Genomic DNA, 232,365 nt, shown 5'->3' on the forward strand with positions numbered 1-232,365 from the left:
AAAAGAGTGCTGTGCAGTGGATTGTACCTACAGTTTTGCAAAGTGTGTGTTACAAAATTGCAAACTGAGTGCAAAGCAGTGTTTGTGCTTTTAGTTTTGCAAACTCAGTGAGTGGTTTTGCTATAAGTATTAATAGTTTTAGAAATTGTGCTATAAGAATCACAGTTAGGGTTTAAGCATTCAGAAAAAATTGTAATAGCTGACTTCAGATAAAGACATAATATGGAGTGTGTGGACAGACTCATCTGGCTACAGATTCGTGCCGATCTTCTTGCAACATTTCCTGCAGTAGTCAGACCGAGACAAACATCCCTCAAATGGAGACAGGAACTGACGATTGGAATTTGCATCAATCAAGTCCTAGACGTGAGAGTTAACACCTTTTGGGGAAAGATGGTAATTTGCATGAAAGACACTGGGGAATGTCACACGCTCCACAGTAAGCAACTTAACTCTGACGATCTGTATTACGTTTTAGTCTGTTTCTTGTAAGATTGAGGTCATTGTACCAGTTGCACTGAGACCTTTCCAATGATACCAAACATGTCTCTAATTATCAATTGCATTCATGGTGAACATTATATTATGCTGTTGACCATTCTGAGTGAGCTGAGTGAAGGGGTTAGTGGGGGAAAAGGAAGAAATATGAGAGGTGAGAGGTGTTTTCCCGCATATTCCCTCAGTGAGATGTGGAAACACTCTGTGTGTATGTCCGTATTTCAGAAGATCAAAGATTCTTCAAGTCTTACATAACCATTAAACTCACAAGTTCTATGGCCTCTTCCTGTCAAGCAGAAAGAAAGAAAGAAAGAAAAGAAAGTGTGAATTAAAACATTCATAAATAATATATTTCAAATTTCCGGTTGCTGTAAAATTAATTTCTGGTTGGTATAAAAATGAATTTTATAGTGACATTAAATTAAAACCCACCCTGCCACATTAGCTGCACTTTATAAATCTAAAATCTTTTCAAACAAGCTTTTTGTATTATCTGAATTTCCATATTTATTCAACAGACATTTGACATTTTCACACTGACACTGAAGAGCATTTAATTCATTTTGGCTAAAGATAAGGAGGGTTTAGTCTTTTATGAATGTGGAAACTCTTACTATTACATTCTCATACAGAGGTTCAGTCGCATCACAAGCTTTATGTCTGTCATGATGAGGCCTGGGATGATTCATCTTGGCCATTCTTTAAAAAAAGAAAAAAAAAGAACTCCATTGTATCGCTTCTCTTTTTCATCCACCTGCTTCTGCTTAAAAAAAATGAATATAACAGCGGGAAGAATTAATATGTTCTTGTAGAACAAAGTGTAAACAGCTGACTATAAAACAGTGGGAAACAAAAATTTCAATATGATATCCCTACGTCCCTCGCCCTACTGAGCGAGCAGATGTGCAGTCCTTGTGTTTCTGTTGTGCTTTGTCAGATGTTTGTCACAATGTTCCTGTTCCTCGTGTTGTCTGTGTTTAGGTTCATTTATTAATACTACACTTTTGTGATGTGTCGTTCGGCGCCAGCGCCAGCTCTAAGAGTCGATTCTTTGTAGTGAACGAGAAGAGCCGTCTCCCATCGGGGAGAGCTGAATCTTCAGCCGGAAACTTCTATTTTAGCCCAACTTAGCAATTATGAATGGTTTGTGTGATGGTAAGTAATTTTCTATTCAGTGTTTTTATAAAAGCCTTATTTTTCTGCATTTTGTCTTTACAAAAAATAAATAAATACACATGCGGCTAATCACATGGGAGGTGTAGCAAATCAGCTCAAAAGGGAAATGTATATAAATAATTACAATTAATTATTATTAATTACAATTATTTATATCAGATGCCATTAGTAACTGTAGCAGAATTAAATTGTCATCAACTAATCTGATCATCCAGCGAACATTCAGTGTAAGTTCATATCAACTCCAGGAACGGATATTTTCGTGGCCACAGAAAATACTTTCATACAGTATCAATGCATTAGAGCATGTAGCAAAGATCAAAATCGTAAAGGGACATTAATTTGCAAGGCAGAATTAGAAACTCATGTAATTTGTGCACAAGAGTTTTATTAACTAAACACTAACACAAACTAGTCTAACAAACATACAACAAGCACATACAAAAGGGAGCTAAAGTGGATGAATGAAGCTATTAAAGAAACCAGAGAATGCAGTTATGGAAAATGAGTCAGAACCACCTGAGTTAAAAACCATCAGTGCCGTTTTACAACAGGGTCTACCGCTTATACTAAACCTCTGTTTCGTTTAGTTAAATGTACGATACTTGCATTGCCTTGGTCGTTGAACGAGTGTCCAGATGCAGTCTCGGATGAAAGTGTTGATGGTTTGAAGGTTTGGTGATGTTGGAGTTCTTCAAGATCTTCCGGGTTTGAAGGGTGATGAACTCCAAAAGATGTTATTCTGGCTCGGTGGTGATTATAAACGGAGAGGAGAAATCGCATCAGCCCATCCAAGCTGAGGCATCTGATATTTCTGAATACCAACCTGCACTAAATACTAAAGTATCTTAATACTTTTGCCTTTATTTATTTGATTTGTTTGCTGTGGTTCTTTGTTCAATTGTTCAGTTAAAGTTTTATTAAAATGTTAAATAATAGTAACTTTGTATTTTGTTCTTTGTTGTTGTTGTTTTGTTTTTTGTAACAAAAAATGCATAAAAATAAGTCTATGAAAATGCTGAATAACAAATTTCTTACCAACATACAAACCATTCACAATTGCTAAATTGGGCTAAAATAGAAGGTTCTGAGTGATGCTAAATAAAGAGCCATTTGGGAGCCGTAAGAGCTGGAGCCAAAAGAGCCAAATCTTTGAAAAGAGTCCTGCACGGGTCCTGTTTGATAAACCCGCACCCGCAGTAGTTAACCGAATACCCGACCCGTTATCTGACAGCAACACTAATTTAGTTCCGGACCCGACCCGACCAGTTTGACATAAAAACCGCGACCCGAACCGCACCCGCATTAAATCTACATAATGGCGGACAAAACGCCTTTATTTTATTTTTAATGTAACAAGCAATTAACAAGTCATTCTGAGTTAATGTTAATGCGTTTAAAAATTAATAATAACATTTAACACACGCAGCCCAACAAGTTAACAGAGAGAGAGAAAGCAACATTATAGGCTGCATAAAAATATGTAGGACTGGCAGCAGTGACGAGAGAGAGACTGAGAGAGAGAGCGCGCACAACATCCAACGTGTAAAAACAATATAAAACTATTGCATAACCAATCTATTTTAAACAGGTCTAAAAGGCTAGCTGTCAATCAATGTCAATACAGCTGTCGATTGGCTACAGTGCTCAGTGTTTGCAAATCCCGCTGTAGAAGCCCGGTCTTCAGACAGAGCGCGCGAACACAAGCATGGGACAATTTGAAAGAAAGGAGCTGCTTATCAGCGTGTACTGGATTAAGTCGAAATAGTCTTGGTTATAATTGTACCCGCAACCCGCTCCTGCCTGTCACCAGTCCGACCCGCACCCGCACCGCACCCGACACGTCAATATTATTCCACCCGTTACGTCAATTTTTGCGGTTCACCCGTCAGGTACCTGCGGGTACCCGCCCGCGTGCAGGACTCTGCTTCCCATCACTACTGCACTTAGATGCCACTCAGAACACCACACGCTGGTGACGCCTGCTGGTCAAAACTGTGTAAATGCAACAAAGCATGCATAAAAACAGCTTTTACAAACCCAATGCAAATGCTTTCTTGAAAGTATAATTATTAAATGCAATTAAAATAAAATTAAAAAATGCCATTAAATATGAAGTGTCTGTATAATTTGTGCTTTTAAAAAAAATAATTATTCATTTGCAGGACTTGTTTTGTTTATTTTATGGGGAGCTTGTAAACAGGCCAGTAAGAGATTATTAACTATCCATCCTTTTAATTACACAAATGTCTCCATCGGGGAGAGCCAGATCTTCAGCCGGAGCCTTCTATTTTAGCCCAATTTAGCAACTGTGAAAGGTTTGTGTGTTGGTAAACAATTTTTTTATTCAGTGTTTTTATAATAGCCTTATTTTTATGCAGTTGTCTTTATACAGTTACTATTATTTAACATTTAAATGAAACTTTAATTGAACAATTGAACACAGAACCACAGCAAACAAACCAAATGAAGGCTAAAGTCTTAACATTAAGACACTTTATTCTTTAGTGCAGGTTGGCATTCAGACATATCAGATGCCTCAGTTTGGATGTGCTGATGCGATTTCTTCTCTATGATTATTTGTCCTGTTTTTGAGAAGACTCTCTCTGAGGGGACCGATGTTGCAACAATGCAGTGTCTTCCTTAACCAACACGCTTGCGATTAAATCCAGCTCCCCCGCCCCTCTCTGTCGATCTGTGTACCTGACCTTTAACATTACACTCAATCTTCAGAGCGTGTGTCCCCCTTCCTTCTTTCACATAATGGTATGATCCTAGTCGATCCTCCCATGTGATTAGCCACATGTGTATTCTTTTTTTTTTTTGGTAATGAAAAAATGCATTAAAAAGTAAGGCTTTTATGGAAACACTGAATAAAAATTGCTTTCCAACACACAAACCATTCACAATTGCTAAATTGGGCTAAAATAGAAGGCTCCGGCTGAAGATTCGGCTCTTCTCGTTCGCTACAAAAAATTGGCTCTTAGAGCCGGCTCATTTGCGACAACAAATAGAAGGTTATGTCAAAACATAATCAAGGTCACACGATCATCTTTCCTCTGATTTGTCTAGCTTGTTATAACTCAGTTACAGCAGCCAAACAAAACTTAATGTTAAAAGAATTAAGGGTCAAGAGCTCAACTAATGCAAACACTGACCACTATAATGGTGACATAAAAATTTAGATTTTCTTCTTTGGTGATTCTGCTTGTTAACATCAGGTGTCTTCAATAATGGTCAATCATCACTTAATTAATCACCTAATTATCTCATTAACTTTAACTGTGCTTCAGTGTTAATTTGACACTCTGGAGTGTGGACAAATAAAATCCCGGGAGATTTAACTTATCACTGGGCTTTTTGCTGTGAACCCTTATCCAGCACACCTGTTCATCATTTTTAAATAGTCCTGAATACTTTGATTAGCTTGGTCAGGTGTGTTTAATTAGGGTTGGAACGAAACTCTGCCCTGCTTTAAGAGCACATATTGATTCAGTTTCATAAATTACATTCCAGTTTTCTCCAAAAACTCCTGAAATACAAAACACGGAGCAGCAAAGCTTATTTATACATGTAGCGGAATAAAAATAATTTGTTGCTGGAGTGAAAAGTGCAAAAAGTACTGCTGGAGGGTGTTGCAGAAAAGCAGAAGTGATCACACCGACATAGAACTGTACAAACTGAACACATCATCCGTTTAAACGTGCTGAATTCAAGCCCTGCCCTCTACATGTCAGCCAACCCCACATCAGGAAAAATGATTGACAAGCTGAGAGTGCTTTTAAAGTGTAGAATGGATACTTAATGCATGCTTTAAAAATGCAATACAGCATTATAACAACTGTGACTCAGCTGACATCAAGAGCAGAAAATTCAGAGAAAGAAGTCTAAAGCCCTAAACACACTGCATGATTTTCGGCTGTCCCAGACGAAAGACTGGCATCGTGAAGCAATCGCGGCGATTTCTGATTGGCCATGATTGTTTCACGATGCCAAGTCTGGGACAGGACTTAACACGAGAGGAGCACAATCAGTAATCAACCCAGTTAACAAGATAAGAGGTGTGTTTTTTTGTTCTGGCAATCATATCTTCTTATTGAAATGACATGATTACTCTGAGCTGTTTACAAAGCTATGCTGCTTTTTAATTAGTTTTTCTATGTAAATATGCGCTAGATGGACATCTTTGATCATTGCGCCTCGCAGCTTTTTCAATGTGTCTCCTTCTCCATTCATCAGGGCTGTGACTCTGCAATTGGATACTATTATGCACGTCTCGTGTTTATAAGAGCAAAACATTCTGATTGGTTAGGAATGTTAGTTTGGTTGAGAGTGAAAGCTGTGCTCCTCTCATACCATTGGTAGGTGGACTCGAAAGTGATATCAACAAGTTTTTTTGTTTTTTTTAAATGTAGGATTATTTTTTCCTCAGCCAAATGCTGCAAGCCGGACCTCCGGCACAGTGCAGGGGAAATTTAAACCCTGACTCAGTTTTTTTCCAAATACTAAAGCCTGATTTGTTAACATTCGTGTATAGATGCACAAACAAATGGAACTTTAGCCTGCAAAAAAGGTGGAGACGACTGCCCATATAAGTCACAATTTTTCACAATCACTATCTTTCTCCTACAGCACCAAGATCTTCTCCTCACTGGACTCCAAAGAAAGAGGAACAAAGAAACCTGTTACTTGCCGTGTGCAGAGCACCCCTGCATGCCTGGGACGAGCACACTTAGTATATAATAGTATTATATAATTATATAATAATATACTGCAAAATATAATGTGATATATTACATAATATATTTCCATATATTGGAAACTAGAGCTTATATTTTTCAATACACAGCAATATATGCATTGACAATATATGGCTATATATTGATACATACAAATATATTTAGAAATAAGGACAAAGATAAATCTAATGCTCATAATGTTTGATCCTTTATTGAGTACATATTGCTCATAGATGTTCCCATATAAATGTGAATGTATGTACACGCATATATACACACATTCACTGAATTCGTTAAAGCAGATTTCTAGTTCCCAGCATGCTTTGTTTCTGACTGTTAAAGGAGAGTAAAAAAAAAAAAGTTCAAAGTGTTATTTCATGTGTTTTTGCTCAATATTAATTAGTGCTGTCAATCGATTAAAAAAATTTCTCGTTAATCACAGTCATGGACTGTAATTAATCATGATTAATCGCAAATATAAAATACTAGGATTTACCTGTAAATGTGTTGAAAAAGAAATGCATGAAACTAGTTCAAGGAAACAGAACCTTTCACACTTCCGCCAGGTATGAGACATAATCCTTATTATTCTTTTATCATTATTCTTTTGTTTTTATTCAGCCATTATCAGCCTTTAAACTGGCAATAAAATGTTTACCAAGCCACATCGCTTCAATCCCAGTATACATTTACCCAACTATTATCAAAAGTATTTCTAAACAAAACATTTTCTTGCGACCTTACATGAAGTATTATGACAAAATGCATTATAAAGAAGAATTGGACCTGTTCTGCAGCTGCATTAGAGCTAACATTAGCATCATGCTACATAAGACAATTTATGAGATTAATAGTACACTTTTACTCAGAACTCACTTTAAACCACCATCGAGTGTTTGTAATAACGTCCTTTTGCTGTTTTTACTGTTGTTAAAATATGCTATTTATAGCCTTTTATATCACTGCAGAAATGAGCATTTCAGATGTACACATTCAACTCAAGAAAATCACATACAGACCATATCTATCACAATCGTGTGTTTATTGTCTTATATAATCTATAGTGGCTGTTGTCATGTTTATTTCTGCTGCTCTGCTGAAACTCACGTTGTTTGTGATGCTACAACCGCCTCTCCGTTCTTAAGTTGCCAGGTATACATTTCAAGTATAATACACATTAGTAAAATGATCTATTTTAATTTTCATTTGTCAATATACACTTTGGGCAGCCGTGGTACATTATAAAAGTAGCCCAAAAAACCGCAACCCACGGCTCTGTAATTTTTTCCCGCGACTGTATTTTCAAAATAGCCACTTGTGCTGCTGCCCTGGCAACACTGGTTCTGTACCCTCATCACACAATGATAGATAACCTTCCGCGCTGCGATGACGGCAAGAAGTTGGGGTCAAACCTTATCAAACGATTAATTTGTGCTAAAAAAAAAAATTTAACGCATTCAAATTTTTCTATGAATCGCATGTGTTAACGCTGACACCCCTAATATTAATATAGGGGGAGATCTGTTAGTGTTTAATGTTGTAATATACCAGAAACCCTTTTACATTTCAATAGGCTATGTGTAAGTTTGTGGGGTTACTATTGTGTATTATTTTCAGCACAGTGATAGTCTGTTCAGTGATAGTGTTTAGTATGAGCATGTGTGCTTATGCTATAGTAAACTAACTATATTTTAATATATGAAATATCATAAATAATTGTTAGAAATAAGAAATATATATTTGTTATAGCGCGTAGAGCCAGATTACGTAAAATATTTTCTTTGCGTAAGGGTGGGCTGCATCCATGCAGAGGCAGCACTCACGGCACAGACTGGCCTCATTATGAGAGCACGAGTCTCGCCTTTGAAGGAGTGGATGCCGAGCTGCCATATCCTTCATATTGATATTAATTATATTATTATATTATTTCTTGTTTGACTATTAATCAAGTTATGGCAAGAGTGAAATGTGTAACCTTATGTGCGCTTATGAGATATTAAAGAATCCTGCTTTATGCTGTACTTCTACTCTCTAAGATGATGACTTCATAGTGTGTGTGTAACGAAGGCAAGGCAGCCTTGAAGTTCTGATAAGTGCTCTGTGTGTATGTATGTGTGCTGGTAGCTCTCTGTGTGTTAGAAGACTGTCTCTGTCAGCTGCCGCCATCCTGACCAAAAATAGGTGTCCGGAAGACACCTATCTTGTATGATCCCTGATCGCTGACGTCTGCCCAATCTGATGGAGATATGTTTGAAGCGTTTACGTCCATATGTGGAGATTGTCTACGTTTATCTAGGTTTTAGAACCTATCAGAATTTTGATGACTTATGCATTGACGCAATTAGCAACCTCTGTTAGGGTATAATTGCTGGTGTTTTTTAATTGTACGCAGAGCGGCCTACGAACTCGATTGTGAGTCTTGAAGCTGACTTCTGCTGATGAAACTGCAAACTATCTTCAGTAAATTTTCATTTTTGATCGAATCTCTTGACTTCTGGTCTTCATTCAACACACCTGGTTCGAGGGTCTTTACTGTAAATTCCCCTACACCTTGCTACACTTGTAGATCATTTTGAAATATGTATATTTCCATATGTGTATATACTGCATGAGTAAATATATGTTCAATATATTTGTACACATGCATGTAATAACTGTAAGGATCAGTGTTTGAATTATTAAAAGGGCCAAGAGCCCTACTAAAGCAAAGTGATTTGCTTTTAAGCAATTGCAATATTTCTTCACAACAAACATTTGTACTCTGCTGAATTAAAAGCTTGAGGAAGCAAATGAGCTTACACTTTCAGTGTTTCAGAGGTCAGTGTTTGCTTTAGTTGGGCTCTTGACCCTTCATCTCCTGTGTTAGATCTCTCTCTGTAGCAATGCATGTGTTGTTGTAAAGCAGAGAGATCAGTGCTGTGCATTGAGCAAATGTTAGCTGTTTTTATATGATGATATAATCATCTGGCGCTGACCTGTTTACATACAAAATATATATATACATATTTTTTATTTATTTATTTTTTTTATTTACAGGTGCATCTCAATAAATTAGAATGTCGTGGAAAAGTTCATTTATTTCAGTAATTCAACTCGAGTTGTAAAACTCGTGTATTAAATAAATTCAATGCACACAGACTGAAGTAGTTTAAGTCTTTGGTTCTTTTAATTGTGATGATTTTGGCTCACATTTAACAAAAACCCAACAAATTAGAATACTTCATAAGACCAATAAAAAAACCATTTTTAGTGAATTGTTGGCCTTCTGGAAAGTATGTTCATTTACTGTATATGTACTCAATACCAGAGATGGACAGTAACGAAGTAAATTTACTTGAGTATTGTACTTAAGTACACTTTTTGAGTATCCGTACTTTACTTGAGTATTATTTTTTCTGGAAACTTGCGACTTTAACTTCACTACATTTGAAAGACAAATATCGTACTTTTTACTCAACTACATTTATATCAAGGTCCCCAAGTAGAAAGTCGTTATATGTAGCAGTTTTTTACAGTGTGTGCATTTTCAGATTCACTGAACCCTTTTTTTCTGCGAAAATCTGGCCTGCGATCTGCCAGGACCTTCCTGTGTTGCCAAGTGTTACAGTATTTCTAAGCCTGCAGTTTTCCGCCTAGCTTTGAATGGACATTTGGCTGATTTTTTTTTTTTTTTTACGCAAATCTGGCAAACTTGGGATCTTCCCCCACTAAACTAATGTAAACGTCTGCGCTACTGCACAGCTAAAAGCGCTCTAAAAAGGTATGTGTTAACCATGTTTTTACTATAGTAACCATAACTATGGTATTTGCAGTAAAATCACAGTATCCACAAATTTACTATTATCTCACTATAGTAACCATATGCTATTTGTAGTAAAACTTCAGTAACCACAAATTTATCATAGTTTCATTATATTCCCAGTCAACATGTGAGATCACGCGATGATCACAGTGACATCACACCATTCTTATATGTGATACAGTGTGAGTAATATATGAGCTCACTCTGAACTCAAAAAGATGAGCGGGGTTCTTATTTCTGTTAGACATCTACAAAAGCGCTTATTGAGAATTAACAGATTTAGATGATGTTTTATTGTTTTGTTTGACGTTACCATCGTGGTGAGTAGTGTTTGCTTTAGTTGGGCTCTGGGCTCTTGACCATAGACATGAATCCCGGTGGGGGACAAGACCCCCCCATCTGAGGGTTGTCCCTCCTAAAAATATCATTACAAGCGACTCTGTGTGTTAAAAATAATATAATTGACATATACTTAAAATAATTGTGTGAGTAATAAAACAAAATACATGCAAAAAAAAAAAAATGTTTAAGTTCAGAAATGTTTTGATTCCCTCCTCCCTTGCCTCACAGTGGTTTGGTCCACTGTCTGCTTTCCTCTTTTACCAATACACACACACGAGTCCAGTGGGAGAGAGAGAGCAAGTTCCTCAGTTAGTTATGTGTAAGGTAACTTAGGCTGTCAAAGCAATTTATTCTCTTTAAACATCGGGTGAAATGATTCTCTCTCTTTAATACAGATGATGCTGGATCATTAATAAATTAGTCATGACAAAAATATTATGATGTCCGATGTTTTTTCTATGAGTGATTATAAGATTAACAAGCTTAATATCGTAAACCGAGTATGTGTGGTAATACTCGGTCTCAATTTTATGAACACTGATCAGCTGATGGCAAAATTCAAAAAGAGGTTCTTTGGGGCAACCTGCACACCCATGGCCATACTGAGAGAGTATGATCCAGCTTTCTGAAGAGACTAAAGGTTTGTTTTCTTTTCAATGTTTGCTTTGTTTGCCTAAAATGAACCATATCATAGACTTCAATATCTCTTTGAAAAAGAACTTTGTAACTTTTAAACAAGTATTAAAATGAGTTCAATGTAGTTGCAGGAGTGTTAAATAAAAAAATAAAGATGATTATCTTCATTCAGTTGTTCCATTTCTATTGGTTTGGTAACATAAAAGCTCTTAATTCCAAAGATAATACAAGCTAATCAGTGTATTCAGTAGGTTGCATTAGTGGCATATGGTATTGTAAGTATACAACAATGCGACAATAAAACAATGCATTTACTTTTTACTTTTGATACTTAAGTACTTTTAAAAACACGTACTTCCGTACTTTTACTTAAGTAAAATCTGTCTTTACAACTTTCACTTGTAGTGGAGTAGTATTTGACCAGTGGTTCTCAACCTTTTTTTCCACCGGGCCGCACTATGATCCAAGTGCAAGTCTCACGGGCCACATGCATGTCATTTTCATATTACGTCATCAATACAAACAAACCAGATTTATAATATTATTTATAGCCTAAATATTATGATATCTAAACGATTACATTTATTGAAATAAATAAATAAATAATTCTACTCACCATTGATAAAACACCTGATGCTGTCGGGAGCTGACCAATTTTATGAAATTCTGCTCGAAAGGAGTAACAGCACAATGAATTTGCGATTGTAAGACGCGCACGGAAGCGTGACTTGACACGCGACATTGCAGAAATGTAGCCTTGATCCAAATATGGAAAGCACTTTCAAATTGAATAATCTGAGGTTCTCTCGAGAGATGTTTTGCCACATTTCTGTAATTAAGGATGATTGCTGCGTAGTAGCCATATGGGTGTTTCTTTTTGCAATCCGTGATCGCGTGCAGTTGCTAATGCATGCAATCGCTTTCTTATGTGCGCTGTTTTATCGGTTTCACTTTCGAAATCGATCACGTTCGGCACGGCCCGTGAATGCCCCACCTTGGCGCCGGCCCTGATTCAGCATGGTGGGCCGCATTTGGATTCGTGACGGGCCGCATGCGGCCCGCGGGTTGAGAACCACTGGACCAGTGGTATATCTGTACTTACACTCAAGTAAGGAAGTTGTGTACTTTGTCCGCCTCTGCTCAATACTTGGTAGGGGCTCCTTTTGCTTTAATTACTGCCTCAATTCGGCGTGGCATGGATGTGATCAGTTTGTGGCACTGCTGAGGTGGTATGGAAACCCAGGTTTCTTTGACAGTGGCCTTCAGCTCATCTGCATTTTTTGGTCTCTTGTTTCTCATTTTCCTCTTGACAATACCCCATAGATTCTCTATGGGGTTCAGGTCTGGTGAGTTTGCTGGCCAGTCAAGCACACCAACACCATGGACCACTGGGCAACAGTCCAGTTCTTCTTCTCCTTAGCCCAGGTAAGACGCCTCTGACGTTGACTGTGGTTCAGGAGAGGACAACTGTAGCCAAATTCCTTGACACGTCTGTAGGGAGTTAAATTATTTCCTTTATGAAAATAACTCTTTGTGAAGCCAAACACCCAGGAACCCTTACAATGCAAATGTCATGCCACAAGACAATAAACTCTCTAATCAGACAAGAAGATCTGAGAGAAAGACCATTTGGTCCACTCACCCATCCTTCCCCCCTGGGCTCATGGTACTGGTCACTGAAAGAACTCAAGTTGCTACTCTTACATAAATATTCATGTTTGGTATCATTTTAAAGGTCTCGGTGCGATGGGTAAACTGGTCTCAATTTCACAGCAGTCACTTATATTATGGGAAATATTGGAAACTTAAGTGAATTCTGTACCTCTGTTGTGGGGGCGGTCTCCTTTCAAAACCTGATAAACATTGCTCTACAGGTGTGACCATTTGGGGCACGAGAACAGCTCCTAGAGAGGTTTCTCATCCCCCATACATAGATCTAATCTGTTTTGGGGCAGAGAATAAATGTTTATGGGCCTTTTGTTCTGGTAGTATTTAAGGGAAAGTTGCAAATAAGTCGGGGCGATTTGTAGCCAGATCAGCCCGTAGTGTGGAGGGTATTTAATATGTTCCATACTATGTATCATCTTCTTGAAGCCAGGTAAACATTTTGTTCTTAGATTCATCTTTGAACAACTGTTATGTATTTTCTTATTTTTTAATTGGCTTCTTATTGTTTTATGTAATTGGCAAGATACGTTTACCTGAGTAATAATAAATTGTTATATTTGATTTATTCTGATCTCTTCTGAAATCATTTTTTCTAGTAGATTAATGTGTAGGGATATTTCCACAAATCTGCGTTCAGGACTGATCACACCAAAGCACTAATGGATGAACCATGGGGAGCACCATGAAGGAGACTTTGGATTTCTGACTGTCGCTGGCTTAACACGGTGTAGCTCTCGTGGTTATAGGAAAAATACACTCTTTGTTATGCGCATGCAGGCGCAGCTCACTTAAAGGTATTATAATCACTCTGCACCCTCTGAGTAAGCTCAGAACTGACGAGTTTGTGTTGTGGATTCACTAAAAAATCGGCCAAAGTGTAATTCCTATGCGATACCTAGTCCCTAATGAACGAATAATTGAAAGTATGGGATTTTCGGAATAATCAAATATCTAAGTTAATATACAATCGATATCTGTGATCAGTTTAATTATAAATATTGTCTAAGTTTAATGATCACTTGAAATTGGAGTCGGATCAAGCACGGAGTTAGACTAAAATTGAAACTAAATCCTGATAAATTCATAAGCGCAAGTAAAAGACTGAATATGCATTAAACCTTCGACCAGGCCGCTGGATTCCGTTGTTTAGGCTAGCGGGTGGATCCTTACACGTCTGTGTGTGGTGGCTCTTGATGCCTTGACCCCAGCCTCAGTCCATTCCTTGTCAAGTTCACCCAAATTCTTGAATCGATTTTACTCGACAATCCTCATAAGGCTGCGGTTCTCTCGGTTGGTTGTGTATCTTTTTCTTCCACACTTTTTCCTTCCACTCAACTTTCTGTTAACATGCTTGGATACAGCACTCTGTGAACAGCCAGCTTATTTGGGAATGAATGTTTGTGGCTTACCCTCCTTGTGAAGGGTGTCAATGATTGTATTCTGCACAACTGTCTTCCCCATGATTGTGTAGCCTAGTGAACCAAACAGAGAAGGCTCAGGAAACCTTTGCAGGTGTTTTGAGTTGATTAGTTGATTAGTATGTCATTATATTCTAATTTGTTGAGATAGTGAATTGGTGGGTTTTTGTTAAATGTGAGCCAAAATCATCACAATTAAAAGAACCAAAGACTTACACTACTTCAGTCTGTCTGTACTGAATTTATTTAATACACGAGTTTCACAATTTGAGTTGAATTACTGAAATGAATGAACTTTTCCACAACATTCTAATTTATTGAGATGCACCTGTATATGTTCAGGTTTCAACTAACCAACTCTGTGAAACTACAGCACGCAATGAAAGTGTTGCTCTAATAGTTATAATGAATGAATTTTAAATCTATGTAATGCGTATAAATATTAGTATAAATTTGAACTCCAATACTGTTCAGACACACACAGACATCAAGAACCAGCATATGAATCTCAACAATGGTGACAATCAACAAAATGCTTCATGCTGCAATGCATGCTGGGTAACACCATAGCAAAAACTCCCATCATGCACTGCAGCATGAATAATTATTGTTATCACTGTTGAGGATCATATAAGTGTTCATGTCTAAAAATTAATGTTAAACAAATGCCACTATAATGCTTAAATATTGGATAAAAAGAAAAACTATGTCGCTCAGGCTTTTAGACCTAAACACTTATCATATGATCCTCAACAGTGGTGACAATAATTTTTCATACTGCAGTGTATGATGGGAGTTTTTACTATGGTGTTACCCAGCATGCATTGCAGCATAAAGCATTTTGTTGATTGTCCCCATTGTTGAGATTCATATGCTGGTTTGTGATGTCTGTGTGTGTGTGTAATTAGAATAAGAGTTCAAATGTTTATATGCATTACATACAGTAGATTTAAAATTAACACACTGTAACTGTTAGACTAATACTTTACTTGTATGCTGTAGTTGCATAGGGTTGATTATTCAAAACCTAAACATATAAATGAAATAAGAAGTTATTTTGGATGTAATCTGGCCAGTGCCTGATGATTATTTCATCATATAAAAGCAGCTAACAGCTGCTCACTGTACAGCACTGATCTCTCTGCTTTACAACACTACGTGCATTACTAAAAGTGAGAGAACTAACACAGGAAGTCAAGGGTCAAGAGCCCAACTAAAGCAAACACTGACCTCCATGATGGTGGCACCATTTTAACCAATAAAACGTCAACATCTGATCCTCTGTGATTTTCAATAACAGCAGGTGTTCATCACTAATGCACAATCATCATTTAATTAGTCACTTCATTATATCATTAACTTTAACTCGGACTGAGGACTTGGGATTTGACTCGAGACTTGCTTGTGACTTGAAAGAAATGACTTGGTCTCTCCTCTGGTGAAATCAGCTGCTGAGTTCATGGATGGAATAAACATATAGCATATGACTTCTACTTTCTGACACCTGGACTATCCACCTGTGATTTCAGAACCACCGGTGGGTCTACAGCGGGGTGCAGAACTGAAGTGATTAAAGCTGCATGAAACTTCATCTCATCATCACTAGTTACAGCAACCCCAAAAAATAAAATGTTATAAAAGCAAGGGTCAAGAGCCAATATTATCCATCTGCAATACCGGAGGCCGCACTTTCAGGATCGCAGTTGTAGGACCGCACTTCTAGGTACGCATTCCCAGGACCCTAGTTTTGGAGGACTGAAAAAGTGCCACTAAGGCAGTATTTCCACCCAGTTTTAACTACATTAGAATTTTAGAGTTTTTTTTTTTAAAGTTTTATTACACCCAAATACTACTTTATTTCAATTAAACCTGGTTCCTAGCAATGTTGAGTAATTATTGGGTCTAAGTTGCATAATATAATAACTCAAGTAAAATAAACAAGGAATCATGGTATAGTCTTTTCAGTCACTAGATCAACCACATTTTCAAGTACAGAGGGAAGACACAAGGATGACTCTGGGAGTAGATTTAAGATTGTGTATATTTTATAAAATAATATATTACAACAGTTGAACTTGAACACACACAAAAACAAATTTGTTCAGGACGTGAACCACATAGAAAGAACTTCATGGACGACGTCTTCACTGACTCCTAAGAGAGAGAAAGAGAAGTGAATGAAATAAGGAACATTTAGTTGAACATGTTCTACTCTCTAATTTTAAATTTCATATTTAAAAGATCTTAGTTACCACAGAGCGCACACACATATACGATCCAAAAATAATTATATCAATCTTCATACCAATTAATGTTCATAATACTATTATTGCATACTGTTCAAAGATTTGGAAAAAAATTATTTTGATGTTGTGGGAACAAAGGTTCTTGAAACATTCATGTCAATAAAGCCCATCTGAACTGAGAAAAAAAAATAATAGAGAGAGATGCAAGAAATGACATATTATTGACATGACTTTAAATATTTAAAGCACACGTTGTGATGTATGCAGCAGCACTACCTACCACCTGGATGCTCTCCCCTCTTTTCTCACCCTATTAAATTCTTCCACTTCACTGAAATAGTAAATGGAGAACAATCACTGCTAGGTTAACAGAAATACTGTTAACGCTTAAAAAAAGGATACATTGGACATTGTGTAAAAACAATTCCAATACTTAACCAATTTATTTATACTTTATAAATTGCACTTCATATAGAGTACAGTACACAGTAAATGACACAATCTAACACGTGGTATTTTAACAGTCAATTATTATGATGGCCTCTCTGTTATGTCTGACTGTTAAAATGGCATATGTCTCAACCAACATTATAAAACCATGTCAAAATGAAGAGACGTAGGCTACTCATAACATGTATTGTGGGGTAACGTTAAACAGGCTGACTGTGAGCACGTGACAGTTAAAACATTAAGATTATTTAAACAATTAAAATGGAAAAACAATGAGTAATTAACAAGCTTTCACAACGAACGTGCTACAGTTTATTGTGCTGCCAGTAATACAACACAGGCTTATCATGCTAACAATTCATTTTACAGCATTAGAGGCTAATATATGATGGCTATGCATTTGTGGCAGGGTAGTTGGATTCTCCCTGTATAGAATATTGTTAGCCTATCAACAGGCATGGGTGGGTTTATAAAGGGCTGATTGGTGTCAGTCGGATGTGTCACTTTCAGGTGCCCCCGCCCTTTTCTAGCACTGGTGTTTGATGTTGGGTGCTCGTTAGCGGTGTGGCTAATTTAGTCACGGCTCGCTTTGGCTTGATTTCGTGCATCTATTGGAAGGGTAAGCATTCTAGCGGCGTTGTTTAGTGTCTTTTATATCAGTGTTATATTAATGTTATCATTTTTGTACTATTTTATAGCTGTACGAGATGTCAACTGGTTAATGTTTGCGACGTGTGTTTGGTCGGACTGCCTACTCTGGTATGTGTAAAATTGTGTACATAACTGGGGATTTTAGCTATATGTGGGAGCTTAGTTATGTGTGTATTTTTGTTGCAGCATCTTGTTGCTTGTGTACTGCTTTACACCTGCACCACTTTCGCTTGAGGTGGCAGATAGCGGGATTATCCAGTGTACCTCATCTACACACGCTACTGCTCCACTGACAACACATTAGTTACTCCACTGCACACCTCAGACCACTTCCTCATCACTTCTAACCTCACACTAACTCCGGACACAGCACATACTCCCCCACAGGTCACCTTTCGCCGTTATCTACGCTCGCTCTCTCCCTCTTGCCTTTCCTCAATGGTTACATCTGCACTTCCTTCACCCTCTCAGTTTTCAGCACTGGACACAAACAGTGCTACTGACACTCTTTGCTCCACTCTAACATCTTGCTTAGACAACTTTTGCCCCCTTTCATCCAGACCAGCACGCTCTACCCCCTCTGCCCCCTGGCTGTTTGATGTTCTCTGTGAACATCGCGCTAAACTAAGGGCTGCAGAGAGGAAATGGCACAAATCAAAAAACTCTGCTGACCTTAGTGCGTATCAGTCACTCCTCTCTTCCTTCTCTGCAAACGTCTCCTCGGCTAAATCGACATACTACCACAACAAAATCAACAACTGTTCTGACTCTCGCACACTTTTCAAAACTTTCTTTTCTCTTCTCTGTCCTCCTCCCCCTCCTCCTTCATCAACTTTTACAGCTGATGACTTTGCAATTTTCTTCACAAATAAAACCAGAACCATCAGTGACCAATTCCTCCCACCACAAACTGATAACTTCATACCGACTAACACACACTCTCTCACCTCCTTCTCTCCTCTCCCGGAGACGGAAGTTTCAAAACTCATCCTTTCCAATCATCCCACTACTTGTCCGCTAGATCCTATCCCCACTCACCTCCTTCAGGCCATTTCTTCTTCGGTCATACCTGCGCTTACTCACATTATCAACACCTCTCTTCACACTGGTACATTTCCAACAGCATTTAAGCAGGCTCGGGTAACCCCACTGCTTAAAAAACCCTCTCTAAATCCAGCACTTTTAGAACACTGCAATGAATGGAAGAAGGGATACAGGTCTGTAAAGACTCTTGAGCGAGTTGTGTTCAACCAACTCTCTTTGTTTCTTGCGTAGAACAATCTTCTGGACAACTACCAATCTGGTTTCAGAAGCGGCCACTCTACTGAGACTGCTCTACTCTCGGTTACTGAGGCCCTGAGACTGGCAAGATCGGCTTCCAAATACTCTGTACTCCTCTTACTGGAGCTGTCTGCTGCTTTTGACACCGTTAACCATCAGATCCTCCTGTCCACTCTCAGAAGGATGGGCATCTCCGGAACCGCGCTCCTGTGGTTCGAATCTTAACTCTCAGATAGGTCCTTCAGGGTGTCTTGGAGGGGTGAGGTTTCAAAGTCACAAATTCTTGCTACTGGGGTTCCTCAAGGCATAGTGCTTGGGCCACTTCTCTTCTCCATCTACATGTCGTCATTCGGATCGGTCATTCAGAAGCATGGCTTTTCTTATCACTGCTATGCTGATGACACTCAACTCTACTTCTCATTCCAACCAGATGATCCGACGGTAGCTGCCCGCATTGCAGCCTGTCTGAGTGACATCTCTGAATGGATGAAAGACCATCACCTTCAGCTCAACCTTGCAGAACTGCTCGTGGTCTCCACCAATCCATCACTTCACCACAACTTCTCTATACAGCTGGGTTCGTCAACCATAACTCCTTCCAGGACGGCCAGGAACCTTGGAGTTGTGATCGATGATCAGTTAAGCTTCACAGACCATATTGCTACAACGGCCCTTTCCTGCAGATTCGCCTTATACAACATTAGGAAGATTAGACCCTTCCTGTCCAAGCATGCCGCACAACTCCTCGTCCAAGCTCTTGTTCTCTCCAGACTGGACTATTGTAATGCTCTCTTGGCGGGCCTTCCCACATGTACTATCAAGCCTCTGCAACTGATCCAGAATGCAGCAGCCAGAGTGGTCTTTAATGAACCAAAGAAAGCTCACGTTACCCCTCTCTTCATCACGTTACACTGGCTACCAATAGCCACTCGCATCAAATTCAAGGTACTGATGTTTGCCTACAAGACAACAACTAGGACTGCACCAATATATCTAAACTCACTAGTTCAAACTTATGCACCCTCCAGAAGCTTGCGTTCTGCAAGTGAACGATGCCTTGTGGTGCCATCACAAAGAGGTACCAAATCCCTCTCACGGACCTTTTCCTGGACTGTGCCCAGCTGGTGGAATGACCTCCCAATCACAATTCGAAGAGCTGAATCTTTATCCATTTTCAAGAAACATCTAAAGACGCATCTTTTTCGCCAGCACTTGACCAACTAATACTAACACTTACCTATTCTATCTATTTAAAAAAAAAAAAAACCCTAGCTACGTGTACTGTGCTGGGCTAACTGAATCTTGTCATGGCACTTGTATACTGCTGCACTCTTGATGGTCTCATTGCGTCTATTGTTCTCATATTGTACGTCGCTTTGGATAAAAGCATCTGCTAAATGATTAAATGTAAATGTACTCCCGCTGCTGTCAGCCCTTTGCTTCTACGCTGTTTTGCATCGGTGCTGGCTCTGCTTTGGTGTGGCGGTTGGCTGCAGTTTCCAGTTTGTCTGGTTCTGTTAATTTTAATACTCTTCAGCGCTCACACCGGCTTCGTTAATCTGACGTGACTGACTGCTGCAGTGTCCGGTATGTAGAAACGAAAACATGGTTGAGGGTGTCAGGTTTCTCATTCGAATTACTTCTATTTAATGATGTGTTGTCTTTTCTGTTTGGTAATGTGTTGGAGGGTTCCTGCTACAGTGCGTGTGTTTAGTTGAACATCAGTACCCAGAAATATGCTGCTGTCTTGTTCCTTGTTGATTTGTTTATTTTGTATTAGTTTAATTTTGCTTTTATGTATTAGTAGTTTGTGTTCTTTCTGTTGGATGGTTCATCTTGGCTTTATACATCTGTTTATATAAGGCCCCATCGGCCTCTGTATGTTATAGGCCTAATGCCTGGTGACCTCATTCATTTTATTATCTGATTGTTTCTTTTCTTTTGACCTGTGTATTTCATTGTGTTTGGTTGATTTTTGTTTTTGACTGCAGGTGCTGTGTGTCCAACAAAATAAAGGAGGAGGCAGATTTTCCACACTTGTGCGGTGGTGGTGCTGTCTTGTCATCGTGTGCGGTGTTGTGCCGTGTCGATCACCAACAGTAATCTCACTGGGTATTGTGTGAGTGAGTGTGTGTGTGTGTGCACTGATAGTGTGGTAACTGAAATGTATGCTTCTTTAGGAGTTGATACCAGTTGGTCACAGCCCTGTATATCCTTTGTGGAGTTTGTGTATTTTGGAGTAAGCAGTATCATTTTGAGTTTGTTGTTACTCATGTGGTTTTTTTTTTTTTTTTCCTTAACCAAATTTAATAGATTCAATAAAACAATTTATACTTTTGTACCCACGTCTCTTGCTCGTTTATTTGGTAGACTTGAACCTGTTTCCTTGTAGCACCTGAGGGTGCGTAATATTTCCCTGGGTGCAAGTCCCAGGGTGGCGTAGTCATCTCTCTAGTGTTTCTGTTGTGCAACGCCACTCTGCTACACATTCAAGACTATTTAGCAAATCACGATCACTTCGGCTACGTTAACTCAGCTCGCCTTGGCTGCTGCAATCTTCCTCACTGTATTTACAGACGAAATATCAAGCACCATTTTAACATAATAGAACAATAGAATAAAGACCAAAGATTACCTTTTAGATTTACCCAAAACGAATTATATCTTGTTTAACCACTACAGAGACATCAGAGCCAGCGGCAAATGTCAGAAGGACTAGCCGAGGTTATGCTCCTTCCTTCGGGATACATGAGCACTGAGCGCCCGGTGATCGCGTGGAGCTCACGTCTCCGAAATCGGCGACGCACATTTTCAAATAGGCGCTGTTTTTATACATAAACCGCAGATTTGAGTTTTAAACAACTACATTCTCGACTGATACGCGTCTACTGTAGGCAGGCTTTAGCGGTTACGGCACGTCCGGTGTGTTTCTCACCTATCGAGAAGAAACAAAGCAACCTCTGCGTCCGATCGCAGGCCTTCCACACTTGGGTAAAGTTGGTTTTATATTCGCACATTCAAAACACTCACACATTTCCGCATTCAATGGCTTTCTAATTATATGTACAATAAAGTTATTTTTTTGCAAATTCTAATCAGCGACATCATTGTCAACCTACTACATTTTTTTTCACAATCGATCAAAATGGGCAAATATTGTTTTAATGTCATACTTACTTGAGAATGTCTGCTTAATGTCCAATGTAGTGTGGTTAACAAAGTAACTGAATGCAGAAGTCCGAATGTGCGAATATAAAACCAACTTTAACCAAGTGCCTTCCGCTCCTTGAGTTCTCTCCAGCGCTGGAAAGCTGATCCGATATTTACACGGGACCTACTTCTTGCCTTATCGTTCCGAAGACGTTTTCCTCTTTTGTATTTTATCCGCCATCTCTATCTTTCTGTCGCTTGGCTCGGCTGTTCACTGAACGTTCTGTCCTCCATATCATGAGTAGACACACCCCTTACTGCTGATTGGCTACAAGTTTGTTTTGGTACTCAGCCCCAACTCAGTTTTTGAAAAATTGCTTACCCTGCCTTTAAAATTATGGTTACAGGTGATGGCCATAAACGTGTGTGTCCCAATAACAAAATAATAATAGATATCTGAAAAAAATATGTCTTATAAGCAGGTAGCTGGAAATTATTAGAACTTGGTTAGGCTATTTATAGGCAAATAGACCAGAGCAGCAGTTAAATGTAAAATGTGCTAAATTGTCATAACAATGATGTCAAAATGGAGACTTTCTGACAATGTTAAAATTTAATGTATTTAGCAAAAAAAAAAAAATCACACAGTATGAGCACACAAAAGAAAACATTTGTTCTACATTGACTGTACAAAGCGAGAGCTAAAAGGCCTTTGACTATTACAGGTCTGAGGGGTGTTCATGTGTGAGTGTAGAGTGAAGGCAGTGTGTGTGATATTCACGCTTGACCACATGTTCTTCATTTGACTGAGCTGTAGATCACATCCTCAGATCTGGGGAGAAAGGAAAGGAATATGTTAATGTGCCACCAGAAGGTGACAATCCATCATTTCTACAACACAAAACAAGAGGTCTGATTAAGCCTTGAATATGTTTCATTTGGGTTCAGATGAATAATTTCTCACCTGTTGGCATCAGACGGATGCTGCATCTCAATGGTCTCTTCAGTCTTGTTCATGTCTTTCTTCTTGAACTGATGGACACTGGCATACTGAATGTCTTCAACATCTCCAGAGTCTTTTTCTGTTTGTTTTCTCCCAGAGCGTTTGGGCTTCTTCGCTTTAATGTTGGCATACAGATCATCCCCCTGATTGGCTGATACTAGTGAATACACTGGAACGTCATTGGTCGAAGCCGTTTCTGCTGATCTGCCAACACGATCATCCTGCTGTTTTATAAAATAACATAATCACAGATATTAAAAGATCAAACTGAAACATCATGTCAAATATAAAATATATATCATGATCCTGCTGTTTTTGTAGATTCAGGTATGTATTTTCAAACTTGCCTGATTTTGTCTGACAACTTTAGCGCCACCATCTCTCCTCTTTTTCCTGGAAAAAAAAAAATGTTTGTTACAAAGTACTGAACAGTAATATATTGCAAGTAATATTTAATAATTTGCGATAAGTTTAACAAATCCTGCATTTGTGTTAACTTGTGAAATGTAGGAGCTTACTTAATAAACACAATGATGATGAAGATCAATCCTCCACATCCCGTCACAATCCCAGTAACTGTGTGCAGAGCAGCTCTCTGAGCCCCTGAAACAACATGTTCATGAAGATCATTTCACACCAGAGACAGATGAAACTCAAAGAGTCTGTTTATACAGAATACCTTTAACAGAGACTGAAACAGACGCTGATCTCTGAGATCCATGTTGATTCTGAGCCTCACAATAGTAGCGTCCACTGTGACTGGAGTTAAAGCTGGAGATGATGAAACTCTGTCCAGATCCAACAGCTGAGGTTTGATCCTCCTTAAACCAGCTGAAGATCAGAGCAGGAGGGTTTGAGTCACTGCTGCAGCTCAGAGTCACTGAATCTCCCTCCACTATTTCACCAGACGCACTGATGGACACAGAGACGCTCTGTGGAGGATCTAAATTAAATATATTTAAAATATGAACATAATTATTTTATTTAAGCCATGACTTTCCATTAGCATTATTGACAGTTACTGAAGTGTATCTAAGTAGAAATCAAGAGATTTTGGCCCCGTTTACACTATAGTGCGTTTTCGTTTTAGAATGAAAACGATCAGCGTTTACACTACCGTTTCCGCTGCGTTTCAGAAACGATCTCCGTTTACACTACACAACCGAAAACGCATGTCACGTGACCATTCATGCAGGTACAACCATAGATATGTATAGGTAGATCCCTATTATTTAGATCGCGGACGCATCTGTGTGCTTGGTCTCTATGGGTACAATACAGAGCGTTCTGTTACTGTTTACACGGTCGTCAAGGATACGCAGAGAGAATGTGGGCAGTCACGCCATCGTTTCCAAAAGTCTCAGTTTTGGTCCGTTTACGCTGAAACGCTACCCCAGAGTTTTCAAACTAAAACGGGTCTGCAGCGTTTTCAAAAGTCTCCGTTTTCGACCTTGAAAACGCCAGAGTAGTGTAAACGATAGACGTATCCGTAGCAAAAGTTATGTGTTTTAAAACGAAAACGCACTAGTGTAAACAGGGCCTTAATTTCTGTGATGAGATCCGAAGATGAAAATCTACATCTGAACTGGTGCACAATAAATAAAACAGTATTATATTTACTGATTTATCAACCCATGGATCATAGCCCTGCTAAAAAAAAACAATAGAAGCCCAATAGAAACCATCACTGAAATTCCAATGGTTTCCATTAAAATACCATTATAAACCATTAGCGTTTTCCAGTAAAACCATTACAAAATTCCTTTTTGTAGTGTGTTTTGGGCATTTTTCCAATAGGATTTAACATCCCACCATTATAGTTTCCATTAAAACCAATACAATTCCCATTATAACCATTAAATTCATTACATTTTCTATTGTGTTTTGGGCAGGGTTCATTACATTATTAAAAATAAATCCTGTCTTCTAAACAAAAGTATCATGCAGCCTGAAACAAATTCTGAGAAATTGAATCACAATAATCACTGAAATAATTCACTAATGTTAATGAATCAGTTTGTACTCACATTCAACATTAAGATAAACAGGTGGAGAGATCAGATGTTGATATCCGGAAACAGCACACTGATAGTTTCCTGAATCATGACGACTGACTGACCGCAGCTGAAGCTGATTCTCTGAGATGATTCCTGGAGTTACTCTCTGTGCGTTTCTGTACCAGATGAATGTTGTTTGTTGAGGCAGAGAGCAGCTGCTTTTACATCTCAGAGTGACTGAATCTCTCTCTTTCACACTCTGCTGTGTCTCCACCTGCAGATCTGACAGAACAACAACAACTCACTGATTCACAATCAGATTGAAATTAATTAAAACTTTAAGAGGATGAAACTAGTAAAGAATGAAACATTTATGCATTTGCTTTTATCCAAAGTGACTAAGCATTGCATCAGTACATGTATTTCCTGGGAACTGAACCCATGACTTTGGCATTACTAGTGCTGTGCTCTACTGTTTGAGCTCCTGGAATAACAGGAGACATAATGTGTGTTTGTGTGTCTGTGGTGTATTTCTGAGAGTTCACTATACCTGTGACGTCCAGCTGAGCTCCAGGACTCCCCGTCCATTTTCCACCCTCAGTGTCGGTAGTGAATCTGCAGTAGTAGATGTGTTTATCAGCTTCTGTTACATCAGTCAAAGTGATACTGCAAGTGTCTTTATATTCACGGACACACTGAACTCTTCCTCTGTTTACTGGGTCTGAACACAGGTCAGGGGTTTCTGTAACAGCTACAGCAGGTTTGGTCCAGAAGACTGATGTGAGCTGATGATTATGAGGATATTTTACAGTACAGGACAGTTTCACTGTTGATCCCTTTAATGCACAAATATATGAAGGGCTGTAACTCACTCCCCAATCCTGCTGGCCAACATCCCCTGAAACACAAAACACAGAAATGAGAAAGATAATTAGGCTTTCAAACACATGAATCTTTCATTTTCTTCTTGATTTCAGCTGATGCCTAACTTTACGAACTCTATTCAAGAGAAATAATTCACTAATATTAATGAATCAGTTTGTACCAGAGGTGTAAAGTCCAGGGGTCAGAAAGTAAAATTCCTGCCATATGTTTATTGCACCCATGAACTCAGCAGCTGATTTCACCAGAGGAGGAGCCAAGTCAGTCCTTTCAAGTCACAAGCAAGTCCTCTAGTTAATGAGATAATTAAGTGACTAATTAAATGATGATTGTGCATTAGTGATGAACACCTGCTGTTATTGAGAATTACAGAGGATCAGATGTTGATGTTTTATTGGTTAAAATGATGCCACCATCACGGAGATCAGTTTGCTTTAGTTGGGCTCTTGACCCTTGGCTCTTGTGTTAGATCTCTCTCTGTAGGAATGTGTGTGGTGTTGTACAGTGAGCAGCTATTAACTGTTTTTATGTGATGAGATAGTAATCATGAGCTGGCCTGATTGTATCCAAAATAACTTTTTTATTATTTATATTTGTAGTTTTTGAATAATCAACCCCGTGAAACTACAGTATGCAAGGAAAGTATTGCTCTAATAGTTGTAATGAATTATTAAATCTACTGTATATAATGCATGTAAATATTTGAGCTCTTGTACTATTTGTACTATGTGACAATCAACAAAATGCTCCATGCTGCAATGCATGCTGGGTAACACCATAGTAAAAACAACTCCCATCATGCACTGCAACATGAATACTGTCACCACTGTTGAGGATCCTTTGATAAGTGTTCATGTCTAAAAGCTTGAGCTCATGCATTTCTTTTTTCCCAATATTTAAGCATTACAGTGGCATTTATTTAATAGGACTTTTTTTGTAGTTCAGTAATAGCTGAATGTCAGTCAATAAACCAAAGAGAGACACCTTCATGATTTTCATTCAAAGAATTTGAAAGCAGCAAGTGTAAGCTAATCTGTTACCTCAAGCTTTTAATTCAGCAGTGTAAAAATATTTGTTGTGAAACAATATTGCAATTGTTCAGTAGCAAATCACTTTGCGCTACTAAAAGGGTCAAGAGCCCAAATAAAGCAAACACTGATCTCCATGATGGTGGCATCATATTAACCAATAAAACATCAACATCTGGGCTGCGTTCAGCCCCGACAAAACGGTGCAAAACGTTTATTAAACGGAAACGGTGGTGCGTTGAACACCATGTTCTGATGACGCAAGTGCTGCAACTATGGCAGCTGAGAAGGCCATTTTTGTGTTCTTTTTGAAGAATTTTTGGAGCCTGATGAAATCTGTATAAATACGTGTTTAATACTGAAAAATACACTCGATGTTACAGTCACTGCCCTTGCCGTCCAGAATAAAAGAGAACATCCCAATCGAGTGAAGGGATTTGTGGAAACTGTGGTTCCTAATTATTGTGATCCAACATTTGCCTCGCATTTCAGGATGAAAAGACAAACATTTCAGGTGAAAGATAATCCACTTCTTACCTCCGAGACTGTGTTATGATCTATATGACCTTATTATTTTTATTGTGAGTATTAGGCTTATCATTATTGTTGATCACTGTTGTTATGCTATGATATTGTAATATTTACCATTATATAATCAGAGGAGCATAGACTTGGTCGGTGTTGTGTCATTTAAGTCACTTAAGTGAGCCTAAACCTGCAGCTCAACAATAATCAGAACATAAATTATTATCTGTGAAAAAAAAAAAAAATGCAGTCACTTAACCTAAACCTACAACTCAATAATCAAAAAGATAAATCAAAACATAATTTCTGTAAAAAATAAAAACAATGCAGTCATTAAACCTGCAGCTCAACAAGGTTTTTGGAGACATGCTCACTTTCTACACATTCATCTTTCAGTCCAAGTTATGAGCGGTGAGGTACAAAGATGTGTGCACATACACATAAGGAGAGCGCGAGTGTGTCACACACACACACACACACACACACACACACAGGGTCTCTCTCCGGTATAACACTCAAACAGTGGCAAAGACACCTGAGCTAGTAGTTTGTTTGTTTTTTTAAATGACGTGATTTTGAACAGATGTAAACAATGGCAGGAGGCTTAAAATTATAGACGTGATACCAGCTAAATTTAATTATTGTACTAAATCGCAGAAACGTAGTACTTTGGTCTGCTATTCCCTGCTCTGTGAGGTAACGTGAGGGAGGAAACTAGCTGAAGTTAGCTAGTTAATTAGCCATGTTATCTGTCTCGGTAGCAAGCCAAATAGAATTTATTTCAACACTGAAACAACCGGCGAATGGGTCTCTGTCTTGATCGAGGGTGAAAGAGAGAGGAATAAAGAAGACACATATCGTGAAGTATTTATTTAGCGATCGGCGCCAAAACGTCATCTGTACGGAACATCGTTGTGTACGGAACATGGTTAGTCTACGTCACCCGAAAAATTCCCATACAGCAGACTTCGTCTTTTTGGACGGGGGAAAAAGTTCCTTCAGCCATCATCCTACACACAAGTGACTCTCACTGACCGCTCGCACCAGCCAGAGGAGGAGGGGTCGTGTGACTCATTACGCTCTTCACTGCTCACAACTGAGTACTGCACTTTCAGTCTTTGACAACACGTGAAAAACTGTGCATACCGCAGGAACGGTGTAACGGAAAATTTTAGTGGTTTTGAAACCGCGAATTTTCCAAACCGCGGTATACCTTGAAACCGGTTATCGTCTCACGCCTACTTAGGCCTATATAAAAGCATCCAAAAAGCAGCATGTCATGGGACCTTTAATACCGCGTGGTTTATGTGCATGTTGCTGCTGATTGGACTGACATTTTTGACACACCCGCCAAACAAGAGAAAAGGTATCTCAAACCCCGTTGCACACCGTTTCCAGGAAACATGTCGTTAAACCCGGAAACAGTAGCAAAACATTGGGCACCAGTCTGAGCTTGAAGGTGCCCCTGATCTTCTGTAATCCTCAATAACAGCAGGTGTTCAACACTAATGCACAATCATCATTTAATTAGTCACTTAATTATCTCATTAACTTGAACTCTTTGAGGACTTGAGATTTGACTCGAGACTCGTTTGTGACTTGAAAGGAATGAGTTGGTTTATTCAGTTTTCAGATTTTCAGTGAAATCTTAGCCTTTTGAAGTTTAACCCTCATATTAATCCATATGGCAATTCTTGTCTCCGTACCCAAATTTAAGACCTCTTAAAATTGAGACTTTTTGTACCATTTAAGAGTTGTCATGGCCTTAAATGTAAACAATTGAATTGAAGACGTTTTAAGGACCCGCGGAAACCCTAAAAACAGGAACTCCCTACAGTTCAGTGCAAACATTTCTGTGATGCATTTGGCAAAAAAGTTTTGTTGATTATGAATTTTACCTTTGAAATTTGAGGCAAGCGCAACTCTGGCGTCCCCGTTGTTTGTGAGCAGTGGTGTGATGGCGATTTAAATAAAATACAGATTTCCAAACGTACGAGTATCCCCTTGAACTTGGTAAAAAAAATAATCTGTTTACCATCTTGACTGGAAAATACTGTTTTCATAGTCAGTTTTTCATTTATAATTTGCTAATGTTAGTGAATGTTTACATTAGAGTGCACGTCCTACTACGCTGAAATTAATGAGCGGATAGCGACCTCTCCTGGTTGGAGACAGTATTAACATCATAAACTGAAAGCAATCTTTATGTGACTTGCTTTTTAAATGTTTTAAAATTGATCATCCGAGTCTAATATGTCTTAAAAATTTCCCATGTGGCCTGTGTGTATTTGCAGCATGTTTGTGTTTTTGTTTGTTTGTGTTGTGAGTTTGCAGCGTGTTTTGATCGCAATGTGTGTATTTGCAGCATGTGTGTTGTCAAATTGATGAAGATGGTTTCTTAATTTTCAGGTTTTTTTATTTTTTATTATTATTATTATTTGCAGGTGTTTTTTCATTTGCAGCAAGTTGAGCTCCGGCCACTGTATGCACCTTTTACACTAGCAAAGATTTTAGTTGGTGTCTAGACTCACAAATTCAGTCAAAAAAAAAAAAAAAAAAATAGTGAAATATTTAACTAATGTTAATGAATGAATTTGTACTCACATCCTACTTTGAGATTAACAGGTGGAGAGATCAGATGTTGATATCCGGAAACAGCACACTGATAGTTTCCTGAATCATGACGACTGACTGACCGCAGCTGAAGCTGATTCTCTGAGATGATTCCTGGAGTTACTCTCTGTGTGTTTCTGTACCAGATGAATGTTGTTTGTTGAGGCAGAGAGCAGCTGCTTTTACATCTCAGAGTGACTGAATCTCTCTCTTTCACACTCTGCTGTGTCTCCACCTGCAGATCTGACAACAACAACAACAACAACAACTCACTGATTCATCAGTTTAAAGGAGAGGGTGCTCGCTGCAGAGCCAGATGGGAGGAGCTGGAGCTCTATCTCCTTCTTGCTGGAGGTAATGGGTGGAGCTAGACACCTAACCACACCCTAACCCTAACCCTAACCCTACCCCAGGGTTTCCCAAACTGGGGTTCGCGAGGGAATTACAGGGGGTTCATGAGTTGATGACAAGCAGATAATTAAAATATATTTATTTAAAAAAATAAAAATAAAAATAATAGGCTACGTAATATTAAAATAAAAAATCTAAATACAACTAACAAACATATATATTATTTGTTTAATTTGTGTCATGACCGACGTCTTGACAACGGACACGATATCAGAAAACTGTGAAGTCACGCAAAATGGACAGGTTGGTTTTTGTCCAGCACAAAAAAGTACCAAAGCAAGAAAATCACTGTAAGTAATGAGGACTACATCAAATTCAGACTTGCATCCATAGACGGTGCTAATGGCAAGCCCTCTCACATGTGTGTTAAATGTATGGAGAAACTGGCAAATGAATGTATGAAACCAGCTTTTTTGAGAAGACATTTGGAAACAAAACATGCAAACTTGTCGACAAAACCAGCTGAATTTTTCCAGACAAAGCTGGACAGTTTAAAACAACAGCAGAAGCTGATAATTAAAACAGCCACTGTGGCCGAGAATGCCCTGAAGGCTTCTTATGTGGTATCACAGCGCATTGCCAAATGCAAAAAGGCCCATACAACTGCGGAGTCTCCGATTATTCCTGCCGCAGTTGATATATGCGAAATTATGTTCGGACCAGAGCAAGCTAAAAAAGTTTAAAAAATACCACTCTCCGATAACACTGTTTCTAGGAGAATTTGAGAAATGGCAGATGACACTGAAGCGCAGCTAATTGATAGATTTAAAAATGGAACTCCGTATGCGCTGCAAATTGGTGAGTCTGTAGATGTGGCAAGTCAAGCCCAACTGCTGGTTTTTATTCGCTGTGTCTGTGAAGATGTTTTGGGGTGCTTTATCCTGCCAGAAAGAACAACAGGAGCTGAGATTTTAGACGTAATCAGTCGATTCATGACATCAAAAGGACTTAGTTGGGAGAACTGCATCGGCATATGCACCGACGGAGCTAAAGCAATGACGGACTCAAGGAAGAGATTCATTGCAAGAGTTAAGCAGGTGTCACCCAATATTGTGGCAACACGTTGTGTTTTACACAAAGAAGCACTCGCATCAAAAGAACTGTGCCCAGATCTGAATGAAGTGCTTATTTCTGTTGTTATAATTGTCAACTTCATTAAGACACGACCATTAAATGTTCGTATTTTCTCAGCACTCTGCTCTGAAATGGCGCTGATCACCATGGACTTCTTTTACACTCAGAGGTCCACTGGCTGTCTCGCGGATCCGTTTTGCGGCGAGTTTTTGAGCTGCGCAATGAGATCGCTCAGTTTTTATCCGATCAGAATTCGAACTTGGCCACACACTTCAAGGACCCTGCATGGAACGCAAAACTTAAATACTTGGCAGATGTGTTTGATGAACTGAATAAGCTTAACACTAGTATGCAGGGTCCCCATACAAACATCCTGGACCTGTCCGACAAAATCAACAGATTTACAGAGAAGGTTCGACGCTGGATAGAACGGGTGAGAAATGGAGTAACAGCAATGTTTTGATCTCAGCAATCACAGTTTTCTGCGTCAGAATTGTGGACGTGATATAACATCGTTTTGGTTGAGCCCTGTTGTTTTGTCAACATATCCAGAGCTCACACAAAAGGCACTAAAGATACTCTTGCCTTTTGCAACTACATACTTGTGTGAGAGTGGGTTTTCAGCCCTGGGCTCCATTAAAACAAAGCAAAGAGCAAGGCTTGATGTCAAAGATGAGATGAGGGTGTGCCTGTCAAAGACTGCCCCCAGAATTGATGATTTGTGCAAGGCTCACCAAGCACACCTGTCACATTAAAAGGACACCTGTCACACTGAATGTCTACCAGTGTATGTAGACGTTATTTCCATTACGATTTGACTTTTTTTTTTTTTTCAAAGTAAAGAAATGTTACAGGTTTATTCAAATGTAATGTAAAAGTGAAAACTTAAATGTATAATAAGAAAACCCCCCATTTGGGAAATCCTGTATTAAAAGATTTCTAAATTATAGTCCAGTGTGAAAAAAAGTAATGTGTTATAAAGTTATTTTACATTATATGTTATTTGAATTGTACTAATATGAAATTGTATATGTTCAAATGTGTTATAACAATGTATGCAATGACAAGAACTGGTCAAGATTTTTGTTAAATGACAAATTACATTTAAGTTTGCTACTTTGTTTCTTGATGAACCCTTTCACACACCTTCAGAACACTTGGGAACGTAAGTCAAAAACCCAGTCAACAATTTGATCTCACAGTGATGTCACCATGATCTCACAGGATACTCGTGATGAGGTCACAATGTGAGGTAACAGTGAGCTAAAAGTGTAACCTCACAGCGCCCTCACTGTGTGCTCATACTAATGTGAGGTCAAAGTGCACTCACTGCACAGAGACTAGATTCTTACTAAGTAAGTAAGAATACTAAGTAACATTCTTACTAAGTAAGAATGTGAGGGCTGTAGATACTGCTTTGGATGCGACTAGCTCAAGGAGTCCTGTACATTGTTCGGTTTCGGTTGAGCCCGTGCAGCAGGGCAACTGGGTGACAGTGAGGCGGCATAGTCGCGGGTCAAAACACCACTCTTCCGTTCCGATCAGAACATCAAACAGGTTCTCCCCACTCGGTGAAGCACCCACTGAGAAACCTGATGAAAGTGCTCTAGTTATTGGCGATTCTATTGTACGGAACGTGAAAATAGAGTCACCAGCCACCATAGTCCATTGTTTACCCGGAGCCAGAGCGCCTGACATCTTGGCAAATTTAAAAGTGCTGACTAATGCTAAACGTAAATTCAGTAAGATTGTTATCCACGTCGGCGCTAATGATGTTCGACTTCGCCAGTCGGAGATCACCAAAAATAATGTTAAAGAGGTGTGTGAACTTGCAAGTACGATGTCAGACACTGTAATATGCTCTGGTCCGCTCCCTGCTTACCGGGGTGATGAGATTCATAGCAGACTGTCGTCACTTAATGGCTGGATGTCTAAGTGGTGCCCGCAAAATAACATAGGCTTTATAGACAATTGGAAGAATTTTTGGGGCAGACCTGACCTGTTGAAAAGAGATGGTGTTCATCCCTCCTGGGGTGGTGCCGCTCTTCTCTCTAGAAATATGGCACATAGTCTTAGAGTTTGTACTTGACTAACTGGAGCCCAGGTCAGGAAGCAGACAGACTGGCTAAACCGTCCGTCTGCTAGCCGCCTCACGTCACCAAAGTCAGTTAACTCTCAGCACATAGAAACTTTTTCACCTAGATATCACTCTATAGAGACTGTGTCTGTTCCCCGAACTAGAAAATACAGAAAACATCCAAACCAAAGTAATAGTAACAATTTAATTGATGTTCAACAAATAAAAAAACGATATAATACAGATAAACACACGATAAAGCTTGGCTTATTAAATATTAGATCCCTTTCTTCAAAACCACTTTTTGTAAATGATATGTTCACTGACCATAAACTAGATGTGCTTTGTCTGACAGAAACCTGGCTAAAACAAGATGATTACATTACTTTAAACGAGTCTACACCCCAAGATTACTGTTACAAACATGAACCGCGTCCAAAAGGTAAAGGGGAGGTGTTGCTACAATTTATAGAAATATTTTCAGTATCTCTCAGAGGTTGGGTTTCAAGTATAATTCGTTCAAGTAATGGTGCTTCATATAACGTTATCCAAAGAAACAAGTGTTAATGATAAATCCTGTGATGTTTGTACTGGCTACTGTATACAGGCCACCAGGGCACCATACAGACTTTATTAAAGAATTTTCTGATCTTCTATCGGAGTTAGTGCTGACTGCAGATAAAGTCCTAATCGTTGGTGATTTTAATATCCATGTTGATAATGACAGAGATTCGTTGGGATCAGCATTTATAGACATTCTAAACTCAATTGGTGTTAAACAACACGTGTCAGGACCTACTCATTGTCGAAATCATACTCTAGATTTAATACTGTCACATGGAATTGATGTCAGTGGCGTTGAAATTTTGCAGCAGAGCGATGATATCTCAGATCATTATCTAGTCTCCTGTATATTCCATATAGCTAAAGCTGTAAAGCCAACTTCTTGTTACAAATATGGTAGAACCATTACCTCTACCACAAAAGACTGCTTTATAAATAATCTTCCTGACTTATCTCAGTTCCTCAGTATATCCAATAGCTCAGAACAACTTGATGATGTAACAGGAACTATGGACTCTCTCTTTTCTAGCACTTTAGATGCGGTTGCTCCTTTACGCTTAAGGAAGATTAAGGATAAGAGTCCAACACCGTGGTATAATGAGCACACTCGCGCCCTAAAGAGAGCAGCCCGGAAAATGGAGCGCAGCTTGAGGAAAACTAAATTAGAGGTATTTCGTTTAGCTTGGCGGGAAAGTACCCTATCCTACAGAAAAGCATTAAAAACTGCTAGATCTGATTACTTTTCGTCTCTTCTAGAAGAAAACAAACATAACCCCCGATATTTATTCAATACAGTAACTAAATTAACGAAAAATCAAGCATCAACAGGTGTTGGCATTTCCCAAGAGCATAGCAGTAATGACTTTATGAACTACTTCACTTCCAAGATCGATACTATCAGAGATAAAATTGTATCCCTGCAGCCGTCAGCTACAGTATCGCATCAGATAGCGCACTATAGATCCCCTGAGGAACAATTCCACTCATTCTCTACTGTAGGAGAGGAAGAATTGTATAAACTTGTTAAATCATCTAAACCAACATCATGTATGTTAGACCCGATTCCATCTAAACTACTAAAAGAGCTGCTTCCAGAAGTCATAGATCCTCTTTTGGCTATTATTAATTCATCATTGTCATTAGGATATGTCCCCAAAACCTTCAAATTGGCTGTTATTAAGCCTCTCATTAAAAAACCACAACTTGACCCCAAAGATCTAGTTAATTACAGACCGATCTCAAATCTCCCTTTTCTGTCAAAGATACTAGAAAAGGTAGTATCCTCACAATTATATTCCTTCCTAGAGAAAAATGATATCTGTGAGGAATTCCAGTCAGGATTTAGATCGTATCATAGTACTGAGACTGCTCTCATTAGAGTTACAAATGACCTGCTTCTATCATCTGATTGTGGTTGTATCTCTTTATTAGTTCTACTGGATCTTAGCGCTGCGTTCGACACTATCGACCACAACATTCTTTTGAATAGACTACAAAACTTTGTTGGCATTAGTGGAAGTGCCTTAGCATGGTTCAAATCGTACTTATCTGACCGCCATCAGTTCGTAGCAGTGAATGAAGAGGTATCATATCGATCACAAGTGCAGTATGGAGTACCTCAAGGCTCAGTACTAGGGCCGTTACTTTTCACGCTCTATATGTTACCCTTGGGAGATATTATCAGGAGACATGGTGTTAGCTTTCACTGTTATGCTGATGATACTCAGCTCTATATTTCTTCGCGGCCCGGTGAAACACACCAAATTGAGAAACTAACGGAATGCATAGTCGATATAAAAAACTGGATGACGAGTAATTTTTTACTGCTAAATTCTGAAAAAACAGAGGTGTTAATTATCGGACCTAAAAACCCCACATGTAACCTAGAACATTATCTAACACTTGACGGCTGCTCTGTCAATTCTTCTTCATCAGTCAGGAACCTAGGTGTGCTGTTCGATAGCAATCTGTCATTTGAAAGCCATGTTTCTAGCATCTGTAAAACTGCATTTTTTCATCTCAAAAGCATATCTAAATTGCGACCAATGCTCTCAACGTCAAATGCAGAAATGTTAATTCATGCGTTTATGACCTCAAGGTTAGACTATTGTAATGCTTTATTGGGTGGTTGTTCTGCACGCTTGATCAACAAACTACAGTTGGTCCAAAATGCAGCAGCTAGAGTCCTTACTAGAACCAGGAAATATGACCATATTAGCCCGGTTCTGTCAACACTGCACTGGCTCCCTATCAAGCATCGGATAGATTTTAAAATCTTGTTAATTACTTATAAAGCCCTGAATGGTTTAGCTCCTCAGTACTTGAGCGAGCTCTTATCGCATTATAGTCCTCCACGTCCGCTGCGTTCTCAAAATTCTGGCCGTTTGATAATACCTAGAATATCAAAATCGACTGCGGGCGGCAGATCCTTTTCCTATTTAGCACCCAAACTCTGGAACAGTCTACCTAACACTGTTCGGGAGGCAGACACACTCTGTCAGTTTAAATCTAGATTAAAGACCCATCTCTTTAGCCTGGCTTACACATAACACATTAATACGCTTCTATTATTCAAATCCGTTAAAGGATTGTTAGGCTGCATTAATTAGATGAACCGGAACCGGGAACACTCCCCATAACACACGATGTACTCGTTACATCGTAAGTTGAATGGCATCTGCGCTAATGTTTGTCTGTTTCTTTCCTAGTCTGTTTCTCGGTCCGTGTCCGATCAGATGGTGGGTCGGCGCCGGGAGGTGATGTCTGCGGCCCTGATCGTCGGCGGAGACCAGGACGCCGGATGACCCCAGAGATATATCCCCAGATATATCACCCAAAAATAACAAAATAACTAAAATATAATAAAATACCTAACTACATAATACTACTATTGTTAGAAATTGCAACAAAATTAAAATAGAAATATAAACTTTTGAACTGCGGGTTTCGTCTGGTCAGAGGAGAACTGGCCCCCCGACTGAGCCTGGTTTCTCCCAAGGTTTTTTTCTCCATTATGTCTCAGAGGGAGTTTTGGTTCCTTGCCGCTGTCGCCTCTGGCTTGCTCAGTTGGGGACACTTAATTTCTAGCGATTATCGCCGATTTGATTGCACAGATACTATTTAAACTAAACTGAGCTAGACAATGACATCTCTGAATTCAATAATGAAATGCCTTTAACTGAAAATTGAGTGTTTAATCTTATCATTATACATTACTGACACTCTATCCTCCAATTTGATACTGTTAAGTGCTTTGACACAATCTGTATTGTAAAAGCGCTATATAAATAAAGGTGACTTGACTAGGTACCCAGCATGCATTGCAGCATGAAGCTTTTGATTGTCACCATTGTTGAGATTCATACACTGATTCTTGATGTCTCTCTTTGTGTTCAAATGACACAGTAGTTCAAAATATTTTTTAATTATAATGCTTTTAAAATCCTTCATAAGTCATCACACTGCTTGATCCTACACTGTATAATCAAAAAGCTGTTATAATTAAAAAGTTTATGTTGATAACGTCTCACAAAGACTGCATACTGAATTTAAGTGATGATTTTGTTAACACAGTCTCTTTTTGGTATCATCAGTAACAAACCAATGTCACCTGGTTGCAGTCTCTTTTTGCTTTTCCTTGCCATAACAAATGTGCTTTACAAACACAGTTACAGCAGCCCCCCAAAAAATATAATGTTAGGAAATCAAGGGTCAAGAGCCCAACTAAAGCAAACACTAATCACTTTGACGGTAACATCAAACAAAACATCTAATTCTCAATAAGCGCTTTTGTAGACGTCAGAAATAAAGTCAGTCTGGTTAGTAATGAGTGGAGCTGGTGATGCTGTTTGTGGAGTTGTTTAATCTTTCTCTTCTGAGATCATGAGAGACTTAATGTCTTCTTTTATTTCAGTTGATTTCATCTAAGGCTGTGTCTGGAAGTCAGTTGTATGTTTGGAGAAGGTTCTTATAACAGAAATCTGTTAGCTGGGCGTGCACTCGTGAGCTCATCATGTGAGAGCACTGTGATATCTCTGTGATAGTGTTGAGAAACAGGAAGCAGAATGTCCCCCAGCGACTGATATTTGAGCTGCTTCCTCTCAACCTGCTCAACATTTTGAATTCACAATGAACTCATATATTACTCACACTGTGAGGATCAGCGTATGAGAATGGTGTGACGTCACTGTGATCATCGCGTGATCTCATGTTGACTGGGAATCATGTTACTACAGTTTTGCAACTTTTTTTAAAGAATGAAGAAGGTCACCTTTTACAGTCATTATATGAATGAGTACTCAGAACGTTTTATTTAATAATTCTCTTTTTGTATTCAAAAGAAAGAATGTCATACAGCAGATGGAGTTACATGATAAAGTGCTTGATGTATGTGTGTGTGTGTGTGTGTGTGTGTGTGGTGTATTTTCTGAGAGATCATTAGCTCTACCTGTGACGTCCAGCTGAGCTCCAGGAATCGCTGTCCATGTTCCTCTGTTTGTAGAGAATCTGCAGTAGTAGATGTGTTTATCAGCTTCTGTTACATCAGTCAAAGTGAGACTGTAAGTGTCTTTATATTCACTGTCACACTGAGCTCCTCTGTTTTCTGGGTCTAAACACAGGTTCGGTGGATCTCCATCAGTTACAGCAGTTTTGGTCCAGAAGGCTGTTTTGCGCTCATGATCATGTGGATAGTTTAAAACACAGGATAATTTCACTATTGATCCCTTTAATGCACAAACATACGAAGGACCATAATTCACTGCCCAATACTGCTGACCATCAACCCCTGAAACACAGAAATGAGAAAATTAGGTGGTGTTTCAGGTGTTTTGAAGAACCAATGCTTATAAACTATCTCTTCATTTTGACCATTTCTATATGTTAGCTCAGAGCAAAACACTCATATCAGTTTAAGAGCTACAAGTGTGAAGAGCTCAATCAGTTTTTCAAGAGTGTTAAAGTGTTTGTTTAGTGACTGAAGACTCACCTGCAGTCATGATCACCAAGATCAGAGGAAGAGACGTTACGAGTGACACCACCATAGTGATTTCTGCAATCATAAAACAAACAATTATGACATTATGAGCATCATCTAAATACAACATCACAAACATTATCTTGATAATCAGAGGTCATGATGATTTCTGATTAATTCACAGCTCATTAAAGGCTTGATGTGCGCTGAGGATGTTTCTCAGGTCAGGCCTTGTGTGTCTAAAGAGCTTCACACAATGTTTATAAAACTATAACAAATTTTGAGCTTCTGGAGTTAATATCAACTCATCACCACATTTTCACAAATATCAGTTGCAGATCTACAGAATTATTTTATCTAATGCTAAATGCTGTAAAAATGGTCTTACCGTGCTGCAGTGTCAATGTCTCAGTGTCCACACCCAAATGATAAAACCATTAGCAGCTTAAAGCATCAAACGCCTATAGTTTTCACACTTTAATGTGCAGTCAAAAATATTTGTCTTCCTCTTCCTGGATATGTGTGACACTATCTCAAATGCACAAGACCAACTCCAAAAGTCTCCAGATCCAAACAAATAACAAGCTTTAGAGTTCACTATTGTTAAATCTTTGTGAGAAAACCAGGGGCGGTGCCAAAGAATTTTGAATGCAGATGCTGAGGGGGTGCTAGATCATTGACAGGGGGAGCTGGGCAATCAATAGTAAATACGACCAAAACAGGTTATTATTTTTCATATGAATAATAAAATCACCCAGTCAATTTTGTAACATTTTATTACATGGTTATTTGACACCTAACATTTTTTAGGCCGTTCACTCTGACGTTAATTTTCATGAATGTGTGCTGTGCAGGCACATATGTCAACTGTTTATGAGTGTGGGAGTATTATCGAGGCATGGAGGCGTCTGCACAATCCCTTGCTTTTTTTTTCCTGCAGAAAGAACTTAAAATACATAGCCGATCCGTCATTTTTGGATGCACTTTCTGCCGTCTCATGCAGTCTCCGTGAAATTCAGCGCGTCACAACAATGAACCGGCCCACAGACAAGAAATAAATCTAGGCCTATAGAAAGCTTGAAATGTAGGCTATACTATTATACGGACCAATTAAAATAAAAACAAATATTCTTTAATTATGTAGTCTGTACGAAAAGGTGCATTTCTCTATTAATTGCACGTCCATTAGATGGCGAGTCATCGTCGGCATTCAGCAACTTCATGTTTGCAGCCAACACTGAGAAAGCACTAGTTTAGTAATAAATAATAATAAATATCTTCTTTTTCCCAGACGCATTCATAATCATTAATTTTGCAGGTGCTTTGCGGCAAGCTTTATGCGCGCACTTGTGCGCGGAATCGGCTATTATACGCAAGTATGACTAGCCTATATTAAAGGAAGGTTTAGTAGGTTATTTTAATTTAACATAAACGCGCGACTAGTTGACTAGAAGAATCTTTAGTCGGGCACAGGCCTAAGTGATCAGACTTGTGGTTTTTGCATGGTGCATAGTTAAATGGATTAAAAAAAATAAAAAATCCCATTTAAGGAACCGATCCATTCTTAAAATAAAATGCTATGACATTACGAAAAGTGCAACTGCAAATCACGTCATATTGTACTGCTTTGCATGTTATGCATGCATAATGAGTCAAATGTTTATATATATAAAGCACCTGCTAGCCCCTCCCTAGCGCCGCCCATGGAGAGAACATGTGAAACATGTTGAGAAAGAGCTGTGTAAAGATGCTCATTATGGCTGCAGGAGCGTCTGGGTGGATCTTTCAGAGATGAAGCTTTATAACTCTTTGTTTCACTTCCTCTTCCTGGATATGTGTGACACTATCTCAAATGCACAAGACCAACTCCAAAAGTCTCCAGATCCAAACAAATAACAAGCTTTAGAGTTCACTATTGTTAAATCTTTGTGAGAAAACCAGGGGCGGTGCCAAAGAATTTTGAATGCAGATGCTGAGGGGGTGCTAGATCATTGACAGGGGGAGCTGGGCAATCAATAGTAAATACGACCAAAACAGGTTATTATTTTTCATATGAATAATAAAATCACCCAGTCAATTTTGTAACATTTTATTACATGGTTATTTGACACCTAACATTTTTTAGGCCGTTCACTCTGACGTTAATTTTCATGAATGTGTGCTGTGCAGGCACATATGTCAACTGTTTATGAGTGTGGGAGTATTATCGAGGCATGGAGGCGTCTGCACAATCCCTTGCTTTTTTTTTCCTGCAGAAAGAACTTAAAATACATAGCCGATCCGTCATTTTTGGATGCACTTTCTGCCGTCTCATGCAGTCTCCGTGAAATTCAGCGCGTCACAACAATGAACCGGCCCACAGACAAGAAATAAATCTAGGCCTATAGAAAGCTTGAAATGTAGGCTATACTATTATACGGACCAATTAAAATAAAAACAAATATTCTTTAATTATGTAGTCTGTACGAAAAGGTGCATTTCTCTATTAATTGCACGTCCATTAGATGGCGAGTCATCGTCGGCATTCAGCAACTTCATGTTTGCAGCCAACACTGAGAAAGCACTAGTTTAGTAATAAATAATAATAAATATCTTCTTTTTCCCAGACGCATTCATAATCATTAATTTTGCAGGTGCTTTGCGGCAAGCTTTATGCGCGCACTTGTGCGCGGAATCGGCTATTATACGCAAGTATGACTAGCCTATATTAAAGGAAGGTTTAGTAGGTTATTTTAATTTAACATAAACGCGCGACTAGTTGACTAGAAGAATCTTTAGTCGGGCACAGGCCTAAGTGATCAGACTTGTGGTTTTGCATGGTGCATAGTTAAATGGATTAAAAAATAAAAATCCCATTTAACTGTTACATATTTCTCAATCTTTGTATAAAATGAGATGTCAAACTTAACAAAAGCATATCACCATAATAACGCTTTGGAAAGTGGAGTAAATGATGACCAAACGATGTAGATGTGGTTACTCTAAAAATTCAAAATACCAGAGGTAAAAATGAATCCTTGTGATTTAAGATCGAATATAAGCTGTTTGAAACTCACTTATAAACTGATCAAATAAAACACAATGTCAATATCACACACTGGTACTTGATATTACAAAGAAGTGCAGGTATCTTGTGGAAACTTTGGGCCGGGGACAATGAGTCTCAATTCAATTTGCATTAGAGCATCATTGAATACACTGTTAACCCTTGCTGTAGAAAAATGGCCAAATTCTGAGAGTAACATACCGTTTTCTATAAAAACAGAAAAATATTGTAGAAAACAACACAGTAAAACCTCCAGTGTTAAATCAACACTCCCAGTGTATATATAATCCACACACAGAGTGTTAAAAAAGTAACACTGAAGCAGTGTTAAAGTTAATGAGATAATTAAGTGACTAATTAAATGATGATTGTGCATTAGTGATGAACACCTGCTGTTATTGAGAATTACAGAGGATCAGATGTTGATGTTTTATTGGTTAAAATGATACCACCATCATGTAGATCAGTGTTTGCTTTAGTTGGGCTCTTGACCCTTGACTCCTGTGTTAGATCTCTCTGTAGCAATGCATGTGCTGTTGTAAAGCGGAGAGATCAGTGCTGTGCAGTGAGCAACTGTTAGTTGTTTTCATATGATGAGGTAATCATCAGGTGCTTACCTGTTTGCATCCAATATACAACCTTTTTCATTTTTTTGATTTATGTTCTGCTTTTGAATAAACAACTCTGTGAAACCACAGTGCGCAATGAATTTACTGCTGTAGCAGTTATAGAGAAAGAATTTTAAATCTAATGCATTTAAATATTTAAACTCCAGTCCTACTCAGACACACACAGACATCAAGAACCAGCGTATGAATCTCAACAATGGTGACAATCAACAAAATGCTCCATGCTGCAATGCATGCTGGGTAACACCATAGTAAAACAACTCCCATCATGCACTGCAACATGAATACTGTCACCACTGTTGAGGATCGTATGATAAGTGTTCATGTCTAAAAGCCTGAGCAATATAATTCTTAACTTTTTCCAATATTTAATATTACGATGGCATTTGTTTAATAGTAAATTCCTGCAGTTCTGTAACAGCTACAGCAGGTTTGGTCCAGAAGACTGATGTGAGCTGATGATTATGAGGATATTTTACAGTACAGGACAGTTTCACTGTTGATCCCTTTAATGCACAAATATATGAAGGGCTGTAACTCACTCCCCAATCCTGCTGGCCAACATCCCCTGAAACACAAAACACAGAAATGAGAAAGATAATTAGGCTTTCAAACACATGAATCTTTCATTTTCTTCTTGATTTCAGCTGATGCCTAACTTTACGAACTCTATTCAAGAGAAATAATTCAACTTTTGATGATATTCTAATTATATGACCAGCACCTGTATGTCCCTGAACTATCCACCTCTGTCTGTAATATATCTGCTTGTTTTACACTCTTTGGCCACCAGGTGGTATTGTGAGCAAATGAAGGCTCCAGAAATTAACCCTTTTGTGAACCACTTGGCTGAAAAGCTTAAAGCTTCGAGGCTTCATTTCACCATCACTACCTGGAGGATCTCTGGAGGACCCCCTGTTGGCCCGCAGCCCCTGATTGAGAAGCACTGGTTAAAAGAGCTTCACTTGTAAGTAAAGGATCAACAACATTGATCAAACCACCATTCACCAAACACACAATATACTTTATTTTAATTATTGTTCACACAATCCGTTTAACACATTTTTAACTCTTTTAAACGCAGTACAAACACGTCTGTCTGTGAATGGTCACAGATAAGAAATGATAAGAACAGCAGCATGACGGGAAGTTAAACTGCTGCTGAACTGCTGAACTATTAATGAATAACACACCAAAAATGAACACCAGCCTTCCTCTTTCTCAGAGAAGTGTCTGCGCCTCTTCTCAACAAGTCAGTTCACCTTTAGAAATAGGTATAGAGTTTCAGACAACTCAAGAAGAGCTCAAAAAGAACATGAAAGCATTCTTTAAAAGCAAATAAATACAGCATCCAATTCACTATTGTTAAAGATTTGTGTGAGAGTATGTGAAACGTTTGCTTTGAGAAAAATGAACATTTAATTGCAAAGATTACACACATTTCAACACAAACATCAACACAAATTAAAAATGAAAATTCACCCTATTTATTTTCTTAATGCATCTTACTGTGATCGGTCCATCCATATGATCCACCTATCCGATGTATAAAATAAAGTCTTGTTTGTTAAGCACAATCGCTTTTTAGTCTCAACTATTTCATGCCGCCTTTAATGTAGGAAAATGTAGGAGTGTGTTCAGTGATGTGATCACATGCTACAATTCTTCATGCAACTTTGATGCTGCTGTAGATCACAGAGGAATCATCCACCATTTCAGCATTTGATCTGTTCGGTAAGAATAAAAAAGACAAAAGATGAACCAGATGAATAAAACCTTGTTTCTCTAAGTTACCTGTGCCTCATTCTTCTTAAGAAAGCTGGAGAGTTTATGTGTTTGTTCACATCTTTAACACTATTGATGCTAGACTTGGTGAAGTGCGTCTCACCCGGCAGAAACAGTGTTTCCATTCTGACATCCGGCCTCCGCGGTCGTGTTCCCGGTGTTTCTGTGGTGCTGGACGCTGGCGTACTCAACCTCATCTTCATCTCCAGCTCTCTGGGGTTTTCTGGGTCTGCTGTGAGTGACGCTGGAGTACACTAAGTCATCCGCATCGGCTGTTTTTGAAGGTTTCGTGCTTGTCTGATCCGTCACAGCTGTGCTGTTATTTTCCTGAATAAACACACACAGACCGGATGATCCCACTGTGATCACAATTACATGAAAACGTGCTGAAATAGATGCTGCTCTGGACTTGCCTGTTTTGAAAGGCCACTTCCGACCCCAGCGTCTCCTGTTTTCCTGCTGGAGAGAAGAAAAATGAAACACAGCGTCCATGTCATGGAAAGCAAAGACTAGCTATAACTGATGTGGCGTAGAAACAGTTTTCACTCAGACATTTCTAGTAACAGTTTCAAAGAAACAGCAAGTAACATGTTGACTTAAATGTGAAATTTGAGAGACAAAAAAACGTATTTTCGTGTAAAATATAGCTACTCTCAAACTAGTCAACAGCTACTCAAACACTATGTAGATCAGGCAAATTGATACTTTTATTTATGCATTGATTTGATTAATTTGATCAAAAGTGATAAAACAAACATAAGAAGACATTTATAATGTTACAAAAGATTTATATTTCAAATAAATGCTGTTCTTTTAAGCGTTCAATTCATCAAAGAATCCTGAAAAAAAAAAAAATATGGAAAAACTGTATTTGTTCTTGTGCTGTCCTGAAAATCCTGTAGCTAATGTGTTTCTTGTTGAAAAGTGACCAGTCTTCTGAAAAATGCTTGTCATTTTCTCGTTATGCTATATTTCCACTAAATCTTGGAATTAATCTTTTTGTCAACTTGTTTTCTGTCATTTTTAGCACAGGTTTTGTATTTCATTTCGGAACTGACTGATCATAGGCCTCATTGATGAGCTTATGCACCTCAGTTAGCATAATTAGTCAATATTATCTTAAAAATCAAATATTTGGTAATAATATAGCATAATGAGAATTGTCTAAGCTTTTTTTTTTTTTTTTTGTAGACCAATAATTTGTTCCAAATTCAAGAGTTGTTTATACCCTGTGTAAGCAAAGTCAGTAAGGTTAAGTCCAGTACGATTAACATTAACTAGCATTTTTACCGGAAAAAGAGAATACTCTCCAGGTTAAAAGTGTCATAAAAGTAGTTAATATATGACTTGTGTGCTGTACATTTTACATAAGGCACATAATATATAGATCTTCTGAAGTCTTATGACAGCTTAGTGTGAGGAGCGTAAAGAAAATGTAATTATATGGTATTGTTCAAAATGCAAGATGAAGAATGAGATTGTTTTCTACATGATGAATGAGTTAAATATCTGTTTATTCACCTCACATAGCTATTGTATAGTTTGGATTATAGCACACAAGTCACATAAACCACTTTTATGAGGTTTTATGGTGTTTTTCAGGTTTTTCCACAGCAAAAACGACAGCAGTTTTTTCTTACCTGATGATTTTTATTACTACAATAATAATGCAGATGCAGATGAGCGTTGCCCCGATTCCAGCAGCTGCATACAGAACGGTTTTCTGGCGACCTGAGTGAAGAAAAAACATGATTTCACATGATGCCCGTGACACCAGCAGAGTTCAGTGAGAGCCTACAGTATCATATTAATACCTGCAGATGTTACAGACACAGACGCTGATCTCTGAGATCCATGTTGATTCTGAGCCTCACAATAGTAGCGTCCACTGTGACTGGAGTTAAAGCTGGAGATGATGAAACTCTGTCCAGATCCAACAGCTGAGGTTTGATTCTCCTTAAACCAGCTGAAGTTCAGAGCAGGAGGGTTTGAGTCACTGCTGCAGCTCAGAGTCACTGAATCTCCCTCCACTATTTCACCAGACGGACTGATGGACACCGAGACGCTCTTTGGAGGATCTGAAAAATATAAACATTACATCTCACAGTGCATCATTTGATCAGTCTGGACTGAATGTTGCTGATATGAAGATCAAGTCTTGACGTACATCTAACACTGAGAGTGCGGGCAGGAGACGACAGATGTTTCTGATCTCTCACTGCACAGCTGTAGTTTCCCGTATCATCACTGCTGACCGACCGCAGCAACAGCTGATTCGAGCCGATCGATTCTGATACACGCTTGCTGTTTTTATACCAGGTAAAGTCTGTTTTATCTGAGAGGTCACAGGTGGTTTTACAAAATAAAACAGGTGATTCTCCCTCAACGACCTCTTCAGGAATCTCCACTCTGAGCTCTGAAATCATGGAGAAAACATGTTTTATATTTACATGAAAGAACAGAGTAAAATCTGTCAGTGTAACATTAGTTTGACTCTACCTGCCACATTGAGTTCAATCCCAGGATAACCAAGATATCTTTCTTTTTTTATATCTGTCAGGATTCTGATGCAGTACTGTGCTTCATCCTCATGCTTCACATTACTGAGACTGAGAATGAGTGTTTGGTCTTTCTGGAGGAACTGAACTCTGCCGCTGTAATCTGGATGATTCAACAGATTGACGGGTTCTTCACCTTTATTTGGGTTTACAGTCCAGAATATCTCTGTCACAGTGAGACGATCTGGGTGTTTATAACTGCCTGATAAATTTATTGTTGAACCCTTTAGAGCACATTTCTTCATATTTAAGTACTGAACATTCCATTCCTGGCTGAAAATGACTGGAAAATATAAAACAGGTAAATACAGGTTTTGAAATACAACAGTAACACACACAGTAAAAAAATAAAAAAAAACAGTGATAAATCAACACTCCCAGTGTATATATAATCCACACTCAGAGTGTTAAAAAAGTAACACTGAAGCAGTGTTAAAGTTAATGAGATAATTAGTTTAGTAATTGAGTGATGATTGAGCATTAATGAAGAACACCTGCTGTTAACAAACTGAATCACTGAAAGAAAGAGAAAAAAAAGAGACAAGACGAGCAGAAATACAAGAACTACAACTGACTTCAGCCACAGCCTTAGATGAAATCAACACAAGATAAAAGACATTAAATCACTCTGATTTCATTCAGAGTGCTGTCATTGATTGATTTAATACTTAATTTTGTTCACATGAAATATAAAGCTTAATCAAACAGTTTTCAAAATAGTCTAAAAGACTTTTAAAAGTAAATCAGCACTAAAAGCTTAAAACTGCATTATCATACTGACATCAAGAATCAGCTTATGGAACTTCCGGTTATGGAGTGGTACTGAGAAGACGCGAGTTAACGACCCTCTTATAATTTTGAATATAAATCCTTCAAGCTCACTTAAAATTTTTATACATCTTTTGTTATTTATTGCACAAAAGTCTAACAACCGAAATGGCGCCAAAAAAGAAGAACAGAACTCAAGAAAAAGTGAATAACGAGGCTCAAGAGATGTCGCAGGATTCTGACTATGCATACGGACTAAAGGAGGTAGAGGAAGATGATGACAGCGAATCTACTAAAGGAACCGAGTTGAACCCCAGCAATGCAGATGTGTTACAAGCCATTAAAGAAATGGACAAACGAGTTACGAGTAAAATTGACAATGTTATGTCAGCGGTCAAAGAGGTAAAGGAACGCGTGAAGGAGGCCGAGGAACGCATTTCTGGAGCGGAAGATGAAATCGTTCATCTTAGTGCTCGTGCAAACTCCCTTGAATCACAAGTTAAAAAACTGACAGAAAAGGTTGACGACATGGAAAACAGAAACAGACGGAACAACCTGAGGCTGGTGGGTTTACCGGAAAAAGAAGAAGGAAGCGATGCATGTGCGTTTTTAGAGGCCTGAATTCCAAAAATATTGGAAATGGATTCGAATACATCGGTAGTTTTGGAACGCGCACATACACTCATAAAACAAATGTGTTAAAAACAACACAACCTGTGTTATACTTTAACTCACCTGTGTCAAGCTAAGGACAACACATTTTGTGTTCATTTCAACTTAACCAGTATGTTATTCTTCTTAACACAGGTTGATATTCTTAAAATATTTAACACACTAATGTGTCATAATGGCACAAATATGACACAAATTGTGTGATTTATGACACATTAGTGTGTTAAAAAAACAGATGTGTTAAAAACAACACAACCTGTGTTATATATTAACACACCTGTGTGTCAAGTTAGGGACAACACATTTTGTGTTAATTCAACTTTAACACAACCAGTGTGTTATTCTTTTTAACACAGGCAGTGTGTTAAAATATTTAACTGTTTTCAGCATCAAATAGCCAGCATCACCTGATCACACTTCCTCTTGGGGTGTCTTTGCTATAATAATCTGCTCTGCAAACAGAATTATAGCAGAAAGAAAGAAACATAATATAAATTTAAGGGTCGAGAGCCCAACCAGAGCAAACACTGACCACAGTGATGGTGATGGTGAAGTTTTGTCAAATGAAACCAACATCTAAACCTTTGTTAATTCTCATTAAGAACTTTTGTATGACAGAAATAAAGTCTAACTGGTTAGTAATACTGTAAGTGAAGCTGGTTATGCTGTTTGTGGAGTTATTTAATCTTCCTCTGCTGAAATCTTGAGAGATTTAATGTGTTTTATTTCAGTTGATTTCATCTGAGGCTGTGACTAAGTCAGTTGCTGTTGTTGTGTTTCTGTTCGCCATTCTCATTAAGTTCAACTCTGCTTCAGTGTTACTTTAACACTCTGTATTGTGGGACCAAACACACTCTGAGCAGTGTTAATCCCTGAAGGTCCTCCAAATAACGTCCCCCAACCCTTTAAAGAGCTCCACATCATGAGCATCTCGGGAAACGTTCTGGGAACGTCATTGACACCAGCAGGACGCTCTGATAATGCTCTGGGAACATTACATTTCTAGCGGGGAAATCCATATACCTGACATGAGTGCATTCACATCATCCACCAATGAAAAATAGAGGCGTGAATTTGGTTAACAGCTTGTGGAGTGATGTAGGCAGCAATGTGATTGGATGATAGTTAACAAATATTGTGTTGGACACACTGTGTTGTTTCTCTCTCTCTCTCTTTCTTTTTACACATGGCCAGCTTAAAATTACACAAAATGTGTTAAAATGGCCATAACACAAAAAATGTGTTATTATTTAACACATCTTTTTTGAGAGTGTAGAGTGGGCCCACAACAAAATAAGGATGTTCGGAACACAAAACGGGATGCCAGTGCACCACCAAGAACACTAATAATGAAGTTCCTAAACTTCAAACAAAAAGAACAGGTGCTTAGAGTGGCCAGGTCCAAGGGGGTTATTGCATACAAGGAACACGCTCTTCGCTTTCATCCAGATGAATCACAGGAAACAAAGAGCTTACGATGGAGTGAGACAGAAGCTGCGAGAGAGAGGAATCGGTAAACACAGGATCATATACCCCGCTCGTCTGCTTCTTACTCACCAGGAGAACTCAAGGGTGTTTGACACACCGGAGGCGGTCGAAAGCTTCATTGAAGGATTAGAGACAGAATAAAGGTGGGCTCAATCCAGCTAGACTATTAAAATCCTGAATGTAGGTTTAAAATAACCATAAACTATTCCTTTTGTTGTGGAAACTCGATAGTGAATCGAGACCAATTTGAAAATAAGTATGTTCAGATATTATTGTTCTCTGAAAATCTGAAAAAGAGTGTTTATAGTTTAATATAATATGTGAGAGTATGTTACAAATAGGGTTGTGATGATAAATATAGACGCAGAAGTACCTGATAGTTCCTCACGGGTGTGTGGACCAATCAGCGCCATATACAGAGTGTAAGGGTGGGATCAAACGCAGTAGTATGGACGCTACTAGGGAAATTGGGGCTGTTGTTGAATGTTCTTTAAGTGTGTTGTTCATGATTGTTTATAGTTTTATTTTTCGCTTCTCAGTATTTAAGATAGTTGAGTTTGTAAAAGGCAAAATACCTCTTAATAGGAAATGTAAAAGATCATGGGGGAAACAGGGAATGTGAAATCTGTAACCTGGAATTGCAGAGGATTGGGCAATATTAAAAAAATAAAGCAGGTAATGGATAGGATCAAACAATTACAAGCACAAGTAGTTTTTCTTCAGGAAACGCACATGGTAAAAAGTGAGACAATTAGGATTCGTCGGAGATGGCAAGGGCAAGTTTTTGCTGCTTTTCACACTTCTAATGCGAGAGGAGTAATGACTTTAATTCATAAATCAATCCCAATACAGGTTCAGAGAGTAACTAAGGATACACTAGGAAGATACATTGTCTTACAATGTACCTTTTTTTCAGAAAAGATCAATTTAATTAACATTTATGGTCCAAATGATGACAATTAAAACATTTTTTAATGATTTGTTTTTGTTAATTGCTAATTTGCCTGGATACTATCTTATGGCAGGGGATATGAATTGTGTGTTAGATCCTACTAAAGATCGTTCAACAGGGATTGATAAAACACATACTAAAGCCAGGAAGGTGATACAGGAATTTATGAAAGATCTTAATTTATTAGATGTTTGGAGTGATCTTAATCCTGCAGCGATATCATATTCCTGTTATTCTGGTATGCATCAAACATACTCACGTATTGATTATTACCTAATTTCTGCACAATTGCTTAACAATATAACGGGTTGTAGTTATCACAGTATAGTCATCTCTGACCATGCAGCGGTATCTTTATCATACAAAACTACAAAATTCATAAAAAAATCTAAATCCCCCTAAATGGCGTTTTCAGATAGGATGGCTCCATGACCCAGAGTTTGTAGAATATATGGGCAAACAAATTGATTTGTTTTTTGAAATTAATAAATCTGAAACATCTGCTTGTATTAGATGGGAAGCATTCAAAGCTTTTATTCGAGGACATATAATTGGGTTTTGCAGTTCAAAAGCTAGGAAGTCTAGACAAGAAATGAAACAATTTTCCATAAATTTTCCACAATTTTCCATAAAACTTCAGATATAGTGGAAGCAAAAGAGAAATTATTATTACTCAGGTCTCGATATAATGAATTGTCAGCAAGTAGAGTAGCTTCAAAAGTTTTAAGGTTGAAACTAAATTTTTATGAATATGGAGACAAAACAGGACGGTTGCTTGCTTGGCAAATTCGACAACAACAAACGGAGCGTACTATCACAATAATTGAGAGTTCAACTGGAAATATACCCAGTCAACACGTGAGATCACGCGATGATCACAGTGACATCACACCATTCTCATACGGTGATCCTCATGTGAACTCATTGTGAACTCAAAATCTTGAGCTGGGGGTATTAGACATCTACAGAAGCGCATATAGCATAGATTGAAACATAATCAACATCTGATCAAGTTCATTTATTTTTTTTTACATATTTTTTTTCATTAACTAACATGTCTAAACAAACCCACAGTTATAGCAGCTAAAGTAATTGCAATGTTTTAAGTCAAGGGTCAAGAGCCCAACTAAAGCAAACACTGACCTCGATAATGGTAATTCAAACAAAACTAAAGCATCAACATCTAAAGTCAGTCTGGTTAGTAACGTGTGAAGCAGGTGATGCTGTTTGTGGAGTTGTTTAATCATCCTCTGCTGAGATCTTGAGAGATTTAATGTCTTCTTTTATCTTGTGTTGATTTCATCGAAGGCTGTGGCTGAAGTCAGTTGTAGATCTTGTTTTTCTGCTCGTCTCGTCAATTCTTTTCTGTTCTTCTTTCTCTTTATTTCAGTGGTTCAGTTTGTTAACAGCAGGTGTTCTTCATTAATGTTCAATCATCACTCAATTCCTAAACTAATTATCTCATAACACTGCTTCAGTGACCCCAGGTTTCACAGACAATGCTTAAGCCTAGTCCCAGACTAAAGTGTAAATCTGAGCTGTTTTAACTGAAAGAAACTTGCACTGACTGATCTTAAAATATATCAGTGCCTTTGTTTTGTCTCAAGATGCACACCAGTTATGTTTTTTCTAAGGCATGTTAATAAAAATTACTCCTAATTGAACAATGGCCTAATCCTGGTTTAGTCTAAACCCTGTCTGTGAAACTGGGCCTGAGAGTGGATTATATAAACACTGGGAGTGTTAATTTAACACTGGGGGTTTTACTGTGCAGAAGCAGTTCTAAAGTATGATATGCTCTACCTTAGATCTTCTACTCTGTAGTTTTTGTTAAAACATCTCTTTTGTTTTACTTATGCAGCCTCATCCTCTCTATATCCCAAACCTTCTAACATGCTGCCCAGTGAATAATAAAAACTGTTACATGAACACAAAAATGGCACCACTAGCCAGTGCGTAATTTGACCTGTCACTCGGTGTAATGCACAGGACTGAGGGTGTGTGTGTAGTTTTGAAGAACTGAAGAGCTACAGTATGTGCGCAACACATTCCTGCCATTCACATCAAACCGACATTAAACACAGAAATACAGACAAAAATACAGAACGACAGTCATGGGTTTCTTCATATGCGTGAACATAAGATTTTGAGACTCACCAGAAATCATGAGCAGAGAAATCAAAGAGAAAAGGCTGAACATTCTGGAAGACATCAGGAAGACTGTTAACATGACACTAATGTACTGCAGACTTAAGTGTATATTCAACTTTGTATATTTAAATGTAATATTTTATAATCTAACTATACCGAAACTGCAGAAAAACATGTATTTGCGTTGTAAAAATATAGTTGTCCCTACCTTGCTTGAATCTGCAGAGTTTGAGTGTCATGTATCAATGACAGTTGATGTACTGTATGCAATGTTTAACTATTATCAGACATCCTGTCTCTCCTCACTTCCTCTGTCTGAGTGTGAGACGCTCCTCCTTCAGTCACAGGACACTAGAGCGTATCTCAACACAGATCCTCAACCAGCCCTGATGAGAATGTCTGAATCAATCAAACCTCATTGCATCTGCACTGATGCATTAAATCAGACAGACGAGAGCTGAACTGAAGAGCTTTTTACATGGAAGTTCACCGAAAAACTATGGAAACTCAAGTCAATGTGACATTCACATGGCACTGGAGAAAATAGCTCCCCTTCCTCTTCTTCTTTCTTTTTACAGTTATGCTGATGTTGCAAGAGCCATGAGAAAAGTGCAACATGCACACGTGAGAAATGGCTTATTAACAGCACTGACTTCCTCTAAAACAGTGATCAACACTCATTCAACAAATAACCCAGTTATTTCATATAAATATAGAGTAAAGAGCAAAAATCAGGAGGATTTAATAATTGATAATTCACTGTTAATCTTATACCTATATTATAATTCAAATAAAAATGAGTGAATGTGGTTAACTGTGAGGCCGCTTTCACAATGCAAAGACATTTCGCAAAGACGACTTACACAAGTTGTTTATGGGGTTGATCTCAACTTGAAACATGTGATTGTAAGTTCACAACCCAGTCAACAATTTGATCTCACAGTGATGTCACTATGAGCTCACAGGATACTCGTGATGAGGTCACAATGTGAGGTAACAGTGAGCTAAAAGTGTAACCTCACAGCGTCCTCACTGTGTGCTCATACTAATGTGAGGTCAAAGTGCACTCACTGCACAGAGACTAGGTACCCAGCATGCATTGCAGCATGAAGCTTTTGATTGTCACCATTGTTGAGATGCATACACTCTCACTTAAACACAAATAGAAACATCAAGAATCGGAGTAGTTAATACTTTTTGTGTCTTTTGCTTTTATAATTCTTTCATAATTCTTTGATTATGAAAGTGACGTGACAAATTTGTGCTCTGCAATTAACCCATCCAAAGTGCAGTGGGCAGCCATTTATGCTGTGGCGCCCAGGGAGCAGTTGGGGGTTCGGTGCCTTGCTCAAGGGCACCTCAGTCGTGGTATTGAGGGTGGAGAGAGCACTGGACATTCACTACCCCCACCTACAATGCCTGCCGGCCCGATACTCGAACCCACAACCTTTGGATTATGAGTCTGACGCCTAACCATTAGGCCACGACTTCCCAAAACCAAGACCGCATATTGAATCTAGGTGATGACGGTGGTGTTGTTATCATCAGTAACAAACCAATATCACCTGTTTGCAGTCTCTTTTGGTTTTCCTTGCCATAACAAACGTGCTTTACAAACACAGCTACAGCAGCCCCAAAATGTATAATGTAATAAAGTCAAGGGTCAAGAGCCCAACTAAAGCAAACACTACCGCCACGATGGTAACGTCAAACAAAACAATAAAACATCATCTAAAGCTCTGTTCATTCTCCATAAGCGCTTTTGTAGATGTCTGACAGAAATAAAGTCAGTCTGGTTAATAATGAGTGAAGCTCGTGATTTGTTTATTTCAGTTGATTTCATCTAAGTCTGTGTCTGGAAGTCAGTTGTATATTTGGAGAAGGTTCTTATAACAGAAATCTGTTAGCTGGGCGTGCACTCGTGACCTCATCATGTGAAAGCACTGTGATATCTCTGTAATAGTGTTGAGAAACAGGAAGTAGAATGTACCCCGGTGACTGATATTTGAACTGCCTCCTCTCAACCTGCTCAAAATTTTGAATTCACAATGAGTTCACATATTACTCACACTGTGAGTATCACCGTATGAGAATGGTGTGATGTCACTGTGATCACCGCGTGACCTCACGTGTTGACTGGGAATGTTCTAAACACAAGGAACTGAGGTGAAACATAGCATTTTTCTTACAGGTAAGAACCAAGAAACCAGTCAACAATTTGATCTCACAGTGATGTCACCATGATCTCACAGGATACTCGTGATGAGGTCACAATGTGAGGTAACAGTGAGCAATCAGTGAATCAGTGATTGCTGAATCAGCAACGGTAATCAGTGTTTGATTAGGGTTAGCACTGAACTTTGCAGGAGAGTCGCTCGCCAGGAACAGGAGTGGGCACCCCTGCTTTACATGATGACCTACTGTAAACATGTCATGTTAACCTTTAACAAGAAATGCTGTTGCAATCCTGCTGAAACCCTGCCTTACAAAACTGGGAGGGCAGCTATAAGAGCAGCAAACCAGCTTAGAAAGATTTTACCCCTTTTTCAGCAGGGAACGAGACTATTTGTTACTATTTGTCAAATAACACATTTTGTCAACGAAAGACTGTAAGACTGAGTTATTATTTAAAGTCTAGATTTTTGAGGCCACAGCGGACCGTACTGAGACCACACTCTGCTGGTCACACAGCCCAGATAGCAACATATTGTCAGCCCAGATCCGGCCCACATCTGGGCACATGTGGAATGATGATCTGGCCCACATGTAACGTGGAATGATGGCACTTGGGTGGACTGCTCCTGTTTGCCAGATCTGGGCCAAAAGTAGGCCATAGCAATGCCACATGTCAGCTAAGAGCAAAGAAATAAACCACACTGGACCAGATTTTCTGAGCCACAAAATCTTCATATATTATTTACAGAAAGTAAAATTACTAATGTCACATAGAATTTAGGATGGATAGTATGCACATTGAAACGCAGACACTGCTCCGAAGTGTGATTCGAAACACCCATGTCACGTGACTATGGTGAAACAAAGCATCGGGGCGTTTCACAAGTGTTTTGAGACGCTTTTTTTGGCTGCTGCAACTGTGTGTTTGTAAATGAGATCAGTGACTATCTCCTTATCTTGACGGTGATGACGGAATCATAACAATAAAAGCATTTAATAACTTTAAAAACAAAACACTGTTACAACTACTGATGAAATTTTAATGTTATAATCGCATATCCTGAAGGTGGGAAAAGTGCATGTGCACAAAATGCTAATTTGAGCAAAAGCATCATGTGGTCATACACAGACAACAAGATATTGCATATGAATCACCGCAGTGGTTACAATCAAAACCAAAAAAGTTTGAGAATCCAGGATGTGGAATTAAGGAAGAAGCGAGTTTTGTACTATGAAGCCACCCATCATGCATTGCGCAACATGAAACTTTTTCGTTGTGATTGTCACCGTTGGTGTGATTCATATGCAAAATCTTGATGTCTGTCTTCAGGATGTGTGATTATTTTAATGTTATTAGTGCTGATACCGCGGTTTCAGAAGGTTGGTGGCTATAAGTATCAAAAGCTCTGTTTGGAAGGGATTAGTTTTACAGGAGGTAGTTAGAGAAATTTGTGTTTCACAGACGTATTTGGTGTTTTTAATCCCGTCTGAATCTGCCATGTTTGTGTCTTTCTCACCCAATCTCTGTAATAATTCTGGGGCAAATTACTTATTGTTCTTCAGCAAAATCAGTGATCCTTTGAGAAATCTAATTCTGTCCGAATGCGAATGTCTGTGATTGCCGATGATATTTTTTTTCACAATGCGTTTCCTTGTGTGTTTTGGCCAACGTTAATTACCATAGGCCAACGTCTTACCACACGCACGTTTGATATATTTTCAAAAAAACAATAACAATAATAAAATCAAGAGCCAGATCACGCTAACTGTTAAGACGGGCTATTGTAATATCAGCGTCAGGTAAAATTACTCATTCATTTCTGCACTCAGTTACATAATGTTTTAATTAGATATGTAAGCCAACCTTTATGAAAATTAAGCATAAAATAAAATAAAACTAAAGTAACCACACATTAACTTGGTTTTGCTATACTAGCCATATAGCTTCACTATGGTATTTGTAGTAAAACTGATTATACTAATGGTAATCAACCCGAATGATCTCTGAAATGCCCAGATGTACAAAACAGACCCTCCCACCTCTGTAATAAACACAGAGATGTTAGTCCCATCCTAATTGGTACATGAAAATAGCAGACGTCAGGTGATAAAAATCAAAACTCAAACATAGTTTAGAAAACTGGTCCCGTCCGAATAGGGCTATAGGTGAACAAAATTAAAAACGAAACACCATTACAACTACTGACAAAGTCTTAAAGTTATTAGACGCTTATTTTGTTATGACTTCGTCATCACCATCAACATAGAAAGCTAGTACCTGATCTCATTCTATTTTGGCTTTCTTTGCCACAACAACTGTGCTTTACAAACACAGAGTTTTTCTTTCGAAAAAGTTTTAGTCACCATTTTCATTTGAACATTTTCACACATTTCTTTTCATTTTCAACACACATTTAAAAAAAACAAGCAGGAATAAATAGCATAAATACACATGGTTTAAAAGAAAAATACAATATTTGCTAAAAACAAACAATTAAAACCATTGTGTGTCTTGTTTTTAAAAGTCCATTTTGTGTGTGTGTGTTAAAAGGTGTGAGTATCTCAAAAGTAAAAAGGCAATTTAAAACAAGCATCTCATTTTTTGTAATAAAATCCAAGTCCAATGTCTAAAACACAATAAAATATAACAATTAAATGACTTTAAAAGTCATCTGTTGTGCAAGACCGGGGGTGAGTCCTTATCAATCCGTCTTCACCCCGTTCTCCTGAATGAGTGAGATGCTGTTTTTGGGCTCAGCGGAGATCCCCTCTCCTCCGGCCCGCTGGCCCGCTGTTCCCGTAGCCAGAGTGGTGAGGGTGCATCTAGGGGCGGCCAGGAGCGGTGGCGGCCGGGACCCTTCCCGTGCGACCCCGGCCCCCCCGTCCGAATATCGCCATCCGGTACCCCTGCAGCATTGTTGTTACCTTTAGCTCGCATGCATGGAGGGGTACCGTAACGCGCTTCCCCACCAGCAGGTTTCTGGTGGCCCAGATGGCATCCTTAATGACGTCGAGGGTGGGCCAGAGAAAGGTGAATTCCTGTGCTGTCAAGTCCTTCAAGCTCCGGCCCACCCCAAGGATGGCGAGCTGGTACCCTAACTGAGCCCCACCCACTGGTAGGCACGGGAAAAACAGGGGGCCGGTCTTGGCCCACAGGTCTCGCGCAGCGCCGCACTCCCAGAGCAGATGTCGGACGGTCTCCGGGGACTTGCACCCGGACCGAGGGCAGATCGCGTTTTTGGCCTTGCCTCTGGAGTGCATAACCGCCCTGACCGGGAGAATCTCATGAGCCACCATCCACGATAAGTCCTTGTGCCTGTTCTGGAGAGCGGGGTGAGAAGCGTTCCTCCAAACATGTTTGGCCTCACTTAGTGTGAGGCCTGGAACTGGACTCACCGGTTCCCGGTCCTGCACAAGAGAGACGAGATGCTTGTGGTTAGTTAAAATGGTGACATAAAAGGTATTTCTTTAAAAACATTTTTATAAAACAATACTCTTTGGGCAAGTTAAAAGACACTAAAGATTTTACCCGTTGATTTAAAAACCCCAAAGTTCTTAAGTAAGACCCCATCCAAAATCGCGTCATCGCAGCCGTCTTGTTTTGGTCTGGGAGGCCTTTTCCACCGTTTTCTGATCTCTTTTTGACCACCTCCCTCTTCAGTCTTTCTCACTTGGACCCCCACAGAAAGTAAAACTCCGCCCTCTCTAGGTCCATCAGGAATTTCCTAGGTGGGGTAAAAACAGAACAAACAAGTGACATTAGAGGTAAAATAACAGATTTAAAAATTAAAACCTTGCCCTCAAACGTCAGCTGTCTCAGTCCCCAAAACCCCAGTCTTTGCCTAACTTTCCCTATCATGTCAGTCCAGTTTCCCCGTCCTCCACCCTCTTGGTCAAATTTTACTCCTAAAACCTTTAAATCATTGTCTTTAAAAGCTAAATCGAGTCCACCTGTGTCCACGTCTCCCCACGGCCCGAAGAGCTGGGCCTCGGACTTGTTCCTGTTTAACTTGTTCCTGTTAAGGCCCGACCGTACCAGTCAGTCAAGTCCATTGCTCTTCATATTGATAAAACGTCCGTAGCTAAAAGGGTTACGTCGTCCATGTATAAAACACAAGTGGCTGTCAGTCCGCCTGTCCCGGGAACGTGAAGTCCTTTGATCCATTTGTCCCTTCTCAAGATCTGTGCCAGTGGCTCAATACAAGCCACGTACAGAAGAGGAGATAACGGACACCCCTGATGGACCCCGCTGTGGATATTTACAGCCTTGGAAAGATGCCCATTTACAAGGATTTTGCTGACTATGCCCTCATACAGCAGTCCCACCCAGGTTATAAACCTCTCCGGAAACCCCATTTTTTTCCAGTATCTGAAAAAGGTACTGGTGCGAGACTCTGTCAAAAGCTTTCTCAAAATCTAAATTTAGGACTACTAGCCGAATGTTTCTGTCTCTCGCATAACAGACAGCCTAGTGCTGATTAGAGACGCCATCTGTTATCTTTCTTCCGGGCACCGCACAAGCTTGATCCGGGTGGATCACGTCCTCTAAAACAGTCGACATACGTGTCGCTAAAATCTTACTAAAAAGTTTGCAATCGAAATTTAAAAGAGTAATAGGTCGCCAGTTCTTTAAGTCAGTCTTGTCACCTTTTTTGTGAAGTAAAGTAACTATCCCTGTTCTAAAACTGTCTGGAAGTCTGTCAAGGGTCTCAAACTCTTTAAAAACCGTGAGTAAGTCATGTGCTAAAATATCCCAAAACGTCACATAAAACTCTGAGGGTAGTCCGTCTAGTCCTGGGGATTTTCCCCGCTTAAAACCTCGAAGAGCTTTCTGTATTTCTAAAATAGTAAAATCTTGGAATAAAAGCACGTGTTGACCCTCCAACTTTTTCCCCATAAAAGACAATACTTCTTTTAAAATCCCCTTTGTTGTGCTTACCTCCCTCCCTCCAGTTTTTAGAGTTGTGATTGCCCCTCCCCGTGTTATGACCCTTTTAAAAAAGTACCTGGTACATTTTTCACCTTCTTCGACATCTCTTTCTTTACTTCTTAAAATTATTCCTTTGCTTTTAACTTTAGAACAGGCTGACATTTCTTTTTTTATCTCTTTAATTTCTTCGCTAAAATCAAACCCATTATTTAAAAGATTAAAATACCTCTGTAAGCGCTTCTGCAGCCCCATCGTGCGATTTTTTCCTTTTTCTTTTTTTTCCCTCCCTATCTTGCTAAAAAACTATTTTGTCCGTCCTTTAACCATTTCCCACCATAGTGCTCGTGTCTCATAGAAGTCTTGGAGAGTTTGCCATTGGCTAAACTGCTCCCTGTAATTTCTAGCTACCTCCTCATCTTCTAACAGGGAGCAGTTTAGCTTCCACAAACCTCCACCTACCGTAACACCCACAGGAAGTGATAGAGTGCAAGACAGCATAGAGTGATCTGAAAAAAAGAGGGGGGTTAATCTAGCATCGGTTGGCGGGAAGTCACTTGTAAAAATACATTATTTAAATACTAATTTAAAATCTTTGACTAAACCTTGCAATAAAACCGATGTTTTGTCCACCCTAAAATCCTCTGTTTTAACTCAGAAAGACAGGAAAAGGACAACACAGTTAAAATCCCCTGCTACCACTAGGGGGACTCTGCCTAGCATGTGGGGCTGCAAGTCTTCTAAAAGTTCATACCTTTTTTCCGTAAAACCATATACATTAAGAACGTTAAACTCTTTTCCTAAAAAGGTCAGTTTTACTAAAATTGTCCGCCCGTCTCTCACCACTGTGCTCCCCTTTACCAAGATATGGGAGTTGTTAATTAAAATAGCAAGACCGTCATTTCTGTTAAAATTTGACCCGCTCCAAATGGAAGGGCCTTGGGTCCACATCTCCTCCCACTTCCTGTAATTTTTTAAAAAGGGTAAAACACACTCTTGCAATAAAAACACATCAGATTTAACGGTTTTTAAAAAGGATAAAATACTTTGTGCTCGCAAGTGGGATCTCACACTTCTCACATTGATGGTGGAGATAGTGAGAGTCATGAGCAGTAGGGTAAAAAGGGTATGAACTATAAAAGAAGACATATTTAAAAGAATAAAACTACAGAGGTATCATTTAAAATCAGGTTGTGTCTTGTAGCACTTGTTCCTCCTCTCCCCCAAACAATTTGGGATCTGGAGGGAAAGTGCCCAACCCCTCAGGTGCTGCAGAGGAAAAATCTTGCGGCTCCTTTGGTGTCGATGTTCTTAGCTTAATTTGCAGAAAAGAAACTTCATTTGGAGATTCGGCCGGCCACATGCGGTCTAGATCAGGGTTCCTCAAATCTTACCCAATCCACTGCAGAGTTTAGCTCCAACCCTGATCAAACTCACCTGTCTGTGATTTTCTAATGATCTTGAAGACACTGATTAGCATGTTCAGGTGTGTTTGATTAGGGTTACAGCTAAACTCTGCAGGAAAGTGGATCTCGAGGTCCAGATTTGAGGAGCCCTGGTCTAGATCTTCCAGTGGGGAACTATCTAGCCGATGCGATGCCTTCAGCCTTTTCTCCTCCGTTTCAAACAGAGGAGATCTCGCAGTCCTTTTCTGCACTTGAGCATTTGGGAGTGAACAATCAGTTTCACTACCACTGTCCTCCACACTGATTTCTGAAACTGTTTCTAGGGAGGAAGCCGTTTCCTCCTCTTTGTCCTCCATTTTGTTTCCTATGTCGTCTTGTTGGGGAGTGGCTTCCTCCCCCTGTTCACACGTCAAACATGACTCCGCCTCTGTGGCCACCCCACTTAATCCTCCTTGTCCAATGCCTGAGGAGGGCGGGATGTTTGAATTTCCGCCAAAACCTCGGGCTCTGCCTCCTCCATTTCTTCCTCTGTTTGTTCTTTTTGTGGGGCGGCCATCTTGTGACTTCTTAGCTTAGGTATCTGACTTAGACCCTGGAATCCGCTTGGATCTTCCCATTGTTTGATGGGAACTCTCCAAGCGCAATTCCAGATACCGTCTTCATCTACTACCTTGACTGGTTGACTGCGAACCGTGCAAAATCTACCCAGCCATACAGCAATATAATCTCCACTCACTGTTTCATTGAACATTCTAACAATCACTGTTTTAAGTGAATTGTCAGAAAGCTTCTCAACAGAAAACATGGAGAGCTGGGTCTTACAAACATCAAACCTTTGCCAGAAATCTTGCAATAAAGAAGCAGATCTAAAACTAACATCAAAGCCTTTGTTCCAGGGAAGGGTCATCAAACAATTCAATTCTTCAGGTTTAAAATTCAGGGTTTTTTGGATTAGCTTCCTGGAGAAGTCAAGACGTGACATCCCCAGGAGCTTGCCATTCACCTCTTTAAAAAAGAAACACATGCTGTGGTGCCTCCGCACGCCGGCACGGGCAGCCGACATGGTGGAGGCACCACCCGCACGCAGCAGCTAAAAGACAATAAATTAACAAAATAAATAAGCTAAAACCAACCAATAAGTTAGCTAAAAGCAACAAATAAATTAACACAATAAATAAGTTAAGACCTTCTTACCTTAAAAAGAGTAGATTCTCCGCAGAGCGAGTCGTCTCCAATTAAAAAGCCGCTTGTCAATTTATCTCTTGAGGAGTGAGAACCCGTGTGACAAGCCACACACGAGCCTAACGGTCCTGCAAGAGGCGATCGCTGTCCCAACCGTCCGACCAGACCGCGAGATCTTAGCCAAAAGGCCGAGAAGCAATTACAAACACACAGTTACAAGAACCACAAAAAAAAATTTTTTTTAAATAAAATAAAAAAAAAGTTAAGACAAGAAGCACTGCCCACCACAATGGTGATTTCAAATGAAATAAACCAACATCTAAACCTCTATTAATTCTCAATAAGAGCTTCTGTAGACATTACACTGTTACAATGACCAGCTGGAGTGACCATGAGCTCATTACTCACCCCGGACTACATTTTCCAGGTTCCCTCTTCCCAGGAACTCATTATCTGTTAACACCTGTTTCATATCAGGAGGACTATTTAAGATACACACACACACACCACTGTTGCCAATTTAGCAATTTTTAGCTAGATTTAGTGACTTCCCCACCCCTTTTGAGACTTTTTTCCAAAAGTTTAGGGACAAATCTTGGACAAACCTTATCTAAGTTCTTATCTTGCCCACTGATCTATATTCATCTTTATATAGATCAGTGAATTTGCCATTATGATGTCATCTAGTGACATTTAGCTACCAGTTTTAGCTACTTTCAATTGAAAGCAGTTGACAGCGCTGACATTTACATTTTTACATTTAGTCATTTTGCAGACGCTTTTCATCCCCTTGGAATTATAAGGTTCTATCTGACATTTTTGTCAAAATTGAGTTGTTCGCATATTATTATTCTGTGACAACTTATTTACATTGTGTGATGTTTTTTTTTTTTTTTTTTTAAAGTTTTGAACATTTTAGGACTTTTTATTTAGAAAACAAAAAGGTTCTATCTACAAAGTCGAACTCTAACTTGGTTCTATAAGGTTCTATCTGTGAATCAGCCAATCAGCACTTCGAATGCATGCAAGAGGACCAATCAGGATCAACATTCTTTGTCATGTCGCCGGACTTCTCCGTAACAGCAGGAAAGATTAAACATTAAAAAACAATAATTAGGTGTCTGCATAATCAATAAGTACAATTCATCTTTATTCCACAAAGTGGCACTGTTTAAAACATAATGATGAAGTGATTTTTCACTCATAATTAGCACATGCATAAAACAAATAATCATCTGCAAAAATTTAACTGGCTTGAATGGGTTTACTGCAGAGAAATTACTGCATATAAGTGTCACTGTCGTTTGATGGTGGATGTGGTGAATAGCGATCAAAATTTTGTTTTTGAAGATGCTGAAAACTATAGTTTTGAGAATATATTGAGATTGTGAATATGAGCCAGATGCTGAATGTATACTGGGGAAATGCGCTCTGACGATGGCAGTGATGGTAAAATAATCTGCTCAAATCGAACCCTTTCAAGTTTCAAACGGTAATAAAGTATGCTTATTTTATTGTTTTTCCCCCCCTCAATAATGTTTAATTACCCACTATAATCCTAGCTAAAATTAACATTAGCACTGAACAAAATATTTAGTATTGCCCTTTGTGCCTAACTTAACCAAGAAAAAATGATTTATCCTAAAATATAGAATAAATGTGATAAAGAAAGCTTTAAATTTACCTTTCTCATACATGTTGACACATTGTTACAACACTAATTTTATGTTTTAAAACAAATTATAAAAAAAACTATTTGTATTTCTTGAAAATTGTTGCTTCAATTAATGTTTTGCAAGATAGAACCTTATTAGCCTGACTGCGTCAGACTTCGTACTTCCGCTCAATTTCAGTTAGCTTCTGTACTGTCTGATATAGCAAACCAGCTCCCAGATTATCTCCGGCTCCGCACCAGCCGTCCAACCAACGAACAGAGGGCGGGCTGAGAGACGTGACGTAGACGCTAAGCGCCAAATTTAAGATTGTAGTTTAGGTTTGAATGGAGGTTTAGAGGGTCTCTGTCTCTTTTATCTGTCGAGCTCGAACTGGCACCCTTTTGACAGGTCAGTGTCTCCTTTCTTTTCCAGTCCTTGAATATTGCCATGTCATGCAGAAATCTTGCAATTAAATTTCAGCATTTCCGACAGACTCGAAATGAACTAAGAGCTGTGTTTAACAGAACTAATCCTAACTTTGACAGTTGGCTGCAAATATTTTCTTGTTTGTCTCTACTGTCAAATATTAGTTTAGATGCACTAATTGTACCGTGGATGCGTAGATTTACTTCACATAATCTGCTAAAGTCGTTCACAGCCATCTTCACTCCAGTATTTCGTTCGATGGTTTTGTTTTCGCCGCATACCTGTGTTTACAGCCGAAGTTTGAGGCGGCTGAGCTGGCACATAACTTACTTCATAACCAAACATTATGTGATTGGCTTATGGGTACACCAAAGATTTTAAACTTCAGACAAGCGCCCGCCCACGAGAAAGTAAACACTTGTCAGTTATGCCCTTCCAGACTCTGTCTACAAAGCAAAGCGAAGTTTGGTGAAATGAAGCTTCATGAAGCATTAAACTTTTCAGCCAAGTGATTCACAAAAGGGTTCATTTCTGGTGGCTTCATTTGCTCACAATACCACCTGGTGGCCAAAGAGTGTAAAACATGCAGATATATTACAGACAGAGGCATTCACCAGAGGAAGAACCAAGTCATTCCTTTCAAGTCACAAACGAGTCTCGAGTCAAATCCCAAGTCCTCAAAGAGTTAAAGTTAATGAGATAATTAAGTGACTAATTAAATGATGATTGTGCATTAGTGATGAACACCTGCTGTTATTGAGAATTACAGAGGATTATATGTTGATGTTTTATTGGTTAAAATGATGCCACCATCATGGAGAGCAGTGTTTGCTTTAGTTGTGCTCTTGACCCTTTTAACAACTGAAAGCTGTTTGCTTTTAAGCAATTGCAATATTGCTTTACAACAAACATTTGCACACTGTTGAATTAAAAGCTTGATAAAGCAATTGAGCTTACACTCTCAGCTGATAAATAAATTAAATGGACATCATGAAGGTGTCTTTTTTTTTGGCTTATTGAGTAACATTCAGCGATTACAACACTGCAAAAAAAGTCCTGTTATATAAATACCACCATAATGCTTAAATATTGGAAAAGCAAAGAACTATATCATTCAGGCTGTTAGACATGAACACTTATCATATAATCCTCAACAATGGTGACAATAATTATTCATGCTGCAGTACATGATGTGAGTTTTTACTATGGTGTTACCCAGTATGCATTGCAGCATGAAGCATTTTGTTGATTGTCACCATTGTTGAGATTCATATGTTGGTTCTTGATGTCTGTGTGTGTCTCAGTAGTACTGCAGTTCAAATATTTATATGGATTACAGAGATTTAAAATATACTCAATAGAATTATTAGAGCAACACTTTCATTACATGCTGTAGTTTCGCAGTGTTGGTTTTTGAAAACCTGAACATATAAACAGTAACAAAATAAAAAAAAGAGCTACTTTGGATGTAAACAAGTCAGTGCCTGATTATTATCTCATCATATCAAAACAGCTATTAGCCGCTCTCTGCATTATAACAGCACATGCATCGCTGCAGAGAGAAATCTGACAAGAAGTCAAGGGTCAAGAGCCCAACTAAAGCAAACACTGACCTCCATGATGGTGGTATTATTTTATATTATATTACATCAACATCTGATTGGTTCCTCCTCTGGTGAAATCAGCTGCTGAGTTCATGGGTGGAATAAACATATGGCAGGACTTTTACTTTCTGACCCCTGGACTATCCACCTCTGTCTGAAATATATCTGCTTGTTGTACACTCTTTGGCCACCAGGTGGTATTGTGAGCAAATGAAGCCTCCAAAAATTAACCCTTTTGTGAACCAAGCTTAATGCTTCATGAAGCTTCATTTCACCATCACTAGAGTTTGGTATTACCAGGCTAGAACCTTATAATTCCAAGCGGAAAATGACTTTTTAGAATTAGAAGGTCCTATCTGCATTTGACCTGTTCCAAAAATCCCCATTTAAAAATGTGAGAGTTTTGATGTACATTTAGAATACATTTAGGGTCTCTGTCATTTTCATGTAGGAAAGAGACTTGTTCCCCATATCATTTTTGCTATATGGAATGCAAAAACTTTGAAGCTCAATATCTCAAAACCACTCAGAATGCAGATAGAAGCTTATAATTCCAAGGCAACGTTTTATCCAAAGCGACTTACAATTGGGGCTGACACACACACGCAGACAGACACACACACAGACAGATACAGACACACAGTGTACCAATGTGCATACTAGTGGTGGTGAAATGAAGCTTCATGAATCATTAAGCTTGGTTCACAAAAGGGTTAATTTCTGGAGGCTTCATTTGCTCACAATACCACCTGGTGGTCAAAGAGTGTAAAACAAGCAGATCTATTACAGACAGAGGTTTAAAGTCCAGGGAGCAGAAAGTAAAAGTCCTGCCATGTGTTTATTCCACCCATGAACTCAGCAGCCCAAGTAGGTATAACTGCAGACTGGAGATCTCCTAAATGGGGCGTGTACTCCAAAAGCTCTGGCTTCAGTCAATTGTTATTAATTTACATTTCAAAATAACACTTCATAAATTAAACATTGTTTCTAGTATATCTAAAATAAAATATGCTTTATAAATCAATATTCTCGGTGAGAGCAGAGCCCAAAGCTCGTGGTCAGTGGTGTTTGAACCTCTGCTTCATGATATAAACGAGAATCACCCACGAGCTCTTATGCGAGCCGTCCCAGCGCAGCGCAGGGGAAAGATTTTACTCTATCGCTTTGTTTTAATCAACGGTGTCCCGGGGTAGGATGGACGTTGGGTGTAACTAAAAAGGTGCCATTGTCCGGTGAGGTCTGGTTGGGGAGTTATGAATGGCCCGGCTCGACAATCTCATATCACATAATCTTATTAACTGCTTATCTCCTGAACTGCAACTTTCTTTAAAGCCGAATTTCACTGGTTAAGGTTAGGGTCAGGTGTGGGGTAGGTTTAGGGGTTAGCATTTTTTGTTGCATAGTGTAGGAAATTTAAATTAACACTGTGATTGACACAACCAATAAAATCTTTAGAATCAGCTGTGGGGCGGAGTTTGCACTGAAGTTGATTGGGAGAAAAAATTGCGCATGCGTGTCATGTGCCTGTCTGTCAATGGGAGGAAGCCACGCCCTATTTTGGAGCTCCCACCCCGTTTTGGAGTTCCCGCCCCTATTTTGAGATCTCCAGGCTGCAGTTATACCCTTCTCGAGTTTTGTACTGTGCTGATACCCAGCATGCATTGCACCATTGTTTAGATTCATACGCTGATTCTTGATGTCTGTGTGTGTCTAAATGCTTTCCGTAGTATTAAACGTTTTGTGCATGAGACATTTTTAAAATTCTTCAGTAGCAGTTTGTCATCTCATTCAGGGTCATATAACAATTGTAAACAACACCAAACTAACAAAAAATCCACTCCATGTCTTTAAAGATCAGCCTCTGAATGAGATCAGTGAATCAAGCCACTAGATAATGATTACATTATCATCAGTAATCAATCAAAAGCACATAATCATAAATTTTCTTGGCTTTTCTTGCTATAACAAATATATATATATTTTTTATTATTATTTTATTATTTCCTTTATATCACATTACAAGACAAAAAGAAAAATTATTTTATAAATACATATCTTACAACCATATAATTGAATCGATTTGTTACCCTTTTGGTCTTTAAACATTTCCAAGAATTAACCAATTTTCAGGACCATCTCAAAAGGAGGGACATTTGGTATGTTCTGTAGCTTATCGGTTACATTGGCTGGTAATTTCTGCCCGTCTCTTAGAATATAATCCCCTATACCTTTTAAACTTGATGTAATTACTGATTTCACTGGGATCTCATATCTTTGAAAAACACATATATTCCTAGATTTCCATAGTGCTTCTTTAAAAACATTTATAATTACCCACCACCGAATCCATTTTTCACAATTAACCTTTTACAATTCTCCATACCAAATATCACCTTCACTTGGCATTCTGTACACCTTATGTAACCATAATCAAATAAAATCCCAAACCCTCTGGGCATAAGCAGTGTCTTATTGTCTCTTCTTCTCCACAGTTTGCTCTAGGACACAGAGAAAGGCGAGAGCAACCTCTCCTCTTCAAGAAAGCCCGAGTGGGTAAACAGTTTTGTACAGTTTGCCAAGCAATATCTTTATGGACATTAAACAAAAAAACATCGTTTACATTTCTCCAAACCGTAATACATTCTGATTTAATGAGACGACCTATTGGAGTCATTTTAAGTACAGATGAGGATAGCCTCTCCTCCACCAGCTGTCTATTTAAACTCCCTATCGGAATGTTTGACCAAGATGCTCTCTTTAACATCTGCATTATTCTATTATACATAGCCGGTCTAGTTTCTGCATAGGGTGTATTTTGAGGCATTCTCTTATTCCACAATCTCCCCACTTGTCGGCCTACCCAAAACCTCACAAAAAAACTACTATAATTAGCCACTTCATCGTCTAGGCAAGATTTCAATACAGGAATAAGAACCATAGCCTCCAGTTTAGCTTGCACATCGGGGACCGCTAATCCTCCTTTCTCGATTTTTCTGCATACAATTTCTCGTTTCAACCTCTCCTGATTAGAATTCCATAAGAACCGAAAAATCTTTTTCTTTACTGTACTTAAAAACCATCTTGGGGCTGGCAAGGTTGCTGCGACAAAAGTAAGAGATGCTATAATCTCTGCATTGATTATTAACACTTTGCCTCTAAAACTAAGGTTTCTTTCCTCCCACTGTTTTATTTTCCACTCTATTTGTTGTATCCTGGGATTCCAATTCCTTTCTTCCATATCTCTACCCCACACTATCCCTAGTATTTTAATGGTTTTATCTTGGATTTTCAGACCATTTAATTTGGGTTCTATCCAATTTAGGTATAAAATCTCACTTTTGCTTTTATTAATTTTCATACCAGTCGCCAATGTAAAACGCTCACATAACTGTAGTGCTCTTTCTACTGAATGGTTATTCGAAAGCAGCAAAGTAATGTCGTCCATATAAAGTGATAACATTGCTTCCTTGCCTGAACTCCCTGGTATTGATAATCCTTTCAATTCTGAACTCTGCCTAATAGCTTGAGCTAATGGTTCTATGGCTAGTACAAAGAGTAAGGGAGATAAACCACATCCCTGTCTCACTCCTGAACGAACACTCACATGTGGTGATAGATGGCCATTCACCAATATACGACTCTGACATCCAGTATATAATAAATTGATCCATCTAAGAATTGAATCCCCCAAACCGTAATTCTGTAACATTTTCCGTAAGAAAAGATGGTCTATGCTGTCGAAGGCCTTTTCCAGGTCCAATCCCACCACACATAAAGGCAATCTACGGTCCTGTGAGTAAAGGAAGGAATCTCTTATTAATAATAAATTCTGATGTAAGGATCTACCCTTTACCCCGCATGTTTGTTCATTCCCAATTAGACCTCCCATGCTGGGTTGGAGTCTAAAAAAAATTGCTTTTGACAATATCTTCACGTCCGTGCCCAGCAAGGACAAAGGGCGCCAATTCCTTAGGCCAGATTTATCTCCTTTCTTAAATAACAAGGACACAATACCTTCTCTCAATGTTGGGGGGAGTACACCTAAACTAAAGCTCTCTTTAAACATTTTCATCATCGTCTCGCTCAACTCCTCCCAAAATTTTTCATAAAATTCTTTGGGCAAGCCATCTACTCCAGGGCTTTTCAGAAATTGGACTTGACTTCAGCCTCAGAATGAGATCAGTGAATCAGGTCTCTAGATAATGATTATATCATTATCAATAATCAATCAAAAGCACATTATCACAAATTTTTCTGGCTTTTCATGCTACAACAAATGCGCTTTACAAACACAGTTACAGCAGCCAGAAAAAAGCTAAGATTAGAGTTTGATGGTCAAGAGCCCAAGTAAAGCAAACCCTGACCGCCACGATGGTGAGGTCAAACTAAATGTTTTCAATAAAACAACTAAACTTCTGTTAATTCTCAAATAATTTTTATAGACATATGACAGAAATAAAGTCAAATTGTAATGTGTGAAGCTGGTAATGCCGTTGGTGGAGTTGTTTAATCAGATCTTGAGAGATTTAATGATGTCTTGTATTTCAGTTGAGTTCATCTAAGGCTGTGGCTGAAGTCAGTTGTAGTTCTTGTTTCTCTTTCATTCAGTGATTCTGCTTGTTAACAGCAGGTGTTATCTATAAGGAGAGTAAATATTTAACTGAACTGTATTATTTTGCACAAGAGAGATCTGTTAGTTTAATTTAGTTTTGTGGATCACCATTGTGGTGGAGAGTAGAGCCTGTGCTTCAGTCAATGATGAGCCACAAACACTGATGTTCTGCTGCTTTATTTAAAGACAGTAACTGTAGAGTTGCTGATACAGTAATGATCTCTTTAAGTGATTTACCACATGCATGTGTGCTATAGCTGATGATAAACTGCAACGATTTGAGTTAAAGTCATGTTTTTAGTAACTTTACTGTTACAAATTAAGTGTTTGCAGTTTTATATTAAGAAATGTTCCTTCTTAGTAGAATCAAATGAAATAAGTTTACCAAATGTTTACACACCATCATAACAATTTTACAGCATGCAAGAGTTTGCTGTATTTTTACAGTACAATTGTAATTATTGATTTACAGTACTCTTGTAAATTTACAGTCTTACTGGCAACCAAAATTGCCAGTAAGTTACTGTAAATTTTACAGCAATTTTTTACAGTGCACCCTTCCAAAAAGGAAATCACCCATAACACTTTCATCCATTTTCTTTTCAGAGTAAAGGTTTTGATAAAAGGAATGGATATATGATATTAAATCTTCTGTTTCACTTATGACTTCATTATCTTGGTTTTTTAGTTCCTCTATATCAGTCTTGGACCGTAAAACTTTCCTAAAAAAGTATCGGGTACACTTTTCATTTGACTCAATATGTTGTATTCTACTTCTTATAATAAAACTCCTACTTTGGTCTGCATAAATGTTCGAAATTCTCTTTTTCAGTCTCATAATATCATCTACCACGTTAAAACCAGAGCGGGCCATAATATAGAATTGTTGTAATTTCTTTTGATATAATTTACATACAAAACCTTCTTTCCTTTTAATATTTCTACCCTCTCTTATAAAGAATTTTTTTGTTCTAACTTTAAAATCTTCCCACCATTCACCAACCGATTCATATAATGGCTGTAAACTTTTCCACTGAATAAATTTTTCTTTATATCGGTCTACAACTTCCTGATTGTCCAATAAACTAGTATTTAATTTCCATAACCCAATACCTTTCGCTCTTATTCCTCCAAAACTTAACTCAGCATCCACTTTAGCGTGGTCAGAGAAAAAAGTTGCGTTTGTCCCCGAATTCAATACTGTTACTTGCGGTGAAATAAACGAAATAAAAGAAAGTCGATTCTGGAAAAGCTATGCCCATTAGACCAGGTGTTTAATTCTAAAAGTATATACTAAACCAAAATCTTTTACTAAGTTGATTAAATCTTGAGAGCTTGAATCCAATGAAACGTTTGAACTAGACTTTCGATCATTCTGACTTAAAGGACAATTAAAATCCCCTCCTAATATTATCTCTTTCCCACAAATCAATAAAGGTGGCAGTGCTTTCAAAACTTCCTTTCTACCTTGTAGATCCGTCGGAAAATATACATTAATCACTCGAAAACAGAAATTACTAAATTTTACATCCACATATATTAATCTCCCATTTATAACCTCTTGTGTTTTAAGAACTTTTAAGGAATTACCCTTCAAAAGTATACATACACCAGAAGACCTATTACTATTATCCCCAGACCACACTGATTGACCATATATCCACCTATCCTCTAAATTGTTGTAGTCATGTTTAAAAGGAATATTACATTCCTGAAGTAGACAAATATTGTGGCCTGCATTATACAAATATGAAAAAACCGAAGTACATTTTACCAGGTCCATGATACCTCTTGTATTGATTGAGGCTACAGATAGTGAGGTCATTCAGTCCAAAAGGAGAGAGAGGGAGGGAGAGGAAACTGTCCTTAGGGTGACTCAATTTTCCTCTTCAATCTTTTCCTCTTTTTCTTTCTATTCTGCGTCTCTGTTCCTTCTGGAATTAATTCTTTGTTCATTTGCGTTGTGGAAGAAAAGGCAGACATTTCACTAGAATCAAGAAAGGGAGTTGAGTTAGAAGATAAGGATGACCGATCCGATGAATCCTCCTGGTCTTGTATTCCATGCGAGACTCTGGTGATTGGGGAAGGACTTCTTACTTCCTCTACCATATCTCCTGGTGAAGAGGAGTCTGACAATAGGGGCAACGATGTTGGAAGTGACGCCAAGGCATCTAGTAAGATTTAAGGACTGAGAATTCAGCTTTGATGAGGGTAGACCCAAAAGGTGGAACTCTGTGAGAGAGTCAAGCTCGTTCAACTCTTGATGTAACTCAAGCTCCAGTGGAACGGTTTTTTTAGATTCTACATCACTTTTCCCTCCTGAACACTCCTACATCCTCTTCAACTGGGTTTGAGGATAAGGATTGTGTCAAAGTTACTCCCACACACTGTTCCTCCATAGTGACTGGTACTAAAGGCAGACAATCACTGAAAAAGTCCTCCTCCGTCTCCAGTACTTCAGGGAGATTTATCTTCCCTTCCTGGGTCGCCCCAATTCGCTGACAAGCTTTATTTACATAAGCTGATGGACAGTCCCGAAATCTATGATTAGTTGCCCCACACAAATTACACTTCATAGGTGCAGTGCAAGCTTTTGAAATGTGGCCATGGTTTTTACAATTTCTACAAAAGACATTGTCACATTGGGCTGCCAGATGGCTCAAAGATCCACATTTCCTACACTCCTTAGGTTGGCCATTGTAGAACACAAAGCCTCTAATCGAGCCTAATTGGATCATGGATGGCAGGTGGGAGAGCTCACCTTTCTCGTTAGTTCTCAAACGAACATGGAATCTTGAGGCTCCTGTCTTGACTCCATCTACATCTTTAATTTGAAAGGCTTTTGTAACTGAACAATGCAATGAAAGCCATGTAGAAATATCCTCAAGTTTAATCCTCTCTGAAAACATCACCACAGTCACAATTCTGAGTTCTCTCTCAGCCGAAGGAATCAAATCAATCTTTTGAAAACAAGCAGACTCATTCTTCTTTCTTTGAAATCTTTCCAGACATTGTTCATATAGCAACAGGGTAGTAAATATCACTTCAAAAGTTTTCCGAAGACCAGCTGGGAAGGATTAAATCCCAATTCACTTTGCAGTATCCTTCTGCTAAATGTCAAACGGTCCATTTCCAAATCCTCCAATAACAAGAATCTTGCAGCATTCCGTCGTTGTCCTTGCACCGCCATTCTTGCTCTCAAATCCCCAAGAGGAAAAACAAATCGTCAAAAGGCTTTGAAGTGGGGTCAATAAATCCTCAATACTCTAGCCCTTGGTCAACCGCCTTCTTGATCATGGTGTCTCCCCTGCCAGGTAAACAAATACCACCATAATGCTTTGATATTGAGAAACGAGACAAAAAAATTATAACAAATATGCTTTACTAACGCAATTACAGTAACCAGAAAAAAACTAAAATTAAAAATCAAGGGTCAAGAGCCCAACTAAAGCAAACCCTGACCGCCACAATGGTGAGATCAAACAAAACGTTTTCAATAAAACAACTAAACTTCTGTTAATTCTCAAATAATTTTTGTAGACATATGACAGAAATGAAGTCAAATTGTAATGTGTGAAGCTGGTAATGCTGTTTGTGGAGTTGTTTAATCAGATCTTCAGAGATTTAATAATGTCTTGTATTTCAGTTGAGTTCATCTAAGGCTGTGGCTGAAGTCAGTTGTAGTTCTTGTTTCTCTTTCATTCAGTGATTCTGCTTGTTAACAGCAGGTGTTATCTATAAGAAGAGTAAATATTTAACTGAACTGTAGTGATGGTGAAATGAAGCTTCATGAAGCATTAAGCTTGGTTCATTGAGTTAATTTCTGGAGGCTTCATTTGCTCACAATACCACCTGGTGGCCAAAGAGTGTAAAACAAGCAGATATATTTCAGATAGAGGTGGATAGTCCAGGGGCCAGAAAGTAAAAGTCCTGCCATATGTTTATTCCACCCATGAACTCATCATTGTAAATATATAACAACCAACTACCGATAATTTTCTCTGGGCTTTTGAGTTACAACAAATATGTTCGAGGAACAAATGACTACAACAACCAGAAGAAAAAAAAAAACAACTAACATAGAAGTCAAGGGTCAAGAGCCCAACTAAAGCAGACACTGATCTCTAACATGGTTACTTCAAATGAAACAAATCAACATCTAAACCTTAGTTAATTCTCAATAAGATCTTCTGTAGATGTCTGACAGAAATAAAGTCAGTCTGGTTATTAATAAGTGGAGCTGGTGATGCTGTTTGTGGGGTTGTTTAATCAGATTTTGAGAGTTAATGTATTTTATTTCAGTTGATTTCATCTAAGGCTATGGCTGAAGTCAGTTGTTGTTCTTGTGTTTCTCTTTTCTTCAGTGATTCTGTTTGTTAACAGCAGGTGTTCATCACTAATGCTCAATCAGCACTTAATTAATCACTTAACTGAACTCAACTGAAATAAGTTCAGCGCACTCATAATTGTTAGTTTTAAAAACTTAAATGTTTTAAGGCAATAAGTTTCAAGTTTCAAGTTAACCTAACTTTGGTTTTTAAGGCAGTTGGTTTACTCAAACGGTTTGAGTTACCGTGACTTGTTGGGCATATATCTTATTTAATGAACTCAACTGAAAAAAAGTTCAGAGTACTCATTACTATTAGTTTTTAAAAACTTAAATATTTTAAGACAATAAGTTTCCTCAAACGGTTTGAGTTAACCTAACTTTTCAGGTTTTTAATGCAATCGGTTTACTCAAACGGTTTGAGTTACCCTAACTGTTGGGTTTTACAGTGTACTATTATACTATTATTTTGTTTATTCCACCCATGAACTCAGCAGCTGATTTCACCAGAGGAGGAACCAAGTCATTCCTTTCAAGTCACAAACGAGTCTCAAGTCAAATCTCAAGTCCTCAAAGAGTTAAAGTTAATGAGATAATTAAGTGACTAATTAAATGATGACTGTGCATTAGTGATGAACACCTGTTGTTATTGAGAATTACAGAGGATCAGATGTTGTTGTTTTATTGGTTAAAATGATGCCACCATCATGGAGATCAGTGTTTGCTTTAGTTTGCTTGGCCCTTTTAATAACGGAAAATGGATTGCTTTTAAGTGACTGCAATATTGCTTCACAACAAATATTTGCGTGTTGCTGAATTAAAAGATTGAGGAAACAGATGAGTTTACACTTTTGGCTTTTATGTCCCTTGAATGTTCATCATGAAGATGTTTGTCTTTGGTTTATTGACTGACAGTCAGCTGTTATAGAACTGCAAAAATTCACTATTAGAGGGGTGATTTACGGCGATTTCACTTTTTTCATTTTAAATAGTGTGTAATGTTGCTGTTGGTGCATGAACAGTATCTGCAAAGTTGAGGCGCTGAAAGTTCAATGTAAGTGTAGATATCGTCTTTTAAAAATCAGGAAGTTTAATGCCTACAACAATGACTCCTATGGGACTACAACGAGATACTTACCGGGTTGCATACGTAAAATACCCATCAAACCCCTTCCTCCGGAACATGCAAAAAAGGGGGCAAGGCCATGTTCTGCGGCTTTGTCGAAGAGGAAGAGTTATAGTGGAGAGTTGTAGCCATGCCGTCGAAACGGTGTTATTTTCACCCAGCTGTCAGGTCTTCTGCGTTCGGGCTTCCTACGGATGCTGTAGTTCGTCAGCAATGGTTAAAATTTATGTTTGATCATGTTCCTGACAATTACAATCGTAATTTAGCTCTCTGTGCTGTGCATTTTACGAAAGACAGCTTCCAGAATCTACACGAGTTCAATGCCGGATTCACACTAAAACATGGAGCAGTTCCAACTTTAAAAACAGAGGCAGCAGTTGGGCCACAACCTGTAAGTAAGATTTCATAATTTTAAATGTATTTGCATGTATAATTTTAGACGTAATGTTTTAGTTTTATCAAGGACGTAAACAAATGCCAATGCTGGCTTTAGTAGCCAGTTAGTTAAATGCTGTTTCGTGTGTATAAGACAAACGTGTACAAACTTCAAAAATTGATATGTAATCACAACAGCAAACTTCCATTCAGAAACGTTTGTAAGAGCCGTGCTTGCGGAAGTTCTGCTTGACTCTCTTCATTACCGCTTTCTGGGTCTAATTCTGGCTCAAACTGATACGGCAATATTGACACCATTATTTACATTTAACCGGAGCACATGCAGCGGTCACCCGTGAAGGTAATGGGAGTGAAGTTTCCAGACAATGTGCAGTACGCAGTTTAGCCAATCACAAAACACATCGGCCCAGCTGACCAATCTGAGCCCATTGCCTGTTTCTGAGGGAGTGGTTTCATAGAATCAGGAAGTCAACCGGTCGTTCAAACGACAGAGGAGAAAGCGGCTTACAATAAAGGTGAAATATATGAAAAATAAGGTGTTTTTTAACAAACGAAACACAAAGACATGTTATATTGCACCCCATAAACACAATCAAGCAAAGAAAAAAAGAAGTACACCACCCCTTTAAACAAATACCATTTTAATGCTTAAATATTGGGGAAAAACTATGTTGCTCAGGCTTTTAGACATTAACACTTATAATACGATCCTCAACAGTGGTGATAATAATTATTCATACTGATGGGAGTTTTTACTATGGTGTTACCCAGCATGCATTGCAGCATGAAGCATTTTGTTGATTGTCACCATTGTTGAGATTCATATGCTGGTTCTTGATGTCTGTGTGTGTCTAAATATTACTGGAGTTTAAATATTTAAATGCATTACATAGATATAAAATTAATTCACTGTAACTATTACAGCAGTACTTTCATTGCATACTGTAGTTTCACAGGATTGGTTATTCAAAACCTGAACATATAAATAAAATTGTCCCTTTTTGTTTACATAAAAATTTGTTTACATTTGTTTACATAGGTTGTAAACAGGTCAGCACTTGATGGTTATCTCATCATATGAAAACAACTAACAGTTGTTCACTGCACAACACTGATATCTCTGCTTTACAACAACACATGCAGTGTTACAGAGAGAGATCTAACACAAAAAGTCAAGGGTCAAGAGCCCAACTAAAGCAAGCACTGATCTCCATGATGGTGGTATCATTTTATCCAATAAAACAGCAACATCTGATCCTCTATAATTCTCAGTAACAGCAGGTGTTCATCACTAATGCACAATCATAATTTAATTAGTCTCTTAATTATCTTATTAACTTTAACTCTTTGACTAAAAAAAAAAAACAATTCTGCAGAATGTTATAAGCTCGATTACAGTATACACAGTTACTTCAAGGAGGTTTAAGAAAGTTATTGATAATGAAATAAGCATCAAATATGATATTTATGAGTTACTGAGTATTTCCATGTGAGTGGTAACACTGTGAGGAGAGTTTAATGAGGATCTGCTGAAGCTCCTGCTAGAGTCTCATATTCAGAAGATCTGGACTGAAGCTCCAGAGCCGTGTAGGTTTCATCAGGAGCTCTGGAGTCACCAGACTGGGAGAGACAGATGAAGAAAACAGCCTGTGTTTATGTGGGTCTGCTGAATGTGAGAGTAAAGAGTGTTTGAGACATTCACTGACTCTGATCGTGCTGTAAATGTCAGCAGATGTTCTGGACACTGGATCCAGAGCTGTGTATGTATCATCACTCGAGTCAGCCGTCTGTAGAGAAAGATTTCAGATACAGCATTTTATTTATACTTCAGTGCAACAATATCATCAAACATTGCAGTTGAAGATGGAGGCATGTGTTTGCTGACTCGCCTGCTTTTGATTCACATCTTCACTTCCACCGTCTCTCCTCCTCTTTCTACTAAAAACAGGAGAAAACTATTAAAAATGTGTTAAAATACATCAAATAAATAAAAAATACAAAAAAAAAAAAGAAAGAAAAAGTCAATCTACTCTAGATGTGAGATCAAGTTTGTAGATGTTTTAAATTTACCGAAAAGACTTACATTTAGTGTCCAGACAAACTTCACTCACCATATGAACACAATGATGATGATGATGAAGATGAAGATCAATCCTCCACATCCCGTCGCAATCCCAGTAACTGTGTGCAGAGCAGCTCTCTGAACCCCTGAAACAACATGTTTATGAAGATCATTTCACACCAGAGACAGATGAAACTCAAAGAGTCTGTTTATACAGAATACCTTTAACAGAGACTGAAACAGACGCTGATCTCTGAGATCCATGTTGATTCTGAGCCTCACAATAGGCGGATCTTTTGTGACGTCATTGTTTACGTTTGTCGCGTTGCATCATGGGAATCGTGTGGCAGGAAACACCGCTAGATACCTGTAATTTGATTGTTTTGCACGTTTGGATGAGGATTTAGAGAAGAGGATGGTTCACTCTTGCTGTGTGGTCGATTATGCGGCTCGTTGGGGCCTGATAAAAGTTTTTCGAATTCCCTCCGAAAAGGATCGCGAAAAACGAAAGAAATGGTTGCGTGCAATTAGGCGATTGAACCTGACGCTCCAAGAAAGCCTGGATTCCTGCAGCTTCTGATCGAGTTTGTGAGGCTCATTTTGTTCATGGTAAGTCTTAGTGACTATGTATTTATAGAAGATTGAAAAAATAAAACTGAGTCAAATCAACCGAGTCATATGTTTTCGCGTTCTGATTCAGGTGTCCCAAACCGCGATCCACAGCACCCAGACTATGTTCCTCACATCAAAATGGGCTATTTCACCATAGTACAGATGCCATTGAAAGTCTCACACTGAACACAACTGAATTGGTACAACAGTCACTACATTTTCAATAAATAAGTAAGAACACTGATCAATGAAGACTTACCCGGCTTTGCAGTCGCAGTGAGCGGTGATTATTTCGCCGTTCTCTTTGGCGATCACCCACGGGAGATGCGAATCACGCTGTGACTCTGCTTGGCCAGGTCTAACCTCTGCTTTTAGCACGATCACTGCTTTCTGTTTGACAGAAAAGATCGGCCCTACTTTACGAGAAACAAAATAATCATAGGCCTCCAGACTTTTGAAAGCCTTTAATCTTTCATGAGTGAAGGGTCCAGGGGTTTCTATTAAATAAGAATAAATGTCTCCCCAGCAGATTGGTGGCCAAGACACCGGCGAGTCGGACCAACGTTTTTTGTCATCCCAGATCTCATATGGGCTTTGAATAACTTCAATTTTGTCACCAATACAAATTTTGAGCTTCTCTCCAAACCTCCTCCGGTCTTCAGATGTTAAAGTGCTTATATATTGTGGATTTCGCCCGCTAACTCTCTTGAAAGTGCTCGTCGCGTCTTTACAGCCCGCCATACTGTTTGTTTTGTTGCCACACAACCACTCGCGCATGCGTACAAAGATGTCAACAAAGATCCTCCTATAGAAACGTCCACTGTGTAGTGCACTGAAACTCTGTCCAGATCCAACAGCTAAAGTTTCATCCTCCTTAAACCAGCTGATTTCTGCAGGAGGGTTTGAATCACTGCTGCAGCTCAGAGTCACTGAATCTTCCTCCACTATTTCACCAGATATGCTGATGACCACTGAGATGTTCTGTGGAGGATCTAAAAAAACAAAAAGTGTGAAAATGCATACAGTAAAACAAATAGTTGAGCAAATAATCAACCAGATTTGATCAAAAATAAAGGCAGACTTACACATGATATTCACAGTCACAGCAGCAGATGCCTGAGATCCATGTTTATTTCTTGCAGAGCAATAATAGTTTCCACTGGCTTCAGACTTAATGTTAGTGATGCTGTAGGTGTCACCAGATTTCAGAAATGTTTCTCCTTTAAACCAGCTGAAGATCAGAGCAGGAGGGTTTGAGTCACTGCTGCAGCTCAGAGTCACTGAATCTCCCTCCACTATTTAAGCAGATGGATTAAGGGTCACCACAACATCTCATGGAGCATCTAAAATACAAATGGATGAAATATCCCATCAACAATCATAAAACACACTGGAACTAAAGGATCTGTTCAGTTCTTGCACCAGCATCACTTACACATCACATTCAGCATCACAGCATCAGAGTCTTTCTCTCCATGTTTGTTTCTGGACTTGCACTTGTATTCTCCACTGTGATCAGAGCTGATCTTTGACATACTGTAGATTCTTCCAGATCTTACATACTTTTCCCCTTTAATCCAGCTGATTTCTGCAGGAGGGTTTGAGTCACTGCTGCAACTCAGAGTCACTGAATCTCCCTCCACTATTTCACCAGACGCACTGATGGACACTGAGACGCTCTTTGGAGGATCTAAAATACAAATGAGTGAAATATCCCATCAACAATCACAAAACACACTGGAACTAAAGGATCTGTTCTCAGTTCTTGCACCAGCATCACTTACACATCACATTAAGCTTCACAACATCAGAGTATCTCAGTCCATGTTTATTTTTGGATCTGCACTTGTATTCTCCACTGTGATCAGAGCTGATCTTTGAGATGATGTAGATTCTTCTAGATCCAGCATACTCTCCTCCTTTAAACCAGCTGAAGATCAGAGCAGGAGGGTTTGAGTCACTGCTGCAGCTCAGAGTCACTGAATCTCCCTCCAATATTTCAACAGATGGATTAAGGGTCACCACAACATCTCGTGGAACATCTAAAATACAAATGGATGAAATATCCCATCAACAATCATAAAACACACTGGAACAGGATCTGTTCTCCGAATCTGCGTGAAATATATGTAAAATATGTGAATAATGGTTTTATTTATGCCATGACCTTCCATTATTGTTATTAATTACTGGTGTATTTTTTAGTAGAGATCAAAAGATATTTATTTGATTGATGAAATCAGAAAGATGAAAATTAGTGGTTGACCGATATGGGGTTTTTTTTATGGTTGATGCCGGTGAGCTTCGACACCAGCATGCTCAGTCACAGAATTAAACCACTGAGGGTGCTTTTGAGATTCGTGATGGTGCTCCAGCCTTAATGCACATCTATTCTGATATCTATATTTGTCCTGTCCATTTTTATGTTAGTCATTGCAAATTTTCGAGAGTGAATCCTGCATTTGCGGCATATGCGGATGTCATTCCTTAAGCTTTGCATGCATGTGACAATTAGTCCTCATAGCAGAATGAAATACAAAAGTTCCCATGTTGAAACAGTTTCTCACGTGTTGTTTATGACGTTTGGGCAAAACTCCATTTTCCTCCAAATACTGAAGCCTGATTTGTTAATGTTTGTGCAGCAGCTATGACATTTCTGCCTGCAAAAACAGGATGATCCGGCTGTCTATATAAGTTATATGTATAAATTATCTGTATAAATTCCATTACATCAGAATCTTTCTCCTTCAGCATGAACATCATCTCCTTGCTGGACTCAGAAGACGAAGAACTAAGCAGCCGCTTCTCCTTTGCAGCCATCCAGTGACGACTGAGTGAGCTGTAAACAATTTAAGTGGATCCAGAACTTTAAAACTCTTTTTTTAATTATTAGATTTAGGGGGAGACGACCTAACTACGCTCTGCAGGGGTTATTAGGTGTGTTTCTGTGGACATGAAGGATGCTTCTGCAGAACTCTACATGCAGAGCTTCTAAAGGGTGTTTGTGCCAATCTTTATGGCTGTAGTTACTCGTTGGGCCCCAGATCTCGCTTCCATACAGGGCAATAGGCAGTATGACACTATCGAAAATCTTTGTCCAGATTCTGATGGGGATGTCTATTTTGAATAATTTTGTTCATATGGCGTGCAGTGCCTTGCGGGCTTTTACAAGTAATGTTTTATTGCCAAATTGAAATTTCCAGTGGGAGTTAAAACCAGACCAAGATAATTATATTGTAAAGCATGTTGAAGTGTGGTGTTGTAGACTTCTAAATTCCAATCATGGCAGTATTTAGTTAAAATGGCAAGGTTGTTCTGGAGACCTAGAATTAGCAAGTCGTCAGCATAAAGTAAATATTTGACTTCTGTGTCGAATAATTGTAGTCCTGGACTGTCTGATTGGTCCAGTAGATCTGCCAATTAATTGATATATATGTTAAATAAAGTCAGGCTGAGGCAGCAGCCCTGTCTCACTCCTCGCTGTTGAAAATAGTCTGTCCTTTGCTGTCCAATTTTTACTGCACATTTATTTTGGTTATACATGTTTTTAATTAAGTCCCCCTATCCCACTTTGAATGATTTTATAAAACAATCCATTATGCCAAATGGTGTCAAAAGCCTTCTTAAAATCTATGAAGCATGCAAATACTTTCCCCTCTTTCTTTAGGTGTACATGTTAATTTATTAATGTGTGTGTGAATATGGTCAGTGGTTCGATGTTTAGGGAGGAAGCCAATTTGAGATTTGCTGATGAAATTGTGCTGCTTTAAGAAAGATGAAATCCGAGAGTTGATTATAGAGCAAGCATGTGCAGAAGGGGGGGCTTTGGGGGCTCGATTCCCTGCCCTTTTTCAAAATTATTCAAAAGTGCCCCTCTCGGACAAATAGCAATGATATTGTGGTAAATAAAACAAAATGCATTTGAATTCTAATTAACATGACAATTTGTACAAAACAGTAACAAATTGCTCAAAAGTCTGAAAATTCCTGTTTATTTTTACATATCTGTCAATCTGAGGCGTTGCTATGGGTTTCGTACGTTTTGCTCGACTGATATTCCACAGTCTGTTCGGAAACCGAGGCTCTCGAGCCATGGTTCTTTCAGTGAGTGCCTATGGGTCGACGTAAGGAAAAAATAAACTAAACAATATTTTAAACATTTTTCATCAATAATCAAAGCTAGTGTGAGTTAATTAAAAATCCACATATTATATATTTTAGAATATTACATAATTCATCCATGCCCGTTTGTCGTATAATACACCAACCAATCATGAGCTGGCACAAGAAGTTCAAATTTCATTGGACAATACGTGAAGTTATTTTCCGTTCTTATTCATAAATCGGTTGAAAATTACATGGGACAGACAAGCTTATTTGTGGAGCGATCTGGATCTGTGGTTTGTCTCATTTTATAAATCAAATTACATACAAATTACAAAATGTATGCTAAAAGCAATGCACAAAACCGTGCAGTGCAAAAAGTCGCAATAATGGCAATCAGTAGGCTATTCAATTCACTTATATTTATTTATGATATACACCGTTTACTATTTATTTAAGCCAAAGTGCCACCAATAGGCCTATTATGTGAAGTGTAGGCTGCAGAAATGGTGACGTGAAAGGACGTATTATATTACCATTTTTGAAAATTATGCAGCATTATGAAAGTGTCTTATGCTCATCAAGCCTGCATTTATTACAATTTAAAATAATGTTTTTCTATTTTAATATACATTTATACTATTTTAATAAAATCTCATTTATTTCTGTTATTCAAAGCTGAATTTTCAGCATCATTACACCATTCTTCAATGCATGGTCCTTCAGAAATCATTCTAATATGCTGATTTATTATCAATGTTGGAAACAGTTGTGGTGCTTAATTTTTTTATTTTATTTATTTATTAGAACCTGTGATACTTTTTTGGAGTTCATTGATAAATAAAAAGTTTAAAAGAACAGCATTTATTCAAAATAGAGATTTTTTTTTTCTAACAATGTCAATCTTTATCACTGTTTCTATCAATTTAACAAATCCTTGCTGAGTAAAAACTAATTTCTTTAAAAAAAAATACTGACCTCAAGCTTTTGAACGGTAGTGTAGGCTATATTGTTACAAAAGTTATATTTTAAATAAATGCTGTTCTTATTTAACTTCTTATTCATCAAAGAATCCTGAAAAAGCATCACAGGTTTATAACTAAAGTAAATACATTTTGATCAAATAAATGCAGGCTTGTTGACTATAAGTGACTTCTTGCAAAAATATAAAATAGCAATGTATCCAATCTTTTGACCTATAATTTTTTTTCCTCATATTGCCCCTTTTTTACATTTGAGCCCCTGCCCCTGAGGAATTCTCTGCACGTCCCTCTTATAGAGCAAAATACTTTTGCCAAATTACTGGTTACACATATCCCTCTGTACTTAATAAAACAAGTGCAATAAACAATTTAAGTTTTGTGAACTTGTCTTAAGTAAGAATAAAGTTGACAGGACTTTATAAAACAAGTGCAATGAACAATTTAAGTTTAATCATTTGAATTTTATTTTTCCACTAAAACAAGTTCAATTCATGAACAACGACACTGTATGAAGTATTCAGTGAAGTACTGCACAAACAAAACTGCATTAAATACAGAGTAATGTACTGCATGAACAACGATACTGTATGAAGTGTAATAATTTGTAAGGTTTTATCCTTCATTTATAAATTTTAGCTTTAGGGAACCAAATCGTAGAAATTTTGATCTGATTAATTAATATTAATCAAAATTGTATAATTTATACCTTATTAACAACTCGTCCAGCGAGTATTAATAAAGTATACATTCAGCAATGCTTCTTATTATTGATAAGAATACAGAATTTATTGGGAAATTTGCCTGAGCAACAGGTAAAACGATCTATGGCAAATAGTTTAACAATTTGAAAATCAAGGCACCAGACTATTCATTAAAAATGAATCGAGCGTTTATTTACTATTCTAAGGCACAATACAAATAACCAAAACAAATACACACACACACATACACATATTATGGCAAGATCAAAACAGTTTGAAGGAAGGTAACTATTCTCTTTTCTTGAGAATTAAGGACGACCTTATTGGGACGTCACAAACGGAAGACTCAGTTATTGTTATCTTTTAAAGATTCATTCAATTCAACCAGCTTCAGTGAATAAGAGATTTGTCTGTTTTACTTGCTGTGCGTTGAAATTGAAGGCGGTACTTCTTGAAGGGTTGCTGGAGTGAAACCCAGGACTTTCTCTGCTGACGTGTTGTCGCGTGACGTCACTCGGGATTCCTCCTTTGGATTTGATGGCTTCCTGGTAGCGCGCGAATAGCGAGTTTGAAGATCTTACGCCGCAACTTTGCAAGTTTTCTTTGGTCAGACGTGGCCAGAATGTTGAAGTCTTTTGATGATCAGCCAGATGTTTCGCAGCACGATCAGGGGGGCAACGCCCAGACTTTCAGCCAAGTCTCTTGCAATCACCAGTTGTTCACCCCGTTCTTTGTTCTGAGCTTCTTTTCAAAGTTGGGGTGTCTGTTTTATCGGACAGAATTAAGTCCATCCTAGTCACTGTCTGACCCAATCACATTGTCTCTGTAGGGAGGAGCCACGCTCCACACGACTCAAACTTCGTGCATACATTATCTGCTCATAAATATGTCACCTAAGCCACAATATCCTAGCAGATTTCTACAAAGTGTTATAATCATACCTTATGAAGATAAAAGTCAACATTCATCTATTTCAATGTACTGGACTCATCATAACGTGAAATTTAATACCAAACATGAGATAGTTATATATTGAATACCTATAATTTTACCTACTAAATGGTTTAAGTCACAGATTAAAATATCATAAGTTCTGATAACTACAGTCAGATATATGAAACATAAAATACCACATTCGTATATGTATTGTTTCTTGGATATATTGCTTTTAATAGCAGCAGTCTTTTCCGTCTCTGTGTGACTAGAGTGTCTTTGATGTCCGAGCACCAGAGACGGCATCGTCTTGGAATGCAACTTGAAAAAGGGGGGTTTGCTCTGGGGTCACCAGGATGTCTGTGCTGTAGGTTTGTTCAAGTCTGGTTAACATATATCTGTCTTTCCTTGTTGATACCATCATTGAATTACGGTCAAAAGCAGATAGGGAATTTAGGGAGAAACTGGGCATGGAGCATGTCCAGATTCCCTGTGCTTTGTACTGTCTGTTTATTCGACTTTATTTATGGTAAACTGGTCAAGACCAACATTGAAAATCCTGTGCTTCAAAGAATGGTCAGATGTTCTCCTCCCAGCTTCATGAGATGATAAGGAGAACCGACAGGAAGCTTAGTCAGATACTGTGAGCGTTGGATTGGTCATTTGTAACTTTTACGAGTTGATGACTGAAGCTCAGTTCCAGTGGAATGTTTTTTTAAGTTAAATATGTGTGTGCGTTCTTTTCGACCAGGTTCTACAGAAGCATAAAGTGATGTACTGCATAAATGATAACACTGCATGAACAACAATACTGTACAAACATACAGCAATGTACTGCATTAAAAATAATATTTTATACTGAATATACAGTATAAAATTGTCTAAGCTATTTTTATATTCAGTACATAAATTGGTACTGCATAAAGTACCACATGTCAAGAAAAAATGTTCAAGCGCGTGGTGGCGCAAGCGCTGATCCAGACCCAGCGTGTTCAGCGTCATCAGCTGGATCTAGATCAGCGCTTGCGCCACCACGCGCTTGCGTCATGTACTGTCGTGAACGCGTGTCCACAAGAGAAACAGTAGAGACGAAAATGTGGGGGAAAAAACTTTATTTTTGTTTTCTTTGCGCAAAAGGTATTTTTGTGGCTTCGTAAAATTACAGTTGACAGACTGTCACATGGACTACTTTGTCGATCATCTTTATCAGTATTTCAGTGGAGTATATGAGGGTCCTAAAATATGGTTTCATTGCAGCTTCAAATTGCTTTACATGATTCCAGCAGACAGACATGGGTCTTATCTTTTGAAACAATAAGTTATTTTTTATAAAAATTAACATGTATATACTTTTTAATTAAGAATACTCACCTAGATCTGGCTCTGCGATATGCATTATGTAATCTCCGACCTCATGCATTACGAAATCACATTGAAAAGGTCACGCTGGACATAGGCGGAGGAACTGCCCTATTCAACATTTAATAGGACCATTAAAATTTTGAGCAGCCCTCTTTTTCCAAACTAGTAAACATTTGGGCGGTTCCTCTACCTACTTCAACTGTTTCAGTTGAAACGGAAACTTCAACTGATTCCAAAAAAAAAAAAGTCAATCTCTAGACTTAAAGGGGACCTATTATGCCCCTTTTTACAAGATGTAAAATAAGTCTCTGAAGTCCTCAGAGTGTGTATGTGAAGTTTTAGCTCAAAATACCCCACAAATCATTTTTTATAGCAAAGCGGAAGGAGAGCAGGAGCCTGTGCGCAGTTAACACCTTTAAAGATGATATTTGGACACATTTTGGGTTTTAGATTAGATTAGATTAGATTCAACTTTATTGTCATTACACAAGTACAGGTACAGGGCAACGAAATGCAGTTTAGGTCTAACCAGAAGTGCAATAGTAGCAAGTGCAGTATATACAATGGTTGAATAAGTGCAGGACAAGGATATGTACTGAGTATATGTATAAATATATATAGAAAGATGGTTATTAATATAAACAGAATTTACAGGTGAATATGTGTAGTGAATAAATATACAGAAATTACAGGTGAATATGTATAGTGAATAAATATACAGAATTTACAGGTGAATATGTATAGTGAATAAATATACAGAATTTACAGGTGAATATGTATAGTGAATAAATATACAGATGGCTATTACTATAAGCAGAATTTACAGGTGATATGTACTATCAATATAATATATATACAGATGACTATTACTATAAACAAGGTGTAAAAGTGCAGTGGAAGTGATTGCATATTACAATTAGACATACGGTGCAAAATGTTAATGTAAGCATTGATAATGTAACAACAGTCGGCAGTGCAAATGAGCATAATCCAATTTAGGTATGGTAGTGCAAGATACAAAAGTAAACAGTTGTTACTGTAATAAAAATTTACATTCAGTAGTGCAAATAAGGCAGATGTGAGGTAGGAGAGAAGAGTTAATAATATATGAGGGAGTGGATCAACGGGGGTTAGAGTTCAGTAAAGAGACAGCTCTGGGGAAGAAACTGTTCTTTAGTCTGCTGGTCCTGGTCCGGAGGCACCTGAAACGCCTGCCGGAGGGCAGGAGAGAAAACAGTCTGTGGGCTGGGTGAGAGGAGTCCTTAAGGATGCTGCGAGCTCGATGCAGACAGCGTTTCCTCTGGATGTGTTCGATGGCAGGTAGTGGAGTCCCTGTGATGCGCTGGGCAGTTTTCACCACCGCTGCAGTGCCTTGCGCTCCGCAACAGAGCAGCTCCCATACCATACTGTGACACAGTTGGTCAGGATGCTTTCTATTGCGCAGCGATAGAAGTTCACCAGGATAGCTGAGGAGAGCTGATTCTTCCTCAGTGTCCTCAGAAAGAAGAGGCGCTGGTGAGCCTTCTTGACCAGGCTGGAGGTGTTGGTTTTCCACAACATGTCCGCCGAGATGTGGATCCCCAGGAACTTGAAACTGGAGACACGCTCAACAGCCATTCCATTGATGTGGATGGTGTCGTGTGTGCCTCTTGACTCCTTCCTGAAGTCCACGATGAGCTCCTTCGTTTTGGTGGTGTTGAGGAGCAGGTTATTTTCAGTGCACCATGTGGCCAGGTGCTGGATCTCCTCCCTATAGGCAGTCTCATCGTTGTTACTGATGAGGCCAATCACCGTGGTGTCGTCTGCAAACTTGACGATGGAATTAGATCCATACACAGGCTTGCAGTCGGAGGTGAAGAGGGAGTAGAGAAACGGGCTTAGCACACAGCCCTGTGGTACACCAGTGTTAAGTGTGATGGATGTGGAGCAGGTGAATCCTGATCGAACATTCTGGGGTCTGTTGGTCAGGAAGTCCAAAATCCAGTTACACATTGAGGTATTGATGCCCAGGTCTCCAAGTTTGGCTATTAACTTGGTTGGGATGACAGTGTTGAATGCTGAGCTGAAGTCAACAAACAGCATACGTGCATAAGTGTTCTTATTGTCCAGGTGAGTGAGCACAGAGTGCAGTGCCATGGAAACTGCGTCCTCTGTGCTCCTATTGCTACGGTAGGCAAACTGGTGTGAGTCCAATGTGGATGGTAGAGAGTCTTTTAGGTGTTCCAGGACCAGCCGCTCAAAGCACTTCATGACGATGGGTGTGAGTGCTACAGGGCGGTAGTCATTAGGGCACCTCGGACTAGAGTGTTTTGGCACTGGCACAATGGAAGTGCATTTAAAGCATGTTGGTACGGCTGCTTGGGCAAGAGACAGGTTGAAAATGTCTGTAAAACCCCAGCGAGCTGCTCCGCACATGCCCTGAGAACACGACCAGGGATGTTGTCTGGTCCAGCAGCCTTGTGCGCGCTGATCCGGCTCAGTTCCTTGCAGACATCTGTGGAGGAGAGTATGATTGGTGGGTGGTCATCTGAGGGATTGAGCTTGGTGCAGACAGCGTTTCCTCTGGATGTGTTCGATGGCAGGTAGTGGAGTCCCTGTGATGCGCTGGGCAGTTTTCACCACCGCTGCAGTGCCTTGCGCTCCGCAACAGAGCAGCTCCCATACCATACTGTGACACAGTTGGTCAGGATGCTTTCTATTGCGCAGCGATAGAAGTTCACCACACTGTAAAAAAAAAATCTGTTAAATTTACGGAAAAATACCGGCAGCTGTAGTTGCCAGAATTTTACCGTGAAAAATACGGTAGCAACATTTTAGGATTTACAGAACTGTTTAAATTTACAGTGAAAAAACGTATCTCATTAACTGATACAATGTTAATACACAAACCTTTCAGTTAACTCATCTTATTTGCAGAAACCGACTACGCTTAAATTATCCAACTGCCATTTGTTTATAAACTAATATTTATAATGTTTATGTAATATGAGCACAAGAGTATTGAGAACTATTTAGTTTAAATCCGTGTAGAAAATCTTACTGATTTATGTAAAGTCATCAATCCAACCCAAATCTCTTGCAAATAACAGCAGCATACATGCATGTGCGATTAAAACTAACAGCTACATAGTTATTGCCTTTAAATAAAGCAACATGCAGCATGACATCAGTGTCCCTCTCTCCGTCCTTGACTTAAGCACAGGCTCTACTCTCCAGCACAATGGTGACCCACAAAACACAACAGGAAGTTGACTGTTAGGTTTAACAGTATTTTGCTGTTTTTGTCTTGATTTTACGGTTAAATACCGCAGCTGTGGTTGCCAGTAATCTACTGTTTTTACAGTTTGCTTCTGTAAATTAAATTTACGGTATATTTCTGTTAAAATTACATTTCACAGAATGTTTTGTCATCTCACAAATTTAACCCCTTTAATCCCACAGCAAAATCCTCAGTTTTAAAGAGCACTTCTATGTGTCCACACTACAGAGTGTTGAAGTAACACTGAAGCAGTGATGAATTAATGAGAGAATTAAGTGACTAATTAAATTAGGATTGTGCTTTATTGATGAACACCTGCTGTTAACAAGTAGAATCATTGAAGGAACGAGAAACAAGAAAAGATAAATAAAACTTACAGCTAAAGCCAAGATGAAATCAACTGAAATAAAACACATGAAATCTCTCAAGATTTCAGAAGAGGGTGATTAAACAACTCCACACCAGCATCTTATTACTAACCACTTTTACTTTATGTCATATGTGTACAAAAGCTCTTATTGAGATTTTAGTTATTGTACTTTCATTTGAAGTCACCATATTGGCGATCAGTGGTTGCTTTAGTTGGGATCTTGAATCGTGACTCTTTAACATTGGTTTTTGTTTGGTTGTTTTAATTAGCTGTGTTTATTAAGCATAGTTTTTAAAGTAAAAGAAGCCAAAATAATCTTTAATCATCTGAGACTGATGTTTGTGATATCAAAACCAACATGATCTAGTTTAATTCACTGATTATACCACGTTAAGTCTCTTATTAAACATGTGATATGTTAATTGCACCATTGATTACTACAATCGAATATTGTGAAACAGCTCTAACCAGAATATGCACAAATAAATGTTTTGAACTACGGCAGAACTTAAACACACACAGACATCAACAATCAGCGTATGAATCTCAAAATTGGTGACAATCAAAAACGATATAAAAAAAAACAAAAAAAAACAGTTCAACTCTGAACATCACAAAACAGTCTACTGAAAAGTAACAACAAAAACAACACCTAAATAAAAGCAAATAAAGAAAATATTAAGAACATTCAGCTGCATAATTTATTCATGCTGCAGTGCATGCTGGGAGTTTTGTACTGGCACCCAGCATGCTTTGCGGCATTTTTTTTATTTTTTTTATTATTAGTAGTCACCATTGTTGAGGTTCATGTGCTGATTCCTGATGTCTGTGTGTCTAAATGGTGTTGTAACTCTTATGGTTTTGTGCATAAAAGGCTTTTAAATTCTTTCATAATGGTTTGTCAGCTTAACTTGTAGAGTAATATTACTACCATATACAATATGAAATTAATTACGAATCACCCATATTGTTTGACACTAACTGAAATAAATCAGTGATAATGATCACCAATAACAGTTAACCAAAAATATTTAACTACAAGCTCTCTTAGCTTTTCTTGTCATAACAAATGTGCTTTACAAACACAGTTACAACAACCAAAAAAAAACTAACCTTAAAGAGTCAAGGGTCAAGAGCATAACTAAAGCAAACACCGATCACCAAGATGGTGAGGTCAAACAAAATATTTGAAATAAAATATAAACCTCTGTTAATTCGTCGATATATGACAGAAATGAAGTCAAACTGGTTAGTAATAAGTGGAGCTGGTGATGCTGTTTGTGGAGTTGTTTAATCATCCTCTGCTGTTTTATTTCAGTTGATTTCGTTTAAGGCTGTATGTCAGTTGTAGTTTTGTTTCTTGTTCTTTCCTTCAGTGATTGTGTTTGTTAACAGCAGGTGTTCATCAGTGTCTGAATTCACTCATATGTTCTCAATCACTCTGTCTAGTGGACTATATAGTGAAGTAATGTAGGACTAGTGAATGAGGGTGTAGGGTGTGGTTTCAGACACAGTCTATGAGTGTCGACTCTGAGGCTACTTTCTCGAAAACAAAGGTTAGATCTATTACAGTTATTCACTGTATGTAGTAAGGAAACTTACTCTTAATCATTTAACAGGTTATTACTGTGGTATTTTACAGTTTTTTACTGTTAAAATCACAATCATTTTTTACAGTGCAGGATAGCTGAGGAGAGCTGATTCTTCCTCAGTGTCCTCAGAAAGAAGAGGCGCTGGTGAGCCTTCTTGACCAGGCTGGAGGTGTTGGTTTTCCACAACATGTCCGCCGAGATGTGGATCCCCAGGAACTTGAAACTGGAGACACGCTCAACAGCCATTCCATTGATGTGGATGGTGTCGTGTGTGCCTCTTGACTCCTTCCTGAAGTCCACGATGAGCTCCTTCGTTTTGGTGGTGTTGAGGAGCAGGTTATTTTCAGTGCACCATGTGGCCAGGTGCTGGATCTCCTCCCTATAGGCAGTCTCATCGTTGTTACTGATGAGGCCAATCACCGTGGTGTCGTCTGCAAACTTGACGATGGAATTAGATCCATACACAGGCTTGCAGTCGGAGGTGAAGAGGGAGTAGAGAAACGGGCTTAGCACACAGCCCTGTGGTACACCAGTGTTAAGTGTGATGGATGTGGAGCAGGTGAATCCTGATCGAAAATTCTGGGGTCTGTTGGTCAGGAAGTCCAAAATCCAGTTACACATTGAGGTATTGATGCCCAGGTCTCCAAGTTTGGCTATTAACTTGGTTGGGATGACAGTGTTGAATGCTGAGCTGAAGTCAACAAACAGCATACGTGCATAAGTGTTCTTATTGTCCAGGTGAGTGAGCACAGAGTGCAGTGCCATGGAAACTGCGTCCTCTGTGCTCCTATTGCTACGGTAGGCAAACTGGTGTGAGTCCAATGTGGATGGTAGAGAGTCTTTAGGTGTTCCAGGACCAGCCGCTCAAAGCACTTCATGACGATGGGTGTGAGTGCTACAGGGCGGTAGTCATTAGGGCACCTCGGACTAGAGTGTTTTGGCACTGGCACAATGGAAGTGCATTTAAAGCATGTTGGTACGGCTGCTTGGGCAAGAGACAGGTTGAAAATGTCTGTAAAACCCCAGCGAGCTGCTCCGCACATGCCCTGAGAACACGACCAGGGATGTTGTCTGGTCCAGCAGCCTTGTGCGCTGATCCGGCTCAGTTCCTTGCAGACATCTGTGGAGGAGAGTATGATTGGTGGGTGGTCATCTGAGGGATTGAGCTTGGTGGCAGTTTCTCTGTTGTCTCTTTCAAAGCGAGCATAAAAGTAATTTAGCTCGTTCAGGAAGTTGACATCAGTGGCTGCGGGGGTGGAGTGGGTGGGTTTGTAGTCACTGATGGCCTGAATGCCCTGCCACATGCGTCGAGGGTCAGAGTTGGAAAAGTGTCCTCTATCTTTAGCTTGTAGCAGTGCTTGGCCTTTTGATGCCCCTCTTCAGGTTTGCTCTGGATGTGCTGTAGGCTTGTGCATCTCCTGATCTGAAGGCAGCGTTGCGTGACTTCAACAGGAGTCGCACTTCCTTGTTCATCCAAGGCTTCTGATTTGGATATCTGGTGATCTGTTTCTGGGTTGTAACACTGTCAATGGTGATATTGATATGATCCAATACAGAGGAGGTGTAAGAGTCAATGTCTGTGTGAGCGCCACTGGTGGCTTGAGAAGCAAACATACTCCAGTCTGTGTGTAGAAACCTTTCCTGGAGTGTGGAATCTGCCCCCGCAGGCCACACCTTGATGGTCTTCACTGATGGCTTCACACGGTTGATGAGGGGTGCATATTTGGGGGTGAGGAACAAAGAAAGGTGATCTGACTGTCCCAGGTGGGTGAGGGGTGTCGCAACGTAAGCTCCAGCCATGTTTGTGTAAACATGGTCTAAGGTTTTGTTTCCTCTGGTGTGACAGGAAACATGCTGGTGAAACTTGGGTAGCACTGACTTTAAGTTTGAGTGATTAAAGTCACCTGCAACAATAAAAGCCGCTTCCGGGTGATCAGTCTGTTGTTTACTGATGGCTGCGTGAAGTTCTTTCATAGCAAGCTTGGCATCAGCATCCGGGGGAATATAGGCTGCAGTTATAATGGTGGAAGTGAACTCCGCGGTAGATAAACGGTCTACATTTAACCATGAGAAACTCAAGGTTAGCTGAACAATGACTCCCAACAATAGCAGAGTTTGTGCACCAAGCTTTGTTAATGTAAATGCACAATCCACCACCTCTGGTCTTACCGGAGCCATCTAATGTTCTATCCGCCCGAGTGTGTGGCGTCCGCTAGCTCAATAGCGGTGTCCGGTATTCCGCTGTTTAACCAGGTTTCCGTGAAGATTAGGACGTTACAGTTCAAAAGTTTCTTGCTGTGTGTGATGCTGAGTCGAATCTCCTCCATTTTGTTCACTAGCGACCGTACATTGGCAAGGAAAATGCTGGGTAAAGAGAGCCGGTGTGGTGTTAGCCTTAGCTTAGCTCTTAGTCCTCCGCGCTTCCCCGCCTTTGTTTACGATCTCGACGCCGCCTGCGAGCACTTCCGCCCGGCCGGGTAGGGTGCATAGCCTCGGTGTCCTAGCGATCTCAGGAAGGAGTCAAGATTGTCCATAAAAGTGTCGGAAATTGCAAACCGATATCCAAAAGCTCACAACGGGTGTACGATGTAAAGGCACAACTGTTCTGCACGAACAGGCCCGAGATGAGTAAGAAAAATATAGTGTATGACAACCAGAAAATGAACGTTTTTGTCTTCATTTGTATTGGGGTGAATACTTAGGGACATTTTGCTCTGTTTTGTTTGAATTCAGGAAATGTAATAAAATAAATTATATCGCCCATCCTCTCAGGATACCTGGAATCAGTGTTACAAGTACCCCAGGCACATCGTTTTTCCATTTTTGAAGCATAAACCCCATAAAATCGATGCGAGCTTCGGATCTTCCAATGTTTCTCTATGGCGCTGAAACCTAAAGATGTCCGAGTTCCGCTCCCCGTGCAACTGATACTCGACTGCCATTGGCTAGTCTGCGTTCGAGGGAGGGGCTTACCGATAGGTCAATTGTGAAATGCTGCTTATCTTTGCTCTAAACATCTGAAGAAATCTGGGTATATACTGGTCCAAACCCTACAGAAACGACTTCATGAGGTCCTTAAACGTTAGGCGAGTGAACTCTGCTTCAATCTGTTAGACATAAAGACATTTACTTTGCATTTCATAAATTAAACAAATATGTATGTGCTAACATAAATGGATAGCAATGGGATTGAATAAGTGCATTTATATAACAAACAACAATATAAAGCACTTACAAGTGGAGGCAGGGACTAATTGGTAAATGTGAAAGATGTATGGATTGGATAACAACAATAATTATACAGTATTTTAGCATTAGAAATACTACTGTGTAGGGATGTAACGATTACCGCTTTGATGATAAATCATGATAAAGTTCCCCACGGTTAGTATTACCGTTTCATATTTTTATTATCATTAAAACCGTATTCGATTACCGCGATTTGAACAACTCACGATAAATAAATACTGTCGAGCATAAAGCACAGTTTTAAGTAACAGTCTCATGTGCACACAGCACACAGAGTAGTTTCGTTTTGATTGAAAACAGGGCAGAAAAGCTGGGAGGTCTTAAAAGAGTGCTAAGGGAATAATACAAATGAATATATGAATGAATTAATTATATGAATGTACCTCTGAAGGTTCTTCAGAAGTCTTCAGAAACGATTCGATGGCATTTTGTTTTCATCTTCGCTCCATGTAATACCTAGTGGAAGTGTTCTTAATCGCAATACTGCTTTGTCCACGGAGTTTACGGGAAACAGCTGTAATTCAGCTTTTCCAAATAAAGCGCCACCTAGTGTCAGAGAGTGGATTTACAGAGACTTATATTTACATTCAGCCTGTGTGCAGTTTCTGTCTGGCCAAACGGATCGAATTTGCATGCCCTGCTGTAAATTTTGACTGGTTGATGAAAACCAAGCTTATGTGGATTTTACACATTTAAACAATTCAGATAAGTTATCTAGAATTATTTATGGAGCAGATAAAATACATATAATCATTTATTAATCAATTATCATTTTGACTTAAGTTAACCCTTTTCTTTATTTAAAGGCTGAAATGTGAGGTTTACCTTTTCATGAAACTTTTTCAAAGCTTTATTTGAACATTTACATTAGATGTTTGAACATGCTATTAAACTGTTGTCAGTCAAGTTGTCATTTAAATCCGAACATCATTGTTAATGTTATTGCTTTAGTGATAACGCAAACAAAAACTTGTTTTATTTGTTGTTTGTTGATTTTTAAATATAAAACTTGGTGAAGTGATTTATGTGTCGGTACTTTTTGAACATCTCCAGCACATTTTAACAATACCGTGATAATACTGATAACCATGATAATTTTGGGCACTATAATCGTGATAGGAAATATTCATACCGTTACATTCCTACTACTGTGACCAAAGAGCTACAAACTACACAACAAACTACAGTAATATACAAACAAACCTCACCTATCCATTTAACCGGAGCCTTTTAGTCTGGACACAGAAACAGGAAGCTCTGAGGTATAATTCTGCAAACAACAAAAGAGTTAGAGAACTTGCATGTTAATAAAAAATGTATCTTTAATCACAGGAAAAAATTATATATTCAAATAGAAAGCAATTATTTTAAATAGTTAAAATATTTCACAATATAACTGTTTTTGCTGTATTTTGGATCAACTAAATGCAGGCTTGGTGAGCAGAAGATACAGAACATTAAAAATCTTACTGTTCAAAAACTTTTGATTGGTAGTGTATGTCTAATACACTCATATACTTACGATCATATATTCACGCAGTATTACAATGGGTTCCGGTGAGAAACTTCAGTAACTACTTCAGAAAACTGAAAGAAGCTAGAACTTCAAAGTCAGCAATATCAAATGCACGCGCTCCAAACAAACTCTGAGGGAGCTGCTCATGTGTTTTGCTTATATAACTTGAAAAAAAGACTCAGTTCGAGTAGTTATCTTGTTTTTTCCTCATTTTTCATCGATGTGTAATGTATGACGGATGTCTTTTAGGGATTATAAAACGCTGTGAAGTTTTAAGAAGCTCATTTTTTTTAATTCCCGCCGTTCTAAATCCAGCTCTCCGTTGTGCTAGGTGTCGTGCTCTGTTTGAACGTCTCTAAAGCAGCACTGGGCTCAAATAATGCATATCAAATTTATCGTTCTCCAGATAGGTTCAGCTCAGTACCGCATGGGAGAATATAATATCTATGTGGAAAATACTGTGGAACCACATGTATTTTGAGGCTTCATAGTGCCGCGAAACTAGCACTGGCATACATATAACTAGAAAAATATGGCGCTTTAAACCATACTTGTACTCTTATTAGACAACACACGTAATTGTACACATATTAAACCGATAAATACAAAAATGTACTTACCAAATTTGTTGATTGAGAGAGTTTCCAAACTTTGTGGAGAAGCTCACCAAGATGGCTGACGAAGGTGTTTTGTCTGCAACAGTCTTCACGAGTTCTTGATAATTGACGCTGAGAACGTAACATCGTTACTGAATTGATTCAACACATTTTTTTAAGTTGAGAGGAGTACTCTAGTTACAAACTAGTTGATACAGTGAAAACTTAAAATGTTAAGTTGAATGAACGAATTCAGAAGCTGCAAGTTGTCTCAAGTAAAATTCATTGAAACAACTAAAATGCGACATCAGGAGAGATGAGTCCTGTATTCCAGACCTCAGGAAAAACGCCTGAACTCAAAGTCAAATTAAAAATTTTGAGTAGTGCAATCTGAAGTTCAGGAGAGCTGTTTTTAAGCATCTCATTTTTTATGTTGTCAGGGCCACAGGATTTCTTACATTTGAGGGATTTCAGTTTTACTAAGTTCTTGTTGGGTTATTAGATAATCTAGTGGATTTTGGTTGTTTCTGATACATGATTCAAGAGCATTACATTTTTCAAGGACTTTTAACTGGTTGGGATTATTCAGAGGGTCAATTTGATGTGTATAGAGCTTCTCAAAATAATCTTTCCAAATTTGACCATCTTGTAGGTCTTGTGGCTTTGTATTGTTTAGACCGTTCCAAGTGCTCAATCGATCAATTGTGTTTTCCATCTTCTGAAGCGTGTTGTTATAATAATCCAATTTCTTCTGTCTCAGTGTGTTTTTGTATTGTTTCAGAAGTTCTGAGTGCTATAAGCATAATTCTGAGTTGCCTGGATCTTTGTGTTTTTGATTTGAAACTAATCGTAGCTCTTGTCTTATTGTTTTACAGTCATGGTCAAACCACTTTTCAGAAGGTTTTTGTTTAGCTCTATTGTTGTGTTTATATGTGGTAGTTTCATTTAAATTAGCCTTTTTTGCTATATTTTCAAAAATGTCATTAATATGTTTAATTGCTAAATTTATTCCTTTCCAATTATTATCATATGTGGAATTGTTAAACAGTGTTATGGAATTGACTATTTCATTTGACTTCAATACTTTAATATATGTTTCAGCAGCATTACGAGTCCATCTATATGGTGTTTTGAGCTTATGTAGATGAAATGGCTTTTTATGAATTTCTCTTGATTTGATGTGTTCACCTTTAATGAAAAGATTGATCCGGCTGCGATCAGACAGGGGTGACTGAGCTTTGACGGTAAGTGCACTGAAATGGGAGTGGCTTATATTTGATCTGGCACTGTTGCCGAGATTTGAGCTATAGGTAAATTGTCCACAGGAATCTCCTTTGATTCTACCACTGAGGATATAAAGACCTAAAGTTTGACAAAGGTGGGATACCTCTTTCCCATGCCTATTGACTACAGTATCCTGGTTATTTCTTCTAGGTAGAGTACTGAAGAGATCTTGGGGTAAATGTGTGAACAGATGTTTATCTCCCGAGTTATCAATATAGTCTAATTCTGAACCAGTTTGAGCATTTAGATCTCCACATAGTAAAATTTTCCCCAGAGTTTGATATTGATTAATTTCTTCCTGTAAAGTGTAAAATACTTTGTCGTCATAGTATGGGGAATCTGATGGAGGAATATAAATTCCACAGATAAAAAGGTCTTTATCTATAATTCCAAAGCTTTTATCCAATTTTAACCAAATGTGATTTTTGCCTTGCTGTACTGATGATGTAAAAGGGGCAAGGTCATTTTTTATCCATATGACTAAACCTCCAGAATCTCTACCACGATGTATTGAGTTGAGTTTCCAGGAGGACACTATGATTTCAGAGTAACTTGCTGGACACTGAGTGGACACATCTGAACTACACCATGTTTCTGTTAGAATTAGGATGTCAACATTTGTGATACTATTTAAAAAAAGGTTTGTGATTTTTAATACAAATGTTTTAGAGCACAAACCCTGAATATTCCAAAAGCTAATATTTAAAATTTGTATATGATCGGCAATTAAGTAATACTGCTGTTTAACTGAGGCAACAACCCCCAATAAAACAAAACAAAACAAAATAACAAAGTAATAGTAATAACAGAACAATTAAAAAGGTAGTCAAACTGATTGAAATAAATCATTGTGAATAATGACTTAAAAATAATAATATAGTAAAAATAACAATAACAACAATCGATAATAAAAATAATCACAATGATAATAATCATGTGTTGTGATCAATCATTGTAGATTTCAGTTGAGCATTTTGTTGCAGATAAGGTTTAGCAGTCGTTTAATTTCTCCCACATCAGTAATGGACAGTTCCTGAGCCGCTGCTGAAGGTGTCTGCTGTGATAGTACCTGAGCGTAGCTTGGTCTCTGCTGGGACGGGCCTTCAGTGTACGGCTGCCTCTCTTGCTGTCTGTCAGACCAGCCTGAAGTCATGGGTTGTCTGTGAAGGTCTTGTGGTGCTCTTGAGCAAGATGAAGGTCCAGATGGCTCAAACGGTTGCATTCTCACATTTCTTTTTGCTCCTTTATAGCCGGTTGTTGGGAGGCGTCTAAGTGTCCATCTTTGATAACTTTGGCAAAAATCCTGACTCCATCCTGATTCAGGTGGAGCCCGTCATACAGGTGCCATGGTCTTACAGAGCTATGATGGACTAAGTGCACATTGTGCAGACTGGAACAGGAGTGACGGACCTCTTCGTTGATCTTATCAATCACAGAGGGTGGGACGTCCAGCCGTGGGATCAAGGTGGAGACCAGTACACGTGAACTGGGGAATGTCTGTGAGGCTTTCTCTGCCATCTCATGCATTGCCTTGGCTGTACCTTCATTTAAACTATGGAGGTCATTCGTACCTGTATGAATAATAATACATTCATCATCACTAGTGAACAGTTCATGAACACGTTTAGTGTTTCTGCAGTGGAGCGCTAGAACCCGCTGTCTGGGGAAGAGTTTCTTGGGTTCAATGTTCTTTCCAATTGAGTCCATCAGAAGAACTACTGAGGCCTGAGTCACTGGTGTTCTGTGGGACGGCGGCGGTGTGTGAGTGCGCTCCTTCACTGTGTCTGGAGGTGTGGAGCTGTGTGACGTCACTTCATGATGGAGTTGTTATTGGGAGATTCACTTTCCCTGTTTTTCAGCTGTAAACACATTGCAGTCTGTTCTTTCAGCTTTTCTTTTAACTCGTGGATGTTTTCCGTGAACTTTCTTTCTTTCTGTATTGAGTCCTCTTTCATTTTTGACATTTCAGCCTTAAGTTTCATGTTGACATTGTGCAAATCCTTAATTTCAGCCTTAAGATTATTGATGGTAAATTCATCTGGGCGGCTCAGGATTAGCTGCTTTAATTCTGACACCTAAATCTCTAGAAGAACCATTTTCTCAGGAAGACACCGGAGATAACTGGACGCATGTGTGGCCTGCTCAGTCATCAGTTCATCAGATGGGACCGGAGATGTGCTGACTGGAGAGCAGGGCAGCGGTTCATTCTCATCTTCAGATTCCTCTTTAATACTACAAGGTGTTTCCTTCTCAACTGTCTGCTTTAAAAGGGGACATGATTTTTCGAAAGCTTGGAGACTAGCTTCATTCCCTTGAATTAAGACCATTCCACTGTTGTACAGATTGATGGATTAGAAATGGGAAGAGTGGTCAGCTGATTCAAAAATGCAGATCTGACTTCCTTTACAGATTCCCTTCTTCTTTGTGTAGGGGAAATGTTCACTAATAACACTTTTCCATATGAGGTTCCTCTCTGTATAGAATATCAAGTTTGTCTTCTTTTCTTGAGACGTCATATCAACACAAAGGGATTCAGGATGTTCATGTAACAGTGTCTGTTTAAATGCTTTTCTTTTGTCTCCTTTAATGTCTGCAGGATAAACGATCTCCATGGCAACCGCTGAATGCGTCCGTTATTGACAGTTGAGATTTATGATGCTGGTAATTGTTAATGAAAATAAATAAATAAATAAGAAAATATATATATATATATATAAATCTTCTTAGTGCAGTACTGTAATGTCCTGTGTTGATCTAGGCTATATTTGTCTCTTCTTGAGTTTGCGCTGCTCACCATGGTAACGTATGTTTCAGTTGTATCTTATAACAGAAATCTGTTAGCTGGGCGTGCACTCATGAGCTCATCATGTGAGAGCACTGTAATATCTCTGTGATAGTGTTGAGAAACAGGAAGTAGAATGCCCCCCCCCCCCTGGTGACCAATGTTTAAACTGCCTCCTCTCAACCTGCTCAGCATTTTGAATTCATAATGAGCTCATATATTACTCACACTGTGATTGTCACTGTATGAGAATGGTGTGATGGCACTGTGATCATCGCGTGATCTCACGTGTTGACTGGGTACAGTATAGTAGTACCGGGATTCACTGCAATGTCTACATGTTACCACTGTTTCACTTTTAAAGACATTACTAATGTGTCTTAGTCAGCTATATATCACTGATGGTAGGTAAGTAGCTATTATAGACTAACATTTACCTATTACTAATGAAAGAACTTACTTTTTGTTTACGTTATTTGTTTGTCAGTTCTGTCTAAAAATGTATGATTTAAAGCGTTAAACCGAGACGGATAAAGGGGAGCTGGCGTTCTCAGCAATGTCAAAAATAATCAGTCCTGTGCATTGTCTAAATAAAAGTCCTTCCGACATATCAAACAAATAAATAAAAACCTTACACTGGTCAACAACTAGTGAAAATTGATATCTTAACTTGTGCACAGTAAATAAAACAATATTAAATTTACTGATTTATCAACCTGAGATTTTTGAAGATGGTCTCTAAACACAGATTCATGCTTTCTTAATTCATGTATTCTGATTCATGCATGCCTTTTTCGGAGTGTCTATTTACACTAAGTGCAAATAGCCCACCTTGTTGGCAAAGGCTATTTACACTAACTCCACCCACCAAGGTGTAATTGAGTTAGTCAACACTAAAAAAAGACGCTCATCTAGTATAAGTTTCAGTAGCATAGATGGTATGGCTCATGATCTTTGACATGATTGACCCGAGTTCGAACCCGCCTTTTGCCGAACTTTTTTTCTCCCTTTTCAAATCTCATATCACATCAGAAAGGCATTTATTTTCAATAAAAATGAAGGAAATAATCAAAAAGTTGAGAATAAAAGTATCGGGTAGGGTTAGGGTAGGTGTGGGGAGGGCTTTATTGTCCCAGTAAGGTGGCATCCATTTAATCATTTGAATTAAAACTATAATTTACAATGTATTATTGCTTACTGTTTTATAATGTACTACAATGCTGAGGTGCAGATAATTGCCACTATTTGCAATAAGTAGTATAAAAAGCAGAAAATCTTGCTATTTTAACATAGTGTAAATAGAATCTATAGCTATTTGCACTTAGTGTAAATAGCATATCATTAAAAAATACTGCTATTTCCACTTGGTGTAAATAGAATCCATTGCTATTTGCACTTAGTGTAAATAGCATCTGTCACTAAAAAAAAAATATGCTATTTGCACTTAGTGTAAATAGCATCTATCGCTATTTACACTTAGTGCAAATAGCCGCTGCCTTAATTTTTACACATTTTTACATTATTAAGAACGAACCATGTCTAATAAACAAAGTTGTTATGCAGTTTTTATGACTGAGCCTGAAATTATCCAACTAAATTCTGAATGATCTAACCTGAAAAATCTATGAAATATTTCACAAATGTTAATCAAGTTTGTACTCACATACTACATTAAAGGGGTCATATAATGCCATTTTTGTACAAGCTAATATGATTCTTTAGGGTCTAAATTGAAAGTTTGTAATATACTTTAATTAAAAATTCTCATTAGTATTGTAAGAAAACACTCATTTTACCTGCTCAAAAACAGCTCTGTTTTCAGCACACGGTTTTAGTGTGTGTGTTTTTAAATGCTAATGAGCTTTGCTCGCCCCGCCCCTCTGTTCTGTGGGGCGTTTTTGACACAACACACGTGGAGTGTTGCCTTGACAACAGTTGAGGGTAAGATGTGCTTGCCTATACAAAAGTAAATATGTGATCAGATAACATAACTTATTCTGGCATAATATTGAAAAACATCAATTAGAGTATTTATAGTCTTGGATCACACGGTCGAACGGCTTGATTTGAGACAGGGTAAAACAAATAAGGAGATTAAAAAAAAAACACTGGATGGATTTTTATCATTTTATGATGGTTGTGTACAGGCAATGCTAACACACATTTCAGTACAATCAACTTGTAAAAGTGCATGTACCATTATATGACCCCCTTTAAGATAAACAGGTGGAGACTTCAGATGTTGAGGTTCTGTTCCTGAAACAGCACACTGATAGTTTCCTGAATCATGACGCTTGACTGACCGCAGCTTAAGCTGATTCTCTGAGATGATTCCTGTAGTTACTATCTGTGTGTTTCTGTACCAGATGAATGTTGTTTGTTGAGGCAGAGAGCAGCTGCTTTTACATCTCAGAGTGACTGAATCTCTCTCTTTCACACTCTGCTCTGTCTCCACCTGCAGATCTGACAGCAACAACAACTCATCATCATCTGTTATCACATCATTAGTTTAATGGAAATGAAAGTAGTAAAACTTTAAGCATATAAATTACATAAATCGGCTTCATTTCTTTCTATCTGTGACATTAAGCTGAGCTCCAGGAGTCCCTGTTGATGTCCACTTCTCTTCATTTATTGCATCTCTGCAGTAGATGTGTTCATCAGCTTCTGTTACATTCAGCAGTGATTCTGTAAGTGGAGTGGAGAGGTTGAGGTGGAGCTGCTCTATTTAAAGATGTTTATCAATGCAAGCAAGTGTCATTTGGTCAGTATTTGTATTTTGAATACCTAGGTATTGTGCTGAAATGTGCTCCACGCATTCTGTTTATCATTATTTACAGGCCTCCAAAATACTCTCCAGACTTTATTGAAGAATTCACAGAACTGTTATCAATGATTTCCTCAGAGTTTGACTGTTTTACTATTGCAGGGGATTTTAATATTCACATAGATAATGCAGAAATCAAAACTGCAAAAGAAATTATAACTGTTTTAAACACATTTGACCTGATCCAGCATGTGCATGGACCCACACACAATCGTGGACACACTCTAGATTTACTCATCAGTAGAGGTCAAAACATTGAATCTATTGTTATTAAGGATGTAGCACTATCTGATCACTTCTGTATTTTCTTTGATATATTGATCTCTGTTACCACTGAATCTAGATCTGTCTCTGTCAGAAAGAGATGCATTAACGAGAACACTAGTGCGCTATTTATGAAGGCTATATCTTTAACACCAAGCATTTCTGCAGACTCTGTTGATCTTCCCCTGGATTCATTTAACTCAAAAGTTGAGAATATTATTGATGATATTGCTCCTGAAAAAGAAATTAAGAAGAATGGCAGACAAAAATCATCTTGGAGAGAATCAACAGCAGTTCAGAGTATGAAAAGACAATGCAGAAAAGCTGAGCGGATGTGGCGGAAGACAAAACTTGAAATTCACTATAGCATCTATAAAGACAGAACTAGCCACAGCTAGACAGACCTTCTTCTCAAACCTCATAAACAGTAACTTAAACAACACTCACACTCTTTTTGCTACTGTTGAGAGACTGACAAACCCACCAATAATATCAGAAAGGAGATTGGCACATCTTCTAGTTATACAGAGGTCACACAGATTCAACCGCAATTTCAAAAAGAAATGACTATGTCTGTTTTTGAAGCAATTGATAGCAAAATTTTGGAAGAAATAGTACAGCACCTTAAATCGTCAACCTGCTATCTTGACACACTTCCCACATCTTTTTTTTCACCTCACTTATTTCTGGGACTTTTCCAAACTCCCTGAAAACTGCAGTTGTTAAGTATGGAATAAAATCACTGTCAAAAATAATCGTACGTAATTCAAAACAGTTGTGTGTAATTTTAATATACTCGTGCGTAATTTAAAACTATTGTATGTAATTCTGTTTTTTGTCAGAGTTGGATTCCAAAATCTACGGCCACGACAGTTTACAGATACGAGATTTTGTGTGTTTGTTAGAGTACAACTCTAAAATGTACGACTATGACAGTTTACAGACACAACGCTTGTTTTCACAACAGCTCCGTTACACGCACGACATGCGAATTACGAGCACGAAGTGCGGTGTGCGAAACGACTGTCAAAAATACATCATCAAGGTCACAGGCATCACTATCGAGGGAAGATGAATAGATTCAACGAAGTGCGCATGCGCCCCATCACCGTTTTAAACCACTGGCGCCAAAATGGCGGATCAGCAGCCAAGCGCTCACTCGTCGTCTCAGGTAAGTTTTTCTTCTTCTTCAAATTCGGACATGTTTAAGGGTTAGTTATCACTAATAGCAGAGAGGAGTAATATTACAGAGAAAGTATAACTATAGTAGGTATGATTAGCTCTCAGAGTACATGTAGGTGCTTAAAGAATACAGTTGTTTAGGAGGTCACTGCAGCCTGTACGCACGATGAGATAGGCCTACATAAAATAATTAGCACTTTTAAGTGTTGACTTACTAACAGCTGTGTACATGCACTGTAATACACAGGTCATGTAATATAAGTGTTCACTGTTTAAGTGTTGAAGTCATATTTCATTGTTCATCAGGTTCCATTAGGTGACATCTTGCACACAGCCCAGAATCTGGTGTCGATGTTGACCAACACCTTAAGTGTTGGACAACAGAAAGTGGGGAACCAGTCCAATATCAGTGGACAGTCAGCACAAGAAAGAAGGTCCAAGTCAAATGGGCAGTCAGTTCAGCAGGAAATGGCTAGGTGTGAGATTCAATGTAATTGTTGTTTTAATGAACTTGTGTGTGTGTGTGTGTGTGTGTGTGTGTGTGTGTGTGTGTGTGTCTACTGGTAGAATAAACAACTAAGCTAACTAAGCATGTGCAGTATGAGTATCATCACTCTAGCTCATTTCTGATCGGAGGAATAAGTCATGTTGCAACTGTCCCCGCTCTCCCCTACTGGTGGAATATACAGTTTGTACAGTATAAAAAAAACATTAAACATAAACATAAGTGTGCATGTGAGTGTTCTCAATGTTCTGAACTGACTCAAAATAAAAATGAAATCCTTTTTTTTAGGTCATTTCCCGGATTTTTCAGAAAGGAAGTAAGGGGTAAAAAACGTTTTGGACCATATAAACGGCCAGAGAAAAGCTTTTTGGTGGTTTTTTTCCTCCTTGATCAACAATATGAGAAAACGCCCAAAGGAGAGACAGAATTACAACTTACACTTGCAGGACTTGGGAGAAGATCATTAACTATAACCGAAAACATGACTCATTCAGAGGTAAGATCGATAATGTCATTTTTCTTGTTTTTTTGTGTTGGGTGAATTTCCTTACTCTGTTTTACTCTGCCTTTGATAATTAAGCTATCAGAGGTGCTTGTTAATGCATATCCAAAACTGGCAAAAATCTGCGGAGGATGGTTGCTGCACAAGTGCTCAGGTATGTAGGATTGTTTTGAATTTTTTTTTCCTAACCTCTTAAAACTTATGTGAATTAAAATCATACGTGTTTATAGATATTGGATGGATTTTATCTGTTAAAGATTTTTAGTGGATTGTCTATTTATATTCTATTATATATTTTTAATTGTAGGTGGAGGAGGGCAACGGAAACTGACTGTCATCCCTCCTGACCCTGATGGGTATAATGGACAGCAATTAAAAACCGTGAGCAGCAATGGAAAGAGCACAATGTATGTAGTTCCTCTGCAAGAGCAAATTGACACAACTCCATTACCACCTGATGCAAGGGAATTTGAAAAAATGCCCAAAGCCCAGTGTACACTCTGCAGCCAAATGGTTCCTCTTCAGTGCCTTCCAGTACACATAAAACACTGTAAGATGGAACATGTGGATCTGTGTATCTCAAGTGATGATGTAAGTCTAAGATGTTTATTTTAGTCACCAATGAGCTCTAAAAACAAGGTTGATGAGATTCTGTTTTATTTCCAGTCGATGGAGAAGTCCCCAGACTCCCCACAAGAAGATAATTCAAGATCTATTGACACTTGGAAAGAGGCGTGTTGTTTTTGTTTTTGTTCCAAATGTCTTGGACATACTGATCTTTTGTTTATATTTCATAAGCTCTGAAAACACAATTTCTATGTGATTTTGTGGTTTCAGGAATTGGAAAAGTTACCAGATATTGAAAGCTGTGATTCAAATATAAATGAAGTCTGGACAGAGAAGGTTAGAAGGATGTTTATTGATTTATTTATGTATTAAAAAATATGAACTTTCAGTTTATGGTATATGCATGGTTCCTAAACAATTGTTTGTGCATAATTTAACTCAGTATTTTAATGTCACATCAGACTGCTGAGTGTCCACTGTGTAAGAAAACATTTGACAGTGATGTTATTGAGATACACGCAGCCAACTGCGGATTACGGTAAATTACTAAATAGAGTTTAGAGTCACTTATCTAATATTAATCATTTAAATGTTTCCTATCCAGCAATTTTAAATATTAAAGCATTTTTATTTTTGTCTGTGTGCAGAACTGCAGAATATGATAATAACTTCAGTGACCCAATAAATACACTTCAAAGGTAAAAATGGTATATTAAGAAAGTGTTTGTTTCTCTTTGCTGGTACATTTCATGTTTCATTTCTGTTTTTCTATTACAAAGTTCTGGGGAGATTTTGAATTGGATCAGCAGTAAAGTTGATCAAACCAACACCTTTTCCATCTGCGTTTCTCGGAATGACATCTACAACAGAGGAATGCAGCAGTGGCAGCGCCAGAAGAAATCGTCACCGAAAGGCAGATTAAAGGTTACCTTTTTTGGCGAAGCAGGGGTCGACTCTGGTGCTCTTAGCAAGGAGTTCTTAACAGGTATAACTAATTTAGTTAATTATGAACTGTTTTATATTTTAAAGCAGACATTTTGTCAGATCAGATTTTAAATAGGTTGTATTTGTTGTTGTCTAGAAATGATTGCAGAGATTGAAACAAGACTTTTTATCGCTGGTGTAGATAAAAAAGGGAAAAATCCTGTCTATTGTCTCAACAGCTTGGATCGTAACTACTTCAGGTATGCAAGATTTGATCAGTTAACACTTTTCACATTGATAAACATTTTTGATTGATTTAAGGTTTTGTTTTATCCACTGTGGTATTAGAAGTGCAGGAGAAATTATGGCTGTCAGTCTAGCACAAGGAGGACCACCGCCGGTTTTTTTGCGAGAGTGGTGTTTCCAATATCTTCACTCTGGAGATTATGACGGTATACAGGTGACTACCAGTGATGTCACAGATTTGGAATTCTCCCTGCTCATTGAGAAGGTAAAATATTAACCAGATATGCAAGTTATATATAGTAATGATTTAAGAGTTAAAGCAAATAAGGGATGCCGATAAGACCGTATTCTATTTCTCTGAATTTAGGTTAACTCAACAGATGACATGAGTGAGCTTACAGATGAGATTTTAAGCTGTGGATACACTGGAAAATTGTCTGCTGACATGAAAAGCAACATCATCAGGTGCACTATACTTTTTATTCTCGGAGGAGTACAAAATTTTTTAACTTTACCTGCGTTGGTAATCTTATGAAATGTAGTACAGTAAATAAAAAGCATAATGTTTATAACATAGTACATCAAAATTGAGTTACTCTGTATATTTTTTTTATATTGTTTGGTGTTTTAAACAAATATTTATTGATGAAATTATTACATTGCCTCTAGAGCCATTGTTTTACACTCCACTATGAGAGTTGTTCCAATGCTTGATCAGCTGCGAAAAGGCCTGCAGCTCTATGATCTCCAGAAAGTCATGGAAATGCATCCAGACCTGTGTCTACCACTGTTTGTCCCAGGGGAAAAAGATGACAAGGTAAACCATTGTGGTTCTTATGGTGTTTTTATAATGAGGACATGTTAAATGTGACAGGCATATAGAAATGCTAACACTATCTATTTTATTTAAGGTGGATGCAGGCTTCATTCTGGAGAATTGCCACCCTGTCTTTAGTGACAAAGGTTCTGTGAAATACACCAAAGAAGTAAATGTAATGAACTTTTTCCAGGATTTCCTACAGGAAGTTGAGGATCGTGGTATGTATTATCATAATGGCACAACATAATTAATAAAAATTCTGTTAATCTTGTTTTCATTCCACTGCAAGTCCCCCCCTCACCCCTCTGTTTTTAAGAAGGTGAAGCTGAACAAATGACTGCTGGTAAAGTTATGCAGTGGATGACAGGCCAGAGACATAAGCCTATTCTTCCCAGTGACCAGAAGGATTTTAACATCACTGTGAAGTTCAATCACGACTGTGACACAAATCATACTGTGTGTTTTCCTACTGTAAGCGCATGTACTCGCACGATTACGTTTCCTACAGCTCACCTGAAAACACTGAATGAATTTAAAAACATAATGGAAATAGCTATGAAATATGGGGAGTCATTTGATAATGTTTAAATGTATTTGATGGGGTAAGCATGTTTGCTTTCAGCTTATCTTTGAGTCACCGTTTATTGTCATAAGTAAAACTGTTCCTTTGACAATATTTGTTGAAAGAATTTTCATGTTAAAGAAACCATACAAAATGATTAACTGTTCTGAATTTGCATTTACAAATTAGTTTTCATACAATTCATTCATTGTGCTGCTTTGTTACAGTTGCAATTTTCAAAATATATACACAATTTGCAAAATAAATATTTACAATGGTCTCACACAGGTGTTTGTGTATTTTAAAGACTTACAAAATATTGAACCAAAGATATATAAATATCTCTGCCATAACAGTCAGATGTTGCAAGTGGATTAAAGATGGATTTTACTGTTTCCATCAGAGCAGGATTGAGTGGGCACTCAATTTCTGGAACATGAACTCCAACATCATCTTCTGTCACACAATCAAACGTCTCCCAGTCTGTTCCAAACAGTTCCAAATTCTTAAATTAAATAAAAACAAATTACTTCATGCATGCATCATGCAAAAGCACAATTTGATAGTATGACTAAAGGCATAGAAAATCAATTAAAAAAAACAAACCTGAAAATTCTCTTCGTCACCAGATGAGTTGTGCATGTGTCCCATTATCCACATCTGGTTAGGGGTGAGCCCACTTTCAGACCGTAACGGATGATTGTCCCAGCCTTCAGAAAAAGTGTGGAGGTTGCGCTTCAGACGTGGGAGGAACACATAATGTGCACAAAACACATGAAGGGAATCTGACAAGTCCAACAAGCCATCTTCTTCAAGGCTGTGAAGTATTTCATAATACAGCTGAGTTACGCTGACCCAGACGTCTCGCCACAGGCGTTCGATTCTAGAGAATACAAAATGTATCAATTAAAAATGATAAATTAAACTAGTGTGACATCCTAATTGGTTTATTACCTCTGATTATGTACGCTTTTCCCGGCAATGAAGCTCCCTCTTCCGGTCCCTTTCACACGAAACATGGTTTCTGCGATTGCCACATTTTCCACACCTTCATCACCCCGGACCCTAAAATGGAGGGGTGGATGGAGAGGTTAAATCTGCTTGACTGCCATAATGTTAAGAAAATAAAAATAAACATGTTTACTCATCCGAACCTATAACAGAAGTGTCCTTCCCGGGTCACAATGACCCGAGGGCTAAAAATGACACACATTTTGTGGGGGTCCAGAAATGTTATACTGTTCCATTTTTATAATTTTTTTCTAAATATGTAGGTTTTTCTATTATTTTTTGGTGATTTTTATTATATTTACCTTTTATTCTGGAATTTTATTTTTAGAAAATATAGTAAGCAGTTTTTCTACACTTTCACCAAAAAAAAAAAAGAGACAATTTCAGTCCTGTTTTATCAAAAACCAACAGATGGCCATGGAATTGAGTCACTGAGTGTCTCTGATGCCATCTGGTGGGGGAAATGTCAAAATTGCATTTTATGGTTACAGCCACCAGAGTTTATGGTTGTTTATGGATTCAAATATATATTGAAACATTAAAAAACAATAATAATCTAACTGAATTGTAACCTAAACACGTGTATATTCATACAATTTCATCAATATAAAATAAATATATATTTTAAAAAATATAACTGATATAAACTCATTGGTCTCTCAAATGTAACTGTTAAGTCCAAAAAAAAAAAAAAGGAAAAATGAGTCATATCCCAGCAGAAACATGAAACATTATAATATGTTCTATTGGAATGTGTGTGAGTGTTTTCTGCATTGGGGATATTCTGTAGTCTCAGCTCTTCGTTTGGGTATAAATCTTTACTGGATTGTCTCAGATTTTGTACATCAAAAAAAAAAAAAAAAGCGTTTTCTCAGAAATTCCATTCATTCCTATGTGGGTCAAAATGACCCTCGAGGAACCCATTTAAACTCCATGAATCCACTCAGTTTTTTGTGTGTGTGTGTATTCCCGGTGCAAGTGTTACAAAAGTAAAGAAATCTTGGACTGGTACGATCAACACACGATTTTTATAATTTTTTGGAAAATCAGTTTTGGGTCAAAATGACCTGAGGGACGGATGAGGGTTTAACTAAATGCAAGGAAGCGAGGAGCAGAAAAACAATTTTCTCCTACCTTGAAGGCCAGCCATGTTTTTGCACAGACTGGAGAAAGAATGATAAGGCAGTGCTTGAACGGTTGTTTGTTGCTGGTTCCAAGTACATGATCTATACCAAAAAAATAAATGTAATACATTAAATCATTCAATACATTCAAACATAGACAGATAGTCAGATTATAGATAGACAGATTCCACTGGGTTGGAAATAAATGCATTTACCTTTCGTGAGAACCCATCTATCCCACCAAATATGATGATGTTGTACCTTCAAAGTAAAACCATGTTAAACATAATATTGCATAACATTACACTTTCGTAGGTAAACTATAAGACAATACCTTATGAGCTTGTGATTCGTGTCGATATGGACTAAGGACAATGGACTTTGAACAAAATATGACCTCCTGACAATACACCCCAGCTGTGTCATCCTTTCCAAAATTCCAGGGCATCCACTCTGTGCATGGATTCTTTTATGCGGTTCCATTGAACTCTATGTCCGTCTGCTTGCAGGCAGCCTTTTATCATCCTATATCCAGCATTTGGTAGTCTTCGTTTGACGGCCAGAATGGCATTATCCAATTCATTGTCAGATATGGTGCTATACGTAGTTTTACAGATAAACCCAAGTCACGCATTCGGCGGAAGATTGTTGACTGGCTTACTCCTAAAATGTTTGCAATACAAGAAATTGGTAAAGACATCTCAATGAGCCGGGACAGCATTTCCTCGGAAACAATAAACTTAGGTCGACCTCGTCCACCACCACATTCCCTCGTAAGAACTGGGGCCACCTCTTGGGAAAGAGCTGCATGAATTTTTTGTTGTAGATCCATGAGGGTCTCCAAGATATCATTTGGCACATCAAATATAGTGGAGGCTGATGACAAAATAAACACTTCTTGATTGATAACATACTGGAAATAGTCCAAGTCCAGCAGGTGGCCATCTAAAACTGCACTTATTCGTGACCTGAGGCGTTCTAGTAAGTGCGTCATCAGCGGTCCCTGTAAGTCAAATTACTCTGACATTAATATTACTTAGACAAAATCCTCTCTGCTATTAGTGATAACTAACCCTTAAACATGTCCGAATTTGAAGAAGAAGAAAAACTTACCTGAGACGACGAGTGAGCGCTTGGCTGCTGATCCGCCATTTTGGCGCCAGTGGTTTAAAACGGTGATGGGGCGCATGCGCACTTCGTTGAATCTATTCATCTTCCCTCGATAGTGATGCCTGTGACCTTGATGATGTATTTTTGACAGTCGTTTCGCACACCGCACTTCGTGCTCGTAATTCGCATGTCGTGCGTGTAACGGAGCTGTTGTGAAAACAAGCGTTGTGTCTGTAAACTGTCATAGTCGTACATTTTAGAGTTGTACTCTAACAAACACACAAAATCTCGTATCTGTAAACTGTCGTGGCCGTAGATTTTGGAATCCAACTCTGACAAAAAACAGAATTACATACAATAGTTTTAAATTACGCACGAGTATATTAAAATTACACACAACTGTTTTGAATTACGTACGATTATTTTTGACAGTGATTTTATTCCATAGTTAAGCCCCTTCTGAAAAAGCGTAATCTTGATAACACCATATTGAGCAACTATAGACCAATATCAAATCTTCCTTTCATAGGTAAGATTATTGAAAAGGTAGTTTTTAATCAGCTGAACAACTACTTAAACTCAAATGGATACCTGGACAATTTTCAATCTGGTTTCCGAGCGCATCATAGTACAGAGACAGCGCTTATTAAGATAATAAATGATATTCGCTTCAATTCTGATTCTGGCAAAATATCAGTGCTGGTACTACTAGATCTTAGTGCTGCGTTTCACACTGTTGATCATAACATACTTCTAGAGAGACTGGAAAACTGGGTCGGGCTTTCTGGGATGGTACTCAAATGGTTCAGGTCATACTTAGAAGGGAGATGTTATTATGTGAGTATAGGAGAGCATAAGTCTAAGTGGACGTCCATGACATGCGGAGTCCCACAAGGCTCAATTCTTGCACCACTTTTGTTTTGCCTGTATATGCTCCCACTAAGTCAAATAATGAGAAAGAACCAAATTGCCTATCACAGCTATGCTGATGATACACAGATTTACCTAGCCTTATCTCCAAATGACTACAGCCCCATTGACTCCCTCTGCCAATGCATTGATGAAATTAACAGTTGGATGTGCGAGAACTTTCTTCAGTTAAACAAGGAGAAAACTGAAGTCATCGCATTTGGAAACAAAGATGAAGTTCTCAAGGTGAATGCATACCTTGACTCTAGGGGTCAAGCAACTAAAAATCAAGTCAAAAATCTTGGGGTGATTCTGGAGACAGACCTTAGTTTTAGTAGACATGTCAAAGCAGTAACTAAATCAGCATACTATCATCTCAAAAACACTGCAAGAATTAGATGTTTTGTTTCCCGTCAAGACTTGGAGAAACTTGTTCATGCCTTTGTGGGGATCTACACAGGCAGACACATAACACAGCTGTATCACATTCACCCAATACCTGGGATCACATGATGTTCTGGGAGGTCACATGACTAATCAGGAAGTGATAAGTGTTTGCTGGCTGCAAGTCAGATTCTCTTTTGTGTTGATGCTAGGCACTGTTGTGTGAGTTGGGCTCCCTTTTCATGCAGGTATGATTTGTCATGGTAGAGCATGTTTAATCACTGCCATTTCCTTTTAATACTTATTTCATTTTTTATTAGGGTAATTCTAGAAGCGCTTGTCTACTCTTCACGGAGGACACAGGCTTCTGCATACCTGCATTGGGACATGTTTTAATGCTTTTCTCTGTCTGTAGCAACGGAACATTTACCTTTTTTTTTTTTTTCGTGCTGTGTCAATGTGCTGTGGGACAGTTGAGCATATTGAAAAGTAGGCCTATATTTTCTAGTTATGGTTGAGTTGGCTATGCTATGCTATGCTGTTTAATGAGGTTGGCAACTAACATGTTTGGTTTCTATTGAAAGGGGACCAGGCCACTGTTTTTCTGTGATTAATATATTTTTCTTTATTGTTTTCTGTTTGTTTTGTTTGATTATTTGTTTGGTTATCTGTGATTTTGCCCTTGGGCCTACCACTCATGTGCCGCATTCATAGTATTGTGTATTGTTTTCTTGACTAATTGTGGCCATTAATGCTGGTGGTTCTCCTCCTTAACTATGTTCTCTGCGTAGGCCATCCCTGTACAAGGCCGGATCCACACTGATGCTTTGCCCCTTTTCATCGGGGAACCACACTGGGAGAGACACTGTATTGGTGTGTACTTGTAGCTACGACACGGTGTGATATTTTGTAGTAGTACCTAAAGATATTAAGTGTGTAGTGCTTGCTGTGTTGCATGCTTCGACTGGTGTGGGGTTGCTGTCTCCTGTTTCTGTCTCCCTAGGGGCCTCCTGAGCAGGGGTTTTGCATTGGCTGATCCGACCTTTCTAGATTGAGGAAAACTCCACCAGTCATTTATCGCAGTATTTTTAAGATCCGTTCTTAATAACCTTTTACATTTTGTTGTGTACTAAAGTGTAATACATTTTGGTGATGCATTTATATATCTGCCTCTTGTTGACTGTCCCTGTGTGGGGAAAAAACTGAGTTAGCCACACTGTATTCAGAGAAAGATTTGTGGTTCCTCCTGCCTATCATCAGGGAGTGGCGTAGTCAGACCAAAAAAAAAGGTACTGCTTGGCAGGTACCACACCTTTATCACCAGCAGGGTGGATTATTGTAATGGTCTCCTCACCGGCCTTTCAAAGAAGACCATTAGACAGCTGCAGCTCATCCAGAACGCTGCTGCCAGGATTCTGACTAGAACCAGAAAATTTGAGCACATCACACCAGTCCTCAGGTCCTTACACTGGCTTCCAGTTACATTTAGGATTGATATTAAAGTACTTTTACTCATTTATAAATCACTCAATGGCATAGGACCTAAATACATTGCAGATATGCTCACTGAATATAAACCAAACAGACCACTCAGATGATTAGGATCGAGTCAGTTAGAAATACCAAGGGTTCACACAAAACAAGGGTAGTCCGCTTTTAGCTATTATGCCGCCTGCAGTTGGAACCAGCTTCCAGAAGAGATCAGATGTGCTAAAACATTAGCCACATTTAAATCCAGACTCAAAACTCATCTGTTTAGCTGTGCATTTGTTAAATGAGCACTGTGCTACGTCCGAACTGATTGCACTATGTATAATCATTTTCGATTCTTAACGGTTTTAAATTATTTTTAAATCAATGTTTATATCATTTTGTTTTTATTGTTATTATTTTAATTCCTTGTTTTTATTGGTGTGATCATTATTATTTTTAATGTAAATCACTTTGAATTACCACTGTGTATGAAATGTGCTATGTAAATAAACTTGCCTTGCCTTTTAAGTGTTTATATTCACTGAACTCTTCCTCTATATTCTTGGTCTAAACACAGGTCAGATGGTTCTCTGTCAGTTACAGTAAGTTTAGTACAATAGACTGTTTGATCTCATAACCAGGAATAAAGAACAGGACATTTTCACTATTCAGGCTTTTAAAGCACTAGTTTGCCCAAAAATGAAAATTTGCTGACAATTTACTCGCCCTCAAGCCATCCAAGATGTAGACAAGGTTATTTCTTCATAGGAAAAGATTTGGAGAAATATAGCATTCCATCACTTGCTCCGCAATGAATGGGTGCCGTCAGAATAAGAGTCCAAACAGCTGAAAAATAGTGTTTTAACTTTAAAAAGTCCTCTATCCATAATTGACCATATGCACGGAGTGCTATTTAGAACTTCCGGATAAAGATAAGCCAGCTCGTAATCTTCCGGTGAAGCTCATTTTATATGTGCTATAGACTCTCACAGAAACAACTCCTGCCTCATTCTTATCAGAAACTGAGAAACAAAATAATTGCAACACCGTAAATAATGATTGCAGGTTAATTAATATACAGTTTCATGTTATTAAAGAACATATAATTTTATATGCAGAGTCTGGTAATCCCGGCCAGGAAAGTACCCACCTAACTGCATTTAAATGCTGACAAATAAACACTATCCTAACTGTTTAGGCAGTTAGGCTAATGTCTTAAACGACCTCTTAATGGTATTCTCGATAATCAATATCTTACCTTCAAAGCCATGAACACATTTTTAAAATCTTATAAAATTTGAAGGCATTTATTATTTCTCAACTCTGTGTGGTTAAATTCCCATTATTAAAGGTTCAGTTTTCATTCATGAAGACGACATGAAGAAATATGCTAAAACGTGTCTCGGCGAAAAAATAGACTTTTTAAGATGAAAATGAAATTACCGTTATAACCAAGAGATGGCAGTATAGGATCACTCATTGGCTGCAGCTGCCATTTCAACTTAGATTTTCACATCTTTTGATTTATTATAAAATAAATATAACAAATTTAGTACTTTGTCGCACTGAAGTATAAATAATAGCAAGTGCAGGCCTATAATGCTGAATTATTTAAATACCTATATAGTCAAATACAAATTAAATAAGTATAACAAATAAATAATGCATTCAGTATTTTGAAATAGATTTAGCTTTAATTTAAATAACTAGGCTACATCGTTTAAGTTTTATCCAACACAGACCTGTAGATTTGTTAGACTGAATTTAGTCTGAATCACTTAATGCACAGCTTTATTTTGACAGTCAGATGATTCATTCCGTTGCCGCTGTCAATCATATGACTTGCGGCATGATTTAACGGATTCCCTCGCGTAAGTTTAACATTCGCATTTTGTTATTCCTGAAACGGAATACGTGGACGTTTGGTCATCTTAGACAAACAAAGCTTTTCTCTTAATTGTGAATGGATTATGTAGAGAAACCGAGTAAAGGACGCTCCTCTTACGGCACAGTATACTTGACCGGAAATGACTGAGCTGGCTTATCTACAACCAGGAAGTAACCGTGCATAAGGTCAATTACGCTTCCTCCAGTGAAAAAGTCCATCCCCTGTGGCAGAGCCAATCCTCTCTATACGCAAAGTACGCAAGCTGCGTAGGGCCCCCGAAACACCAGGGGGCCCCCTTGCTCTCAAAGATAATTTAATTTTAGTTTCGTTTTTGAATTTGGCCAGTGGTTATGAAAACATGATGTTCATTTCTTTTAATGTGGTGCGCTGTCACCCTTTCTACGTAAAAATCAGTCAAATCATGTAACGTGAATGTTATAAAGTCTCTTGCTCGAGACAAAAAAAAAAAACGAGTTGAAAGCGTACTGAGCCGCGGAAGAGACGCTGTTTCTCAAGCGCTTTCCGTGAGCTCAAGATGGAGTAAACACGGAAAAAGGCATTTCATTCATTCATAACTGTGGAGTGATTTAGATTACTTGTGGATTATTGTGATGTTTTTATCAACTATTTGGACTCTCATTCTGACGGCACCCATTCACTTCAGAGGATCTATTGGTGAGCAAGTGATGGAATGCTACATTTCTCCAAATCTGTTGCTATACAAAAACAAACTCATCTACATAGATTCAATTTTTGGGTGGACTACTCCTTTAATGCAAGCATATGGAGGATTGTAATTAATTTACACGTAATCCTGACCACTATCCTGAAATACAGAAATAATTCAGTAACTAATGCTTCAGTAATGAGGAGGACCCATTCAGGTGGTTCAGTGAAGTGTGTAAAAAATAGTTGTATTTTCACAGTACCAATCTTACTGAAATGTACTTATAATTTTAATTGTATAACCACAAAAATGTGAGTTATTAAACTATCTCTGTAGTGACTCTTAAACTATGAACACTCACCCGCAGTGACGATCACTAAAATCAGAAGAGACATCATGAGAGACGTCAACATAGTGAGTTCTGCAATCAGAAAACTGACAATTATGCCATGAGATAAAGTTTTATCTATACTACTTATTATTTAAATGGGCTCTGTGAGCCAACAATCACCAGAGATTTTTACATATGCCTCTGTCTACTCTGTCCCATCTCATACAGTAGACCTATACAGATTTCAATTTAACTACAAAAAAGAAGAGTAAAATGATCTTACTATGTTGGACTGAATCTTGTTGTCAGCGTTGAAATATAAATCAACCAGCAGTTTAACAGGAGCACAGTGAATGTTAACCTCCCTCTGTTCCTCAGTATTCCTCTCTCTCTCTCACACACACACACTCACTCGCTCAACTTCCCTGATCATTAGATCTCTTTGCTCTCTTATCATATGATGATGATGTTGTAAGAGTTCTGAGAATTCTGCATGTTGAAATTGGATGAAAAAAAAACAGTAAGAGGTTTGACCTAATGAGCACGATACTGAGAGATAACAAACCAAAAATATATTAAGGTAAGACCTTTAATGCAAACACATATACACACCATCAAGCCCTGAAAAAGAAATGAGAACATGAGGACCTTTAGCAAACCCTGAAAAATCTAATCACTTTATATTAATTCAAGACACATTTAAATCTTCAGTATGATTTTCAAGTCACTCAAACAAATGAACAATTAGCATGTTTTTACCACACTGTTAGACCTTACCAGGCATTTTTACAGTAATATATTGGCAACACTGTTGCCAGCTAGTTACTGTAGGTCAAACATCTACACTAAAAACTTGCCCTGTAAATCAATGGTAAAATACTGGCAACGGTGTAATTTGCTGTTAATTGTGCAGTTATTTACTGTAGTCTAATTTACAATATTTTACTGTAAAGATACCATTGATTAAATTAAAACTCATGTTAACAAATTTCATTTTTAGAAACTGACTTCCTTAAATCAGCCAACTGCCAATTTAGTTAATAAACTAATATTTTTAAGATGAACATATTTCATCTGAATCCACTTAAAAATAACTGAATGAAACACAACGATGGTAGCAATTAAAAATAAATAAATAAAAAGGAGAAAACAATACATGCAAATAAAGAAAATAGTATGACCATTCAGCTGCATAATTTATTTATGCTGCAGTGAATGCTGGGAGTTTAATTTTATGCAGGCACCCAGCATGCATTGCGGCATGAAACTTGTGTCACCATTGTTGAGATTCCTGTGCTGATTGTTGATGTCTGTGAGTGTCTAAATGATGCATGAAGTTAAAATAAAAAAATACTGATAAGTAAAACGTTATTTTTTTCTCATGTTGTACAGTCACAGAGCTTCTGTAGTCTATCAGTGCAAAACAGATAAAGATCCATGTAGTTAAAGATTTAACACGGGTTCAGATCAGAAATTCTGATGAAATCACTTTAATAATAGCATCGTCACAAAACAGCCAAAACCACCTGATTAAGCTCTTGACAAGACAAATGTGTTTTTTGAACGCACAGTCATAGTAGTCAGAAAATGTCTTATTGTAAGAGTCAAGGTTCAACGGCACAACTAAATCAAACACTGACCTCCAAAACGGTAACTACAAACTTTATTATTTTCCATTAAAAAAAAGGTCCGACAGTCAAGGTTCCAATCCAATTCTCTTGTAAGAAACAACAAAGTGCAAATGTGTGTACGAATCTGTAAGCAGGACTACGATATTCATTTCACAATGTAAACAGTTTTTGAGAGTGCTTGAACTCTAGACTGTCAGTGAAAATGTTCTTTGATAATGTAAATGTTCTTTGCTCTCTTTCTGTACAATGAAAGTGTTATGATTAGTAGCTTAACTTACAATGTTTTTATTCACATTAACTTTCAATGTTAAATTCACATTAGATATAAAGTCAGTCGTATTAAAAATATTATGGCATGACACCCATATCTGTTAATTAAGTAAACAGGTTTTTATGCATGGTTAATAGATTACATTATTAGGTTACTTTGACCATCGCCCACTATAAATCAACTAACATAATCTATCAAGGTGAGAATCAAGATCATTTCATGATATAGTTAATGCGTTTGGGAATGTTTTGAATAAAAAGTAAAAAATAAATAAAACATAAGTGCTGTTGTGGCTGCTGTGTCACATGATGACAAAAAGGGACAAACCCAGCGGTTGAGTTGTTTTAACCCAGCGGTTGGCAGAGGTGTAAATTCCAGGGGTCATATGTCCTGCCATATGTTTATTCCACTCATTAACCGCTCATGATTTAACCCGAGGTGGAACCAAGTCATTCCTTTCAAGTCACAAGCAAGTCTCAAGTCAAATCCCAAGTCCTCAAAGAGTTAAAGTTAATGAGATAATTAAGTGACTAATTAAATGATGATTGAGCATTATTATGCCATAGTCTGTCTGAATACTCGATTCTGATTGGCTGGCAGGTGTTGATTAAATTCATTGAACTGCACAGGTAGTTCCAGGGGCCTGTACCATGAAGCCAGTTTAGGTGGCTAGACAGGTAAGTTACAGTTTAGTTTGAACCAATCCTGGGTTTTAGGTACCATGAAAGTGGCTTGGCTTTTAGCTGCATTCATTGCCACAGTAACATACACTCCACAGCTAACCTGCTCCGGGGCAGGTTATGTTCTGGGTTAGAGATCTCAAACGGAAATTGGACCAATGAGATGTGAGCAAAGTGACACATGTCTGATGCAAATAAGTCACTCCCCCAGTTTCTCTTGCTCCAAATTAAAGGTAACTAGTACTAAACAAACAAACAAACAAAATTGTTTGGGTTATTTTATATGATTTATATAATTATATGATTTATATTATTATTAATCCATTACACACAAGCAATTTTAGGTTAACAGTGATTAAAAATCATTTATTTTAAATGAATGTTAATATATACAGATCGTATGTAATATAAATAAACTGTAGAATCAATGGATAATGCTTTAAAAATGACTACATGTGACGTGTTCGAGTCTCTATCGCTGTATATTTTCGACTATATAAACTAACTAAAGAAGTTTCACTTGTGACTGCACTGACAGAGCAAGATCATTTCTTTTTTGTCCTTTCATGAACAAGTACTTCATTTAAATTCATCATGTTCTTCAATCTCTTAACCTTTAGCAAAACCTTTAACTTTTAACCAAGGCTTGTGATTGGCTGTTTGCCAGTGATGTCACACATTCATGTGCCCGTGCTCCACAAACTCAGGATCAAAGCCTGAGTTGACAAAGAAAGTTGATGATCGTCATCATGGTACCAACAAAGCCAGATTGGAGTGGTTTGGTTTTGTCAACTCGAAACTAATCCTGAAACTCTGAATTTGTTCATCAACCATCATGGTACAGGCCCCTGGTCAGTTTAATCATGTTCTATATTAATGTGCTTCCTATAAACATTGGTAACCATAGTAACATACAGTTACAGTTGAATAGTAATACAGATGAAAATAACCGTCATTTTTATCGTTCCGGTCAAATATTGCAGCACAAATATTGTTAACATCTTTAATATGTGAATGCTGGGAAATGACCATGGCATAAACAGGATAATCAACGGCTAGCTGTGCATTAAACGATTTGAATGCACTTCGCAGAGGCAACCACCCTCCACTGCGCGTCAGGCGGTTCTACGCCTCCACATCGTGCATTCAAATCGTTTAATGCACAGCTAGCCGTTGATTATCCCTTACGTGATGAACACCTGCTGTTTACAATCAGCATCACTGAAGAAAAGAGAAACACAAGTGCCACCATAATTGTGGTCAATGTTTGCTTTAGTTTGTTCTCTTGACCCTTTTGGGAAGGCGAGATAATTTGCTTCTGAGAAGTTACAATAGTGTTTCAAAGCAAATTGCTGAAACAAAAGTTTGAAGTACTAGTTTAGTTTACACTTTCTGCTTATAATTCATTTAAATGAACATCATGGAGTGGTGTCTCTTTTTGGTTTATTGACTGACAGTCAGCTATTACAGAATTTCTGTTTGCCAAATGCTACTGTAATGCTTCAAAATTGAACCACAAGAAAAAGTGGTGTCAGCTCAGGCTTTTAGACATGAACACTTATCATACAATCCTCAACAGTGGTGACAATAATTATTCATACTGCAGTGCAGTATGATATATACTGCAGTTTTTACTATGGTGTTACCCAGCATGTGTTGCATCATGAAGCATTTTGTTGATTGTCACCATTGTTGAGGTTCATATGCTGGTTCTTGATGTCTGTGTGTGTCTAAACACTACAAGAACTCAAAATTATATGTTATTTATCTATAAGATGTCAATCTGGTCTCACAGAATTCCGTGTAATGTTCACGGTCTCAATTAACCCTGAATCTGTGGTAGCATCACGGAATTGCCGAAAATTCCAATTCGACTAACTAACTAATTCAAAATACATATTACCACAATGACATATTATTTAACAGTTAGTTAATAGTCATGTGCTTCAACCAGTAAAGTCATAACATAATGATACCCATGCAAATCATTAGCTAATGATTAATTAAAGCAGACAACTGGAAGTTTAAAGGCATGGCTTCGACCCAATGTGGTAATTAACATATGAATTTACTTCATTAGTTAATAAAATAAGTTATTAGGTAGTTAATATATTATGACGCATTTAACTGATAACAATTTATTGATTACTTAATCTTTGAATCATATCGAATGTTCATTAGTTGCTGATGCAGTAATCATTAATAAATGGTTTAGCTCATCATGAGTTATACATTAACTCATGATTATCTCTGCATTAGTCAAGCATTATTTAATGCATATTTGTGCACCCGTATTGTAAAGTGTTACCAGGTTTTTCAGTGGGTGGAATAACTTCAAATGGTGTTACTCTTTGAATATCTGAAAAGTGATTTCACATACACATATCAGTGAGGATGAAAAACTTTTTAGTTGTATAAACAAAGGTCGTCTTTTTATAGTCTGTTCATTTCTGATGTGCCCGTGTGGCATTGTATACAGTATAAAGTGCAACATTAGAGCTGAAAGCCCATGTGACTTCACAGACATGCTCCTTTCTTGGAAATACATGCCAAATATTGTAATATATGACTTTGCACGTGGACTAGCAACACACATGAATCTGAGAGAATCAGAAAGGTTGCCCTTCAAACCATTTGAAGGACGGTTAAAAGCCCCAACTGCAGAAAACATAGCACTAGCCAAAGATGGGAAACTAAAGGTGTCACTTCCTTGGTTAAATTGCAAGAAAGTGGTCCCAGACTGTGATGGCCATCCCATAACTGGTTCAGCAGAGCATTATGCTCTGTATGATCGTTTCCATGAAGATAACACAAAGGATGCCCGTGATGCCTTGCGGAAGCTTGGCCTGGTCCCGCAACTTGCTGGAATAGTCAACAGCCAAGTAACAGAACAGCTGTTTGCAAAAATGAAAAAAAACAATTACTTCTTAAACATGGCTTTACCATCAACTCATCTGTTTCTCATGAGGAATATCATTCACCACTACAATTGTCACAAAAACAAACAACGATTGGGAGACATAAAAAAACCCAGTCAACATGTGAGGTCACGCGATGATCACAGTGACATCACACCATTCTCATACAGTGACAATCACAGTGTGAGTAATATATGAGCTCATTGTGAACTCAAAATGTTGAGCAGGTTGAGAGGAAGCAGATCAAATATTAGTCACCGGGGGGGCATTCTACTTCCTGTTTCTCAACACTATCACAGAGATATCACAGTGCTCTCACATGATGAGCTCATGAGTGCACGCCCAGGTAACAGATTTCTGTTATAAGATACAACTGAAACATACGTTACCATCGTGGTGAGTAGTGTTTTCTTTAGTTGGGCTCTTGACCCTTGACTTTATAACATTATATATTTTTGGGGGCTGCTGTAACTGTGTTTGTAAAGCACATTTGTTATGGCAAGAAAAACCAAAAAGAGACTGCAACCAGGTGATATTGGTTTGTTGCTGATGATTGCAAAGCAGCCATCACCTATGCTCAATATACAGTCTCGGTGAGGTTTTATTAATTAACACTTTCTAAATAAAATAGTTCTGTGTTTATATAGTATAGGATCCAGCAGTCTCATAATCAGTTATGAAGGATTATAAAAGCATAAGACACAAACATTATTAACTACCCTCTCATTTAAAAACAAGTGAGACATCAAGAATCGGTGTATGAATCTCAACAATGGTAGACAATCAAAAGCGTCATGCTGCAATGCATGCTGGGTGCCTAGTCTCTGTGCAGTGAGTGCACTTTGACCTCACATTAGTATGAGCACACAGTGAGGGCGCTGTGAGGTTACACTTTTAGCTCACTGTTACCTCACATTGTGACCTCATCACGAGTATCCTGTGAGATCATGGTGACATCACTGTGAGATCAAATTGTTGACTGGGTTGCCTACACTCAAAAAAATGATTTGGTCTAATTTGCGCCAGTGTTCATGTGTTTCCACACTACAGAGTGTTCAAGTAGAATTGAAGCAGTGCTGGAGTTAAGGAGATAATTATGTGATGATTGATCATTAATGATGAACACCTGCTGTTATCAAGAAGAATCACCGAAGGAAAGAGAAACACAAGAACTACAACTGACTTCAGCCACAGCTGACGATGAAATCAACTGAAAAAAAAGAAGACATTAAATCTCTCAAGATCTGATTAAACAGCATCAGACTGACCAGATTGACTTTATTTCTGTCAGACTTCTAGAGAAGCTCTTATTGAGAATTAACAGAGGTTTAGATGCTTTATTGTTTTGTTTGAAATCACCATCAAAGAGACCAGTGTTTCCTTTGTTGGGCTCTGGGCTCTTGACCCTTGACATGTTGGTGTTAATATTACACTGGTTGCTTTAATTGTGTGTTTATATAGAACACACTTCGTTTAGCCAGCAAAACTAAGAAAAAAAAAAAGAGTTGTGGGCAAATGATCCACCGATCTCATTTCAAGTCCAACATCTGATTGTATGGATGTAGTACTGCTTTAGATTTTTTATATAGCTTCAGATGTAGTAGTCTTGTAAAATCAGATAATTTAAAAAATTTACAAATCACTTTGTGCTCAAAAACTTTTCATCTGTAACAATGCAAAGATCACAGACATCAAGAATCAGCGTATGAATCTCAACAATGGTTACAGTCAACAAAATGCTTCATGTTGCAATGCATGCTGGGTACCAGCATAGTACAAGACTCTCCCATGTATCCCAGCATGCATTGCAGCATGAATAAACAAAGCAGCTGAATTGTCTGATTATTTTCTTTTATTCTTAATATTTTATTTTATGTATGCTGTTATAGTTGTGACTTTTAGTAGCTTGTTTTGTGATGTTCAGAGTTTTATCTGAATATTTTCTTGACTGTCACCATTGTTGAGATTCATACACTGATTCTTGATGTCTGTGGTCTTTGTATTGCTACAGATGAAAACTTTATGTGCACAAGGTGATTTGTAAATTATTCAAATTATCTGATATTTACAATACTGCAAGATATGAAGCTACGAAAAAATCTAAAACAGTATAATGTCTATATAACCAGAAATTGGACTTGAAATGAGGTCAGGGACCAGTGACAAGATCTACTCTTTTTCACTTGGCTTCGCTGGTTAAGCTAAGTGTGTTTTAAATGATCACACAATTAAAGCAACCAGCGTAATATTAACACCAAAATGTCAAGGGTCAAGAGCCCAACAAAAGGAAACACTGGTCTCTTTGATGGTGATTTCAAACAAAACAATAAAGCATCTAAACCTCTGTTAATTCTCAATAAGAGCTTCTCTAGAAGTCTGACAGAAATAAAGTCAATCTGGTCAGTCTGATGCTGTTTAATCAGATCTTGAGAGATTTAATGTCTTCTTTTTTTTCAGTTGATTTCAAGTTTCTTTTTGGTGTTCCTTACTATGACAAATATGCTTTACAAACACAGTTACAGCAGCCCCCCAAAAATGTAATGTTATATTCACTTTGAAGGTATAATCACTATATATAATCATTTTGATGGTAACAGCAAACAAAACATCTAATTCTCAATAAGTGCTTTTGTAGATGTCAGAAATAAAGTCAGTCTGGTTAGTAATGAGTGGAGCAGGTGATGCTGTTTGTGGAGTTGTTTAATCATTCTCTGCTGAGATCATGAGAGATTTAATGCATTCTTTTATTTCAGTTGATTTCATCGAAGGCTGTGTCTGGAAGTCAGTTGTATGTTTGGAGAAGGTTCTTATAACAGAAATCTGTCAGCTGGGCGTGCACTCATGAGCTCATCATGTGAGAGCACTGTGATATCACTGTGATAGTGTTGAGAAACAGGAAGTAGAATGTCCCCCAGCTACTGATATTTGAACTGCCTCCTCTCAACCTGCTCAACATTTTAAATTCACAATGAGCTCATATATTACTCACACTGTGAGGATCAGCGTATGAGAATTGTGTGATGGCACTGTGGTCATCGCGTGAACTCACGTGTTGACTGGGAAGCTTTCTGTGAGAATATGTGAAACATGATTGCTTTGAAAAAGGATTGTGTAAAGATACTCAGTGCAGCTACTCTCCTCCATTGACACCCATTCAAAAAAACAAAAAAAAGACAAACGGCCCCTGGTCTCCTTCCCTTGTTTTAAAGTGACTTTGGGTTGAAGGTTCACGGCTCTTAGTTTCACTTCCTCTTTCTTACAATAATGTCTGAATTTGAGGTCACTGCACACAATCATAAACACATTTTTACATACACAAAACCAAGAGCAGGAGTATATTTTTATACCTCTGAGGGAAAAAACTTATAATTTACTTGAGTTCAGCACAATTATACAATTTAACATTATAAATTAAAATTAATGCATGTTACTGGTCTTATTGTGAACGATACATTTTTAAATTTCATCTTCGGCTGTGGCTGAAGTCAGTTGTAGTTCTTGTGTTTCTCTTTCCTTCGGTGATTCTTCTTGATAACAGCAGGTGTTCATCATTAATGATCAATCATCACATAATTATCTCCTTAACTCCAGCACTGCTTCAATTCTACTTGAACACTCTGTAGTGTGGAAACACATGAACACTGGCGCAAATTAGACCAAATCATTTTTTTGAGTGTAGAGCATATCTCAACACAGATCCTCAACTAACCCTGATGAGAATGTCTGAATCAATCAAACCTCATCGCATCTGCACTGATGCATTAAATCAGACAGACGAGAGCTGAACTGAAGAGCTTTTTTTTTTACTTGGAAGTTTACCGAAAAACTATGAAAACTCAAGTCAATATGACATTCACATGGCACTGGAGAAAATAGTTCCCCTTCCTCTTTTTCAGTCTTTTTACAGTTATGCTGATGTTGTAAGAGCCATGAGAAAAGTGCAACATGCACACGAGAAATGGCTTATTAACAGCATTGACTTGCTGTAAGAACCAGGTTTTTCAGAACAGGGCATCGAGGCCTTCATAAGTTGAATCAGGGATGGTGACAAACACACTGAAGTGAAAGACAAAGTTGCTTGCCCTACTTATATATATAAATATATATATATATATATATATATATATAAAATTTGCTTTTATTTTGGAATAGAACACACGTGTCACAGTTGATAAGCGAAAGATCAGCACCACGGACAGCGCCGCTCCTCCACACCTCTGCAGCTCACCGACCGAGATAGGTATAAACGGAGGTCGGAGCCAGCTCCAAATGGGCAGGTCAGCTCCAAATGCCCTACACCAGTGGTTTTCAAACCTCTCCATGAAGTACCCCCAGCACTGCACATTTTGTATGTCTCCCTATATCTGACACACCCACTTCAGCACTTGCAGTCTCTACTAATGAGCTGATGAGTTGAATCAGGTGTGATAGATGAGGGAGATATACAAAATGTGCAGGGCTGGGGGTACTCCAGGACAGGTTTGAGAGCCACTCCCCTACACCAAACCCAACCCTAAACCTACCCTCCCACTTGGAGCTGTCCCAACCTACTTGCGCATAAGTCCCTCCCACTTGGAGGTCTCCGGGCTGCAGCGATATATACTTGGACCAACCTGACGCGACACCTAGAGGAGAGCACATGTAACTACACGCACATCATGTTACTGACAGAAACGGCTGTGTAGCAATCTAGATTCTTTAGCAGATGACCTGCTGTAAACGCTTCAGATTAACCTTTGAAAAGAAATGCTGTTGACAAAACTGGGAGAGCAGCTATAAAAGCAGCAAACCATCTTAGAAAGATTTGTGTATAAACATTTGTGTTAAATCAGCGTCCCACGGAACACCACTTAAAAACACGACGGTTATTTATCACAAAAACAGCTAATAGAAATAACTCTTTTTTTTGGCCTTTTAGATGACAGGACAGTGGAGATTGGCAGGAAAGTGTTGGGTGGAGAGGGAATGGCAACCCAGTCAACAATTTGATCTCACAGTGATGTCACCATGAGCTCACAGGATACTCGTGATGAGGTCACAATGTGAGGTAACAGTGAGCTAAAAGTGTAACCTCACAGCGTCCTCACTGTGTGCTCATACTAATGTAAGGTCAAAGTGCACTCACTGCACAGAGACTAGATACCCAGCATGCATTGCAGCATGACGCTTTTGATTGTCACGATTGTTGAGATTCATACACTGATTCTTGATGTCTTGATGACACAGTAGTTAAAATATTTGTGTCTTATCATGCTTTTAAAATCTTTCATAAGCGATTATGTCACTGCTGGGTCCTACGCTGTATAATCACAAAGCTATTATAAAAGCTTTAGATTAATGACTCCTCACAAAGACTACATAATGAATCTAGGTGATGTTTGCGCTGTTATCGTCAGTAACAAACCAATATCACCTGGTTGCAGTCTCTTTTTGGTTTTTCTTGCCATAATAAATGTGCTTTTCAAACACAGTTACAGCAGCCCCAAAAAATATAATGTTATAAAGTCAAGGGTCAAGAGCCCAACTAAAGCAAACACTACTCACCACGATGGTAACGTGAAACAAAACAATAAAACATCATCATCTAAATCTCTGTTCATTCTCAATAAGCGCTTTTGTAGATGTCTAACACCCCCTGTTCAACATTTTGAGTTCACAATGAGCTCACATATTACTCACACTGTGAGTATCACCAGATGAGAATGGTGTGATGTCACTGTGATCATCGCGTGATCTCACGTGTTGACTGGGAAAGGACCCTGGATCTAGATTCAAACCCAAGTCAGCCGGAGGCACAGTTGCGCTATATTTCAGTGCTATAGGCACCAACAGAAACAACTTTGAATAAAAATGAAAATTCACTGTATTCATACACTGCCTGAAATTAAGCAAACAGCGAGATACGATATTGCTCCAATTCATATTTATTTGTATAGCGTTTTGTACAATACACATTTGTTAAAGCAGTCTAAAAAATGAAGATAAATTGGGAAAGAAAGGTGAAAACTGTGCATAACAATCTTCTACTGTTGTAAACAAGCTGAAGGAAATAATGGCAAGGAAACTGCCTAAGGTGTCGTTTATAAAGTTCAGGCAATTTTTCACGTTTGTAGAGGAGTTTTTTTTCTTACCCTGCTTAAGGAAAATGCAAAAACGCCTGAAATATAGACAAAGAAGACACCTCCCAGTCAACAGTTTGATCTCACAGGATACTCGTGATGAGGTCACAATGTGAGGTAACAGTGAGCTAAAAGTGTAACCTCACAGCGTCCTCACTGTGTGCTCATACTAATGTAAGGTCAAAGTGCACTCACTGCACAGAGACTAGATACCCAGCATGCATTGCAGCATGACGCTTTTGATTGTCACGATTGTTGAGATTCATACACTGATTCTTGATGTCTCTCTTTGTTTTTAAATTACACAGTAGTTCAAAATGTTTGTGATGTATCATGTTTTTAAAATCCTTCATAAATTATTGCGCTGTTTGATCCTATACTGTATAATCAAAAAGCTGTTATAATTAAAAAGTTTAGATTAATGATATCTCACAAATACTGCATGCTGAATTTAAGTTATGATTTTGTTCTTATCATCAACAACAACAAAAAACATCACCTGGCTGCAGTTTCTTTTTGGTGTTCCTTACTATGACAAATATGCTTTACAAACACAGTTACAGCAGCCCCCCAAAAATGTAATGTTATATTCACTTTGAAGGTATAATCACTATATATAATCATTTTGATGGTAACAGCAAACAAAACATCTAATTCTCAATAAGTGCTTTTGTAGATGTCAGAAATAAAGTCAGTCTGGTTAGTAATGAGTGGAGCAGGTGATGCTGTTTGTGGAGTTGTTTAATCATTCTCTGCTGAGATCATGAGAGATTTAATGCATTCTTTTATTTCAGTTGATTTCATCGAAGGCTGTGTCTGGAAGTCAGTTGTATGTTTGGAGAAGGTTCTTATAACAGAAATCTGTCAGCTGGGCGTGCACTCATGAGCTCATCATGTGAGAGCACTGTGATATCACTGTGATAGTGTTGAGAAACAGGAAGTAGAATGTCCCCCAGCTACTGATATTTGAACTGCCTCCTCTCAACCTGCTCAACATTTTAAATTCACAATGAGCTCATATATTACTCACACTGTGAGGATCAGCGTATGAGAATTGTGTGATGGCACTGTGGTCATCGCGTGAACTCACGTGTTGACTGGGAAGCTTTCTGTGAGAATATGTGAAACATGATTGCTTTGAAAAAGGATTGTGTAAAGATACTCAGTGCAGCTACTCTCCTCCATTGACACCCATTCAAAAAAACAAAAAAAAGACAAACGGCCCCTGGTCTCCTTCCCTTGTTTTAAAGTGACTTTGGGTTGAAGGTTCACGGCTCTTAGTTTCACTTCCTCTTTCTTACAATAATGTCTGAATTTGAGGACACTGCACACAATCATAAACACATTTTTACATACACAAAACCAAGAGCAGGAGTATATTTTTATACCTCTGAGGGAAAAAACTTATAATTTACTTGAGTTCAGCACAATTATACAATTTAACATTATAAATTAAAATTAATGCATGTTACTGGTCTTATTGTGAACGATACATTTTTATGATACTTTTTGACCTCATAATCTTAAAATGAAAAACCTGCTCTTCCTGTGACATGCTCGACTGGTGTCTATGACGTATGTGAGTTTATGTTGCCTCCCACTGGGCAAAGTTTCGTCCACTGGACATCTTTTTATGTCTTTGTAGACGTTGAGAAGATGTCCACTGAGGAGCCAGAATGAAAGTTTTTATGACATCTTTTATTGACATGTTCTGCACGTCCGATATAGACATTCACGGAACCTCCTTAAAAACTAGTTCAAATGTGGTCAGTGGACATATTTTTAACATCATTTAAGGTTCATTTAGAAATCATTTATACTGTTTCTGGACCAAATAAATAGATTTAAACTCATGTTATTTCAATGTAATTTCCATTTGTAATTGCAAAGCAACTCACAGACACTGTGTTTGTCCAAAAATCAAGAAAATAAAATAATCTTTATGAGATAATTAAATGATCAAATAACTGATGATTGAGCATTTGGTAAAAATCAACTGAAATAAAAGACATTCAATCTCTGAAGATCTCAGCAGAGGATGATTAAACAACTCCACAACCAGCATCACCAGCTTCACTCATTACTAACCAGGGCTGTGTTTCCCAAAAGCATCGTAAGTTTAAGTTGATCGTAGCTCCATTGGTTTTAATGGGTCAACGATGTACTTAAGCTTACAATGGTTTTGAGAAACGCAGCCCAGACTGACTTTATTTCTTTCAGACATAAGCTCTTATTGATAATTACCAGAGGGTTAGATGTTGATATTTGTTTCATTTGAAGTCACCATTGTAGTGGGCAGTGTTTGCTTTAGCTGGGATCTTGGTCCTCATACTTCTTGTGTTAGCTTTTCTTTGGTTGTTGTAATAGTGTTTTGGCCAGATTATTACTTCTCTAGTATTGGTAGGCAGAGGCGGACAATCCAGGGGTCAGAAAGTAAAAGTCCTGCCATGTGTTTATTGCACCCATGAACTCTGCAGCTGATTTCACCAGAGGAGGAACCAAGTCATTCCTTTCAAGTCACAAGCAAGTCTCAAGTCAAATCCCAAGTCCTCAAAGAGTTAAAGTTAATGAGATAATTAAGTGTCTAATTAAATTATGATTGTGCATTAGTGATGAACACCTGCTGTTATTGAGAATTACAGAGGATCAGATATTAATGTTTTAATGGTTAAAATGATGCCACCATCATGGAGATCAGTTTGTGCTTTAGTTGGGCTCTTGGCCTTGACTCCTGTGTTAGATCTCTCTTTGCAGCATTACATGTGTTGCTGTCAAGTAAAGAGATCAGGGCTGCACAATGAGAAACCATGCTTTACAGCTGTACTGATTGTTTGTTTTTTCTTCTTTGTGTTGTATGTTTAGGTTTTGAAAATTAACCTTGTGAAATAGCGTGCAAGGAACTTGTTGTTCTAATAGTTATGATGAATTCATTTGAAATCGACTGTATTTAATGCATATAAACACTTAAACTCTTCTGGTATTTTGACGCACGCAGACATAATGAACCAGTATATGAATCTCAACAATGGTGACAACCAACAAAATTCTTCATGCTGCAATGTATGCTGGGTAAGACCATAGTAAAAACTCCCATCATGCACTGCAGTATGAATTATTATTGTCACCAGCGTTGAGGATCATATGATAAGTGTTCATGTCTAAAAGCCTGAGCTGATGCTGTTCTTCCTCCTAATATGTAATCACTACAGTAGCATTTGTTTGGTAGGACTTTTTTTTCCTGAAATTCAGTAATAGCTGAATATCACTCGATAAACCAAAGCGAGAAACCTTCATGATTCTCACTCAAATGATTTAAAAGCAGAAAGCGTAAACTAATCTGCTACATCGAGTTCTTGATTCAGCAATGCACAAATGTTTGTTGTGAAACAATACTGCACTTGCTTAAAAGCAAATTACTTTGAGTTACTAAAAGGGTCAAGAGCCCAACTAAAGCAAACACTGCTCTCCATGATGGTGGCATCATTTTAACCAATAAAACATCAACATCTGATCCTCTGTAATTCTCAATAACAGCAGGTGTTCATCATTAATGCACAATCATCATTTAATTAGTTAATTAAGTGTCTAATTAAATTATGATTGTGCATTAGTGATGAACACCTGCTGTTATTGAGAATTACAGAGGATCAGATATTAATGTTTTAATGGTTAAAATGATGCCACCATCATGGAGATCAGTGTGCTTTAGTTGGGCTCTTGGCCTTGACTCCTGTGTTAGATCTCTCTTTGCAGCATTACATGTGTTGCTGTCAAGTAAAGAGATCAGGGCTGCACAATGAGAAACCATGCTTTACAGCTGTACTGATTGTTTGTTTTTTTCTTCTTTGTGTTGTATGTTTAGGTTTTGAAAAATTAACCTTGTGAAATAGCGTGCAAGGAACTTGTTGTTCTAATAGTTATGATGAATTCATTTGAAATCGACTGTATTTAATGCATATAAACACTTAAACTCTTCTGGTATTTTGACATAATGAACCAGTATATGAATCTCAACAATGGTGACAACCAACAAAATTCTTCATGCTGCAATGTATGCTGGGTAAGACCATAGTAAAAACTCCCATCATGCACTGCAGTATGAATTATTATTGTCACCAGCGTTGAGGATCATATGATAAGTGTTCATGTCTAAAAGCCTGAGCTGATGCTGTTCTTCCTCCTAATATGTAATCACTACAGTAGCATTTGTTTGGTAGGACTTTTTTTTCCTGAAATTCAGTAATAGCTGAATATCACTCGATAAACCAAAGCGAGAAACCTTCATGATTCTCACTCAAATGATTTAAAAGCAGAAAGCGTAAACTAATCTGCTACATCGAGTTCTTGATTCAGCAATGCACAAATGTTTGTTGTGAAACAATACTGCACTTGCTTAAAAGCAAATTACTTTGAGTTACTAAAAGGGTCAAGAGCCCAACTAAAGCAAACACTGCTCTCCATGATGGTGGCATCATTTTAACCAATAAAACATCAACATCTGATCCTCTGTAATTCTCAATAACAGCAGGTGTTCATCATTAATGCACAATCATCATTTAATTAGTCACTTAATTATCTCATTAACTTTAACTCTTTGAGGACTTGGGATTTGACTTGAGACTTGCTTGTGACTTGAAAGGAATGACTTGGTTCCTCCTCTGGTGAAATCAGCTGCAGAGTTCATGGGTGGAACAAAAATATGGCAGGACTTTTACTTTCTGACCCCTGGATTGTCCGCCTCTGTTGGTAGGGTTAGGGTTAGACAATCATATAGCGATTTGAGCAAGAGGGGTAGCAATTTATCAGGGGGTTGAAAATGAGCACAACGCCGATTCAGATGGATAGTTTGTGATCAGATGTTCCATTTCTTCATGCGACTTTGATGCTGCTGTAGATCACAGAAGAATCATCCACTTTTTCAGCATTTGATCTGTTCAATAATATTAAAAAATACAAAATAAGATGAACCAGATGAATAAAACCTTGTTTCTCTAAGTTACCTGTGCCTCATTCTTCTTAAGAAAGCTGGAGAGTTTATGTGTTTGTTCACATCTTTAACACTATTGATGCTAGACTTGGTGAAGTGCGTCTCACCCGGCAGAAACAGTGTTTCCATTCTGACATCCGGCCTCCGCGGTCGTGTTCCCGGTGTTTCTGTGGTGCTGGACGCTGGCGTACTCAACCTCATCTTCATCTCCAGCTCTCTGTTTTCTGTTGCTAGTATGTACAAGTCATATGTTGTTTTAGGTTTGTCTGATAGAGTGTTTTTCCTGAATAAACACACACAGACCGGATGATCCCACTGTGATCACAATTACATGAAAACGTGCTGAAATAGATGCTGTTCTGGACTTGCCTGTTTTGAAACGCTGCTTCGGACGCCAGCGTCTCCTGTTTTCCTGCTGGAGAGAAGAAAAATGAAACACACAGTGTCCATGTCACGGAGAGCAAAGATAACACTGATGTACACATTTCTAGTACACTTCACAAACAGTTACAAAGAAACAGCAAGTAGCAGAATAGCTGGAACGTAAGATTTGTAAGAAGGACTAAAATTGTATTTTCTTGTAAAATGTACTCAGAAATTCTTATGTAGTGTAAAAGTTTCAATTCTTGTGCTGTGTTGAAAATCCTTTAATTTGGTGTTTCTGTTTTTAAAATGACCAGCCTTTTAAAAAATGCTTCTAAATTATGCTATCACTAAATCTTGACAAAATCTTTTTGTTAACTTGTTTTCTTTCAGTTAGCACATTAACCCCCAGTTTCACAAACAAGGCCTATCCTAGACTGAAATGTAAGTCTGAGCTGTTTCAACTGAAAGAAACTTGCACTGACTGATCTTAAAACATATCAGTGCCTTTGTTTTGTCTTTAGATGCACACCAGTAATGTTTTTTTCTAAGGCATGTTTATAAAAATTACTTAAATGTCCTAATTGAACTATGGCCTAATCCTGGTTTAGTCTAAGCCCTGTCTGTGAAACCGGGCCAAGGTTTCTTATTAGAACTGATTGATATTAGGCCTTACTGATATGAGCTCATGCACCTCAGGTTTGGAAAAAAAAAACATTATTAGTCTACAATTTTGGGAATATTCACTCAAAAAAGGGGGGGGGGGGTTGTGGTATAAATACAATATAATGAGAGTTTTCTCTTACCTTGTGATTTTTATTACTACAATAATAATGCAGATGCAGATGAGCATGCCCCCGATTCCAGCAGCTGCATACAGAACGGTTTTCTGGCCACCTGAGTGAAGAAAAAACATGATTTCACATGATGCCCGTGACACCAGCAGAGTTCAGTGAGAGCCTACAGTATCATATTAATACCTGCAGATGTTACAGACACAGACGCTGATCTCTGAGATCCATATTGATTCTGAGCCTCACAATAGTACACTGTGACTGGAGTTAAAGCTGGAGATGATGAAACTCTGTCCAGATCCAACAGCTGAGGTTTGATTCTCCTTAAACCAGCTGAAGTTCAGAGCAGGAGGGTTTGAGTCACTGCTGCAGCTCAGAGTCACTGAATCTCCCTCCACTATTTCACCAGACGCACTGATGGACAAAATTCTTTTAGGATCTGAAAATATAAAATCAGTGCATCTTTGATCAGTCTGGACTGAATGTTGCTGATATGAAGATCAAGTCTTGACGCACATCTAACACTGAGAGTGAGGGCAGGAGATGACAGATGTTTCTGATCTCTCACTGCACAGCTGTAGTTTCCGTATCATCACTGCTGACCGACCGCAGCAACAGCTGATTCGAGCCGATCGATTCTGATACACGCTTGCTGTTTTTATACCAGGTAAAGTCTGTTTTATCTGAGAGGTCACAGGTGGTTTTACAAAATAAAACAGGTGATTCTCCCTCAACGACCTCTTCAGGAATCTCCACTCTGAGCTCTGAAATCATGGAGAAAACATATATGTATAAGTGCAGGGAAGAACAGAGTAAAATCTGTCTGTGTAATATTAGTTTCACTCTACCTGTCACATTGAGCTCAATCCCAGGATAACCAAGAAATCTTTGTTTTTCTACTTTTGTCAGGATTCTGAGGCAGTACATTCCTTCATCCTCATGCTTCACATTACTGAGTCTGAGAAAGAAGACTCCTTTATTCTGGAAGAACTGAACTCTGCCGCTGTAATCTGGATGATTCAACAGATTCATACTCATGTCTTTATTTGGGTTTACAGTCCAGAATATCTCTGTCACAGTGAGACGATCTGGGTGTTTATAACTGCCTGATAAATTTATTGTTGAACCCTTTAGAACACATTTCTTCACATTTGAGTACTGAACCTGCCATCTCTGGCTGCAAATCCCTGAAAAATGTAAAACAGGCAAATACATGAAATTTATTCCATTCTCTGTAATTGTTTTTTCTTTTCTCAACAACACAGAAGTTCTAAAGTAAGATGTGCCCAGCCTTATGCACTCTCAGAAATAAAGGTACAGAAGCTGTCACTGGGGCTGTACCCTTTCAAAAAGGTACATGTTTGTACCAAAATGGACCCTTTAGGTACAAACATGTACCTTTTTGAAAGGGTACAGCCCCAGTGACAGCTTCTGTACCTTTATTTCTGAGAGTGTGTAAAGTACCTCACTGTTTGCTTTGATTGTGTTTATATAGTTTTTTGTTATATACACTGTAAAACCCGACAAGTTAGAGTAACTCAAACCGTTTGAGGAAACTGATTACCTTAAACAATTTAAGTTTTTAAAACTAATAGTAATGAGTGCTCTGAACTTATTTCAGTTGAGTTCACTAAAATATATAAAATATACATTGCAGTTAAGTAATTAAGTGATTAATTAAGTGCTGATTGAGCATTAGTGATGAACACCTGCTGTTAACAAACAGAATCACTGACAGAAAGAGAAACACAAGAACAACAAATAACTTTAGTCACAGCCTTAGATGAAAGGTTTCATTTGAAGTAACCATGTTAGAGATCAGTGTCTGCTTTAGTTGGGCTCTTGACCCTTGACTTCTGTGTTGTTGTTTTTTTTTTTCTCTGGTTGTTGTAACCATGTGTTTCTCGAACATATTTGTTACAACTCAAAAGCCCAGAAGAACTGGTCAGTTGTTGGTTGTTATATGTTTGTAATGACAATCATCTTTTAGTGAACTGATCTCACTGTGTGTCTAATCTCTGGTTAAATGGATGTTGTATTGATTATAGTAAAAGTGATTCTAAGAGCCACTGGTTCTGTGATAGAAAGGACTTTAAAGTTTGTCCAAAGTTTTAATCTATGGAAGAAAGACATTATCACAGAAATCTGGTGACCATTAAAATAATAATACCTGCAATGCATGCTGGGTACTAGCATAGTACAAAACGCATCCATGGCTCCTAGCATGCATTGCTGCATGATTTTTATTTTTATTTTTTTTAATGGTCACCATTGTTGAGGTTCATAAGCTGATTCTTGATGTCCGTGTGAGTCTAGTTGCTTTCATAGATTAAAACTTTTTGTGGACAAACTGTTTAGAAAGTCCTTTTTATTAACTGACTGCCACAGAACAACTGGCTCTTAGAATCACTTTTGCTATAATCATTAAATTAATTTAACCAGAGATTCAACACACAATGAGTCTATGTACACTCTCAGTGAGATAAATTTACCAACAGATGATTGTCATTGTAAGCATATAACAACCAACTACTGATAATTTTTTCTGGGCTTTTGAGTTGCAACGAATATGTTCGAGGAACACATGGTTACAACAGCCAGCAAAAAAAACAACTAATACAGAAGTCAAGGGTCAAGAGCCCAACTAAAGCAGACACTGATCTCTAACATGGTTACTTCAAATGAAACAATAAATCAACATCTAAACCTTAGTTAATTCTCAATAAGATCTTCTGTAGATGTTTGACAGAAATAAAGTCAGTCTGGTTATTAATAAGTGGAGCTGGTGATGCTGTTTGTGGGGTTGTTTAATCAGATTTTGAGAGATTTAATGTATTTTATTTCAGTTGATTTCATCTAAGGCTGTGGCTGAAGTCAGTTGTAGTAGTTCTTGTGTTTCTCTTTTCTGTCAGTGATTCTGTTTGTTAACAGCAGGTGTTCATCACTAATGCTCAATCAGCACTTAATTAATCACTTAATTACTTATCTGCAAGTTTTAAAACTTACATGGTTTAAGCCAAGGGGAATTGGTTTACTCAAATGGTTTGAGTTACCCTAACTTGTTGGGTTTTACAGTGTATGAAATATATCATGTCTTCAGTTTGTACTCATTGTAAACAGACAGAAGACAAAGTATAATAGGATCAACATGTCAGTCCTAGTCCTGCTCTCTGTATCCCAAACTTTCTAACATTCCACCAAGTGAATAACAAAAACCTTTACATGAACACAAAAATGGCGCCACTAGCCAGCATTTCCAGGAAGAGTCTAATTTGATCTGTCACTATAGGCATGATGCACAGTACTGAGTGTGTGTGTGTTAGTTTTGCAGAACTGAAGAGCTACAGTATGTGAGCAACACATTCCCAGCATTCACATCAAACTGACATTAAACACAGAAATACAGACAAAAATACTGAACGACAGTCATGGGTTTCTTCATATGCGTGAACATAAGATTTTGAGACTCACCAGAAATAACAAGCAGAGAAATCAAAGAGAAAAGGCTGAACATTCTGGAAGGCATTAGAAAAATTGTTAAAATGACACTAATGTACTAAAAACTGATGGGTATTTGCACTGTAAAATATATTTGTCCTATGTGTCTTTGATCTGCAGGGTTTGAGCGTCATGTAAAAATGACAGCTGATCTAGTGATCGCAGTGTTTAACTGTTTTTTTACACATCCTGTCTCTCTTCACTTCCTCTGTCTAAAAAACTGCAAAACACTCCTCCTCCAGTCACATAACACTGGTGTATATTTCAACTCAGATGTGTATATAAATATCAATCGAACCTCACTGAATCTGAAAGAGAGGAGATCATTTGAAGAGACTGTTTTTCATGTGAGTTCACAGAAAAATGTAAACTCAAGTCAATGTGACATTTAACATGAACTGAAGAAAATAAGACTTCACTGTAAAAAAAAAGTCCGTAAAAATACAGTACAATATACCGTAATAATTTGAAGCAATTTTCAGTATATGGTTTTTACAGGTGTTTTTCTGTATTTTTTAAATTACGCTTTGCATTGTGGGAACAAGAAGCTCAGTTGATTATCGGTGCGAAAACAGTGCTAGAGCAGGTGCCATTATTCACGGAGATAGTATCGGTCAAAATTTCATTTTAAAGTCGGATTTCGGGATTAGGGAACTGTTCTTACACTTCCGTGGTAAATTAGTTTTTGTTAAATGTAACATGAACTGTAACTGTAACTTTAACTTAGTTGCTGTCTAGCTTGTTTGGCAAATGAATGTCGGAGCCGTCATATTCAACATTTTCAGCACACCGTCACATCTTACTCAACGTGGAGGCAAGTTACTTGTTACACTCAAAAAAATGATTTGGTCTAAATTGTTCCAGTGTTCATGTGTTTCCACACTACAGAGTGTTCAAGTAGAATTGAAGCAGTGCTGGAGTTAAGGAGATAATTATGTGATGATTGATCATTAATGATGAACACCTGCTGTTATCAAGAAGAATCACCAAAGGAAAGAGAAACACAAGAACTACAACTGACTTCAGCCACAGCTGAAGATGAAATCAACTGAAAAAAAAGAAGACATTAAATCTCTCAAGATCTGATTAAACAGCATCAGACTGACCAGATTGACTTTATTTCTGTCAGACTTCTAGAGAAGCTCTTATTGAGAATTAACAGAGGTTTAGATGCTTTATTGTTTTGTTTGAAATCACCATCAAAGAGACCAGTGTTTCCTTTTGTTGGGCTCTGGGCTCTTGACCCTTGACATTTTGGTGTTAATATTACGCTGGTTGCTTTAATTGTGTGATCATTTAAAACACACTTAGCTTAACCAGCGAAGCCAAGTGAAAAAGAGTTGTGGGTAGATCTTGTCACTGGTCACTGACCTCATTTCAAGTCTAATTTCTGATTATATAGACATTATACTGTTTTAGATTTTTTTGTAGCTTCATATCTTGCAGTATCGTAAACAGATAATATATCAGATAATTTGAATAATTTACAAATTACCTTGTGCACACAAAGTTTTCTTCTGTAGCAATTCAAAGACCACAGACATCAAGAATCAGTGTATGAATCTCAACAATGGTGACAGTCAAGAAAATATTCAGATAAAACTCTGAACATCACAAAACAAGCTACTAAAAGTCACAACTATAACAGCATACGTAAAATAAAATAGTAAGAATAAAAGAAAATAATCAGACAATTCAGCTGCTTTGTTTATTCATGCTGCAATGCATGCTGGGATACATGGGAGAGTCTTGTACTATGCTGGTACCCAGCATGCATTGCAACATGAAGCATTTTGTTGACTGTCACCATTGTTGAGATTCATACGCTGATTCTTGATGTCTGTGATCTTTGCATTGTTACAGATGAAAAGTTTTTGAGCACAAAGTGATTTGTAAATTATTTAAATGATCTGATTTTACAAGACTACTACATCTGAAGCTATATAAAAAATCTAAAACAGTACTACATCCATACAATCAGATGTTGGACTTGAAATGAGATCGGTGGATCATTTGCCCACAACTTTTTTTTTTTTTTTCTTAGCTTTGCTGGCTAAACTAAGTGTGTGCTATATAAACACACAATTAAAGCAACCAGTCTAATATTAACACCAACATGTCAAGGGTCAAGAGCCCAGAGCCCAACAAAAGGAAACACTGGTCTCTTTGATGGTGATTTCAAACAAAACAATAAAGCATCTAAACCTCTGTTAATTCTCAATAAGAGCTTCTCTAGAAGTCTGACAGAAATAAAGTCAATCTGGTCAGTCTGATGCTGTTTAATCAGATCTTGAGAGATTTATTGTCTCTTTTTTTCAGTTGATTTCATCTTCAGCTGTGGCTGAAGTCAGTTGTAGTTCTTGTGTTTCTCTTTCCTTCGGTGATTCTTCTTGATAACAGCAGGTGTTCATCATTAATGATCAATCATCACATAATTATCTCCTTAACTCCAGCACTGCTTCAATTCTACTTGAACACTCTGTAGTGTGGAAACACATGAACACTGGAATAATTTAGACCAAATCATTTTTTTGAGTGTACAATGTTCTCACTTTTAGTTTTATAATTAAAAGTTAATTAACTTTTTAATCGTTGTTGCGGTGTATTGTTTAGGTGATGTTAAGCAGCTGTAAGAATGTTAAATCTGAGGTAAAACTGTGTTTAGAGCGCTTTATGCCTTCAACAGGAGCTGGCAGAGTAAATGTCAAGAAAAGAAGACACCATTTACGACTTTTTTTTTCTTTTCTTTTTTTTTAAAGAGATTAAGATAAGACTAGGTGAAGATCTGACATCGCAGAATTCCCAGTCAGCACGTGAGGTCACGCGATGATCACAATGACATCACACCATTCTCATACGGTGATCCTCACAGTGTAAGTAATATGTGAGCTCATTGTGTACTCAAAATGTTGAGCAGGTTGAGAGGAGGCAGCTCAAATATCAGTCACGGGGGACATTCTACTTCCTGTTTCTCAACACTATCACAGAGATATCACAGTGCTCTCACATGATGTGCTCACGAGTGCACGCCCATCACTGTAAAAAGTGATCCACTATATTTACTCAATAAAATTGAGTAATCCACTATATTTACTCAATAAAATTGAGTGATCCACTATATTTACTCAATAAAATTGAGGTAACAATTTGCACTCACTTTGTTTGAGTAGATTCTATCCTATATATTGAGTAAAGAGTACCTAAATGTTACAGCTATGACAAACTAAAAGAAATTAGGTAATGTCTACCTAATATTTTTCATTAAATTACATAACTAATTACTTATAAAAATTGAGTAACATTAATTCTATTGTTAGTAGGCAACAGTTCATCACTGTAAAACCCAACAAGTTAGGGTAACAAACCGTTTGAGTAAACCGATTGCCTTAAAACATTTAAGTTTTTAAAACTAACAATTATGAGTGCTCTGAACTTATTTCAGTCAGACATCTACAGAAGATCTTATTGAGAATTAACTAAGGTTTAGATGTTGATTTATTGTTTCAATTGAAGTAACCATGTTAGAGATCAGTGTCTGCTTTAGTTGGGCTCTTGACCCTTGACTTCTGTGTTAGATGTTTTTTTGTTTAGTTTTTTCGTCTCTGGTTGTTGTAACCATGTGTTCCTCAGACGTATTTGTTACAGCTCAAAAGCCCAGAGGAAATGATCAGTAGTTGGTTGTCATATGTTTATAATGACAATCATCTGTAGGTGAACTGATCTCATTGAGAGTGAGTACAGACTCGTTGTGTGTCTAATCTCTGGTTAAGTGAATGTTGCATTGATTATAGTAAAAGTGTTTTTGTGACAGTCAGTTAACAAAGAAGTTTCTAAACAGTTTGTCCACAAAAAACTTCAATCTATGGCAGCAACTGGACTCACACAGACATCAAGAATCAGCTTATGAACCTCAACAATGGTGACCAATAAAAGAAAATAAAAATCATTCTGCCATAGATTGAAACTTTTCGTGGACAAACTGTTTAGAAACTCCTTTGTTAACTGACTGTCACAGAAACACTTTTACTACAATCAACGCAACATTCACTTAACCAGAGATTAGGGTCAAGAGCCCAACTAAAGCAGACACTGATCTCTAACATGGTTACTTCAATTGAAACAATAAATCAACATCTAAACCTTAGTTAATTCTCAATAAGATGAGATTCTTCTGTAGATGTCTGACTGAAATAAGTTCAGAGCACTCATAATTGTTAGTTTTAAAAACTTAAATGTTTTAAGGCAATCGGTTTACTCAAACGGTTTATTACCCTAACTTGTTGGGTTTTACAGTGATGAACTGTTGCCTACTAACAATAGAGTTAATGTTACTCAATTTTTATAAGTAATTAGTTATGTAATTTAATGAAAAATATTAGGTAGACATTACTTAATTTCTTTTAGTTTGTCATAGCTGTAAAATTTAGGTACTCTTTACTCAATATATAGGATAGAATCTACTCAAAGAAAGTGAGTGCAAATTGTTACCTCAATTTTATTGAGTAAATATAGTGGATCACTTTTTACAGTGAACAGATTTCTGTTATAAGAACCTTCTCCAAACATACAACTGACTTCCAGACACAGCCTTCGATGAAATCAACTGAAATAAACGAATCACCAGCTTCACTCATAATTAACCAGACTGACTTTATTTCTGTCAGACATCTACAAAAACGCTTATTGAGAATTCAAATATTTAGATGATGATGTTTTATTGTTTTGTTTGACGCTACCTTCAAAGTGATTAGTGTTTGCTTTAGTTGGGCTCTTGACCCTTGAGCTTATAACGTTATATTTTTGGGGGGCTGTTGTAACTGTGTTTAAAAAGCACATTTGTTATGGCAAGAAAAGCCAAAAAGAGACTGCAACCAGGTGATATTGATTTTTTATTGATGAAGGCAAGAAAATCATCACCTACGTTCAATATGCAGTTTTGGTGAGACTTTGTTAATCTAAAGCTTTTAAACACAAGAGCTGTATGATTATACAGCATAGGATCCAGCAGTCTCATAACCAGTTATAAAGAATTATAAAAACATAAGACACAAACACAAAGAGAGACATCAAGAATCAGTGTATGAATCTCAACAATGGTGACAATCAAAAGCTTCATGCTGCAATGCATGCTGGGTATCTAGTCTCTGTGCAGTGAGTGCACTTTGACCTCACATTAGTATGAGCACACAGTGAGGGCGCTGTGAGGTTACACTTTTAGCTCACTGTTACCTCACATTGTGACCTCATCACGAGTATCCTGTGAGATCACTGTGAGACCAAAGTTTTGACTGGGTTCTTCAAGGATAACGCCTTTTCTGCCAAACAAGGTAGGTTTAGACTTTTTATTGTCTTATGTTAAACACACACACACACACAAGAAGTTAATTCTGTAACGTTACTGTCATGCTGTCTGCACAGTTGCCAACTCTCGCGAGACAAATAAGCAACCGCAGCTTCAAAAACAAGCCCAATATTCTTTTTTTTGTTGTTGATGATTTATTATCATCAATATTATTTATTATCAATTATTTATTACCAATAAATGAGCCTGCAACATATTACACTGAAACCACTCTTTTATCTGAAAAGCAAAAACAGAAGCTATTTTACAAACATTTGCAAACTGCAACAAAAGTGGGAACAAAACTCGTCTCCAATCACCTGTGAGCAGAATAGGATTGGAGAGATGAAAAAGGAGAAAAGCACAAGAGCTTCAAAGGGGAGCTGTAACATAGCCACATATTTATAGCCTAAAATAGCAGAGAGATCCCAGTGTGCTATATGTCCAAATTTTCATTTATTGCCCCTCATAAAGATAAGACCCCCCCACCCCTCCCTCCCACCCAAACTGGACACCTGTTTTGTCCACCCCCACCCATGTAAATGACCATCTGTTTTTACTGTCCAGTGATCCTAAGGTATTTACGAATGTTTTGGGAACCGTGTTTTTGTGTGGGCCATTGAAGACTGTTATGTGTTTAAACTTTAAATTGTGAAACTGTGTTAAACGGGACAAAGGGCAGTTTTTATTGGAGTTTTTCACGCATACATATCAACAAAAAACATCAAACATATACGTAAAATGAGCAACGACTTGCTAGTGTTGTTGTAACGAACTCTAACTAGTTTAAAAACGTTTTAAGTTAAATAAAAAGAAGTAGAAGTGTACGTGTTTGTTTATTTAAAACAAACAAAGCATCTGACACCTTAGTTAAAACAATAGCATAACATTACAAGTTAAATAATATAGAGTTGACTCATCTTACCATCTTCTAAAACAAAAAGCATCAGAAGCGAACGTTAAGTAAGATATTTTACAACGTTCTAACATTACAAATGAAAAGGTAGCTTTTCTCGCAAGTTAAAGCAAATAGATCTGACTTATCTTACCCGTCTTCTAAAAGAAAAAATATCAGACCGTTAAGTAAGAGTATAAGCTACTCGTCAAAATCTTGTTACAAAAATTAAACAAAAGAAAAAGAGCAGACTATCTTACGCAGTCTCCGTCAGATAACCTCGCACGACCGTGTCAAACTCAGGGGGGTTAGACATCTACAAAAGCGCTTATTGAGAATGAACAGAGATTTAGATGATGTTTTATTGTTTTGTTTCACGTTACCATCGTGGTGAGTAGTGTTTGCTTTAGTTGGGCTCTTGACCCTTGACTTTATAACATTATATTTTTTGGGGCTGCTGTAACTGTGTTTGAAAACATTTATTATGGCAAGAAAAACCAAAAAGAGACTGCAACCAGGTGATATTGGTTTGTTACTGACGATAACAGCGCAACCATCACCTAGATTCATTATGTAGTCTTTGTGAGAAGTCATTAATCTAAACCTCATCACGAGTATCCTGTGAGCTCATGGTGACATCACTGTGAGATCAAATTGTTGATTGGGCTGTGTGTCTGGATGTATGATTAACGACGCGACCGTATCAGATCAAGAGGGTTGTTGTAAAACATCTAAAGGTGTTTCTGGAGACGCAATTCATTTGAAATCTAATGAGTTTTTTGAGGGGGTCTGGCATCGTAAACTTTGGCGTCGCTGTTCATTTATCAAAGGATGTGTCCCCTTTTGAAGATTTTATATGACACATAGCTGGTTAAGTTAAAAGTTAGGTATAGTTTAGGAATAAAATACTCAAACACAAACATACACAAACAATCCCCTACATTTACACTTTTATGATGCCTCATACAAACCTTTTACAAACTTGTGAACTTTTAGAATCACACAGGGTATCTCTACAAGATGATGAAAAGCAGCATGATTAAACAACGATACACTGTAAAACATTGCTGTAAAATTTACAGTAACTTACTGGCAATTTTGGTTGCCAGTAAGACTGTAAATTTACAAGAGTACTGTAAATCAATAATTACAATTGTACTGTAAAAATACAGCAAACTCTTGCATGCTGTAAAATTGTTATGATGGTGTGTAAACATTTGGTAAACTTATTTCATTTGATTCTACTAAGAAGGAACATTTCTTAATATAAAACTGCAAACACTTAATTTGTAACAGTAAAGTTACTAAAAACATGACTTTAACTCAAATCGTTGCAGTTTATCATCAGCTGTAGCACACATGCATGTGGTAAATCACTTAAAGAGATCATTACTGTATCAGCAACTCTACAGTTACTGTCTTTAAATAAAGCAGCAGAACATCAGTGTTTGTGGCTCATCATTGACTGAAGCACAGGCTCTACTCTCCACCACAATGGTGACCCACACAACTAAATTAAACTAACAGATCTCTCTTGTGCAAAATAATACAGTTCAGTTAAATATTTACTCTCCTTATAGATAACACCTGCTGTTAACAAGCAGAATCACTGAATGAAAGAGAAACAAGAACTACAACTGACTTCAGCCACAGCCTTAGATGAACTCAACTGAAATACAAGACATCATTAAATCTCTCAAGATCTGATTAAACAACTCCACAAACAGCATTACCAGCTTCACACATTACAATTTGACTTTATTTCTGTCATATGTCTATAAAAATTATTTGAGAATTAACAGAAGTTTAGTTGTTTTATTGAAAACATTTAGTTTGACCTCACCATCGTGGCGGTCAGGGTTTGCTTTACTTGGGCTCTTGACCATCAAACTCTAATCTTAGCTTTTTTCTGGCTGCTGTAGCTGTGTTTGTAAAGCGCATTTGTTGTAGCATGAAAAGCCAGAAAAATTTGTGATAATGTGCTTTTGATTGATTATTGATAATGATATAATCATTATCTAGAGGCCTGATTCACTGATCTCATTCAGAGACTGATCTTTAAAACCATGTGGGTGTGGATATCTTTTTGTGTTTGTGTGTGTTTACAATCGCTATATGACCTTGAATGAGACGACAAACTGCTAATGAAAAATTTTAAAGATGTCTTATGCACAAAACTTTTAGTACTACGGCAGCAGCAGCTAGACACACACAGACATCAAGAGTCAGTGTATGAATCTCAACAACGGTGACAATCAACAAAATAAATAGATCAACTCTGAACATCACAAAACATGCTACTAAAACACAAAAAAATAAAAAATAAAAGCACATAGTAAGAATTAAAGACAATAAGTGGACAATTCAGCGGCATAATTTATTCATGCCGCAATGCATGCTGGGATTCATGGGTGAGTTTTGTATTGTGCTGGTACCCAGCATGAATTGCAGCATTAAGCTTTTGATTGTCACCATTGTTGAGATTCATACACTGATTCTTGATGTCTGTGTGTGTCTATTTGCTGCTGTAGTACTAAAAGTCTTGTGAATAAGACATTTAAAAAAAATTTCAGTAGCAGTTTGTTGTCTCTTTCAGGTTCATATAGCAGCTATAAACAACACCAAACTAACAAATAAAAGAATCCACATCATGGCTTTAAAGATCAGCCTCTGAATGAGATCAGTGAATCAGGCCACTAGATAATGATAACATCATTATCAATAATCAATCAAAAGCACGTAATCACACATTGTCCTGGCTTTTCATGCTATAACAAATGTGCTCTACAAACACAATTACAGCAGCCAGAAAAAAACTAAGATTAAAATTTGATGGTCAAGAGCCCAATTAAAGCAAACCCTGACCGCCACAATGGTGAGGTCAAACGAAACGTTTTCAATAAAACAAATAAACTTCTGTTAATTCTCAAATAATTTTTATAGACATATGACAGAAATAAAGTCAAATTGTAATGTGTGAAGCTGGTAATGCTGTTTGTGGAGTTGTTTAATCAGATCTTGAGAGATTTAATGATGTCTTGTATTTCAGTTGAGTTCATCTAAGGCTGTGGCTGAAGTCAGTTGTAGTTCTTGTTTCTCTTTCATTCAGTGATTCTGCTTGTTAACAGCAGGTGTTATCTATAAGGAGAGTAAATATTTAACTGAACTGTATTATTTTGCACAGGAGAGATCTGTTAGTTTAATTTAGTTTTGTGGATCACCATTGTGGTGGAGAGTAGAGCCTGTGCTTCAGTCAATGATGAGCCACAAACACTGATGTTCTGCTGCTTTATTTAAAGACAGTAACTGTAGAGTTGCTGATACAGTGATGATCTCTTTGTTAAGTGCTTTACCACATGCATGTGTGCTATAACTGATGATAAACTGCAACGATTTGAGTTAAAGTCATGTTTTTAGTAACTTTACTATTATAAATTAAGTGTTTGCAGTTTTATATTAAGAAATGTTCCTTCTTAGTAGAATCAAATGAAATAAGTTTACCAAATGTTTACACACCATCATAACAATTTTACAGCATGCAAGAGTTTGCTGTATTTTTACAGTACAATTGTAATTATTGATTTACAGTACTCTTGTAAATTTACAGTCTTACTGGCAACCAAAATTGCCAGTAAGTTACTGTAAATTTTACAGCAATTTTTTACAGTGTACTTAAAATGACTCCAATAGGTCGTCTCATTGAATCAGAATGTATTACGGTTTGGAGAAATGTAAACGATGTTTTTTTGTTTAATGTCCATAAAGATATTGCTTGGCAAACTGTACAAAACTGTTTACCCACTCGGGCTTTCTTGAAGAGGAGAGGTTGCTCTCGCCTTTCTCTGTGTCCTAGAGCAAACTGTGGAGAAGAAGAGACAATAAGACACTGCTTATGCCCAGAGGGTTTGGGATTTTATTTGATTATGGTTACATAAGGTGTACAGAATGCCAAGTGAAGGTGATATTTGGTATGGAGAATTGGAAAAGGTTAATTGTGAAAAATGGATCCGGTGGTGGGTAATTATAAATGTTTTTAAAGAAGCACTATGGAAATCTAGGAATATATGTGTTTTTCAAAGATATGAGATCCCAGTGAAATCAGTAATTACATCAAGTTTAAAAGGTATAGGGGATTATATTCTAAGAGACGGGCAGAAATTACCAGCCAATGTAACCGATAAGCTACGGAACATACCAAATGTTTCTCCTTTTGATATGGTCCTGAAAACTGGTTAATTCTTGGAAATGTTTAAAGAACAAAGGGTAACAAATCGATTAAATTATATGGTTATAAGAAATGTATTTATGAAAAAATGTTTCTTTTTGGTCTTGTAATGTGATATAAAGGAAATAATAAAATAACATTAAAAAAAATACATTTCTTTCATAGTGTTTTTTTTTCTGTTTTTTATTAGCAGAAATCGTAAGTTAACCTGTTAAGGCTTGATTTAGTGATGCACAAATGTTTGCTGTGAAACAATGTTGCCACTGTTTAGAAACAAACTATTTTGAATTGGTAAAAGGGTCAAGAGACCAACTAAAGCAAACCTTGACCACAATTATGGTGGCATCATGTTTTTTCTTTTTATTTATTTATTTTCTTTTTTTTACAGTTGATTCCATCCAAGGCTGGGGCTGAAGTCAGTTGTAGTTGTGTTTCTCTTTTCTTCAGTGATGTTGATTGTTAACAGCAGGTGTTCATCACTAATGCTCAATCATAATTTAATTAGTCACTTAATTATCTCATTAACTTGAACTCTTTGAGGACTTGGGATATGACTTGAAGACTTGCTTGTGACTTGAAAGTCCTACCTCTGTTATTTGTTTTATTTCAGACAGCGCATCAGTAGCGCACAGAGTTCTCTCTCGCACTTACACGGACAAAAGCACACAAAATTATGTAAAAATGACCATTTTTGGCGAGTGATAGTCTTAAATAAGATAATGTCTTGACTGATGTAAAGAGTTGGGATGTTTCAGGTGTGAGTCATGTTTTAAAGGGACAGCAGTTCATGAGATTCATGGTGTTTCTTTTGTTTTCTTTTCTAATGACAGGTCTAATTGCTGCTGCTGTACTGTACACCCCCTGCATTCTTATCATGGGTTTGTGTTCTGTTTTATTTATTAACTGTTTTTATTTTATTTACCATTAGGCCTGTTCAATACTGACAAAAAATTAGTCATTGAGTCATTTATTCAGTTGACTTTTGTTTGTGTAGGGAAGATTTAATCAATGTTTGAAGTGGTTTTCTGAATTCACCATGTGTTTTTTATAATTTCTTATTTGTTACTGGTGATTCCAGATTGCTGTCATTCAAGAAGTTATCATTTCCTCCCATTGTGGCTGAGCTACACATTCTCTTTGTTTTATTTTAAACATAAAACATCCAGAGGAGATGCCACCTACGCTGGAATCCATACAAATGTAAGGAATTTGTGTAATGAGACTGTATATAAAGCATTTTATTGTGTTGCTGTTTAGTTGAAAATAATCAAAGGGATAGTTCACCCAAAAATGAAAATTAATCACTCACCCACAAGTCATTCCAAACCCATAAGACCTTTGTTCATTTTTGCAACACAAATTAAGATATTTTTGATGAAATCTGAGAGCTTTCTGACCCTCCATAGACAGCAAGGGTCCTTACACGATCAAGGCACAGAAACATAGTATAAGGACATCGTTAAAATGGTCCATGCGACATCAGTGGTTCAACTGTAATTTTACGAAGCTATGAGAATACTTTTTGTGCTCAAAGAAAACAAAAATAACTTTATTCAATGATTTTTTCTCTCCTGGGAGAGTCTGCTGCCATTAACGAGAGTACCACAACGCATGCGTGTGCGTTCATTTGCCAGTAAACAAAGTGCAGCGTCAGCACCACCGTGGGTCAGAGAGCTCTCGGATTTCATCAGAAATATCTTAATTTGTGTTCTGAAGATGAATGAAGGTCTTATGGGTTTGGAACGACATGAGGGTGAATAATTAATGATAGAATTATCTTTTTTGGGTGAACTATCTCTTTAAGTATATTGTAAAACACTGTTGACAAGATCACATGACAGATGCAATTGGAGATCACTGGAAATGCAAGTTTAGCATTTTATAAACAATGTTTGAAATGTAAAGTATTTGGAATAGCAGCTGATAATTCAATCTCAACCTGTTCTGCATGTTACTCTGTACTTCACTTTCATTCATTTAGTTTCTTGTGGGAGAAGCCGAATATTCACCAGAAGAGACGGACAGCAGCTCGTAAGTGTTGCGATACTTAGTCATAGATCTGTTGTTTAAATTATTTACTTGCTGTTGGGAAGGAATACTTTCGTTTCCCTTCTATTTCTATTCTGCATTTTCGTTGAGGTTTCGTTGTTTGATTGCACTTTCTGTTAATTATAATAATTTGCACCTCGGCTAAGAAGGAACCTGGATCATTTTCAGTGCTCCTTGCAAGCGAAGTGTTAGTTTCGTCTTGAGTTATTTGCACAAGGCTATTGGCTGGGCCAATCAGAAGCCGGCCACAGCGACTGTAAAAGTATTTAAACTGCCTGCACAACTTCTTGTCCAGGCCCTTGTCATTTCTAGGCTGGACTATTGCAATGCTCTTCTGGCTGGACTTCCGTCTAATACAGTCAAACCTCTACAAATGATTCAGAATGCAGCGGCACGACTGGTCTTCAACGAGCCCAAAAGAGCCCATGTTACACCTCTCTTTATCTCCCTGCACTGGCTACCAATCACGGCTCGCATCAAGTTCAAGACACTGATGCTTGCATATAGAACAACCACTGGCTCAGCACCCGTTTACTTGCACTCTCTATTAACAAACTACATCCCCTCCAGAAATCTGAGATCTGCTAGTGAGCGACGCCTCGTGATACCATCACAGAGAGGCGCAAAATCACTCTCTAGATCATTCTCATTCACCATTCCTGGCTGGTGGAACGATCTTCCCACCTCTATCCGGAATGCTGGATCCCTGTCAATCTTCAAGCAACAACTGAAAACTCATCTCTTTCGACAGCACTTGACTTCATCCTAAACTTAAAAAAAAAAAAAAAAAAAATTATCTTTACTTATTCCTTCCTTTGGTAGTTTGTATTTATTTGAACAATGCCTGAGACTTGGTGTTGCAAGCACTTCGTATGTCTGATTGCCTCTTCAAGATTAATCGCTCTATGTATTCCCCAATTGTAAGTCGCTTTGGATAAAAGCGTCTGCTAAATGACTAAATGTAAAATGTAAATGTAAATGTAAATGTAAATGTTGTCATTTCCAGTCTTACTGTGAAGAAATCCTGAACGAGGGTCAAAGGTTGAGATGATGGGAACCTACGCTTCCAAGACTTTGAGAATCCATGTACAATTTGAGCTTTTTTCAAATCTCAACATGGAACTTGGACTGAAGATGGAGGAAAAAAAAGTACACAGTAAAATCCCCAGTGTTAAATCAACACTGCTCAGAGTGTATTTGGTCCCACTCCAAATAGTGTTAAAGTAACACTGAAGCAGAGTTAAAGCTAATGAGATAATTAAGTGATTAATTAAGTGCTGATTGAGCATTAGTGATGAACACCTGCTGTTAACAAGCAGAATCACTGAAAGAAAATAGAAACACAAGAACTACAACTCACTTCAGCGACAGCCTTTGATAAAATCAACTGAAATAAAAGACATTAAATCTCTGAAGGTCTCAGCTGAGGAGGATTAAACAACTCCACAAACAGCATCACCAGCTCCACTTATTATTGACTTTATTTCTGTCAGATGACTACAGAAGCTCTTATTGAAAATTATCAGAGGTTTAAACATTGATGCTTCATTGGTCAAAAACAATGCCACCATCATGGAGATGAGTGTTTACTTTGGTTAGGCTCTTGCCACTTGACTTGCTGTGTTAGTTTTTTCTTTGCAACAATGCATATGTTGTTGTAAAGGAGAAAGATCAGTGGTTTACACTGAGCACCTAGTAGATGCTTCTGTGTGATGAGGCAATCATTGCGAACTGGCCAGACTTTATGCCTTGGGTTTTTTTGGGGGATTTTTGCAATTACATAACTGTATCGTATAGACAAACACAGACATCAAGAACCAGCATATGAATCTCAACAATGGTGACAATCAACAAAATTCTTCAAGCTGCAATGCATGCTGGGTAACACCATAGTAAAAACTCCCACCATGCACTGCAGTATAAATATTTATTGTCACCACTGTTGAGGATCATATGATAAGTGTTCATGTCTAAAAGCTTGACCTGAAACTCCTCAACTTTTTGAAATGTTACGGTCCTATATGTTTAATACAGAGCTCAAAATTATTGTAGAAATATACGATGCTTTTTAGTTGATGAATTTAAGTCAATAATCAAAGCGCAAGCAAGAGAAACCACTTTATGTTGGTTAGTCATGTCTTTTATAAGCAGAAAGTGTAATTTGCTACATCAAGCTTCTGTTTCAGCAATGTTCAAGTGTTTGCAGTGAAATACTATTGCAATTAATTAGAAGCAAAACTATTTAAAAGTTCTACAAGGGTCATGAGCCCAACTACAGCAAACACCAACCTCCATGATGGTGGCATCATTTTTTGACCAATAAAACATCATCTAAACCTTAGTTAATTCTCAATAACATCTTCTGTAGATGTCTGACAGAAATAAAGTGAGTCTGGTTATTAATGAGTGAAGCTGGTGATGCTGTTTGTGGGGTTGTTTAATCATCCTCTGCTGAGATCTTCAGAGATTGAATGTCTTTTATTTCAGTTGATTTGATCAAAGGCTGTGGCTGAAGTCAGTTGTTGTTCTTGTGTTTCTACTTTCTTCAGTGATTCTGCTTGTTAACAACAGCTGTTCATCACTAATGCTCAATCATCATTTAATTAATCACTTAATTATCTCATTAGCTTTAACTCTGCTTCAGTGTTACCTTAACACTATTTGGAGTGGGACCAAATACACTCTAAGCAGTGTTGATTTAACACTGGGGATTTTACTGTGTAGTTTCCACAAACTGGCACATGGCAAGAGATACTAAAAGCACACAAGTTTAGTTTAGTATAGTTGTATAGTATAGTTTCACATTGAAATGTGAGGCATGAGTGCATGAATCTTTGTTTTTTTATTTTCAAATGCTGTACAAGAAAGTAATTTTTGCAGTACCATGTCAATTGTAGATGCAGATAATTTAGCATGAATTGGAGGTTAGTAATCTAACTTAAAGGGTTAGTTCACCCAAAATGTTACATGAAAAATCTTGTTCCAATCCTGTTAGACTTTAGTTTATTTTTGGAACACTAATGAAGATCCTTTTTAATGAAATCTGACAGCTATACCTTATTGGACCTTGAAATGGTAGTTGTATACACTCTCAGAAATAAAGGTACAGAAGCTATCACTGGGGCTGTACCCTTTCAAAAAGGTACATGTCTGTACCTACAGGGTCCATTTTGGTACTTTAAAAGTACATATTAGCAGAGGCGGACAATCCAGGGGTCAGAAAGTAAAAGTCCTGTTTATTGCACCCATGAACTCTGCAGCTGATTTCACCAGAGGAGGAACCAAGTCATTCCTTTCAAGTCACAAGCAAGTCTCAAGTCAAATCCCAAGTCCTCAAAGAGTTAAAGTTAATGAGATAATTAAGTGTCTAATTAAATTATGATTGTGCATTAGTGATGAACACCTGCTGTTATTGAGAATTACAGAGGATCAGATATTAATGTTTTAATGGTTAAAATGATGCCACCATCATGGAGATCAGTGTGTGCTTTAGTTGGGCTCTTGGCCTTTGACTCCTGTGTTAGATCTCTCTTTGCAGCATTACATGTGTTGCTGTCAAGTAAAGAGATCAGGGCTGCACAATGAGAAACCATGCTTTTACAGCTGTACTGATTGTTTGTTTTTTTCTTCTTTGTGTTGTATGTTTAGGTTTTGAAAAATTAACCTTGTGAAATAGCGTGCAAGGAACTTGTTGTTCTAATAGTTATGATGAATTAATTTGAAATCGACTGTATTTAATGCATATAAACACTTAAACTCTTCTGGTATTTTGACGCACGCAGACATAATGAACCAGTATATGAATCTCAACAATGGTGACAACCAACAAAATTCTTCATGCTGCAATGTATGCTGGGTAAGACCATAGTAAAAACTCCCATCATGCACTGCAGTATGAATTATTATTGTCACCACCGTTGAGGATCATATGATAAGTGTTCATGTCTAAAAGCCTGAGCTGATGCTGTTCTTCCTAATATGTAATCACTACAGTAGCATTTGTTTGGTAGGACTTTTTTTTTCCTGAAATTCAGTAATAGCTGAATATTACTCAATAAACCAAAGCGAGACACCTTCATGATGCTCATTCAAATTATTTAAAAGCAGAAAGCGCAAACTAATCTGCTACATCAAGTTCTTGATTTAGCAATGCACAAATGTTTGTTGTGAAACAATATTGCACTTGCTTAAAAGCAAATTACTTTGATTTACTAAAAGGGTCAAGAGCCCAACTAAAGCAAACACTGCTCTCCATGATGGTGGCATCATTTTAACCAATAAAACATCAACATCTGATCCTCTGTGATTCTCAATAACAGCAGGTGTTCATCATTAATGCACAATAATCATTTAATTAGTCACTTAATTATCTCATTAACTTTAACTCTTTGAGGACTTGGGATTTGAGTTCATGGGTGGAACAAAAATATGGCAGGACTTTTACTTTCTGACCCCTGGATTGTCCGCCTCTGCTAATATGTACTTTTAAAGTACCAAAATGGACCCTTTAGGTACAAACATGTACCTTTTTGAAAGGGTACAGCCCCAGTGACAGCTTCTGTACCTTTATTTCTGAGAGTGTATGGTAGTTGTCAATGGAGGGACCGAAAGCACAGAGATTTAATTAAAAATACTCTTTTTTTGTGTTCCAAAGATGAATGAAAATCTTATGGATTTGGAACGGTATGAGGGTGAGTAACTGATGACAGAATTCACATTTTTGTGTGAACTGTCCTTTTAAATAATATTGTGTTCTTCTATTGGTTAAATGGTGTAAACACTGGAACATTTCACTTGACTATTGACTGTAAGTCTATAGCAATTGTTATTAATGACAGCCCTGTCTTTGTATTAATTTCTTTCCCCATGTATTTGAAAATATTTTGAATCTTGACTGTTTCACAATGAAGTTTATCTTTGTGACCACTATTTGGTGCAACACCAATATTGTACAAGTCAAGTACCTGCTCATGTTTTCTTTTTTCTGCATGTTGCTGTTTAAAACTAACAAGTGTTCCACAATACAAGCATTTTCAGTGGTGCTTTACACATTGTTAAATTAATTGATGTAATAATATTTTTGTCTTCACCTGTTTAACCTCTTAACTGTCACCGTCCACCCTGTGGGACGCCTACCTTTACTTCACTATTTTACAATTAAATCCTAATCTAATCATGACAAACTATATATCGTTGGAAAGGTCTAAGACTCCTAAATAGGTATTTTACCACTTTTTCTGTTAAAAAATTATGTAGGAAAAGTAATAGATTAATTTATGACCAGAGGTGTCAAATCCAGGGTCAGAAAGTAAAAGTCCTGCCATGTGTTTATTCCACCCATGAACTCAGCAGCTGATTTCACCAGAGGAGGAACCAAGTCATTCCTTTCAAGTCACAAGCAAGTTTCGAGTCAAATCCCAAGACCTCAACGAGTTGAGGTAATTAAGAGATAATTGAGAGACTAATTAAATGTTGATTGTGCATTAGTGATGAACACCTGCTGTTATTGAGAATTACAGAGGATCAGATGTTGATGTTTTATTGGTTAAAATGATGCCACCATCATGGAGATCAGTGTTTGCTTTAGTTGGGCTCTTGACCCTTTTAGTAACTGAGAATGGATTGCTTTTAAGCAATTGCAATATTGTTTCACAACAAACATTTGCACATTGCTGAAATAAAAGCTTGAGGAAGCAGATGAGCTTACACTTTTGGCTTTTATGTCACTTGAATGAACATCATGAAGATGTCTCTCTTTGGTTTATTTACTGACGTTCAGCTGTTACAGAACTGCAGGAATTTACTATTAAACAAATGCCATCGTAATATTAAATATTGGAAAAAATTAAGTATTATATTGCTCAAGCTTTTAGACATGAACACTTATCATACGATCCTCAACAGTGGTGACAATAATTATTCATACTGTGGTGTTACCCAGCATGCATTGCAGCATGAAGCATTTTGTTGATTGTCACCATTGTTGAGATTCATACGCTGGTTCTTGATGTCTGTGTGTGTCTGAGTAGGACTGGAGTTTAAATATTTAAATGCATTAGATTTAAAATTCTTTCTCTATAACTGCTACAGCAGTAAATTTGTTGCGTACTGTGGTTTCACAGAGTTGTTTATTCAAAAGCAGAACATAAATTAAAAAAATGAAAAATGTTGTATGTGTATATATATATATAGATATAAACACAGTATATTGGATGCAAACAGGTAAGCACCTGATGATTACCTCATCGTATGAAAACAACTAACAGTTGCTCACTGCACAGCACTGATCTCTCCGCTTAATACTATAATGTCTCTGTACAAAACTATGGGTGACAGTTAAGGGGTTAAGGCATATAAAAGCTACTGAACGCACTTTTAAGAATGTTTACATGAGGTAAAAATAAACCATGTTTAATTTGTATATATTGTGCTTGATTTATTTGCTACTAAAGATAGGCCTATGCTATAATTTTTTAGAAATTTCTGCATTAAGGATTGTCCGTTTATGGTACAGAAGAAAATGTAAATCTACAGAATTTTCCGTTTTAATGTTGAAGGAAATGTCGGTAAATTTAACAAAAATGTTAATGCTGTAAGTTGCCTGAGAAACGTGCTGCATGCACTCATGTGGCTTTAGCTTCAACAAATCTTCAACAAGGCAAAGTGACAGGACTTAGAGAGTGTCTTTGGTTCATCCTAATGCATGCAAATAGAAGCTCGTAATGTTCTAAACTTAAAGGACTGAGGTCAAACATCCCATTGCATTTTTCTCATTGTTGAGAAGAACTTCTTAGTTTGACCAAGTTTTTCAGAACAAGGCAAGGGGCCTTCAGATAGGTTGAATTAAAGATGATGCAAAAAAAACACACTGAGATAAAAGCAAAGCAGCAAAGACATTTCTAACATGTCCATGTATTAAGTAAGTTTCATTAAGTAGTCTAGAGAAAAAATCAAGTCTTGTGCGTGTCTGACTTGTCCATTACACAGCAAAATCCCCAGTGTTAAATTAACACTGCTGGGTCTATATGTGTCCACACTACAGAGTGTTAAAAGTAGCACTGAAGCAGTGTTAAAGTTAATGAGATAATTAAGAGATTCATTGAGTGATAATTGACCATTATTGAAGACACCTGATGTTAACAAGCCGAATCGCCAAAGAAGAAAATCACAATGTTTAAGTCACCATTATAGTGGTCAGTGTTTACTTTAGTTGGGCTCTTGACCCTTATCTTTTTAATACTGCATTTTGTTTGGCTGCTGTAACTGATTTATAACAACCAGACTTTTGCAAAGAGCAAAAGTCATCAGGTGGTGGTGGTGGTGGTTATGTTCTAACATAGTCATTATTTGACCTGAACTCATTTAGAACCTAATCTCTGAGTTAAATTAATTTTATTGATTACAATAGCCATGTGATTCCACAGTGGAAGAATCTGTGTTTTCTAAACACTTTCGAAGGATTTCTTACAAGCTGTTTTGATCCAAAAAAAAAAAAAAAAAAAACTTCAAAAAAGTGTTTAAGCACACACAGACATCAAGAATCAGCGTATGAACCTCAGCACCGGTGACATACTGCAATGCATGATGGGAGCCATGGATGAGTCCTGATTGGCTTTAACATGCTTTTTTTGATGGTCACCGTTGTTGTGATTCTCACACTGATTCTTGATGTCTGTGTGTCTAAACGTAAGGTGTTCTTTAAAATGTTTTTGATCAACACAACTTTTAAAAACATCTGTCTGATTATACCAGATCTTATGTTTTTCAGTGTTAACAAAATCAACAAATAAAACCTAACTCAGTTATTCAGTTCACTACGTAATGACTATGTCAACACATAATAATCAACGCCTGATGATTTTTGCTCTTTGCTTATGCAGCTGTTATAATTCAGTTATAACAGCCAAGCAATACGTGACATTAAAAAGTCAAGGATCAAGAGCTCAACTAAAGTAAACACTGACCACTATAATGGTTACTTAAAAATTGTGATTTTCTTCTTTGGCGATTCGGCTTGTTAACATCAGGTGTCTTCAATAATGGTCAATCATCACTCAATGAATCTCTTAATTATCTCATTAACTTTAACACTGCTTCAGTGCTACTTTTAACACTCTGTAGTGTGGACACATATAGACACTTGGCAGTGTTAATTTAACACTGGGGATTTTGCTGTGTACAAGTCTGTTTATCTCTACCACTCTCATGGATTAGCAAGTGAAGTCAGAATCCCTCATTATAAATACACTGATTTTTTTTATTATTATTATTGTTTACTCTTTGGTAAGTATGCTACAAATCAAATACTTTTATTTTGGAATAGATCAAGACACACACGTTAGAGTTGATGAGTGACTGATCAGCACCGCGGACAGCGCCGCTCCTCAACACCTCTGCAGCTCACCGACCTGAAGCGACACCTGGAGGAGAGACCATGTAACTACACGCACATCCTGCTAGCGACAGAAACCGCTCTGAAGAAATCTACACACCTCTTTTTCTGCGTATAATAATAGTAGCTTACATATTTTTGTTAAATATTGGTCAAAAAGAGGAGAGAAATGTTACAAAACAAAACAAATGTCATACTTAGATATGTATGCAAAAAAATGTTTAATACAATAACTCTCCCAACACTCAACTAACACTCAATAAAACTAAACTAAAATGCAGGTAAAGGGCACATTTAAGACGCCACAATCCTAGTCTAGTTTGATGCAAACACTGTGGGCATTTATCAAAAAAAATTTAAAAATTTAAAAAATCTCATTCTGAACTTCTGCTACTTTGGAACATCACACAAATTACACATGCAAAGTGGTGTTTCTTAAAAGCACAAAAACACAAATAGCAACCTGTTTAATTGTAATCCAGAGAAAATAAACAACATCAAATCATTAATTATTCAATCATCGCTGTTGTAATATATAGGATCCTGAGCTTCAGGGTCGTCTGTGTTTTCACAGGATCTCTTCATGTTCTAGAGAAGAAGTGAACATATTCATCACTAATAAGATCTGATGTTAAACAGCCAGATGATAAACAGCAACAGCAGAGGAACTCACATCCAGTGTGTCGTATTCAGCACATCTGGACTTGGGCTCAAGGCTCATGTAGGCGTCCTCAGGAGACTCCAGCTGACGACACACAACGATGAGAGAATTCATTCTCCCTCCAGAACTGACAGACACAGATGAGAAGAGACATGAGGAGATGTACTCACCGTCTTATTGTGTCCTGATCCTCCGTGCTTTTGCTCTTCTGATGGAGTCGCTCGTTTCCTGAGAGAGAAGAAGAAATCAACGTGAACACAAACTGACTCTGAATCTTTCTGACAGTCCAGACGCAGAGTCTCCTTCACCTTCTGATCAACAGCCCGATGAAAACCAGCAGAATCACAGACGTCAAGACAACAGCTGCAGTGATTCCCACTGTGACCCTGATCAGAGATGAGCTGCTTTCTTCAGCCGAGCAGATGAGAGGAAGAAGAACTGTTACTCTTTATATACAGACAATGAGCTCACTGAGATCCACAGAGATGATCCTCACCTTTAACAGAGACTGAAACAGACGCTGATCTCTGAGATCCATGTTGATTCTGAGCCTCACAATAGTAGCGTCCACTGTGACTGGAGTTAAAGCTGGAGATGATGAAACTCTGTCCAGATCCAACAGCTGAGGTTTGATTCTCCTTAAACCAGCTGAAGATCAGAGCAGGAGGGTTTGAGTCACTGCTGCAGCTCAGAGTCACTGAATCTCCCTCCACTATTTCACCAGACGCACTGATGGACACCGAGACGCTCTTTGGAGGATCTGAAAAATATAAAATGACGTCTCACAGTGCATCTTTTGATCAGTCTGGACTGAATGTTGCTGATATGAAGATCAAGTCTTGACGTACATCTAACACTGAGAGTGAGGGCAGGAGACGACAGATGTTTCTGATCTCTCACTGCACAGCTGTAGTTTCCCGTATCATCACTGCTGACCGACCGCAGCAACAGCTGATTCGAGCCGATCGATTCTGATACACGCTTGCTGTTTTTATACCAGGTAAAGTCTGTTTTATCTGAGAGGTCACAGGTGGTTTTACAAAATAAAACAGGTGATTCTCCCTCAACGACCTCTTCAGGAATCTCCACTCTGAGCTCTGAAATCATGGAGAAAACATGTTTTATATTTACATGAAAGAACAGAGTAAAATCTGTCAGTGTAACATTAGTTTGACTCTACCTGTCACATTGAGCTCAATCCCAGGATAACCAAAATATCTTTCTTTTTTTATATCTGTCAGGATTCTGATGCAGTACTGTGCTTCATCCTCATGCTTCACATTACTGAGACTGAGAATGAGTGTTTGGTCTTTCTGGAGGAACTGAACTCTGCCGCTGTAATCTGGATGATTCAACAGATTGACGGGTTCTTCACCTTTATTTGGGTTTACAGTCCAGAATATCTCTGTCACAGTGAGACGATCTGGGTGTTTATAACTGCCTGATAAATTTATTGTTGAATCCTTTAGAGCACATTTCTTCATATTTAAGTACTGAACACTCCATTCCTGGCTGAAAATGACTGGAAAATATAAAAGAAAAAAAACAGATCAAATGCACATTAATCTCTTAAAAGATATATTTGTGTTTTTATTTCCACTTTTTCTGTTTTTGTCTGTTTCTCTGATTGCTTGGGTTGCTTTTATATATTGTTTGTTAATGACAGAAACATCTTTACTCTTCAGTTTTACTTTCAATTTATTATAAACATCCTAACACAAAATAAAACAAGATCAGCTTATAAATTGGTCATTGTGGACATTTTACATGTTTGTAACACTCTGATCTCCAGGGCTATAACTTAAAATAAGATTTTGCATTAAACTCACCAGGAATCATAAGCAGAGAAATCAGAGAGAAAAGACAAATCATTCTGAAAGACATAAAAAAACATATATAAGACTAAAGTGTACACTGTAAAAAAAAATCTGTTAAATTTACGGAAAAATACCGGCAGCTGTGGTTGCCAGAATTTTACCGTGAAAAAGACGGTAGCAACAATTTAGGATTTACAGAACTGTTTAAATTTACAGTGAAAAACCGTATCTCATTAACTGATACAATGTTAATACACAAACCTTTCAGTTAACTCATTTTATTAGCAGAAACCGACTACGCTTAAATTATCCAACTGCCATTTGTTTATAAACTAATATTTATAATGTTTATGTAATGTGAGCATAAGAGTATTGAGAACTATTTTGTGTAAGTCCATGAAGAAAATCTTACTGATTTATGTAAAGTCATCAATTCAGCTCAAAACTCATACAAATAACAGCAGCACACATACATGCGTGACGAAAACTAAAATGATTCTCTTTACATCAGTAGCTACACAGTTACTGTCTTTAAATAAAGCAACATGCAGTATAACATCAGGGTCGCTCTCCGTCCTTGACTTAAACACAGGCTCTACTCTCCAGCACAATGGTGACCCACAAAACACAACAGGAATTTAACTGTTAGGTTTTACAGTATTTTGCTGTTTATTTTCTTGATTTTACGGTGAAATACCGGCAGCTGTGGTTGCCAGTAATCTACTGTTTTTTACAGTTTGTTCCGTAAATTAAACTTACGGTATATTTCTGTTAAAATTACGTTCCACAGAATGTTTTGTCATCTCACAAATTTAACCCCTTTAATCCCACAGCAAAATCCTCAGTTTTAAAGAGCACTTCTATGTGTCCACACTACAGAGTGTTGAAGTAACACTGAAGCAGTGATGAATTAATGAGAGAATTAAGTGACTAATTAAATTAGGATTGTGCTTTATTGATGAACACCTGCTGTTAACAAGTAGAATCATTGAAGGAACGAGAAACAAGAGCAGAGAAACAAAACTTACAGCTAAAGCCAAGATGAAATCAACTGAAATAAAACACATGAAATCTCTCAAGATTTCAGAAGAGGGTGATTAAACAACTCCACAGCAGTATTTTATTACTAACCACTTTTACTTTATTTATGTCATATGTGTACAAAAGCTCTTATTGAGATTTTAGTTGTTGTACTTTCATTTGAAGTCACCATATTGGCGATCAGTGGGTGCTTTAGTTGGGATCTTGAATCGTGATTCTTTAACATGAGTTTCTGTTTGGTTGCTTTTAATTAGCTGTGTTTATTAAGCAAAAACACCAAATGAATCTATCATCATTGGAGACTGATGTTTGTGATGTCAAAACCAACATGATTTAGTTTAATTCACTGATTGTTCTGTGTTAAGTCTCTTGTTAAACATGTAATATGTTAATTGCACTATTGATTACTACAGCAATCAAATGTTGTGAAACAGCTCTAACTAGAATATGCACAAATAGATTTATTGAACTACAGCAGAAATTATACACACACAGACATCAGCAATCAGCGTTTGAATCTCAAAATTGGTGACTATCAAAAACTATATTAAAAATAAAAAAAAACGGTTCAACTCTGAACATCACAAAACAGTTTACTGAAAAGTAACAAAAACAACACCAAAATAAAAGCAAATGAAGAAAATATTAAGAACATTCAGCTGCATAATTTATTCATGCTGCAGTGCATGCTGGGAGTTTTGTACTGGCACCCAGCATGCTTTGCGGCATGAATTGTTTTTTTTATTATTAATAGTCACCATTGTTGAGGTTCATGTGCTGATTCTTGATGTCTGTGTGTCTAAATAGTGCTGAAACGCTGAAGGTTTTGTGCATAAAAGGTTTTTAAATTCTTTCATAATGGTTTGTCAGCTTAACTTGTGGAGTAATATTACTACCATAGCCAATACTAAATTAATTACAAATCACCCATATTGTTTGACACTAACTGAGATCAGTGATCCAGGTCATTTGATGATGATCACCACTTTTAAGTTTTAACCAGAACTACAAACTCTCTTGGCTTTTCTTGTCATAACTTTTTTTATTTTTTTTTTTTTATTACAAGACCAAAAAGAAACATTCTTTCATGAATACATATCTTACAACCATATAATTTAATCGATTTGTTACCCTTTGTTCTTTAAACATTTCCAAGAATTAACCAATTTTCAGGACCATCTCAAAAGGAGGGACATTTGGTATGTTCCGTAGCTTATTGGTTACATTGGCTGGTAATTTCTGCCCGTCTCTTAGAATATAATCCCCTATACCTTTTAAACTTGATGTAATTACTGATTTACATCAAGTTTAAAAGGTAAAAACATTGGCTGGTAATTAGCCGTGCTGGTTTGCGTGTTGCCAGATGGTCTCTTTCTACTGAATGGTTATTCGAAAGCAGCAAAGTAATGTCGTCCATATAAAGTGATAACATTGCTTCCTTGCCTGAACTCCCTGGTATTGATAATCCTTTCAATTCTGAACTCTGCCTAATAGCTTGAGCTAATGGTTCTATGGCTAGTACAAAGAGTAAGGGAGATAAACCACATCCCTGTCTCACTCCTGAACGAACACTCACATGTGGTGATAGATGGCCATTCACCAATATACGACTCTGACATCCAGTATATAATAAATTGATCCATCTAAGAATTGAATCCCCCAAACCGTAATTCTGTAACATTTTCCGTAAGAAAAGATGGTCTATGCTGTCGAAGGCCTTTTCCAGGTCCAATCCCACCACACATAAAGGCAATCTACGGTCCTGTGAGTAAAGGAAGGAATCTCTTATTAATAATAAATTCTGATGTAAGGATCTACCCTTTACCCCGCATGTTTGTTCATTCCCAATTAGACCTCCCATGCTGGGTTGGAGTCTAAAAAAAATTGCTTTTGACAATATCTTCACGTCCGTGCCCAGCAAGGACAAAGGGCGCCAATTCCTTAGATCAGATTTATCTCCTTTCTTAAATAACAAGGACACAATACCTTCTCTCAATGTTGGGGGGAGTACACCTAAACTAAAGCTCTCTTTAAACATTTTCATCATCGTCTCGCTCAACTCAATTTTTCATAAAATTCTTTGGGCAGGCCATCTACTCCAGGGCTTTTATTACTTTTCATACTATTTAATGCTTTTGTAAGATCATTAATCGTAAACTCTTTATCCATCTCCTTAAAATATTTTGTTCAACCACTCTTTTAAAAAGGAAATCACCCATAACACTTTCATCCATTTTCTTTTCAGAGTAAAAGTTTTGATAAAAAGAATGGATATATGATATTAAATCTTCTGTTTCACTTATGACTTCATTATCTGGAGTTTTTAATTCATCTATATCAGTCTTGGACCGTAAAACTTTCCTAAAAAAGTATCGGGTACACTTTTTATTTGACTCAATATAACTAATGTGCTTTACAAACAGTAACAACAACCAAAGAAAAACTAACCTCAAAAAGTCAAGGGTCAAGAGCATAACAAAAGCAACCACTGATCGCCAAAATGGTGAGATAAAACAAAACATTTGAAATAAAATATAAACCTCTGTTAATTCGTAGATATATAACAGAAATGAAGTCAAACTGGTTAGTAATGAGTGGAGCTGGTAATGCTGTTTGTGGAGTTGTTTAATCATCCTCTGCTGTTTTATTTCAGTTGATTTCATTTAAGGCTGTGGCTGTATGTCAGTTGTAGTTTTGTTTCTTGTTCTTTCCTTCAGTGATTGTGTTTGTTAACAGCAGGTGTTCATCAGTGTCTGAATTCACTCATATGTTCTCAATCACTCTGTCTAGTGGACTATATAGTGAAGTAATGTAGGACTAGTGAATGAGGGTGTAGGGTGTGGTTTCAGACACAGTCTATGATTGTCGACTCTGAGGCTACTTTCTCGAAAACAAAGGTTAGATCTACTAAAGTTATTCACTGTATATAGTAAGGAAACTTACTCTTAATCATTTAACAGGTTATTACTGTGGTATTTTACAGTTTTTTATTGTTAAAATCACAATCATTTTTTACAGTGTATGGTTTCAGACTAATAAATATTAATCACTTTCATAATTTAGTGACATAAACAAACCAATCGATCAGTAATCAGTATATATATATGATTTAGAGAGATCCAGGCAGATGAGACAGTGATGATGAAAGTGTATTTTTATTCAATAACAGGACGGATAAGAGACACAAAATTCTAGATTAAATGTGAAATAAACGCAACCCAATTTCACTAATAAAAAAGTAAATTAATATATCATGTTAATGATACATCCAAAGTGTAAAACAAAATACAATTTATAGTCTATTCATAATCTATCTGAGTATATCATCTCTGAGCCTTGAATGTTATGAGAGAAGAAATGAAACAGAGGAGCAGAGGATCTCTTAAGCAAGAGCAGAAGAGCACCTCTATACAAAAGCTCCTTTGTCATCAGATAAGTGCAGGGTAAGTCTAAATCAGTCACGTAATTAAATGTCACACACACTTTGAGACGAGGAGGACATGACAGCAGACTACGTCAGCGTGAGCGGATAGCGACTGTGGTTTTACAGCCTCTGAAAGAATACAGCAAGTTTAAGCATTTCTCAGTTCTGCAGACCTTATCTGTGCAGCTCTCACAGCAGCAGAACTAAAGTGCATTCAGTAAACTTCAGTCGTATGGAAACTCTTACATGTCAAAGTGCAGTAAATGCTGCTATTGTGTAAACAAGATACACTGTAAAACCCAACAAGTTAGGGTAACTCAAACGTTTGAGGAAACTGATTGCCTTAAAACATTTACGTTTTTTAAAACTAATAGTGATGAGTGCTCTGAACTTATTTCAGTTGAGTTCACTAAAATAAGATATACATTGCAGTTAAGTAATTAAGTGATTAATTAAGTGCTGATTGAGCATTAGTGATGAACACCTGCTGTTAACAAACATAATCACTGACAGAAAGAGGAACTCAAGAACAACAACTGACTTTAGACACATGCTTAGATGAAATCAACTGAAATAAAATGCATTAAATCTCACAATCTGATTAAACAACCCCACAAACAGCATCACCAGCTCCACTTATTAATAACAAGACTGACATCTACAGAAGATCTTATTGAGAATTAACTAAGGTTTAGATGTTGATTTATTGTTTCATTTGAAGTAACCATGTTAGAGATCAGTGTCTGCTTTAGTTGGGCTCTTGACCCTTGAAAACATATTTGTTACAACTCAAAAGCCCAGAGGAAATGATCAGTAGTTGGTTGTTATATATTTATAATGACAGTCATCTATTGCTGAGCTGATCTCATTGAGAATAAACACAACTCATTGTGTGTCTAACCTCTGGTTAAATTAATGTATTGATTATAGTAAAAGTGATTCTAAAAGCCACTGGTTATGGGATAGTCAGTTAATAGAAAGGACTTTCTAAACAGTTTGTCCACAAAAAGTTTTAATGTATGGTAGAAATTAGACTCACACAGACATCAACAATCAGCTTGTGAACCTCAACAATGGTGACCATTAAAAAAATATAATAATAATTTTGCAATGCATGCTGGGTACTAGCATAGCAATAAACTCATCCATGGCTCCCAGCATGCATTGTTGCATGATTTTTTATTTTATTTTTTTTTTAATGGTTACCATTGTTGAGGTTCACAAGCTGATTCTTGATGTCTGTGTGAGTCTAAGTTCTACCATAGATTAAAACTTTTTGTGGACAAAAAAACTTTTTAGAAAGTCCTTTCTATTAACTGACTATCACAGAAACAGTGGCTCTCAGAATCACTTTAACTGTAATCAATATGTTCATTCAATCAGAAATTAGACACAAGGAGTCTATGTTCAATCTCTATGAGATCAGCGCACTAATAGATGATTGTCATAATAAATATATAACAACCAACTACTGATCATTTCCTCTGGGCTTTTGAGTTGCAACAAATATGTTCAAAGAACACATGATTGCAACATCCAGAGAAAATGAGGAAACAAAACTACTAACACAGAAGTCAAGGGTCAAGAGCCCAACTAAAGCAGACACTGATCTCTAACATGGTTACTTCAATTGAAAATAAATCAACATCTAAACCTTAGTTAATTCTCAATAAGATGTTCTGTAGATGTCTGACAGAAATAAAGTCAGTCTGGTTATTAATAAGTGGAGCTGGTGATGCTGTTTGTGGGGTTGTTTAATCAGATCTTGAGATTTAATGTATTTTATTTCAGTTGATTTCATCTAAGCATGTGTCTAAAGTCAGTTGTTGTTCTTGTGTTTCTCTTTCTGTCAGTGATTCTGTTTGTTAACAGCAGGTGATCATCACTAATGCTCAATCAGCACTTAATTAATCACTTAATTACTTAACTGCAATGTATATCTTATTTTAGTGAACTCAACTGAAATAAGTTCAGTGCACTCATAATTGTTAGATTTAAAAACTTAAAAGTTTTAAGACAATAAGTTTCATCAAACGGTTTGAGTTATCCTAACTGTTGGGTTTTACAGTGTATAGTACAAGAACATCTTAATCACAAAACAAGTATTATAACTCACACTGCTGACATGAAGAACTTGGGTAAAAACACTTTTGATTATATTATTTTCAAACAATTAATGGTAAGGAGTCATAATCAAATTATAAAGGAATATACAATAAAAAGTGAATAATATAAATATACACTGCTGCTCAAAGGGAAAAATATTATTTATAAGAAACAACTCATCAAACTTTGATACACCAACACTGAAACTTTAATGCATTGTAATATTTAGAGAGGTGTCCTACCTTTGTTCACTGTAACCTGCAGGGTTCATATATTAAAACGAGCTGATCCTGAGAAACTTTGTCTCTAAGATGTTGTCACTTCCTGTCTGTATTTCCTCTGTGGCAATGAAAGATGTTCCTCTTCCAGTCACACAACACGAATGTAGATTAATCTATCTGACTGCCTTGGTTTTTCTGGGTCAAAAATCTTTGGTATAGTGAACAATTGTTCCCTCTGATTATGAGTTGAGGAGAGTGAATTGTTTGCTCACATGTGTGACATTCAGCTGAAGCAAATCGATCAATATGGATCTCGGAGATCAGCGTCTGTTTCAGTCTCTGTTAAACTTGGGTAAAGTTGGTTTCATATTCGCACATTCGGACTTCCGCGTTCAATAACTTTGTTAATCTGCATCAAAAAAGGCTAATTTCGGTCAGTTATCATTACCGACTACTATGAGCACAAAGCAGAACACATTTTTCTGTAGAACTCGACGTTTTAAAGACGCTGATAAACACGCTTACCTCTATGGAGTGTCGTGACGTCATCGCTCATCTGAGGGACCGTCTACAAATAACATGTTTCGATCACTACAGCCTGCAACGATTTACTGTCCATGGTACTAAAGTCATCATAGAGGAGGTTTATTTGGACAAACTCTTACATTTTAAATAGCTGAAACAAATACTTTCATATTTATAATTGTTTAAAAATTTTTTAAAGTATTTTGTAATTTTCTAATTATCATGTTCAGTTATTAATTCTAACTGTAGTAATGTGTCAGGAATGTTTACCGTCTTGATCTTGTATGTTACAAAGGGATATTTATTAATTTGCTTTGTCAGACACATAACTGTTGTAACAGCACAGTACTCAAGTCAAAATACCCCACAAGGTGGCAGCTGTTGTCCAGCAGAGGAAACTACTGTTGCATTCATACAGCATTTTTTTCTAGTAAAGTGTTTATTAAAAGTACATATTTATATCAAATCTATAGTTTTGTTCTCTATTGATTATAAAACATATTCAGCTCGTGATGCACAAATACACTAATGAAAATAAATGTATTGCAAAGTTGTTCAACAGGGAGTTTTGTTTTATATATATTGTATAACAAAACGGAGTGTCTATTCACACTAAGTGCAAATATCCCGTCTTATTGGCAGAAGCTATTTACACTAAATCTGCCCACCAAGGTGTGATTGGGATAGTCAATACTATAAAAGACGTATATAATGTTTCCAGTGGCGTATGTCATAAAATGCATGCTTTTTGACGTGATCGACCCGAGTTCAAGAACTTTTTTTCTCCCTTTTCAAATCTCATATTGCATCGGAAAGGCATTTAGCTTCAATAAAAATGAAGGAAATAATCAAAAAGTTGAAAATAAAGTATTGGTTAGGGTAGGTGTAGGGAGGGCTTTATTATCCCAGTGAGGTTGCATCCATTTAATAATTTAAATTAGAATTATAATTTACGCTCAATACGTTATTGCGTACTGTTTTATAATGTACTACAATACTGAAGTGCAGATAATTGCCACTATTTGCAATAAGTAGTATAAATAGCAGAAAATCCTGCTACTTTAACATAGTGTAAATAGCATATCATTAACATATACTGCTATTTTCACTATATATATATATATATATATATATATATATATATATATATATAATACATACATACATACATACAGTGCCTTGTGAAAGAATTCAAACCCCTTAATTTTTTTCACTTTTTGTTATGAAGGCCCCAGTCAACACGTGAGATCACGCGATGATCACAGTGACATCACACCATTCTCATACGCTGATCCTCACAGTGTGAGTAATATGTGAGCTCATTGTGAATTCAAAATGTTGAGCAGGTTGAGAGGAAGCAGCTCAAATATCAGTCGCTGGGGGACATACTACTTCCTGTTTCTCAACACTGTCACAGAGATATCACAGTGCTCTCACATGATGAGCTCACGAGTGCACGCCCAGCTAACAGATTTCTGTTATAAGTTACAAGTGAAACATACGTTACCATCATGGTGAGTAGTGTTTGCTTTAGTTGGGCTTTTGACCCTTGACTTTATAACATTATATATTTTTGGGGCTGCTGTACCCTGTGGTTGTTAAGCACGTTTGTTATGGCAAGAAAAACCAAAAAGAGATTGCAACCAGGTGATATTGGTTTGTTGCTGATGATTGCAATGCAGCCGTCACCTACGCTCAATATGCAGTCTCTGTGCGATTTTATTAATTAACAGTTTCTAAATATAATAGTTCTTTGTTTATACAGTATAGGATCCAGCAGTCTCATAATCAGTTATGAAGGATTATAAAAGCATAAGACACAAACATTATGAACTACTGTGTCATTCGAGCACAAAGAGAGACATCAAGAATCGGTGTATGAATCTCATCAATGGTGACAATCAAAACCTTCATGCTGCAATGCATGCTGGGTGCCTAGTCTCTGTGCAGTGAGTGCACTTTGACTTCACATTAGTATGAGCACACAGTGAGGGCGCTGTGAGGTTACACTTTTAGCTCACTGTTACCTCACATTGTGACCTCATCACAAGTATCCTGTGAGCTCATGGTGACATCACTGTGAGATCAAATTGTTGACTGGGTTATGTTAAACTGCTTTAAATTACTTTTTTCCGCACATAAATCTACACTATATACACCATTACAACAAAGTAAATAACCGGTTTTTAACATCTTTGCAAATTTATTAAAGATAAAAAACTTAAATGATTCCATTGCATATGTATTCATACCCTTATCTGGGACAGTTGAAATTTAGCTTAGGAGTATTCATTTTGCTTGAAAATGTTACCACACTTTGAGTGAAGTTAACCTGTGGCAAATTCAATTGAATGGGAATGATTTGGAAAGGCATACATGTCTTAATAAAAGGTCTAACAGCTGAAAATGCATATTAGAGCAAAGACCAAGACCAAGCCCTGAAGTAAAAAAAAATTTAAATAAAAATGCCTGTATAGCTCAGAGACAGGATTGCATCAAACCACACATGGCTTTCCTGTAGCTCAAATAGTAGAGCATGTCCTTGAGCAACGCCAAGATCATGGGTTCGATTCCCAGGGAAAGCAAGAGCTGATCAAATGTAAAAACTGTAACTTGAATGCAATGTAAGTCGCTTTGGATAAAAGCGTCTGCTAAATGCATAAATGTAAATGTAAATGTAATCTGGGGAAGAGTTCAGAAAAAAAATCAGTTTCACAGAAGTGTGTAGCCTCCATTATCCATAATGGAAGACATTTGGAACAACCAGGACTCTTCCTAGAACTGGCCTCCTGGCCAAACTGAGCAACTGATGGAGAAGGGCTTTGGTTAGAGTGGTGATCAACAACCTGATAGTCACTCTAGTCGAGCTCCATGATCATATGCAGATGGGAGAAACCTACAGAAGTTAGTACAGAAGTACAGAAAACACACTTGGAATTTGCAAAAAAGCACCTAAAGGACCCTCAGACTGTGAGAAACAAGATTCTCTGGTCTGATTAACCTGAATTCCAAGCATCATGTTTGAAGGAAACCAGCTCTGATCATCACCTGCAGAGTACCATGCCAAAAGTAAAGTGTGCTGGTAGCAGTCTCATGCTGTGGGGCTGTTTTTCAGCGGCATGGACTGAGGGACTCGTCAGAGAAGAAGAAAAGCTCAATGCACCAAAATATTGAGATAGCCTTAATGAAAACCCAGTCCACAGCATCCACAATATCAGACTGGGCAGAAGGTTCACCTTCCAATGGGACAATGACCCTAAGCACAGCAAGAGTGGCTTATAGACAACTCTGTGAATGTCCTTGAGTGACCCAACCACAGCCTGGGCTTGAACCCAATCAAATATTTCTGGAAAAACCTGAAAATGTGCATCTGCCCCAATCCAGCCTGACAGAGCTTAAGAGGTAAATAGGTGAGAAGAATGGCAGATAATTGCCAGATGATGATGATGATCAAAGCTAGTCACATCAAACAAAAAAGACTTGAGGCTCTAAAGGTGCTTCAGCTAAGTACTGAGTTAAGGGTATGAATACTTATGCAATGTACTTATTTCAGTGTTGTATTTTTTATAAATTTACAAAGTTGTGACAGTTATGTTTTTGCTTTGCCATTATGGTGTATGGAGTGTAGATTGATGTGGAAATAAAGTCAAATTGTAATGTGTGAAGCTGGTAATGCTGTTTGTGGAATTGTTTAATCAGATCTTGAGAGATTTAATGATGTCTTGTATTTCAGTTGAGTTCATCTAAGGCTGTGGCTGAAGTCAGTTGTAGTTCTTGTTTCTCTTTCATTCAGTGATTCTGCTTGTTAACAGCAGGTGTTATCTATAAGGAGAGTAAATATTTAACTGAACTGTATTATTTTGCACAAGAGAGATCTGTTAGTTTAATTTAGTTTTGTGGCTCACCATTGTAGTGGAGAGTAGAGCCTGTGCTTCAGTCAATGATGAGCCACAAACACTGATGTTCTGCTGCTTTATTTAAAGACAGTAACTGTGGAGTTGCTGATACAGTGATGATCTCTTTGTTAAGTGCTTTACCACATGCATGTGTGCTATAGCTGATGATAAACTGCAACTATTTGAGTTAAAGTCATGTTTTTAGTAACTTTACTATTACAAGTTAAGTGTTTGCGGTTTTATATTAAGAAATGTTCCTTCTTAGTAGAATCAAATGAAATAAGTTTACCAAATGTTTACACACCATCGTAACAATTTTACAGCATGCAAGAGCTTGCTGTATTTTTACAGTACAATTGTAATTATTGATTTACAGTACTCTTGTAAATTTACAGTCTTACTGGCAACCAAAATTGCCAGTAAGTTACTGTAAATTTTACAGCAATTTTTTACAGTGTAGGTTACTGTTATTATTTGCATTGTCAGCAGTGCTGACTAGATAAACACAAAACCACATTTGGTGTGAAAATGGGTAGGACACAACAATTTGGACATGGAGCTGCACCAAGGTGTAGGATTAAACCATACAGGGATATTTGGATATTTATGACACTCAAACAGGTATGACCTATACAATTATTTTGATAGAGGGAAACAAGATGCATTCCTAGTTTCAACATTACTTATTCTTCAGACATTCTGCTTTAAAATACATTAAGTATCAGCTGTATACAAAGTGACCATGACCAACATTTGGTTTTCAAGTGCTGAAATGTAATATTCAACAATCTGAAAATGGAGCCTCATTGAGGTCCCCATATCTCTGGGATTGAACAATGTAGGGCCTTGAAAATGAAGATTCCAAAAGAAAATCATATTTTTGCAAATTGACTCACATTTGGTTTTTGACCACTGAAAATATGTACATTTTAACAATTTACATCTGAAGCCATATTAAAATTCCAATATCTCTGGAACCGAACTATATAGGGCCTTAAAAATGGAGATGTCAAACGGAATGTTTGTTAAGACCCAATATGTAAAATGGCATTAAGATATATTTTATACTTCTTGAGTTACAGGCATGCAAACTTTGGAGAAAAAAACTTGAAAAGTGCTGTTTCCCCAGATTGGAATGGTCACCATTGGCACATAATGCAAAAAAGATTGCTAAAGTGAACAGATTTTACTAACAGACCTACCAATCTCTGTGTAAAAATTACATTATGATGCTGCCATTTTTCTGAAGCCATTTTTACCCCCTGTAATTTGGCTCTGAATCTCAGGTGAAAATTGCCATTTTGACCCCCTCTACAAAATAGTGGATTACTTAGTAAATATTCATCCATGACATTTAATATTTTGGCTTCCATCACTATACATGTCTGTCTTTCTTCAGAAACAAATATATGCAAAAATTTGAACTGGGGACCTCTGGTTGAGTTGACACGTAATGACCCTGTTTCACAATCCAAAATAATCCTGCTGCACTGGGCCAAGATGTAAACATGTTAGTCCAACAAAATGGAGATATACAACACAAACTTTCAGAGAAAAAGGCTAGGCCAGCAACCAACCTAAAAAGAGGAAAAATAGCAAAGACCCTAACGCATGAACCCAGTCAACATTTTTACAGCACACTCAACACCAACCGAGCAACTCTTGGCTGGGAACATGACACAATGTCTCAATAAAAAAGAGTTAAAAGTAATAGGCTCAGAAATGAGGAAAAGGGATTCCATTCACTCTGACATCATGATATAAATATAGTTAATGCAGACAATAATCAAGGAATGTGCCATAAAATACTTCAAAATACCAGGCTACATACAACTTTTCAGTATGAATCTGTTCATTGATCATTTGTACACAGAGTATGTCATCAGCATTCTCTTGCATCATTTGCAAAGTAGGTCTCCTGTGTCTTTCTATCTTGATGCCACGGGAGGAGTTGTGTCAAAAATACCAGAACAGCTGAAGCATTAATGAAATTATGACACTTATTTCCATACAGTTGAACTGATTTATTTGAACTTAAATTCAGTTAATTGTACTGATGAGTAAAAATCATGCTAATTTAATGAGATCACATCAGTTTCATTTCACATATTCTGTGAATGTTCTCAACACAATTCACTCATATAGATCCACCCAGTACTGTTGATGTTCAGACTGGTGCCCTTGCAGAGCTTTGAGTTTTCGGCATTTTTATGAAAATGGAGAGATCTATTGGAATTTAATGTTTGCTTATTTTAAACACTTAAAATAATTTATACAATATATAAATTTTTACCATTGTGGTGAAGAGTGGAGTTTGTGCTTAGACTATCAGTAACTATTATAAGCACATAAATGTCATATGAAGAGTAGAAATACTGACTATGTAAGTCATGTGATTGGCTTTAAATTGAGGCATTTTAATTATAATCACAAAAACAAACAGCCAACATAACACTTGTTTTTACATTAAACTTTTGCAACAAATGAGCTAAAACAAACCAAAAAAGTTTGTCAGCTCAGTGAGAACACCAGTTTTAGCTCATGTAGCCATAGCCTAACCACAAGGCCTACACTTCACAATAATGGTAACTTCAAAAATCGGCATAAACAAAAACTCTTTTAAATGTCAAAAATAGCTGAACAACAAACTTTAAAAAGTCTTTCCCTTTACTAAAAAAACACATCAAGCAGCACTTAATTTACAGATTTACACTCCTGATCTAGCCCTATGCAAAGCATGCTGGGAATTAGAAATCCACTTCCCAGTTTCAGGATTTACAGAAGTTTCTGTTATGTTGGTTTTGTAGTGTTACCAATGTCGTGAAGAGTAGAGCCTGTGGTTAGGTTCAGGATGGACAGCAAAACTTTAAGATTGTGTGTAGTCTATGTTGTTTGACTGGCAGAGGCGGACAATCCAGGGTCAGAAAGTAAAAGTCCTGCCATATTTTTGTTCCACCCATGAACTCTGCAGCTGATTTCACCAGAGGAGGAACCAAGTCATTCCTTTCAAGTCACAAGCAAGTCTCAAGTCAAATCCCAAGTCCTCAAAGAGTTAAAGTTAATGAGATAATTAAGTGTCTAATTAAATTATGATTGCGCATTAGTGATGAACACCTGCTGTTAATGACAATTACAGAGGATCAGATATTAATGTTTTAATGGTTAAAATGATGCCACCATCACAGAGATCAGTGTGTGCTTTAGTTGTGCTCTTGGCCTTTGACTCCTGTGTCAGATCTCTCTTTGCAGCATTACATGTGTTGCTGTAAAGTAAAGAGATCAGGGCTGCACAATGAGAAACCATGCTTTTACAGCTGTACTGATTGTTTGTTTTTTTCTTCTTTGTGTTATATGTTTAGGTTTTGAAAAAACAACCTTGTGAAATAGCGTGCAAGGAACTTGTTGTTCTAATAGTTATGAATTCATTTGAAATCGACTGTATTTAATGCATATAAACACTTAAACTCTTCTGGTATTTAGACGCACGCAGACATAATGAACCAGTATATGAATCTCAACAATGGTGACAACCAACAAAATTCTTCATGCATGCTGGGTAAGACCATAGTAAAAACTCCCATCATGCACTGCAGTATGAATTATTATTGTCACCACCGTTGAGGATCATATGATAAGTGTTCATGTCTAAAAGCCTGAGCTGATGCAGTTCTTCCTCTTAATATGTAATCACTACAGTAGCATTTGTTTGGTAGGACTTTTTTTTTCTGACATTCAGTAATAGCGGAATATCACTCAATAAACCAAAGCGAGACACCTTCATGATGCTCATTCAAATGATTTAAAAGCAGAAAGCGTAAGCTAATCTGCTACATCAAGTTCTTGATTCAGCAATGCACAAATGTTTGCTGTGAAACAATATTGCACTTGCTTAAAAGCAAATTACTTTGATTTACTAAAAGGGTCAAGAGCCCAACTAAAGCAAACACTGATCTCCATGATGGTGGCATCATTTTAACCAATAAAACATCAACATCTGATCCTCTGTAATTCTCAATAACAGCAGGTGTTCATCACTAATGCACAATCATCATTTAATTAGACACTTAATTATCTCATTAACTTTAACTCTTTGAGGACTTGGGATTTGACTTGAGACTTGCTTGTGACTTGAAAGGAATGACTTGGTTCCTCCTCTGGTGAAATCAGCTGCAGAGTTCATGGGTGGAACAAAAATATGGCAGGACTTTTACTTTCTGACCCCTGGATTGTCCACCTCTGTTGACTGGTTATGTGTAAATGTATAATAAGAACATTTTTGATTATCACGTTAGTATATGCTGTTGATAATTAACAATAAAAAATGAAAGATAATAATGAACACAATGTTTATGCGAACACAATGTTTATGCAAACAAACCACATATTTATGTTTAATCATTTAGCAGATGCTTTTATCCAAAGCAGCTTACAAGTGAGGACAATAGAAGCAATCAAACCAACAAAAGAGCAATAAAATGCAAGTGCTATGACAAGTCGTGGTTAGCCTAATGCAGTATACGTCAAGTCACCTTTATTTATATAGCGCTTTTAACAATACAGATTGTGTCAAAGCACTTAACATTATCAAATTGGAGGATAGAGTGTCAGTAATGTATAATGATAAGATTAAATACTAAATTTTCACTTAAAGGCATTTCATTAATGAATTCAGAGATGTCATTGTCTAGCTCAGTTTAGTTTAAACAGTGTCTATGCAATCAAATGGACGATAATCGCTGTAAATTAATACACATAACAAGGTGTGTGTTTTTATATACATTCAGTAGATATATATATATATATATATATATATATATATATATATATATATATATATATAGATAGATATAGATATAGATAGATAGATAGATAGATTTGGAATAGAGTATGTTAGAGTTAGAGGGTCAAATATAGATGGACGAGATGTGTTTTTAGCTGCTTCTTGAAGATGGCTAAGGACTCAGCTGCTCAAATTGAGTTGCTCAAATCATTCCACCAGGAGGGAACAGTTAATGTAAAAGTCCGTGAAAGTGATTTAGTGCCTCTTTGGGATGGCACAATAATGTGTCGTTCACTTGCAGAACGCAAGCTTCTAGAGGGTACGTAAGTCTGAAGTAGTGAATTTAGGTAAAGGGGTGCCGAGCCAGTGCTGGTTTTGTAGGCAAACATCAATGTCTTGAATTTTATGCGAGCAGCTATTGGTAGCCAGTGCAAATTGATGAACAGAGGTGTGACATGCGTTCTTTTCGGCTCATTAAAAATTAATCTTGCTGCCATGTTCTGGATTAATTGTACAGGTTTAATAGAACTGTCTGGAAGATCTGCCACGAGAGCATTGCAATAGTCCTGCCTGGACAGAACAAGAGCTTGAGCAAGGAGTTGTGTTGCATGTTCCAAAAGAAAGAGCCTGATCTTGCTAATGTTGAATAAAGCAAATCTGCAGGACCGGATAGTTTTAGCAATGTGGTCTGAGAAAGTGAGCTGATCATCAATCACAACTCCAAGGTTTCTGGCTGTTTTTGAAGGAGTGATGGTTGATGGGTCTAACTGGATGGTGAAATTGTGATGAAGTGATTGGTTTGGAACCACAAGCTGTTCTGTGTTGGCAAGGTTGAGTTGAAGGTGATGGTCCTTCATCCAGCAAGAAATGTCTGTTAGACAAGCTGAGATGCAAGCAGCTATCATCAGATCATCAGGATGGAATGAGAGATAGAGTTGAGTGTCATCAGCATAGCAGTGATATGAAAAGCCATGTTTCTGAATGACAAAATGTAGACAGTGATTCCATGTAGACAGAGAAGATGAGTGGTCCAAGAACTGAACGACTTGGACACCTCACCCCTCCAAGATACCTTGAAGGACCTGTCTGAGAGGTAATTGTCAAACCACTGGAGTGCGGTTCCTGAGATGCCCTTTGCCAATAGGGTTGACAGGAGGATCTGGTGGTTGACCATATCAAAAGCAGTGGACAGATCCAGCTAATTAAGTAATGGAGATTTGGAAACCGCTCTTGCCAGTCTTAGGGCTTCAACAACTGAGAGCAAGGCAGTCTTGGTTTAATGTCCACTTCTGAAACCAGACTGGTTGCTGTCGAGGAGGTTGTTCTGTGTGAGAAAGGCAGAGACTTGGTTGAACACAACTCGTTCAAGAGTTTTTGCAATGAAAGAAAGAAGGGAAAAGAGTTCTTTAAAAGAGTTGGGTTAAGAGTGGGTTTCTTAAGTAGTGGGGTTATACGAGCCTGTCTAAATGCTGAGGGAAAAACACCAGTGTGAATGAGATGAAATATGATGAGATGAAACAGAATCAAGTGGACAAGTAGTAGGATGATTAGGAAGGATGAGTTTAGAGACTTCTGACTCAGAGAGTGGAGAGAAGGATGTGAACGAGTGTATGTTTGCTGGTAAGATGTGTTTGACAGTTTGACAGTCTGAGTAAGAGATGCTAACTGTTTAGAGCGAGGAAGCTAAGATGAAAGTAAAATAGAGAGCCTGGAGGGTGAATGTGAGCCTAGTTTACATCGAAAGATGACATGTGGAGGGGTATGTGTTGTGTCAGGAGCCATGTTGAGGTTAAGAGTGAGCAGGAAGTGATCTGAGGTGTGCAGTGGGGTAACCAGCACATGATCAGTGGAGCAGTGTCCTGAGAATTAATGAGAAATTATTGAATTAAATTTAAGGTTATTAAATTAATTATTAAATATATAATTATCATTGTAATGCATGGGGTGGGACTGAGAACCATGAACGTGAGGCTTGGTGGCTCCCATGGCTCTCAGCCCCGCCCCTCTTGTCCCAAAAAAATCAAATTTTAAGTGAAAGTGACGTGACGTGACGTGACGTGACGTGGCCAAGTATGGTTACCCATACTTGGAATTTGTGTTCTGCATTAACCCATCCAAATTGCACACACACAGCAGTGAACGAAAGAACACACAGTGCAAATGACAACTGAGCCACCTATGAACCATGATCAGTCTCAAGAAACTTGGATGAAGAAGAACAAACATTTCCCAACCACCAATTCCAAATGATTTTCTGTTCCACAAAAAAAAAAAAAATACATGTTCCCCCCAAAAAAGGATCCACAAGTATGTGACACAGAGCAAGAAATGTTCAAGTTTTGATGCATGTCAGCTTCCTGCAAAGGTACTCAATGTAGAGGAAGAGGTAATGAAATCATTACACAAAAATGAAAACTATTTATTTATTGCATATATTAAGGTACACTATTACCCAGTCAACAATTTGATCTCACAGTGATGTCACCATGAGCTCACAAGATACTCGTGATGAGGTCACAATGTGAGGTAACAGTGAGCTAAATGTGTACACAGCAAAAAGTCCAGTGTTAAATTAACTCTCACAGAGTTGATTTCAACACTTTTTCAGAGTTTATATAGCTCCACACTTTCTGGAGTTAAATTAACACTATCAAAATAGTTAAACATTTAACACCATGCCAGAGTTCCTTATTTGACTCTAAAAAAAGTGTTAAAATAACACTAAAAGGGATACAGAAAAACAACACTGTTTAAGAGTTGCATGTTTTAGGTGGTTGGAATTTAGAATTTAGGTGGTTAAAAGATCAACAAAACACTGTTAAATATACTGAAAACATAGTTAAATCAACTACAACACACAACATAATTTCCATCGACATGTTTATTTTTAATTCTCCCTTGCAGTGCAATTTGAAGTAGAATTAAAACATTACAAAAGAAGGAATGATATACAAACTTTCATCCGCCACACTATGAGTTTTGAATATCAAATGGCTCATAAAATTTAATCTCTGACATTTTTATAATACACCTTTCCTCACTTCGTAGTACTCTGAATGCATGAAGATGCTCATAAAAATGTGTAGTAATGTGTAAAAGTTCACAAGTGCACTATCATATGACAAACTGAACACAAAATGTGCTAAAAATGTGCACAAAATTTAAAAGTTCATCAAATGCTCCAAGGAAGCAGTTTGCCTGGCATGGGAGGAGATGCTTATCCAAGGCGATGTAGAAGCGGTTGCTTTTCTAACGTCCAACCGCAAGGAGGAACGGATGGTTGTTGCTGAGGTGCTGCTCCAAACTGCAGCATGACAAGAGTTGAAATGAAAACCAAATATTAGACATAAACATAATGTGCAGTCACAGAGAAAACAACAACATAAAAGTGACTGTTCAAACAATGACCCACAACACATTTGTAAAATGCCACTACCTTATGATAGATTACATGGCTTTCAGCTGCATTGCATGCAATTTTTGGAGACTTCAGTCCTCCTGGAAGTGGTGGAAGGGATTAAAAGAAGGGATGCCATTTCCTGGCCGTAGACTGAAGACAAAGATTCACATGAATTAATTAATGGGAATCTTCAAATGCAATACTTTGAGATAATTTTAAACATTCATCTACCTGTTGAGGAAGAGGGCTGTCTGGTGGCATCGCTCCATATTCCTGTGGACTGTTTTTTTATTACGCCAGGCAATGTATCCTGTGTCACTTGCAGCATCATAAAAGTGTTCCTGAAACAGATTTTTTTTAAATATCCTGTGTCATATTCAGGCTAAAATCTCAAAGAATCAAATTTCAATGTCATAGAAACAGCCTGTCATAACATTGCAAGTATGACATGAAAGTGCGATGCAAACAATGACTTACGGAGCCTTTCTTGGAGTATGGATCTCTGAGGGAAGGGAACAGCATCACTATGCCAAGAGCATTCTGTTTTCTGATTGCTTTAGTAGGGAGTTTCCTAAGGGAAGATAAACTAGTTATCTTAATTTGAACAATGGCCATGCAGTTATTTGGTTTAAAAAATAATAATAAAAATAAAATACCCATGTGTATCAATCATGTGAGCCACCAGTATGTTAATTATTTGTCTTCTTGTGGCATCTGTAAGGGTTTCTGTTTCTTGATACTCCTGTAGTACTGCTTCACCACCAGACTTGAACTTTAACACATCTTTAACCATCTAATAAAAAATAAATAAAAACATGAGCATGGTGATTCACAAATTTCTACAGATTCGGAGGGGGGAGAAAAAGTGTTGCCCCAGAAAGTAAATTCTGTCATGTTTACTCACCCTTATTTTGTTCCAAACCCATAAGACTTTTGTTAATCTTCAGAACACAAATTAAGATATTTTTTTATGAAATTTGACAGTTCTCTGACACTCCACTAACAGTCCACACAACTACCACTTTAAAGACCCAGAAAAGGTAGTGAATATGTCATTAAAATAAATCATGTGACTACAGTGGTTCCATCTAAATTTTTATGAAGCGACGTGAGTGCTTTGTTTGTGCAAAATATAACTCTCCAACCCATATTCACAAGAACACCTTGACATGTGTGTTGTGTTGCCATGTGAGCTGTTGCAAGAATACTTTTGGAGATCAATAGTTTGTAAATGAAGTGTTAAATGATGGTAAAATTAGTTTTTTTGCGCAAACAAAAGCACTTTTTTACAGTTTTACAGTTGTGGAATGACATAAGTGAGTAATTAATGACAGAATTTTAATTTATGGGTGAACAAACTCGGAGACTCATAAAAAGCTTTGTTCTAACCTGTTTAAGAGGCAGTGCAGAGGTCTCCTCAGTTATTTGTCTCTTGCTAGGGATTAGTCCATGCACTTGAGCTGTTGCTTGAGTCAGATGTTTCAGATATGGAAGACAAGGAGTCTGAAAATTCTAAAGAATCAGAAAATATTAAAATATAACAAATATTATGATGACCAGCACAAGGATCAGAAATATGAAATGGCAATTTTTTATTTATTTTGAGTGCTTGACAATACTTTCAAATTTAATAAAACTCAAACTTCTGTGAACAGTAACAAATAGGTGTGTAACTTGTATGTATGTGCATGCATGCGTATGTGTTTGTGTGTGTGTGTGTGCGCGCGCGTCAGTGCATATCCCAGTCAACAATTTGATCTCACAGTGATGTCACCATGAGCTCACAGGATACTCGTGATGAGGTCACAATGTGAAGTAACAGTGAGCTAAAAGTGTAACCTCACAGCGCCCTCACTGTGAGCTCATACTAATGTGAGGTCAAAGTGCACTCACTGCACAGAGACTTGGTACCCAGCATGCATTGCAGCATGAAGCTTTTGATTGTCACCATTGTTGAGATTCATACACTGTCATTTAAACACAAAGAGAAACATCAAGAGTAGTTAATAATGTTTGTGTCTTATGCTTTTATAATTCTTCATAAATTATTATGAAAGTGATGTGACATATGGCCAAGTATGGTGACCCATACTCGGAGTTTGTGCTCTGCAATTAACCCATCCAAAGTATACACACACCAGGAGCGGTGGGCAGCCATTTATGCTGCGGAGCCCAGGAAGGGCTCAAGGGCACCTCATTCGTAACATTGAGGGTGGAGAGAGCACTGTACATTCACTCACCCCACCTACAATCCCTGCCGGCCCGAGACTCAAACTCGCAACCTTGATTACGAGTCCGACTCTCTAACCATTAGGCCACAACTTCCCAAGACCAAGACTGCACATTGAATCTAGGTGATGACTGTGTTGTTATCATCAATAACAAACCAGTATCACCTGATTGCAATCTCTTTTTGGGTTTCCTTGCCATAACAAATGTGCTTTACAAACACAGTTACAGCAGCCCCAAAAAATATAATGTTATAAAGTCAAGGGTCAAGAGCCCAACTAAAGCAAACACTAATCACTATGATGGTAACATCAAACAAAACAATAAAACATCATCATCTAAATCTCTGTTAATTCCCAATAAGCGCTTCTGAAGATGTCTGACAGAAATTAAGTCAGTCTGGTTAATAATGAGTGAAGCTGGTAATTTGTTTATTTCAGTTAATTTCATTTAAGGCTGTGTCTGGAAGTCAGTTGTATGTTTGGAGAAGGTTCTTATAACAGAAATCTGTCAGCTGGGCGTGCACTCATGAGCTCATCATGTGAGAGCACTGTGATATCTCTGTGATAGTGTTGAGAAACAGGAAGTAGAATGTCCCCCAGCTACTGATATTTGATCTGCCTCCTCTCAACCTGCTCAACATTTTGAATTCACAATGAGCTCATATATTACTCACACTGTGAGGATCACCGTATGAGAATGGTGTGATGTCACTGTGATCATCGCGTGACCTCACGTGTTGACTGGGATGTATATAAAAGGATATATCTGTGTTTATTTACATACATATGCATAGAGAGAGAGAGATGATACCGCGGCCACAATTTAAGGTGACAAGTAGTAACGTTAGCCACATTGTACTTCGTTCGTGTCCACATTTTAATATATTACTACATTTGTCTGCATGTTCTGTGCAGTGCTCCGTACTACGTAATATTACTCCGTACATGCTTATATTGAATTTGCATATCATAAATCATAAATGTTTAAGTAAGCATGATTTAATTTACCTACCGTTCGAACCCATGCGAGGATAATGGCGGCGGTTTCTCCAGCAATGACCGGAAATGCGGGGGCGGAGTATAATTACATCTCTTTGGAGTTGTTTTAACACTGATGATCAAACTCTGTCAAGTAACTCCAACACCGGACACCATTTTACTCAGAATGTGTTAAAATTACTCTTTGGGTGTTGAAATCAACTCAGAAATGTTTAACACTGAAATTTCAACACTTTAATTTTTGCTGTGTAACCTCACAGCGCCCTCACTGTGTGCTCATACTAATGTGAGGTCAAAGTGCACTCACTGCACAGAGACTAGGTACCCAGCATGCATTGCAGCATGAAGCTTTTGATTGTCACCATTGTTGAGATTCATACACTGATTCTTGATGTTTCTCTTTGTGTTTAAATGACAGAGTAATTAATAATGTTTGTGTCTTATGTTGTTGTAGTTCTTTGATCTCTTCGGTTGTCTAGTCAGTTTCTTCTTTCGGTTCCTCGTTCACATTTTAAAACGAAAGGCGAATGGCAGCACCTAGGCTTTGGAACAGTCTTCCTCTCCACATTAGATCTACTCCTTCTCTTTCCTTGTTTAAATCTGCTTTGAAAACCCATTTTTATTCTGTATGTTTTAATTCTGTTTGAGGGTGTACAATTTTATTTGTCCCTTTGTTTGTCTTGATTGGGTATGTTTTTACCTTGTTTTATATTTGATGTACAGCACTTTGGTTGCAACTCCTGTTGTTTTAAATGTGCTTTATAAATAAATAAACTAAACATAAATGATTATGAAAGTGACGTGTCATACGGCCAAGTATGGTGACCCATGCTCGGAATTTGTGCTCTGCAATTAACCCATCCAAAGTGTACACACCCCCGGAGCAGTGGGCAGCCATTTATGCTGCGGTGCCCGGGAAGCAGTTGGGGGTTCGGTGCCTTGCTCAAGGGCACCTCATTCGTAGTATTGAGGATGGAGAGAGAGCGCTGTACATCCACTTCCCCCACCTACAATCTCTTCCGGCCCGAGACTCAAACTCGCAACCTTTGGATTACGAGTACAAGTCCGACTCTTTAACCATTAGGCCACGACTTCCCAAGACCAAGACTGCATATTGAATCTAGGTGATGACTGTGTTGTTGTTATCATCAATAACAAACCACCTGGTTGCAGTCTCTTTTTGGGTTTTCTTGCCATAACAAATGTGCTTTACAAACACAATTACAGCAGCCTAAAAAAATATAATGTTAGAAAGTCAAGGGTCAAGAGCCCAACTAAAGCAAACACTAATCACTATGATGGTAACATCAAACAAAACAATAAAACATCATCATCTAAATCTCTGTTAATTCCCAATAAGCACTTTTGAAGATGTCTGACAGAAATTAAGTCAGTCTGGTTAATAATGAGTGAAGCTGGTGATTTGTTTATTTCAGTTGATTTCATCTAAGGCTGTGTCTGGAAGTCAGTTGTATGTTTGGAGAAGGTTCTTATAACAGAAATCTGTTAGCTGGGCGTGCACTCATGAGCTCATCATGTGAGAGCACTGTGATATCTCTGTGATAGTGTTGAGAAACAGGAAGTAGAATGTCCCCCAGCTACTGATATTTGATCTGCCTCCTCTCAACCTGCTCAACATTTTGAATTCACAATGAGCTCATATATTACTCACACTGTGAGGATCACCGTATGAGAATGGTGTGATGTCACTGTGATCATCGCGTGACCTCACGTGTTGACTGGGATGTATATAAAGGATATATCTGTGTTTATTTACATACATATGCATAGAGAGAGAGAGATGATACCGCTGCCACAATTTAAGGTGACAAGTAGTAACGTTAGCCACATTGTACTTCTGCTCGTGTCCACATTTTAATATATTACTACATTTGTCTGCATGTTCTGTGCAGTGCTCAATTTGCATATCATAAATCATAAATGTTTAAGTAAGCATGATTTAATTTACCTACCGTTCGAACCCATGCGAGGATAATGGCGGCGGTTTCTCCAGCAATGACCGGAAATGCGGGGGCGGAGTATAATTACATCTCTTTGGAGTTGTTTTAACACTGATGATCAAACTCTGTCAAGTAACTCCAACACCGGACACCATTTACTCAGAATGTGTTAAAATTACTCTTTGGGTGTTGAAATCAACTCAGAAATGTTTAACACTGAAATTTCAACACTTTAATTTTTGCTGTGTAACCTCACAGCGCCCTCACTGTGTGCTCATACTAATGTGAGGTCAAAGTGCACTCACTGCACAGAGACTAGGTACCCAGCATGCATTGCAGCATGAAGCTTTTGATTGTCACCATTGTTGAGATTCATACACTGATTCTTGATGTTTCTCTTTGTGTTTAAATGACAGAGTAATTAATAATGTTTGTGTCTTATGTTGTTGTAGTTCTTTGATCTCTTCGGTTGTCTAGTCAGTTTTCGGTTCCTCGTTCACATTTTAAAACGAAAGGCGAATGGCAGCACCTAGGCTTTGGAACAGTCTTCCTCTCCACATTAGATCTACTCCTTCTCTTTCCTTGTTTAAATCTGCTTTGAAAACCCATTTTATTCTGTATGTTTTAATTCTGTTTGAGGGTGTACAATTTTATTTGTCCCTTTGTTTGTCTTGATTGGGTATGTTTTTACCTTGTTTTATATTTGATGTACAGCACTTTGGTTGCAACTCCTGTTGTTTTAAATGTGCTTTATAAATAAATAAACTAAACATAAATGATTATGAAAGTGACGTGTCATACGGCCAAGTATGGTGACCCATGCTCGGAATTTGTGCTCTGCAATTAACCCATCCAAAGTGTACACACCGGAGCAGTGGGCAGCCATTTATGCTGCGGTGCCGGGAAGCAGTTGGGGTTCGGTGCCTTGCTCAAGGGCACCTCATTCGTAGTATTGAGGCTGGAGAGAGAGCGCTGTACAGAGAGCGCTGTACATCCACTCCCCCCACCTACAATCTCTTCCGGCCCGAGACTCAAACTCGCAACCTTTGGATTACGAGTACAAGTCCGACTCTTTAACCATTAGGCCACGACTTCCCAAGACCAAGACTGCATATTGAATCTAGGTGATGACTGTGTTGTTGTTATCATCAATAACAAACCACCTGGTTGCAGTCTCTTTTGGGTTTTCTTGCCATAACAAATGTGCTTTACAAACACAATTACAGCAGCCTAAAAATATAATGTTAGAAAGTCAAGGGTCAAGAGCCCAACTAAAGCAAACACTAATCACTATGATGGTAACATCAAACAAAACAATAAAACATCATCATCTAAATCTCTGTTAATTCCCAATAAGCACTTTTGAAGATCAATAGTTTGTAAATGAAGTGTTAAATGATGGTAAATTAGTTTTTTTTGCGCAAACAAAAGCACTTTTTACAGTTTTACAGTTGTGGAATGACATAAGTGAGTAATTAATGACAGAATTTTAATTTATGGGTGAACAAACTCGGAGACTCATAAAAGCTTTGTTCTAACCTGTTTAAGAGGCAGAGGTCTCCTCAGTTATTTGTCTCTGCTAGGATTAGTCCATGCACTTGAGCTGTTGCTTGAGTCAGATGTTTCAGATATGGAAGACAAGAGTCTGAAAATTCTAAAGAATCAGAAAATATTAAATATAACAAATATTATGATGACCAGCACAAGGATCAGAAATATGAAATGGCAATTTTTATTTATTTTGAGTGCTTGACAATACTTTCAAATTTAATAAAACTCAAACTTGTGAACAGTAACAAATAGGTAACTTGTATGTATGATGCATGCTATGTGTTTGTGTGTGTGTTACACAGTGCATATCCCAGTCAACAATTTGATCTCACAGTGATGTCACCATGAGCTCACAGGATACTCGTGATGAGGTCACAATGTGAAGTAACAGTGAGCTGTGTGTAACCTCACAGCGCCTCACTGTGAGCTCATACTAATGTGAGGTCAAAGTGCACTCACTGCACAGAGACTTGGTACCCAGCATGCATTGCAGCATGAAGTTTTTGATTGTCACCATTGTTGAGATTCATACACTGTCATTTAAACACAAAGAGAAACATCAAGAGTAGTTAATAATGTTTGTGTCTTATGCTTTTATAATTCTTCATAAATTATTATGAAAGTGATGTGACATATGGCCAAGTATGGTGACCCATAGAGTTTGTGCTCTGCAATTAACCCATCCAAAGTATACACACCAGGAGCTGGGCAGCCATTTATGCTGGAGCCCAGGAAGGGCTCGGGCACCTCATTCGTAACATTGAGGGTGGAGAGAGCACTGTACATTCACTCACCCCACCTAAATCCTGTTAGACTCAAACCGCAACCTGATTACGAGTCCAATTCTCAACCATTAGGCCACAACTTCCAAGACCAAGACTGCATATTGAATCTAGGTGATGACTGTGTTGTTATCATCAATAACAAACCAGTATCACCTGATTGCATCTTTTCCTTGCCATAACAAATGCTTTAAAACACAGTTACAGCAGCCCCAAAAATATAATGTTATAAAGTCAAGGGTCAAGAGCCCAACTAAAGCAAACACTAATCACTATGATGGTAACATCAAACAAAACAATAAACATCATCATCTAAATCTCTGTTAATTTAAATAAGCGCTTGAAGATGTCTGACAGAAATTAGTCTGGTTAATAATGAGTGAAGCTGGTAATTTGTTTATTTCAGTTAATTTCAGAAGGCTGTGTCTGGAAGTCAGTTGTTTGGAGAAGGTTCTTATAACAGAAATGTTAGCTGGGCGTGCACTCATGAGCTCATCATGTGAGAGCACTGTGATATCTCTGTGATAGTGTTGAGGAAGTAGAATGTCCCCCAGCTACTGATGATCTGCTCCTCTCAACCTGCTCAACATTTTGAATTCACAATGAGTTTCATATATTACTCACACTGTGAGGATCACCGTATGAGAATGGTGTGATGTCAGATCATCGAGTGACCTCAATGTGTTGACTGGGATGTATATAAAGGATATATCTGTGTTTATTTACACATATGCATAGAGAGAGAGAGATGATACACCACAATTTAAGGTGACAAGAAAAGAGCCATATTGTTGTGTGTCCACATTTTAATATATTACTACATTTGTCTGCAAAAATTTGCAGTGCTCTCCACGTAATATTCACATGCTTATATTGAATTTGCATATCATAAATCATAAATGTTTAAGTAAGCATGATTAATTTACTCATGTCGAACCCCAGGATAATGGTTTCTCCAGCAATGACCGAAATGCGGAGTATAATTATTTTGGAGTTGTTTAACACTGATGATCAAACTGTCAAGTAATTCCAACAGGACACCATTTTACTCAGAATGTGTTAAAATTACTTTTGGGTGTTGAAATCAACTCAGAAATGTTTAACACTGAAATTTCAACACTTTAATTTTTGCAAAATCACAGCTCACTGTGTGCTCATACATGTGAGGTCAGCACTCACACAGAGACTAGGTACAGCATGCATTGCAGCATGAAGCTTTGATTGTCACCATTGTTGAGATTCATACACTGATTCTTGATGTTTCTCTTGTGTTTAAAATGACAGAGTAATTAATAATGTTTGTGTCTTATGTTGTTGTAGTTCTTTGATCTCTTGGTTGTCAGTGTTCTTCTTTGGTTCCTGTCACATTTTAAAACAAAGGCAATGGCACTATTTTGGAACAGTCTTCCTCTCCACATTGATCTACTTCTCTTTCCTTGTTTAAATCTGCTTTGAAAACCCATTTTTATTCTGTATGTTTTAATTTGAGTGCAATTTTATTTGTCCCTTTGTTTGTCTTGATTGGGTATGTTTTACCTTGTTTTATATTTGATGTACAGCACTTTGGTTGCAACTCCTGTTGTTTTAAATGTGCTTTATAACAAATAAACTAAACATAAATGATTATGAAAGTGACGTGTCATACGGCCAAGTATGGTGACCCATGCTCGAATTTGTGCCTGCAATTAACCCATCCAAAGTGTACACAAGCAGTGGGCATTTTGCTGCAGTGAGAGTTGTTGATGCCTTGCTCAAGGGCACCTCATTGTAGTATTGAGGCTGGAGAGAGCTGAGAGCTGACATCCACTACCTACAATCTTTGACTCAAACGCAACCTTGGATTACGAGTACAAGTCCATTAACCATTAGGCCACACTTAAGACCAAGACTGCATATTGAATCTAGGTGATGACTGTGTTGTTGTTATCATCAATAACAAACCACCTGGTTGCAGTCTCTTTTGGTTTTCTTGCCATAACAAATGTGCTTTACAAACACAATTACAGCAGCCTAAAAATATAATGTTAGAAAGTCAAGGGTCAAGAGCCCAACTAAAGCACTAATCACTATGATGGTAACATCAAACAAAACAATAAAACATCATCATCTAAATCTCTGTTAATTCAATAAGCACTTTTTGAAGATGTCTGACAGAAATTAAGTCAGTCAATAATGAGTGAAGCTGGTGATTTGTTTATTTCAGTTGATTTCATCTAAGGCTGTCAAAGTCAGTTGTATGTTTGGAGAAGGTTCTTATAACAGAAATCTGTTAGCTGGGCACTCATGAGCTCATCATGAGAGCACTGTGATATCTCTGTGATAGTGTTGAGAAACAGGAAGTAGAATGTCCTGCTACAGGATATTTTGATCTGCCTCCTCAACCTGCTCAACATTTTGAATTCATGAGCTCATATATTACTCACACTGTGAGGATCACCGATGAGAATGGTGTGATGTCACTGTGATCATCGCTGTGACCTCAGGTTGACTGTATATAAAAAGGATATATCTGTGTTTATTTACATACAGGCATAGAGAGAGAGAATGATACTGCCACAATTTGGTGACAAGTAGTAACGTTAGCATTACATACTGTGTGTCCACATTTAATATAACACACATTTGTCTGCATGTTCTGCAGTTCAACAGTAATATGCACATGCTTATATTGAATTTGCATATCATAAATCATAAATGTTTAAGTAAGCATGATTTAATTTACCAGTGAACCCATCAATAATGCTTTCTAGCAATGAAAATCAAAATATATCTCTTTGAGTTGTTTTAACACTGATGATCAACTTGAAACAGGACACCATTTACTCAGAATGTTAAAATTACTCTTTGGGTGTTGAAATCAACTCAGAAATGTTTAACACTGAAATTTCAACACTTTAATTTTGCTGTAATCACAGTCACTGTGTTGCTCATACTAGTGAGGTCAGCACTCACTGCAGAGACTAGGTACCAGCATGCATTGCAGCATGTTTTGATTGTCACCATTGTTGAGATTCATACACTGATTCTGATGTTTCGAAATGACAGACAAATGTGTGTTGTAGTTCTGATCTCTTCTGGTTGTCTAGTCAGTTTCTTCTTTTGTTTGTCACATTTTAAAACGAAAGTTAATGCAGCATAGTTAAACAGTCTTTTTACATTAGATCTACTTCTCTTTCCTTGTAAATCTGCTTGAAAACCCAATTCTGTATGTTTTAATTCTGTTTGAGGTGTGACAATTTATGTCCCTTTGTTTGTCTCAGATTATGTTTTTACCTTGTTTATATTTGATGTACAGCACTTTGGTTGCAACTCCTGTTGTTTTTAAATGTGTTTTATAAATAAATAAAAACATAAATGATTGAAAACAATATAGAATGGTGACATGCTGAATTTGTGAATTAACCCATCAAAGTGTACACAGCAGTGGGCAGCCATTTGTATGTGCTGAAGCAGTTTTCTGCCTGCTCAAGGCACATTCGTGTATCTGAGAGATGTACAGAGAGCGCTGACATATACCTACAATTTTGTCAGACTCAAGAACCTTGGATTAATACAGTAGTCCGACTCTAACCATTAGTACAAGACCAAGACTGCATATTGAATCTAGGTGATGACTGTGTTGTTGTTATCATCAAAACAAAAACCACCTGGTTGCAGTCTCTTTTGTTTTCTTACATAACAAATGTGCTTTACAAACACAATTACAGCAGCAAAAAATATAATGTTAGAAAAGGGTCAAGAGCCCAACTAAAGCAAACACTAATCACTATGATGGTAACATCAAACAAAACAATAAAACATCATCATCTAAATCTGTTAATTCAATAAGTTGAAGATGTACAGAAATGTCAATTAATATTAGATTTGTTTATTTCAGTTGATTTCATCTAAGGCTGTGTCTTGTCAGTTGTGTTTGGAGAAGGTTCTACAACAGAAATCTGTTAGCTGTACACCATGAGCTCATCATGAGCACTGTGATATCTGATAGTGTTGAGAAACAGGAAGTAGAATGTCAGCGACTGATATTTAGCTGCCTCCTCTTAACCTGCTCAACTTTGAATTCAATGAGCTCACATATACTCACACTGTGAGGATCAGATGAGAATGGTGTGACGTCAGTGATCATCGCGTGATCTCAGTGTTGACTATTTACTGTTTGCATGTCATTATACACATTTATAAGAACAACAGAGCTGATAAGTCTTAGCCAGAATCTGAGTCAACATTGAATTCAAACACTGAGGCCACATGAATGATTATTTAAACACAAAACAAAACAAAATCTGAATGCATCACAATTATATTTGTATTTGTAAATGCTGTAATATATTCAAGTATTTGATTCAAATTGGCTTGATTCAAAATGTTGTATTATTTTTGACAATTGAGTGCTATTAAGAGCTGTATAATATGAATGCAAATCACTACCAGCTAAGATTAACCACATGTCATTTTAAATGAATGACAGATGAAAAAGCAAGTTGAAAAGTGAGAGCAATTATGATTCTTAATTTTACATGTACAGTACACAGACATGATTATGCATATTTCTGATAAACAGGTCAACTTTGAGCAATGATGGGCTATCAGTAAATATCAACAACATACACTAGAGGTTTTCGTAAAAAAGACTGCAACAAATGTTGTTAGTACATGTAAACATGGTGCCCATATAGAAATGTTTGATCTTTTCAGCGACATTTGATGACTTTAGAAATTATTTCTTTTCTCCATTTTAGTGTCTACATGCTTACACTGACACTTTTTAATACTTGACTCAAAACAAAATTAAATGAAAGAAGAAAAAGCCTGCAAAAAACTTTTGTAGGACAGTTTGTTTTTAAGATATTTGTTTAGCTACAACATTAATGATGGTAAATTGTTAAGTTGCTTATTAACACACAAAACACACACACTGCATTTTTCCAAAACAGAGAATTTTTCCAAATGAGAAAAACAAGAAAAAGAGAATGGTGAGTACCAAGTAAACCTGGCACAATCCAAATTCATTTCAGGAGGATGGTTCCAGCTGTGTGTCTTTGTGATGCTGGTAAATGAAAAGTGGTTTACATAAACACTGTCTTCACCTTTTATATGACACTGTCTCTAATTTTCATTGTTGTCCTTCTAGATGGCAAATGGTGGAAGAGTTCAAAATTCCTGACAGCATTAATATATGAGATGATGTCTTTGAAAAATGTGCAATGAAATTTGTTGGCATCAGGTATAAAGTACTTTGAAAGAACAGTATATTTTATGTCAACACAGAGAGATGAATTATAATCATTCATTCAAATGATTGCACAGAGAGGAGTACTGCTCTGTGTAGAAAAAGAAAGAGCCCAAACAGAGGAGCAATGCATATTCACTACGCCATTTCTGCCTGTTGACGTTTCACAACCATTTAATAATTCCAACACTTTCTTAATACATCTAACAACATGTCCTATTTTTCCAGATTCAATGTGAATTATGTGAGGTAGTTTCATGTTCAGTGCCTCAACATTAATCTGTTACCAGAAGAACAAGCATGATTGATGTGTGTTTGTGTTATTTAGTTAGAGGAGCTGATGCTGAAAGTGTTCAAATTGTAAGAAAATTGTTTTTAATTGATAAGGGACAACACAAACAGAAACATATTTTATTACATAAACAGTTTATACATAAAAATACAAATTGAATCAAAATATCAATTAGCAGATTACAGCTCATTCATAACACACACTGTAAAAAATTAAATGTAAAAAACAGTGAAATGCTTCAGCACAGGGTGCCAAACGTTACCATTAATGTAATGTTAAAGAACGTTTTTTTAAAAAAATAGTCAATGAATGGCAGAAGCTAAAACAAAAACTGTAAAATTAATACAACATCCTATTTTTTTCTTATTTATTTTTTTTTTTACTTTACAGGTATTGTCTGATAATAATTGAAACATTTGTGAAACTTTTAGCAGTTAACCATCATCTAACAACAACATAAGTGCAAAACTCATAACTATGTACATCAACAACTCCACAGTTACTGCTTTTTAAATAAAGATACATTCAGCATAACATCTGTTTCTAGGTCTTCCTGGACTGAAGCACACACTCTACTTTTCAGCACAATGGTGACCCACAAAACACAGACAACAGTAATTTAAACCAAAATAACATTAAACACAAAGATCTCTCATCTCAGCATTCACTTATTATAAACCAGTTGACTATTTATTTCATACAAAACTTCTTATTGAGAATTAACAGAGGTTTCGATGTTGATGTTTTATTGAAATTAATCAAGTTTGAAGTCACCATTGTAGAGACAAGCATTTGCTTTAGTTGGGCTTGACCCTTCACATTAACAATGTCTTTTCTCTGGCTGCTGTAGCTGTGTTTGTTATAGCAAAATGCAAGATGATGATGAAGTGGTTTACACTTTATGATGTTTTGTCATTGTGTAGTGAACTCAATAGCCTCATCAGAAATGTCTGAACACAGTTAAATTTATTAATTCATTTTGCTGTGGTGTTACAATTTTATTGCTTGAAAAGTTGCTTTGATATTTTAATTGCAGTTTTTGAAGAAATTGTTTAGATGAAACACTAGACACAGAGAAGAATCTGCATATGAACCTCAACAATGGTAACAATACAAAATATTCAGATCATCTGATCATCACAAACAAGCTTTTTGTTGATTGTCACCATTGAGATTCATGCTGATTGATGTTTCTGTGAATCAAATATTCAAGATAATTTTCTATATAATGATAATAAAAAAATCTTTGTCATAACATCACAAGAACGCTGTATAAAAAGACAATAAAATAAAAAGTTAATCAACATATGAGACAATACATGATGATGCTACATGATGATTAACTCATCAATATAACCAGATTTACATGATCAGAGTTTCACAAAGTCACAGCAGCCAGAGAAAAGCTGATATTATAAAGTGAAGAGTCAGCCAACTAAAGCAAACGCTATCTCCAAATGGTGATCTAAATCTGTTAATTCTCAATAAGAAGTTTTTGTATGAAATAAATAAAGTCAGACTGGTTTGTAATAAAAGATGCAGATCAGAGAGATCTATTAGTTTTAATGTTCTGTTGCTGCCAGTCATGTGAGCTCAATTAATTAATTAGAATTTTTGCATGTGTTTGATTGTAATACAGAAATTCCTGTAAATGAACAGTGCAGGAGATTTACAATTTTAAAGTTTTAGTTTGGCATGTGCTGATTTTTGATGTCTTTTGTTTTTCAGTGAAGGTGTTTGATCATAAAAAATTCAGGAAATACCTGAAAATAAAGTGTTTGTCAGATTATTTAGATAAATATTTTACTCAATTTTCAGTGTTTACAGCTGTTCAGTAATTTGACCATTTCATCTAACTTTTGTTAATGTATTAATTACAGATTATTTTGTAATTACACATTTGTTTGTAATTTAAGAAAACAGAAAATGTACTGTATAAAAATACAGTAGTTTTTCATTAAAAATGTGAATTATTGTAATTTGTCATTAATTTCATAATCAAATAACAGCCAAGTAGTTAATTCAGATAATTGCTTTGAATGCATCAAAATAAAAGAAAACAACTGATCACAGTTATTTTCCATAAAATTATTTTTTTTTATGTTTTCTTCAGAGACGACTGCCAGTTGAATAACTTTGAAGAGGCTCACATTACAAAACAAGTTGCAAAATATTCATTATAAAGAACATACAGTCTTTAATGTAGTAATATTAATGTAGATGTAAAAATTTTAACATCATTGTATTCTATGGATTTCTTCATTCACATATTCCATAAAAAATATTAATTATCTAAATTTATTTATTACTGTAATGCCTGAAAATAGTAACTTTTTAATTAATGGATTTATTTATATGTAAATAGTGTTAATCAACATGTTATAATCAAATGTTAAAAAGAACACTGAAGCATGTTAACTTAACTGTCACCCACAGTTTTGAACAGAGACATTATAGTGCACTATCCAAACTTAATTTTTATAATTCATGAATGAAAATATTTTGTAACATGATTTTAATGTACCATTTACATGGTAATGCAATGTCTGATTTTAAAATGGGTTTCAAAGGATGAATTTTGAAATTTTAAGTTTTCTACTGATAAATAATTTATGATTTCTAATTCGTGATAGAGAAAAGGCAACTAAGAAGACTTTCTGTGACAAAGGTCAGAATTCATGTCATGATGTAGATTTTTCAGGTGCACTCTTGTCATAAACAGAGGTGTCAAATCCAGGGTCAGAAAGTAAAAGTCCTGCCATGTGTTTATTCCACCCATGAACTCAGCAGCTGATTTCACCAGAGGAGGAACCAACTCATTCCTTTCAAGTCACAAGCAAGTTTCGAGTCAAATCCCAAGACCTCAACGAGTTGAGGTAATTAAGAGATAATTGAGAGACTAATTAAATGATGATTGTGCATTAGTGATGAACACCTGCTGTTACTGTGAATCACAGAGGATCAGATGTTGATGTTTTATTGGTTAAAATGATACCACCATCATGTAGATCAGTGTTTGCTTTAGTTGGGCTCTTGACCCTTGACTCCTGTGTTAGATCTCTGTAGCAATGCATGTGCTGTTGTAAAGCGGAGAGACAGTGAGCAACTGTTAGTTGTTTTCATATGATGAGGTAATCATCAGGTGCTTACCTGTTTGCATCCAATATACTGTGTGTATATATATATATACACATACAACATTTTTCATTTTTAATTTAGGTTCTGCTTTGAATAAACAACTCTGTGAAACCAAATGCAATGAATTTACTGCTGTAGTAGTTATAGAGAAAGAATTTTAAATCTAATGCATTTAAATATTTAAACTCCAGTCCTACTCAGACACACACAGACATCAAGAACCAGCATGAATCTCAACAATGGTGACAATCAACAAAATGCTTCATGCTGCAATGCATGCTGGGTAACACCACAGTATGAATAATTATTGTCACCACTGTTGAGGATCGTATGATAAGTGTTCATGTCTAAAAGCCTGAGCAATATAATTTTAATTTTTTCCAATATTTAATATTACGATGGCATTTGTTTAATAGTAAATTCCTGCAGTTCTGTAACAGCTGAACGTCAGTAAATAAACCAAAGAGAAACACCTTCATGATGTTCATTCAAGTGACATGAAAGCCAAAAGTGTAAGCTCATCTGCTTCCTCAAGCTTTTAATTCAGCAATGTGCAAATGTTTGTTGTGAAGCAATATTTCAATTGCTTAAAAGCAATCCATTCTCAGTTACTAAAAGGGTCAAGAGCCCAACTAAAGCAAACACTGATCTCCATGATGGTGGCATCATTTGAACCAATAAAACATCAACATCTGATCCTCTGTGATTCTCAATAACAGCAGGTGTTCATCACTAATGCACAATCAACATTTAATTAGTCTCTCAATTATCTCTTAATTACCTCAACTCGTTGAGGTCTTGGGATTTGACTCGAAACTTGCTTGTGACTTGAAAGGAATGACTTGGTTCCTCCTCTGGTGAAATCAGCTGCTGAGTTCATGGGTGGAATAAACACATGGCAGGACTTTACTTTCTGACCCTGGATTTGACACCTCTGGTCATAAATTAATCTATTACTTTTCCTACATAATTTTTAACAGAAAAGTGGTAAAATACCTATTTAGGAGTCTTAGACCTTTCCAACGATATATAGTTTGTCATGATTAGATTAGGATTTAATTGTAAAATAGTGAAGTAAGGTATCCCACAGGGTGGACGGTGACAGTTAAGAGGTTAAAGTTAATGAGAAATTAGTTTAGTAATTGAGTGATGATTGAGCATTAATGAAGAAATGCTGTTAACAAACTGAACCATTGAAAAAAAAGAGAAAAAACGAGCAGAAAACAAGATCTACTGACTTCAACCACGGCCTTAGATGAAATCAACACAAGATAAAAGACATTAAATCTCAAGATCTCAGCAGAGGATGATTAAACAACTCCACAAACAGCATCACCAGCTTCACAACTAACCAGATTGACTTTAGATGTTGATGTTTTAGTTTTGTTTGAATTACCATTATCGAGGTCAGTGTTTGCTTTAGTTGGGCTCTTGACCCTTGACTTAAAATATTATAATTTCTTTGGCTGCCATAACAGCGTGTTTGTTTAGACATGTTTAAATCATGTTGGTTTGACTTCTAAAGAAATCACCAGCATTTAGTGATGCACATAACTGTTTATGCAGAGCATTGTCACTGAGTGATTAAAATTTGTTTTGTTCACATAAAATTTAAAGTTTGATCCATCAGTTTTAAGATTAATCTGAAAGACTTTGAAAGTAACGCACTGAAAGGTTAAAACTGCATTATCATACAGACATCAAGACTCAGCGTATGAATCTCAACAATGGTGACAATCAACATATTCAGATAAACAGATCCTCTGTGAACATTACAAGCTACTAAAAGTCACAACAAAATAGCAAAACAAAAGGAAATGGTAAGAATAAAAGAAAATACTAACAACTGCATAATTTATTCATGTCGCATTGCATGCTTTATGGATTAGTTTTGATTATGCCCCAGAATGCACTGCAAAATGGATTTATGTTGATTGTCACCATTATTGAGATTCATATGCTGATTCTTGAAGTCTGTGTGATGAAGAAAAGTACATTTTCAGTGCAGAATAAGTCTCAAAAGTCTTTCAGATTAAACTTCAGGTCGTTATGTACAGAATCTCAATAACAAAGTTAACTAATAAATCTATCAGTGACTATACCCAAATTAATTCAGTTATCAAGCCACTACACGCTGATTACATCTTATAAAGTAACCAACACTGATCACATTTTCTCTTGGCTTTTTCTTGCCATAACATGTCTAAACAAACACGCATGGCAGCCAAAGTAACTGTAATGAAGTCAAGGGTCAAGAGCCCAACTAAAGTAAACACACTGCAGAATTCAAACAAACTAAAACATCAACATCCAAAGTCAGTCACAGTAATGTGAAGCTGGTGATGCTGTTTGTGGAGTTGTTTAATCATCCTCTGCTGAGATCTGAGAGATTTAATGTCTTTCTTGTTGATTTCATCTGGCTGTGAAGTCAGTTGTAGTTCTTGTATTTCTGCTGTTGTTCTTTTTTTTTCTTTTCAGTGATTCAGTTTGTTAACAGCAGGTGTTCTTCAATGCTCAATCATCACCAATTACTAAAATTATCTCTTAACAAAAGCAGTGTTACTTTTTAACACTCTGTGTGTGGATTATATATAAGTGGATAACACTGATTACAAAACATTTGTTTGTAATTACAAAGAAAATGTACTGTATAAAATAAAGAACCAACTGATTAAAACAATTATTGTAAGTCATTAATGTCATAATCCTTAAAAATAACAGCCAATGGTTTAATTCAGAGATAATTTTACAAAGTTTTGACTGCAATTCAAAACAAAAGAAAACAACCTGAAAAAAATGATTTCCATAAATTACGTTTTTTTTTTTTTACAGAGTTAATTGTATTCTAAACTTAATTGCAATCATGTTAAAGCAATGTCTGAAAAAACAAAACTCCAAGTTTAAACCAGTAAAGGCATGTATCATGTCAGTTTTGACATGTATATTGCATTATTATGTAATCAAAATGAAAATTATTATTGTGGTCTTCAATGATAAGTTACTTTAATGTACAGATTTGCACCAAAAAATTATAATTATGCTGATCATAAAATTTTCAATAAGAAACTTAGACTTTATGATATTTTATTCTCATCCATTTTTTATTGTCTGTGTGTTGTCTTCTAAAACACTAAATCAATTTTTTGTATGAGCAATGTTTGATAAAAAGCTCTTTCAATTCTGATTCTGAGAAATGATTGTATTTGATATGTCATGAAATAAATTATTATTTTTTAGTATTCTGCAAGTTTCATATTGTTGTGATGTCTGTCTGTTTATCCTTTGAATGTAGTTTTTAAAACACATTGATTTAAAAATAAATGACATTTGATACTGATAGTTCACTTTTATTTATTATCTACAAAATGCTTACAATTAAAAAAATGTTTATTTCCTTATTGATGTAAGAATACACAACAGTGTACTTTGAACAAATTTTGCAATTGATAAGATTTGAGCTCATAGCTGACACAGTCAACTAAATGCACAAATGAATTGTGGTGTATCACATTTGATGATAAAAAAAACCTCATATGTTTCATGTCATAAACATAGCCAAGTTCATTTGAGGTTAAATTAGCAGTAGTATATTCAGTAAGAGAGAAAGACATTGCACCATTTTAATTTCTACCATCACTGTTTTCTATGTTCTCTTTGACAATTCCAGTTTTAACAAACACACACCATTAAACAAGTTTCTAAATATTTTCTGACCTTGTAGAACATACAGAAATCTTTAAAGTAAAATTATTTGCTCTAAATGTTACAACAACATTTCTGTCATGTTTCTTCATAGAGACAACTTCCAGTTCAATAAATTTTTGAAAAGAGGCTCACATTTACAAACAAGTTTCACATTTATTGATTTTCAACATATCAGAAGTCTTTAAGTACAAATTGTTCTAAATTATACACTGACATTTCTGTATTATACTTGCTCATAATGGTTTCAGAGTTCTTTTTAAATAAATATTTTATTAGTAAACCTCCAAATCAACACCCCAGTGTATAATCCACACTCAGAGTGTTTGAAGCAGTGTTAATGAGATAATTAGTTAATTGAGTGATGATTGAGCATTAATGAAGAACACCTGCTGTTAACAAACTGAATCACTGAAAGAAAGAGAAAAGAGACAAGACGAGCAGAAATACAAGAACTACAACTGACTTCAGTCACAGCCTTAGAAATCAACACAAGAAAGAAGACATTAAATCTCTCAAGATCTCAGCAGAGGATGATTAAACAACTCCACAAACATCATCACCAGCTAATACTAACCAGACTGACTTTGATGTTGATAGTTTTGTTTGAATTATTATCGAGGTCAGTGTTTGCTTTAGTTTCTTGACCCTTGATTTAAAGCATTACAGTTACTTTGCTGTAATTAGCGTGTTTGTTTAGACATGTTAGTTATGAAAAGAAAAAGCCAGAGAAAATGTGATCAGTAGTTGGTTATTATAAAGATGTAATCAGTGTAGTGGCTTGAGGAACTGAATTAATTTGGAGTATAGTCACTGATAGATTTATTAGTTAACTTTGTTATTGAGATTCTGTACATAAGACCTGAAAGTTTAATCTGACTTTTGAAACTTATTCTGCACTGAAAATGTACTTTTCTTCATCACACAGACTTCAAGAATCAGCATATGAATCTCAATAATGGTGACAATCAACATAAAGCTCTTTGCAGTGCATTCTGGGAGCACCAATCAAAACTAATCCATGGCTCCCAGCATGCAATGCGACATGAATAAATTATGCAGTTGTCTTAGTATTTTCTTTTATTCTTACCATTTTTGTTTTGCTATTTTGTTGTGACTTTTAGTAGCTTGTTTTGTAATGTTCACAGAGTATCTGTTTATCTGAATATGTTGATTGTCACCATTGTTGAGATTCATACGCTGAGTCTTGATGTCTGTATGATAATGCAGTTTTAACTTTCAGCCGATTTACTCAAAAGTCTTTCAGATTAATCAAACTGATGGATCAAGCTTTATATTTTATGTGAACAAAACAAATTTTAATCACTCAGTGACAATGCTCTGCATGAAATCAGTTATGTGCATCACTAAATGCTGGTGATTTCTTTATAGAAGTCAAAACCAACGACATGATTGCCATAACTAACATGTCTAAACAAACACGCTGTTATGGCAGCCAAAGAAATTGTAATGTTTTAAGTCAAGGGTCAAGAGCCCAACTAAAGCAAACACTGACCTCGAATGGTAATTCAAACAAAACTAAAACATCAACATCTAAAGTCAATCTGGTTAGTAACGTGAAGCAGGTGATGCTGTTTGTGGAGTTGTTTAATCATCCTCTGCTGAGATCTTGAGAGATTTAATGTCTTTATCTTGTGTTGATTTCATCTAAGGCTGGTTTAAGTCAGTCAGATCTTGTTTTTCTGCTTGTTTTGTCTTTTTTCAATGGTTCAGTTTGTTAACAGCAGGTGTTCTTCATTAATGCTCAATCATCAATTACTAAACTAATTATCTCATTAACTTTAACACTGCTTCAGTGTTACTTTTTAACACTCTGAGTGTGGATTATATATACACTGGGAGTGTTGATTTAACACTGGAGGTTTTACTGTGTATAACAAATCCATTAATTAAAAAGTTACTATTTTCAGGCATTACAGTAATAAATAAATTAGATAATGTAATATTTTTGGATGGAAGGTATGTGAATGAAGAAATCCATAGAATACAGTGATGTTAAAATTTTACATCTACAGTAAATATTACTACATTAAAGACTTGTAGTATGTTCTTTAGTCAAATGAATATTTTGCAACTTGTTTTGTAAGAGACTCTTTTAAAAGTTATTCAACTGGCAGTGCTCTAAGAAGAAAAACACTGTAAAAAAACATAATTTTATGGAAAATAACAGATTTTTTTCATTGTTTTTTTTTGAATTGCATTCAAAGAAAATTATCTCTGAATTAACATTGGCATTATTTTAAGGATTATGAAATTAATGCAAATTACAATAATTCACATTTTTAATACAGAAAATAAGTTTTTATACAGTACATTTTCTGTTTTCTTAAATTACAAACAAATGTATGTAAAATTACAAAAATAATCTGTAATTAATACATTAACAAAACCGTTAGATGATAAAATGGTCAAATTACTGGCAGCAACAGCTGCCAAACAAAAAAAATTAAAGTAAAATATCCTTATTTAAATAATCTGACAACACTGTTATTTTACAGGTATTTCCTGAATTTTATGATCAAACACCTTCACTGAAAAACAAAAGACAAAAAACGGTCAAATGACTGGCATTGCCAAACTAAAACTTAAAATTAAAGTAAAATCTCCTTATTTAAACAAGCTGACAACACTGTTCATTTGGGAATTTCATAAATTATTACAATCAAACACCTTCACTGTAAAATTAACTAATTAATTAATTGAACGTCACATGACTGGCAACAGAACATTAAACACTAATAGATCTCTCTAGATCTCAGCATCTTCACTTATTACAAACCAGTCTGACTTTATTTATTTCATACAAAACTTCTTATTGAGAATTAACAGAGGTTTAGATCACCATTGTGGAGATAAGCGTTTGCTTTAGTTGGGCTTCTGACTCTTCACTTTATAATATCATCTTTTCTCTGGCTGCTGTGACTTTGCTAACGAGAAATTACTCTGATCATGTAAATCTGGTTACTTATTGATGATGAGTTAATCATCATGTAGTAGCATGATCACATCATGAGTGTTGTCTCAGAGTATGTCAGCATTTAATGTTTGTTATTTGTCTTTTTTATACAGCGTTTTTGTGATGTTATGATAGTCAGAGATTCATTTTTTTATCATTATATAGAAATTGTTTTGATTCACAGAAACATCAAGAATCAGCACATGAATCTCAACAATGGTGACAATCAACAAAAAGCTTGTTTTGTGATGATCAGAGCTAATCTGAATATTTTGTAGATTGTTACCATTGTTGAGGTTCATATGCAGATTCTTGACGTCTGTGAATCTACGTGCTCGCATCTAAGCAATTTCTTCAAAATACTTTGCAACCCCTAAAGTATCAAAGCAGGGCCACTTTTCAAGCAATAAAATTGTAACACTACAGCAAAATGAAATTAATAAATTTAACATATTCAGACATTTCTGATGAGGCTAGTGAGTTAAGCTACTATACGATGACAAAACCATCATCAGTACGTAAACCACTTCATCTGATCAGAATTTTTCTTGCAGGTTTTGCTGTAACAAATGTGCTTTAAAAACACACAGTTACAGCAGCCACAGAAAAAAAATATTGTTTAAAAATTGAAGGGTCAGAATCCCAACTAAAGCAAACGCTTATCTCCACAATGGTGACTCCAAACTTGATTAATTTCAATAAAACATCAACATCGAAACCTCTGTTAATTCTCAATAAGAAGTTTTGTATGAAATAAATAAAGTCAGACTGGTTTGTAATAAGTGAAGATGCTGAGATGTAGAGAGATCTGTTAGTGTTTAATGTTCTTTTGGGATTTAAAGGGTTACTGTTGTCTGTGTTTTGTGGGTCACCATTGTGCTGAAGACTAGAGTGTGTGCTTCAGTCCAGGAGAAGACCTAGAAACAAGATGTTATGCTGAATGTATCTTTATTTAAAAGCAGTAACTGTGGAGTTGTTGACACGTTTCTGGATGGGGTTTTATCTAAGAACGTTAAAAATTTTAAAGATAGATTTGACAACACCCGTCTCTTTTAACCTCCCAACGGAATATGTTTTTATTAAAAAGTTCTTAAAAAAACATGTTTTAGAAAAACAAGATGTCACAGTTTTAACTGATCACAAGGCTATTGTCTCTCTTGTGCAGGACCAGGAGCCAGTGAGTCCGATTCCAGGCCTGACCACAAGCGAGGCAAAAATAGTATGGAAGAACGCTGCCCACCCTGCTCTCCAGAACAGGCACAAGGACTTGACGTGGATGGTAGCCCATGAGATCCTCCCGGTCAGGGCGGTTATGCACTCCAGAGGCATGGCCAAAAACGCTGTCTGCCCACGGTCCGGGTGTGGTCACCCGGAGACCATACGTCATCTGCTCTGGGAGTGCGGCGCTGCGCGGGACCTGTGGGCCAAAACCGGCCCCCTGTTTTTCCCGTGCCTGCCAGCGGGTGGGGCCCAGATAGGGTACCAGCTCGCCATCCTTGGGGTGGGCCGGGGCTTGAAGGATCTGACACCACGGGAATTTACCTCGCTCTGGCTCACCCTTAACGTGATCAAGGATGCCATCTGGGCCACCAGAAACCTGCTGGTGGGGAAGCGCGTTACGGTACCCCTCCATGCATGCGAGCTAATGGTAACATCAATGCTGCAGGGGTACCGGACGACGATATTCGGACGGGGGGGCCGGGGTCGCACGGAAAGGGTCCCGGCCGCCACCGATCCTGGCCGCCCGTAGATGCACCCTCACCACTCTGGCTACGGGAACAGCGGGCCAGCGGGCCGGAGGAGAGGGGATCTCCGCTGGGCGCCGGACACGGGGGGCCAACTGCCTGTTCTGGAGAGTGGCGTGATGGCCAACTTGTTAGAGACTCACCCTGGTCCTGCACAACAGATGACATTTTATCATGACTTTTTAAAAATGTTTTACTCCTTTTTGTCTTGCCTTTTTTACATCATTTTTTAATTTACATTGAGCCTTGGATTTTTAAAACCTTTGAACCCATCCTTTTAAAGCAAAACACAAAAGCACTTTTACAAAACATACACTGTTGGTTTTAACATTTAAAATTGTATGTCTTAATTATTATTGATTGTATGTGCTGTTGTTTTGGAAGAGATGAAATGTTTTAAATAACATAAAATAAATAAAAAAAATTTCAAAAGAAAAAAACTGTGGAGTTGTTGATGTAGCGGTAGTTATGAGTTTTTGCACTTATGTTGTTGTTAGATGATGGTTAACTGCAAAAAAAAGTTTCACAGAGAATGTTTCACAATTATTATCCAGACAATACCTGTAAAGTAAAAAAAAAAAAAACTAAGAAAAAAATAGGATGTTGTACCTTAATTTTACAGTTTTTGTTTGGCAGCTGCTTCTGCCATTCATTGACTGTTTTTTTAATAACGTTCTTTAACCGTTATTTCCATTAATGGTAAACGCTTGGCACCCTGTGCTGCCAAGCATTTCACTGTTTTTTTACATTTAATTTTTTTACAGTGCATAGAATATAGACAGATGTGGGAAATGTATCATTTAGAGCAAATACTTGTAGTTTAAATAGTTCTGCTATGTTGTACAATTTCAGCTAAATATTTAGACGTGTTTTGGAAAGGTGTGAGCCTCTTTTCAAAAGTTATTCAACTGGAAGGTGTCTCAATGTATGCAACCATCAAACAGAGAGATGTGGGAAAAGTGTCATTTAGAGCGATTTCTTGTCCTTTAAAGAGTTCTGCTATGTTGTACAATTTCAGCTAAATATTTAGAAATGTGTTTTGGAAAGGTGTGAGCCTCTTTTCAAAAGTTATTCAACTGGAAGGTGTCTCTATGAAGAAACCCATCGAACAGAGAGATGTTGAAAATGTATCATTTAGAGCAAATACTTGTAGTTTAAAGACTTCTGATATGTTGAAAAGGGTCAGCTAAATATTTAGAAATGTGTTTTGTAAAGGTGTGAGCCTCTTTTCAAAAGTTATTGAACTGGAAGGTGTCTCTATGAATAAACCCATCTTACAGAGAGATGTGGGAAATGTATCATTTAGAGCGATCTCTTGTCCTTTAAGGAGTTCTGCTATGTTGTACAAGGTCTGATAAATATTTAACAACTTGTTTTGGAACAGTATGTGCCTCTTTTCAAAAGTTATTGAAATGGAAGGTGTGTCAATGAAGAAAAACTTTGAATACAATGTTGGTAGAAATTACACATGTAAAGAAAACAATTGTAGAATATGTGAGTGAGGTACAATTTATTAATAAAACATCTTAAAGAAAGTTTAGCCATTACTTTATGAAGTGTTGACCCAAAATCCCATGCTTTCTGAGTTCTTGTCAAGAATCTGATGGATTCAGTGTCATGGACAGTGATATTTCTGCAGGACTGTAAACATCAATCAATGCACATGAATTGTGATATTGTCAGAGTGTAATGTTAAATAAAGATTTCATACAACAGGAAAACATAAAAGTTATTTTAGCAATTCTTTTCATCTCAACTCAACAACTGGAGAATACTGTTACAATGTTAAGTGTTTAGCACACTTAAAACCAGAAAAAAACCAGAGGTGAATAAAACAGCAAGACATGGGCTGCAGTATGTTCTGTAGGGTCCAGACAAGATGTTCCAACTTGCTTTGGAGCAGTCGACCCATGCTTTCAAAACCTATAGAAATAAATCATATATGTCATCGTTAACACCAACACAGTTCTTGCTCATTTTGAGGCAAATAAATAAATAAAAAGCATTATAAATTGAAATTAGACATTAACTATGTTCAGGAGATTACACATGATTTCCCAGTTGTATGTATTGCTACAAAGTTCATTATTTGTCATTTCCTAAACGTCTCTTCAAACAGCATAATTATATTGCAGTTTTTATTTTTATTATTATTGTTGCTAAAGGAGCATTAGAAGGCATAATGGGAGTGATATTTCTGATACAAGTAATTGTCTCTTTCACACAATTAAAAAAAATTAGAACTTTTTAGACGGTCCCTATCTTGCTTACCGCTCTACATTGGACATTCGACGGACATTCGCAAGTAAATATGCCATTAAAACAATACTTGGCCATTTTGTTCGATGGTGAAAAAAAGGTAGTAGGTTCACAATGATGTCGCTGATTAGAATTTGCAAAAGAATCATTTTTTGCACATATAATTAGAAAGTTATTGAACGCGGAAATGTTGTGAATGTTGTGAATGTGCGAATATAAAACCAACTTTACCCAAGTGTTAAAGGTGAGGATCATCTCTGTGGAGCTCAGTGAGCTCATTGTCTGTATATAAAGAGTAACAGTTCTTCTTCCTCTCGTCTGCTCGGCTGAAGAAAGCAGCTCATCTCTGATCAGGGTCACAGTGGGAATCACTGCAGCTGTTGTCTTGACGTCTGTGATTCTGCTGGTTTTCATCGGGCTGTTGATCAGAAGGTGAAGGAGACTCTGCGTCTGGACTGTCAGAAAGATTCAGAGTCAGTTTGTGTTCACGTTGATTTCTTCTTCTCTCTCAGGAAACGAGCGACTCCGTCAGAAGAGCAAAAGCACGGAGGATCAGGACACAATAAGACGGTGAGTACATCTCCTCATGTCTCTTCTCATCTGTGTCTGTCAGTTCTGGAGGGAGAATGAATTCTCTCATCGTTGTGTGTCGTCAGCTGGAGTCTCCTGAGGACGCCTACATGAGCCTTGAGCCCAAGTCCAGATGTTCTGAATACGACACACTGGATGTGAGTTCCTCTGCTGTTGCTGTTTATCATCTGGCTGTTTAACATCAGATCTTATTAGTGATGAATATGTTCACTTCTTCTCTAGAACATGAAGAGATCCTGTGAAAACACAGACTACCCTGAAGCTCAGAATCCTATATATTACAACATTGACAAATGACTAATCCATTTACATGACATTTTTTTTATGATTTATTTTCTCTGGCTTGGAATTAAACAGTTTGCTACTTGCAAACCCTAACTAAAGCAAACCCTGATCGCCACAATGGTGAGGTTAAACAAAACGTTTTCAATAAAACAACTAAACTTCTGTTAATTCTCAAATAATTTTTATAGACGTATGACTGAAATAAAGTCAAATTGTAATGTGTGAAGCTGGTAATGCTGTTTGTGGAGTTGTTTAATCAGATCTTGAGAGATTTAATGATGTCTTGTATTTCAGTTGAGTTCATCTAAGGCTGTGGCTGAAGTCAGTTGTAGTTCTTGTTTCTCTTTCATTCAGTGATTCTGCTTGTTAACAGCAGGTGTTATCTATAAGGAGAGTAAATATTTAACTGAACTGTATTATTTTGCACAAGAGAGATCTATTAGTTTAATTTAGTTTTGTGGGTCACCATTGTGGTGGAGAGTAGAGCCTGTGCTTCAGTCAATGATGAGCCACAAACACTGATGTTCTGCTGCTTTATTTAAAGACAGTAACTGTAGAGTTGCTGATACAGTGATGATCTCTTTGTTAAATGCTTTACCACGTGCATGTGTGCTATAGCTGATGATAAACTGCAACGATTTGTGTTAAAGTCATGTTTTTAGTAACTTCACTATTACAAATTAAGTGTTTGTAGTTTTATATTAAGAGATATTCCTTCTTAATAGACTCAAATGAAATAAGTTTACCAAATGTTTACACACCATCATAACAATTTTACAGCATGCAAGAGTTTGCTGTATTTTTACAGTACTCTTGTAAATATACAGTCTTACTGGCAACCAAAATTGCCAGTAAGTTACTGTAAATTTTACAGCAATTTTTTTACAGTGTACAGTGATTCCAACTCCATTCAAAGATGAGCTGCTTTCTTCAGCCGTGCAGACGAGAGGAAGAAAATCTATTACTCTTTATATACAGACAATGAGCTCACTGAGATCCACAGAGATGATCCTCACCTTTAAGAGGCTAGAGCACCGTCTATGGAATGCCTTTACACCCGGAAATGGTCAGTCTTTTCTGATTGGTGTACAACATGGAGCCTGGACACACTCTTATGCACAGCCCATGTTGCATAAGACTGCCCTACTTTTGGCATTAGCATCAGTGAAGCGAGTGGGTGATTTGCAGGCGCTGTCAGTCAGTGCTTCCTGTCTTGAGTTGGGACCTAACCACTGTAGAGTCCTTCTCAAGCCAAGACATGGCTACATGCCGAAAGTGCTCTCAAATCTGTTCAGAGCTCATGGTGAATAGGATCCCCATCTACTCTGCCCAGTGCTTGCTCTCAGAGTCTATGTTGAGCACTTTGGCCTTTTCAGGCATTCAGAGCAGCTCTTTGTATGCTTCGGAGGCCCCTCTAAGGGGCTGCTGGTCACGAAGTAGAGACTGTCTAACTAGATAGTAGATGCTATAGCCTTGGCCTATGCCTCAGCAGGCTTGCAGTGCCCTATTGGAATGAGGGCCCACTCCACCAGAGGCATGGCCTCTTTCTGGGCGTGATCTTGTGGGATTTGTCTAGCCACCGGCTGGTCGTCGCTGTCTACCTTTGCCAGATTCTATAACTTGGATGTCCCTGCCCTGCAGGCACGGATCCTGTCTGCTTGAGTTTACCCAAAATCCCCTTTTGTAAGTGGAGTGGGTTACGTTATGTAGCCCTCAGCCTAGATGACTCAGGTCTCATTGTTAGCTCATGTTTGCAGGAGCCCTCAGTACAGGCACTCTGGGACTGGGCTCACAGAGCAGATTTGTTCTGCTCTTGCTTATAGCACGGCGCTGTTGGATGCATTTCACATAATAGGAGAGACCATTCGAAAGGGAACACTCCGGTTACTTGTGTAACCTCGGGTTCCCTGACATAAGGAAATGTGTATTGCGTAAGTTGCCGTGCTATACAGCTGCACACGAATAGATGACTGTTGCTTCAGTCGAAAGTTTCTGATGAAATGGCACTGTGAGAATGGTTTGTGCAGCTATAAAAACGTGAACAAATCAGACTTGAGTAGTGAAGGAAACAGGGGTTTAACCCATAAGCGTTTCATGCAACACTTGGTCCCTTTTCCCAGGCAGCCAAGGTTACGCAAGTAACCGGAGCATTTATATTTATATGAAACAAGTGCATCATGCATGGCAAACCACACTGTATATCTTAAGATACTGTATGTCTTATGTAGGCCTTATATATTCCCAAACTTCTTAACTATATCATGAAATATTTTGATTCTTGAATATGTGGAAGTAAATGCATTTTTCACCTTTATAGATTATGTACCTGTTACTTTTAGCTCAATCCCAGTAAAAACCAGATATCTTTGAAGTTCTTCATTTGTCACGATTCTGAGGCAGTGAATTTGTTCATCTTCATGTGTCACATTACTAAGTTTGAGAAAAAGCATTTGGTCTTTAACGAGGAAGGACTGAACTCTGCCTCTGTAATCTGGATGATCCAACAAATTGATGATTTCCTGGTCTTTAATTGGATCTACGGTCCAAAATATCTCTGTCACAGTGAGATGAACTGGGTGTTTAACTGCCTGATAAATGTATTGTTGAACCCTTCAAAACACATTTCTTCTTATTTGAGCACTGAACCTGCCATTCCCAGTCAACAATTTGATCTCACAGTGATGTCACCATGAGCTCACAGGATACTCGTGATGAGGTCATATTGTGAGGTAACAGTGAGCTAAAAGTGTAACCTCACAGCGCCCTCACTGTGTGCTCATACTAATGTGAGGTCAAAGTGCACTCACTGCACAGAGACTAGGTACCCAGCATGCATTGCAGCATGAAGCTTTTGATTGTCACCATTGTTGAGATTCATACACTGATTCTTGATGTCTCTCTTTGTGTTTGAATGAAAGGGTAGTTAATAATGTTTGTGTCTTATGCTTTTATCTTTCATAACTGATTATAAGACTGCTGAATCCTATACTGTATAATCACAAAGCTATTGTATTTAGAAACTGTTGATTAATAAAACATCACCAAGACTGTATATTAACAGGGCTGGATTGATAATCTGGCATACCAGGCATTTTCCCGATGGGCTGACGCACTGAAGATAGAATTAATTGATTTATTTATTTTATGCCAAGGACCATCACGAGCAGCCAGTGGCCCATTGGTTTGTCTTCTCTATTGACAGCGTAAACCACCCAATCACAATGCGCTATAGATGGAGCCATGAAGTGTTTTGCTCCGCCTATATAAAGAACGCTTCACCCCAACTTCTTCCTCGTCGGCTTTTCCCACGTTTTCACAGCAGCTTTATCAAGAACAGGCTTGCTCTGCGGTGAGTGATGCGGCGTAAAGAGCCAGGAGGAGGAGGAGAGGAGAGCAGTTGAATCGGTAAAGTGCTTGATCGGGACTCGCAATGGAGGCAGGCATCTATCCTGTGTGCGCGCCATTAGTGCGCAATTGGCCAAAAAAACCTCGGTGGACGAATTTACGTTTTACTAAAAAGTGTTCGTCCACCGCGATTTTTTGGCCAAGTCATGTCAAGTGTGTTCATAGAGGTCTCCATGGGCCAATGCGAATAAATCTAGATTTAAATTCGAAAAGACACCATATTGTCAGACCTGACGTTTTTTTATTATCCAAAACAACTCGATGCAATGATACATATCTACACTACCAGGCAAAAGTTATTGAACAGTAACATTTTGAATGTTTTTTTAAAGAATTCTTTTCTGCTCACCAAGCCTGCATTTATTTTATCCAAAATACAGCAAAAGCGGTAATATTGTGAAATATTTTTACTGTTTAAAATAACTGCTTTCTATTTGAATATATTTTCAAATGTAATTTATTCCTGTGATCAAAGCTGATCATTACTCCAGTCTTCAGTGTCACATGATCCTTCAGAAATCATTCTAATATGCTGATTTGCTGCTCAAGAAATATTTATTATTATTAATGGTTTCTTTGATGAATAGAAAGATCCAAAGATCAGCATTTATCTGAAATAAAAAAGCTTTTGTAACATTATACAATACACCATTCAAAAGATTGGAGTCAGTATAATTTTTGTTTTGGAAATTAAAAATTATGGAAATTAATACTTTTTAGCAAGGATGCTTTAAATTGTTCAAATATGATGATAAATACATTTATAATGTTACAAAAGATTTCTATTTCAGATAAATGCTGTTCATCTGAACTTTCTATTCATCAAAGAAACCTGAAAAAAATTATACTCAGCTGTTTTCAACATAATAATAATAAATGTATTTTGAGCAGCAAATGAATGATTTCTGAGCGATCATGTGACTGGAGTAATGATGCTGAAAATTCATCTTTGATCACAGGAATAAATTACATTTTAAAATATATTCAAATAGAAAACAGTTATTTTAAATAGTAAAAATACTTCACAATATTACTGTTTTTGCTGTATTTTGGATTAGCAGAAGAGACTTCTTTTCAAAAAAATATAATGAAAAACCTTACTGTTCAAAAACTTTTGAATGGTAGTGTATGTATATATATATATATATATGGCGGTGGGCCACCAGGACCAGGACCAAAAAATCCCAGGGCCGATTTTTTGTCCCAGTCTAGCCCTGCATATTGAGCGTAGGTGATGACTGTGTTGTCATCATCTGGTTGCAATCTCTTTTTGGTTTTTCTTGGCATAACAAATGTGCTTTACAAACACAGTTACAGCAGCCCCAAAAAAATATAACGTTATAAAGTCAAGGGTCAAGAGCCCAACTAAAGCAAACACTACTCACCATGATGATATCTGTGATATCTCTGTGATAGTGTTGAGAAACAGGAAGTAGAATGTCCCCTCGGTGACTGATATTTGAACTGCCTCCTCTCAACCTGCTCAACATTTTGAATTCACAATGAGTTCACATATTACTCACACTGTGAGTATCACCGTATGAGAATGGTGTGATGTCACTGTGATCTCACGTGTCCTCACGTGTTGACTGGGTTCCTGCCTGCAAATCACTGGAAAACATAAAACAGGAAAATACAGATTAAATGCATATTAATCTCTTAAAAGATACAGTATATTTGTGTTTTTACTATGTTAATCTTCTACACGACAAATGCACTTCAAACGTCCTCAGACTGTCTGTTTGCTTGGATTACCTTTATATAGTTTCTGTTAAGTACACTTTTTTACTCTTCAGTTTTACTTTCAATTTATTATAAGCATCCAAACACAAAATATAAAACAATGTCAACTTATAAGTTAAGCATTGTGGACATTTTCAATGTTTGTGCAGTCTAATCTCAAGTGCAATACCTTAAAACAAGATTTTGCATCAGACTCACCAGGAATCATAAGAAGAGAGATCAGACAGAAAAGACAAATCATTTTGAAAAACATTAGCTACATGATTACAATTGCACACATATCAGAAGTGTATGGATTCAGACAAATACTGATCATTTTCATCATAGTAACATCAACAAATCAATCAGTCAGTACATATAGAAACTTAAATGCATTTCAAATATTTGGGGAACTCTCCTACCTTGCTCCGCTGTAACCTGCAGGGTTCATATGTGATAAGGAGAGCTGATGTGGCTGGAAGGTCAGAAACTTTGTCTAACATGTTGACACTTCCGGGCTCTCTTCATTTCCTCTGTGTGAGTGAAAAACCCTCCTCCTCCAATCACAAAACACTAATGTAGAGTCTATGTAAACATGCACCAGATAGACTTCTTGATGGACACATGAGCACCTCGTTTATAAGATGCCATGTCAAGATAAAAGACAAACAAACATGTTCTGATGCATTAATTCAGACAGACACCTATAGAATACATAATAGAAAGAACACTGAATTACTACTGAAACTAAAGGTGTGACACCCACTGATGAACACAACACTTCAGTGTGTCTTTGTGCTGCTTTATCTTTTCCATTCCATTTTAGTGCTGCTGTTGCTAAGATTGTGAGCATCGTGCAACTCCTACAGTGATAAGCATTTGTGAGTCAAAATTTCCACTTGACTTCGAGTTAATATTCATCAACACACCCTCAAACAACAAAATCACTCTAGATATGCCAAATGAGTCAATGAGTCAAATGCAAAAAAAATCCAAAAATAAAATTAAAATGTGTAGAACTTTTATTTTACAATGTGCTCAATGTACTTTCATCATTGGCATGTTTTCCTTTTGTGCAAATATGTTTAGCAGATACAGCTGGTAAAGAAGTGGATGAAGCACATTTTATTATATAACAAGTCAGAAACTACAAAAGCATATTTATTAAAAGCACTAAAATGCAAAAAGCAACCTGTTTAATTCTAAGCAAAGGAAAGAGAGTGGAAATCTTACTAATGTTATAAGTGAATCTCATAGGAGAAAATAAATAATAAAAAAGTCATATAATGAATTAATCAGTTATCAATGTCTTGATATGTAGGATCCTGAGCTTCAGGGTCGTCTGTGTTTTCACAGGATCTCTTCATGTTCTAGAGAAGAAGTGAACATATTCATCACTAATAAGATCTGATGTTAAACAGCCAGATGATAAACAGCAACAGCAGAGGAACTCACATCCAGTGTGTCGTATTCAGAACATCTGGACTTGGGCTCAAGGCTCATGTAGGCGTCCTCAGGAGACTCCAGCTGACGACACACAACGATGAGAGAATTCATTCTCCCTCCAGAACTGACAGACACAGATGAGAAGAGACATAAGGAGATGTACTCACCGTCTTATTGTGTCCTGATCCTCCGTGCTTTTGCTCTTCTGATGGAGTCGCTCGTTTCCTGAGAGAGAAGAAGAAATCAACGTGAACACAAACTGACTCTGAATCTTTCTGACAGTCCAGACGCAGAGTCTCCTTCACCTTCTGATCAACAGCCCGATGAAAACCAGCAGAATCACAGACGTCAAGACAACTGCTGCAGTGATTCCCACTGTGACCCTGATCAGAGATGAGCTGCTTTCTTCAGCCGAGCAGACGAGAGGAAGAAGAACTGTTACTCTTTATATACAGACAATGAGCTCACTGAGATCCACAGAGATGATCCTCACCTTTAACAGAGACTGAAACAGACGCTGATCTCTGAGATCCATGTTGATTCTGAGCCTCACAATAGTAGCGTCCACTGTGACTGGAGTTAAAGCTGGAGATGATGAAACTCTGTCCAGATCCAACAGCTGAGGTTTGATTCTCCTTAAACCAGCTGAAGATCAGAGCAGGAGGGTTTGAGTCACTGCTGCAGCTCAGAGTTACTGAATCTCCCTCCACTATTTCACCAGACGCACTGATGGACACCGAGACGCTCTTTGGAGGATCTAAACAGACAAACAAGTGTGTAATGACAAGCAGTTGTACTCAACTCAAACCATGTTTATTGCTGTTGCTTTGTAAGCATTATTATCAGAAGCAGTGAAACAAAAATACTAATTTTTTTCCCTGGAGAATTTCATTCTGAAGACACGTGAGATGTTTCAAAATAAAGCTCTCAGCCAACTAACATCCTGGTCTAACAGTGATTTCAGCAGATGTGGAGTTGAGTCGCTCATGACCGCTTATAGTGCAGGAATATTGCCCTCCGTCCTCCAGCTGGACAGACTCCAAAACAAGTATGTTGTCCCCATGGTGTTGACTGCGCAGATGCCCATCTTTCCTCCAAATGTAGGTTGGTACAGTCATGGAGGGGATGCATGAACCACAGACAAACATGATCAAGTCTCCCTCCATCACAACATCAGACTCAGTCTTTACCTGCAGCTCCGCATCTGGACCAGAAAAGTTATGTAATCAGATTACTTTTTTAAGTTACTAGTATTGCAACACCTTACTTTTTATTTAAAAGAAAATTTCTGAGTTACTTTTTCAAACAAGTAACACTAGTTTCTTTTTTTTTCCTATTTTCCCATGTTGAGAGAAATTGGTAGTAAGTGCGAAGCACTGTGCACTGTAACATGATGCTTGCTGTATTTCTAGACTAAACGTGAGCATGCATTTACTCGCCTCCCTTGCACAAAAACAGATTCAGTATTCCTCAAAATGAATATAAACAGTGAAATGCGAACTCAGAATATGATGCTAACATGCAATAATTAAATGTTAACACAAATACAAACCCAATTCCAAAAAAGTTGGGTCACTGTACAAATTGTGAATAAAAAAGAAATGCAATAATTTACAAATCTCATAAACTTATATTTTATTCACAATAAAATATAGATAACATATCAAATGTTGAAAGTGAGACATTTTGAAATGTCATGCCAAATATTGGCTCATTTTGGATTTCATGAGAGCTACACATTCCAAAAAAGTTGGGACAGGTAGCAATAAGAGGCCAGAAAAGTTAAATGTACATATAAGGAACAGCTGGAGGACCAATTTGCAACTTATTAGGTCAATTGGCAACATGATTGATTGGGTATAAAAAGAGCCTCTCAGAGTGGCAGTGTCTCTCAGAAGTCAAGATGGGAAGAAGATCACCAATTCCCCCAATGCTGCGGCGAAAAATAGTGGAGCAATATCAGAAAGGAGTTTCTCAGAGATAAATTGCAAAGAGTTTGAAGTTATCATCATCTACAGTGCATAATATCATCCAAAGATTCAGAGAATCTGGAACAATCTCTGTGCATAAGGGTCAAGGCCGGAAAACCATACTGGATGCCTGTGATCTTCGGGCCCTTAGACAGCACTGCATCACATACAGGAATGCTACTGTAATGGAAATCACAACATGGGCTCAGGAATACTTCCAGAAAACATTGTCGGTGAACACAATCCACCGTGCCATTCGCTGTTGCCGTCTAAAACTCTATAGGTCAAAAAAGAAGCCATATCTAAACGATCCAGAAGCGCAGGCGTTTTCTCTGGGCCAAGGCTCATTTAAAATGGACTGTGGCAAAGTGGAAAACTGTTCTGTGGTCAGACGAATCAAAATTTGAAGTTCTTTTTGGAAAACTGGGACGCCATGTCATCCGGACTAAAGAGGACAAGGACAACCCAAGTTGTTATCAGCGCTCAGTTCAGAAGCCTGCATCTCTGATGGTATGGGGTTGCATGAGTGCGTGTGGCATGGGCAGCTTACACATCTGGAAAGGCACCATCAATGCTGAAAGGTATATTCAAGTTCTAGAACAACATATGCTCCCATCCAGACGTCGTCTCTTTCAGGGAAGACCTTGCATTTTCCAACATGATGATTCCAACAATGCCAGACCACATACTGCATCAATTACAACATCATGGCTGCGTAGAAGAAGGATCCGAGTACTGAAACGGCCAGCCTGCAGTCCAGATCTTTCACCCATAGAAAACATTTGGCGCATCATAAAGAGGAAGATGCGACAAAGAAGACCTAAGACAGTTGAGCAACTAGAAGCCTGTAATAGACAAGAATGGGACAACATTCCTATTCCTAAACTTGAGCAACTTGTCTCCTCAGTCCCCAGACGTTTGCAGACTGTTATAAAAAGAAGAGGGGATGCCACACAGTGGTAAACATGGCCTTGTCCAAACTTTTTTGAGATGTGTTGATGCCATGAAATTTAAAATCAACTTATTTTTCCCTTAAAATGATACATTTTCTCAGTTTAAACATTTGATATGTCATCTATGTTGTATTCTTAATAAAATATTGAAATTTGAAACTTCCACATCATTGCATTCTGTTTTTATTCACAATTTGTACAGTGTCCCAACTTTTTTGGAATCAGGTTTGTATAAAAAAAAGTGATTATTCCTTTAAAATTAAAGGGGGAAAAAACACAGAATTTCTGAAGAAAGTGAAACATTTCATATGGCCATATATTATTGTAAAAAATGTAATTAAATATTTTATGTATGTATATATATATATATATATATATATATATAGTATGATTTCAAACTATCAGATGTAATTTTTGATTACAATTCAATTTAACCATTGGGGGTAAAAAATTATGAAAAAAGGTTATCCAGGTAAATTTAAAATAATCCAGAAAAATTCAAAATTGCAGAAAAACAGAAGTACCAAAAGTACCAACTGCTTTTTGAATTATGATGGGTCCTTGAACCCAAAAAGTGTAGCGTATGTGAATGTAATGCAATGTAAGTTGATATGGACATGCCCAAGACACCAATGTAAATATAAAGATCTTTCTCTGAGACTAGATCTTTATATTTACATTTCTCTAAATGCTACACTATGTACCTTATGGACCCCTAGCGGTTGAAGAAAAAACCGCGAGTGAGTAACATGTAGTTTTATGCTTCACCCGCTAGAAGGCCACAAGTTACATAGTGATGATGGTTTTATCATGTACTCACAACTCATTTATTATTTAAATGTTAAGTCTGAAGAAAGTTACATAGTGTAGCTTTAAGCAACCCAAAATATTTAGTGGTTGATTCTAAAATGAATATTGTATAATCTGTGGAAATGTAAAAGGTCTTTATTCACACCTGTCCACTCACCTGTTACTTCTAGCTGGATTCCCTGATCGTTTGTCCAGTTTGGCCCGGAAGCAGTGCTGAGCACAAACCGGAAGATGCCGGCGTCACTCTGTCTCACGTCCCTGAGCAGCAGCGAGCAGTTTCCCGCGGCAGGCTGCACAAACTCCACACGGCCTACAAACGCAGGGTCCTGAGAAACCCTGACCTTCTGCCCCGACGGTTTCTCATAGAGCCATTCGGCTGCGCTCACCTGCTCGTATTGAGAAGTGTGTTTGCAGGGTATGAGCACTGTCGACTGTCGAACCACACACATTCTGCTGACGACATGAGTCACGTTATACTGCACACCTGGAATACACACCAATGCGTGCTTGAAATGCTGCTTTGAGACACACTAAAAATAAAGTTTCTTACGATGCCATAGAAGAACCCTTTTTGTCTAAATGGTTCCATAAAGAACCTTTAACATCTGAAGAACCTTCCTGTTTCACAAAAGGTTCTTTGTTGTGAAAGAAGGTTCTTCAGATGATAAAAAGGTAAGAAAGAGATGGTTCTTTAAAGAACCCTTGACTGAATGGTTCTTTATGGAACCAAAAATGGTTTTTCTATGACATCGCTGTGAAGAACCTTTTAAGCACCTTTATTTTTACGAGTGTAATTAGCATTATGGTTCCTTAAAACTCTTAAAAATAAAGGGCACAGAAGTTCATTATACAGTATACTGCAAGTAGAGAAAGCTGTAAACTGTGACCAATTGCCTTCAACTGAAGTAACACGGGATGCTGTAAGAGAAGCTGTTTTATGCAAATGTGTTGCCAGTAAAGCAATTTGATTTCTGCTTATCGGAGAAAACAGTCTTCAGTAATGACTGCTGTTCATTATCTTACCACATCACAGATATGTTACCTTTTGCCACGAGAGAGATCCAGATGAAGGATTGAAGCAGTAGAGCTGGACACACCTTTAAGACATGAGATTTATCATGCAAAAACCTCCATGAAATATCTGATCTATCTGTCTTCACTGAAAATTAAGACAATTAATATGTATTCTGTTGTCATTTTTCCTTAACCTTTTACAGAAACACATAATAAAAGCATGTTTCCAGCCTTATTCTTATCATTGCTTGACTTAAACTGACCATAAATGACCAGACTGTTATATGGCTTGTGCTAAAATACAGTGCAGCGCAGTAAGAAATCAAACATTTCAGTAATTTCAACTAAACATGATTTAAAATGAAATATATTACCATGATACTGTAGTCTTCCAATGACGAATATAAAACAGCCTGTAGAAGTAAAGACAACGACTGGTGAGACAAGATGGCCTGAGCCAAAAAAAACTTGTCCTCTTCCCCTGTGAAACTATGTTGAGAACTGTACATCAACTCTGAGAAGAAAAAAAACTGCTGACCACACTTGTCTTAGATGGTGTCATAACTACAGGAAATACTGTAGCTCTGAACTAATATCATTATTAGTATAGCTCTTGCTTAACATGCATAACATTGTTTTTGAGAAGTACTTGAATATAACTCAAAAGCAGACTTCATCAGTTTAAAATGATAAAAGGCTTACATCGAAGGAGTCGAACCAAACATGCTGCCAACTGTAATTAAAGGGATAGTTTACCCTAAATTTAAATTTTTTGTCATTATTTACTCACTCACATGTTGTCCCAAACCTGTATTAATTTCTTTCTTGTGCTGAACACAAAAGAAGATATTTTGAAGAATGTGACTAACCAAACAGATGCTGGTCCACATTGACTTTAACAGTAGGGGAAACAATATGGAGGTCACTGTGGACCAGCAACTGTTTGGTTTTCCACCTTCTTCAAAATAGCATTTATGTTTAGCAGAAGAAGGAAACTCATTCAGGTTTCAAACAACTTTTGAGTGAGTAAATGATGGTATTAAAATAAAACACTAGCCTATTTTAATTTTGGGGTGAATTATTCCTTTAATGTTAATAAAACACCAAAACACAAAGAGACATAAAGAGAAAAATCACTCACTACTCTTGACTGAAAAACTTTAATACATGAGATTTATCATGCAAAACCTCCATGAAATATCTGATCTATCTGTCTTCACTGAAAATTAAGACAATTAATATGTATTCTGTTGTCATTTTTCCTTAACCTTTACAGAAAACACATAATAAAAGCATGTTTCCAGCCTTATTCTTATCATTGCTTGACTTAAACTGACCATAAATGACCAGACTGTTATATGGCTTGTGCTAAAATACAGTGCAGCGCAGTAAGAAATCAAACATTTCAGTAATTTCAACTAAACATGATTTAAAATGAAATATATTACCATGATACTGTAGTCTTCCAATGACGAATATAAAACAGCCTGTAGAAGTAAAGACAACGACTGGTGAGACAAGATGGCCTGAGCCAAAAAAAACTTGTCCTCTTCCCCTGTGAAACTATGTTGAGAACTGTACATCAACTCTGAGAAGAAAAAAAACTGCTGACCACACTTGTCTTAGATGGTGTCATAACTACAGGAAATACTGTAGCTCTGAACTAATATCATTATTAGTATAGCTCTTGCTTAACATGCATAACATTGTTTTTGAGAAGTACTTGAATATAACTCAAAAGCAGACTTCATCAGTTTAAAATGATAAAAGGCTTACATCGAAGGAGTCGAACCAAACATGCTGCCAACTGTAATTAAAGGGATAGTTTACCCTAAATTTAAATTTTTTGTCATTATTTACTCACTCACATGTTGTCCCAAACCTGTATTAATTTCTTTCTTGTGCTGAACACAAAAGAAGATATTTTGAAGAATGTGACTAACCAAACAGATGCTGGTCCACATTGACTTTAACAGTAGGGGAAACAATATGGAGGTCACTGTGGACCAGCAACTGTTTGGTTTTCCACCTTCTTCAAAATAGCATTTATGTTTAGCAGAAGAAGGAAACTCATTCAGGTTTCAAACAACTTTTGAGTGAGTAAATGATGGTATTAAAATAAAACACTAGCCTATTTTAATTTTGGGGTGAATTATTCCTTTAATGTTAATAAAACACCAAAACACAAAGAGACATAAAGAGAAAAATCACTCACTACTCTTGACTGAAAAACTTTAATACAGTTGCTTTAATAGGAATCAACCTATATAATGTTTTATTTTTATATTTGTTCATTCAATTTCTTGAATGCTCCTGCTAAATATACCTGTCACGAATCCTGCCCGTGCACTTCTGTTCACTCACCACCAGAGGTCACCTGCTCACCACATGGACTGCATTTTCACCAGACTACAATTCCCATCATCCATTGCACTGACTGCACACAGCTGAGAACTATCACACAATCACACATATTACATAAGCCATGAGCTGTGTCTGAAATCGCTCACTCGTTCACTCATTCACTAATCCCTATATAGTGTGTGGCAGTTGAGTGCACTATATTAGAAAGGAGTGAACGAAATGAAGTGAACGGATTCGGACGGTGACGTGTACACTGCGCGTGAGACTTGGCTGTTGCAAAAACATCTTCGATGTACTTTTATATTTCATGTACCTCATTTTAGAAAATAATATTAATAGCAATAACACTTAAAATGACTATTGTAATCAGCTTTGTGGTTTCATTGATGGTATATTATTAATTTGTTCTGTAATGGTCATAATCATTAAATACTATTAAAATATTGTCAACAAAAATAAACTCACATTAGCACACATTAATAATTGTATGTATTTATTACAAATTGGCATTTCCAATCCAGGATCTGCTCAGATGGATCACGAAGGAGAAAGCATACCTACGATGGATAATGAAGAACAAAACAGTCATACAGGTTATTTTTTTTATGATTTTCGAAAACAAACTACCAGAAGAAATGTAAAACGTGCAGTAACCGTCAATATAGCGTAATTTCGTTTTACTGTAACGTTAGTTGTAGCCAGTCTCCTTACAAAAATTAACCATGGTTTTATAACCACAAAATAATAATGGTTGTGGTAAACTAACCATAGTTTAAACGTGTTATTTGTAGTAAAACTGGATAACGTATACAATGGTAATAAATCCGGTAAAAAATAAAAACATGGTTACCACACTTTTACTATAATAAACCATGATTAATTTTAGTAGTACTGACCCAATCTGAATGAATTAATTGGTTTATATATATATCTTTCCTCAATTATACTGAGTAAATATAAAGAATAAAAATATTGTGTAGACGAAAGTATGAACCTCTTCAAATTAATATACTTTGTTTTGTTTTTTTATCAGACTGGCTCCCATCAAATTTCAGAATATGTACATCGTCAAAAGAATACATCACAGGAATTGTTTCTTCTTCAGAAGAACTGAGACATCTTCTGGAAAGCCACAAGCGTGCATCTGGCGCATCTTACACTGTTTGGTAATTTAACATTCATATATTTACTGCATGTTTTCTCCTTATGGCAAATAATTCTGTACCTATTACTGTATTATGGAAATATCTAGTGCATTTTATTTGCCATGATATTAGGAATTTGTCTTGTTTCAGATTCACTACAGAAAACACATTAACACAAATACAGTATAACTCTGTATAGAAAAATATGCAATGTAAGAAGATAATATGTAGCAGAGGGTAACACTTTACAGCAACGCCTCATTTAATAACATTAGTTAAAGCATTAACTAACATGAGCTTACAGTGAGCAATAAATTAACTACAGTATTTATTTATATTAATAATTACATTATTTATTAATGCTGTGCTTGTCCTAAAATTAATTTTTAACGTTAATTGTCTTTTTCCTTATAACAGGTCTGATGACAGTAACAAAAAAACTGACTCCACGCTGTCTATGGCGAGTGGAAGACTACTCAGAACACGTCCCACTCTCTGTGAAAAGAAGAGTGATATATGCTTGTCAGCACGGAAAGAACTACATGAAGACTCCCACAACAGATGATTTGGTATGTATCACTACACATCTTGTTCTTGGTGATGAATTCTGTGTGGAGGTGTCTAATTCTGTTCCTGGAGGGCCACTAACCCTAACACTTTGCCACAGATTTGAGTGGTTTTGAAGACCTTTATTAGCTGATATAAAGCTAATACAAAATCACAACTTAGGGCTGTAAATAAACTTCTGTAAGGTGGCCCTGCAGGTGCAGGTTTGGACACCCCTGGTTTAGTTTATGCTAAATTAGTAAAAAAATGATTTACACTACCCGACAAATGTTTGAGCACACCAAAAGTGTTTTTCTTATTTCCTCTCGTGTTTAGAATAAAAGTCATAGAAATTACAGTACGAAATAACAAATTGTTAAATGGTTAGTTTACCCAAAAATGACAATTCCGTCATTAATTACTCAAAGACTTTTGTTCATCTGAGAGATGTCTGGCCCTCCATTGAGAGCTATGTAATTACCACTTTTAAGCTCCAGAAAGATAGTAAAGAAATCACTAGTGTAATCTATATGACTCCAATGATTTAATCTCGGCTGTAAATGTTTTGTTTTTTCTTTTTGGCTGTTTGCACAAAAAAATGGCAAATTACAAAATCTTAATCTATAACATTTTAATTACATGTCTTCTCTCGCATCAACACAACACCCATGCATCACTGAACTCATGTAAACTCGATAGGAATTTCCCGTATATAAAGAATTTTCATTTAAAGGTACACAATGTAATTCTTGTCACTCTAGTGGTTAATAAACAAAACTATGTGTCTTGTGGAAGAACATTGTTGCCCAGGGATCCTCAAATCTGGACCACGAGATCCACTTTCCTGCAGAGTTTAGCTGTAACCCTAATCAAACACACCTGAACATGCTAATCAATGTCTTCAGGATCATTAGAAAATCACAGACAGGTGAGTTTGATCAGGGTTGGAGCTAAACTCTGCAGTGGCTTGGACCTCCAGGGTAAGATTTGAGGAACCCTGTTGTAGCCTGAGCTATTCCACAGCAGTTGGCGTCCCGCTTGGTCTAAAGTAGCTTAAATCTATACACACTTATTACAGGTGTACTGTAGTGATTCAGGATAAGACAAAAACATGGTCTGGAAGTTGTGTTCATGGTATACTAACCCATTATATAAATGTTGTAAGTAAGGTACATGGTGTGCCTTTAAAATGTAAGAAATCCATACATTTCCACAATTCATATTTGTCTACATAACTATTCTGTCCGTTTGATGATTTTATTTTTTTTCTGCAGCCGGTTTCTGCAGTCATTCTGCAGAACGAGAAGCATTTCCACATTATAAATTGATATATGCCATATGAAAATTGTTTGTTCACTCACAAATGAATGCTAGTGCCTGGCCCTGAAAATATGTCATTAAAGCTTTATTTATTTTTTGTTCTGCAACATACTGAACACAAATACACAAGAAGAAAAAGGTTCCATATTCAAAACAGCAAGAAAGTGGATTGCCCAGCAAAACTTTACGTCCGATATGTAGTAAGGTAACCATTACATTAGCATGGATTTATATACAGTATACATATAGACAGGAACACATCTTTAAAAGGAATTCAGATATGCAAAAATGTTTGCGTAGGCAGTTTCTCTTCTTTAAAAAAAAAAAAACTCCATATTTATTAATCTTTTGAATACAAACAGCTAACTTAATATAGCTTTAAAATAAGGGGGTCTCATTCACTAATAATTGTGTACACTATTCATATTTATTTGCACATTTGAATTTCTCACAAAAACTGTCTAATTCACAACATGTGCTTATGTACATGAATTTAATCTTAACCTCGTTCTAATGTTGATGAATTTGGAGTATTCTAAATGAGCAACTATGTGCCTGAGGTAAGTAATTTACATAAAACACACCAAAACCATGTCCGTATAAGAGCATTTAGCACACCTTTTCTTTCCTAACTCAGAAAACATGACATTCACTAAAAACGTGTTCTCGCCTTAGAGCACGCACAGCAAGATCTGTTAGCAATGCCACAAACGCCATCATTCAAACACAGTAAACACCTACTATACAGACATTACAGACTTTGATCTTGTTTTTGTTCCTTTGCACCTAGGCATGCACTGGGCTTTGGCTGTAAGTCATTTATGAGTTAAGATGCCTTTTTACATTTTTCAGTTTTAATATTTACATTATATTTGAAAAGTGCAAAACACTATTTATGATTTTCAGTTTGTCTTTAACTTGTTGCCTATATTGCTTCTTACCACCAGGTAATTGATTTAAAATCCCAGACCATAAAGTGCTATGACTCAATAGGTGAAAGACATGATTAGATCTGTCACGTGTTGTTGTGAGTGTCTCCATATTTTTGCAGTTGTTTTGTGGTTTGATTGTTCATCTTCTTTGAATATCTGGATGTGCATGTTTTATTTAACAGAAAGTACCTCTTAAGGAGTACAGGGTCAAGAAAGGCTGTGTCTTGGAGGCTTCCAGGTGGACCGTAGGCCGAATGAGAATTAATGTATGAACTAACTAATGTATGACACCGTTTAATGATTTATATGGATCTTCTCTGAATTAAGTGTAATTTTAAGGCTACTTGTTCTGCTTAAAATTGTGTCTAGGCAATTCCTAAACAGGTGAATGGAGATGACTGTGGTGTTTTTGCCTGTAAATATGCAGACTTCCTTTCTCAAGGAAAGCCACTCACTTTCAGACAGGTACATGATCAAGCAACAGTAGTTATGTTAACAACATTAATTCTCAAACATTTTATTGAATACTTTTCATTTCTGATTTGTCTCTGTTTCTCTGTAGTGTGACATTCCACTGTTCAGGAAAGTGATGGTTTGGGAGATTATACATGAGAAGATCCTGTAAGCCTTGAATCAACCAGTTCTTCAAATATCTTCATGTCATGCTCTTTCTGTGTAAATTAAATTGACTATGGAATTATGGATAATTATAAGGTTACTTTTTTACAGGCAAGAGCTGTGGAAAATATTCTGAGATTAATAAAAAAAAAAAAGCCTAACTGCAAATTTGACCTGTGTGATAGGACACATGATTATAATATGTTTAAATGTATATACCGCCTTTCCCAAGCTCAAGGACACTGTACAAAAGCAGAAACACAATAGACAGTCGATTCACATAATTGTAACAGTCCTTTCACATTTACATTACATTTACATTTAGTCATTTTGCAGACGCTTTTATCCAAAGCGACTTACAATTTGGGGAACACATGAAGCGATTCATCTTGAAGAGGCAATTCGACAAAGGAAGTGCTTGTAACACCAAGTCTCAGGCATTGTTTAAATAAGTACAAGCTAGCAAGGGAAGGAATAAGTAAGGAGAAAGATATATTTTTTTTTTTTTTTTTTTTTATGTGTAGGTTGAAGTCAAGTAGTGTCGAAAGAGATGAGTTTTCAGCTGTTGCTTGAAGATTGACAGGGATCCAGTACTCCGAATATGGGTGGGAAGATCATTCCACCAGCCAGGAATGGTGAACGAGAATGTTCTGGAGAGTGATTTTGAGCCTCTTTGTGATGGTACCACGAGGCGTCGCTCACTAGCAGATCTCAGACTTCTGGAGGGGATGTAGATTCTTAATAGTGAGTGCATGTAGGCGGGTGCTGAGCCTGTGGTTGTTCTATGAGCAAGCATCAGTGTCTTGAACTTGATGCGAGCTGCGATTGGTAGCCAATGCAATGAGATAAAGAGAGGTGTAACATGGGCTCTTTTGGGCTCGTTGAAGACCAGTCGTGCCGCCGCATTCTGAATCATTTGTAGAGGTTTGACTGTGTTTGATGGAAGTCCAGCCAGAAGAGCATTGCAGTAGTCCAGCCTAGAAATGACAAGGGCCTGGACAAGAAGTTGTGCAGCATGCTCCGTCAGAAAGGGCCTGATCTTTCTAATGTTGTGTAGTGCAAACCTGCAAGATCGAGCAGTCTTTGCAATGTGGTCTTTGAAGGTCAGCTGGTCATCAAAGATTACACCAAGATTTCTGACCGAAGTTGATGGGGTAATTGTTGATGAACCTAACTGGATCGTGATGTCATGCTGTAGAGTTGGAGCGGCAGGAAAGATAAGAAGCTCAGTCTTTGCCAAGTTGAGCTGTAGGTGATGTTCTTTCATCCATGCCGAGATGTCTGACAGGCAACCTGAGATCCTTGCAGCTACCGTTGGATCATCTGGTTGAAAAGAGAGATAGAGCTGTGTGTCATCAGCATAGCAGTGGTAGGAGAATCCATGTGCCTGTATGATGGGACCCAGTGATGTAGTGTATGTGGAGAAGAGGAGGGGTCCAAGAACCGATCCCTGAGGAACCCCAGTGACCAGTGTATGTGCTTTGGATACCTCCCCTCCCCAGGCCACCCTGAAAGACCTACCAGTGAGATAGGATTCAAACCAGCGAAGTGGAATTCCAGTGATGCCCAGTGATGAGAGGGTGGAGAGGAGTATCTGATGATTGACAGTGTCAAACGCGGCAGATAGATCCAGCAGAATGAGGACTGATGATTTGGAATTTCACAATCAATTAATCAGTTAAGTGGACAATAGACAGTTGCCCACTTATCTGAAGTTACTGTATATCATATAAAAGGTATGTGACACGAAACCCCTGAGATCAGGACAGGTATTTGAAGTTATAACAGTATGAATGTAATATGACACGAAACCCCTGAGATCAGGACAGGTATCTGAAGTTATAACAGTATGAATGTAATATGACACGAAACCCCTGAGATCAGGACAGGTATCTGAAGTTACTGTATATAATATAAAAGGTATGTGACACGAAACCCCTGAGATCAGGACAGGTATCTGAAGTTACTGTATATAATATAAAAGGTATGTGACACGAAACCCCTGAGATCAGGACAGGTATCTGAAGTTACTGTATATAATATAAAAGGTATGTGACACGAAACCCCTGAGATCAGGACAGGTATTTGAAGTTATAACAGTATGAATGTAATATGACACGAAACCCTGAGATCAGGACAGGTATCTGAAGTAAATGGCTTTTCCCAAACTGCGCATGATCAGTGACCTATGCAGATTCTCAAATAGGCCACGCCTACATGATGACGCAATTTCGATTACGCTGTTCTGAAACCCCTGGAAAAAAGTGTGTCGCCCATGGCTCTGCACGTCTCTCGTCTCGTTGGCTCCGTTACAACCAAGCGGCTCCCTCTAGTGAAACCAACACGGAAGTGACTAAAACTGCAATTCATCAACTGGCCGCTGGAGGCTGGCTCCAAAAGGGAGTCAATCACATTGACTCCCCATGTTAAAATGCCCAACTTTACAGCAGAAAAAAACATGTTTACAGCCTGGTACAAAAAATTATTTTGGTCTATATAGCTAATTTTGCCCTTCGTGACAACTGTGAGGGGGGTGAATTTTTTATAACTC

The 232,365-nt window shown here is 37.4% G+C and overlaps 4 protein-coding genes, 2 long non-coding RNA genes and 2 pseudogenes across 6 annotated transcripts; 2 read left to right on the top strand and 6 right to left on the bottom strand.

Moving 5' to 3' along the window:
* Window positions 1-22,117: 22,117 nt before the first annotated feature.
* LOC131543585 (B-cell receptor CD22-like) lies at window positions 22,118-39,228 on the bottom strand. The gene is made up of 10 exons (XM_058781073.1): window positions 39,219-39,228; window positions 38,679-39,017; window positions 30,097-30,348; window positions 25,608-25,955; window positions 25,088-25,339; window positions 23,740-24,003; window positions 23,579-23,663; window positions 23,408-23,453; window positions 23,022-23,284; window positions 22,118-22,889 (listed from the first exon to the last, which is right to left on the bottom strand). The coding sequence occupies exons 1-10, from the start codon at window positions 39,226-39,228 to the stop codon at window positions 22,856-22,858; spliced, it is 1,893 nt and encodes a 630-aa protein (XP_058637056.1). The 3' UTR covers window positions 22,118-22,855.
* Window positions 39,229-43,884: 4,656 nt separating this feature from the next.
* On the bottom strand, window positions 43,885-171,759 carry LOC131546541 (B-cell receptor CD22-like; annotated as a pseudogene).
* Window positions 108,647-110,924, top strand: LOC131546565 (uncharacterized). Its single transcript, XM_058786214.1, has 9 exons — window positions 108,647-108,881; window positions 108,991-109,041; window positions 109,123-109,328; window positions 109,425-109,527; window positions 109,616-109,778; window positions 109,881-109,978; window positions 110,183-110,330; window positions 110,425-110,551; window positions 110,650-110,924. The coding sequence occupies exons 1-9, from the start codon at window positions 108,793-108,795 to the stop codon at window positions 110,919-110,921; spliced, it is 1,257 nt and encodes a 418-aa protein (XP_058642197.1). The 5' UTR covers window positions 108,647-108,792; the 3' UTR covers window positions 110,922-110,924.
* Window positions 110,933-120,124, bottom strand: LOC131546568 (uncharacterized). Its single transcript, XM_058786230.1, has 9 exons — window positions 120,076-120,124; window positions 119,823-119,882; window positions 114,144-114,347; window positions 113,365-114,033; window positions 113,246-113,291; window positions 113,041-113,132; window positions 111,850-111,960; window positions 111,502-111,778; window positions 110,933-111,400 (listed from the first exon to the last, which is right to left on the bottom strand). Exons 4-9 carry the CDS (start codon window positions 113,511-113,513, stop codon window positions 111,197-111,199), a joined length of 879 nt encoding a protein of 292 aa, XP_058642213.1. The 5' UTR covers window positions 113,514-114,033; window positions 114,144-114,347; window positions 119,823-119,882; window positions 120,076-120,124; the 3' UTR covers window positions 110,933-111,196.
* Window positions 136,655-141,129, bottom strand: LOC131535823 (B-cell receptor CD22-like; annotated as a pseudogene).
* Window positions 171,760-183,862: 12,103 nt separating the features above from the next.
* LOC131526589 (uncharacterized) lies at window positions 183,863-184,429 on the bottom strand. Its single transcript, XR_009267505.1, has 3 exons — window positions 184,304-184,429; window positions 184,058-184,167; window positions 183,863-183,976 (listed from the first exon to the last, which is right to left on the bottom strand). It is a non-coding gene; the product is annotated as an uncharacterized LOC131526589 (long non-coding RNA).
* Window positions 184,430-211,208: 26,779 nt separating this feature from the next.
* On the top strand, window positions 211,209-211,534 carry LOC131548692 (uncharacterized). Its single transcript, XR_009273225.1, has 3 exons — window positions 211,209-211,263; window positions 211,350-211,421; window positions 211,507-211,534. It is a non-coding gene; the product is annotated as an uncharacterized LOC131548692 (long non-coding RNA).
* A 6,182-nt stretch (window positions 211,535-217,716) lies between these two features.
* Window positions 217,717-224,356, bottom strand: si:ch211-286b5.6 (sialoadhesin). Its single transcript, XM_058780841.1, has 9 exons — window positions 224,338-224,356; window positions 222,918-222,972; window positions 222,033-222,359; window positions 219,083-219,346; window positions 218,636-218,899; window positions 218,448-218,547; window positions 218,310-218,367; window positions 218,152-218,223; window positions 217,717-218,066 (listed from the first exon to the last, which is right to left on the bottom strand). The coding sequence occupies exons 1-9, from the start codon at window positions 224,338-224,340 to the stop codon at window positions 217,992-217,994; spliced, it is 1,218 nt and encodes a 405-aa protein (XP_058636824.1). The 5' UTR covers window positions 224,341-224,356; the 3' UTR covers window positions 217,717-217,991.
* Between the last annotated feature and the right edge of the window lie 8,009 nt (window positions 224,357-232,365).

Source organism: Onychostoma macrolepis, chromosome 01, assembly GCF_012432095.1.
Source record: "Onychostoma macrolepis isolate SWU-2019 chromosome 01, ASM1243209v1, whole genome shotgun sequence".
Taxonomy (NCBI): domain Eukaryota; kingdom Metazoa; phylum Chordata; class Actinopteri; order Cypriniformes; family Cyprinidae; genus Onychostoma; species Onychostoma macrolepis.

What these genes read in the sequence shown, in the direction of transcription:
- LOC131546568 (XM_058786230.1), bottom strand. Translation starts at nt 113,513, where the DNA reads ATGGAACCGCATAAAAGAATCCATGCACAGAGTGGATGCCCTGGAATT. An exon ending in TAGATGGGTTCTCACGAAAG is followed by an intron (nt 113,133 to 113,245) that starts GTAAATGCATTT and finishes TTTTTGGTATAG; the next exon opens with ATCATGTACTTGGAACCAGC. An exon ending in GTGACGAAGAGAATTTTCAG is followed by an intron (nt 111,401 to 111,501) that starts GTTTGTTTTTTT and finishes ATTTAATTTAAG; the next exon opens with AATTTGGAACTGTTTGGAAC.
- LOC131546565 (XM_058786214.1), top strand. Translation starts at nt 108,793, where the DNA reads ATGTCACATCAGACTGCTGAGTGTCCACTGTGTAAGAAAACATTTGAC. An exon ending in TCTCCCTGCTCATTGAGAAG is followed by an intron (nt 109,779 to 109,880) that starts GTAAAATATTAA and finishes CTCTGAATTTAG; the next exon opens with GTTAACTCAACAGATGACAT. An exon ending in ATGAAAAGCAACATCATCAG is followed by an intron (nt 109,979 to 110,182) that starts GTGCACTATACT and finishes CATTGCCTCTAG; the next exon opens with AGCCATTGTTTTACACTCCA.
- LOC131543585 (XM_058781073.1), bottom strand. An exon ending in AGCTCAGCTGGACGTCACAG is followed by an intron (nt 30,349 to 38,678) that starts GTAGAGCTAATG and finishes TGTTGTTGTCAG; the next exon opens with ATCTGCAGGTGGAGACACAG. An exon ending in TGTTAATCTCAAAGTAGGAT is followed by an intron (nt 25,956 to 30,096) that starts GTGAGTACAAAT and finishes TTTGTGTTTCAG; the next exon opens with GGGATGTTGGCCAGCAGGAT.
- si:ch211-286b5.6 (XM_058780841.1), bottom strand. An exon ending in GATCTCTCTCGTGGCAAAAG is followed by an intron (nt 222,360 to 222,917) that starts GTAACATATCTG and finishes TGTGTATTCCAG; the next exon opens with GTGTGCAGTATAACGTGACT. An exon ending in AATCCAGCTAGAAGTAACAG is followed by an intron (nt 219,347 to 222,032) that starts GTGAGTGGACAG and finishes TTTCTGGTCCAG; the next exon opens with ATGCGGAGCTGCAGGTAAAG.